Raw genomic sequence first — 288,358 nt, 5'->3', positions numbered from 1 at the left:
GTACTGTCAATCTTATCATCAGCGGTTCTTTTAACGCAGTAGATCCAGGGACAGGTAAAACCACCTTTTTCAACAGTCTGGGAACAGATACGTCAACTATTGGGCGAGTTTTCACCATTTTTTTCTATCTTCCTCAGGGAAGGGAAAAGCAACAAGAATCCTCTTGGGAATCTGGAATTTTTTCTCCGGGTTTTCCCAGGATTTTTCAAATAAAGCGTTTAATTATTTAGACGCGGAGAAGGTTAGCGAGGCTTTCTTATCGTCTGTGAAATAAGCCTCCTCAGGTGTTGTGTCAGTAATATTTAACACATCTCTAATGGCCTCAATCATGAGCTGCACTCCTTTTGCAAGGGATGCCGCCCCCCTCAGCAACTCCCCATCACCGTCTGCCGTGTCAGAGTCGGTATCCGTATCATCTTGAATAATCTGGGCAAGTGCACGTTTCTGAAGGTTGTATGCTAAGGGATTTTGAAGGAATAGGAACAGAACTTGACCAAAATGCCATAGACTGCTTTAAAACCTGAATTTCAGTCTCAGTATGAGCTACCCTAGTAGAAATCTGAGAGATCATACCCTTAATAGAGGTCAACCACTCAGGCTCATTAATAGGGATCTGAGACAAGACATTACATTCCTGTGTACACGGAATGGATTCCTCCTGAGAGGAAATGTCCTATGCAGCATAAGACACAGAGTTCCTAGACATGGCAATGTGAGAAACAAACACCCACACACAGTTTCCCCCCCAAGTATGCCACAGAGAAACACAGAGATTGGAGCCAACCCACACACAGTACTTCCTAGGTAGACATAATACAAATAATTGGCGCTTACTGTGTACCTTAATAGATTACACAGTATTTTACACAGCCTCCTTCCCCCCTTCTACAACCCCCTGGTACCGCACAGGATAGCTGGAGTTATTTGGAGGGACAGCTCTCCCTGTCAGCGTCTCTGTACAGAATCTGCAAGCAGGAAAATGGCGCTGAACGCTGCTGCGTCCGCTCTGAGGAGAAGCCCCGCCCCCTGAATATGGCGCTGCTTCCCGCTCTTCATTTCTTTATACTGGCCTGAGGAATTGTGCTGGCAGCGTTACCGAGGTCCCTGACAGCCTTGATGACCAGTGTAGGGTATATGCGCTGGCTCAGGGCGCTCCCCTCACAGCGCCACACTATGTACCGCTGACACTCCGGAGCGCAGTTAATACTGCTCTTCCACCCTGTTGCCGCCATCTTCACACCGGCTCCCCGCTTAATATGGGGGGCCGGTGACTCGCTCGCCACCGGAATCATCTGGCTCGGTAAGGGGTGGCGGCATGCTGCAGGAGTGAGCGGTCACCTGGGGCGACTAACGATCATCACCCTCAGGAGCTCAGTGTCCTGTCAGAGATAGTGGCTCGATCCCCGCAGGGGCGGACACTACTCCCCCCCCTTAGTCCCACAAAGCAGGGAGGCTGTTGCCAGCAGCCTCCCTGTGCCTAACTAACTCTTAGAAAAATAATAAAAATAAAGAAGCTCTAGGAGCTCCCCTAGCTGTGACCAGCTCCTCTGGGCACATTTTCTAAACCGAGTCTGGTAGGAGGGGCATAGAGGGAGGAGCCAGCCCACACTCTCAAACTCCTAAAGTGCCAATGGCTCCTAGTGGACCAGTCTATACCCCATGGTACTAACGTGGGCCCAAGCATCCTCTTGGACGTAAAAGAAAATAGGATTTTAATACCTACCGGTAAATCCTTTCTCTTAGTCCGTAGAGGATGCTGGGGATGCATCAAGAACCATGGGGTATAGACGGGATCCGCAGGAGACATGGGCACTTTAAGACTTAAAAAGGGGAGTGAACTGGCTCCTCCCTCTATGCCCCTCCTCCAGGCTCCAGTTATAGGAACTGTGCCCAGGGAGACGAACATTTTGAGGAAAAGGATTTATTTAATTTTTAAACTAAGGTGAGATACATACCAGCTCACACCTCAAACACGCCGTACAACATGGCATTCAACAACAACGCATGCAACGGCATGAATAACATCAGCCACAGACTGACTGAACTCAACACAACATGTGTATAACCATAACCAATAACTGCAGATACAGCCCGCACTGGGACGGGCGCCCAGCATCCTCTACGGACTAAGAGAAAAGGATTTACCGGTAGGTATTAAAATCCTATTTTCTCATACGTCCTAGAGGATGCTGGGGATGCTTCAAGAACCATGGGGTTTATACCAAAGCTCTAGAACGGGCGGGAGAGTGCGGATGACTCTGCAGCACCGATTGACCAAACAAGAAGGTCCTCCTGAGCCAGGGTATCAAACCTGTAAAACTTCGCAAAGGTGTTTGATCCCGACCAAGTAGCAGCTCGACAAAGCTGTAATGCAGAGACCCCTCGGGCAGGCGCCCAGGATGAGCCCACCTTTCTGGTAGAATGGGCCTTCACTGATTTCGGTAACGGCAATCCTGCCGTAGAATGAGCTTGCTGAATCGTATTACAGATCCTAGCGTGCAATAGTCTGCTTAGAAGCAGGAGCCCCAATCTTGTAGGGAGCCCACAGGACAAACAGAGCCTCTGTTTTCCTAATTTGAGCCGTTCTGGCGACATAGATTTTCAAAGCTCTGACCACATCGAGAGACTTCGATTCCGCCAAGGCGTCAGTAGCCACTGGCACCACAATAGGCTGATTTACATGAAACGATGAAACCACTTTTGGCAGAAATTGCTGACGAGTTCTCAACTCTGCTCTATCAGCATGGAAGATTAAATAGGGGCTTTTGTGAGACAAAGCCGCCAATTCAGATACCCGCCTTGCGGATGCCAAGGCCAACAACATGACTACTTTCCAAGTAAGGAATTTTAACTCAACCTTATGCAAAGGTTCAAACCAATGAGATTGCAGGAACTGCAACACCACATTAAGATCCCATGGTGCCACAAAGGGAGGTTGGATGTGCAGTATGCCTTTCACAAAGGTCTGAACTTCTGGAAGGGAGGCCAATTCTTTCTGAAAGAAAACTGATAAGGCTGAAATTTGTACTTTAATTGTGCCCAACTTTAGGCCCACATCCACACCTGCTTGCAAAAAATGGAGCAAACGCCCCAGTTGAAATTCCTCCATAAACATTCTGGAATGAAGACTGCTGACAGAGCGCCTGCATGAGTTTCCGCCCAGCTAAGAACTTTTGTGGCCTCCGCCATCGTCACTCTGCTCTTTGTTCGGCCCTGGCGGCTTATGTACGCCACTGCTGTTATGCTGTCTGACTGAATCAAGACGGGCAGACCGCGAAGAAGATGTTCCGCTTGCCGAAGGCCGTTGTAAATGGCCCTTAATTCCAGAATGTTTATGTGCAGACAAGCTTCATGGCTTGACCATTTTCCCTGGAAATTTTTCCCCTGTGTGACTGCTCCCCAGCCTCGGAGACTTGCATCTGTGGTCACCAGGATCCAATCCTGAATCCCGAACCTGCGTCCCTCTAGAAGGTGAGAACTGTGCAGCCACCACAGGAGAGAGATTCTGGTCCTGGAAGATAGGATTATTCTTCGGTGTATGTGCAGGTGAGACCCGGACCACTTGTCCAACAGGTCCCACTGAAACACCCTGGCATGGAACCTGCCAAACTGAATGGCCTCGTAGGCCGCCACCATCTTCCCCAGCAACCGAGTGCACTGAAGGATCGACACTATTGCCGGTTTCAGAATCTGTTTTACCATGTTCTGTATATCCAGAGCCTTCTCCACTGGAAGAAAAACTCTCTGTAATTCTGTATTCAGAATCATACCCAAGAACGACAGCCGTGTTGTCGGAAGCAACTGTGATTTTGGCAAGTTTAGGAGCCAACCATGTTGTTGCAGAATTGTCAGGGAGAGCGTAAAGTTTTTCAGTAATTGCTCCTTGGATCTCGCCTTTATCAGGAGATCGTCCAAGTACGGGATAATTGTGACTCCTTGCTTGCGCAGGAGAACCATCATTTCCGACATCACCTTGGTGAAAAATAAGAATTTACTTACCGATAATTCTATTTCTCATAGTCCGTAGTGGATGCTGAGGACTCCGAAAGGACCATGGGGAATAGCGGCTCCGCAGGAGACTGGGCACAAAAGTAAAAGCTTTAGGACTACCTGGTGTGCACTGGCTCCTCCCCCTATGACCCTCCTCCAAGCCTCAGTTAGGATACTGTGCCCGGACGAGCGTACACAATAAGGAAGGATTTTGAATCCCGGGTAAGACTCATTCCAGCCACACCAATCACACCGTACAACTTGTGATCTGAACCCAGTTAACAGCATGATAACAGAGGAGCCTCTGAAAAGATGGCTCACAACAATAATAACCCGATTTTTGTAACAATAACTATGTACAAGTATTGCAGACAATCCGCACTTGGGATGGGCGCCCAGCATCCACTACGGACTATGAGAAATAGAATTATCGGTAAGTAAATTCTTATTTTCTCTGACGTCCTAGTGGATGCTGGGGACTCCGAAAGGACCATGGGGATTATACCAAAGCTCCCAAACGGGCGGGAGAGTGCGGATGACTCTGCAGCACCGAATGAGAGAACTCCAGGTCCTCCTCAGCCAGGGTATCAAATTTGTAGAATTTAGCAAACGTGTTTGCCCCTGACCAAGTAGCTGCTCGGCAAAGTTGTAAAGCCGAGACCCCTCGGGCAGCCGCCCAAGATGAGCCCACTTTCCGTGTGGAATGGGCTTTTACAGATTTTGGCTGTGGCAGGCCTGCCACAGAATGTGCAAGCTGAATTGTACTACAAATCCAACGAGCAATAGTCTGCTTAGAAGCAGGAGCACCCAGCTTGTTGGGTGCATCCAGGATAAACAGCGAGTCAGATTTTCTGACTCCAGCCGTCCTGGAAACATATATTTTCAGGGCCCTGACTACGTCCAGCAACTTGGAATCCTCCAAGTCCCTAGTAGCCGCAGGTACAACAATAGGCTGGTTTAAGTGAAACGCTGAAACCACCTTAGGGAGAAATTGAGGACGAGTCCTCAATTCTGCCCTGTCCGTATGAAAAATTAGGTAAGGGCTTTTATAGGATAAAGCCGCCAATTCTGAGACACGCCTGGCTGAAGCCAGGGCTAACAGCATTACCACTTTCCATGTGAGATATTTTAAGTCCACAGTGGTGAGTGGTTCAAACCAATGTGATTTTAGGAACCCCAAAACTACATTGAGATCCCAAGGTGCCACTGGAGGCACAAAAGGAGGCTGTATATGCAGTACCCCCTTGACAAACGTCTGAACTTCAGGAACTGAAGCTAGTTCTTTTTGGAAGAATATCGACAGGGCCGAAATTTGAACCTTAATGGACCCTAATTTTAGGCCCATAGACAGTCCTGTTTGCAGGAAATGCAGGAAACGACCCAGTTGAAATTCCTCTGTAGGGGCCTTCCTGGCCTCTCACCACGCAACATATTTACGCCCAATACGGTGATAATGTTGCACAGTTACATCCTTCCTGGCTTTGATCAGGGTAGGGATGACTTCATCCGGAATGCCTTTTTCCTTCAGGATCCGGCGTTCAACCGCCATGCCGTCAAACGCAGCCGCGGTAAGTCTTGGAACAGACAGGGTCCCTGCTGGAGCAGGTCCTTTCTTAGAGGTAGAGGCCACGGGTCTTCCGTGAGCATCTCTTGAAGTTCCGGGTACCAAGTCCTTCTTGGCCAATCCGGAGCCACGAGTATAGTCCTTACTCCTCTCCTTCTTATGATTCTCAGTACCTTGGGTATGAGAGGCAGAGGAGGGAACACATACACTGACTGGTACACCCACGGTGTTACCAGAGCGTCCACAGCTATTGCCTGAGGGTCCCTTGACCTGGCGCAATATCTTGCAACTTCCGTCATTGCCCTCCTGCTTCTTGTGCCGCCTTGTCTGTTTACGTGGGCGACTGCCGTGATGTTGTCCGACTGGATCAACACCGGCTGACCCTGAAGCAGAGGCCTTGCCTGACTTAGGGCATTGTAAATGGCCCTTAGTTCCAGGATATTTATGTGAAGTGACGTTTCCATGCTTGACCACAAGCCCTGAAAATTTCTTCCCTGTGTGACTGCTCCCCAGCCTCTCAGGCTGGCATCCGTGGTCACCAGGACCCAGTCCTGAATGCCGAATCTGCGGCCCTCTAGAAGATGAGCACTCTGTAACCACCACAGGAGAGACACCCTTGTCCTTGGAGACAGGGTTATCCGCTGATGCATTTGAAGATGCGATCCGGACCATTTGTCCAGCAGATCCCACTGAAAAGTTCTTGCGTGGAATCTGCCGAATGGAATCGCTTCGTAAGAAGCCACCATTTTTCCCAGGACCCTTGTGCATTGATGCACTGACACTTGGCCTGGTTTTAGGAGGTTCCTGACTAGGTCGGATAACTCCCTGGCTTTCTCCTCCGGGAGAAACACCTTTTTCTGGACTGTGTCCAGAATCATCCCTAGGAACAGCAGACATGTCGTCGGAATCAGCTGCGATTTTGGAATATTTAGACTCCACCCGTGCTGTCGTAGTACTACTTGAGATAGTGCTACTCCGACCTCTAACTGTTCTCTGGACCTTGCCCTTATCAGGAGATCGTCCAAGTAAGGGATAATTAAGACGCCTTTTCTTCGAAGAAGAATCATCATTTTGGCCATTACCTTGGTAAAGACCTGGGGTGCCGTGGACAATCCAAACGGCAGCGTCTGAAACTGATAGTGACAGTTCTGTACCACAAACCTGAGGTACCCTTGGTGAGAAGGGCAAATTGGGACATGGAGGTAAGCATCCTTGATGTCCAGAGACACCATATAGTCCCCTTCTTCCAGGTTCGCTATCACTGCTCTGAGTGACTCCATCTTGAATTTGAACCTTTGTATGTAAGTGTTCAAGGATTTCAGATTTAAAATAGGTCTCACCGAGCCGTCCGGCTTCGGTACCACAAACAGCGTGGGATAATACCCCTTTCCCTGTTGTAGGAGGGGTACCTTGATTATCACCTGCTGGGAATACAGCTTGTGAATGGCTTCCAATACCGCCTCACTGTCGGAGGGAGACGTTGGTAAAGCAGACTTCAGGAACCGGCGAGGGGGAGACGTCTCGAATTCCAATTTGTACCCCTGAGATACTACCTGCAGGATCCAGGGGTCCACTTGCGAGTGAGCCCACTGCGCGCTGAAATTCTTGAGACGGGCCCCCACCGTGCCTGAGTCCGCTTGTAAGGCCCCAGCGTCATGCTGAGGACTTGGCAGAAGCGGGGGAGGGCTTCTGTTCCTGGGAAGAGGCTGCCTGCTGCAGTCTTTTTCCCCTTCCTCTGCCCCGGGGCAGATATGAGTGGCCTTTTGCCCGCTTGCCCTTATGGGGACGAAAGGACTGAGCCTGAAAAGACGGTGTCTTTTTCTGCTGAGAGGTGACCTGGGGTAAAAAGGTGGATTTCCCAGCCGTTGCCGTGGCCACCAGGTCCGATAGACCGACCCCAAATAACTCCTCCCCTTTATACGGCAATACTTCCATATGCCGTTTGGAATCCGCATCACCTGACCACTGTCGCGTCCATAACCCTCTTCTGGCAGAAATGGACAGTGCACTTACTCTTGATGCCAGAGTGCAAATATCCCTCTGTGCATCTCGCATATATAGAAATGCATCCTTTAAATGCTCTATAGTCAATAATATACTGTCCCTGTCCAGGGTATCAATATTTTCAGTCAGGGAATCCGACCAAGCCACCCCAGCACTGCACATCCAGGCTGATGCGATTGCTGGTCGCAGTATAATACCAGTATGTGTGTATATACTTTTTAGGATATTTTCCAGCTTCCTATCAGCTGGTTCCTTGAGGGCGGCCGTATCAGGAGACGGTAACGCCACTTGTTTTGATAAGCGTGTGAGCGCCTTATCTACCCTAGGGGGTGTTTCCCAACACGCCCTAACCTCTGGCGGGAAAGGGTATAATGCCAATAATTTTTTAGAAATTAGCAGTTTTTTATCGGGGAAACCCACGCTTCATCACACACCTCATTTAATTCATCTGATTCAGGAAAAACTACGGGTAGTTTTTTCACACCCCACATAATACCCTTTTTTGTGGTACTTGTAGTATCAGAAATGTTCAAAACCTCCTTCATTGCCGTGATCATGTAACGTGTGGCCCTACTGGAAAATACGTTTGTTTCCTCACCGTCGACACTGGAGTCAGTGTCCGTGTCTGGGTCTGTGTCGACCATCTGAGGTAACGGGCGCTTTAGAGCCACTGACGGTGTTTGAGACGCCTGTACAGGTAATAACTGATTTGCCGGCTGTCTCATGTCGTCAACAGTCTTTTGTAAAGTGCTGACACTATCACGTAATTCCTTCCATAAGACCATCCAGTCAGGTGTCGACTCCCTAGGGGGTGACATCACTATTACAGGCAATTGCTCCGCCTCCATACCATTTTCCTCCTCATACATGTCGACACAACGTACCGACACACCGCACACACACAGGGAATGCTCTGATAGAGGACAGGACCCCACAAGCCCTTTGGGAAGACAGAGGGAGAGTTTGCCAGCACACACCAGAGCGCTATATATATATACAGGGATAACCTTATATAAGTGTTTTTCCCTTATATAGCTGCTGTATAGATTTATCTGCCAAATTAGTGCCCCCCTCTCTTGTTTTACCCTGTTTCTGTAGTGCAGGACTGCAGGGGAGAGTCAGGGAGCTTCCCTCCAACGGAGCTGTGAGGAAAAATGGCGCCAGTGTGCTGAGGAGATAGGCTCCGCCCCCTTCTCGGCAGCCTTTCTCCCGCTTTTTTAAGGAAAAATTGGCAGGGGTTAAATGCATCCATATAGCCCAGGAGCTATACGTGATGTATTTTTTGCCATATAAGGTGTTTTTATTGCGTCTCAGGGCGCCCCCCCCCCCCCCCAGCGCCCTGCACCCTGTGACCGGAGTGTGAAGTGTGCTGAGAGCAATGGCGCACAGCTACGGTGCTGTGCGCTACCTTATTGAAGACAGGACGTCTTCTGCCGCCGATTTTCCGGACCTCTTCAGTCTTCTGGTTCTGTAAGGGGGCCGGCGGCGCGGCTCTGGGACCCATCCATGGCTGGGCCTGTGATCGTCCCTCTGGAGCTAATGTCCAGTAGCCTAAGAAGCCCAATCCACTCTGCACGCAGGTGAGTTCGCTTCTTCTCCCCTTAGTCCCTCGGTGCAGTGAACCTGTTGCCAGCAGGATTCACTGAAAATAAAAAACCTATACTTAAACTTTTTTACTAAGCAGCTCAGGAGAGCCACCTAGTGAGCACCCTTCTCGTTCGGGCACAAAAATCTAACTGAGGCTTGGAGGAGGGTCATAGGGGGAGGAGCCAGTGCACACCAGGTAGTCCTAAAGCTTTTACTTTTGTGCCCAGTCTCCTGCGGAGCCGCTATTCCCCATGGTCCTTTCGGAGTCCCCAGCATCAACTAGGACGTCAGAGAAATCCTCAGAGCCGTGGACAGACCAAACGGAAACTGCCAATTATCGGCAGCGCTCAGGTGTTATTGCATCTTGGTAGTTCATCCATTTAGGCGCTGTCAGCAATTTGTTTGTAGACCAAACGGAAACGTCTGAAATTGGTAATGACAATCATGAACAGCAAACCTCAGATAAGCTTGATGTGGAGGATATATGGGGACGTGTAAGTAGGCATCCTTTATGTCGACCGACACCATAAAATCCCCCTCCTCCAGACTGGAGATCACTGCTCGGAGAGATTCTATCTTGAATTTTAATTTTTTTAGATAGAAATTGAGGGATTTTAGGTTCAGAATCGGTCTGCCCGAGCCACCTGGCTTCGGGACCACGAACAGGCTCGAATAAAAGCCTTCCCCCTGTTGTGACGGGGGTACCGTGACAATGACCTGATTTTGACACAGCTTTAGTATTGCAGCGCATACTACCTCCCTTTCTGGAAGAGAAGCTGGAAAGGCCGATTTGAAAAATCGGTGAGGGGGCACATCTTGAAACTCCAATTTGTACTCTTGGGCTACTATTTCTAATACCCAAGGATCCAGGGACGAGCGAACCCAGACCTGACTGAAGAGTTGGAGACGTGCCCCCACCGGTGCGGACTCCCGCAGAGGAGCCCCAGCGTCATGCAGTGGATTTGGCAGAAGCCGGGGAGGACTTCTGCTCTTGGGAACTTGCCACACCCTGTGACCTTTTTCCCCTTCCTCTCGTAGCAAGGAAGGAAGACCCTCGACCTTTCTTGCATTTATTTGGCCGAAAGGACTGCATCTGATAGTGGGGCGTTTTCTTTTGTTGTGCAGGAACATAAGGTAGACATGATGACTTACCCGCGGTAGCCGTAGATACCAGGTCAGCGAGGCCGTCACCAAACAAGACACTACTATTAAACGGCAGAGACGCCATAGTCTTCTTAGAGTCAGTATCAGCATTCCATTGATGAATCCACAATGCTCTTCTAGCTGAGACTGCCATAGCATTGGCCCTTGATCCCAAAAGGCCAATATCCCTCGCAGCTTCCTTTAGATAGGCTGCAGCGTCCCTGATATGACCCAGTGTCAAAAGCACGCTATCCCTGTCCAGGGAATCTATATCAGATGACAAGTTATCTGCCCACTTTTCAATAGCACTACTCACCCATGCCGATGCAACGGCAGGCCTGAGCAGCGTACCTGTAGTGACAAAAATGGATTTTAATGTATTTTCCTGCTTACGATCCGCAGGATCCTTTAGGGCTGCCGTGTCCGGAAACGGAAGCGCCGCTTTTTGGACAAACGCGATCGAGCTTTGTCCACCGTGGGGTTTGACTCCCACTTTTCCCTGTCCCCAGAGGGGAACGGATATGCTACCGGAATTCTCTTGGGAACCTGTAACTTCTTATCAGGATTTTCCCAAGCTTTTTCAAAAAGAGCGTTCAGTTCATGAGAGGGAGGAAATGTAAACTCAGGGTTCTTTCCCTTAAACATGCAGACCCTAGTATCAGGAACAGTAGGGTCCTCCGTGATATGTAATATGCCTTTTATTGCCACAATCATGTACTGAATGCTCTTAGCCAGTTTAGGATTCAATCTGGCATCACTATAGTCGACACTGGAATCAGAGTCCGTGTCGGTATCTGTATCCGCTATTTGGGTAAATGAACGCTTCTGAGACCCCAAGGGGTTCTGAACCTGCAACAATGCATCCTCCATGGATTTTCTCCATGTCTGGTTCCGAGACTCAGATTTATTGAATCTCTTATTCAACCGAGCCACATTTGCATTCAAAACAGTCAACGTATTTACCCAATCAGCCGTCGGCGGTGCCGACACAGTCACTCCCTCAGTCTTTTCTGTCCCCGCTCCAGCCTCCTCCTGGGAAGAGCACTCAGCCTCAGACATGTCGACACACGTGTACCGACACCCACAACACACTGGGGCTATATGGGACAGACCCACAGCAAAGCCTGTTAGAGAAACACAGAGGGAGTTCTGCCAGCTCACAACCCAGCGCCTATCTCGGTTCTGAAGCGTGTAATATACTGGCCAGGCCTGTTAGCGCTTTTAATAATAATAAAATAGCACCAAATCAACTGTGCCTCCCCACCCCGTGTTTGTTCCCAGATTGTAAGTCATATGTGTACCAAGTTTGGTGTAAATTGCTCTAGGCATTCCAGAGTTATGCTGTCTGCTGAAATACTCTGTGCTGCTGCCTCACCCCCAGGGGTGCTAGGGGTGTGCTATACCCACATTGTTTTTTTCCCAGATTGTAAGTCATACGTGTACCAAGTTTGGTGTAAATTACTGCAGGCATTCCAGAGTTATGCTGGAACATACATATACACACACAGACATACATACATCCATCCATTTTTTGCAATTCCCGTGGATGGACAGTGACATTTGTAAAACCAGTTCTTAAGGGCCCCATACACTAGGACGATAATGCCCGATTTCATCCGATTTCAGGCATTCGGCCCGATATATCGGATGAAATCGGGCATTTTGGAGGCGTTTCCGATCCGATGCACGTTTCCGTGAGCATCGGATCCTCCAGATTGAATGTGCTGCACATTCAATCTGGTCCGACCCCGCAGGTATGGCTGGGATCGGCCAGGATCGCCCAAGATGCATCGTATGCAAAAGGACAGCATACGATGTATCTTGCCCGACCCTGCCCCCTGGTAGGCTGCCGGGGGGTGATCGCCCACGACATGTCAGATGGGGCCCTTTAGTAAGCACCTGGGACCTAAGGAGAGGCTACCTGCCAAGTTTCAAGATTGTAGGCCTTGTGATTTAAGAGATTTCATGATGAGTCAATCAGTGAGTCAATCTCCTTTTTTGCCTTTTACATATATATATTAATGAATGAATAAAGTCTTGTTATTATCTTTTTATATGGGTTGGGTACAAAATCACAACAGTGGGATCCCCAAGGTCAGAACCCCGACGGATCACAGTATTTATATTCTACTCCTAAGTACATCCCACCCTAGTGCCTAACCCTCATCCCAAAGCTATTACTTAACTGTGGGGGATCTGTCAGGATTCTGATCGTCGGGGTCCCACTGTCAGTATTCTGACTGTTGGGATCCCGACTGCATTCCATATATACGATAGCACAAGCAAATATGCTTGAAAAGCTCACCATGTACATTGTTTGCCTCTTTTTCCCATAATGCCTTCAGCTTCCGCAAAGCTATGCCGTCACTGTTATTAAGGTGCGAAAACCCTTTAAGATAACAATAGTTTACGCGTGACTTAGTTTCAAGAAATATATGTAAAGGGCCCCATACATCTGCGACAGACTGTCGCAATTCTCAATCCCGACTAATGGGTCGAGGGATCACTGAAAGCAGACATGTTGAATTTCTCTGGATTTGCCAAACCCAGACAAATCGCATTCAAGCTCTGTACAACAGTGAACTTTCACATGCAGAATATCCCAGATTCCCTGACTTATCACCAATCATTGATGGCCACCAATTTGCATTTTTGATCTGCAAAATTAATTGGATCGGATTGGGGCATATGGGAAAGCTGTTGCAGATGTATGGGGCCCTTAACATAATTAGGGGACAGGGTACAACTTCACTGATGACTTGGAGACCTGACACAGAAAATAAGATTTTACTTACCGGTAAATCTATTTCTCGTAGACCGTAGTGGATGCTGGGGACTCCGTAAGGACCATGGGGATAGACGGGCTCCACAGGAGACATGGGCACTTTAAGAAAGAATGTAGGTTCTGGTGTGCACTGGCTCCTCCCTCTATGCCCCTCCTCCAAACCTCAGTTAGAGAAACTGTGCCCAGAAGAGCTGACAGGACAAGGAAAGGATTTTGGTAATCCAGGGCAAGATTCATACCAGCCACACCAATCACACCGTATAACATGTGATAACAACCAGTTAACAGTATGACAAATAACAGAGCATCAGGTCAAACCCTGATGCAACCATAACTTAACCCTTATTGAAGCAATATCTATATACAAGTATTGCAGAAGAAGTCCGCACTTGGGACGGGCGCCCAGCATCCACTACGGACTACGAGAAATAGATTTACCGGTAAGTAAAATCTTATTTTCTCTAAGGTCCTAGTGGATGCTGGGGACTCCGTAAGGACCATGGGGATTATACCAAAGCTCCCAAACGGGCGGGAGAGTGCGGATGACTCTGCAGCACCGATTGAGCAAACACAAGGTCCTCCTCAGCCAGGGTATCAAACTTGTAGAACTTTGCAAAAGTGTTTGAATCTGACCAAGTAGCTGCTCGGCAAAGCTGTAATGCAGAGACACCTCGGGCAGCCGCCCAAGAAGAGCCCACCTTCCTAGTGGAATGGGCCTTAACTGATTTTGGCAGCGGCAATCCAGCCGCAGAATGAGCCTGCTGAATCGTGTTACAGATCCAGCGAGCAATAGCTTGCTTTGAAGCAGGAGCACCAAGCTTGTTGGAAGCATACAGGATAAACAAAGACTCTGTTTTCCTGACCCTAGCCGTTCTGGCTACATAAACCTTCAAAGCCCTGACCACATCAAGTAACTCGGAATCCTCCAAGTCAGTAGTAGCCACAGGCACCACAATAGGTTGGTTTATATGAAAGGATAAAACCACTTTCGGCAGAAATTGTGGACGGGTCCGCAATTCTGCTCTATCCGCATGGAAAACTAGATAGGGGCTTTTATGTGACAAAGCCGCCAACTCTGACACACACCTAGCCGAAGCCAAGGCTAACAGCATGACCACCTTCCACGTGAGATATTTCAACTCCACCGTTTTGAGTGGTTCAAACCAGTGGGATTTCAGGAAACTCAACACCACGTTAAGATCCCAAGGTGCCACTGGAGGCACAAAAGGGGGCTGAATATGCAGCACTCCCTTTACAAACGTCTGAACTTCAGGTAGAGAAGCCAACTCCTTTTGAAAGAAAATGGATAGGGCCGAAATCTGGACCTTAATGGAACCCAATTTTAGGCCCAAATTCACTCCGGACTGTAGGAAGTGAAGGAAACGGCCCAGCTGGAATTCCTCCGTAGGAGCATTCCTGGCCTCACACCAAGCAACATATTTTCGCCATATACGGTGATAATGTTGAGCTGTCACGTCCTTCCTAGCCTTTATCAGCGTAGGAATGACCTCATCCGGAATGCCTTTCTCTGCTAGGATCCGGCGTTCAACTGCCATGCCGTCAAACGCAACCGCGGTAATTCTTGGAACAGACAGGGCCCCTGTTGCAACAAGTCCTGTCTTAGAGGAAGAGGCCACCGGTCCTCTGTGAGCATTTCTTGCAGATCTGGATACCAAGTAATTCGTGGCCAATTTGGAACAATGAGGATTGTTCTCACTCCTCTTTTTCTTATTATCCTCAGCACCTTGGGTATGAGAGGAAGAGGAGGAAATACATAGACCGACTGGAACACCCACGGTGTCACCAGGGCGTCTACAGCTATCGCCTGAGGGTCTCTTGACCTGGCGCAATACCTCTGTAGCTTTTTGTTGAGGCGGGATGCCATCATGTCCACCTGTGGCAGTTCCCACCGACTTGTAATCTGTGCGAAGACTTCCTGATGAAGTCCCCACTCTCCCGGGTGGAGGTCGTGTCTGCTGAGGAAGTCTGCTTCCCAGTTGTCCACTCCCGGGATGAACACTGCTGAAAGTGCGCTTACGTGATTCTCCGCCCAGCGAAGAATTCTGGTGGCTTCCGCCATCGCCACTCTGCTCCTTGTGCCGCCTTGGCGGTTTACATGAGCCACTGCGGTGATGTTGTCTGACTGAATCAGAACCGGTTGGTCGCGAAGCAGGGTCTCCGCTTGACGTAGGGCGTTGTATATGGCCCTTAGTTCCAGGATGTTGATGTGAAGGCAAGTCTCTTGACTTGACCACAGACCTTCTTCCCTGTGTGACTGCACCCCAACCTCGGAGGCTTGCGTCCGTGGTCACCAGGACCCAGTCCTGAATGCCGAATCTGCGGCCCTCGAGAAGGTGAGCACTCTGCAGCCACCACAGGAGTGACACCCTGGCCCTGGGGGATAGGGTGATTAACCGATGCATCTGAAGATGTGATCCGGACCATTTGTCCAGTAAGTCCCATTGAAAAGTCCTCGCATGGAACCTGCCGGAGGGAATGGCCTCGTATGATGCCACCATCTTTCCCAGGACACGAGTGCAGTGATGCACTGACACCTGTTTTGGTTTTAATGGGTTCCTGATCAGTGTCATGAGTTCCTGAGCTTTCTCCATCGGGAGATAAACCCTTTTCTGGTCTGTGTCTAGAATCATGCCCAGGAAAGGCAGACGAGTCGTAGGAACCAACTGCGACTTTGGAATATTTAGAATCCAGCCGTGTTGCCATAACCCTTCCAGAGAAAGTGCTACGCTGATCAGCAACTGCTCTCTTGATCTCGCTTTTATGAGGAGATCGTCCAAGTATGGGATAATTGTGACCCCTTGCTTCCGCAGGAGTACCATCATTTCCGCCATTACCTTGGTAAATATTCTCGGTGCCGTGGAGAGACCAAACGGCAACGTCTGAAATTGGTAATGACAATCCTGTACCACAAATCTGAGGTACACCTGATGAGGTGGATAAATGGGGACATGAAGGTATACATCCTTTATGTCCAGAGACACCATAAAATCCCCCCCTTCCAGGCTTGCGATGACCGCTCTCAGCGATTCCATCTTGAACTTGAACCTTTTCAGGTATATGTTCAGGGATTTTAAATTCAATATGGGTCTGACCGAACCGTCCGGTTTCGGGACTACAAACATGGTCGAATAATAACCCCTTCCTTGTTGAAGGAGGGGAACCTTGACCACCACCTGTTGAAGATACAATTTGTGAATTGCAGTTAACACTATTTCCCTTGTATGCTGCTCCACCGGATCACCCTTCTTTAGGTATGTCCTTCCTCAGATTGGCAGGTTCACCTGTTTTGACAGATGAGGAACAAGAATCTCTTACTGCCCCCACCAATGACTTAGAAATTTTATCTGTGATAAAACGCCTAACTAACGGTAAGGCTCCAGGCCCCGATGGCCTATCCGCAGAATATTATAAAATATTGGCTCCACATATCGTCCCTCATTTAGTTGTCCTTTTTAATTCAATTCTTTCTGGCCAAGCCCCACCTCCCTCCTTTACTCAAGCCCGCATTATCCTGATACCCAAACCTGGGAAGGATCCCACTTTAATACAGTCCTATCGCCCCATATCTTTACTAAACCAAGATTTAAAACTATTCACTACCTTGCTGGCACAGCGACTACAGTTACTGCTTCCAAAGTTGCTTCACCATTCCCAATCTGGTTTTGTGAAAGGCAGGTCCTCTGTACATAATATTAGACAAGTGGTCGCTGCTCTCACACAATCCACGAGAGTAACTGGGGGAAGTTCTTTATTGGTCAGCTGTGACGCCGATAAAGCCTTTGATCGAGTTTCCTGGAACCATCTACTTAGGCTTTTTCACCTACAAAATTTTGGTTCCTCTTTTGTCCGACTTTTTCGCATGTTATACTCTAGCCCGACCGCGTTTCTCACGGTAAACGGCTTGAACACTGATAGTTTCTCACTCCACAGGGGCACTCGGCAGGGTTGCCCCTTATCTCCCCTACTTTTCGACTTAGCCCTAGATCCCCTTATTAGGCAATTCTACAAAAATACTGACTGGCTAGGCATAAAAATTGGTTCTCATGAGCTTAAGGTTTCGGCCTATGCTGACGACTTGTTATTATATTTTGCTAACCCTCAAGAGGCCTTTCCCAGTTTTTTAAGACTTCTTCATACCTTTGAGTCCATTTCAGGGTTCCAGGTAAATGAATCTAAAACAGAGGCCTTGGCATTACATTCAAAAGCTGTGGAGGGGTGGGATGGCCGATTTCCTTTTAAATGGGCACACTCCTCTTTGAAATATTTGGGACTTAATATCCCGGTGCTTCCGTCTGACCTATATAGGGTTAATTTCCCAACAGTAATCTCTCGCATTATGGCAGATTTTCAATCTTGGAAACACCTCCCGCTTTCATACATTGGCAGATGCCATTTAATTAAAATGATCTCGTTCCCCAGATTGCTTTATCCTATACAAATGCTCCCTTTGATGCTTAAGGATTCAGACATTCGGTTACTGTCTACGGCCATGAGTAAATTCATATGGGCGGGGAAAAAGCCTAGAATTTCACTTTTTAAGTTAAGCCAAAGTCAAAACTATGGGGGTATTAACTTACCGTGTATACGCAGTTATGTTTTAGCAGCGCAATACAGAATAGCAGTTGATTGGTTACAAGGATCCTCTGATTTTGCAAATACTGATTTGGAACAAGCATTTTGTCCAGACATTCTCCTCCCTAGTTTAATACATATGAAACCCACTACATATCCTCCACATGTGGCCTGTAACCTATTATTAATTAGTACTTGTATGGCATGGAGACGATCTCGCTCCCGGATGGGCATCTCGACCTATACCACACTATTTCTTCCACTATCACACAAGGACTTTCAAATCCCTTACACTACTACATCTACTGTGCTTAGGGACTGGTATTTTGGAGGTTTGCGCTTAATTCACCAGATTATAGATCCAACCTCCCTTAAAGTGCTCTCCCACGATTGTTTGGTGGAAAAATTCCCTAATTTATATATCCCCCTTTTTATTTATTTTCAGATACGTAGTTATGCTACAAAGGTGGTGTCTAAATTGTCTATATCTGACAAGGCGAATGTGCTGGATGGTGCGCTACGTTGCTGCCCAGGGAGGGGTTGCTCCACATCTGTTATTTATGTACATATCAAACGATCCGTGAATGTTGATACTCTGTCTACGGGTATGGCTAAGTGGACAAATGATTTTCCATCTTTACCTTTCAAATCTATACTTGATGCCTTTGTACGGCTTAACAAACTTTTGATTTCAACATCTTATGCAGAAATGACGTATCAGATCTTACATAGATCTTATATTACACCTAAGTTGCGCTGTCTCATGGGTATATCATCGACTTCTGCCTGTTTTAAGTGTCAAGCTCCTGATGCAGATCTCTATCATTGTTTATGGAGCTGCCCTGAGGTGGCCAAGTTTTGGTCGCTTGTACAGAATTATATTCAAAACACCCTGGGTATATCTTTCGCCCTTTCTCCTGAATGGGCCCTTTGGGATATATATCCGACTTCTAGTGGGAGGCCGCCCATGGGACACCGCAAACTTAATAGCAAAAATTGCTGCCGCAGGGAGGAAGACCATCCTCTCACAGTGGATATCCTCAGACACTTTGACCCTTACGTTATTACTGCCTAGAATCACTCATTTATTCAATATGGATTGGTTGGAAATGTCCATTAATAAGGAGGCGAGGGCAGACAAATTTTTTAAAACCTGGTTGCCTTATATAAAAACTTTGCCTCGGGCCCAAAGAGATATAATGCGGAAAGGTGTATTACTTACCTCCTGGTACAACTTGGAGATGCTCTCCTCGAACTGTCCTCCGTTTTGAGCTCTCATTGACACTGCTTAAAATTGATTGGGTTGTTGCCTTTTGATTTGATATGTGTTTTTGTGCGATGTGCGGGACGTGTGACCACCTCAATATTCATTTTTATCTGTTTACCTGATATACTTCATGTTTGCTTTAATTCACTTGCTGTTGCAGATCTACTTATGCATATATTTTTTGTATGTTGTGCATTTCTTCAATAAAATGTTTAAAAAAAAACCAAAAAAAAAAACCCACTATTTCCCTCTCGTGGGGGGAAGCTGGCAGGGCCGATTTGAGGTATCGGTGAGGGGGCATCTCCTCGAATTCCAGCTTGTATCCCTGAGACACAATACCTATTGCCCAGGGATCCAACTGGGAGTGAACCCACTTCTGGCTGAAATTTCGAAGACGTGGGGGCCACCGGGCCTAGCTCCGCCTGTGGAGCCCCAGCGTCATGCGGTGGATTTTGTAGAGGCCGGGGAGGACTTCTGTTCCTGGGAACTAGCTGTGTTGTGCAGCTTCTTTCCTCTGCCCCTGCCTCTGGCAAGAAAGGACGCACCTCGGACTTTCTTGTTTTTCTGTGATCGAAAGGACTGCATTTGATAATACGGTGCTCTCTTAGGCTGTGAGGAAACATATGGCAAAAAATTTGACTTTCCAGCAGTAGCTGTGGAGACCAGGACCGAGAGACCCTCCCCAAACAATTCCTCACCCTTGTAAGGTAAAACCTCCATATGCCTTTTTGAGACGGCATCACCTGTCCATTGCAGAGTCCACAGGACCCTTCTGGCAGAAATTGACATAGCATTTATTCTAGAACCCAGTAGACTAATGTCTCTTTGAGCATCTCTCATATATAGGACAGCGTCTTTAATATGCCCCAAGGTCAACAATATAGTATCCTTGTCTAAGGTATCAATTTCCTCAGACACGGTATCCGTTCATGCTGCTACAGCACTACACACCCAGGCCGACGCGATCACCGGCCTCAGTAAGGTACCTGAATGTGTATAAATGGACTTCAGGGTAACCTCCTGTTTGCGATCCGCAGCATCTTTGAGGGTAGCCGTATCCTGTGACGGCAGGGCTACCTTCTTGGATAAGCGTGTTAAAGCTTTGTCCACCTTAGGGGAGTATTCCCAGCGTAACCTGTCCGTTGGCGGGAAAGGATACGCCATAAGAATCCTTTTGGAAATCTGCAGTTTTTTATCTGGAGATTCCCAAGCCTTTTCACATAACTCATTTAGCTCGTGTGAGGGGGGAAAGGTTACCTCCGGCTTCTTTTCCCCATACATATGTACCCTCTTGTCAGGGACTGGGATTTCCTCTGTGATGTGCAACACATCCTTAATTGCTATAATCATATAACGGATGGATTTAGCCAATTTTGGCTGTAACTTTGCATCATCGTAATCGACACTGGAGTCAGAATCCATGTCGGTATCTGTGTCAACAATTTGGGATAGTGGGTGCTTCTGAGACCCTGACGGCCTCTGCGACATAGGATCAGGCACGGGTTGGGACCCTGACTGTCCTGAGGCTTCAGCTTTTTCTAACCTTTTATGCAAGGAATTAACATTATCATTTAAAACCTTCCACATATCCATCCAATCAGGTGTCGGCGCCGTCGGCGGAGACACCACATTCATTTGCTCCCGCTCTGCTTCCACATAGCCTTCCTCATCAGACATGTCGACACAAGTGTACCGACACACCACACACACAGGGAATGCCCTTTTTGAAGACAGTTCCCCCACAAGGCCCTTAGGAGAGACAGAGAGAGAGTATGCCAGCACACACCCCAGCGCTATAAACCCAGGAATAACACAGTAACTTAATGTTAACCCAGTAGCTGCTGTTTATATATTTTTTGCGCCTAATTATGTGCCCCCCCTCTCTTTTTACCCTCTTCTACCGTGTATCTGCAGGGGAGAGCCTGGGGAGCTTTCTCCCAGCGGAGCTGTGGAGAAAAAATGGCGCTGGTGAGTGCTGAGGAACAAGCTCCGCCCCCTCGGCGGCGGGCTTCTGTCCCGCTTAAATATGCAATTTTTGGTGGGGGCTCATACATATATACAGTGCCCAGCTATATATATATATATATGTTTAACTTTTGCCAAAAGGAGGACCCAAATGCTGCCCAGGGCGACCCCCCCTGCGCCCTGCACCCTTACAGTGACCGGAGTATGTGAGGTGTGTGGGAGCAATGGCGCACAGCTGCAGTGCTGTGCGTTACCTCAGTGAAGAACGGCCACCTGTGAAGTCTTCTTTGCTTCTCATACTCACCTGGCTTCTGTCTTCCGGCTCTGCGAGGGGGGCGGCGGCGCGGCTCTGGGATCGGACGGCGAGGGTGAGATCCTGCATACGATCCCTCTGGAGCTAATGGTGTCCAGTAGCCTAAGAAGCAGGACCTAGCTTCAGAGAGTAAGGCTGCTTCTCTCCCCTCAGTCCCACGATGCAGGGAGTCTGTTGCCAGCAGAGCTCCCTGAAAATAAAAAACCTAACAAAATACTTTCTCTCAGCAAACTCAGGAGTGCTCACTGAAAAGCACCCAGCACGTCTGGGCACAGTATCAAACTGGAGGAGAGGCATAGAGGGAGGAGCCAGTGCACACCAGAACCTAAATTCTTTCTTAAAGTGCCCATGTCTCCTGCGGAGCCCGTCTATCCCCATGGTCCTTACGGAGTCCCCAGCATCCACTAGGACATTAGAGAAAATAAGAATTTACTTACCGATAATTCTATTTCTCGGAGTCCGTAGTGGATGCTGGGGTTCCTGAAAGGACCAGGGGGATAGCGGCTCCGCAGGAGACAGGGCACAAAAAGTAAAGCTTTAGGATCAGGTGGTGTGCACTGGCTCCTCCCCCTATGACCCTCCTCCAAGCCTCAGTTAGGTACTGTGCCCGGACGAGCGTACACAATAAGGAAGGATTTATGAATCCCGGGTAAGACTCATACCAGCCACACCAATCACACTGTACAACCTGTGATCTGAACCCAGTTAACAGTATGATAACAGCGGAGCCTCTGAAAAGATGGCTCACAACAATAATAACCCGATTTTTGTAACTATGTACAAGTAATGCAGATAATCCGCACTTGGGATGGGCGCCCAGCATCCACTACGGACTCCGAGAAATAGAATTATCGGTAAGTAAATTCTTATTTTCTCTATCGTCCTAGTGGATGCTGGGGTTCCTGAAAGGACCATGGGGATAATACCAAAGCTCCCAAACGGGCGGGAGAGTGCGGATGACTCTGCAGCACCGAATGAGAGAACTCCAGGTCCTCCTTAGCCAGGGTATCAAATTTGTAGGATTTTACAAACGTGTTTGCCCCTGACTAAATAGCCGCTCGGCAAAGTTGTAAAGCCGAGACCCCTCGGGCAGCCGCCCAAGATGAGCCCACCTTCCTTGTGGAATGGGCATTTACATATTTTGGCTGTGGCAGGCCTGCCACAGAATGTGCAAGCTGAATTGTATTACACATCCAACTAGCAATAGTCTGCTTAGAAGCAAGAGCACCCAGTTTTTTGGGTGCATACAGGATAACAGCAAGTCAGTTTTCCTGACTCCAGCCGTCCTGGAAACATATTTTCAGGGCCCTGACAACATCTAGCAACTTGGAGTCCTCCAAGTCCCTAGTAGGTGCAAGGCACCACAATAAGCTGGTTCAGGTGAAACACTGACACCACCTTAGGGAGAGAACTGGGGACGAGTCCGCAGCTCTGCCCTGTCCGAATGGACAAACAGATATGGCTTTTTTGAGAAAAAACCACCAATTTGACACTCGCCTGGTCCAGGCCAGGGCCAAGAGCATGGTCACTTTTCATGTGAGATGCTTCAAATCCACAGATTTGACTGGTTTTAAACCAATGTGTTTTGAGGAATCCCAGAACTACGTTGAGATCCCACAGTGCCACTGGAGGCACAAAAGGGGGTTGTATATGCAATACTCCCTTGACAAACTTCAGGACTTCAGGAACTGAAGCCAATTCTTTCTGGAAGAAAAATCGACAGGGCCGAAATTTGAACCTTAATGGACCCCAATTTGAGGCCCATAGACACTCCTGTTTGCAAGAAATGCAGGAATCGACCGAGTTGAAATTTCTTCGTGGGGCCTTCCTGGCCTCACACCACGCAACATATTTTCGCCACATGTGGTGATAATGTTGTGCGGTCACCTCCTTTCTGGCTTTGACCAGGGTAGGAATGACCTCTTCCTGAATGCCTTTTCCCTTAGGATCCGGCGTTCCACCGCCATGCCGTCAAACGCAGCTGCGGTAAGTCTTGGAACAGACATGGTACTTGCTGAAACAAGTCCCTTCTTAGCGGCAGAGACCATAAGTCCTCTGTGAGCATCTCTTGAAGTTCCGGGTACCAAGTCCTTCTTGGCCAATCCGGAGCCATGAGTATAGTTCTTACTCCTCTACGTCTTATAATTCTCAGTACCTTAGGTATGAAAAGCAGAGGATGGAACACATACACCGACTGGTACACCCACGGTGTTACCAGAACGTCCACAGCTATTGCCTGAGGGTCTCTTAACCTGGCGCAATACCTGTCCCGTTTTTTGTTCAGACGGGACGCCATCATGTCCACCATTGGTAATTCCCAACGGTTTACAATTATGTGGAAAACTTCCCCATGAAGTTCCCACTCTGCCGGGTGGAGGTCGTGCCTACTGAGGAAGTCTGCTTCCCAGTTTCCATTCCCGGAATGAAACACTGCTGACAGTGCTATCACATGATTTTCCGCCCAGCGAAAAGTCCTTGCAGTTTTTGCCACTGCCCTCCTGCTTCTTGTGCCGCCCTGTCTATTTACGTGGGCGACTGCCGTGATGTTTTATCCCACTGGATCAATACCGGCTGACCTTGAAGCAGAGGTCTTGCTAAGCTTAGAGCATTATAAATTTACCCTTAGCTATATTTATGTGGAGAAAAATCTCCAGACTTGATCACACTCCCTGGAAATTTTTTCCTTGTGTGACTGCTCCCCAGCCTCTCGGGCTGGCCTCCGTGGTCACCAACATCCAAAACTGAATGCCGAATCTGCGGCCCTCTAGAAGATGAGCACTCTGTAACCACCACAGGAGAGACACCCTTGTCCTTGGATATAGGGTTATCCGCTGATGCATCTGAAGATGCGATCCGGACCATTTGTCCAGCAGATCCCACTGAAAAGTTCTTGCATGAAATCTGCCGACTGGAATTGCTTCGAAGGAAGTCACCATTTTTTTTTTACCATGGCCCTTGTGCAATGATGCACTGATTTTAGGAGGTTCCTGACTAGCTCGGATAACTCCCTGGCTTTCTCTTCCGGGAGAAACACCTTTTTCTGGACTGTGTCCAGAATCATCCCTAAGCACAGGAGACTTGTTGTCGGGATCAGCTGCGATTTTGGAATATTTAGAATCCACCCCTGCTGTTGTAACAGTATCCGAGATAGTGCTACTCCGACCTCCAACTGTTTCCTGGACTTTGCCCTTATCAGGAGATCGTCCAAGTAAGGGATAATTAAGACGCCTTTTCTTCGAAGAAGAACCATCATTTCGGCCATTACCTTGGTAAAGACCCGGGGTGCCGTAGACAATCCAAACGGCAGCGTCAGAAACTGATAGTGACAGTTCTGTACCACGAACCTGAGGTACCCTTAGTGATAAGGGCAAATTTGGGACATGGAGGTAAGCATCCCTGATGTCTCGGGACACCAGATAGTCCCCTTCTTCCCGGTTCGTTATCACTGCTCTGAGTGACTCCATCTTGATTTGAACCTTTGTAAGTGTTCAAAATTTTTTTAGATTTAGAATAGGTCTCACCTAGCCTTCTGGCTTCAGTACCACAATATAGTGTGGAATAATACCCCTTTTCTTGTTGTAGGAGGGGTAATTTAATTATCACCTGCTGGGAATACAGCTCGTGAATTTTTTTCCATACTGCCTCCTTGTCGGAGGGAGACCTTGGTAAAGCAGACTTCAGGAGCCTGCGCAGGGGAAACGTCTCGACATTCCAAACTGTACCCCTGGAATACTACTTGTAGGATCCAGGGGTCCTGTACGGTCTCAGCGTCATGCTGAGAGCTTGTCAGAAGCGGTGGAACGCTTCTGTTCCTGGGAATGGGCTGCCTGCTGCAGTCTTCTTCCCTTTCCTCTATCCCTGGGCAGATATGCCTCTTATAGGGACGAAAGGACTGAAGCTGAAAAGACGGTGTCTTTTTCTGCAGAGATGTGACTTAGGGTAAAAACGGTGGATTTTCCAGCAGTTGCCCTGGCCACCAGGTCCGATGGACCGACCCCAAATAACTCCTCTTCCTTTATACGGCAATACACCTTTGTGCCGTTTGGAATCTGCATCACCTGACCACTGTCGTGTCCATAAACATCTTCTGGCAGATATGGACATCGCACTTACTCTTGATGCCAGAGTGCAAATATCCCTCTGTGCATCTCGCATATATAGAAATACATCCTTTAAATGCTCTATAGTCAATAAAATACTGTCCCTGTCAAGGGTATCAATATTTTTAGTCAGGGAATCCGACCAAGCCACCCCAGCTCTGCACATCCAGGCTGAGGCGATCGCTGGTCGCAGTATAACACCAGTATGTGTGTATATACTTTTTATGATATTTTTCCAGCCTCCTGTCAGCTGGCTCCTTGAGGACGGCCCTATCTATAGACGGTACCGCCACTTGTTCTGATAAGCGTGTGAGCGCCTTATCCACCCTAAGGGGTGTTTCCCAACGCGCCCTAACTTCTGGCGGGAAAGGGTATACCGCCCATATTTTCTATCGGGGGGAACCCACGCATCATCACACACTTCATTTAATTTATCTGATTCAGGAAAAACTACGGTAGTTTTTTCACATCCCACATAATACCCTCTTTTGTGGTACTTGTAGTATCAGAAATATGTAACACCTCCTTCATTGCCCTTAACGTGTGGCCCTAATAAGGAATACGTTTGTTTATTCACCGTCGACACTGGATTCAGTGTCCGTGTCTGTGTCGACCGACTAAAGTAAACGGGCGTTTTAAAACCCCTGACGGTGTTTCTGAGACGTCTGGACCGGTACTAATTGTTTGTCGGCCGTCTCATGTCGTCAACCGACCTTGCAGCGTGTTGACATTATCACGTAATTCCCTAAATAAGCCATCCATTCCGGTGTCGACTCCCTAGAGAGTGACATCACCATTACAGGCAATTGCTCCGCCTCCTCACCAACATCGTCCTCATACATGTCGACACACACGTACCGACACACAGCACACACACAGGGAATGCTCTGATAGAGGACAGGACCCACTAGCCCTTTGGAGAGACAGAGGGAGAGTTTGCCAGCACACACCAAAAACGCTATAATTATATAGGGACAACCTTAATAAGTGTTTTCCCTTATAGCATCTTTTATATATTTCTAACGCCAAATTAGTGCCCCCCCTCTCTGTTTTAACCCTGTTTCTGTAGTGCAGTGCAGGGGAGAGCCTGGGAGCCTTCCCTCCAGCCTTTCTGTGAGGGAAAATGGCGCTGTGTGCTGAGGAGATAGGCCCCGCCCCTTTTTCGGCGGCCTCGTCTCCCGCTCTTAACGGATTCTGGCAGGGGTTAAATATCTCCATATAGCCCCCGGAGGCTATATGTGAGGTATTTTTAGCCAAAAAAGGTTTTCATTTGCCTCCCAGGGCGCCCCCCTCCCAGCGCCCTGCACCCTCAGTGACTGCCGTGTGAAGTGTGCTGAGAGGAAAATGGCGCACAGCTGCAGTGCTGTGCGCTACCTTAAGAAGACTGAGGAGTCTTCTGCCGCCGATTCTGGACCTCTTCTCGTTTCAGCATCTGCAAGGGGGCCGGCGGCGAGGCTCCGGTGACCATCCAGGCTGTACCTGTGATCGTCCCTCTGGAGCTAATGTCCAGTAGCCAAGAAGCCAATCCATCCTGCACGCAGGTGAGTTCACTTCTTCTCCCCTAAGTCCCTCGTTGCAGTGATCCTGTTGCCAGCAGGACTCACTGTAAAATAAAAAACCTAAGCTAAACTTTTCTAAGCAGCTCTTTAGGAGAGCCACCTAGATTGCACCCTTCTCGGCCGGGCACAAAAATCTAACTGAGGCTTGGAGGAGGGTCATAGGGGGAGGAGCCAGTGCACACCACCTGATCCTAAAGCTTTACTTTTTGTGCCCTGTCTCCTGCGGAGCCGCTATCCCCCTGGTCCTTTCAGGAACCCCAGCATCCACTAGGACGATAGAGAAAATGTGTTTTTTGTATGGCTTATAAACAGAGGTAGCAACAACAACTGTCTAACATATACATTCCCTTCTACCAGGCACAATTAAGCAAGAATTTTGAAGTTAAAATTTAAGGGAGATATTCAAATGTAATCGCGGGTCCCCGAACCCGCTGGCAGCTATTCAAATGTTGCTGCCAATGGGCGTGAGAACTGAATTTCAGCTCACTACCCCCAGGGGCTGGCGAGCTGAAACGCACAACAAAAATGACCCGTTTAGGTACCCAAGTGGGACTTTTCGTGTCAAACCCATTTGTTTAGTTGGGTTTTGCCGCTTTACGCAGCTAAACCCGACTGATATAGGCGCGATAACAGGGGACAATTGAATATCGCCCAGCGATCTCCCGTCACTTTAGATTAAACAATTGAATTCCCCCCTAATAGTCAGAGGGCAGAACTAATGCTGGTGGACCTTTGCATCCAAACAGCGCATAACTGTTTCCAGTACTATGCACTGAGTATACAATATGCGCTGTCCATGGTGTTGGAATAATTTATGCTCAAACAATACAGTGTGGCAAGTCATAATATATATTTTCAATTAAATACTGTTCTGTGATGTTATTCTGTGATGCTTTATATTATTGGATGCTGTGTGAAAGCCTATTAAGCAATTTAAGATCATGTATTGTTTTTTTACCATGCATTGCCACTTGGGTTTAAGTCCTGTGATTGAATAAACGGTGTGGCTAAATCAATATGCTGCACGTTGGCTGAAAATTGCTTAACAAAGTTTTAAAAAAAATGCAGCTCTGACTTTTTCCATATTAGATTACAAATCAGAATCAAGTTAATACGGGTCTCAATAGATTTTAGTTCTCGGGTCCAGACTAGGTGGAAAGTAGGGGGAAAAAAATACTTATTTTAAGGCAAAAATGTTGGGCCACAGTATAGTACTCCTTAGGTCACTGCTGCCAACGAATAATTAGATCATTTTTCAGGTGATTTTTTTTACCGAAAAGCAGAAAAATGGGTTAAATGTTGTGGAACATGTATACTGAGGTGTTGTATTGATGAGAAAGGTGTTTTTGAACTTGCAGATGAGATTTGAAACGGTTGTTTTCCCCCAACATTTTAGAGAATTGTATTTACACGAATACATATCTTTCTATCTCTACTGAGTTACTTGAATGCACCCAAAAATACTCTAGAACACTTTTTTCCTTTAATACATTTGCTGGCTATTTTTAAAAGTTGCACAATATTAGCCATTTGACATCATTTAACAACCTTTAATACTTTGTGACACTAACAGCCTTCTACACAATTCTGCCATATTATTTGGGGGTTCAAGGAAATGTAAGGGAATCTTACTAGAAAACAGGAAGCTCCCCGCTCTTATAGTAGACAACTGTATCCCAACACTGACAATATTAGTTATACAAAGTTCTTTGGATGGTCTTTAGGTCTGAGTACCTAGTGATAGAAACAATCTCCAATTTGTCAGCACAAAATGGATGACATAAGGCCTTCTCAAGAGATCAGATTAATTGAGATATTTGTGGGATCTGGTAGCTAGATCAAAATGTACAGTATGTGCAATATTGGGACAGCTGCCCCATATCACCGAATATGGCCAGCATTAGCTTGTTCATATTTTATTGATGCATGAGCCTTACAGTATTTTTAAGTCAATAATCTGCTGTTTCTTTAAGGGCCCCAAATATAAGTTGTAGGTTGTGGGGTCATTTACACATATGATGTCCTGCATGGACGATTACTGGGTGCTGGTTTATAGGGGACGTATTGCGCTAAATTCATGGCCAACAGGCTACTTTACAATTGTGGTGCAATAAACTTATGTGAAAACATGTTTTAAGCTGGTGCGTCACAGATTTGGCATGCAAGATAAGTAGGAGTATCAGGAACTATAAAACAAAACCACTGTTTAGTATGTTTACATCATAATCCCTCAGCACAAATTTTTAACTGAGGGATGATTGGGGATAGAGGGGGAGACAGTTTCACTTTCACATTATTTAAAGCGCCAGCTCCCTGTAAGCCACCATCGATACCCCAGCGTCTTGACTTAGTGCCAGTATCCCCTAGTGGCTGACAGAAAAACAATGTAATTTTTAAATATTACCTGTATGTGTTCTAATATGTTGAATATAGTTGTTTTTACGATCCGAAAAGTAAGAACATTGAGAGCATGTATAAACAATCCTTGGAAAGTGATTACGAAGATGTTTCTTCCAGTGATATTCGCTGACTGTGGTATAAGTACATATGGTGCACTTGTAAACTCTCTCATTGTCAGTAGTTTTGTTATGGTGCTTCAAATGTGCCAAATAGTGATCAAATCGGTTGGTGTTATAACCACATCTGTCACATCGGATTGGTCCTTTGGAAAAATCCACTTCTTCAGAGGCACAAGAACCAGAATCTTGAACATTTTTGTTTGTGTCGTGGTCAATGAATTTCTTGGCACTATGATCCTTTATATGATGAACAAACTCTTCTTCAGATTCTGCCTTATACTGGCACGGTCTGCACCTAAAAGGCTTGCTTTTAATACACTTGTTTTTGTCTTCAGTAGCAGACTTCGTCTCCACATTTTTTTCTGGTTCCTCTTCAGAGCTAGTTTCATGGGAAGCTGCTTGATGGTCACACAACTTCTCTCCTTGCACTTCAGAGGGTTCTACTTCCATGGTTTCAAAAATGGGCGACTCATTCTCCAGGCTGGACTCTTCCATTTCCATTCTTTCTCCATCACTATCCGAAAAGCTGTTTTCATAAACTGTTGTCAATTCAGCCATTTGTCTGTCCTCCTCTAAGGCATAATCAGCACAACCATCTCTAACTTCTCCAGTCAGCGCAACATTTGCTAGCATGATCAATCGAGGAGCTGCCATCTCCGTCTTAGAAAGGTCATGTAGCCCATACACATCGCCAATGCCAAATGAACCACTGTTGCAGAATAAGCTGCTGCTGCTAGCTTGGCTAACTAATTGAGTAGCCATTGCAAGAGCTTCAGGGCAAAAAAGACAGAGAGAAAGAGGAAAAAGAAAAAAAAAAAAAGGATCAGTAAACCGTCTATCAGATGCAAAATGTATTGACATAATAAGCAATTTATCATATTCGATAAACAAAAAAAAAAAGCATTCTAATAATTATCCAATGTAAAATTGCTTTACAGAAGTCTATCAAAGAAACTTTATCTTGGTAACATGCAGTGATGTAAAAAAAAAAATGGCCATAAACGAAATAATTGTATTCATCTGATTTTCACATATACCCTGTCCCCTCACTAACATTAAAGTAAAACTCTTAAACTGGACAATAATAACTTCATAATATCAGATAAGTACAGTATATAAAGCAAATCTCAGCAGCTAGAAACAAATGCTAGAATTTAGCTACACACTTTTTAGATTATGAAAGCTGTAAAACAGAAGTAAAATTTTACACACATTTACTATTTAAAAAGGGCTTGTCTGTAGTTGTATTGGATGTACTGTGGATGCATTCTGGTTTTGCAGGATTATCTACGAGACCTGAGAAAGCAGCAGGCTTTCTGAGCATTAATCCGTATACCAGTGCACCTATGTCATACATAATGTTATGAATGTAGAATACAAATGTCCCAGAGACAAATTTTTAGCTTAGCATGTTGTAGAGAAAAGAATCTGCTCATACAGCTAACTGCATCTTATTGCATTGTGAATATGGAAAAGCAACTGCATAAAAACGTCAGCTAATGCACCATGTATGTCTCCTACAACTGGTGAGCAGTTGATGACTGTCCAGTAAGCAAAGAACACAAAAGTGGTTTATAAAGACCACAGTTAACCCAAATGGTTCTGCAAACTACCTTCCACACAGATAGTGGAAGAGTAAGCCCATCCTAATATAGCCATTATCAAAAAATAAGATTTTACTTACCGGTAAATCTATTTCTCGTAGTCCGTAGAGGATGCTGGGGACTCCGTAAGGACCATGGGGAGAGACTGGCTCCGCAGGAGACATGGGCACTTTAAAAAAGAATTTAGTTACTGATGTGCACTGGCTCCTTCCTCTCTGCCCCTCCTCCAGACCTCAGTTAGAGAACTGTGCCCAGAGGAGATGGACAGTACAAGGAAAGGATTTTTGTTAATCCAAGGGCAAGATTCATACCAGCCACACCAATCACACTGTATAACTTGTGATAACAATCCAGTAAACAGTATGACAATAACATAGCATCAGTTCACGCCCGATGCAACAATAACGTAACCCTTATTGAAGCAATAACTATATACAAGTATTGCAGAAGAAGTCCGCACTTGGGACGGGCGCCCAGCATACTCTACGGACTACGAGAAATAGATTTACCGGTAAGTAAAATCTTATTTTCTCTAATGTCCTAGAGGATGCTGGGGACTCCGTAAGGACCATGGGGATTATACCAAAGCTCCCAAACGGGCGGGAGAGTGCGGATGACTCTGCAGCACCGATTGAGCAAACACAAGGTCCTCCTCAGCCAGGGTATCAAACTTATAGAATTTTGCAAAGGTGTTTGTACCCGACCAAGTAGCAGCTTGACACAGCTGTAGTGCCAAGACCCCTCGGGCAGCCGCCCAAGAAGATCCCACTTTCCTAGTGGAATGGGCCTTGATCGATTTAGGTAACGGCAATCCTGCCGTAGAATGCGCCTGCTGAATCGTGATACAGATCCAGCGAGCAAGAGTCTGCTTTGAAGCAGGGCCGCCAAGCTTGTTGGCTGCATACAGAACAAACAGTGCTTCTGTTTTTCGGACTCTAGCCGTCCTGGCTACATAAATTTTCAAAGCCCTGACCACATCAAGGGACTCGGAATCCTCTAAGTCCCGTGTAGCCACAGGCACCACAATAGGTTGGTTCATATGAAAGGATGAAACCACTTTTGGCAGGAACTGAGAACGTGTCCGCAATTCCGCTCTATCCATATGGAAAACCAGATAGGGGCTTTTATGTGATAAAGCCACTAATTCCGACACTTGCCTAGCCGAAGCCAGGGCTAATAAAATGACCACCTTCCAAGTGAGATATTTCAACTCCACCGTTTTCAGTGGTTCAAACCAGTGTGACTTTAGGAAGTCCAAGACCACATTAAGGTCCCAAGGCACCACCGGAGGCACAAACGGAGGCTGAATATGCAGTACTCCCTTAACAAAAGTCTGAACTTCTGGGAGAGAAGCCAATTCTTTTTGAAAGAAAATGGATAGGGCCGAAATCTGGACCTTAATGGAGCCTAATTTAAGGCCCAAATCCACTCCAGTTTGTAGGAAGTGAAGGAAACGGCCCAGATGGAATTCTTCCGTAGGAGCATTCCTGGCCTCACACCAAGAAACATATCTTCGCCATATACAGTGATAATGTTTTGCTGTTACTTCCTTCCTAGCCTTTATCAGCGTAGGGATAACCTCAACCGGAATACCTTTTTCCGCTAGGATCCGGCGTTCAACCGCCATGCCGTCAAACGCAGCCGTGGTAAGTCTTGGAACAGACAGGGTCCCTGTTGCAACAGGTCCTGCCTTAGAGGAAGAGGCCACGGATCTTCCGTGAGCATTTCCTGCAGATCTGGATACCAGTTCAGTCGTGGCCAATCTGGAACAACGAGGATTGTTCTCACTCCTTTTCTTCTTACTATTCTCAACACCTTGGGTATGAGCGGAAGAGGAGGAAATACATAGACGGACCGAAACACCCACGGTGTCACGAGGGCGTCTACCGCTACTGCCTGAGGGTCTCTGGACCTGGCGCAATACCTCTGTAGCTTTTTGTTGAGGCAGGACGCCATCATGTCTATCTGTGGCAGTTCCCACCGACTCACAATCTGTGCGAAGACTTCTGGATGAAGTCCCCACTCTCCCGGGTGTAGGTCGTGTCTGCTGAGGAAGTCTGCTTCCCAGTTGTCCACTCCCAGAATGAACACTGCTGACAGTGCGCTTACATGATTTTCCGCCCAGCGAAGAATCCTGGTAGCTTCCGCCATTGCCGCTCTGCTCCTTGTGCCGCCTTGGCGGTTTACATGAGCCACTGCGGTGATGTTGTCTGACTGGATCAGAACTGGTTGGTCACGAAGTAAGGCCTCCGCTTGACGTAGGGCGTTGTATATGGCCCTTAGTTCCAGGATGTTGATGTGCAGACAAGTCTCTTGACTTGACCAAAGACCCTGGAAATTTCTTCCCTGTGTGACTGCTCCCCATCCTCGGAGGCTTGCGTCCGTGGTCACCAGGATCCAATCCTGAATGCCGAATCTGCGGCCCTCGAGAAGGTGAGCACTCTGCAGCCACCACAGGAGCGACACCCTGGCCCTGGGGGACAGGGTGATCAACTGACGCATCTGTAGATGTGATCCGGACCACTTGTCCAACAGATCCCATTGGAAAGTCCTTGCATGGAACCTGCCAAAGGGAATGGCCTCGTATGAGGCCACCATCTTTCCCAGGACTCGAGTGCAATGATGCACGGACACCTGTCTTGATTTCAAAAGGTTCCTGACCAGAGTCATAAGTTCCTGGGCTTTTTCTATCGGAAGATAAACCCTTTTCTGGGTCGTGTCCAGAATCATGCCCAAGAAAGGCAGACGAGTCGTAGGAACAAACTGCGACTTTGGTATATTGAGAATCCAGCCGTGTTGTTGTAACACTTTCAGTGAAAGAGATACGCTGTTCAGCAACTGCTCTCTTGATCTCGCTTTTATGAGGAGATCGTCCAAGTAAGGGATAATTGTGACACCCTGCTTGCGCAGGAGCACCATCATTTCCGCCATTACCTTGGTGAAAATCCTCGGAGCCGTTGAGAGACCAAACGGCAACGTCTGAAATTAGTAAGGACAGTCCTGTACCGCAAATCTTAGGTACGCCTGATGAGGTGGATAAATGGGGACATGAAGGTACGCATCCTTTATGTCCAGTGACACCCTAAAATCTCCCCCTTCCAGGCTGGTGATGACCGCTCTTAGCGATTCCATCTTGAACTTGAACCTCTTCAAGTATAGGTTCAGAGATTTTAAATTCAATATGGGTCTGACCGAACCGTCCAGTTTCGGAACCACAAACATGGTCGAATAATAACCCCTTCCCTGTTGAAGGAGGGGAACCTTGACCACCACCTGCTGAAGATACAATTTTTGTATTGCATTTAACACTATCTCCCTCTCTAGGGGGGGAAGACGGTAGGGCCGATTTGAAAAACCGGCGAGGAGGCACCTCTTCGAATTCCAGCTTGTAACCCTGAGACACAATTTCTATTGCCCGGGGATCCACCTGGGAGTGAACCCACATGTGGCTGAAATTCCGAAGACGCGCCCCCACTGGCCCCGACTCCGCCAGTGGAGCCCCAGCGTCATGCGGTGGTTTTTGCAGAGGCCGGGGAGGACTTCTGTTCTTGGGAACTAGCTGTATTGTGCAGCTTCTTTCCTCTGCCCCTCCCTCTGGCAAGAAAGGACGCACCTCGGACTTTCTTGTTTCTTTGTGAACGAAAGGACTGCATTTGATAATGCGGTGCTCTCTTGGGCTGTGAGGGAACATAAGGCAAAAAATTTGACTTTCCAGCAGTAGCTGTGGAGACCAGGTCCGAGAGACCTTCACCGAACAATACCTCACCCCTGTAAAGTAAAACCTCCATATGTCGTTTTGAGTCGGCATCACCTGTCCATTGCAGAGTCCACAGGACCCTTCTGGCAGAAATCGACATAGCGTTTATTCTAGAACCCAGCAGACTAATGTCTCTTTGAGCATCTCTCATATAAAGGACAGCGTCTTTAATATGCCCCAGGGTCAATAAAACAGTATCCCTATCTAGGGTATCAAACTCCTCTGATAAGGTATCAGTCCATGCCGCTACTGCACTACAGACCCAGGCCGACGCAATTGCCAGTCTGAGCAAGGTACCTGAATGTGTATAAATGGACTTCAGGGTACCCTCCTGTTTGCGATCAGCAGCATCCTTGAGGGTAGCCGTATCCTGGGACGGCAGGGCTACCTTTTTGGAGAAGCGTGTTAAAGCTTTGTCCACCCTAGAGGAGGATTCCCCTCGTAACCTGTCCATTGGCGGGAAAGGATACGCCATAAGAATCCGTTTGGAAATCTGCAGTTTTTTATCTGGAGATTCCCAAGCTTTTTCACATAACTCATTCAGTTCGTGTGAGAGGGGAAAAGTTACCTCAGGTTTCTTTCCCTTATACATATAAACCCTTGTGTCAGGGACAGGGGTTTCCTCTGTGATGTGCAAAACCTCCTTAATTGCTATAATCATATATCGGAGTGATTTAGCCAACTTTGGGTGTAACTTTGCATCATCGTAATCGACACTGGAGTCAGAATCCATGTCGGTATCTGTGTCAACAATTTGGGATAGTGGGTGCTTATGAGACCCCGACGGTCCCTGCGACATAGGATCAGGCACGGGTCGCGACCCTGCCTGTCCCAATGCATCAGCCTTGTATAATCTTTTATGCAAGGAATTTACATTATCATTTAAAACCTTCCACATATCCATCCAATCAGGTGTCGGCGGAGACACCACATTCATTTGCTCCCGCTCCTCTCCCACATAGCCTTCCACATCAGACATGTCGACACAAGCGTACCGACACACCACACACACAGGGAATGTCCTTTCTGAAGACCGTTCCCCCACCAGGCCCTTTGGAGAGACAGAGAGAGAGTATGCCAGCACACACCCCAGCGCTATATAACCCAGGAATAACATAGTAACTTAATGTTAACCCAGTAGCTGCTGTTAATATACTTTTTTGTGCCTAATTATGTGCCCCCCCTCTCTTTTCAACCCTCTTCTACCGTGTATCAGCAGGGGAGAGCCTGGGGAGCTTCCTCTCAGCGTGCTGTGGAGAAAAAATGGCGCTGGTGAGTGCTGAGGGAGAAGCCCCGCCCCCACGGCGTCAGGCTTCTGTCCCACTTAAATTTTATTTCTTTGGCGGGGGCTCCTACATATATACAGTGCCCAGCTGTATATATGTTCATTTGCCAGAATGAGGTCCCAAATGCTGCCCAGGGCGCCCCCCCCCCCCCCCCTGCGCCCTGCACCCTAACAGTGACCGGAGTATGTGTAGGTGTGTGAAGCAATGGCGCACAGCTGCAGTGCTGTGCGTTACCTCCAGTGAAGATCACGAAGTCTTCTTGCTTCTCATACTCACCCGGCTTCAGTCTTCCGGCTCTGCGAGGGGGACGGCGGCGCGGCTCTGGGACGGACGGCGAGGGTGAGATCCTGCGTACCGATCCCTCTGGAGCTAATGGTGTCCAGTAGCCTAAGAAGCAGGACCTAGCTTCAGAGAGTAGGGCTGCTTCTCTCCCCTCAGTCCCACGATGCAGGGAGTCTGTTGCCAGCAGAGCTCCCTGAAAATAAAAAAACCTAACAAAAAACTTTCTATCAGCAAACTCAGGAGAGCTCACTGAAAAGCACCCAGCTCCTCTGGGCACAGAATCAAACTGAGGTCTGGAGGAGGGGCAGAGAGGGAGGAGCCAGTGCACACCAGGAACTAAATTCTTTCTTAAAGTGCCCATGTCTCCTGCGGAGCCCGTCTCTCCCCATGGTCCTTACGGAGTCCCCAGCATCCTCTAGGACGTTAGAGAAATAAAGCATAACACCTGTACACAGAACCTATATCTACCTTTCTACATTACAGCAATTTTCCCAGAATCATATCTATTCAGTGCCAGATTAAGGTTCTCATGGGCCTGGAGCTGAAATTTATGAATGGTCTATTGTGTGCTGTTGTAGGGGGTGTGGGCACTGGCGTATCTATAATGGGTGCAAGGTGTGCTGTGCATATGGGCTCCTGGCTCCAAGAGGACCCACACACTGCACCTATTTGATTATACTCACCGCTCCGTCTGTCCGACTCCAGCTGCAGAGCTTCAAATATCACTCAACCTGGTGATTCGGGCATGCACAATAAAGTTGTCACCGGGAATGCGGAGTGATGTGTGGGGGTGTGACCAGCATGGTGTGGGAAGGAGAGTGGGAGGCTACCGATAAGGGTATGTGACCAGTTGTGTAATATAATATTTGATTGATTGATTGATTGATAGATAGATAGATATATATATATATATATATCAATCAAAGGGACAATATTCGGCACTACCATGGATTCAGATACACAGCTTGCCCGGTGCCATCCACAAAACAGGTAATGTAGAGAATGGATACTGGCGGCACTCACGGTCTTGTACGGACACCAAGAAATGAGATAACCCAAATCTGTGTTGCTTAACGTTTCGGTCTTTATTCGACCGTCATCAGAAGTCACAATAAAAATATTACAAAAGCTTACCTTTATACAAACAGAGTATCACCACACGTGCAGCGTCCCCGATTCTCACGGAGACTCATTTCCGGTTGCGTCATTACCCATGGACAACCTTGCCCTGCAGGCGTCGCATACCGGTGTGCGCATATCCCATCACCATAGTAACATATACACAGAGGGTTGGCCCCATTATCCGGACAATAACACTGTTTAAAGGGAACAAACAAAATACACACATAGCAGCTTGGGACATACTAAAAAAATCGAATGAAAAAATACATCATGAGGCGTGCATATACTGCATGTAAATAACCTTATATGCACCTTAACCATATATACCAGATGCAGATTATTACATGTACAGCAAATATCATGAAAAATTACAAAAAACAAGCAAATGAGAGAGTTTCATTGAGCCCATTGGGTGACACCGTATTTAACCGGTGTATCCAGCGGGCTTCTTTCTGTAAGAGGACTCTATGCCTATCACCTCCCCGTTTGGAGAATGGAACCTGCTCTAACATTTTATAACGTAGAGTGGCCAAACCATGCTGGTGTTGTTTAAAGTGTTTGGCCACCGGCTGATCAATATGCTTACCCTCTAAAATTTGCTTGATTGCACTTCTGTGCTGTGACATTCTCTCTTTAAACTGACAAGTAGTTTTGCCTATGTAAAGGAGTCCACAGGGACACCGGATGCAATAAACGACAAATTTGCTAGTACAGGTTAAAACCTGCCTAATCTTAATTTTATTACCATTGTGAGGATGTAATATGTAATCACCGGTCTCCAAGTAGAGACAAGTGGTGCAACCTGTGCATTTATAATTACCGGGTTTCTTAGAAAGAAAGGTTACGGTAGGGGGGACAGAAAAAGTGGAGACATCATTATGTACTACCTTGTCCCTAATACTACTACCCCTCCTGTAACATGGAAGATACCTACCGGTCTTGAGGCTAGACATGTCAGGATCTGACTGTATAATTGGCCAGATACTCTTAGCAGTATCCGTCAGGCTTTGACTGGCGGTGGTAAAGCTAGTGACACATACAACTGCATTGGATGCTCCCTTATTTTGTATGGTCTTTTTACTAGGGATTTTAGGTTCCGATATGGCCCTTGTTCTGGCCGTCTGTAAAAGCTTGTTACTATAGCCTCTTTCCAGAAATGTAATGGTCATCAGATCCATCTGCTCCTTCTCATCCACAGGATCACTGCAGATGCGATGCACCCGCAGGAACTGTGAATACGGCAGACCATTCTTCAATGCCTTCGGATGCTTGCTTTGTTTTTTGTAATTTTTCACGATATTTGCTGTACATGTAATAATCTGCATCTGGTATATATGGTTAAGGTGCATATAAGGTTATTTACATGCAGTATATGCACGCCTCATGATGTATTTTTCATTCGATTTTTTAGTATGTCCCAAGCTGCTATGTGTGTATTTTGTTTGTTCCCTTTAAACAGTGTTATTGTCCGGATAATGGGGCCAACCCTCTGTGTATATGTTACTATGGTGATGGGATATGCGCACACCGGTATGCGACGCCTGCAGGGCAAGGTTGTCCATGGGTAATGACGCAACCGGAAATGAGTCTCCGTGAGAATCGGGGACGCTGCACGTGTGGTGATACTCTGTTTGTATAAAGGTAAGCTTTTGTAATATTTTTATTGTGACTTCTGATGACGGTCGAATAAAGACCGAAACGTTAAGCAACACAGATTTGGGTTATCTCATTTCTTGGTGTCCGTACAAGACCGTGAGTGCTGCCAGTATCATACATATATATATATATATATATATATATATATATATATATATATATATATATATATATATATATATATATATATATATATATATATATATATATATATAAAAATTATTTAAAAAAAAAAAAAAAAAAAGAAGGGTACCCAATAGCGCTAAGAGAATGAGAGAGCTGCACCACTAGAAAAAAAAATCGAATGTATAACCGGATATATCCGAGGACGTCCTCTGTGAAATCACAAAGACGTACTATGTTTTATTCTGTACTTTTATGAATAAATTTAATTCTATGTAATTGAAAATTGTTTTGTTTTAAACTGATGTACTAATATTATCGAAACAGTACCATACATGTAAGCACCCTCAGATCTGTTTAAGATAGAGAGAGAGAGAGAGAATATTATATATATATATATTTATTTATTTATTTATTTATTTAGTGTCTGTCTGACTAGGCATGATTGAAAAATATAAAAATCTATCTATGTATCAAGAAAGGTAGATATGGAGAATATAGATAGATTCACTGGGGGGAATTCAATTGTCTTTGAGCGCCCAACAGAACTAATCAATTGTTTTGCTGATCGGGCATGACTGCATGATTTCTACTCGCAGCTTCAAAGAAATCTGAAAAATTGGCATTTCATCAGTATGCGCAATAGTTTCAATGGGTTTAGCCAATTTACGCAGCTAAACCCAGTGCTTTTGGGCGTGCTGAGTAATGGGCACCCGCAATACTCACTTCCATTTGCATTACAATTGAACAGCTGCAGGGCACCCAGTACTTATGGGCGCGCAAGGACCAATTGGATTCCCCCAACTATGTTCAAGGACACAGTACATCTCATCCAAAATAATATTATATTATATAATTATATATATACGTTGCAATGTAGCTTGGCACTCCGGACTCACAAAAATTCAAATTAGGGGTGCCCTCCTAATCAAATGCATAATTACCAATGTCTTTACTTGAAAGAACGAGGCGGCACTCCCAAATATTTCCAAAAAGCGTGATGTATTCAATCAAAACAGCATCATAATGTCAACGTTTCAAAGCCCGCAGGCTTTTTCGTCAGGACGTGAACACCGCATAGAGAGAAGCATAAAGCAACACCTTACCCCATCATACCTTTATATGCTGTGTGCAGCTCCGTGGCCAGACGCCCGCCGCTCCCGTCCGGTCGGGCATCTGGAAGCAGCGGCGTCCTGACGAAAGGTGCTAATAAAGTGCATCTGAAACGTTGAAAGCATGCAGTTGTAGCTGTGGAAATTATTTACAAAGCCGAGGAGTGCCTCTCAAAAATTGTGTTGCTGTACATTGTGCCCTAGAGGTTCGGAGGGGGCACCCAGGTACTATCTGTTACTGTTTTATGAAGTGCCGGTCAAAATTGCTGGATTATATGTGGCGAGCGCAAAGGAGTCCCTTGCGGGCACGGTGGTGCGCATATTTTATTCTCCCTCCAGGGGGGTCGTGGACCCCCACGAGGGAGAATAGCTATCGGTATCCCCGCGCCGGTATACTGTGCCCCGGGATTCCGACATTCGGCATACTGAAGACCACATATATCTATCTATCTATGTGTACATATAAATGTCAGTGGAAGAAACCGCACTCATTTCCTTGTAAAAGTCAGGTGCTGCAATCTCATATTGCAAACATAAAACCTCCTGTGTAAAGCACACTGTTGAAAGCAGCCTATCCACATAGAGACCAGCACACCAATTAGATGCAAAAATATTTTAGTGAAGAAATTCAAACAGTTCATCAATAAAATTCAAAATAGCAGCAGTTGGTGAAAAATATTGTAGATAAATACATGATAGCAGCTTCAAACCAAGGAACTTATCTGGTCAGCTCATGGATGCATTGTCCTGTAGTGATAAGCCCGACAGCTGTTTCGGTGTATAACCACCTTCCTCAAGGGCTCCACAACAATAAGCCACATAGTTGCTGCTTAAATAGCCAAGGTGCCAGTCATCAATATCCTGACACTCCGCACATGTGACGACTCTCTCATCCGTCCACCCGTGCCTCACCATCTCTCTCAATGGCGCCGCCGTGAACCGCACGCCATCCGGCTATGGAACGCACTTCCGGTTCCGGTCTAGGCGCTCACAGTGTTATCCGTGGAGAAACACTGCCGTTTGCATCGCATGGTCCGTGCCACTTCTGTAACACGCCAGCAAATGCTGCATAGCAGGTCTCATTACACGGAAGCTAGTCAGTCACTGGACTCAAAATAAGATTTTACTTACCGATAAATCTATTTCTCGGAGTCCGTAGTGGATGCTGGGGTTCCTGAAAGGACCATGGGGAATAGCGGCTCCGCAGGAGACAGGGCACAAAAAGTAAAGCTTTTCCGATCAGGTGGTGTGCACTGGCTCCTCCCCCTATGACCCTCCTCCAGACTCCAGTTAGGTACTGTGCCCGGACGAGCGTACACAATAAGGGAGGATTTTGAATCCCGGGTAAGACTCATACCAGCCACACCAATCACACCGTACAACTTGTGATCTAAACCCAGTTAACAGTATGATAACAGCGGAGCCTCTGAAAGATGGCTTCCTTTAACAATAACCCGAATTAGTTAACAATAACTATGTACAACTTATGCAGATAATCCGCACTTGGGATGGGCGCCCAGCATCCACTACGGACTCCGAGAAATAGATTTATCGGTAAGTAAAATCTTATTTTCTCTATCGTCCTAGTGGATGCTGGGGTTCCTGAAAGGACCATGGGGATTATACCAAAGCTCCCAAACGGGCGGGAGAGTGCGGATGACTCTGCAGCACCGAATGAGAGAACTCCAGGTCCTCCTTAGCCAGAGTATCAAATCTGTAAAATTTTACAAACGTGTTCTCCCCTGACCACGTAGCTGCTCGGCAAAGTTGTAATGCCGAGACCCCTCGGGCAGCCGCCCAAGATGAGCCCACCTTCCTTGTGGAGTGGGCCTTTACAGATTTAGGCTGTGGCAAGCCTGCCACAGAATGTGCAAGTTGGATTGTGCTACAGATCCAACGAGCAATCGTCTGCTTAGACGCAGGAGCACCCATCTTGTTGGGTGCATACAATATAAACAACGAGTCAGATTTTCTGACTCCAGCTGTCCTTGCAATATATATTTTTAATGCTCTGACAACGTCCAGTAACTTGGAGTCCTCCAAGTCACTTGTAGCCGCAGGCACTACAATAGGCTGGTTCAGATGAAATGCTGACACCACCTTAGGGAGAAAATGCGGACGAGTTCGCAGTTCTGCCCTGTCCGAATGGAAAATCAGATATGGGCTTTTGTAAGATAAAGCTGCCAATTCTGACACTCTCCTGGCAGAAGCCAGGGCTAGAAGCATGGTCACTTTCCATGTGAGATATTTCAAATCCACCTTTTTTAGTGGTTCAAACCAATGAGATTTTAGGAAGTCCAAAACCACATTTAGATCCCACGGTGCCACTGGAGGCACCACAGGAGGCTGTATATGCAGCACTCCCTTAACAAAGGTCTGGACTTCAGGGACTGAAGCCAATTCTTTTTGAAAGAAAATCGACAGGGCCGAAATTTGAACCTTAATAGATCCCAATTTGAGACCCATTGACAATCCTGATTGCAGGAAATGTAGGAATCGACCCAGTTGAAATTCCTCCGTCGGAGCACTCCGATCTTCGCACCACGCAACATATTTTCGCCAAATTCGGTGATAATGTTGCACGGTTACTTCCTTCCTTGCTTTAATCAAAGTAGGAATGACTTCTTCCGGCATGCCTCTTTCCTTTAGGATCCGGCGTTCAACCGCCATGCCGTCAAACGCAGCCGCGGTAAGTCTTGAAACAGACAGGGACCCTGCTGAAGCAAGTCCCTCCTTAGAGGTAGAGGCCACGGATCTTCCGTGATCATCTCTTGAAGTTCCGGGTACCAAGTCCTCCTTGGCCAATCCGGAACCACTAGTATCGTTCTTACGCCTCTTTGCCGTATAATTCTCAATACTTTTGGTATGAGAGGCAGAGGAGGAAACACATACACCGACTGGTACACCCAAGGCGTTACCAGCGCGTCCACAGCTATTGCCTGCGGATCTCTTGACCTGGCGCAATACCTGTCCAGTTTTTTGTTGAGGCGAGACGCCATCATGTCCTCCATTGGTCTTTCCCAACGGGTTACCAGCATGTGGAAGACTTCTGGATGAAGTCCCCACTCTCCCGGGTGAAGATCGTGTCTGCTGAGGAAGTCTGCTTCCCAGTTGTCCACTCCCGGGATGAACACTGCTGACAGTGCTATCACATGATTCTCTGCCCAGCGAAGAATCCTTGCAGCTTCTGCCATTGCCCTCCTGCTTCTTGTGCCGCCCTGTCTGTTCACATGGGCGACTGCCGTGATGTTGTCCGACTGGATCAATACCGGTTTTCCCTGAAGCAGAGGTTCTGCCTGGTTTAGAGCATTGTATATTGCTCTTAGTTCCAGAATGTTTATGTGAAGAGACGTTTCCAGGCTCGTCCATACTCCCTGGAAGTTTCTTCCTTGTGTGACTGCTCCCCAGCCTCTCAGGCTGGCGTCCGTGGTCACCAGGATCCAATCCTGTATGCCGAATCTGCGGCCCTCCAATAGATGAGCACTCTGCAACCACCACAGAAGAGACACCCTTGTCCTTGGAGACAGGGTTATCCGTAGGTGCATCTGAAGATGCGACCCTGACCATTTGTCCAACAGATCCCTTTGGAAAATTCTTGCGTGGAATCTGCCGAATGGAATCGCTTCGTAAGAAGCCACCATTTTTCCCAGGACTCTTGTGCATTGATGTACAGACACCTTTCCTGGTTTTAGGAGGTTCCTGACAAGCTCGGATAACTCCTTGGCTTTTTCCTCCGGGAGAAAAACCTTTTTCTGAACCGTGTCCAGAATCATCCCTAGGAACAGCAGACGAGTTGTCGGCATTAACTGGGATTTTGGAATATTCAGAATCCACCCGTGCTGTTTTAGCACTTCTTGAGACAGTGCTAATCCCATCTCTAGCTGTTCTCTGGACCTCGCCCTTATTAGGAGATCGTCCAAGTATGGGATAATTAATACGCCTTTTCTTCGAAGAAGAATCATCATCTCGGCCATTACCTTTGTAAAGATCCGAGGTGCCGTGGACAATCCGAACGGCAGCGTCTGAAACTGATAGTGACAGTTTTGTACAACGAACCTGAGGTACCCCTGGTGTGAGGGGTAAATTGGAACGTGGAGATACGCATCCTTGATGTCCAAGGATACCATAAAGTTCCCCTCTTCCAGGTTCGCTATCACTGCTCTGAGTGACTCCATTTTGAACTTGAACTTCTTTATGTACAGGTTCAAGGACTTCAGATTTAGAATAGGCCTTACCGAGCCATCCGGCTTCGGTACCACAAAAAGAGTGGAATAATACCCCTTCCCTTGTTGCAGAAGAGGTACCTTGACTATCACCTGCTGAGAGTACAGCTTGTGAATGGCTTCCAACACCGTCTCCCTTTCGGAGGGGGACGTTGGTAAAGCAGACCTCAGGAAACGGCGAGGTGGATCTGTCTCTAATTCCAACCTGTATCCCTGAGATATTATCTGCAGGATCCAGGGATCTACTTGCGAGTGAGCCCACTGCGCGCTGTAATTTTTGAGACGACCGCCCACCGTCCCCGAGTCCGCTTGAGAAGCCCCAGCGTCATGCTGAGGCTTTTGTAGAAGCCGGGGAGGGCTTCTGATCCTGGGAAGGAGCTGCGTGTTGCTGTCTCTTCCCTCGACCTTTGCCTCGTGGCAAATATGAATAGCCCTTTGCTCTCTTATTTTTAAAGGAACGAAAGGGCTGCGGTTGAAAAGTCGGTGCCTTTTTCTGTTGGGGAGTGACTTGAGGTAGAAAGGTGGATTTCCCGGCTGTAGCCGTGGCCACCAAATCTGATAGACCGACTCCAAATAACTCCTCCCCCTTATACGGCAAAACTTCCATATGCCGTTTTGAATCCGCATCGCCTGTCCACTGTCGCGTCCATAAAGCTCTTCTGGCCGAAATGGACATAGCACTTACCCGTGATGCCAGTGTGCATATATCCCTCTGTGCATCACGCATATAAAGAAATGCATCCTTTATTTGTTCTAACGACAGTAGAATATTGTCCCTGTCCAGGGTATCAATATTTTCAATCAGGGATTCTGACCAAACTACCCCCGCACTGCCCATCCAGGCAGTTGCTACAGCTGGTCGTAGTATAACACCTGCATGTGTGTATATACTTTTTTGGATATTTTCCATCCTCCTATCTGATGGATCTTTAAGTGCGGCCGTCTCAGGAGAGGGTAACGCCACTTGTTTAGATAAGCGTGTTAGCGCCTTGTCCACCCTAGGAGGTGTTTCCCAGCGCTCCCTAACCTCTGGCGGGAAAGGGTATAATGCCAATAATTTCTTTGAAATTATCAGCTTTTTATCAGGGGCAACCCACGCTTCATTACACACGTCATTTAGTTCTTCTGATTCAGGAAAAACTATAGGTAGTTTTTTCATACCCCACATAATACCCTGTTTAGTGGTACCTGTAGTATCAGCTAAATGTAACGCCTCCTTCATTGCCAAAATCATATAACGTGTGGCCCTACTGGAAAATACGGTTGATTCGTCACCGTCACCACTGGAGTCATCGCCTGTGTCTGGGTCTGTGTCGACCGACTGAGGCAAAGGGCGTTTCACAGCCCCTGACGGTGTTTGAGTCACCTGGACAGGCACTAATTGATTGTCCGGCCGTCTCATGTCGTCAAACGACTGCTTTAGCGTGTTGACACTATCCCGTAGTTCCATAAATAAAGGCATCCATTCTGGTGTCGACCCCCTAGGAGGTGACATCCCCATATTTGGCAATTGCTCCGCCTCCACACCAATATCGTCCTCATACATGTCGACACACACGTACCGACACACAGCAGACACACAGGGAATGCTCCTAATGAAGACAGGACCCACTAGCCCTTTGGGGAGACAGAGGGAGAGTTTGCCAGCACACACCAAAAGCGCTATATATATATCAGGGATAGCCTTATAATAAGTGCTCCCCTATAGCTGCTTTGTTATATAAAAATATCGCCATAAATTTGCCCCCCCTCTCTGTTTTACCCTGTTTCTGTAGTGCAGTGCAGGGGAGAGACCTGGGAGCCGTCCTGACCAGCGGAGCTGTGAGAGGAAATGGCGCCGTGTGCTGAGGAGATAGGCCCCGCCCCTTTTCCGGCGGGCTCGTCTCCCGCTATTTTGAGAAATCAGGCAGGGGTTAAATATCTCCATATAGCCTCTAGGGCTATATGTGAGGTATTTTTAGCCTTTATAGGTACTCATTTTGCCTCCCAGGGCGCCCCCCTCCCAGCGCCCTGCACCCTCAGTGACTGCCGTGTGAAGTGTGCTGAGAGGAAAATGGCGCACAGCTGCAGTGCTGTGCGCTACCTTTAGAAGACTGCAGGAGTCTTCAGCCGCCGATTCTGGACCTCTTCTGTCTTCAGCATCTGCAAGGGGGCCGGCGGCGCGGCTCCGGTGACCATCCAGGCTGTACCTGTGATCGTCCCTCTGGAGCTTGATGTCCAGTAGCCAAGAAGCCAATCCATCCTGCACGCAGGTGAGTTGACTCCTTCTCCCCTCAGTCCCTCGCTGCAGTGATCCTGTTGCCAGCAGGAATCACTGTAACATAAAAAACCTAGCTAAACTTTCTCTAAGCAGCTCTTTAGGAGAGCCACCTAGATTGCACCCTTCTCGGCCGGGCACAAAAATCTAACTGGAGTCTGGAGGAGGGTCATAGGGGGAGGAGCCAGTGCACACCACCTGATCGGAAAAGCTTTACTTTTTGTGCCCTGTCTCCTGCGGAGCCGCTATTCCCCATGGTCCTTTCAGGAACCCCAGCATCCACTAGGACGATAGAGAAAATGCATTTACATCATTCACACCGGGGGAATGGTTCCAAATCTGGGTTCCATTGCAATTTCCCCTGAACAACTGCTGACATTAATTTGTATATCCAGACAATATTATGAAAGAGAATTCAGGTTGGCAACCAGGGTTTTTGGATTACCGGGTCATCATACAGTGACAGATGTCAGTGATGCCTGACAGGCACCATATGGCTATTATATAGATTCTTAATCGTGTTGACTATATTGCAGAGGTGAATAGACAACTGGAGGATCCTGGCTGTTATAAAAAGTTATCATATGATCCTACTTTTGGATACAAAAAGGAGATAGATGCTGTTATAGCTTTAGGATTGGGTAATGGTTGGATTGATGAGAATACAGCTAGTTTTTTGACACAAGATAATCCCATTACTCCATTATTATACATCTTGCCCAAGATTCATAAATCTTTGGAAAAGCCCCCAGGGAGGCCTATTATTTCTTCAAGAGGCTCCCTTTGTCAAAGTTTATCACAGTATGTTGACTTTTTTCTCCAAGCCCTAGTTCTCAATACCCCCACTGTTTTGAAGGATACAACAGATTTTTTGATCAAATTAAGATCTTTTGGAAATCCTCCACCAGGATGTCTTCTTGTCACGTGTGATATTGTAAGCTTGTACACAAATATAGGTCATACAGAGGGTATAGAGGCCATTAAGAGATCCATTGTTTCCAGTCCATACTATAAAGGTCCCGCAATTGAATTTTTTTTATTGTTGATTGATATAATTTTACACAAAAATTATTTTTTGTTTGAGAATACATTTTATTTACAATTGCGTGGAACAGCGATGGGGTCTAATATGGCCCCAGCATACGCTAATTTATTCATGCATGAATATGAAAAGATTAATTTTTTAAATAACATCAAATTTTCTTCATATATAGCGTTTTTCGCTCGTTTTATTGATGATATCTTTATGGTATGGACTGGGGATCTAATAAGCCTCAATGAGTTTGTTTCACATCTCAATAGTCTTACGGGCACCATTAAGCTCACCTGTGCAAGCAGCTCCTCCAATATAGATTTCCTTGATGTAGCAATTTCTATCCGGGAAGGAAAATTTGAGACCTCTATTTTTAAGAAAAGCACTGATAAAAACACGGTACTATTAGCAGAAAGCTTTCACCCCAAACCATTAAAAATGGGCTTGCCCTTTGCACAACTGTCACGAATTGTCAGGATAACATCTGATCCTGCTCTTTTGGATGAAGCTCTTCATAAAATGGGGTCTGATTTTGTCCAATGGGGCTATAATAGAAGTGATGTGGACGACGCGATACGAAAGTGTCTGACCCTGGATAGGGAAACGCTGTTGGCTGGTGGGAACAAGGATAAGCAAATCAACAGATTGATTTTTCCTAGCACATTTTCAATAGCTTCTCGGCATTTGAGAGACACGATATTGAAGCATTGGCATATACTAGAGTCTGATCCCATCATGAGTGACTTTTGTAAAAACAGACCATTGTTTGCATATAAACGTAGCAGGAATTTAAAAGATCAATTAACATCCTCTGATATAAGCCCGACAGCAGTTCAACAGAATTGGTTATCCCTCAAGACAGGCTCATACCAATGTGGGAGATGTGTCAATTGTAGACACTTACTAACAGGAGATTTCTTTATGCATCCAAAGACTGGCGTTAAACATCTGTTACGGCAACACATGACGTGTGACAGCAAATATGTGATCTATTTAATTATTTGCCCTTGCCAATTAATTTATATTGGTAAAACCATCCGGATGCTAAAAGAAAGGATTGGAATGCATCGTTCTTCCATCAAAAAAGCCATGTTTAAAATTGACCAGAGTACACCACCAGTGGCAAAGCATTTTTTTGAAGCTGGCCACACACTCAAGGACTTCAAATTCATGCCCTTGGACCAAGTGAGACCGCTAAAGAGGGGAGGAGACCGCAATAAACTTTTACTCCAACGGGAGTGTGAATTAATATACAAATTTGATACAGTTTACCCGGGAGGCCTCAATGAGGAACTAAATTTGAATGTCTTTCTATAAGATTTAGAGGAGGACTGCTTGCATAGGAGGCCGTGATTGATTGATTCATTGATATTTTTATATTGATTTTTTTTGCAAAATTATTTTTTTGTATTTTCTAGATTCTATTGGATGTGTATGCCCATTTGATTGTCCTCATGTGTATTTGAGCTATGGATATTATGAGCGTTTAATCATAATATTTTGATCATACAATAATGATAATAATTTCTTTCTTGTGGTTACACTACTCTGTCATATCACAATATTCCCTTTGATGGTTGTTTATCAAGTGATTCCTATCTATATAATAGCCATATGGTGCCTGTCAGGCATCACTGACATCTGTCACTGTATGATGACCCGGTAATCCAAAAACCCTGGTTGCCAACCTGAATTCTCTTTCAGAATATTGTCTGGACATACAAATTAATGTCAGCAGTTGTTCAGGGGAAATTGCAATGGAACCCAGATTTGGAACCATTCCCCCGGTGTGAATGATGTAAATGCATTTTGAGTCCAGTGACTGACTAGCTTCCGTGTAATGAGACCTGCTATGCAGCATTTGCTGGCGTGTTACAGAAGTGGCACGGACCATGCGATGCAAACGGCAGTGTTTCTCCACGGATAACACTGTGAGCGCCTAGACCGGAACCGGAAGTGCGTTCCATAGCCGGATGGCGTGCGGTTCACGGCGGCGCCATTGAGAGAGATGGTGAGGCACGGGTGGACGGATGAGAGAGTCGTCACATGTGCGGAGTGTCAGGATATTGATGACGGGCACCTTGGCTATTTAAGCAGCAACTATGTGGCTTATTGTTGTGGAGCCCTTGAGGAAGGTGGTTATACACCGAAACAGCTGTCGGGCTTATCACTACAGGACAATGCATCCATGAGCTGACCAGATAAGTTCCTTGGTTTGAAGCTGCTATCATGTATTTATCTACAATATTTTTCACCAACTGCTGCTATTTTGAATTTTATTGATGAACTGTTTGAATTTCTTCACTAAAATATTTTTGCATCTAATTGGTGTGCTGGTCTCTATGTGGATAGGCTGCTTTCAACAGTGTGCTTTACACAGGAGGTTTTATGTGTACATATATATATAGTACAGTGTTTCTCCACATTGACCGTGGAGAAAGATAGCACTCTCCAGACTTTTTATAGTATATGCAGTAAAGTCATTTATTCACAAAACTTGGTTCCATGTATATCTTCATATACCCTGCTTGTGACATGAAGATATACATGGAACCAAGTTTTGTGAATAAATGACTTTACTGCATATACTATAAAAAGTCTGGAGAGTGCTATCTTTCTCCACGGTCAATGTGGAGAAACACTGTACTGTACTATGAGTTTGACCCAGTGATTGGATCAGACTTTGATTTGGCACCCCAGCCGTTACCTGCGCTGGGTGAGAGTGTGGGACTCCCTATATTATATATATATATATATATATATAAAATATATCTATATAATATATCTATATATCTATATATGTCAGTGCCTCAGTTATAATTATTAAGTAGGCAGTGCAGCAGCCATGCGGGACTGACACCAGGCACCGACTGTTTACAAGGACTTGTTTCCTGTCTGCTGTCACAGTCAGGGTTTCTTTCCTTCCTTTTGCGGTAGTGGCGGGGATGGGCGGACCATTGCAACGTCACTCGCTCCCTCCCTGCACCGCCTGTAAGCGTATGGGGTGCAGGGAGGGCTAGTGAAGCCTTCCACTGCGGCACCATATGTGTCAAGATTATGCTGCCGCCGGCGGTGTTCGGGAGGGGGGATCACAGCTTGGGCGCAGGGTGACCGCGGACGGCTAGTAGCAGGAAAACATTTTTGCCTGTCGGTAGCAGCAGCATAGCTGAAGCTGAGGGCCTATTTTGATGGGGGGCCTGGAGCTTCAGCTCCATCCCCCCCCATTGTTAACCCGGCCCTGTATCTATTATTGAAGATATTGCCAAGATATTACCTAGAACTGCAGCAGATAAACAGCAGTAGTGTTCACGCTAGGCAGTTTTAGCAGGGCGCCGCGCCCTGCCCTTTCTGTGGCGCCCTGCTAAAACTGCCGCCCGCTTCCTGCCCTCACAGCGTGTAAAGATGCCACTGAGAGAGCGCTTGGGGGAAGCCCAGAACCTCTGTAGGTGCTGGGCACGCCCCCAACAGTGACGTCGCCGGCCGCCCCCTTGTATTACCCGTGATGACCCCACCCCCTATTTTGCATGGCCACGTCCCCTTTTCGGAGCGCACGCTAGTGCCCCTCTAGAACCGGCGACCTGCCCGGCACGGATTCTAGAGTGAACACTACAGTAGTGTGGTAAAACTGCACTCCACTTTGCAGGACAAGGGCATGGAATATGTTTCTATGAAATAACTAGCAATCCAAGATGTATTTAATGGATTGGCCTGTGCCATATATAGAATTTTCTACTATTCACAATTAGGTTTATGTCATGAAACATTAGAAAAGATATCACTCATAAGGGCCAATCTGAGCAGGATCTTTCAATCTCTTTCTAGTGTATACAAAGGCGTTAACCCTCGCTTCTGAACATGCAGACGAGGGAGGTCCTCGTTAACGACAGCCATGCTGCAGATACGAAACATAACGGCAGTCGAGTGACCAGAGAATCCAACGATGGTAGCTGCCAGGGCTGGGTCCAGGTAACGGTGCAGAACAAACAGCTTGACCACGGTTATCGACCCAGGATGTCCTTAAAAGCTTAAATGCACACAGACTCTCCTGTCTTCTGATTACTTCCTCCCACTCCTATCTCCAAGATTTTTCACGTGCTGCTCCCTTTCTCTGGAATTCTTTACCTCTACAGAACTTCAAACGGGCTCTCAAGACCCACTTTCTTTACCAAACCCAGACAAATCTCATCCTAACTCTCTGTCCCATGCTCAGTCTACCCCATCTGTGTCACCCCTGTCTGTCTGCCCATCCCCTTTAGAATGTAAACTCTCATGATTAGGGCCCTCTTCCCTCATGTGCTTATCCTTTACTTACTTTAATAATCCTCAACTCCCCAAATCCTGCAGTTTTTGGCCACCTTGAAACTTATCTTTATGTCGTTACTGGTGTAGTTATGTTTAGTTACCCTGTACTTGTCCGATATTGACTTTAACTGTAAGTCACTGTTTTCCTGTTTTGATTATGTGCATATTTACTCTGTAATTGGGCGCTGCAGAACCCTTGTGGCGCCATATAAAGGATAATAAAAATAATAATAAAAAGCTGTTGATTGGCTGTGTATGCATAGGTTCACCTCAAGGGAGTGACTGAGAGTGACATGCAGGCCAGACCCGGGTTCAGGTTATATGGGCTGACCTGGGAATAACCCATGTCCAAGGTGCAGTGTAAACAGGGTCTGACCCGGGTTCGACCTTTGTCCTGCAACCTGGGTTTTTGGTGGAAAAGTGGTATTACAAAACTACAATCTGCTGGAATCTCCAGGCACATTTTCCTGGAAAGCGGTTGAAGAGCATGACCCAACTGACTAGATGCTGTAGCCAATTGGGCCACTAATCATGTACCACTAATTTCTTCCATAAAGTCCTCAACACCCTACTAGAATTGTAGCATACTGTACAGGTAAAATGGCCCTAATAGTCACCATTCATTGAAAAATGTCTATTAAACGACAATAAGGATAAGGACTTCACGCACTGATCAGGTCTTTGTTCAACTGAAGGAATGAAAAATGATTTAATAATGACAAAAGGTAATCACGGGCACTTCATTCATCATTAGCAAGTGATACCACCTACTGTACTTTATATATAAAATCAGTGTTTTTGGCAGTGTGGTCTGGAGCATTCATGATTGTGGTAACATAACAATAGGGAGAAGAGACACATGCAATGATCTCATCAGGAGTTCTTGCTGCTCATCTGTCAGAACAGGATTAGAAGACCATTTTCAAACTACAGGTTGAGTCTCCCTTATCCAAAATGCTTGGGACCACAGGCATTTTGGATATCGGATTTTTCCGTATTTTGGAATAATTGCATACCACAATGAGATATCATGGCAATGGGATCCAAGTCTAAGCACAGAATACATTTATGTTACATATACACCCTAAACACACAGCCTGAAGGTCATTTTAGCCATTATTTTTATTAACTTTGTGCATTAAACAAACTGTGTCTACATTCACACAATTCATTTATGTTTCATATACACCTTATACACACAGCCTGGAGGTCATTTAATACAATATTTTTCATAACTCTGTCTATTAAACAAAGTTTGTGTACATTGAGCCATCAAAAAACAAAGTTTCGCTGTCTCACTCTCCGTCAGGAAATTCCGTATTTCGGAATATTCCGTATTTCGGAATATATGGATATGGGATACTCAACCTGTATTTGAAATCTATCATTCTATAGAAGATAATTTAGAAATGAAAGAGACCATTTGAGACAGACTACAGTCTTCCCATGAATTGCCTGCACCAAAATCAGGGGTCTCAAGCACTGGGAATAATGTTTTAGACTGCAGAATACCACCTTCTTATTAGACTGTACATCAAGCACAGGAGGTCAAAGTTGGAGGTAATCTGGTTAGTGCACAAGCAGGATAACAGCTAGTTGGATGGCGTGAGTATGGGGCCTTTTTCACGCTCACTAAAGGGCTTGTCACACACAAGGAAACAAGTTTCTGCAGATTTTTAGTAATGGGCCCATTCATTCTTAGGATCCCGATGGGGCTGCTTAATATTAAGCAAACCATGAAAACCGAGTTTCCAGAGTGTGCTTGCAGGAACCAATGCCATTTTCACATGGTGTTGGTTCATGGTGACCAGCTCCTTCTTATGGAGAGGAACTCTGGGTTCCAAAGAGGGATCTGACACGATCACTCCACTGATGGCGGCCAGCACTGTGCGCATGTGTGAGCTGGAGCCAACTATATGCGCACTAACAAGACGGCTCATGCCTAGCAGTGTACAGTTACGTTGCTATTAGAGGCGGAACTGCAGGTGTTTAGGAGCCACCACAACTTGTGGCCAGTTAGATTCTTAGTTATAGAGGCCAAAGACTCCCTGATAATGAATAGGCCCCTTTATGTTAGCGCAGTTTTGTTTATTGCTTTAGTGTATTTTATAGTGGATTCTTCAAAATGTCAGCAAGTTGGAAGAGGACGTCCTATGCTACTGGATAAAGCTGTGCTAAGTATGTATTTTGCTTTTGACCAACACATTACATGTTTATTTGGATCCATGATTCACACCTGTCATAGCAGATTCTTCTGTGGTGGATGTAGCTGGCACCCCCGACAATTATGTTGGCGGCCAGAACACCGGCGCCAAAATCCTGAGGCCGGTCAGAATCCAGAAGGTGGAAAGCAGTCAGAATGCCGACTTTAAGTAGGCTTGCAGGGGGAGCTTAAGGGGAGGGAAAGGGGTAGGTTACTTTCAAATAAGTGTTGGGATTCTGATCGCCGGCATCCCGACTGTTGGGATCCCGTCACCAACCCCTCTGTGAGGCCCTGTTGCTTTTATAGAGCATACAGCATGTGTACCTTACCCTATTTGCAACTGCAAACTTCACATACAGCACTTTCCTGCTAAACAATCCCAGTGGTACAGTACACACTGCTGTTTAGTTACCTTAGCCTGTTCCGGCACAGTTTACTAAGATTGGATTTACCATAACCTTGTAAAAGCTATTTAATCAGTAACCGTTAGTGAGGCTGCTGGATCAGTGATCAAGCGTCTGTAGAATTAAAATGTGTTCAAAACTTTTTGGGCAGAACTCCGGATGTTACTGTGCAGGTTTGCAGAAGCGGATTTGTGTGTGTGATCACAGGGGAGACTGCTCCGGCCATTTTCCCTCTCACACATAACAGAGGGAGCGCTGACACCGGGGACTCCCGGCCCGTAATGTCCGTCGCCCGGGGAGTTGTCGTCCCGAAACGCGCACTCGCCGCAGTGACCGCCAGTAGCCTCACTACTGAGGCGGAGGCCTCGTTCATGGTCCGATACCGAGAACATATACACGACGCAGTACACCGCCGGGAGCTATCCACGCACACTGTGGCATGCTGGGGCAGGGGTCCAGGCGGCGGCCAGGACCGATTCCTAACTTTATGAGTCCACTACAAGAGCTGGCTAGCAGCAGCCACATCCCGGAGGCAGCGATCAGCACAGCCCCCGAGTTCACAACAGTCCTCTTATTAGTGGGGTGTAACTTGTGCAGGGAACCGGCCCCAACACATCAGCCCCTTAACAACGTCCAGTGCTACGGGGAGACAGTGGCAGGAAGGGGGGGCAGGGCCCGGGTGTGGGCAAAGAGGGGCCTCCAGGAAAGCGGAGGTGCCCAGATCAGCCCTGGACAGCGCCTCTCCCAGCAGGCACAGCGCCGCCGCCTATCACCAACAGCCAGAGGGCCAACTCTGGACAGCGACGGCTGCAGGAGCGTCTCAGCACACACCGGGCAGGGAGTATGCACATATATAATATACAGAGTGGAGGTGTATATATAGGGTGTATAAGAGGGGCTTGTCCTGTGACTTGGCCTGAGCTCACTGGCCGCACAAAAGTTCTACCAAACTGCAATCCCCCCACCCCAACTCTAAACTCTGGCAACTCTCACTGGCCAAGCGGACTGGGGCCCCACGCTCACCTCCCACTCAGCACCGTGTCTCCCGGAGGACGGATCGGCCCTGTTGCTCGGCGTTCTCGGTATGGGAGTCTCTGTGTCTGCCCTCACATTCCTACACACGCTGCACTCTACTCGCACTCCCCCTCCCTCGTCCTGTACAGCGGTGGCAGGGAACGCGCACGGCCGCTATCACTTACCAGCGTGCGCGCTCCCGCCTCAGTCCCCAGAGGTAACGACTAACGAGCGAGGGCCAGAGCCCGACTGCAGCCTGTTGATGCTGCTGTTTGTGCTTGGCAGCGATGGTGACAGATGGCACTTCGCTCCTATTGAGGTGTTGTTTATTGATCACCAGTTCACCAGCTCCTCACACAGTATATGCATACCTTATTTCTCTAACGTCCTAGTGGATGCTGGGGACTCCGTCAGGACCATGGGGAATAGCGGCTCCGCAGGAGACAGGGCACAAAAAGTAAGCTTTTAGGATCACATGGTGTGTACTGGCTCCTCCCCCTATGACCCTCCTCCAAGCCTCAGTTAGGTTTTTGTGCCCGTCCGAGCAGGGTGCAATCTAGGTGGCTCTCATAAAGAGCTGCTTAGAAAAAGTTTTTTAGGTTTCTTATTTTCAGTGAGTCCTGCTGGCAACAGGCTCACTGCTACGAGGGACTTAGGGGAGAGAAGTGAACTCACCTGCGTGCAGGATGGATTTGCTTCTTAGGCTACTGGACACCATTAGCTCCAGAGGGATCGAACACAGGCCCAGCCATGGAGTCCGGTCCCGGAGCCGTGCCGCGACCCCCCTTGCAGATGCCGAAGTTGCAGAGGTCCGGAAACAGGCGGCAGAAGACTTTCAGTCTTCATAAGGTAGCGCACAGCACTGCAGCTGTGCGCCATTGTTGTCGGCACACTTCACACCAGCGGTCACTGAGGGTGCAGGGCGCTGGGGGGGGCGCCCTGGGCAGCAATGTATAATACCTTTTTCTATGGCTAAAATACATCACATATAGCCCTTGAGGCTATATGGATGTATTTAACCCCTGCCATATATCGCAAACTCCGGGAGAAGAGCCCGCCGTTTTAGGGGGCGGGGCCTATTCTCCTCAGCACACAGCGCCCTTTTCCTGCTCCGCTCCGCTGTGAGGAAGGCTCCCAGGACTCTCCCCTGCACTGCACTACAGAAACAGGGTAAAACAGAGAAGGGGGGCATATTTTGGCGATATTTTTATATATTAAGCGCATATAACAGAAACAACACCTTTTAGGGTTGTTTATATACATTTTTATAGCGCTTTGGTGTGTGCTGGCAAACTCTCCCTCTGTCTCCCCAAAGGGCTAGTGGGGTCCTGTCTTCGATAAGAGCATTCCCTGTGTGTCTGCTGTGTGTCGGTACGTGTGTGTCGACATGTATGAGGACGATGTTGGTGTGGAGGCGGAGCAATTGCCGGTAATGGTGATGTCACCCCCTAGGGAGTCGACACCGGAATGGATGGCTTTAATTATGGAATTACGTGATAATGTTAGCACGCTGCAAAAGTCAGTTGACGACATGAGACGGCCGGAAAACCAGTTAGTACCTGTCCAGGCGTCTCAGGCACCGTCAGGGGCTGTAAAACGTCCCTTACCTCAGTCAGTCGACACAGGTACCGACACAGATGAATCTAGTGTCGACGGTGAAGAAATAAACGTATTTTCCAATAGGGCCACACGTTATATGATCACGGCAATGAAGGAGGCTTTGCATATCTCTGATACTGCAGGTACCTCAAAGGGGGGTATTATGTGGGGTGTGAAAAAACTACCTGTAGCTTTTCCAGAATCAGAGGAATTGAATGACGTGTGTGATGAAGCGTGGGTTAACCCCGATAGAAAACTGCTAATTTCAAAGAAGTTATTGGCATTATACCCTTTCCCACCAGAGGTTAGGGCGCGCTGGGAAACACCCCCTAGGGTGGATAAGGCGCTCACACGCTTATCAAAACAAGTGGCGTTACCGTTTCCTGATACGGCCGCCCTCAAGGATCCAGCTGATAGGGGGCTGGAAACTACCCTGAAGAGTATATACACACATACTGGTGTTATACTGCGACCAGCAATAGCCTCAGCCTGGATGTGCAGTGCTGGGGTGGTGTAGTCGGATTCCCTGACTGAAAATATTGATACCCTGGATAGGGACAGTATTTTATTGACTATAGAGCAATTAAAGGATGCTTTTCTTTATATGCGAGATGCTCAGAGGGATATTTGCACTCTGGCATCGAGAGTAAGTGCGATGTCCATATCTGCCAGAAGAAGTTTATGGACGCGACAGTGGTCAGGTGATGCGGATTCCAAACGGCATATGGAAGTATTGCCGTATAAAGGAGAGGAATTATTTGGGGTCGGTCTATCGGATCTGGTGGCCACGGCAACAGCCGGAAAATCCACTTTTTTACCTCAGGTCACCTCCCAACAGAAAAAGACACCGTCTTTTCAGCCGCAGTCCTTTCGTTCCTATAAGAACAAGCGGGCAAAAGGACAGTCATATTTGCCCAGAGGCAAAGGAAGGGGTAAGAGGTTGCAGCAAGCAACTACTTCCCACGAACAGAAGCCCTCCCCGGCTTCTACAAAGCCCTCAGCATGACGCTGGGGCTGTGCAAGCGGACTCAGGGGCGGTGGGGGGTCGACTAAAGATTTTCAGCACACAGTGGGCGCGCTCACAGGTGGACCCTTGGATCCTGCAGGTAGTATCTCAGGGTTACAAGTTGGAATTCGAAAAGTCTCCCCCTCGCCGGTTCCTAAAGTCTGCTTTACCAACGTCTCCCTCAGAAAGGGCGACGGTATTGGAAGCCATTCACAAGCTGTATTCTCAGCAGGTGATAGTCAAGGTACCCCTCCTACAACAGGGAAAGGGGTATTATTCCACACTATTTGTGGTACCGAAGCCGGACGGTTCGGTAAGACCTATTCTAAATCTGAAATCCTTGAACCTGTACATACAGAAATTCAAGTTCAAGATGGAGTCACTCAGAGCAGTGATAGCGAATCTGGAAGAAGGGGACTTCATGGTGTCCCTGGACATAAAAGATGCTTATCTGCATGTCCCAATTTACCCTTCACACCAAGGGTATCTCAGGTTCGTGATACAAAACTGTCATTATCAGTTTCAAACGCTGCCGTTTGGTTTGTCCACGGCACCTCGGGTCTTTACCAAGGTAATGGCCGAAATGATGGTTCTTCTACGAAGAAAAGGCGTATTAATTATCCCTTACTTGGACGATCTCCTGATAAGGGCAAGGTCCAGAGAACAGCTGAAAGTCGGAGTAGCACTAACCCAAGTAGTGCTTCAACAACACGGGTGGATTCTGAATCTTCCAAAATCTCAATTGACCCCGACGACACGTCTGCTGTTCCTGGGAATGATTCTGGACACTGTTCAGAAAAAGGTGTTTCTCCCGGAGGAGAAAGCAAGGGAGTTATCCGAACTTGTCAGGAACCTCCTAAAACCAGGAAATGTGTCAGTACATCAATGCACAAGAGTCCTGGGAAAGATGGTGGCTTCTTACGAAGCAATTCCATTCGGCAGATTCCACGCACGAATATTTCAGTGGGATCTGCTGGACAAATGGTCCGGATCGCATCTGCACATGCATCAGCGGATAACACTGTCACCAAGAACAAGGGTGTCTCTTCTGTGGTGGTTGCAGAGTGCCCATCTGTTAGAGGGCCGCAGATTCGGCATACAGGACTGGGTCCTGGTGACTACGGATGCCAGCCTACGAGGCTGGGGAGCAGTCACACAGGGAAGAAACTTCCAGGGCGTGTGGTCAAACCTGGAGACGTCTCTTCACATAAATATACTGGAGCTAAGAGCGATTTACAATGCTCTAAGCCTGGCAAAACCGCTGCTTCAGGGTCAGCCGGTGTTGATCCAGTCGGACAACATCACGGCAGTCGCCCACGTAAACAGACAGGGCGGCACGAGAAGCAGAAGAGCAATGACAGAAGCTGCAAGGATTCTTCGCTGGGCGGAAAATCATGTCATAGCACTGTCAGCAGTGTTCATTCCGGGAGTGGACAACTGGGAAGCAGACTTCCTCAGCAGACACGACCTCTACCCGGGAGAGTGGGGACTTCATCCAGAAGTCTTCCACATGATTGTGAACCGTTGGGAAAAACCAAAGGTGGACATGATGGCGTCCCGCCTCAACAAGAAACTGGACAGATATTGCGCCAGGTCAAGAGACCCTCAGGCAATAGCTGTGGACGCCCTGGTAACACCGTGGGTGTACCAGTCCGTGTATGTGTTTCCTCCTCTGCCTCTCATACCAAAGGTACTGAGAATTATACGGCTACGGGGAGTAAGAACAATACTCGTGGCTCCGGATTGGCCGAGAAGGACTTGGTACCCGGAACTTCAAGAGATGCTCACGGAAGAGCCGTGGCCTCTACCGTTAAGAAGGGATCTGCTTCAGCAGGGACCTTGTATGTTCCAAGACTTACCGCGACTGCGTTTGACGGCATGGCGGTTGAACGCCGGATTCTAAAAGAAAAGGGCATTCCAGAGGAAGTTATTCCTACCTTGATTAAAGCCAGGAAGGAAGTGACCGCACAACATTATCACCGCATTTGGAGAAAATATGTTGCGTGGTGTGAGGCCAAGAAGGCCCCAACGGAGGAATTTCAATTGGGTCGATTCCTACATTTCCTGCAGGCAGGATTGTCTATGGGCCTCAAATTGGGGTCTATTAAGGTTCAAATTTCGGCCTTATCGATTTTCTTCCAGAAAGAATTGGCTTCAGTGCCTGAAGTACAAACCTTTGTCAAAGGTGTACTACATATACAGCCCCCGATTGTGCCTCCAGTGGCACCGTGGGATCTCAACGTAGTTTTGGATTTTCTCAAATCCCATTGGTTTGAGCCGCTCAAATCGGTAGATTTGAAGTATCTTACATGGAAAGTAACCATGCTACTGGCCCTGGCTTCAGCCAGGAGAGTATCAGAGTTGGCGGCTTTATCGTACAAAAGCCCATATCTGATTTTCCATTCGGACAGGGCAGAACTGCGGACGCGTCCTCAGTTTCTGCCTAAGGTGGTTTCGGCTTTTCACTTGAACCAGCCTATTGTGGTGCCTGCGGCTACTAGCGACTTGGAGGACTCCAAGTTGCTGGACGTTGTCAGAGCATTTAAAATATATATTTCAAGGACGGCTGGAGTCAGAAAATCTGACTCGCTGTTTATCCTGTATGCACCCAACAAGATGGGTGCTCCTGCGTCTAAGCAGACGATTGCTCGTTGGATCTGTAGCACAATCCAACTTGCACATTCTGTGGCAGGCCTGCCACAGCCTAAATCTGTAAATGCCCACTCCACAAGGAAGGTGGGCTCATCTTGGGCGGCTGCCCGAGGGGTCTCGGCATTACAACTTTGCCGAGCAGCTACGTGGTCAGGGGAGAACACGTTTGTAAAATTTTACAAATTTGATACTCTGGCTAAGGAGGACCTGGAGTTCTCTCATTCGGTGCTGCAGAGTCATCCGCACTCTCCCGCCCGTTTGGGAGCTTTTGTATAATCCCCATGGTCCTGACGGAGTCCCCAGCATCCACTAGGACGTTAGAGAAAATAAGAATTTACTTACCGATAATTCTATTTCTCATAGTCCGTAGTGGATGCTGGGCGCCCATCCCAAGTGCGGATTGTCTGCAATACTTGTACATAGTTATTGTTACAAAAATCGGGTTATTATTGTTGTGAGCCATCTTTTCAGAGGCTTCTTCGTTGTTATCATACTGTTAACTGGGTTCAAATCACAAGTTGTACGGTGTGATTGGTGTGGCTGGTATGAGTCTTACCCGGGATTCAAGATCCTTCCTTATTGTGTACGCTCGTCCGGGCACAGTACCTAACTGAGGCTTGGAGGAGGGTCATAGGGGGAGGAGCCAGTACACACCATGTGATCCTAAAAGCTTACTTTTTGTGCCCTGTCTCCTGCGGAGCCGCTATTCCCCATGGTCCTGACGGAGTCCCCAGCATCCACTACGGACTATGAGAAATAGAATTATCGGTAAGTAAATTCTTATTTTCTCTAACGTCCTAGTGGATGCTGGGGACTCCGAAAGGACCATGGGGAATAGCGGCTCCGCAGGAGACTGGGCACAAAAGTAAAAGCTTTAGGACTACCTGGTGTGCACTGGCTCCTCCCCCTATGACCCTCCTCCAAGCCTCAGTTAGATTTTTGTGCCCGAACGAGAAGGGTGCAGTCTAGGTGGCTCTCCTGAGCTGCTTAGAAAAAAGTTTAGTTTTAGGTTTTTTATTTTCAGTGAGACCTGCTGGCAACAGGCTCACTGCACCGAGGGACTAAGGGGAGAAGAAGCGAACTCACCTGCGTGCAGAGTGGATTGGGCTTCTTAGGCTACTGGACATTAGCTCCAGAGGGACGATCACAGGCCCAGCCATGGATGGGTCCCAGAGCCGCGCCGCCGTCCCCCTTACAGAGCCAGAAGACTGAAGAGGTCCGGAAAATCGGCGGCAGAAGACGTCCTGTCTTCAATAAGGTAGCGCACAGCACCGCAGCTGTGCGCCATTGCTCTCAGCACACTTCACACTCCGGTCACTGAGGGTGCAGGGCGCTGGGGGGGGGGGGCGCCCTGAGACGCAATAAAAACACCTTTTTTTGGCAAAAAATACATCACATATAGCTCCTGGGCTATATGGATGCATTTAACCCCTGCCAATTTTTCCATAAAAAAGCGGGAGAAAGGCCGCCGAAAAGGGGGCGGAGCCTATCTCCTCAGCACACTGGCGCCATTTTTTCCTCACAGCTCCGTTGGAGGAAGGCTCCCTGACTCTCCCCTGCAGTCCTGAACTACAGAAACAGGGTAAAACAAGAGAGGGGGGGCACTAATTTGGCAGATAAATATATATTGCAGCTATATCAGGGAATAACACTTATATAAGGTTATCCCTATATATATATAGCGCTCTGGTGTGTGCTGGCAAACTCTCCCTCTGTCTCCCCAAAGGGCTAGTGGGGTCCTGTCCTCTGTCAGAGCATTCCCTGTGTGTGTGCTGTGTGTCGGTACGTTGTGTCGACATGTATTAGGAGGAAAATGGTGTGGAGGCGGAGCAATTGCCTGTGTTAGTGATGTCACCCCCTAGGGAGTCGACACCTGACTGGATGGTCTTATGGAAAGAATTACGTGATAGTGTCAGCACTTTACAAAAGACTGTTGACGACATGAGACAGCCGGCAAATCAGTTAATACCTGTACAGGCGTCTCAAACACCGTCAGGGGCTCTAAAACGCCCGTTACCTCAGGTCGATACAGACACTGACACGGACACTGACTCCAGTGTCGACGGTGAGGAAACAAACGTATTTTCCAGTAGGGCCACACGTTACATGATCACGGCAATGAAGGAGGTTTTGAACATTTCTGATACTACAAGTACCACAAAAGAGGGTATTATGTGGGGTGTGAAAAAACTACCCGTAGTTTTTCCTGAATCAGATGAATTAAATGAGGTGTGTGATGAAGCGTGGGTTTCCCCCGATAAAAAACTGCTAATTTCTAAAAAATTATTGGCATTATACCCTTTCCCGCCAGAGGTTAGGGCACGTTGGGAAACACCCCCTAGGGTAGATAAGGCGCTCACACGCTTATCAAAACAAGTGGCGTTACCGTCTCCTGATACGGCCGCCCTCAAGGAACCAGCTGATAGGAAGCTGGAAAATATCCTAAAAAGTATATACACACATACTGGTATTATACTGCGACCAGCAATCGCCTCAGCCTGGATGTGCAGTGCTGGGGTGGCTTGGTCGGATTCCCTGACTGAAAATATTGATACCCTGGACAGGGACAATATATTATTGACTATAGAGCATTTAAAGGATGCATTTCTATATATGCGAGATGCACAGAGGGATATTTGCACTCTGGCATCAAGAGTAAGTGCGATGTCCATTTCTGCCAGAAGAGGGTTATGGACGCGACAGTGGTCAGGTGATGCGGATTCCAAACGGCATATGGAAGTATTGCCGTATAAAGGGGAGGAGTTATTTGGGGTCGGTCTATCGGACCTGGTGGCCACGGCAACGGCTGGGAAATCCACCTTTTTACCCCAGGTCACCTCTCAGCAGAAAAAGATACCGTCTTTTCAGGCTCAGTCCTTTCGTCCCCATAAGGGCAAGCGGGCAAAAGGCCACTCATATCTGCCCCGGGGCAGAGGAAGGGGAAAAAGACTGCAGCAGACAGCCTCTTCCCACGAACATAAGCCCTCCCCCGCTTCTGCCAAGTCCTCAGCATGACGCTGGGGCCTTACAAGCGGACTCAGGCACGGTGGGGGCCCGTCTCAAGAATTTCAGCGCGCAGTGGGCTCACTCGCAAGTGGACCCCTGGATCCTGCAGGTAGTATCTCAGGGGTACAAATTGGAATTCGAGACGTCTCCCCCTCGCCGGTTCCTGAAGTCTGCTTTACCAACGTCTCCCCCCGACAGGGAGGCGGTATTGGAAGCCATTCACAAGCTGTATTCCCAGCAGGTGATAATCAAGGTACCCCTCCTACAACAGGGAAAGGGGTATTATTCCACGCTGTTTGTGGTACCGAAGCCGGACGGCTCGGTGAGACCCATTTTAAATCTGAAATCCTTGAACACTTACATAAAAAGGTTCAAGTTCAAGATGGAGTCACTCAGAGCAGTGATAGCGAACCTGGAAGAAGGGGACTATATGGTGTCTCTGGACATCAAGGATGCTTACCTCCATGTCCCAATTTGCCCTTCTCACCAAGGGTACCTCAGGTTTGTGGTACAGAACTGTCACTATCAGTTTCAGACGCTGCCGTTTGGATTGTCCACGGCACCCCGGGTCTTTACCAAGGTAATGGCCGAAATGATGATTCTTCTTCGAAGAAAAGGCGTCTTAATTATCCCTTACTTGGACGATCTCCTGATAAGGGCAAGGTCCAGAGAACAGTTAGAGGTCGGAGTAGCACTATCTCAAGTAGTACTACGACAGCATGGATGGATTCTAAATATTCCAAAATCGCAGCTGATTCCGACGACACGTCTGCTGTTCCTAGGGATGATTCTGGACACAGTACAGAAAAAGGTGTTTCTCCTGGAGGAGAAAGCCAGGGAGTTATCCGACCTAGTCAGGAACCTCCTAAGACCAGGCCAAGTGTCAGTGCATCAATGCACAAGGGTCCTGGGAAAGATGGTGGCTTCTTACGAAGCGATTCCATTCGGCAGATTCCACGCAAGAACTTTTCAGTGGGATCTGCTGGACAAATGGTCCGGATCGCATCTTCAAATGCATCAGCGGATAACCCTGTCTCCAAGGACAAGGGTGTCTCTCCTGTGGTGGTTACAGAGTGCTCATCTCCTAGAGGGCCGCAGATTCGGCATTCAGGATTGGGTCCAGGTGACCACGGATGCCAGCCTGAGAGGCTGGGGAGCAGTCACACAGGGAAAAAATTTCCAGGGCTTGTGGTCAAGCATGGAAACGTCACTTCACATAAATATCCTGGAACTAAGGGCCATTTACAATGCCCTAAGTCAGGCAAGGCCTCTGCTTCAGGGTCAGCCGGTGTTGAACCAGTCGGACAACATCACGGCAGTCGCCCACGTAAACAGACAGGGCGGCACAAGAAGCAGGAGGGCAGTGACGGAAGTTGCAAGGATTCTTCGCTGGGCGGAAAATCATGTGATAGCACTGTCAGCAGTGTTCATTCCGGGAGTGGACAACTGGGAAGCAGACTTCCTCAGCAGACACGATCTTCTCCCGGGGGAGTGGGGACTTCACCCAGAAGTCTTCCACATGATTGTGAACCGTTGGGAAAAACCAAAGGTGGACATGATGGCGTCCCGCCTCAACAAAAAACTGGACAGATATTGCGCCAGGTCAAGGGACCCTCAGGCAATAGCTGTGGACGCTCTGGTAACACCGTGGGTGTACCAGTCAGTATATGTGTTCCCTCCTCTGCCTCTCATACCCAAGGTACTGAGAATCATAAGAAGATAGGTGTAAAGACTATACTCGTGGCTCCGGATTGGCCAAGAAGGACTTGGTACCCGGAAATTCAAGAGATGCTCACGGAAGACCCGTGGCCTCTCCCTCTAAGAAAGGACCTGCTCCAGCAGGGACCATGTCTGTTCCAAGACTTACCGCGGCTGCGTTTGACGGCATGGCGGTTGAACGCCGGATCCTGAAGGAAAAAGGCATTCCGGATGAAGTTATCCCTACCCTGATCAAAGCCAGGCAGGATGTAACTGTGCAACATTATCACCGTATTTGGCGTAAATATGTTGCGTGGTGTGAGGCCAGGAAGGCCCCTACAGAGGAATTTCAACTGGGTCGATTCCTGCATTTCCTGCAAACAGGACTGTCTATGGGCCTCAAATTAGGGTCCATTAAGGTTCAAATTTCGGCCCTGTCGATATTCTTCCAAAAAGAACTAGCTTCAGTTCCTGAAGTTCAGACGTTTGTCAAGGGGGTACTGCATAAACAGCCTCCTTTTGTGCCTCCAGTGGCACCTTGGGATCTCAATGTAGTTTTGGGATTCCTAAAATCACATTGGTTTGAACCACTCACCACTGTGGATTTAAAATATCTCACATGGAAAGTGGTAATGCTGTTAGCCCTGGCTTCAGCCAGGCGTGTATCAGAATTGGCGGCTTTATCCTATAAAAGCCCTTACCTAATTTTTCATACGGACAGGGCAGAATTGAGGACTCGTCCTCAATTTCTCCCTAAGGTGGTTTCAGCATTTCACTTAAACCAGCCTATTGTGGTACCTGCGGCTACTAGGGACTTGGAGGATTCCAAGTTGCTGGACGTAGTCAGGGCCCTGAAAATATATGTTTCCAGGATGGCTGGAGTCAGAAAATCTGACTCGCTGTTTATCCTGTATGCACCCAACAAGCTGGGTGCCCCTGCTTCTAAGCAGACGATTGCTCGTTGGATTTGTAGTACAATTCAGCTTGCACATTCTGTGGCAGGCCTGCCACAGCCAAAATCTGTAAAAGCCCATTCCACACGGAAAGTGGGCTCATCTTGGGCGGCTGCCCGAGGGGTCTCGGCTTTACAACTTTGCCGAGCAGCTACTTGGTCAGGGGCAAATACGTTTGCAAAATTCTACAAATTTGATACCCTGGCTGAGGAGGACCTGGAGTTCTCTCATTCGGTGCTGCAGAGTCATCCGCACTCTCCCGCTCGTTTGGGAGCTTTGGTATAACCCCCTTGGTCCTTTCGGAGTCCCCAGCATCCACTAGGACGTTAGAGAAAATAAGAATTTACTTACCGATAATTCTATTTCTCATAGTCCGTAGTGGATGCTGGGCGCCCATCCCAAGTGCGGATTGTCTGCAATACTTGTACATAGTTATTGTTACAAAAATCGGGTTATTATTGTTGTGAGCCATCTTTTCAGAGGCTCCTCTGTTATCATGCTGTTAACTGGGTTCAAATCACAAGTTGTACGGTGTGATTGGTGTGGCTGGTATGAGTCTTACCCGGGATTCAAAATCCTTCCTTATTGTGTACGCTCGTCCGGGCACAGTATCCTAACTGAGGCTTGGAGGAGGGTCATAGGGGGAGGAGCCAGTGCACACCAGGTAGTCCTAAAGCTTTTACTTTTGTGCCCAGTCTCCTGCGGAGCCGCTATTCCCCATGGTCCTTTCGGAGTCCCCAGCATCCACTACGGACTATGAGAAATAGAATTATCGGTAAGTAAATTCTTATTATCAGTGTTAGGATCCATTTTTGCAGCCTGTTTGGATATATAGTGTGGTTAACCGCAAATACTGATAGCATCACCACTATGTATCACAGAGGGCCTGCAGTCCCGATAGTAGCCGTAGCTCACATTGGTTTCTATGGGGGATGCAATCAGGGCCGGTTCTAGACCTTGTGGCGCCCCCCACCTACCCGACAGGTAAAACAGGGTTAGTGTGCACCGTAGGCGCGTGTACAAAAAATAGGGGCGTGGCTTCATAGGGAAGGGGCATGGCCACAGTTATGCCCCCAGTAGAGTTATGTCCCCTGTTGCTGTGCCCCTGTAGTTTTGCCCCGTTGCTGTGCCCTCAGTAGATGTGCCCCATGTTGCTGTGCCCCCTGTTGCTGTGCCCTCAGTAGATGTGCCCCATGTTGCTGTGCCCCAGGTAGCTGCGCTTACAAAAAAAAAAAAAAAATACCAGCCCCGCTCCTGCTTCCAGACCGCTGCTGCTGTCCTCCGTCTCCGGCTGCCGCTCCTCGGATCTATCACTGCACACAGACACTAGAGGTCAATTATGACCTCTAGCGTCTGACGCCGCTCCCACAATGCCGTATGGTGTGCAATGACATCAGGCGCACCGCATGGCACCAGTGGCAGGGACAGGCGGCGCCCCGGGCATAAATCCCGTTTGCCCGTGGCAAGAGCCGCTATTGAATGCAATGCTGTCAGATTCACCAAGCTTCGAAATATGAAGCCATCCCAATGAACCCTGTGACAAACCTCCCAACTTTCAAGAGGTAAGAAGCGGAACTTTGGCACGGCATAGCAGCCCGAAAAAAAGTGGGCGTGGCTTTTCAATGATGCTGTGATCACGAGCCATGCCCCCATTTACCAGATCTGTGGGGGCATGCCAAGCGCTCTGTGAGCTGCTGGCCATCTCCCCAGTCCCTCTTGTCACTGTGAATAGACACTGTGCACATACATACGCACAGCATCTATTTACCGCTGCTCTACAGCAGAGCAGTGAGTAACAGGATCCTCCCAACACACACACACTGCTGGACACTACCATGGAGAGGGGGAGGGGCTATCTGTATCATGGGGAGCCAAGTCTGAGGTGACAGCTAGTATTTGTGTGTAACAGGCCAGCACCAGCATCTCCCTCCTCCTCAGCCACCCCTCCACCCCCACCCCACACACACACACCCCAGTTCGGCACCTCATGTGCTCTATCTGGCCTGTCACCTTCCAATCATTAGTACCAGTCACCAGGCCAGCTTTGCCTGCTACGCCACCTCATTAACCCATCCTTCATTCACTGCCTCACCAGGTGATGGCAGTGAGTAGGTGAGGCTCATTACGTATAATGTCACAACTGTGGGCATTATATTAAATGGACACTACTACTGTGGACATTATGTGAATTAGGGGCACTACATGCGGTGTAATGTGATTAAAATTGTGCTAGTGTGGTGTAATTTGAATTGGGGGTACAATTGTGTGGTTACACCCCTTCCTTGTAAGACCACACCCATTTATTTTGAGGGGCGCGTTTTGTCTCTTTATAATGCATGGAAGGGAGGGCGCAAATTTATAGTTTGCAGGGCGGCGCCAAACACCCTAGCACCGACCCTGCCTGTAGGAGTTGGAAAACAAGAGTATGAAATGATAGTGGTTGCAACAATTTGCTTAATCATGTCTTAATGATATCTCTTAACCTCTTCAGTGGTTTGCCCGGAAATCTTCCGGGCTAGCCGGTGCTGACAGCGCTGGCAACCCTGAAAGATTTCCAGGCATACTACCTTCTGATTCCCCGGGGACAGCCGTGCAGCGTGCACGGCACCCGGGAATCAGCATACTCCATTATGAAGTTTAGCCCACCTCCCGGACTCCTATTGGCCGTGGGGCGGGCTTAGCTGTAAAATGGCTTATGCTGATTCATCACTGGGGCTGGCGATCCCCGCCAGCAATGCCCGCGGGCAATCACCAGGCGATTACCTCGCCCTGCCCCATGGCTCGCCCCCCTTGCACCTCCCCCCCGCTTCCACTTCAATTTAAAACTCCCCCGGGGTGTGTTTTAAATTGAAAACCTGCCACTGAATGGGTTAAATGACTATCATGTATTTTAACAAGTTATGTGAGTGCTAGTCCATCTCTACCAGAGCTACCTCTTCCCTCCCAACATCTTGACATCACATCAGTGGTATTGGCGTTTGTTTTATGTGTAAACAGTGGACTGGAATGGTAACGCAGAATGATGCTCAGCAGTCTCTATGGTAACGACATAACTATTTCTGCATTAGATGTGTAATGTGCAGACTCTCCACATCATGGAGACTCTGCACATTACACCATATTCTGGAGCTGTTGGGTATATCTCAGGCCCAGCTTTATCAAGCCTTGGAGAGTGATGAATTGCACAGTGATAAAGTACCAACCAACAAACCAACCAACCTACCAAAAAATAAGAAAATCCATAATTTTCTCTGAAATAACTTAAAATTGTCAAAAGGAATTGTCATCCAGCATAGCTTATTCCATATTTTATAGAAATCAGACTTTGCATTTGGCATTTGATTAAACAGAATATGTTAAATAATAAAACAAATGAAAATGGCATGGACAAACATTTCTTCTTCAGGGTATATAGGCTCTACAGGAATTAGATGGTTTGGAGAGAACTGGGCACCAAACAGTTCAACTTTTAAGTCCCAGGATACACTTGTGCTTCCTTCTATATACCCCAGACCCAAGCTAATCAGTTTTTATTTGGTGCTGTCAGGAGCTGGGTGCACCTTTAGACCAGTGACGTGCGGTGACGTCAATGGCTGGGGAGGCACTGGCTTCTCAAGTACATACCCAGTCGCACAAGAACACAAACCTCAGCTCACTTTTTAGGAAAAGCAAATACATTAGATACATGGGGGGTGGGCTGGTACTGCAGCAATTGTGTATATACTGTGATTACATGACAGGTCCCAAAGTACCCAGACAGCAGCCAGGGCTGGGTCCAAAACTACTGGCACTCTGAGCAAGATGTTTTGAAGCACCCACTCTCCCCCCAATGTGCGCAATGAAGGCGCACATATACTCCTAGGAAAGTGGGAATAGCCTCGCAATTATAAAGTGGGACTAGCCTACACAAACAATTGGCAGTCTTACACATATTGCCCATAGTAGTGCTCCTTACACTTAATACCCACAGTATAGTGCCAGTTACATGTAATGCCCCAGTATAGTGGCAGTTACACATGATGCCCCTCAGTATAGTGCCAGATACACGTAATGCCTCCAGTATAGTGGCAGTTACACATGATGCCTCCAGTATAGTGGCAGTTACACGTAATGCCTCCAGTATAGTGCCAGTTACATGTAATGCCTCCAGTATAGTGGCAGTTACACGTAATGCCTCCAGAATAGTGGCAGTTAAACGTAATGCCCCAGTATAGTGGCAGTTACACGTGATGCCTCCAGTATAGTGCTAGTTACACATAATGCCTCCAGTATAGTGCTAGTTACACATAATGCCTCCAGTATAGTGCCAGTTACATGTGATGTCTCCAGTATAGTGCCAGTTAAACGTAATGGTCCAAGTATATTGCCAGTTACACGTAATGCTTCCAGTATAGTGCAGGTTACACGTAATGCCTCCAGTATAGTGCCAGTTACACGTGATTCCTCCAGTACAGTGCCAATTACATGTAATGCTCCAAGTATAGTGCCAGTTACACGTAATGCCTCCAGTATAGTGCCAGTTACACGTAATGCCCCTGCATAGTATCAGATACATGTAATGCCCTTGTACAGTGCCAAATACACTATATGCCCCCATAGTGCCATAAACACATTATATGCCCCCACAGTGCCATAAATACATTATATGCCCCCATAGTGCCATAAACACAGAAGTGCTGCTGACTTTGATGTGCCGCGGCCACGGACCTCTCCAGCGGTTGTGGCAATGAGAGTGCTGAACAGAAACGAGCTGCTTCTATAATAGAGTAACAGCGCTGTCGCTATACCGGTGACATGTACTTGTGTTGCAGCTTTTCCACTGTTACATATATTATACACTATGGGGTATGAGGCTCCTGCACACCTGGTAAAAATATACTGAGGTGGGAGGATACAGCAATGGCGTTAGTCAAAGTTGTAGCCAATGCCCGCTCTTGTCAAATTAATTGTGTTATTTAATTTAATATCAATTGATGTACCATCATAATAGAATATTGTGATTGAAACAATCCCATACAAACAGTCATAATAAATTCACTCATAGTATCCCTAAGTAATAAGAACTGTACGTTGTTTGTTTACAATGTAGTTGAACCTAATATACAGTATATAATACAGCTGCTGATCCTGACCTCTGCGCGGTGACGCTGACACCTGCCGCTATACATGGCACTGCGGACTCCCACACATATAAGTCAGTGACCTGCGGTTCCACACCCAACGCTGGGAGCCCTGTGTACTTACTCCCCGTAGAAATTCTCCCAAACTTCGTCCTCCGGAATCCACAGCCAGCAGCAGCCGCCGGGACATGGCGTGGACCCTGTGGAGAGAGGACGGCTCTGTGCTGCGCTGGCCGCTGCCGCTGCGGGTACTGACCAAAGTGTTGGTGCCAGTGGGATGACGATCAGGAGTGACGGGCAGGCCGGTACCCGGCTGTGTGAAGTGTTTCCACCGCGCCGTCCTCCTGTGAAAAACCCCGCCTGGATCGGCCCTGCTTCTAGCTGTTGATCAAAGAGGGCTGGCGGATGCTGTCAGGGGGATGAAGAGAGGGAAGTCCCTTCCTTGTCCTGCCGCTGCGTGGGGGTGATTGGGCCAGCGGATCCCGCAGTGGATCCGCTGTCCAATCACATGTGCCTCGCTAGCAGGGGTGTGCTTTCCCTGCCAGCGAGTCACTTGTAGAAGTGCCGCTTTCACTGTATTTTTTAATGGGCTTTTACAGCCCAGCGCTTGGCCCCGCCCCCAGCTTTATCCCCGTTCCTACTGTCAGCGGGAGGCACTAGCTATCAGTGCCTCCCAAACTAGTTTAATACACTAAAATGATAAGAATAATATAAAGAGGATACATATGACTGATATGTATCATATGTATCTTCTTTGTATTATTTTAATCCTTAATGACAGGGGAGGCACTGCCTCCTCTGACTGCACGTCCCTGCTTTAGACAGGGAATCTGCTGTTAAGCAGCTCCAAGCTTTCTTTTATTATTTTCTTTACTTTTTAGTTATTTGATCATCAGAGCAAGTAGCGGGGACGTCCCATAGGGCACCTGTGCTACTGGTCCAGCTTTCCCTGCTGGCACCTTGACACTGATGATTGGGCTAGTGATCTCAGCTGGGACCAGCTGGATCTTTCTAGCAAACAGCTCCTTCTGGACCTAGGCCACAGCCAGACGTACAGGGGATCAGGTAAGGCGACTCCCTGCTTGCAGGAATCACGTGTACTACAGTACACGGCGGCCATTAACCTCCGGTGAAGGAGACCATCGGAGGCACTGATTGCAGGTACCGGGCCGGTCGTGTTCCTCCGCTAAACCACAGGGCTACAATATGTATCTGGTATTTGGAGACACTTGTAAAGGGCAGGTAAGCCCTGGGGGTGATGTCAGCATAGGGGAGGTGGCTCTCCTTATTAGCCCCTCCCCCAACCCAGGGTGTGATTGCTAGGGTTGCCACCTCATCCCTTTAATTCTGGACACATATTAATTACACAGGTTCTATGGCTGGCTGACTTCAAGACACCATTTCACCTGGTTTTAATCAACCACAGGACCTGTGTAATTAATATGTGTCCAGAATTAAAAGTATGAGGTGGCAACCCTACTGATTGCTCTGAAGAGTATTTTCCTTTTTGAGCTGCTACTTCTACCTTCCGCCCTCAGTGAGATGCTCAGCAACCTTTGTTACACAAGCCTGCTACAGCAAGTCTCAGGAGTCGGGTCCAGTCTCCTTCAATACATCTTCCAAAGGCCAGGTTATACAGCACTTATCCTACCAGCCTCTGAGGCTCATGTAGTTGATTCAGTGGCCAATTTATATGCATTTTATGTGACTTGTTGATAGTTACTGCTGTTTGTACTTTCAAATTCTGTACTGTATATCTATAACCTATGCCATGTGCTTAGGGTTTTGTACCTCACATTTACTTGTACTTGCGAGGTGTGTGTGCATTGTTTGGGTTATACACACATGGTGTGCTTATACTGTCTGTATTACTATGTCTTCCAAAAAGGCATAGCTTATAAGGAGGCTAGTACTCCTACACTGATAACATGTACGTTATACAGCACTCATCCTAACAGCCTTTGAGGCTTGTATAGTTGATTCAGTGCCCAATTGTATAGGGATTGTATTAAAAAAGTGTCATATTGCATTGCTATATTGATTATGTGCAAATTATCTAGCACTTATCCTAACAGCCTTTGAGGCTTGTGTATTTGATTCAATGCCCAAATGTTATGCATTGTATGTGACTTGTTGCTAACTACTGCTGAAAAACCTGTTCAGCTGGTTTGTCCCCTCATACAGGTGAGGGATCCTGTATTGGATAGTCTCTGTTTAAAAATGTTATGTACAATCAGGCCACCCCACCAGCAGCAGGTATGGGACTCGGGGTCGACACCCATTGGTCGACAGTAGCTAGGTCGACACTATAAATAGGTCAACACGGCTATTAGGTCGACATGAACAAGGTCGAAATGGGGAAAAAAGCTGTGTCAACCTATTTCTAGTGTCGACCTAGCCACTGTCGACCAATGGGTGTCGACCTAGAGTCCGGATAATGGCTACTTTAATTTCTCTGACGTCCTAGTGGATGCTGTGTACTCCGTAAGGACCATGGGGTATAGACGGGCTCCGCAGGAGACTGGGCACTCTTAAAAGAAAGATTAGGTACTATATCTGGTGTGCACTGGCTCCTCCCTCTATGCCCCTCCTCCAGACCTCAGTTAGTATCTGTGCCCGGCCAGAGCTGGATGCACCCTAGGGGCTCTCCTGAGCTTCCTAGAAAAGAAAGTATTGAATTAAAATCCCTGAACATATACCTGAAAAGGTTCAGGTTCAAGATGGAATCGCTAAGAGCGGTCATTGCATGCCTGAAATGAATCGGGACATAAGGGATGCATACCTTCGTGTCCCCATTTATCCACCTCATCAGGCGTACCTCAGAATTGCGGTACGGGATTGTCATTACCAATTTCACCAAGGTAATGGCGGATATGATGGTGCTCCTGCGGAAGCAGGGTGTCACTACTATCACATACTTGGATGATCTCCTCATAAAAGCGAGATCAAGAGAGCAGTTGCTGGACAGCGTATCACCTTCTCTGGAAGTGAAACGGCAACATGACTGGATTCTATATATTCCAAAGTCGCAGTTGGTTCCTACAGCTCATCTGCCTCGCCTAGGCATGATCCTAGACACAGACCAGAAGAGGGTTTATCTCCCGATAGAGAGAGCTCAGGAGCTCATGACACTGGTCAGGAATCCATTGAAAACAAAACAGGTGTCAGTGCATCACTGCACTCGAGTCCTGGGAAGGATGATGGCATCATACGAGGCCATCCCCTTCGGCTGGTTCCATGCAAGGACAATGGAACTTACTGGACAAGTGGTCCGGATCACATCTTCAGATGCATCGGTTAATCACCCTATCCCCCAGGGCCAGGGTGTCTCTCCTGTGGTGGCTGCGGAGTGCTCACCTTCTCGAGGGCCGCAGATTCGGCATTCAGGACTGGGTCCTGGTGACCACGGATGCAAGCCTCCGAGGGAGGGGGGCAGTTACACAGGGAAGGAAATTCCAAGGTTTGTGGTCAAGCCAACAGACTTGCCTTCACATCAATATCCTGGAACTAAGGGCCATATACAACGCCCTAAGTCAAGCGGAGTTCCTGCTTCGCGACCAACCGGTTCTGATCCAGTCAGACCGCAGGGGCTCATGTAAACCGCCAGGGCGGCACAAGGAGCAGGGTGGCGCGGGTAGAAGCCACCACAATTCTTCGCTGGGCGGAGAATCAAGTAAGCGCACTGTCAGCAGTGTTCATTCCGGGAGTGGATACGACCTCCACCCGGGAAAGTGGTGACTTCATCAGGAAGTCTTCACGCAGTTTTGCAAATTGATGGAAACTGCCTCAGGTGGACTACATGGCGTCCCACCTCAATAAAAAGATAAAAAAGGTTTTACGCTGGGTCAAGGGACTCTCAGGCGATAGCTGTGGTCGCACTAGTAACACCGTGGGTGTTCCAGTCGGTCTATATATTCCCTCCTCTTCCTCTCAGACCCAAGGGCTGAGAATTGTAATAAACGGAGGAGTGTGAACAATATTCTTTGCTCCGGATTGGCCAAGAAGGACTCGGTACCCGGAACTGCAGGAAATGCTCTCAGATAACCCATGGCCTCTGCCTCTCAGTCAGGACATGTTGCAACAGGGACCCTGTCTGATCCAAGACTTACCGCGGCTGCGTTGGACGGCATGGCGGTTGAACGCCGTATCCTAGCGGAAAAGGGCATTCCGGATGCAGTTATTCCTACGCTGATAAAGGCTAGGAAAGACGTGACAGCAAGACTTTTTCACTGTATATGGCGAAAATAGGTTGCTTGGTGTGTGGCCGGGAAGGCCTACAGAGGAATTCCAGGGGGGTCGATTCCTGCACTTCCTACAGTCAGGAGTGACTATGGGCCTAAAATTAGGATCCATAAAGGCCAAGATTTCGGCCCTATCCCCTTTTCTCTCAAAAAGAATTGGCTTCACTGCCTGAAGTTCGGACGTTGTTACAGGGGTGCTGCATATTCAGCCCCTTTTGTGCCTCCAGTGGCACCTTGGGATCTTAACGTGTGTTGGATTCCTAAAATCCCACTGGTTTGAGCCACTTAAGACCATGGAGCTAAAATATCTCACGTGGAAAGTGGTCATGCTTTTGGCCTTAGCTTGGACTAGGCGTGTGTCAGAATTGGCGGCTTTGTCATGTAAAAGCCCATATCTGATCTTCCATATGGAAAGGGCAGAATGGAGGACTCATCCCCAATTTCTCCCTAAGGTGGTATCATCGTTTCATTTGAACCAACCTATTGTGGTGCCTGCGGCTACTAGGGACTTGGAGGATTCCAAGTTGCTGGACGTAGTCCGGGCCCTGAAATTTTATGTTTCCAGGACGGCTAGAGTCAGAAAAACTGACTCGCTATTTATCCTGCATGCACCCAACAAGCTGGGTGCTCCTGCTTCAAAGCAGACTATTGCTCGCTGGATCTGTAGCACCATTCAGCTTGCACATTCTGCGGCTGGACTGCCGCATCCTAAATCAGTAAAAGCCCATTCCACGAGGAAGGTGGGCTCTTCTTGGGCGGCTGCCCGAGGGGTCTCGGCTTTACAACTTTGCCGAGCTGCTACTTGGTCGGGTTCAAACACTTTTGCAAAATTCTACAAGTTTGATACCCTGGCTGAGGAGGACCTTGAGTTTGCTTATTCGGTGCTGCAGAGTCATCCGCACTCTCCCGCCCGTTTGGGAGCTTTGGTATAATCCCCATGGTCCTTACGGAGTACCCAGCATCCACTAGGACGTCAGAGAAAATAAGAATTTACTCACCGGTAATTCTATTTCTCGTAGTCCGTAGTGGATGCTGGGAGCCCGTCCCAAGTGCGGACTCTCTGCAATACATGTATATAGTTATTGCTTAACTAAAGGGTTATTGTATGAGCCATCTGTTGAGAGAGGCTCAGTTATTGTTCATACTGTTAACTGGGTATAGTTATCACGAGTTGTACGGTGTGATTGGTGTGGCTGGTATGAGTCTGACCCTGGATTCCAAATCCTTTCCTAGTAATGTCAGCTCTTCCGGGCACAGTTTCCCTAACTGAGGTCTGGAGGAGGGGCATAGAGGGAGGAGCCAGTGCACACCAGATATAGTACCTAATCTTTCTTTTAAGAGTGCCCAGTCTCCTGCGGAGCCCGTCTATACCCCATGGTCCTTACGGAGTACCCAGCATCCACTACGGACTACGAGAAATAGAATTACCGGTGAGTAAATTCTTATTTTCATACTGCATTTCAGATTTCAGTTTGAACACACCCCACCCAAATATACTCTCTGTGCAGATGTAACATCTGCCCCACCTGCAGGGCAACATGGTTTTGCCCAATTGCTATCTTTTTTGGTTTGCTAACAACTGTGAATAACTCACATAGTGAGCATAGAGAAAGAGGATCCGTCTCTAAAGCCTAAAAGCTCTTGTTTAAATGACTGAAAGTCGTGATAGCAGTTTCCTCAGTCAGATCAACTTACCAAACTCATGCAGGAAGTCTGGGGACGAGTCCGCAGCTCTGCCCTGTCCGAATGGACAAACAGATATGGGCTTTTTTGAGAAAAAACCACCAATTTGACACTCGCCTGGTCCAGGCCAGGGCCAAGAGCATGGTCACTTTTTATGTGAGATGCTGCAAATCCACATATTTGACTGGTTTTAAACCAATGTGATTTGAGAAATCCCAGAACTACGTTGAGATCCCACAGTGCCACTGGAGGCACAAAAAAGGGGTTTGTATATGCAATACTCCCTTGACAAACTTCTGGACTTCAGGAACTGAAGCCAATTCTTTCTGGAAGAAAATTTACAGGGCTGAATTTGAACCTTAATGGACCCCAATTTGAGGCCCATAGACACTCCTGTTTGCAGGAAATGCAGGAAACGACCGAGTTGAAATTTCTTTGTGGGGCCTTCCTGGCCTCACACCACGCAACAAATTTTCGCCACACGTGGTGATAATGTTGTGCGGTCACCTCCTTTCTGGCTTTGACCAGGGTAGGAATGACCTCTTCCGGAATGCCTTTTTTCCCTTAGGATCCGGCTTTCCATCGCCATGCCGACAAACGCAGCTGCGGTAAGTCTTGGAACAGACATGGTACTTGCTGAAGCAAGTCCCTTCTTAGCGGCAGAGGCCATAAGACCTCTGTAAGCATCTCTTGAAGTTCCGGGTACCAAGTCCTTCTTGGCCAATCCGGAGCCATGAGTATAGTTCTTACTCCTCTACGTCTTATAATTCTCAGCACCTTAGGTATGAGAAGCAGAGGAGGGAACACATACACCGACTGGTACACCCACGGTGTTACCAGAACGTCCACATCTATTGCCTGAGGGTCCCTTGACCTGGCGCAATACCTGTCCCGTTTTTTGTTCAGACGGGACGCCATCATGTCCACCTTTGGTATTTCCCAACGGTTTACAATCATGTGGAAAAAACTTCTCAATGAAGTTTCCACTCTCCCGGGTGGAGGTCGTGCTGAGGAAGTCTGCTTCCCAGTTTCCATTCCCGGGATGAAAAACTGCTGACAGTGTTATCACATGATTTTCCGCCCAGCGAAAAGTCCTTGCAGTTTCTGCCATTGCCCTCCTGCTTCTTGTGTCGCCCTGTCTGTTTACGTGGGCGACTGCCGTGATGTTTTTCCCACTGGATCAATACCGGCTGACCTTGAAGCAGAGGTCTTGCTAAGCTTAGAGCATTATAAATTTACCCTTAGCTCCAGTATATTTATGTGGAGAAAAGTCTCCATACTTGATCACACTCCCTGGAAATTTTTCCCTTGTGTGACTGCTCCCCAGCCTCTCAGGCTGGGCTCCGTGGTTACCAGCATCCAATCCTGAATGCCGAATCTGCGGCCCTCTAGAAGATGAGCACTCTATAACCACCACAGGAGAGACACCCTTGTCCTTGGATATTGGGTTATCCGCTGATGCATCTGAAGATGCGATCCGGACCATTTGTCCAGCAGATCCCACTGAAAAGTTCTTACGTGAAATCTGCCGAATGGAATTGCTTCGTAGGAAGCCACCATTTTTACCAGGACCCTTGTGCAATGATGCACTGTTTTTAGGAGGTTCCTGACTTGCTCGGATAACTCCCTGGCTTTCTCTTCCGGGAGAAACACCTTTTTCTGGACTGTGTCCAGAATCATCCCTAGGCACAGCAGACGTGTCGTCGGGATCAGCTGCGATTTTGGAATATTTAGAATCCACCCGTGCTGATTGTAGCAGTATCCGAGATAGTGCTACTCCGACCTCCAACTGTTCCCTGGACTATGCCCCTATCAGGAGATCGTCCAAGTAAGGGATAATTAAGACGCCTTTTCTTCGAAGAAGAATCATCAATTCGGCCATTACCTTGGTAAAGACCCCGGGGTGCCGTGGACAATCCAAACGGCAGCGTCTGAAACTGATAGTGACAGTTCTGCACCACGAACCTGAGGTACCCTTAGTGAGAAGGGCAAATTTGGGACATAGAGGTAAGCATCCCTGATGTCCCGGGACACTATATAGTCCCCTTCTTCCTGGTTCGTTATCACTGCTCTGAGTGACTTCATCTTAATTTGAACCTTTGTAAGTGTTCAAAAAAATTTTTTTTAGAATAAGTCTCACCTAGCCTTCTGGCTTCAGTACCACAATATAGTGTGGAATAATACCCCTTTTCTGTAGTAGGAGGGGTAATTTAATTGTCACCTGCTGGGAACACAGCTTGTGAATTTTTTCCCATACTACCTCCTTGTCGGAGGGAGACTTGGTAAAGCAGACTTCAGGAGCCTGCGAAGGGGAAACGTCTCGACATTCCCATCTGTACCCCCGGGATACTACATGTAGGATCCAGGGGTCCTGTACGGTCTCAGCGCCATGCTGAGAACTTGTCAGACGCGGTGGAACGCTTCTGTTCCTGGGAATAGGCTGCCTGTTGCAGTCTTCTTCCCTTTCCTCTATCCCTGGGCAGATATGATCTTATAGGGACGAGAGGACTGAGGCTGAAAAGACGGTGTCTTTTTCTGCAGAGATGTGACTTAGGGTAAAAAACGGTGGATTTTCCAGCAGTTGCCGTGACCACCAGGTCCGATGGACCGACCCCAAACAAGTCCTCTTCCTTTATACGGCCATACTGTGCCGTTTGGAATCTGCATCACCTGACCACTGTCGTGTCCATAACATCTTCTGGCAGTTATGGACATCGCGTTTATTCATGATGCCAGAGTGCAAATATCCCTCTGTGCATCTCGCATATATAGAAATGCTCTATAGTCAATAAAATACTGTCCCTGTCAAGGGTATCAATATTTTTAGTCAGGGAATCCGACCAAGCCACCCTAGCTCTGCACATCCAGGCTGAGGCGATCGCTGGCCGCAGTATAACACCAGTATGTGTGTATATACTTTTTATTATATTTTCCAGCCTTGTCAGCTGGTCCTTGAGGACGGCCCTATCTATAGACGGTACCGCCACTTGTTTTGATAAGCGTGTGAGCGCCTTATCCACCTTAAGGGGTGTTTCCCAACGCGCCCTAACTTCTGGCGGGAAAGGGTATACCGCCCATAATTTTCTATCGGGGGGAACCCACGCATCATCACACACTTTATTTAATTTATCTGATTCAGGAAAAACTATGGTAGTTTTTTCACATCCCACATAATACCCTCTTTTGTGGTACTTGTAGTATCAGAAATACGTAACACCTCCTTCATTGCCTTTAACGTGTGGCCCTAATAAGGAATACGTTTGTTTATTCACCGTCGACACTGGATTCAGTGTCCCTGTCTGTGTCTGTGTCGACCGACTAAAGTAAACGGGCGTTTTAAAAACCCTTGACGGTGTTTTTGAGACGTCTGGACCGTACTAATTGTTTGTCGGCCGTCTCATGTCGTCAACCGACCTTGCAGCGTGTTGACATTATCACGTAATTTCCTAAATAAGCCATCCATTCCGGTGTCGACTCCCTAGAGAGTGACATCACCATTACAGGCAATTGCTCCGCCTCCTCACCAACATCGTCCTCCTACCTGTCGACACACACGTACCGACACACAGCACACACACAGGGAATGCTCTGATAGAGGACAGGACCCACTAGCCCTTTGGAGAGACAGAGGGAGAGTTTGCCAGCACACACCAAAAACGCTATAATTATATAGGGACAACCTTATATAAGTGTTTTCCCTTATAGCATCTTAATATATATATAAGCATATCGCCAAATTAGTGCCCCCCCTCTCTGTTTTAACCCTGTTTCTGTAGTGCAGTGCAGGGGAGAGCCTGGGAGCCTTCCCTCCAGCCTTTCTGTGAGGGAAAATGGCGCTGTGTGCTGAGGAGATAGGCCCCGCCCCTTTTTCGGGCGGCCTCGTCTCCCGCTCTTAACGGATTCTGGCAGGGGTTAAATATCTCCATATAGCCTCCGGAGGCTATATGTGAGGTATTTTTAGCCAAAATAGGTATTCATTTGCCTCCCAGGGCGCCCCCCTCCCAGCGCCCTGCACCCTCAGTGACTGCCGTGTGAAGTGTGCTGAGAGGAAAATGGCGCACAGCTGCAGTGCTGTGCGCTACCTTTAGAAGACTGAGGAGTCTTCTGCCGCCGATTCTGGACCTCTTCTTACTTCAGCATCTGCAAGGGGGCCGGCGGCAAGGCTCCGGTGACCATCCAGGCTGTACCTGTGATCGTCCCTCTGGAGCTGATGTCCAGTAGCCAAGAAGCCAATCCATCCTGCACGCAGGTGAGTTCACTTCTTCTCCCCTAAGTCCCTCGTTGCAGTGATCCTGTTGCCAGCAGGACTCACTGTAAAATAAAAAACCTAAGCTAAACTTTCCTAAGCAGCTCTTTAGGAGAGCCACCTAGATTGCACCCTTCTCGGCCGGGCACAAAATCTAACTGGCTTGGAGGAGGGTCATAGGGGGAGGAGCCAGTGCACACCACCTGATCCTAAAGCTTTACTTTTTGTGCCCTGTCTCCTGCGGAGCCGCTATTCCCCATGGTCCTTTCAGGAACCCCAGCATCCACTAGGACGATAGAGAAATATATATACGCACACAGAACATCTGTACATCGACATACACACACATACTGTACACAGCATATATGCGTACACAGTTTACATGCACACATCATACACACACACACAGTATACATGCACACAGTATACATACATACATACATACTAACACGGTATACATGCAAACATACATACATAGTATGCATGCACATACATAGTATACATGCACACAGCATATTATACATACACACACTGTACATACATATACACAGTATATATGCACACAGCATGCACACACACTATACATGCACACAGCATACTGTACATACATACACACACACACACAGAGCATATATGCACACACAGTACACATGCATACAGCATATATACATAGTTACACACACATTCTATACATTTACACAGCAATACACACACTCATTAATAGTAAACTGAACCCCCTCCTCACCTTACATTACTGTGGGAGCCGAAGACAGCAGCCACTGCCTCACGTAGCTCTGTCTCATGGCCCCTTGAACTGCCTGAGAGGAGCTGCGCTTCCGCTGCAGCTCCCCCTACAGGCAGCCACCAGCGGCAGCAGCAGCAGCAGCAGCCAGGTTCACACTGTCACTCGGACAGTGTAAGGAGCTTAAAAAGCTTCTCGTCGGTAAAAAAAAAAAAAAAAATGACAGGGGGGGCACGTGCCTGGGTGCCCCCCCCCTGGATCCGCCACTGCCTGGTGATCAAGGCACGAAGATTCAAGATGGGTTGTAATGATCCGTTTGGCTTCCAAACTAGGAACAGGTTGGAGTAAAACTACAGTTTATGTTCCAGCACAGAGAAACTGAAGTAATAATGCTGTCCTAAGGTCTGGAATGATGCTCAGCAACCAGGAGTATGGAGATGACTGCACCCAGTAGTCTCTAAACCCAGAGCAACTACAGTCTGACTTGTGACCGGACTGGGTGGAGAGAGACCATGTTTGGTGCTAACTAAGCGGCGTCTGGCACTAGACAATCTGCATTTAGAAGTTGAACCCCTGCCAAGAAGAAGCGGTCTCTGGCAGATTAACCTCTAGTAGAAGCAAAAACCACTGTTTAGAGGCAGCCACCAGAAGGAAATGTACTTTTCTCACTGGTAGCCTGGGCAATAATGGAATCCAGGTCTGGCCGAAATTCAGCTGCACCGCAAAGTCGTTTTGCCAATTCTAGTAGGGAATTTTCGGATGAATTGCTCTAAAGGCCCTCATTGTTGGCCCAAATTTCCATACCTAGAGTCACCCGTGCCAAAGCTAGTAAAGGTAAGAAGACAACTCTGGAGCCTATAAAAATGGACTTAAAACAGTCTAATAATTTTTTATCTAGCAGATCTTTAAAAAACAAGGAGCCCTGAACAGGAAGAGCCGTGTGTTTACGTAAATGCGCCACTGTAGCGTCAACCCTGGGAGGCAGTTCCCACTTGGATATAAGATCTGCTGGAAGTGGATAAAAGTGAAGCAAATTTGTGAGGAATTGAGAACTTTGTATCCGTCAGGCCTGTTCGATGAGATTGGAGAAATCTGAAGAAGATGGGAAAGTAACAACCTTCTTGCATCGACACATGACCAGACTCGCAGCCTCCGCTTAAGGATACGTATTCAAACAGTCTAGAGAGTGGCGCACAGCAGCAATGAGGTCTTCCACGCCATAGCTGGATGAAAACTCTAGGTGCTCAACCTTCAGAATGATGCCAGTCTCCGTAAGATCAACCTTATTTTTCAAATCTTCCAACAGGGTTCTGGAAATAGGAAGATGCTATGCACCGCCCGCAGCTGAGAATCCACAAAAAGCGTTCCAATAAGAGGAAACACCAAGTAATCAGCCGCTCCACCCGGAGCAGGCATCTTAGAGACGCACATAGTGGGAACAGGCACAATTGCCCTAGCCTGACCCACCTGCTGAAGCACTACAATCTTCACTAAGTCAGAGACTGATTGACCAAGAGTCTGCACCCGCGCTGGTTACACAAGGGCAGATTTGGCGGCCTTGGATGCCTGTGCATAGCGCCTCAGAGTCCACCTGTCCACACAGTAATTTAAGATTACAATGGGCGCAAGTGAAATACATAGCCATAGAAGTGTTTTTTTGATGGGTTTGGCTTTATCCATCTTAGTGCCCATGCAACCGCGCTATGTACAGCAGACAGAAGATACAGCAAATAATGTCACATGTTATTGAGAAACTGCACAATTCCATAGAACATCAGAGGCTATAATAGAAAAACTCAAATACTCAGTCTTCCTGAGAGAGCTGATACACTTGCACCAGCCACGAGCGCAGCATGCTGGGTCCAGAAAAGTAAGTTTAACTTTCCCCCTTCTGCATAGAAAAAGCATGGACAGGCTCTGACCCTCTGGCTGCAATGTATTAATTTGCTACTCCCCTGTGAGAAAGCACATAGATTGTTCCACCAGCCAGCTGCCTGTCTGTGGTGCACTCTCATTAGGGATCTGCCTAGTGAAAACCCAGCACAATGGGGCCATTCAAGACAGCGCTGCCACCTGGCCCCCTATAAAAGGGTGAAGTTGTGCATGGTGCCTGGGTCTAGGTGGTCGGCAGAGACCGGAGCATTGTGGGGGGTCTCCACTGGCAGTGATCCCCATCTGCACAGCTCTTGCTATACTTCTTGGACCAATGTACTTCCCTCCTCTGCTGTGGAAAACACTAGTTTTGCCTGATCCACAGTTGCCTGAGCATGCTCTTCCTAGGTGGAAACACAGAAAAAAAACAAAAAACACCTGCGCTCTGTTGCTGATAAAAGGGGTATATCCCTCTAATAGATAAAATAAAAATTGATTAATAATTAATAAGGACGGTAGGTTTAAGTTGAATTAATACATAGTCAGTTTAATTAGAATAATGTCTAGAAACATATAAGATGTCTTACATATAAAATCATCTCAATAAATACATTTATAGGTCAAGGAACATTCACCAATCCCCTTAGGAGAAATATATCATACCCCAGGCTAGGATTCTCTCCGGAATATAGTCCACAAGTATAACTGCAAGTGAGTGGTAGATTCGATAGGTCCCTTTTAAGCACAAAGTGCAAGCTTTTCCATGCAGGTAGGGATGTCTCCAATCTCACCGTAAGTGGTAATGTCCAAAGGAGAGAGTCCAATTGGTGCCGTCTGGGTAAAATTTAAGAGAAAGTTCTCCAGTACCAAAGAGGGGATATTTGTGAAATGTCCAGCAATATCGTCTCAACGCGTTTCGCTGGTGTTGACAGCCAGCTTCCTCAGGAGTGAATGATGGAGTCTGACCCAGGACTCCTTATATACCCTATACAATTAATAAAACTGCAGACACCTGTAAATCAATTAATTCAACAACCTAATCGTCCTAATAAAATAGTAAAAGGTGTATCACATTAACCTATGATCTGGTCTCACATATGGATGCTTACATTCTTAATCAAAAACGAAATCTGAGAGATGGTAAAAAACTGATATGTTTAATCTAGTGAAATACACACAGTCCGGTCATGTGATTCCTCCTCATCACATGACCGTATTCTATTCAGCCCATTGAATTATACAGGTCAGATGACCAATCTGACCTGAAGTCTATAAGGAATAGGGCGGAAGCGCCGGCGCCAGCCACAGGCAAGACGGCGCCATGGAGATGCACCCATAGCCACGCCCCCTGACGTGCGGTCCACGGCGTCGATCAGCTTCAAATTATGTTAAATCAGTTAATACTAATTCCTACTTACATTATAAAAGCGCCCATTACGCTCCCTGGAAACGGAACATACCCAAGGGGCAGTTAATGAGGTTGCGACGTAATTGTACGGAGATCGAGACCTTCCGTGCACAAGCGATTGATATGATTGAATCTTTTAGATCAAGAGAGTACCCTGACAATATTCTGGAACAAGCTCTAGAAGAGGTATTAAATATGGATAGAAAAGATCTCTTAGAAAAAAAGACTCATTATAAAGCTTCCCAAGACTCTGCTCAAAAGACAGAAGAAAGACAATGTGCCTTTATTAGTAAATATAATAGGTGCTCGGGTCAAATTAAGACAATCATTTCTCGTAACTATAAAGTATTGAGACAAGATACAATTCTTGGAAAATTATTACCTAACAAAATACAAGTAATTTATAAGAAAAATAAGACCCTGAAAACTATATTAGCACCCAGCCATCTTAGAGTGAATAAAGTGAACACTAAACCCATTGATCAAGGGTGGTTAGTACAGAGACCATGTGGCTTCTTCAGATGTGGTAAGACAAGATGCACTATGTGTTCTTATTTACCTAGAAAAATCACATCGATACATTTACCTCAGAACAACGAAGAATATATTTTAAAATCTTTCATGAATTGTGACTCTAAATTTGTCATATATCTCCTGAGCTGTGGGTGTGGTTTGCGTTACGTAGGAAGAACTACGAGATCTCTCCATACTCGATTCATGGAACATCGTCGGAATATTATTAAAAATTGTACCACACATAGTGTATCACGTAATTTTAACGAAATACATTCTAATGACCCAAGTAGCCTGACCATAGTCTCTCTAGAATCAATTGCACCAACAGCTAGGGGTGGTGATCGCTACAATAAATTATGCACTAGAGAGGTTTATTGGATGTTAAAATGTAATTCACTGTACCCTGATGGACTTAATGAGGCGATTGAATTGGATTCAGTGATCTAGATGGATTTCACCTTATATTGCTTTATGCCTCGTTCCCCCCCCCCCCCCATTCTTTCCTTCCCCCTTTCCTTTGGGCGATCCCTTAAGAAATACCTCTCTAAGACATTTTAACTTTGTTTTCACGGTTTTTATCCTCTCCATATTCTATATATTTCTAAACAAAATCTCTCTCTTTAATATAGAATATGTTGTTTATCAACACACATAGGAATTTATATAAGAAGAATGTGTTTTCCATATATAATGGAGTTTGTACCAATGTTTATCTAATTCTTAATATTTCCTTTCTGTGCATTAAGATTGATTGGAAAATGCTCATCATGTGAAATTATGACTAACTATACACTGATTAGATTCAGTAATACACATACAAGACCATAAGGTGATTTCTCCATTTACGGGCTCTGTGGCCGATGCGCATGCGCCGGCCGGAGGCTGACTGTGCCGTTGCTATGCCCCAGGCCGCGTTGCCATGGTGTGACGTCCGCGAGCCGATCACGTGTCATTTCACGTGTATCGGCATCGCGGGCCGTGCGGTGACGTAACATCCAGACGCCGGTCATACATCAGGTGACGCTAATCGACGCCGTGGACCGCACGTCAGGGGGCGTGGCTATGGGTGCATCTCCATGGCGCCGTCCTGCCTGTGGCTGGCGCTGGCGCTTCCGCCCTATTCCTTATAGACTTCAGGTCAGATTGGTCATCTGACCTGTATAATCCAATGGGCTGAATAGAATACGGTCATGTGATGAGGAGGAATCACATGACCGGACTGTGTGTATTTCACTAGATTAAACATATCAGTTTTTTACCATCTCTCAGATTTCGTTTTTGATTAAGAATGTAAGCATCCATATGTGAGACCAGATCATAGGTTAATGTGATACACCTTTTACTATTTTATTAGGACGGTTAGGTTGTTGAATTAATTGATTTACAGGTGTCTGCAGTTTTATTAATTGTATAGGGTATATAAGGAGTCCTGGGTCAGACTCCATCATTCACTCCTGAGGAAGCTGGCTGTCAACACCAGCGAAACGCGTTGAGACGATATTGCTGGACATTTCACAAATATCCCCTCTTTGGAACCGGAGAACTTTCTCTTAAATTTTACCCAGATGGCACCAATTGGACTCTCTCCTTTGGACATTACCACTTACGGTGAGATTGGAGACATCCCTACCTGCATGGAAAAGCTTGCACTTTGTGCTTAAAAGGGACCTATCGAATCTACCACTCACTTGCAATTATACTTGTGGACTATATTCCGGAGAGAATCCTAGCCTGGGGTATGATATATTTCTCCTAAGGGGATTGGTGAATGTTCCTTGACCTATAAATGTATTTATTGAGATGATTTTATATGTAAGACATCTTATATGTTTCTAGACTTTATTCTAATTAAACTGACTATGTATTAATTCAACTTAAACCTACCGTCCTTATTAATTATTAATCAATTTTTATTTTATCTATTAGAGGGATATACCCCTTTTATCAGCAACAGAGCGCAGGTGTTTTTTGTTTTTTCTGTGTTTCCACATATTGGGGATTACCACCCCCTACACCAGCGGCTATTGACAGCGCCCTCCATCTTATTCTTCTGTACCTCTTCCTAGGTGGACCTGCCACTGACACCTGAATGGCAGCAGCCATAAGGGAAAGTGCTGCACTCCTGCACCCTTTAAAAGGTGCGCTACTATTTCAAAGTCTCAGCTATGTGAGGAGACCGGGGACAAATAGGGGAGCTACGCTGTTCAGCTCTCCTTCTGCCATGGATGTAGCACGGCCAGCCATGGAGGCTACCAACAATCGCAGCACCCCCTCCTCACTGTTCACTGTTACAGGCCACGGACAGCACCTTACTAGCAGACACAAAAGTTACAAATAAAAACATCAAATAAACTGTCTGTATGTACGAGAGGCTGCCTCCCAATATATGCTCTGCTCCTTGAGGCCCCTAGAGAACACTGGAATAGAGATGGGTAGCTCACTATTGAGCTGGCTCTACTAAATGAGCCGTTTAAAGTGAGTAGCGGTTCTTCCTGCCGGTTCTTCATTGACAGACTGTGATGAAGAACTGACTCGCTCCAGTAACAGAGCTGGCGCTAGCGGCTTACTGTATATTACAGCCAGCAGCAGTGTGTGTCTGATGCCCACCCCCTTCTCTCTGTGCATGGTGGCAGCTCACTCCCTCGGGAGCAACCACCTATGTGCTGCTTTCTTAACATCCATTCTCCCGTCCCTCCCGAGGCCCCGCCTCTCCTCTGAGGCCCAACCCCTTTTTATTCTTTGCACATGACTGCTGTACTGTGTTTATCGCTCAGTTTTCACTTGGACGACCTGCAGCTCCTTGGGTTGATGCCACAGAACCTAATGCAAGCAGCATAGGTAAGTATCTGTGGAGGAGTGGGTGTTATATTACCAGGGGATGAATTAATGTCATCTGTAATTGGGTCCAGAATAATTGATTGTATAATGTTATGGTTGTTGGTTCTCAAGTTCTACAAGATCTTACCATAAATCTTCTTTTCTGCAGCGGGGTACACTGGTATTCCACAGGGAATAACATCGGGGATGTCCTAAAGCAGTTCCTTATGGAAGGGGACGCACTGTAGCGGGCACAAGAACCCGCGTCCAAAGGAAGCATCCTGGGAGGCGGAAGTATCAAAGGCATAGAACCTTATGAATGTGTTCACTGAGGACCACGTAGCCGCCTTGCACAATTGTTCAAGGGTCGCACCACGGCGGGCCGCCTAAGGTCCAACAGACCGAGTAGAATGGGCTTTGATCGTAGCAGGAGCTGGAAGGCCAGCCTGTACATAAGCATGTGCAATCATCTTTCTAATCCATCTGGCCAAGGTCTGCTTGTTAGCAGGCCAGCCACGTTTGTGAAAACCAAACAGTTCAAAGAGAGAATTAGACTTCCTAACGGAGGCTGCCCTGTTCACATAGATACGGAGAGCTCGTACCACATCAAAAGACCGCTCTTTGGAAGATAAATCCAGAGAGACAAAGGCCGGAACCACAATCTCTTGGTTAAGGTGGAAAGAAGACACCACCTTAGGTAGATAACCAGGGCGCGTTTGAAGAACCGCCCGGTCACGGTGAAAAATCAGATAGGGGGACCTACAAGACAAGGCACCCAAATCTTATACCCGTCTAGCAGAGGCAATAGCCAGCAGAAACAAGACCTTGAGGGAAAGCCACTTAAGGTCCGCAGATTCAAGAGGTTCAAATGGTGACTCTTGCAAAGCCTCCAGAACCACCGACAAATCCCAAGGAGCCACAGGCGGGACTTAAGGAGGTTGAATCCGTAAAACACCCTGAGTAAATGTATGAACACCAGGCAGAGTCACAATTTTCCTCTGAAACCATACCGACAAGGCAGACATATGAACCTTGAGGGAGGCCAGCCGAAGGCCCAAGTCCAGGCCCTGTTGTAGGAAGGCTAAAAGTTTGGCAGTACTAAACTTGTAAACGTCATGATTGTTAGATGCGCACCAAGCAAAGTAAGCATTCCAGACCCTATGGTAAATCTGATCAGAAGCCGGCTTACGGGCTTTCAACATAGTTTGAATGACCGGCTCAGAAAATCCTTTGGCCCTGTGGTACGGATACTTCAAGAGCCACGCCTTCAAAGCAGGTCAGGCCAAATCCTGGTAAACACAAGGGCTCTGAACAAGTAGAAGAGGACGCTCTAGTGAGAGACCCTGTAGGTCTGAGAACCAATGCCGTTTGGGACACGCTGGAGCTGATAGAAGGATTCCTCCTTCTTGCTTGAACTTCCTCACTACTCTGGGCAGGAGTGACACCAGAGGGAGCACGTACGGCAGCTGAAAGTTCCATGGAATTGCCAGTGCATCCACGAACGCCGTTTGAGGATCCCTTGTTCTTGTTCTGAAGACCGGAACCTTGTGATTGTGTCGAGACGCCATCAGGTCTACATCTGGTAGGCCCCACTTTTCCACTAGGAGTTGAAATACTTTTGGATGAAGGCTCCACTCTCCGGCATGTACGTCCTGATGACTGAGGAAGTCCGCTTCCCAGTTGAGGGCCCCTGGAATGAACACTGCCGATATGGCTGGCAGATGGTGTTCCGCCCATTGAAGAATCTTTGACACTTCCATCATTACCATGCGACTTCGAGTGTCGCCTTGATGATTTATGGATGCCACCGTGGTGGCGTCTGACTGTACTTGAACAGGCCTGTTCAGTACCAGATGCCGGGCCAGTTTCAGAGCATTGAACACTGCCCGCAATTCCAGAATGTTTATCAGGAGGAGAAACTCCTCCCTGGTCCACTGACCCTGAAGAGAGTGTTGCTCCAACACTGCGCCCCAACCCCTCAGACTGGCATCCGTCATCATAAGGACCCAGTTGGAGATACAGAAGGGACGACCCCTGCTTAATCGTTGGTCCTGCAGCCACAAGGTCAGTAACAGATGGACCTCCGGAGACAAGGAGATCATTTGAGAACTGACCCGGTGAGGCAGGCCGTCCCACTTGGCAAGAATCAGTTTCTGCAGAGGGCGGGAATGAAATTGAGCATACTCCACCATGTCAAAAGCCGACACCATGAGGCCTAGTACTTGCATCGCCGAGTGTATCGGCACACGTGGACAAGAGAGGAAGCAACATATCTTGTCATGAAGCTTCAGGACTTTCTCCTGTGACAAAAACAACCTCTGGTTGTGTGTGTCCAACAACGCTCCCAGATGCACCATGCTCTGTGCAGGGACCAGGGATGATTTCTTCCAGTTGATGAGCCACCCGTGGGCTTGCAAAAACTAGACCGTCAGATCCAAATGACGGAGGAGAACTTCTGGGGAATAGGCCAGGATCAGCAGGTCATCCAGATACGGCAGGATCCTGATGCCCCGACGGCGGAGTGAAGCCGTCACAACTGCCATGACCTTGGTGAAAATTTGCGGAGCTGTGGTCAGACCAAATGGTAAGGCCAAGAATTGGTAATGGAGATTGCTAATAGCAAAGTGCAGCTATTGCTGATGTGACATAGCAATAGGGTGATAAAGCCAAATATTTATCTTATTTAAAACCCTTTAAGAGGTCTAAGAACACTGTACGCTATTGACGTATGGAGTACCGTAAGGGTACGCACGTTGCGTAGCAATCGCTTAGCCGTAATCGAGACGCTCAAGCGTCACGTTCGCTCACGGCCAAGAGATCACAGGCAGGCACGCTATTGGCTGCCGACTAACGTAATGGTTCGCTATAGCGTAGCGGACGCTCGGGACCACGAGGAGATCACCAGCGGCGCTGACGCTCACAATGTTAAACCTTTATATGTAAACCATGAACAATGTGTTATACAGGAAAACCTTAGTGTAGTGATAGAGTGTAGATGCAACACAGTGTAACCTTATTAACTTAAAAGCTGTTCGAGCGTCACCGACGCTCTGAGAATACTTAACACTATAAGAAATACACAAATACCGGGCTTAGGGTCTAACGCCTTATATGAATGTTATACTTGAAAAAGAATAATACAATACAAGTCATACACTACAATATAACATAGACTAACCAGATAACTACACAGGAAATACAATACAATACAATTACGTTTAAGGGAAAATGAGAGAGAATGAGGAGGAGAGAGATAGAGAGAGAGATATGGCTCACAATAACAATAAAGACAATATGATTGCGGAGAAAACTTACGCACAAGGGGAAACGATCGCATGCGCCTTTCTGAATATCCAGCTCCCGATTATCAGTGATGAGAACCGTTGAAGAGAGTGTACTGGATACGATCGGCTTGTCTATTTATGCCCCACACACAATACAATTCAATGGTCCCTACAATCTCATTGTTCATTGGACACAGGAATTCGTCTTCGCATTATAGCAAAAGGTCATAGGTTGATTCATACAGGTGGGCTGAGACCATTTCCAACTGCTCAGGTGGGTGGGAAACTAGGTTTTCCGCCGCATGGATAAGTAAGTGCAAATAATAGTAAAAGTACATAAACTTCTTATGTCCATAACTATTCGCACGAGCGATTAATCCGCTTCAAACCAACACCGGAATATTGCTAATTAAATACTCTTCCGATGGATACTAAACACCACTGTATGACCCATGTCTGACCCTTCGTATCAAACAAAGAGGGATCTCTTTGTCCATGAACATGCTATATTAACTAAACTTTCAGAATCTATCAAGGGGACCATGATCTACAAAATACATTATATAGTTAAAATATGTAATGATCGAGTCGCACGCTGGGCACACAGAAACTCTACCGTAAATGCGCATACCATGCGCCTGCGGGTGCACGTAACAGCGGGTATGCGCACGCACGGGAGAGCGCACGCATGCGCAGCGCGGACCTGTATGAGGTGCAAATATGGTAGTGTGCATCGTGATATTTTTCTGACTTTGACAGTCCACCCTTTGGCAGTCAACAATAACTGCCACTTCCTAAAACATTTCAAAACGAGAAAAATATATGTCAGGTGTAAATACATTTCCATGGTTGGGTAAGGGAGGAGAGAAGAAGGTGTGAAAAGGGTATGACCTAGTGAGATAGCAGTAGCATGTATGTATGAATCCATGTTTGGGGGGGTCATGTATCATCGTGCCGTACGTGTTTTAGATCAAGCTTCGAGGTATTGCGAAGTATACATTTAAATTCCTTCTTATCCCGCGGTACGGGTCTGTGGATGGGCTGTCAAACTTTACCGAGCTCTTTTCGGATTTTGGTTGCAACAAAATGGGGGAGCACATTTTAGTTGATGATACATGAATGGGGGAATATGTGATTGCTGATATCTGTGCCTGTATTCCCTATCGACTATGTGTGTCATTACCTGACGGTTGTAGAGATGAAGATAAAGAACAATTATGGTAAATGCAGTGGTATTCTATGTCAGGTTAATGAACATTTGTCGGTTGAAGTCTTGTCTGGTGTCTGTTGAATGCAGTCTTCTTTGGGCTTTTGCCAAAAAGTGTGGGCAAAAGCTTTGTCAATGTCCATAGACTTACAAAAGTGTTGGGCTAGCGTAATTTTAAAATTTCTAGGGAAACTGGGGGTCTATGGCATAGTTCATCAAATATCTGTGTATAAGGTTGTCAAAACTTCTTCTTTAATCCATCAGTTGTCTGTATACAGGATCATCAAATTCCTTGTCCAAGTGGGTCTTTTTACCTTGGAGAAAACGGAAAAACAGGTGAAAGAAACGGACCGTATAATCGCATTTTCATCACATCATTGTCTGTACCGTTGGGTCATAAATCAAATCCATTGGAATTACAATTTCCTCACTCCTTAGACTCATTACCCTGGTACTACGTTTGCACTTCATTAAAGCCTGACCGCATCTAAATATCAAGCCAATCGATATGACAACACCTAAGATACATAGGAGAAACTTCCCTACATCCATTATGACTCCTTGAGCCCATTCTCCTAAACCAGAGAACCAATTTCGCGGGTTCAACCATGACACCCAACCAGTCAGCTCATTAACCACAGCAGAAAGGGTGAGATTGTGTCTCCTGCGAAATTCCCACTTTAATTGGAGAATATCGTCCATCTTTTGGTCTATGACCTCGACCGGGTCCTCGGTACTATTCGTAATATATGTGCAGCATTTCACGCCGTACTGCGTTGCCAGTGTGACACAATATCCACCTGTCACTGCTGTGAGATAATTAAGAACCATTCTATGCTGAACCAGTTCTGTTTTATAAGCTTGAAGCTCTCTTCCAGTATACCTAAAAGTGTCATCATACATTTCTGTGATATTGTCTAACAAATTTGCAAGCGCAGATATGTATCTATAGTTCAGCACTCCTCTAGCGGTGCGAGTGAAATCTAACGCGATTAGGAATTGAATCCCGGTGGATTCATGGATCAGATCAGAGGCCGGGTGCTCTGTCCTTTCTGTCAGTTGCCTTTTAACTACGTGCTCGTAGTGGGTGTGAGTATAAGGAGCTTGGGCACCACGGTGTATATCTTTCATTTTGGCATGTGATACAGTCATTACTTCAGGCAGTACTTTTCCAATATAACACAATCCTTCAGAGTTTGGGGCAAGCCACTTATACGCCTTCCTCCCGCATATGAAATATGCATCATTGGGGAGAACATATGGGACGGAGTAGGACATAACCATATTACACATCCTCCATGTGAAATCTCCTACCCCTAATTCTCCCATCTGTCTAGTACACGTATCAGTTTGTACGATATGTGCACAGTATCCTGGTGATACCTCTCCAACTCTCGTAATCCTACTTCCTAGGGTATACCTATATCGGAAAGATTTTTCTCTACTGGCTATGTGGCGTATAAGCTCTGTATCTGTAGGCATTCTATCTGCTCTATATGAAAAGGTCATGGTTTGGTTACTCCATGACACTTCCCAATTTCCCGGCTTTCGGGGATTGGTAATGTTAAAACATATTAGGGATCTATCCACATGATATTGGTGGAGCTTCAAACTGGAGGACTGGAGATATTGAACCTCCTGTCCACCGGTCTCCCACCCTTTAGCTCAAGTACCTCCCCTACCGTTAAAGGAAATGGTACTAGTCCTGATTTGCTATGACCTTGAGGTACTTGAGAGCATACCCAACAATCTGTTTGATTTAACACACTACCCACTAAGGAGTGATAGTCACTCAAGGGATGCCGGTCCATGTGGATATTAAAACTGGATTGGCATTTCTTGATGCACCCATCCTCAACTACATTGTCACAGAGCCTACAGATACAGTTTTCTTCAGCTAACAATCCTTCACAATTCCTTCTATTGTCAATGCTATCGGATCGTTTTCTGATACTCGCCTTTACTTGTTGGTTAAGTTGTTCTTGGAAAACTACGCCTCCATCTTTGTCATCAGAACCCATTCCAGAACCTCTCTCGACCTCCATGGTACTCTCGCCGGAACAGACTGCTCTGGTCAACATCATGGTCAACAGGAAAATCCGGATCACAGTCTCTTGGGGCAAGTCCATCTTATAGGAGGAAACGGAGAAGAATGAGAAGGGGGAAAAAAATAGTTGAGGGAGAGGGGATGGGAAGTGGAGAAAAACAATAAAAGGGAACAGGAAATCGACAACTGCTTTTGATCTTGTGATCTTCAATGCTCAGGTGCCGCCTCAGTCCTCCTGGAACAGACACTCCAGTGATACAACTTCCTCTACCGTCTGTTCCTTATCACGGGACCTCTCTGGGTCAGCAACCTTCTTACAATGGGACGAATGAACCCAAGTCTCTCTCTCGGCAACCTTCAATGCTGTAGTGCTAGTCAATAAGACTTGGTATGGTCCTTCCCATCTGTCAATAAGGCAACCTGAGCGTAGAAAATTCCGTATCATTACATAATCCCCAGGTTCAATGTCATGACAATTACTATCTGGTAAATCAGGAATCATTAACTTCAAATTATCAGTTTGCTTCCTTAACTGTTTACTCATGTTAACCAGGTACTTTACAGACACTTCATTGTTACACTTCAAATCATCCTGAGGGTTAATCATAACATGCGGTTGTCGACCAAACAAGATTTCAAAGGGAGACAGATTAAGAGGGGACCTGGGAGTGGTTCTGATGCTGTATAGTACAATGGGTAAAGCTTCTGGCCATGTCAGTCCTGTCTCTGCCATAACTTTGCTCAGTTTATTTTTAATAGTGCTGTTCACTCTTTCCACCTTCGCACTCGCCTGTGGACGGTATGGAGTGTGCAGCTTGCTATCAATTCCCATTAACTTACACATTCCTTGAAAGACATCACCTGTAAAATGGGTACCCCTATCACTTTCAATTATTCTAGGGATACCATATCTACATACAAATTCCTGCACAATTTTCTTAGCAGTAAACATAGCGGTGTTTGTGGCCGCAGGAAATGCTTCGACCCAATTTGAGAATACATCTATACAAACAAGTACATATTTCAAATTTCGACAAGGGGGTAATTGAATAAAGTCAATCTGTATTACCTGAAAAGGGCCGCCTGTAGGTGGGATATGAGATGGTTCTGTTGGTATTGCCTTTCCGATATTCTTTCTCAAGCAGGTAAGGCATGACATTGCTCTCTTACTCGCATGAGATGAAAATCCTGGGGCGCACCAATATGCTCTTACCAACTTGCACATTCCCTCCTTGCCCAGATGAGTCAGCCCGTGTGCTGCCTCAGCTAAACATGGAAGATATGCTCTGGGGGCCACTGGTTTACCTTGTCCATCCGTCCAGAGTCCTGAGGACTCCTGGCCATATCCCTTTGCCTTCCAGACTGCCTTTTCCTGCGTGGAACACAAATTTTGCATTTCACACAACTTCTGTGTGTTGATGGTATTAAATACCATCAATTGTGTGGTGTCTGTCTGTCTGGGGGTACCAGCTGCTAACTTAGCAGCTTCGTCTGCTCGGCTGTTACCAAGTGATACTGGGTCCTGGCTATGTGTGTGTGCTTTACACTTGATAACAGCCACTCTGTCGGGTTCCTGTATTGCTGTTAGAAGCCTTTTGATGTGAGCTGCATGCGCTACCGGTGTACCAGCTGCCGTCATGAAATTTCTGAGGCGCCATAGGGCTCCGAAATCATGGACTACCCCGAAGGCGTATCTAGAATCGGTGTAGATATTGGCTGACTTGCCCTTAGCCAATTCACATGCTCTGGTTAGGGCAACCAGTTCAGCAACCTGGGCTGAGTGAGGTGGGCCTAGCGGTTCAGCTTCTATGGTGTCTTGGTCGTCTACGACTGCGTATCCAGTACACAAGTCTCCCGAGTCTGACTGTCTGTGACAACTACCATCCGTGTAGAAGGTAAGATCTACATCTTCCAGTGGGTTGTTACTGATGTCAGGCCTTGCGGTAAAATTTTGGGTCAAATATTCCATACAATCATGTGTGTCCTCCTTTGTATTAAATCCTCCTTCCCCACCACTCTCATCCTCCACCCTTTGTGCCTGTCCAGGCACACCTGGGAGATATGTTGCAGGATTTAATGCACTGCATCTCCTTATGGTGATGTTTACGGGGGCCATTAGTGCCAATTCCCATCTTGTAAACCGCGCTGAGGAGACGTGCCTGGTTTGTGCAGAATTTAACAAGGCTGACACTGCATGTGGTGTATGAATTGTGAGGTTGTGACCTAGCACTACATCTTCGCTTTTCGTTACTAGCAATGCTATCGCAGCAACGCTTCGCAAGCATGTGGGGAGGGATCGCGCTACCGTATCTAGCTGAGCGCTGTAGTATGCTACCGGCCTGCTGGCATCACCATGCTTTTGGGTTAGGACGCCTGCCGCGCAACCAGCACTTTCTGTTCCGTACAGCTCAAAGGGTTTCCCATAGTCTGGCATACCTAATGCTGGCGCCTGCGTTAGGCACTGTTTAAGTCTCTCAAATGCCATTTCGGACTCGTCTGTATGCGAAATCCGATCAGGTTTGTTTGAGGAGACCATCTCCTGCAAAGGTAATGCCAGAATGGAAAATCCTGGGATCCAGTTACGGCAATACCCACACATTCCTAAAAACGTTCTGATCTGTTGCTGGGTTTGTGGCAGAGTCATGTCTCTAATTGCTTGAATTCTATCAGCGGTCAGGTGTCTCAGTCCTTGTGTTAGACAGTGTCCCAAATATTTTACTTTCGTTTGGCATAATTGTAACTTGTCTTTGGAAACCTTGTGTCCTGTGTCTGAAAGATGAAACAGGAGCTGTTTCGTATCCTTCAGGGACGCTTCCAATGAATCTGAACACAGTAGTAAATCATCCACATACTGTATCAATACTGATCCACTCTCTGGTTGGAAAGACTGTAAACAATCATGCAAAGCCTGGGAAAATATACTTGGGCTGTCTATGAATCCTTGTGGTAATTGAGTCCATGTGTATTGGACTCCTCTGTATGTAAATGCGAACAAATATTGGCTGTCAGGGTGCAGAGGTACCGAGAAGAAAGCGGAGCAGAGGTCAATAACAGTGAAAAATTTCGCAGTGGGAGGGATTTGCATAAGGATGACAGCTGGATTTGGCACTACGTGGAACTGACTCTCAACTATTTTGTTAATCCCCCTTAGATCCTGCACTAGCCTGTAACCCCTCCCCCCACTATTTTTCACAGGGAAGATGGGACTATTGGCAGTGCTGGATGTTCTTACCAGAATGCCCTGTTGTAGCAAGCGCTCTATTACGGGATACACTCCTAACTCCACCTCTGGCTTCAGAGGGTACTGTGGGATTTTTGGAGCTATCCTACCATCTTTTACTTGTACAACTACCGGAGCTACGTTTGCCATTAATCCAGTGTCCTGTCCATCTTTAGTCCAAAGTGACTCTGGTATCTGGGATGATATTTCTTCTACCTGGGAGGGAGTCCTATTTGTCATAATGGTATGTGACATTAATTTTGATGGGGAGTCTAACATGTCTCGCACTTCCTGAGCGTGATTCTCAGGTATGTCCAAGAATACACCTTCAGGAGTACAATAAATGACGCACCCCATTTTACACAATAAGTCTCTTCCCAGGAGATTAGTCGGTGCCGATGCAGCCAGCAAAAAGGAATGCTTGGTATGTAAAGGCCCTATTGTAATCTCGGCTGGTTTGCTAACAGGGTAGTGCTGGACTACTCCCGTTACTCCCATGGCTGGAATTGTCTTACCAGTGGTTCTCATGCCCACTGTCGAATTTATCACTGATTTGGCCGCCCCCGTATCTACAAGAAAGTTTAATGATTTACCAGCTACATTAATTGCAATTTCGGGTTCACTTCCAAGACTTGCAATCAATTTTACTGGCTGCAGATTACAGGTATGGCCACACCCCTATTGGGTATGGTGACCTCCCTGAATCCCGCTGGCAGCAACTACTTGTGAAGGAGTTAACTGGGAACTACCAGAGGCTTGCCAGTCTCTGTTCGGGGGGTATCTTTTTGTTTCCCCTGCATGTGGCTCATAACTCCGTTTCTGCGGACCCTGATCCCAATGTCGTGTGTCATGTCGTGGTCTAGGGGGTTGGTATGAGTTTTGTGAATTTTTCACTCTACAGTCTCGTGCCATGTGTCCCTGTCTATGACAAGAATAACAAGTTACCACATTTGACTTACCCACAGGGTTTGGTGATTTATACAAAGGCTGCCTTGTGGTCAGGGCCTGTATACTTACGGCCATTAACTTATCACCTTGTGACTCCCTGTGTCTGGTGATATTCCGGTCGTGATCAATAGCAGCCTCTCTCAAAGTAGCCACCGACAGACCTCGCCAACATGGTTGCGTGGTCTGTACCCTTGTCTTTAATGCTTCTTTTAAACCATCCATTAGCACAGATACTGCTACTTCTTGATGATTTGCATTGGTCCTAATGTCCTCTATGCCAGTGTATTTTGCCATTTCTAATAGTGCCCGGTGAAAATACTCAGCAGCTGTTTCTGACTCTTTTTGTTTAATGGAAAAAATTCTATTCCATTTGGCTACAGCTGGAAAATACTCCTTTAACTGTAAATTTATTCTTTTTACATTGTCTTTGTTGTACACATCTGTAAGGGGTACATCCTGATCCAATCCACAGTCAGCTAAAAATTGAGCTGAGTCGACATTGGAGGGTAAACATGCCCTCAGCAATATCTACCAGTCTTTGTTATTTGGCTCTACAGTGTTTCCTAGGTCTCTGATGTATTTCTGGCTAGCAACTAGATCTTTCCTGGGATCAGGGAATTCAGACACTATGGTTCTTAATTCCATTCGGGAAAATGGGCTATACATGGCAATGTTCCTAATGGGAGTGACTCCTGTGGTGTCTGTTTTCCCATTTGGAACAGCTATCACCCTAACGGGAGCAAGTTTAATAATGTCATTCTGATTAGATTCTACAGCCTGTGGTGAAATGGTTTCTGCATAGTGTAAGGTGCCGTACTTACCCGTTGATACGACCTCACCTGTCCCTCCGCTAGGGGCCTTTGTTACTAATCTTAAGGGTTGGGCCGTGCCTACTGTTGTTTCCGATATGGTGGCTGCTAAAGAGAGTGCCGATATTGTTGATGCTTCGTCTTCTTGATCACACTCCTGGGGAAAGTTCAAAACAGGGTACAACTTGCACGGGTTAATACTTGCATTGGTTAACTTATTAACATTTACACAGTTGCTAAGTGTTTGTTTGTTACACCCTAGTGCGTCATTCTCCGCAACCAATTTCTCTCCTGATATGTATGGTGGTGGCGGGGCCGTGGCTATCAGTTTCCTGATAGGATTAGATCCCGCCGCCTGAGCCAATCCTCTCTGTATTTCACCCTCCTGTTGCCATAACTGCAAATAATCATAATGTTTGATCCGTCTCTTTGTTGATTTAATGAGACATATCCTCCTCCTTAGATTTTGTAACACTTCTGGGCTAAAGCTGCCTACTCTTGGGAACTTCTCCCCGTCATGTACAGTCATTCTCTCCCATTCATCACATAAAACTTCTGTGTGTGAACCGTATTTTTCACACATTACGTACCTTGCCGACCCGATTGGTCGGTTCACTAAATCAACCCGAACCGAGGTTGATCGCCCCCTTCCTGAACAACTGGCCCCCATAATTTGCAGGTGTTGCTTGCTCTACCTCTGACCTTTATATCAGGGTCTTCAGCGAACCCTTACAAAAAACCAAAATATTCAAAGATAGGTTGACAGTGGTAGTTTACCGAGTACCCCACTTACTCGCCCACGCCGACAATACGACCTCCACACTGATATAGTGCTGGCGTACTCGACCCAGGGCCCCTATGAACCTTTGTTTACTGGAACATGTGAGTGTGATCCGCAGAGCATTAACCCTTTCCAGTAACTGTGGGGTTGTTGGATAATTCCTGAGTGACCAGCGAACTTCCCTTTTAAAAATAAAAAATTACACAAATCACGTTAGAATGTACAAATAGCGTTTATGACCCCTTTCGTACACAAATGGTACTAGGTCAGATTACTAACTAATGCACACAATTACGTGCGGTACAATCGTTCAGTACATAAGCAACTAATCTTATGTACGGAGCGACCAACGGAATCGACATTCGGCAGCTGCGAATTCCTTCAGCCTGAGCTTTTATGGCCTATATGGGTTCCGCCCCAACCCTTCTTGGTGTTGGGCTACTTGACTCTATAGCGGACTTCCTTGTCTGCTGTACCTGGACCTCCTGGTCTGTTATGCGACCTCCTGGTCTGACCTCCTGGTCTGCTACAGTATGACCTCCTGGTCTACTACACTCTAATGCTCTTTATATGTTTAACAAGGGATGCCTCCCTAGCCACCGTGCATGTCACTTACACGTATGTACTTTCACGAGAACTCGATGATTTCTGTGGTTCAATCCCCAAAATTGTAAAAACTTATATATGCAAACACTCACTCACCACATGTACACTTTTGTTTCTATTTCTATTTCTGCGCAGAAATTTCTTTCCTTTAGACCAGATGTGTTGTAAATTTGGAGAAGGATCTGTTAGTCTAAATTTCGGACACTAAAATAGACTTGCGCTATTTATCGCGTTGCCACCTTTTCGCCTGTTAAAATAACACTAGCGTGTGATTTGAGTTATGTGGGCGTACCCGGACGCTCCGTTGCGTAATATACGCTGCGTGCGTCGGCCTTTGCGTACGCGAGTCTCACCCTTTGTTAGAGACACGTGTACACCAGTCTTTATCCACCGTAACACAACTAACACGTTTATCAATGTAGATGATCCTCGATCATCTACCGAGCACCACACCAATCTCTCCTTGTATCTTTAGGTAGAGCTGCGTGCGTGCTTTGCAATTTATCCCTTAATGTATTACTTTTACACTTTAACTATGAAATAGCGACAAATCTCTCTTAGCACGTTTATCAATTATACAATGGCAAACAGGAGAGTGATATATGAAAACACACGAATGAAAAGAAATGCAAATATGCGTGTGTGCGTACGCAAGACAGAAATAAACAGTTTTAAAAGACACTAGCGTGTTGTTCTTACCTCCGGTTCCGGATTCCTTCAGCACCCTTTACTAAGCGAAGCAGACGCTTATCCAGTCAGCACTGCGAGGAATATGATCTCCCGCCCTTTGCTGATGGATAATGTCTGCTGAAATTACCTAGTGCAGATATGTGAAGGACGGACGAGCCGCCAATTGATAAAGCCAAATATTTATCTTATTTAAAACCCTTTAAGAGGTCTAAGAACACTGTACGCTATTGACGTATGGAGTACCGTAAGGGTACGCACGTTGCGTAGCAATCGCTTAGCCGTAGTCGAGACGCTCAAGCGTCACGTTCGCTCACGGCCAAGAGATCACAGGCAGGCACGCTATTGGCTGCCGACTAACGTAATGGTTCGCTATAGCGTAGCGGACGCTCGGGACCACGAGGAGATCACCAGCGGCGCTGACGCTCACAATGTTAAACCTTTATATGTAAACCATGAACAATGTGTTATACAGGAAAACCTTAGTGTAGTGATAGAGTGTAGATGCAACACAGTGTAACCTTATTAACTTAAAAGCTGTTCGAGCGTCACCGACGCTCTGAGAATACTTAACACTATAAGAAATACACAAATACCGGGCTTAGGGTCTAACGCCTTATATGAATGTTATACTTGAAAAAGAATAATACAATACAAGTCATACACTACAATATAACATAGACTAACTAACCAGATAACTACACAGGAAATACAATACAATACAATTACGTTTAAGGGAAAATGAGAGAGAATGAGGAGGAGAGAGATAGAGAGAGAGATATGGCTCACAATAACAATAAAGACAATATGATTGCGGAGAAAACTTACGCACAAGGGGAAACGATCGCATGCGCCTTTCTGAATATCCAGCTCCCGATTATCAGTGATGAGAACCGTTGAAGAGAGTGTACTGGATACGATCGGCTTGTCTATTTATGCCCCACACACAATACAATTCAATGGTCCCTACAATCTCATTGTTCATTGGACACAGGAATTCGTCTTCGCATTATAACAAAAGGTCATAGGTTGATTCATACAGGTGGGCTGAGACCATTTCCAACTGCTCAGGTGGGTGGGAAACTAGGTTTCCCGCCGCATGGATAAGTAAGTGCAAATAATAGTAAAAGTACATAAACTTCTTATGTCCATAACTATTCGCACGAGCGATTAATCCGCTTCAAACCAACACCGGAATATTGCTAATTAAATACTCTTCCGATGGATACTAAACACCACTGTATGACCCATGTCTGACCCTTCGTATCAAACAAAGAGGGATCTCTTTGTCCATGAACATGCTATATTAACTAAACTTTCAGAATCTATCAAGGGGACCATGATCTACAAAATACATTATATAGTTAAAATATGTAACGATTGAGTCGCACGCTGGGCACACAGAAACTCTACCGTAAATGCGCATACCATGCGCCTGCGGGTGCACGTAACAGCGGGTATGCGCACGCACGGGAGAGCGCACGCATGCGCAGCGCGGACCTGTATGAGGTGCAAATATGGTAGTGTGCATCGTGATATTTTTCTGACTTTGACAAGGGATATTCAGGTAAGCATCCTGTATATCCAGGGATACCATATAGTCCCCTGGTTCCAAAGCCAGGACAATAGAGCGAAGGGTCTCCATACGAAACTTGGAGACCCTCACAAACTTGTTCAAAGATTTGAGGTTGAGAATGGGCCGGGAGGAACCATTCGGTTTGGGGACCAGGAACAGCGTTGAATAGTACCCCCTACCCCTCTGAGCCAGAGGCACCGGCACTACCACTCCGGTGTCCAGGAGGGATTGTACCACTAAACGGAGAGTTGTTGCCTTCACCTGATCTGAAAGGAAGTCCGTCAGGCAACAACGAGGAGGGGGACAAGTCTTGAAGGATATAGCGTATCCATGAGTGATGACTTCCCGTACCCAAGCATCTGAAGTGGTCTACAGCCATACCTGGTTGAACTGTAGAAGTCGGCCTCCCACCCTGGGATCCCCCAGGGGGAGGCCCGCCCCATCATGCCGCAGGCTTGTCAGATTTGGAAGCCGGCTAACGGGCATCCCAGGCACGTTTAGGCTTGGTGGTTTTGGAAATGCAAGACTGTTTCGGGTACGCCTGACCCTTTGCTTTACCCAGAGGGCAAAAGGAAAGAAAGGAAGTACTCTTAGCCTTCGAGGCCGAAGGAGTAGTACTATGTAGACATGCAGTCTTAGCAGATGCCAAGTCAGCGACAATCTAGTTGAGATCCTCACCCAAGAGGATGTTTCCTTTAAACGGGAGCACCTCCAGGGTTTTCTTAGAGTCCCAAGTCCACCGACCAGGACCGCAACCAGAGAATACGGCGAGCCAAAATGGATGTCGTAGCAGCCTTGGCCGCCAGAACACCTGCATCTGAAGCTGCTTCTTTAATGTAATGAGATGCCGTGACAATACAAGAGAGACATTGGCATGTTCAGAAAAATTGTACGGAAACTCAGCCTCTATTTCCTGAGCCCACGCCTCAATAGCTTCTGCGGCCCAAGTAGCCGCAATGGTGGGCCTTTGCGCAGCGCCATGCAAGGGTATAGATAGCTTTTAAGCAGCCATCCACACGCTTATCTGTCAGCTCCTTGAGAGAAGTGACGGTAGTGACAGGCAGAGCAGATGACACCACCAGCTGAGCGATGTGCGAATCCAATGGCGGTGGCGTTTCCCAATTTTTACTCAATTCTGCCACAAGGGGTTAGCGGGCTAGCATCTTCATTGTGCGGGGTGAATTTCTTTCCTGGGTTCTCCCAGGATTCCTGACGTATGTCAACCAAGTGGTCAGAATGAGGTAAAACTAATTTAGTAACCTTCTGAAGTTTGAACCTGTCCGGTTTCTTAGATGTAGTAGCAGGCTCAGGATCATCATCAATCTGAAGAATAAGCCTGATAGCCTCTAATAGATCAGTACCATCCACCTGTGAAACAGATTCCTTATCAGAAACGTCATGATCAGAGTCTGTGGGGTCAGTAGACATGCCATTTTAATCGGAAGAGGTATCCGACACATACGTGGATTGAGAGGAAGTAACAGCCTGCTTAGAGAACTTCTGAGGTTTAGTCTTAGGCGGGCGAGGGTCAGGAATATGTTTATCCAAAGAGTTATTCAAGTACTGTAACTGAGTGGACAAAGCATCTGTCCATGGCGGATTAACCGCAAAGACCATATAAGGCTGATAAGGCACAGTAGGTCCAATAAGGGGCGCAAGTAGTCAGTAAATTAGAAAAGGCAGACCAAGGCGGGCTCTGATGTGCCCCCGTTGTTACAAACTGACTGGGGGGTACAGAACCCCCAGAACCTAAACCCTCCGCAGCCATGTTATCCTCAAATGCATCTGGGACATCATAACCGCGCACGGCGGAATCAGCCCCAGACCCATCGCCCCCTGTAGCTGACATGATGTGAAAGCGTAAACCACGGGCGACACAGTACAATATCAGCAGATATAATATCTAACACAAACCTCCCGTGCAGTGTGACAGCACAAACGGAGGATTTCTAAGGTAAAATGTGACTGAAAAACACAGAGAAAAATACAAAATACGTATATCCTGTGAAATACCTATATTATCTAATAACCCTGACGCATGGAGCCACCTCAGATTACAGAATATAGGGATAGCACAGTGAGATACACTGAGTAGAAATCACCCAGCAGCTATATGCACACACACACAGTCACATGTACAATGGATTATAACAAACAATAAAACTGCACTGGACTAGCAATACTATTACTGAGTAAAGCTATGTATAAAAACAGATATATCAACAGATATATCAATGCACAGTAAAAACTGGATGAATATCACAGGGTACTTGTACTAAATAACCCTGAAGTATGCACTTGTTCTTAACTGTCTAAACGACATGTAGAATACTTAAGTGTCCTGTAAATATACAGCGCTGATGATGCAGGGGGCTTTACAGAGGAGGCATCACCCTGCAGTCCCAGAATCAGCTCAGCATGCAGTAATTGCGGCCAAATGCTGACAGGGAGTGAGGGAGAGAGAGATGCAGCTCCAGAGCGGGAAAATTTACTCTAAATGTCGCCCAGGGGCTGGGGCTACAGGCCAGAGCCTTATCCCCTTGCTGGACTTCACCACCGGGTGCTGCGAGCCTTAATAAAATGGATTATAGCCTAATCCGACCTGTGCCCTTGCCCTGGTGGTCTAGTGGGGTCCCTGTACTGCCAGTGTCCACGCCAGCGTGCGCAGCCCGCCTCCTAATGGCTGCATCAGATTGCGATTTCCAGCGGGCCACGCGATCCCGGAGAACTTTGGTTAGTGTGTGTGCCCTGGGTGAAGAACCTGAGCCTCCGCTGTAAGTACCCGGCAACCAGGGACGCGGGAGTATACAGCGCCGCTGGGGGGAGGTGATGGAGCTGCAGCAGGAGATATCAGAATGATATCTCGCACTAGAGTGCCTCTGCTGCAGCCCTTGAAGTTTTCTATCTTCTTTAAAATAGCTCTTCTTAGGGCTGCTGGAGCAACCCTGCTTGTTAGCTGCCTGCACTGCAGGCACCAACTTACAACCTGAGCTCCTGTGCACGGAGTCGGGGTTATAGAGGAGGCGGCGCTGAGCATCTTGAGAACAGTCAAAGCTTTTAGCCTGTTGGTGCCTCGGATCAAGATCCTACTCTACACCGCAATGTTATTCCCTGTGGAATACCAGTGTACCCCGCTGCAGAAATACAATGTTATTTACTTTTTTAATGTCATGGTGAGCTTGTAGTGTACATAAATCTTGCAACACAGCTGTGTGTGACTAAGATAAAGGCGACTTTCATATTTTTATGCCAAATATTTTCCATTTATGCTCATTTTTGTTCATTCATCCCATTTATTGTATCTTTTTATGGCCATAATCCCCATCCCATTTATTGTATCTTTTTATAGCCATAATTCCCCTTGTCCATCTTTCTTTTATATTTTTATACCTAACACCACCCGGTACAAATGATCATTCATCCTGTTGACATGGTCAAACTGTCGACATTCGTGTGTACATGGATATGTTGCATGATGAACTGACAAACATTCCTTGGTGGTCTAGCACTATCTTACCTTCTCCAGCATCTTCTTCTGGGTTCTGGCAGTCATGTATCAGTTCCTGCACAGGTGCCTGAGGAGCGGTGGTTCGGTACGTAGTTCTCCCCTATCCCTAACCTTCCCCCACAGTCTACTCCTAACTGTTGGCACCAGACTGCCAACATTTCAGATGTCAACCTGGTGTCTGTCAACCTAACTAAATACCCCCCATTGTTGGCCATTAACTTCCTTATATATTTTTCTGGTGTAAAACATAGGAAGATACTTGGCTTGGGGGTGGCATAAAATGTCTTTCCTGCACCATAAGTCCCTCATTTCACTTACTTACAACAAATGCTTTATATGTGTTAATAAAATAAGATGGCACTGGCTGTGGTGCAGGGTCACAAGCACAGACAGCTGGTTCATACTCCTACAGCGAGGCTCCTTCATTCTCTGTTCCACTGCTGCATCTGAATTTGCAGATCACCATTTGTGAATGCTTTTGGTCGCCACCCTTGCCTGGGAATCAGGCTGTGACTTAATGGACACTGCATGTGGCGATACAGGACTCGAACTGCACATTCGCTGTATGGAACCTGCTCATGTGCAGTTAAACATCCATCAAAGATATACATAAATCATCAGTTTACAATACATACTGTACATCTCCAAATTAGGCCCTTACTAATATAGCCCAGATATACGATTGCCACTGAAACAATGCCTCTAGTGTAGGCCTGGCCAACCTGTGGCTCTCCAGCTGTTATAAAACCGCAAAACCCTGCATGCTTTACCAGCTGATCGGTGGAGGGAATGCTGTTACTTGTAGTATCTTAACAGTGGGATAGGCACAAGATATAGCCATGCCTGCTCTACCTCATGTGCAATTCAGGTATTAGACCGCTGGCTCATGTGTACTAACTGCCTGTCACTTTGTATGTATACATTTTAAACAAATCACTTTTCTCTGACGTCCTAGTGGATGCTGGGTACTCCGTAAGGACCATGGGGTATAGACGGGCTCCGCAGGAGACTGGGCACTCTTAAAAGAAAGATTAGGTACTATATCTGGTGTGCACTGGCTCCTCCCTCTATGCCCCTCCTCCAGACCTCAGTTAGTATCTGTGCCCGGCCAGAGCTGGATGCACCCTAGGGGCTCTCCTGAGCTTCCTAGAAAAGAAAGTATTTGTTAGGTTTTTTATTTTCAGTGAGATCTGCTGGCAACAGACTCACTGCTACGTGGGACTGAGGGGAGAGAAGCGAACCTACCTGCTTGCAGCTAGCTTGGGCTTCTAAGGCTACTGGACACCATTAGCTCCAGAGGGATCGAACACAGGCCCAGTCCTCGGTCGTCCGGTCCCGGAAGCCACGCCGCCGTCCCCCTTGCAGAGCCAGAAGAACGAAGAGAAGTTGAAAATCGGCGGCTGAAGACTCCGGTCTTCATTAAGGTAGCGCACAGCACTGCAGCTGTGCGCCATTGCTCCCTTAGCACACCACACACTCCGGTCACTGATGGGTGCAGGGCGCTGGGGGGGGGGGGGCGCGCTGGGCAGCAATTAGATTACCGTACTTGGCGAAAAGCACATAATACAGTCTGATAAACTGTATATGTGCATTAACCCCCGCCATTAAAGTACATAAAAGGACAGAAGCCCACCGCTGAGGGGGCCGGGCCTTCTTCCTCAGCACACCGGCGCCATTTTCTCTTCACAGCTCAGCTGGAAGGAAGCTCCCCAGGCTCTCCCCTGCAGTATCCTGGTACACAAAGGGTAAAAAGGAGAGGGGGGGCACATAAATTTAGGTGCAAAACTGTGTATATAAGCTGCTATAGGGGAAAAAATCACTCAGTATAGTGTACATCCCTGTATTATATAGCGCTGTGGTGTGTGCTGGCATACTCTCTCTCTGTCTCTCCAAAGGGCCTAGTGGGGGAACTGTCTTCAAATAGAGCATCCCCTGTGTGTGTGGTGTGTCGGTACGCGTGTGTCGACATGTCTGAGGTAAAAGGCTCCTCTAAGGAGGTGATAGAGCGGATATGTGTGTGGGAGGGTGTCTCCGTCGACAACGCCGACACCTGTTTGGATATGTGTAAGTGCTGAGGTAAAATTATTGCACAAAAGGTTAGGGAACAGAAAGGAAATCTACCCTGGTCTGTCCCTATGTCACAGAGTCCTTCAGAGTCTCTCTATGTTCACTATCCAAAATAACAAAGTATCGACACGGAGTTTAACTCCACTGTCGACTACGATAATGCAAAGTTACAGCCAAGAGGGCTAAAAGATATTCAATATATGATTATTGGAATAAAAGATGATTTGCATATCACTGATGACTCATCTGTCCCTGACACGAGAGTACACATGTTAAGGGGAAGAATGCTGAGGTAAATTTCCCTCCTCTCATGAGGAAAAAGAGCGGGAATCTCCAGACAAGAGACGGCAGCTTCCCACAAGAGAATTCTCAGGCTGTATCCTTTCCCCACTAGGGCCAGGATGTGTTGAGAATCTTCCCCTTGGGTGTCCTGTTTGCACAGACGGTAGCACTTGCTATTCTCAGGGATCGTGCAGATAGTGTGCACATTCTAGTATACTACCCAGACCGACGATTGTGTCGGCATGGGTTTATAGCGCTGTGGCAGCGTGGACAGGTACCTTATCAGCAGAGATTGAGACCCTAGTATGCATATAAATATTTTAAGATGCTGTCTTAAGTGATAGATATATAATTATAAAGCATGCCCAAAGGGACATGAGTATACTGGGTCCTAGAGACAAAAGCTATGTCGATTTCTGCTTGACGTGTCCTGTAGAATATACATTGGACAGATGATGCCGACTTAAGAGGCATATGGAAGGCTGAGGATTGTGTGGAGAAAGGTTCTCGGGCCTGGTCTCCACAGCTATAGCTGGTAATTCTGATATTTTGCCTTATATTCCTGCACAGCCTAGGAAAGCACGACATTATTAAATGCAGCTTTTCGAATAAAGAAACAAGAAAGTCTGAGGTGCGTCCTTTCTTGTCAGAGCCGGGGGCAGAGGAAAGAAGCTGTACAACACAGCTAGTCCCCAGGAACAGAAGTCCTCCCCGGACTCTACAAAAATCCACCGCATGTCGCTGGGGCTCCACAGGCGGAGCTAGGCCCGGTGGGGACACGCCTTCGTAAGTTCAGCCACAAGTGGGTTCACTCCCTGTTAGATCCCTGGGCAATAGAAATTGTATCGCAGGGATACAGGCTGGACTGTGAGAAGATGCCCCCTCACCGAGGACCCGGCGGGCTTCCCCCCAAGAGAGGGAGCCAGTGTTAACTGCAATTCGTAAATTATATCTTCAACAGGTGGTGGTCAAGGGTCCCCTCCTTCAACAAGAGGGTGTTATTATTCGACCATGTTATAATCCCGAAACCAGACGGTTCGGTTAGACCCATATTGTATTAAAATCTCTGAACATATACCTGAAAAGGTTCAGGTTCAAGATGGAATCGCTAAGAGCGGTCATTGCAAGCCTGAAATGAATCGGGACATAAGGGATGCATACCTTCGTGTCCCCATTTATCCACCTCATCAGGCGTACCTCAGAATTGCGGTACGGGATTGTCATTACCAATTTCACCAAGGTAATGGCGGATATGATGGTGCTCCTGCGGAAGCAAGGTGTCACTATTATCACATACTTGGATGATCTCCTCATAAAAGCGAGATCAAGAGAGCAGTTGCTGGACAGCGTATCACCTTCTCTGGAAGTGAAACGGCAACACGACTGGATTCTATATATTCCGAAGTCGCAGTTGGTTCCTACAGCTCATCTGCCTCGCCTAGGCATAATCCTAGACACAGACCAGAAGAGGGTTTATCTCCCGATAGAGAGAGCTCAGGAGCTCATGACACTGGTCAGGAATCCATTGAAAACCAAAACAGGTGTCAGTGCATCACTGCACTCGAGTCCTGGGAAGGATGATGGCATCATACGAGGCCATCCCCTTCGGCTGGTTCCATGCAAGGACAATGGAACTTACTGGACAAGTGGTCCGGATCACATCTTCAGATGCATTGGTTAATCACCCTATCCCCCAGGGCCAGGGTGTCTCTCCTGTGGTGGCTGCGGAGTGCTCACCTTCTCGAGGGCCGCAGATTCGGCATTCAGGACTGGGTCCTGGTGACCACGGATGCAAGCCTCCGAGGGTGGGGGGCAGTTACACAGGGAAGAAAATTCCAAGGTTTGTGGTCAAGCCAACAGACTTGCCTTCACATCAATATCCTGGAACTAAGGGCCATATACAACGCCCTAAGTCAAGCGGAGTTCCTGCTTTGCGACCAACCGGTTCTGATCCAGTCAGACCGCAGGGGCTCATGTAAACCGCCAGGGCGGCACAAGAAGCAGGGTGGCGAGGGTAGAAGCCACCAGAATTCTTCGCTGGGCGGAGAATCAAGTAAGCGCACTGTCAGCAGTGTTCATTCCGGGAGTGGACACGACCTCCACCCGGGAAGGTGGTGACTTCATCAGGAAGTCTTCATGCAGTTTTGCAAATTGATGGAAACTGCCTCAGGTGGACTACATGGCGTCCCACCTCAATAAAAAGATAAAAAAGGTTTTACGCTGGGTCAAGGGACTCTCAGGCGATAGCTGTGGTCGCACTAGTAACACCGTGGGTGTTCCAGTCGGTCTATATATTCCCTCCTCTTCCTCTCAGACCCAAGGGCTGAGAATTGTAATAAACGGAGGAGTGTGAACAATATTCTTTGCTCCGGATTGGCCAAGAAGGACTCGGTACCCGGAACTGCAAGCAAAGCTCTCAGAGGACCCATTGTCTCTGCCTCTCAGTCAGGACATGTTGCAACAGGGACCCTGTCTGATCCAAGACTTACCGCGGCTGCGTTGGACGGCATGGCGGTTGAACGCCGGATCCTAGCGGAAAAGGGCATTCCGGATGCAGTTATTCCTACGCTGATAAAGGCTAGGAAAGACGTGACAGCAAGACTTTTTCACTGTATATGGCGAAAATAGGTTGCTTGGTGTGTGGCGGGGAAGGCCCTACAGAGGAATTCCAGGGGGGTCGATTCCTGCACTTCCTACAGTCAGGAGTGACTATGGGCCTAAAATTAGGATCCATAAAGGCCAAGATTTCGGCCCTATCCCTTTTTCTCTCAAAAAGAACTGGCTTCACTGCCTGAAGTTCGGACGTTGTTACAGGGGTGCTGCATATTCAGCCCCTTTTGTGCCTCCAGTGGCACCTTGGGATCTTAACGTGTGTTGGATTCCTAAAATCCCACTGGTTTGAGCCACTTAAGACCGTGGAGCTAAAATATCTCACGTGGAAAGTGGTCATGCTTTTGGCCTTAGCTTGGACTAGGCGTGTGTCAGAATTGGCGGCTTTGTCATGTAAAAGCCCATATCTGATCTTCCATATGGAAAGGGCAGAATGGAGGACTCGTCCCCAATTTCTCCCTAAGGTGGTATCATCGTTTCATTTGAACCAACCTATTGTGGTGCCTGCGGCTACTAGGGACTTGGAGGATTCCAAGTTGCTGGACGTAGTCCGGGCCCTGAAACTTTATGTTTCCAGGACGGCTAGAGTCAGAGAAACTGACTCGCTATTTATCCTGCATGCACCCAACAAGCTGGGTGCTCCTGCTTCAAAGCAGACTATTGCTCGCTGGATCTGTAGCACGATTCAGCTTGCACATTCTGCGGCTGGACTGCCGCATCCTAAATTAGTAAAAGCCCATTCCACGAGGAAGGTGGGCTCTTCTTGGGCGGCTGCCCGAGGGGTCTCGGCTTTACAACTTTGCCGAGCTGCTACTTGGTCGGGTTCAAACACTTTTGCAAAATTCTACAAGTTTGATACCCTGGCTGAGGAGGACCTTGAGTTTGCTCATTCGGTGCTGCAGAGTCATCCGCACTCTCCCGCCCGTTTGGGAGCTTTGGTATAATCCCATGGTCCTTACGGAGTACCCAGCATCCACTAGGACGTCAGAGAAAATAAGAATTTACTCACCGGTAATTCTATTTCTCGTAGTCCGTAGTGGATGCTGGGAGCCCGTCCCAAGTGCGGACTCTCTGCAATACATGTATATAGTTATTGCTTAACTAAAGGGTTATTGTATGAGCCATCTGTTGAGAGAGGCTCAGTTATTGTTCATACTGTTAACTGGGTATAGTTATCACGAGTTGTACGGTGTGATTGGTGTGGCTGGTATGAGTCTGACCCTGGATTCCAAATCCTTTTCTAGTAATGTCAGCTCTTCCGGGCACAGTTTCCCTAACTGAGGTCTGGAGGAGGGGCATAGAGGGAGGAGCCAGTGCACACCAGATATAGTACCTAATCTTTCTTTTAAGAGTGCCCAGTCTCCTGCGGAGCCCGTCTATACCCAGTGGCGGTTCTTGCCACGGGCAAGCGGTACTTTTGCCCGGGGCGCCGCCCTCCGGAGGGCGCCGCACCAGGGCAAGATCCGCCACTGTGCCCCCCGATTTGAAGGGAACCAGACGTGTAGCGTCTAGTTTCCCTTCATTGAGAGGACCTTAGTTGTGCGGTGCGCGATGACGTCATCGCGCACCGCACAGCAAAGGTCCTCTCCATGAAGGGAAACTAGACGCTACGAGAAAAGAAAGAGATCACAAAACGGAGACCGTTTGTGATAACCCGGCGCTGTAATAGTGTAAATAGTTATATATTTGAGATGTTTCAGCAGCTAAGCATAAACAACTTGCCAGGTTGCCAGGTTGCAACGTTAAAATCTAGAGAGAAAAAAAGGAGGGGAGTATGCTTTGCGCTTAGTTTGCACCTAGTTTTGCTAACCTCTATATGGGCCGCTTCGAAGAGGAGTACATCTGGGGCGGCCCATATAGAGAGAACCTGGTTCTCTATGGCCGTTACATAGACGACTTGTTCATTATTTGGAAAGGGGGTCACCAACAAGCACTTAATTTTGTTAATTTTTTGAATGACAACTCTTATAATTTAAAATTCACTTATAATTTTGATTTCTTCACTACTCACTTTCTTGATATCACGTTCTCAATTGACAATGACAAAATTATATCTACCAACTATATTAAACCGGTAGGTACAGGTAATTACCTACACTATTCAAGTAGCCACTACAAACCATGGTTAAAAAATATTCCAAAAAATCAAATTACTAGACTCAGACGTAATTGTTCTGAGGACTTAGCATTTCTCTCTCAAGTCAAAGTTCTTCTGAAACAGTTTGGAGAAAGAGGTTATCCTCCTCATCTCCTAGAGGATTCACAGGTCTTTGCAAATTCACTTCTGAAGGTCAATATTGATCTATCAGATAGGTCAAAAAACTCCAATAAAGAAAAAATAATGAAATCTCAAAACAAATTGAATAATTTTTCGATAGGAGATTCTGTTAAATTTATTTCTAAATTTAATAATAAATCTAATATTATAAAAAAGATAATACAAAATAATTTTGAGATAGTTAAACAAGATCCAATCCTAAATAAAAGCCTATCGGATAAACCACTAATTATTTTCAAAAGAAACACCAATTTAAAAGAAATGCTGGCCCCTAGTTTTCTTAGACCAATAGATATAGATACAGATTCTAATTGGTTACCAAAGAAACCGCTAGGTAACTTCCGATGTAATAAAAAAGTGTGTCTAACATGTAAATATATGAGGAATAAAGAATCTTGTGTAACCTCTCAATCTAATGGTACGACTTTTCAGATTAAACAATTTATTAATTGTGACTCAGAATATTGCGTATATTTATTACAATGCGCATGTTCTCTTCAGTATGTGGGAAGAACTACCAGATCAATTAAATCAAGATTTAGAGAACATAGGCTTAACATTATTAAAAAACTTCAAACTCACAGCGTGTCCCGCCACTTCTCAAGAGAACACAATGGTGATCCATCATCCCTCTCTATTATAGGGCTTGAACAGTTTACAAGCACAAAAAGAGGAGGTGATAGGTTCCGAAAACTCTGTTTGGGGGAAACATCATGGATTTATAAATTGGATTCCCTTTATCCAAATGGTCTTAATGAAGCTTTAGATTATTCATGTCTAGATTAAATTTATAGGTAACCCTTCATCTGTAATAGTCCAAAAATTCTTATCTTTGCTCATATATATAAAAATAGGTCAGACTTTCTATAGCTATATGCGGAATTTATTAGATTAGTCTGTCCCGTTTAATATATATATTTTTTTAGCATAGATATTTTCCTGAGCAACAAAGAATACTTTTCACTTTTGATTTCAAAGCTTAAAAAGTATTTTTTCATCCTTCATCATCTCATTTTTTCATTTTTCATTTTTTATTTTACTTTATTATCATATTTCATTACTATTATTGGCTGTAAATTTTTTTTTATATGTGTTTTCTGTGAACAATTTAAAAGATCCCTCAAAGACAACAAATTATCCAAGCATAAATGTTTTTTTTGCATAAAAAATCCTCATTGGTTTTTATCATCTCTTTATTATTTATTTTTTATCTATTAGTTTTTCATTATTCTTTCATCTTTTTTGTCTGGTCTTTTAAAATAAAATACTGGCTATTGTAGCTCTATTCACAATTTATTCATTAAATACTATATCAATATAAAACAAACATCTACACATGATCCGTAGGTTTACTATTAGAAGCTACAAAGCATGCAGATACTATGTGATACAAAAACCCAGATGGACTTTGACAATTGAAGTCCAAATTGATCCTAATTAAATCATTAAGTCTACATTTTAGTAAACTATACATTTATATATTGTTTATTTTTTATTTATTAGTTTTTCATTATTCTTTCATCTTTTTTGTCTGGTCTTTTAAAATAAAATACTGGCTATTGTAGCTCTATTCACAATTTATTCATTAAGTACTATATCAATATAAAACAAACATCTACACATGATCCGTGGGTTTACTATCAGAAGCTACAAAGCATGCAGATACTAAGTGATACAAAAACCCAGATGGACTTTGACAATTGAAGTCCAAATTGATCCTAATTAAATCATTAAGTCTACATTTTAGTAAACTATACAAGATTGACTCAGTACATATGGTTAGTATCTTAGAATATTACTTGTATATGAATTTTATTACATTTATACCTCCAGTATGTTTCTTATTTTGTGTTTAATCGTTTATAATAACTTTAAGTATCAATTAACCACAACTGATTGCCATGAAAGCAATCAGACAGGTATATATTTGTGATCATGGAGAGGGGAAGTATCCGTCTTGAGGAAGTCTCCGTTGCTAGGAGACGAAACGCGTTGACGCCCACTCTCGATACACTTCTCACTTGGTGATACCCGCCGAAAGGACCCAGTCCGCAGCTCAGCATAACCGTGACAGCTTCGGTCACAGCTTTTTGCCGCACGCTGGATTCATCATTGCCGCACGGCTGTACAAACACTGGTCGGGTGAGTTCTGTGTGACCCCCGCTGTGGGGCCTAACAACCGTTCCCAGTAGTTTGTTCACGGCGGCTAAATCCATCTAAATTGAACATTGCTGCTATATTTATAATTAACAAAACCTTACCGGGAAAGACGGCAACTACCAGCTGTAATTATAACAGGAAATAAAGCACACATTATTACTCCTCGTGTATTTCATTTAATGAGGACCCTGTTTCTACACTAACGCAGGAACCAGCACGGGAGCATTAATTACAGATTGCACCTTTCCTTTAAAGAACTATATTAATATCTGAGACTGTGAGACTGTCAATTATCCCTGCGGGAATTACAAACCCAAAATAATACACTGGGACGCCAGTGTTGTGATTTTTTTATTATCACCATTTGAATATAATCATTTAACTGTTTTATTTTTATTCTTATGTTTATTTTTATTTTCAGTTTAGTTTATCTAACAAATTGTAAAACTGTCATTATTTTAATTCATTCTATATGTGGCATACTCTGCTTTAATTGATACCATAAAAGTGTTTTTTTATTATCATTTTGAAGTTGTACTGAGTCTATCTTCTTTGTCCGACTGCACATCTAATTTTTGATATATTGTTTCAAGCGCAAAGCATACTCCCCTCCTTTTTTTCAAACTAGACGCTACGGTCTAGTTTCCCTTCATGTAGAGGACCTTTGCTGTGCGATGCGCGATGACGTCATCGCGCACCGCATAGCATAGTGGCACAGACACTAGGGGTCATAATTGACCTCTAGTGTCTATGCTGTTCTATGGGAGAGACGTAATAACGTCTCTCCCATAGATCGAAGAGAGGAGAAGAGCGGCGCCGCCGGCGGATGGGGGTCTGCAGCGGTCTGGATCAGGAACGGGGATGGTAAGTATACTTTTTCTTTTTTTTCTTTCAGCGTCGTGACCACGCCCCCATTTGAAGCCACACCCCCATATTTTGCCCGGGGCGCCACAAGACTAAGAACCGGCCCTGTCTATACCCCATGGTCCTTACGGAGTACCCAGCATCCACTACGGACTACGAGAAATAGAATTACCGGTGAGTAAATTCTTATTTTCAGACCAAGATAATATCACCTCCCCCAAGGAAGGACCAAAAAGACCAAACTGCTAGTGGCCTACACGGTTTACATTGTTAGTCACTCATGAAATCTGAATACTGCTTTGACTGCTTCCATAAGCCATCTACTCTGATCAAAAGGAACTACAGGAAATTAAGGATTCTTGGGTTTAACAATGAGGTATAGCATTATTTAGACTTTTTGGTATCTAGATAAATGTGTGTGTCCATTGCTTTTTATTATAGCATATTTTGCCTGCTACACTACGTGTTTAGTTTCTGTCCACGCTCTGTCTAAATTTAAATGAATTATCCTCAATACAAAAGGAGGAACTTTAAGGAGCTATAGATTTATTACAGATTAGCCAGATATTAAAATTAATATGGTACGTAGGTACCATGCACTTTACCTATTGGTCCTTTATTCATTGTAATAATATAACACATTATTAGATGCCTGTGTTTTACAATTTTTCTTAGTCTAAGAACTGTATCATGCTCCCCATGTGCATATTAGCATTAATGATTAAACATCAAAGATTATTATACATAGGAGTGGAACATTTCTCTTGAATAAGAAGCTTGTCTACAGAGGACAAGCAGTGATGGATAAAGGGCCTTATTCAGAGCTGAACGAAGCCGCTGTGTTCGCACTGAAGGCCAGGGTTTTGTAGTCTGGGCGGCCCCCAGCACGTGACTAGTTAGTAGTATTACAAAAGGTAGGGCCCTCTTACCTCTGTTAATACCCGGTCCTGTTTTATTACACTGTTCCCAATTATAATGTGTAACAGAATATGCCTGTGTTATAAATAATAATAGGCTGAGAGCAAATAGTATATATGGGCTGCATTAACCTCATCTATGTTACACCAGAAATGCAGATGTGTTTTGCAGGCAGATGTTGCTCTTCAGCTCTGATCACTTTAATTTCTTACACTAGGATTCCAATAGTCTGTCTTCAATTTTGAATCAATTGCATACAGTATGTCAAATATATAGTAAGGAAAGCCTAAAATAATTTACAGAACTCCCAAGAGTATGTGGCATTTTGTAATCATACTGATAGCTATTTGCACCTGTAGCATCCTTGGGTTATTGCCAAATTGGTGGACTATATAATAATACTGCACATCAAATATTAGAATAATAGGGTTCAATCAAAGTAAATGAAGTCAAATAATCTCAATCATTCAAAACCAAATGACATTTTTGTAAGAAACCATTTATAACTGCATATAGGGCACCTCTATATTTCTTTATTCATATGTACTAGAAATTATTCACAGTCGTGTGGTATTAGAAAGAATTTACCATGTTCAATATAGACTTTTATTTGTCTAACAGTTTGTACATTAGGTCTGGTAGAAACAAGTAAAATACAACCACATTTGAACACCTTGTTTACAGTATATCCATAAACGACCAAAAAGGAGCTTTTCAGGTATTTCTTACATAAGAGTCATGACTTAGGAGTAATACTCTCTTCCAAGAGTAGTAATTTAAGGATTTCAAGAATTTACATATGGTATAATATATATATATATATATATATATATATATATATATTTTATGAAATATATAATAATATTATATACACAGAGTTATGTCCATATATATATTTGGGCACTGACACTAATGAATATGGGTTTAAAGTGCGGACGGTCAGCTTTAATATGAGGTTATTCACATCCTAATTGGAGGAAGGGTTTAAGAATTACACCAGTCTTTTTTTTAATTTTTGTTAAGGGACCAATAGTAATTGAACAATTGACTCAAAAGCTGTTTCATGGACAGGTGTGGGTGATTCATTTGTTATGATTCATTTGTTATTTCTTAAACATTTGCCTGGCATGGTCGCATCAGATACAACCACACCAGGCAGTGTTTTATCTGACCTGGTCGCACAGGATGCAACCAGTCAGATAAATAACATTAGCAGCGGCAAGGAAGAGAAACTTCCCTCCGCTGCTGCTGGCAGAAGGACCGGAAGGTCCCTCTGCCTCCCTGCATCCTCCCCTCAGTGTTGCTGTGCTGCCAATCACTGCTGATCGGTCAGCACGGCCGGACCCCCCCACCGAGCGGCTGCAGACAATGGCTGGGAAAGTGTTCAGCAACCTGTATCAGGAGTAAGAAACACCATTATTAATGTCATGCTCTCATGTGTTTTTAGCACCAAATACAAAGAATTATATGAGTGCTTTATGTTATATCTTTAGAAAGGTGTTTGGTGTTTATTATGAATATAATATGGTGTTTTTAATAGGACAAGAAGGGGGAAATATATATATTTAATACAAGGGATATATATATATATTTATTACAAACTATGTTCTGTGTGTGTCAGTATTCCTGAAACAGGTATATTTTACAAGCAAGGGCAATGTCCATTGTCTGGTTATATGAGACAGACAAAAACAAGACAAGTGTTTGGAGTTGGGCATATGTCAACATTGTAATGTTTGCATCTTCATATTAAGACAATGGTGTTTTCACCTTGTGTGTTAATCTATATAATCCATGTTACACATTGGTATTTTTATGTTATTTCTAACACTCAAAATTGAGGCAACAGTGCCCCCTACTGTTTCTTAGCATTTATGTATATGTCATAATATGAACTTTGGACACATGAAATACCCTTACTCAGGAGTTCTTCAGCCTATATAAGATAGACATTTTCAATGTTAAAGTAGCCTAGATAGCTTGGATGAACCAGGATGATCTGAATATAACTCAGCCTCTAGACGAGGAGGGCGAGGCTCCTGAGTATGCTGATGTAATTGCTGTATTGAACATCTGCTGACTGGATCAATAACCTTAGCTAAGTATACAATAAATTCATATTTATATATTCAAGTTATTTTGTTGAAGTACTTTTCTGGGAATCCACCCATCTGGGTCTCCTCAAACCTAACCCACTTGTAACATTTGGCGAGCCAGGTAGGAGACCCTGTTTGGACCCCCAGAAAGTACTATATATATATATATATATATATATATTGTATAAAATGTTTAAAAGGTTATTCAGTAAGAAAAAGGGGGCTAGTTTTCCGTCATGGCTGTCTAGACCCGGGCCCTGGGCTGACATGATGGAAACTGCCTGTAAATACATGCAACCAATCAGAACTGTAACTCCTATAGAAGATTTACAGAATGTTAATTTAAGTATTTATTCAAAAAATGAGTGTCGCGCTGCAGCTGCAATCCTAAATATTGCAGCACAGGCTTTCTGTGAGCTGGACTCACAGGTTAAGGAAATACAGATAGAGCGAGACGCACTAAGGGAGCAAAATGCTGTCTTGCGTACCTGTGTACGGTCCCAGGAACAGTGTACTAGTGAATTGCAGACACAGTTCGAAAAGTATGTTGTAAAAAGAGTAACCGTAAGAAACAACTAAGTAAAAAGCCTAAACATGATTCTGTGAAGATACGTACATTGATTACATCACAAAACTGGGAACAGTTAGACAGTGATTCTGAGGTAGAATGAGGAAGATGTAACAGGGCAGCTGCGCCCCGTCAGACACACTACTCGCACTTCCACACAAGAGAGTAGACAACAGCAGCAACAGGTTCTGGCAGATGGGATAGCTATGGACTCAAATAATCAACCCTCCATGTTACCAGCGGTAGGAAATGATGGGACAACAGCATTAATAGGACCAGGAGGGGTACAAATGTTTGTTAGGAATCCCCTATATACAACCCCCCCGCACCTATACCTGTAATTATACAAGGAACAAGACAAGGGGTTCGGGAGCAGGAAGCTACTGCTTCAGAGACAGAGAAAGCATCCATAGCAATGGAGGATTGGAAACAAAGTGATTTGATACACATGTCCCGTAGATTGAGACAGGGAGCTAATGAATCTCTCCTAGAATGGATACTCCGGTTGTGGGAGGGTGGAGATTCAATTGAGTTAAATTCCAGAGAAATGGCACAAATGGGAACTTTGTCGGTAGACCCTCGGGTGCGTTTACAGTTGCAAATGTATCGTACTAGGAATGGTATATGGTCTTTATTGACTGGTGTGCGAGCCGCTATATGTGAAGTAATAAAATCACCCATGACACTGATGCCCATTTCACCATGGCACACTACAACAGAAGGTATTCATAGATTACGGTTGTTAGGGTGTGTTCGAGGTTTGGTGAAAGTTGCAAATCCAGGAGGTGGGGGAGTCAGTCTAATACAGTGGGAAGGACCTGATCTCTGTATGTTGGATGAGGAAATGTGTGATATGTTTGTCAAGACAGCTCCCACCAACATGAAAGCACCCCTGTATTTAGCAGTGGGCGCATCAGCTAGTATGACTGTGGCAGTTGAGTCAGATGTTAGGACAATTGGGACATTTAGGGACAGATGCACCACGCCAGAGACAGCTGACACAAAAAGAACCCAAGGCCAAGGGTAACATACGACACAAAGTTTCCCGCAAACAAATGTTTTTCGAGTTATTAAATGCTGGTACCCCAAGGAAAGAAATAGACGGGGTAGGGACTGATGTCTTGTTAAAAATGTGGTTAGCATTGAAGAAGAAGGGTGGTGGCACAACACCCACCAAGCAGATAGCAAAGAGTGATGTGGATGAGGAAGTAGCAGAACAAGCCATTCCAACCGCACCTCTCCAAAGCCCTTCCTCCAGGCCATCACCCTATGCTGAGGTGAGGACAGAGCTAGACTCATTTTTAGGGATACACCCTCCAACAGATGCCCAGAGAAAAGGAGGTTGGATTGTACCACAGCCTTTATGACAGGCAGGCGAGTCTCTGGAAGCACAGGCACAGAAAAAACAGTCTGTGAAATACCAGATATGTACAATACAACCCAGAGACAAACTCCCTTATGTGCTATGTGCAATTTCCTGGGATAACGGGGCTACTGTTACACACTGTACAGCTGTTAGATACGGGAGCTGAAGTTTTCATAGTTCCACAGAACACAAATCCCAGCTAGTACCACCACATGGGTAGCAGTAGAAGGCCTGGGGGGTACACAAACATGGGCAGCACGATGTCACTGCAAGATACGGTTGGGCAAAGTGCCTTGGTTCCATGCAAAGGTGCTGGTGTCCAACCTGCCAGACAATATTATAGGTATGGATATTTTGAAAGGACAGTCCATAGATACTCCCTCGGGTACCTATGTGTTTGGTTGTGCCATAAGGACATGCACCCTCTTGCCAGTGAAAAGTGTAGTGAGGGGAAGGGCAAAATGGGACCCTGTGTACATCCCTGTCCCTGATACCCCAGTGCACATGAAGCAATACCGCATACCCGGTGGCCACAAAGAGATTACAGAGACATTAGCGGCTTATGTGGAGGCAGGAATATTCAGACCAGCTATCAGCCCATTTAATGCCCCTGTGTTCCCAGTGAAGAAACCTGATGGATCATGGAGAATGACTGTGGATTATCGAGCTCTGAATGAAGCTACACAACCTTTAACTGCAGCAGTTCCTGACATGGTCTCGATTGTACAGAAGATTCAAGATACTTCTTCTGAATGGCATGCAGTGATTGACTTGGCTAACGCATTTTTTTCTATTGCTATTGATCCACGTAGTCAAGACCAGTTTGCTTTTTTCCTGGGAGGGCAGACAGTATGCTCCCACAGTGTTACCTCAAGGGTGGAAACACAGTCCGTCCATATGCCACAGTCTTGTGTCCAGGGACCTGGAGGGACTGATCGGACAGCTGAAGTATCAGACATATCACTACATTGATGACATCATGTTGTCCGGGACAACTGCAGAGGAGGTAACTGAAGACCTACACAAATTGACCACCTACATGGAAGATCGGGGGTGGGCCATTAACCAGGACAAAGTACAAGGTCTGGCTCAAACTGTAAAGTTTTTAGGCATGATCTGGACTGGTCCACAGAGGAAGATTCCTGAGCCTGTGTTGGATGCTATTGCTCAACTAAAGACTCCAACTAAAATGAAAGAAGCTCAACAAGTGCTGGGGACACTGGGGTATTGGAGATCTTTTGTGCCACATTTGGGACTAATTCTCCAATCTACAATGTGACCAGAAAGAAGTCTGAGTTTGTATGGACCAATGAAGAAGAAGATGCATTTCAGGCTGCAAAACAAGCTATAAAGGCTCATAATGCCCTGGGCCCCATACGACCAGATCAGCCATTTTATCTGGATATAACTGTTACAACTTATGGGATGTCTTGTGGTCTTTGGCGGAAGAGTGCAAACAGTGGGGAGAAGAAAATACCCATAGGCTTCTGGGCTAAACAATATGCCCCTGTGCAGTGCAGATACACGCCTTTGGAAAAGACATTGTTAGCTGCTTATACTGCCTTGCAGCATGTGGAGCCAACAACAAAGAATCAGCCAGTCACCATCAGGACCGAATTACCAGTGGCTGGTTGGTTGCGACAGGAGGGGCTAGCTATCGCCAACATGGTAGCCCAGAAGTCAACCCTGATGAAATGGAAATGGTACCTGCAGGAACGAGGTGGCATCAGCAGCCAAGAACCATCACAAGTAGCTACTCACATTGCAGGGTTAGTAAATTTCCAAAGTACAGAAGAACTACCACCATTACAGATTGGAGGCGGTCCATGCCAGGTCGCAGAACCTTATGCCACCTTGGATACCTCGCAACAAATCCAAGCCTGGTTTACAGATGGGTCAGCTGTATTGACAGCCTATGGTAGATCCTGGGCAGCAGCAGCCTATCACCCAAAACTTGCTACATGAAACAGGCGAAGGTGGGTCCAGCCAGTATGCAGAGCTAAGAGCAGTAATCATGGTCATGGAAGAGACTAAAGGTCCAGTAACTATATACACAGACAGCTGGGCAGTGTTCCAGGGATTCACAGTTTGGATGCCCACTTGGAGGGCAAATGGATGGAAGGTACATGATAAAGTAATCTGGGGTGGCACGGTAATGTGGGAATATGCTTGGTCCTGCTGTATGGAGAGACTTGTCCACATGGGACATGTGAATGCCCACACCGGTTTAGAAGGGAATGAAATTGCCAAAGCCCTGGTTCAGGTTCGTGCTATAGCTTTGACTGATGCTGAGAATGTGGAACTGTACAATCTTGGAGAGTGGGCCCATGGCCAATGTGGACATCGGGGAGCCGAAGGTAACTATGCATGGGCTAAGAGGAAAGGAATACCAATGACACAGCTAATGGCCAGAGAAATTGTGGAAAAATGTGAGACCTGTCAATTGTTGAATTACAGGAAGAAACTGACTAGTGATGTTGGTTCCATCTACAGAGGAGAAAGAGCGGGGCAGGTGTGGCAAATGGACTTTATTGGACCACGACCACTTGGAAAGGGACAAGTAAAGTATGCATGTACTGCAGTTGATACTTATTCTGGTGTCCTACTAGCAAGGCCAAGCCAATCTGCAGACCAGCAAGCCACTCTGAAGATGTTGGAAGATTTACAAAGACATTATGGTGTACCGCAAGAAATACAATCAGACAATGGTACTCACTTCACTGGACGTCAAGTTCGTGCCTGGGCATAGAAGAAGGGAGTGTACTGGGTGTACCATATACCTTATTACCCTCAGGCAGCAGGCCTAATAGAACGCATGAATGGCCTACTCAAGTACCAGATTAGGAAAAAGACGCCCACAAATACTCGGAGGGGATGGGATAAGGTCCTTGGGGAGGCAGTGTGCAGTTTGAATGAGAGGGCTGTGGGGGAGATATGTCACCCTTTGAGAGAATGTTGACACCAGTACCACCGAGACCCCCACATAAGGTTATCATACGGGTCAAAAGGAGTTTAGAAAAATCCAGCTCTCACAGTCTGGTTGTGAAGACAAGTTGTTCCTACACTTTCCAAGAAGTACCATGTGAGTTGGAGGTAGACACTGGAATAGTGCACAAAGATCCTGAACAAGTTGTCTATTTTCTCCCTGTGATCAAAATAAAGGAAAACTGTCACTGGTCAAATGATGTTCATATGGGAGAGGATGGTACTTATATGGTCACCATAAAGATACAGAAACCAATGTCAGTAGACAAGGGGGAGCCCCTGGGTGCTTTAGTGTTAGTACCAACAGACATGTATATCCAACAGGACATGGAGCACTCCACGCCTGGAAGAAAAGTGTGGATCCTTCCAGCTGGTCAGCAGAAGGAGAAATTAAAAGGAGAAATAGTGGCAGCAGGGTTAGGCAGAACTTACTATGTGTTGGTAGAGGGAGACACTGATCCAATCTATTTTCCCACCCATAGGTTGTACCCAAGAACTACATAAAGCTGCGAGATGCCACTTTTCAACCTGCTGGATTCAAGACCAGATCAAGGCCGACGGATCAGGGCATCAACTATACTGGCAACGGGAGTGATTTTTATTGTGTGGACAATTATGCAAGAAATTGATGCATATCAACAAGGAAATCATACAAGAGCAAGGAAAACGAGGAGTACTATATCTGAAATGACTGATGACTGGGACAATCATTTCATCCGGCTGCATTATGCGTTAGCAGAGGGAATGGGGGAGAAGGAGTGCTGGATATGTACTCATTCTCCTATCTCTTCTAAAACACTGCCATATGTAGCTACCCCAGTAAGCTGGGAAGAGTTAAGCAAAAACGTAGATGACTGGCTAAAACTTTTTCGTTTAACAAGTGAGCCATTTGACAATTCGGTGATACGATTGTATGTTGCTGGATGGACTCAGCCTCCCTTTTGGAAGGCAGTACGTAATGGTTCTGATGAGAATTGGAATAGAACTGTTCAAATATGTCAGGGTAATAACTGTGTGCATGTCACCAACAAGAATGTAGACCTAGGAACTATCCATTTTAAAGTCAATGTAACTTTCTATGCTAAACAATTGGTTTTTAAAAAGAATAGAGCACTGATATACTTTCAACAGAACATGTATAATACCATTGATAAAAGATGGGTACAGTATCTGAATTATTCAAGTGTGTGGAATTCTACAATAAATCATACACAGTGTACTTCAAAGGATCAAAGTATAGTACACATAATGAAAGGATGCCCTGTAAAAAATACCACAAATGTATTGTGGTATGTAAGGACAATTATAAAGGGTGGGCAGGTGAGGCTACCTGAAGGGTACTATTTTGTATGTGGCCATCAGGCATACAAATTTTTACCGTGGGGAGGATCTGGTAGCTGTACTATAGCTCGTCTATCAACTGCCACATGGATTCAGAAATGGATAAATCTAAACACAATGCCCGCTCATATGATGTATAAAAGGGCCCTGAAACAGAATAGAGAAAGGGCTAATGATTTGATTTTCATACCTTGGTATAAGAAGATGGGTATGGCTTTAACGCTCTATGGGTTACCGGTTCAAAATACACATAATATAGAGGCATTGGCACGGTTATTTGACAATATAACTGATGAAATTCTAGACGTGCTAGACATAACAGCTAATACCTTGCGGTATCATGTTAAAATATTGAGACATCATCAACTGGTTTTGGATTATTTAACAGCAGCTCAAGGAGGTATGTGCCAAATAGTGGGTCCTGCATGCTGTAATTACATAGCAGATAATTTTAGTGACCCTATAACGGCACATATCAAGCAAGTACAGAAATTAAAGGAGGAATTTAGGAAATCCCACAATGATCCAGAGTATAATTTAGATGGTACAGGATGGATATCCTGGTTAAATCCAGCAAATTGGTTCTCTGGATTAAAAGGGTGGCTCATAGGAATCCTACACTTAGTAGGATACGCTGTGCTTATGTTTTTAGCAATATATTTGGTGATTAAATGTGGTATATGGTTAATATTTAAGCTTTGTTCTAATTTAGAAAATGTTAAATCATATCCAGTGAAGATGATTACTGATACAGGAGAAACTTGGAAGGTATATGGTGCAAAACCACCTGAGAGCAAGGGTGGAGTGTATCAGGAGTAAGAAACACCATTATTAATGTCATGCTCTCATGTGTTTTTAGCACCAAATACAAAGAATTATATGAGTGCTTTATGTTATATCTTTAGAAAGGTGTTTGGTGTTTATTATGAATATAATATGGTGTTTTTAATAGGACAAGAAGGGGGAAATATATATATATATATATATTTAATACAATAAAAAGCGTTTGATACTGTACCACACATGAGACTTATATACAAGCTACAAGAATCAGGGCTAGGAAGCACAATATGCACTTGGGTCAAAAACTGGTTAGATAATAGGAAGCAGCGCGTTGTGGTTAATGGATCTTTTTCAACTTGGACTGAAGTGCTAAGTGGTGTGCCGCAAGGCTCAGTATTAGGACCGCTATTGTTCAATATTTTCATTAACGACCTAACAGAAGGTCTAGAGAGCATGGTGTCAATTTTTGCAGATGATACCAAATTGTGTAAGGCTATAAATACAGAGGAGGATGCCGAGTCTCTTCAGAACGACTTAGTTAAATTAGAAGCATGGGCAGCCAAATGGAGAATGCGCTTCAACACAGACAAGTGTAAGGTAATGCAGTGTGGTAACAAGAACAAAAATTACACCTACCTACTAAATGGGGTAAAATTAGGGGATTCTGTACTGGAAAAGGACTTAGGTGTCCTCATAGATAGCAAGCTAAGCAGTAGTACCCAAAGTAGGACTGCAGCAAAGAAGGCTAATAAGATATTAGCATGCATAAAACGGGGTATTGATGCTAGGGACGAGAGTATTATACTCCCGTTATATAAATCACTAGTGAGGCCACACCTTGAATACTGTGTACAGTTCTGGGCACCGTACTACAAAAAGGATATCCTGGAGCTTGAAAAGGTACAGAGGAGGGCGACCAAACTAATTAAGGGCATGGAGACGATGGAATACAAGGAAAGGCTTGAAAGACTAGGCATGTTTACATTGGAAAAGCGGAGACTAAGAGGGGATATGATCAACATCTACAAATATATAAGGGGACAATACACAGAGCTTGCGCGGGACCTGTTTTTGGTTAGATCAACACAGAGGACTCGTGGACACTCGCTCAGGTTAGAGGAAAGGAGATTCCGCACAATACGGCGTAAAGGCTTTTTCACGGTAAGGACAATACGTGTTTGGAATTCCCTGCCCGAGGGAGTTGTAATGGCGGAATCTGTCAACACCTTTAAGAATGGGTTAGATAAATTCCTATTGGATAAGGATATCCAGGGGTATGGTGCATAGTCATGCATTATAGTTACTATAAATAGGGATAAAATGCAATGGCTGACAGCAGCATCAGTCAGAAATTTTAGTCAAATCATCATGCATAGGACACCACAAATAGGTTGAACTCGATGGACAATTGTCTTTTTTCAACCTCAGATACTATGTTACTATATATATTTATTACAAACTATGTTCTGTGTGTGTCAGTATTCCTGAAACAGGTATATTTTACAAGCAAGGGCAATGTCCATTGTCTGGTTATATGAGACAGACAAAAACAAGACAAGTGTTTGGAGTTGGGCATATGTCAACATTGTAATGTTTGCATCTTCATATTAAGACAATGGTGTTTTCACCTTGTGTGTTAATCTATATAATCCATGTTACACATTGGTATTTTTATGTTATTTCTAACACTCAAAATTGAGGCAACAGTGCCCCCTACTGTTTCTTAGCATTTATGTATATGTCATAATATGAACTTTGGACACATGAAATACCCTTACTCAGGAGTTCTTCAGCCTATATAAGATAGACATTTTCAATGTTAAAGTAGCCTAGATAGCTTGGATGAACCAGGATGATCTGAATATAACTCAGCCTCTAGACGAAGAGGGCGAGGCTCCTGAGTATGCTGATGTAATTGCTGTATTGAACATCTGCTGACTGGATCAATAACCTTAGCTAAGTATACAATAAATTCATATTTATATATTCAAGTTATTTTGTTGAAGTACTTTTCTGGGAATCCACCCATCTGGGTCTCCTCAAACCTAACCCACTTGTAACACAACCCTCCCAAGCCACCCTCAGACTCCCCCTGTGTACCTGGCAGCTGTCTTGTGGGTAAAAAGTAACGTTGCAATGTTACCAATGTTCCGATGTTTGAGAAAAATTTTTTTTATTTAAAAATTTTTTTAATTCTTTTTTATTTAACTAAAATGATTTTTGATTAGGTGAAGAATATGAATTTAACCTTAACACTGAACAGAGTGAACCTGGGCACACAAAGAAGTCAGCCCAATCCTAACACTAAATATCTGCCCAATCAGATAAATAATAAAGATAAGAAGGAAAACAGTGAAGGATGAAAGGCGACAACAGCAATTTCAAAACGCGAATGTACAATCCAGATTATACAACAAATCATATAATTAAAATTATACAACCCAAATGGTTCTCAATGTCTGTATTACAATAGATTGTGTCTGTGCGCTTCAGTGACTCCAAATACAGTGATAAAGGTGAGTATTTGCCTCTACTAAAAACCAAGAGACTTTTTAAATTTTTATAATTTTACTAGAAACAAATCACATTACACTTAAATACATTTGTTAAAACATACATTAAAATATATCTGCTCAATTACTAGTATATTTCAACCGGAATGCATTCCTGACTAGGATATTATAATATGAATCCGTTTTGGCTTAATTGATTAACCCGTAATTCTTATAAAGATAACCAGTTGTTTAGAAATCATTATCAACGGTTTAAAGTGCCGTTAGTGCCACATTTTTCTTATCACTATATGCCGGTTTATAAATATATAGATATTAGTATAAAGGTCTCCACTTATCCTGTCACTGGCGTCCCAGTGCAGGATTAGTCCTTCCTGATGTGTTTTGCCCAATCAAAACGGGGTTATAATTACCCTTTCCTGGGAATGTTCTCCGCTTTAGGCACTATAGCACAAGTGCAAAGGTTGATTTTGAGGTGAATACCTTTAGGAGTTCCCGGCTGGTGGGCAGCGTTTACAAGCACACAGTCAGCTGTAGTGGAGACTTTGACAAGTTGTCAGCGCTGCACTAGGCAGCGTTCAAGGAGCCACAATACCGACGAGCCGTAGGTGTAGGTATCCTAGGTGTAAAGACACTGTAGGCTGGCTGTCCAATGGCACAGAGGATGCGGCAGGGTGAGCGGCAGAAAACCGGCACAGCTCCAATATGACATCAATGATTCAGGCGTAATACAAATCCCAGCTGGCTCGTGAGGAGTACTTTTTGCCAGCCTGTTTCTGGATTCAGTGCATAAGTGCAAACGGTCAGGAAAGAATTGTGTTATCACCTACACAGCATGCCTCCTGGATTCTCAACAGAACTGTAGAACTGGACATCACATATTGGAGCTGTGCCGGTTTTCTGCCGCTCACCCTGCCGCATCCTCTGTGCCATTGGACAGCCAGCCTACAGTGTCTTTACACCTAGGATACCTACACCTACGGCTCGTCGGTATTGTGGCTCCTTGAACGCTGCCTAGTGCAGCGCTGACAACTTGTCAAAGTCTCCACTACAGCTGACTGTGTGCTTGTAAACGCTGCCCACCAGCCGGGAACTCCTAAAGGTATTCACCTCAAAATCAACCTTTGCACTTGTGCTATAGTGCCTAAAGCGGAGAATATTCCCAGGAAAGGGTAAATATAATCCCGTTTTGATTGGGCAAAACACATCAGGAAGGACTAATCCTGCACTGGGACGCCAGTGACAGGATAAGTGGAGACCTTTATACTAATATCTATATATTTATAAACCGGCACATAGTGATAAGAAAAATGTGGCACTAACGGCACTTTAAACAGTTGATAATGATTTCTAAACAACTGGTTATCTTTATAAGAATTACGGGTTAATCAATTAAGCCAAAACGGATTCATATTATAATATCCTAGTCAGGAATGCATTCCGGTTGAAATATACTAGTAATTGAGAAGATATATTTTAATGTATGTTTTAACAAATGTATTTAAGTGTAATGTGATTTGTTTCTAGTAAAATTATAAAAATTTAAAAAGTCTCTTGGTTTTTAGTAGAGGCAAATACTCACCTTTATCACTGTATTTGGAGTCACTGAAGCGCACAGACACAATCTATTGTATTCCAGTGTGTTTTTCAGGCTCTTGCAAAGCCCTAGTTTGTGCAGCTAGTGTCCACCTAATACAAGTGAACTAATTAAATACAGCACTTTGCGCCTGGGATCTGGGTGTTAAGCACATCCTTTTGTTGTTCAATGTCTGTATTGTCTTGATAAAGATCCCTGTCGATTGAAACTGCATTGGTGCTGAGACCAGTGGATTTGTTCAGGATTCTGGCACACTTTGAGGTTCCTGTTGCAGGTTTGAGTCCGGACTTTCTTGCTTGTTATATAGACTTCCATTATAATTTCTGCCATTTCCATCAACATTGAGAAATATAGCTCTGTATCTGGCCAATTTTTATATTTTGTTATACCAACTTTTTTATGGTAATTTTACTTTTTGGAATAAATGTCTCTATGGTATCCTGTTCCCACCGGTGTGGAATTCGTTTATAAAGAAACCTTAATACGTTGAATTCACTCTGATCACCAGTGAGTTCGGTACACCTAATTAAATTCTGAAACCTTATCCTTGTTGGGTGATTCAAGCTTCTGGTGAAAAGATACCTTTTTTATGTGCTTAATTCCATACACTTATAGGTGAGTGTTGGTACGTTCTCTTTAGATTTCCAGTTGTGGTGAGATTCTATACTTACCTGTTCGATACTACATTATCACCCTCCATTTCCAAATGCATTACTACACATTTTTTTGTTTTGTTTTCTGCTTTTATACAACCCTTTGGATACTCTAAACTGTGAGGAAAAAACTTGGCTCCAGTACAGCCATTGAGGACCATATGGGTTGTATAATTTTAATGATATGATTTATTGTATAATCTGGATTGTACATTCACGTTTTGAAATTGCTGTTGTCGCCTTTGATCCTTCACTGTTTTCCTTATGTTCTTCACTCATAAAAAAAACCCTGACAACTTCAGAGCGTTTTTTTTGGGGAAAAAAATGTCAGTTAAGTGGTTAAAGCAGGCAAAAGAACTGGAGTTGATTCCAAGTATTGCATTTGCATATGGAAGCTGTTGCTGTGAACCCACAACATGGGTGTCCTCAATCCAAGTGCAACAGGCCATCATTAGGCTGCAAAAACAAAACAAAAAGCCATCAGAGAGAGATAGTAGGAATCTTAGGAGTGGCCAAATTAACAGTATGGTACATTGAGAAAAAAAAAGTGCACTGGTAAGAGCTCAGCAACACAAAAAGCAAACAACCACGGAAGACAACATTGGTGGATGATCGCAGGATCCTTTCCATTGTAAAGAAAAAACTTCACAACATGCAGCCATCAACACCACTCTCCAGGAGGTAGGCATATCATTCTCTAAGTCTGCTATAAAGAGACGATGTTGATTAAATGGTACTTCACAGTACAGATGGACAATGACCCAAAACATACTGCGAAAGCAACACAGTAGGTTTTTAAGACAAAGAAGTGGAATATTCTGCAACGGATGAGTCAATCACCTGATCTTAACATGATCGAAAATGCATTGCACTGGCTGGAAAAGGGATGTAGTTAGGTAACTGCTACATCCCACCCCCTTACAATACCGAAAATCGGCATGCCACAACACCCATAGAGTGGAATAGAACCTGTGGCTAGCGCAGCTCGCCACAGACCCCTCAGCAAGCCCGCAAGGGGCTTGTTGCGCTCGCCCCCGCCGGCCATCTCGATGCAGGTATACTGGTGGTAGTCTCCTGACCACCGGTCACGCATACCCAACCCGCTGGAGACAACACTAAAGGCAGAAAGGACCCACGAACAAATAACTGTTTGACATCTGCAGTAAAGGCCCGGTAAAGCATAACAAAGGAGGAAACCTAGCATTTGGTGCTGTCTATGGGTTCCAGACTTCAAGAAAGTCATTCCTGCAAAGGATTCTTGACAAAATATTAAAAATTAACATTTTATTTAACAACATGCTAATTTGTCCAATTATATCTGATACCCTGAAAACAGGGGACTGTGTATAAAAATGGTTGCAATTCCTAAACATTTCAAATGATATTTTTGTCCAACCCCTTGAATTAAATCTGACAGTCTGCACTTCAATTGCATCTCCATTGTTCAATTTCAAATTCATTTTGGTGATTTACAGAGCCATAATTAGGATTATTATGTCAGTGTCCAAATATTTATGGACCTAACTGTATATTATATAAAACGGACAAAAATAAAAAATAAACATATATAAAGAAAAAAAAATAAGATTTTACTCACCGGTAAATCTATTTCTCGTAGTCCGTAGTGGATGCTGGGAACTCCGTAAGGACCATGGGGAATAGACGGGCTCCGCAGGAGACTGGGCACTCTAAAAGAAAGATTAGGTACTATCTGGTGTGCACTGGCTCCTCCCACCATGACCCTCCTCCAGACCTCAGTTAGGATACTGTGCCCGGAAGAGCTGACACAATAAGGAAGGATTTTGAATCCCGGGTAAGACTCATACCAGCCACACCAATCACACCGTATAACTCGTGATACTACACCCAGTTAACAGTATGAAATATAACTGAGCCTCTCAACAGATGGCTCAACAATAACCCTTAGTTAGGCAATAACTACATACAAGTATTGCAGACAATCCGCACTTGGGATGGGCGCCCAGCATCCACTACGGACTACGAGAAATAGATTTACCGGTGAGTAAAATCTTATTTTCTCTGACGTCCTAGTGGATGCTGGGAACTCCGTAAGGACCATGGGGATTATACCAAAGCTCCCAAACGGGCGGGAGAGTGCGGATGACTCTGCAGCACCGAATGAGAGAACTCAAGGTCCTCCTCAGCCAGGGTATCAATTTTGTAGAATTTAGCAAACGTGTTTGCCCCTGACCAAGTTGCAGCTCGGCAAAATTGTAAAGCCGAGACCCCTAGGGCAGCCGCCCAAGATGAGCCCACTTTCCTCGTGGAATGGGCTTTTACTGATTTAGGATGCGGCAATCCAGCCGCAGAATGCTCCAGCTGAATTGTGCTACAAATTCAGCGAGCAATAGTCCGCTTAGAAGCAGGAGCACCTATTTTGTTGGGTGCCTACAGGATAAAAAGCGAGTCAGTTTTCCTGACTCCAGCCGTCCTGGAAAGATACATTTTTAAGGCCCTGACTACGTCCAGTAACTTGGAATCTTCCAAGTCCCTAGTAGCCGCAGGCACTACAATAGGTTGGTTCAAGTGAAAAGCTGATACCACCTTAGGGAGAAACTGGGGACGAGTCCTCAATTCTGCCCTATCCATATGGAAAATCAGATAAGGGCTTTTACATGACAAAGCCGCCAATTCTGACACACACCTGGCCGAAGCCAAGGCCAATAACATGACCACTTTCCACGTGAGATATTTCAAATCCACAGTTTTAAGTGGCTCAAACCAATGTGATTTTAAGAAACTCAACACCACGTTGAGATCCCAAGGTGCCACAGGAGGCACAAAAGGGGGCTGAATATGTAGCACTCCCTTTACAAATGTCTGAACTCCAGGCAGTGAAGCCAGTTCTTTCTGGAAGAAAATCGACAGAGCCGAAATCTGGACCTTAATGGAACCCAATATTAGGCCCATAGTCACCCCTGACTGTAGGAAGTGCAGAAAACGACCCAGCTGAAATTCCTCTGTTCGGGCCTTCCTGGCCTCACACCACGCAACATATTTTCGCCAAATACGGTGATAATGGTTTGCGGTTACTTCTTTCCTGGCTTTTATCAGCGTAGGAATGACTTCTTCCGGAATGCCCTTTTCCTTTAGGATCCGGAATTCAACCGCCATGCCGTCAAACGCAGCCACGGTAAGTCTTGGAACAGACAGGGCCCCTGCTGTAGCAGATCCTGTCTGAGCGGTAGAGGCCATGGGTCCTCTGATATCATTTCTTGAAGTTCTGGGTACCAAGCTCTTCTTGGCCCATCCGGAACCACGAGTATCGTTCTTACTCCTCGTTTTCTTATTATTCTCAGTACCTTTGGTATGAGAGGCAGAGGAGGGAATACATAAACCGACTGGTACACCCACGGTGTCACTAGAGCGTCCACAGCTATTGCCTGAGGGTCCCTTGACCTGGCGCAATATCTAGTTTTTTGTTTAGGCGGGACGCCATCATGTCCACCTGTGGCCTTTCCCAATGGTTTACCAACAGTTGGAAGACTTCTGGATGAAGTCCCCACTCTCCCGGGTGTAGGTCGTGTCTGCTGAGGAAGTCTGCTTCCCAGTTGTCCACTCCCGGAATGAACACTGCTGACAGTGCTAAGACGTGATTTTCCACCCATCGGAGAATCCTTGTGGCTTCTGCCATCGCCATCCTGCTTCTTGTGCCGCCCTGTCGGTTTACATGGGCGACTGCCGTGATGTTGTCTGATTGGATCAGTACCGGCTGGTTTTGAAGCAGAGGCCTTGCCAGACTTAGGGCATTGTACATGGCCCTCAGTTCCAGAATATTTATGTGTAGGGACGACTCCTGACTTGACCAAAGTCCTTGGAAATTTCTTCCCTGTGTTAATGCCCCCCAGACTCGAAGGCTGGCATCCGTGGTTACCAGGACCCAGTCCTGTATGCCGAATCTGCGGCCCTCTTGAAGATGAGCACTCTGCAGCCACCACAGTAGAGATACCCTGGTCCTTGGAGACAGGGTTATCAGCCGATGCATCTGAAGATGCGATCCCGACCACTTGTCCAAGAGGTCCCACTGAAAGGTTCTTGCATGGAACCTGCCGAATGGAATTTTGCTTCGTAAGAAGCTACCATTTTTCCCAGGACTCGTGTGCAGTGATGCACCGATACCTGTTTTGGTTTCAGGACGTCTCTGACTAGAGATGACAGCTCCTTGGCTTTCTCCTGCAGGAGAAACACTTTTTTCTGTTCTGTGTCCAGAACCATCCCCAGGAACAGTAGGCGTGTGGTAGGAACCAGCTGTGACTTTGGAATGTATAGAATCCATCCATGCTGTTGTAGCACTTCCCGAGATAGTGCTACTCCGACCAACAACTGCTCCTTGGACCTCGTCTTTATAAGGAGATCGTCCAAGTACGGGATAATTAAAACTCCCTTTTTTTGAAGGAGTATCATCATTTCTGCCATTACCTTGGTAAAGACCCTCGGTGCCGTGGACAGTCCAAACGGCAGTGTTTGGAATTGGTAATGGCAATCCTGTACCACAAATCTGAGGTACTCCTGGTGAGGATGGTTAATGGGGACATGTAGGTAAGCATCCTTGATGTCCAGGGATACCATGTAATCCCCCTCCTCCAGGCTTGCAATAACCGCTCTGAGCGATTCCATCTTGAACTTGAATTTTTTTATGTATGTGTTCAAGGATTTAAAATTTAAAATGGGTCTCACCGAACCGTCCGGTTTCGGTACCACAAACAGTGTGGAATAGTAACCCCGTCCTTGTTGAAGTAGGGGCACCTTGACTATCACCTGCTGGGAATACAGCTTGTGAATTGCCTCTAGCACAGCCTCCCTGCCTGAGGGAGTTGTCGGCAAGGCAGATTTGAGGAAACGGCGGGGGGGGGGGGGGGGGGGGAGACGCCTCGAATTCCAGCTTGTACCCCTGAGATACTACTTGAAGGATCCAGGGATCCACCTGTGAGCGAGCCCACTGATCGCTGAAATTTTTGAGGTCGCCCCCCACCGTACCTGGCTACGCCTGTGGAGCCCCCGCTTCAGAGGAAGCGGGGGAAGAATTTTGATTCTGGGAACTGGCTGACTGGTGCAGCTTTTTCCCTCTTCCCTCGTCTCTGTGCAGAAAGGAAGCGCCTTTGACCCGCTTGCTTTTCTGAAGCCGAAAGGACTGTACCTGATAATACAGTGCTTTCTTAGGCTGTGAGGAAACCTGAGGTAAAAATTTTTCTTCCCAGTTGTTGCTGTGGATACGAGGTCCCAGAGACCATCCCCAAACAATTCCTCACCCTTATAAGGCTCTATGTGCCTTTTAAAGTCAGCATCACCTGTCCAGTGTCAGGTCTCTAATACCCTCCTGACAGAATGGACATTGCATTAATTCTGGATGCCAGCCGGCAAAATATCCCTCTGTGCATCCCTCATATATAAGACGACGTCTTATGTTCGCAAAATAGTATCCCTGTTTGACAGGGTTACAGACCACGCTGCAGCAGCACTATCTGCAGGTCTCAGTCTAGTACCTGAGTGTGTAAATACAGACTTCAGGATAGCCTCCTGCTTTTTATCAGCAGGTACCTTCAAAGTGGCCGTATCCTAAGACGGCAGTGCCACCTTTTTTGACAAACGTGTGAGCGCCTTATCCACCCTAGGGGATATCTCCCAGCGTAACTTATCCTCTGGCGGGAAAGGGTACGCCATCAGTAACTTTTTAGAAATTACCAGTTTCTTATCGGGGGAACCCACGCTTTTTCACACTTCATTCACTCATTTGATGGGGGAACAAAACACTGCCTGCTTTTTCTCCCCAAACATAAAACCCTTTTTTAGTGGTACTTGGGTTAATGTCAGAAATGTGTAACACATTTTTTATTGCCGGGGATCATGTAACGGATGTTCCTAGTGGATTGTGTATATGTCTCAACCTCGTCGACACTGGAGTCAGACTCCGTGTCGACATCTGTGTCTGCCATCTGAGGGAGCGGGCGTTTTTGAGCCCCTGATGGCCTTTGAGACGCCTGGGCAGGCGCGGGCTGAGAAGCCGGCTGTCCCATAGCTGTTACGTCATCCAGCCTTTTATGTAAGGAGTTGACACTGTCGGTTTATACCTTCCACCTATCCATCCACTCTGGTGTCGGCCCCACAGGGGGCGACATCACATTTATCGGCATCTGCTCTGCCATCACATAAGCCTCCTCATCAAACGTGTCGACACAGCCGTACCGACACACCGCACACACACACGGAATGCTCTGACTGAGGACAGGACCCCACACAGCCCTTTGGGGAGACAGAGAGAGAGTATGCCAGCACACACCAGAGCGCTATATAATTTTGGGATTAACACTATATTGAGTGAATTTTTCCCAATAGCTGCTTGTATATACAATATTGCGCCTACATTTTGTGCCCCCCCTCTCTTTTTAACCCTTTGAGCCTGAAAACTACAGGGGAGAGCCTGGGGAGCTGTCTTCCAGCTGCACTGTGAAGAGAAAATGGCGCCAGTGTGCTGAGGGAGAAGCCCCGCCCCTTTTTCAACTGACTTTCTCCTGCTTTTTCTGGAATACTGGCAGGGGTAATTTTACATCTATATAGCCTCTAGGACTATATATGATGTAGATTTGCCAGCCAAGGTGTCATATATTGCCCTCAGGGCGCCCCCCCCCAGCGCCCTGCACCCTCAGTGACCGGAGTGTGAAGTGTGCATGAGGAGCAATGGCGCACAGCTGCAGTGCTGTGCGCTACCTTGGTGAAGACCGAAGTCTTCTGCCGCCGATTTTCCGGACCTCTTCTTGCTTCTGGCTCTGTAAGGGGGACGGCGGCGCGGCTCCGGGAACGAACACCAAGGCCAGTTCCATGCGGTCGATCCCTCTGGAGCTAATGGTGTCCAGTAGCCTAAGAAGCCCAAGCTAGCTGCAAGCAGGTAGGTTCGCTTCTTCTCCCCTTAGTCCCTCGATGCAGTGAGCCTGTTGCCAGCAGGTCTCACTGTAAAATAAAAAACCTAAAATAAACTTTCTTTCTAGGAGCTCAGGAGAGCCCCTAGTGTGCATCCAGCTCGGCCCGGCACAGAAATCTAACTGAGGTCTGGAGGAGGGTCATGGTGGGAGGAGCCAGTGCACACCAGATAGTACCTAATCTTTCTTTTAGAGTGCCCAGTCTCCTGCGGAGCCCGTCTATACCCATGGTCCTTACGGAGTTCCCAGCATCCACTAGGACGTCAGAGAAAGACAAATAACGGAAACCTATTAAAATCTTTCATAATGAACCAATTTAGTATAAACCTAAATACGTGCATGTGTCTGTGTCCTTTTTTTCAACTATTAAAAAAAAAAGTGCTCCTACACTAGTTTTGAAAGTCTCTTTCTTCTGAGACTGATCATAGTCTGTCTGTACAGTATGTAGAATTATGTGACCATTTTAGTGTTATGAGAAGACTAGGGACCCAATTCAGACCTGACCGCTGTTGTGTATTTTCGCACAGCGGGTGATCAGCTATCAACTGTGCATGCACCGCAATGCGCGCGCGTGTCATCAAACAACAGGCATCACCGGTCAGCGTCAGGCTGGTGCGAAAATTCTAACCGCACAGCCATGCTGACTGACAGGAGGAGGCCGTTGGGGGTGGTAACTGACCGTTTTCTGGGAGTGTCAGGGAAAACACAGGCGTTCTCATGCATTTTCAGGTAGGGCGTGTGACGTCAGCTCCGGCCCCAAACAGTCCGTTCTGATCGCACTGTAGGAGTAAGTCCTGGGCTGCACAGAGACTGCATACACAAGTAAAAAGCATCCACTGGTGAGTGAGGTGCGAACGGATTTGCAACTGTCCGCTGACTGAGGGATTTTTTTCGCTGCTCGGCATACAAATGTGATCACACACTTGCACGGCGAATATACACTCCCCATTGGTGGCGACTATCTGATGGCAGGACTACAATTTTAGCAACTGCGCGATCAGGTCTGAATCACCCCCTAGGTGTACGTACAGATGTAGCAAACCTCATTGCCGCTATGCGTACACACGTGCATACGCATTGTGGCAACGCCTGGCTGCACCTATTTGCACCCGCGACTAGGCAATACAATGTGTAGGCATTGCGGGTGCGAATATAAGCACGTCAGCGTGCATCACGGCAACCTAGTCACAGTTACGACTAGGCACAGCCAGAATGAGAGTGGCTACTTCTGTACATATGCTTCTACATACTTCCTGTCTGCTTAGAGCAGTGGTTCCCAAACTCGGTCATCAAGGACCCCCAACAGTTCATGTTTCCAGGTCACCTAGCAGGTGCACAGGTGTATTCATTACTCACTGACACATTTTAAATTATCTACAGGTGGAGCTAATTATTTCACTTGTGATTCTGTGAGAAGACCTGGAAAACATGAACTGTTGGGGACAGAGTTTGAGAACTACTGTCTTAGACCTAGGTTTTGCAACTTCAAGAAGCTAATAACAATGAAACTTGCTGGGCAACTGGTGGTCAAAGGATTAACACAGTTTAAATAAATTAGTCTATGATTCTACCATGATGTAATTTATCTGGAATAGCACACTAAAGTTTATCCTGGACTGTGTGTACATTTTATGCTGTAGTTAATTTCATGATATAATTTGAGGTTTCTCCACAAAGGCAGAATCTCTATATTTATACCAGTGATTGTTAAAGCTGCCCTAAGATTGGACATGCCATGGATATCCAGCCAGGGGCCACCATCTCAGTTCTGCCTTCTTTCAAGATTGCGATTGCTGGAGAATAGTTGGCTAGGTGTATATCGAAGGGTGTAAAAGCAATTATCCTGGTCCAAATAGCTATACTTACTTTAGAAACACTACTAAATACATTTGATGGAGTTCCCAGTTTATAATACATCACACGTGGAAGCTGGAAGCCTTGGCAAGGTTGGCTTATTACAAGCTAGACTCTGGAGAATTACACTGGATAGTGGTTAAAAGGGAAGTATATCTAGTGTGTACACTATTAAAATATAATTTAGAACCAATAAATATTTGGACACAAATTAAAACAATATCTGTTGTAAATACCTAGAGCCTTTGTATTCTTTTTACACTATAGATATAAACAAAAGTATCATTTACACAATTTTTGCATTCTGCAAACCGGCCTTAATATGCAAATTATTAATTTACATTTACATGTATGTTTCTCTTCACTTTCAGTTTAATAGGTTAAACAACTAGTTCATTCCATATTTAAAACAGAGACCAAGAGCTGGCTGTTGGGGAATATGCATCTAGTGAAGGTTCTCTGCACTGGAAAGCAACTCTTGTTTCAGCACACTCTCCGCTTTATGTCCTCCTGCGGCCTCCACATCAGCCATGACAGCTGCATCCCAGCGGAAAGTCAGCAATGCGGATGGAACCTGCAAGCATGAAAGTTCACATGTAAAGTATAGGCAACGTCAGTGTTCCACAGCACGTATAATCAATCAAGCATTAATTCATCTGATTGTTTTTCTATCTAAATACTGTCTACTCTCCATTTTACCTTTCTCAATGGACCACTAAAAGCGGATATATGGTAGCAAGTAAAATAAGGAAAAATATGTAATTTGCTATTGATCTCAGCAGTTTTAAGTATCAAATAGTTTGTTCCAGCATGTGAAATACCCACAAAAATGTACAGTAAAATAAAAGCAAAAAAAGTTAAATTGTGATACGATATAAAAATGTGGAGCCTGGACTATTATTATTATCCTTTATTTATATGGCGCCACAAGGGATCCGCAGCACCCATTACACAGTACATAATAAAATGAGCAAACAAGAAAACCACACTTACAGTACAGGACAAAATCGGACAGGTATAGAAAACCCGGGGTTAGGTGCCATCAAAGGGAGTATGCAGTATAAGATAATGTAAGTAAGAAATGGAAAGGCACATGAGGAAAGAAGTCCCTGCTCTTGTGAGCTTACAATCTAAAAGATGAGGGGCTAACAGACCAGAGTGACAGAGACGGGGTAGACAGTGAGCATAGACAAGAGGGTTAGGAGGAGAGTTGACTGGGTTTGGTGAAGAAGTGGGTCTTAAGAGCCCTTTTGAAGTTTTGTACAGAGGTGGAGAGTCGGATGGGGAGAGGTAGAGCATTCCAAAGATAGGGAGCAGCACGTGCAAAATCTTGAAGGTAGGAGTGGGAGGAGGTAATTAGTTGGCAGAAGAGACGGCGTACATTAGCAGAGAGAAGAGGACGGATGGGAATGTAAAGCGAGATAAGGTCACAGATGTAAGAGGGCGAAGAGTGGGTGAGGGCTTTGTAGGCGAGTATGATATAGCAGCAATAGAAAAAAGGTAACTTGATAAACAACTGCTGTCGTCCCCCTATATAGAGATGCACTATAAACTATTACATAGGGTGTATTATACGCCAAAACTGAGGTTTCTGACGGGTGCAGCAGATGATACGAATTGCTTTAAATGTACCATCCCTGATGCAGAAATTCTACATTGTATGTGGTCATGCCCTATTGTGCAGAGGTTTTGGAAAACTGTCCAGACCTATATAATACCCCTTTCAGAATGTCAAAAATTTTCCGGGTTACTGCACATGAACGTGCATCAATCCTGGAATTTTCTCAGTGTGAAAGGGTCCTATAAGAATATCCCGGGACGAGCGTCCCGGCATTTCATCCCAGGTCTAGACCAGGGTTGAATCCGGGATCGTCCAAGGATGCGGTGCAGTGTGAACAGGTATGCTGGGTCAAAGCGACCCGGCACCCGTTCACTGCATAGGAGGAGGCGGTGCTTGGAACATGCCGGGTCAGGCCGCAAGTCTGAAGGGATCTCAAGCCGGGTCGCATCTGGGAAGCACCCGTGTACACATTCCCAGGTGCGACTCGGCTATTGTCAGTCTGAAAGGGGTATTAATCTCAAACTGAGACTGCCTTTTACAATAGTAAAGTCCTGGGCTTTGTAGAAAATACACCCTCCCTCCCTTACCCCAACAATTACTCGAGGTAATAAATTATTACAGACACATATTGCAGCAGCTGCTAAAAAAAAACCCATTCTATCTCAATGGATTACACCAGACCCCATTCCCCTATTCTTAGTAATGCCGCGATTATATTATCTCTTTCAAAAGGACTGGATTGTGTGTTCTTTGGGTAAAAGCCTTTTTTGATATATGGAGGCCCTATTTGGTCACTTTGTCCCCCGTTGTGATTAATGATATCCGTAATGTGGCGAGATGAACTACTTGATATAACATGATTGTTTTGGAGAATGGTGCTCCTCCATTTTGATGACGTATATAACTTATCATGACGGTCAATATTGTATGTATCATTTGTTATTTTTATCCAAGCCTGTTAACTTGTAACTTGAGATTTCTCTTTGCAGGAGGCATTTGATATGCCGGCTAACAGATCCCGGTGCTCACCATACCGATGCCGGGATTCCGACATCCGCTATATAGAAAACTATTCTCCCTCTTGGGGTGTCCACGACACCCCTGGAGGAAGAATAAATAGTGTTCCCACCGTGCCCGCAGCGAGCCCGCAAGGAGCTCTTTTGCGCTCGCCCCACTGCCTGCATACTGGTAGTCGGGATCCCGGCGCTGGTATGCTGGTGCCGGGATCCCAAGCGCCGGCAAAACGTAGTAGACCCCTCTTTGCATTTATGTTTTGATGTATTGACACTGTTTAATGATGACGTGTATTATCTTAATAAAAACAATATAAAAAGGAAAAAGGTAATGAAATGGAAAGTCGTAAAATGGAAACATTTAGGGGAAAATTCAAATGTTTGAAAAGTCGGTTGGGTGTCTGTTTTTTCCGATGTAATAGACAGGAAAAAACAGACACCCAACCGACTTTTCAAAGAATTGAATTCCACCCTTAGAGTTAGAAGAGCATATCCAACTTTCACAAAGTTTACGCAATTTAATATGTACCCACTATTCAGCAAATATGAAGCTCAGGAGAGCCCCTAGTGTGCATCCAGCTCGGCCGGGCACAAAATTCTAACTGAGGTCTGGAGGAGGGTCATAGAGGGAGGAGCCAGTGCACACCAGGTAGTCCTAAAGCTTTCTTTAGTTGTGCCCAGTCTCCTGCGGAGCCGCTATTCCCCATGGTCCTTACGGAGTTCCCAGCATCCACTACGGACTACGAGAAATAGATTTACCGGTGAGTAAAATCTTATTTTCACAAAGTTTACGCAATTTAATATGTACCCACTATTCAGCAAATATGAACTGAGAAGGTTCAATAAAAAAAAGTGGACTTTTGGTTCTGGCTATTGAGGAACTAAGGGGGAGAACTGCGTTCATCTCTGCACATGCCTAGGAGGCTGGATGTGCAGAACCCCTTTCAAGAAAGGGAGTGCAGCCAATTGTTTCTGGAAGAAAATGGACAAAGCCGAAATCTGGACCTTTATGGATCCCAAAAGCAGGCCCATATCCACACCTGCTTGCAGGAAGAGGAGAAACCGTCCAAGTTGAAACTCCACCGTAGGAAACCTCTTGGATTCACACCAAGACATATTTTTTCCAAATGCGATGGTAATGTTTAGACGTTACTCCTTTCCTAGCCTGTTTCAGGGTAGGAATAACCTTGCTCGGAATACCCTTCCGGGCTAAGATCTGGCGTTACACCTCCATGCCATCAAACGTAGCCGCGGTGAGTCTTGATAAGCGAATAGCCCCTGTTGCAGAAGATCCTCGCGAATAGGAAAAGGCCTCGGATCTTCTAGCAGTAAGTCCAGAAGATCCGCATACCAAGCTCTCCTTGGCCAGACCGTAGCAATGAGGACTGCCTGAACTCTTATTCTCTTTATGAGTTTTAGAACTCTTGGAATGAAAGGAAGTGGAGGGAACACATACACTGACTTGAACACCCACGGTGTTACCAGGGCATCCACCGCCACTGCTTGTGGGTCTCTCGACCTGGAACAGTACCTCCAAAGTTTCTTGTTGAGACGTGAGGCCATCATGTCTATTTGAGGCACGCCCCAAAGACTGGGCACCTCTGTGACAACCTCCGGATGGAGGCCCCATTCTCCTGGATGGAGATCGTGCCTGCTGAGGAAGTCTGCTTCCCAGTTGTCCACTCCTGGAAGGAAGATTGCGGACAGCGCCACTGCGTGCTTTTCTGCCCAGAGGATTCTTGTTACTTTTGACATAGCAGCTCTGCTCTTCGTTCCTCCCCGTCGGTTTATGTAGGCCACCGTCGTCGCATTGTCCGACTGTACTTCAATGGCCTGATTTTGCAGAAGATGTGCCGCTTGTAGAAGACCGCTGTATACGGCTCTCCATTCCAGAATGCTTATTGGAAGAATGGATTCAGACTTGATCACCTTCCTTGGAGGGTTTCCCCTTGAGTGATCCAGTTCTGAACCCCGAACCTGCAGCCCTCCAGAAGACCCAGTTGGAAAGTCAGAGCATGAAATCTTCCGTACTGTGGAGCCTCGTAGGAGGCAACCATCTTCCCCAGAAGGCGAATGCACTGATGAACCGATACCCGGGTAGGCTTCAAGACATCCCGGACCATTGATTGTATCACCAACGCTTTTTTCACGGGTTGAAACACCCTCTGTACTTTCGTGTCGAGGATCATCCCCAGGAAAGGCAATCTTTTTGTCAGCTCCAAATGTGACTTTGGAAGGTTCAGGATCCAACCATTTTCCCTGAGCAGATGAGTCATGAGAGCAATGGACTGCAACAACTTCTCCCCGGATGATACCTTTATCAGCAAATTGTCCAGATATGGAATTATGTTCACTCCCTGTCTGCGGAGAACCATCATCTCTGCCATCACCTTGGTGAACACCCTCGGTGCCGTGGAGAGACCGTATGGCAGTGCCTGGAACTGATCCTGCATCCGTTTCCTGGTTACTGCTGCTACTTGTTGCCAAGTCCCAGGATGGCAAGTCCCTGGGGTTTCAACACGGTATATGGAGGTGGGGGTGCAGACTATGTGGTATATGGTGGGAACAGTATATGGAGGAGAGAGGTGCCCTGTATATAGGGGACACTATATGGAGGGTTATAGGGGTGCAATGTGTATATAGGGGCAGTATATGGTGGGGGTGCAGTGTACATAGGGTGTGTGTGTCCCAAACGGCACTCATCGGGTGCCCTCTAGTGGCCGCCGGCGGGCCCACAGAGGTAAGGAGCAGCGTTAGATTAATTTAACCGTAAGTGGAAACCAAACAAAAGGATAGGAAATCCAGTCAATTTTTAATATAAGAGGTTGTTATAAATGGGACTGCCATGTCAAAAAACTACCCCTACCCCCACTCTCTCTCTCTAGCACCCTCTCTCCATATTCAGGAAGTGTGAAAAAGTCAGACCAATATTTTTCATTAATGGGCAGCTAGCATCTCCCTGCATGATCACTTTCATTTGGTCCGCATGGTAGACTCTAGTGATCACCGGCGCATATAGCAGAGGTGAGGAGCAGATAGCATTTTATTATAACAGGATTTTAAATACCTACTGGTAAATCCTTTTCTCGTAGTACATAAAGGATATTGGGGACACATTAGTACGATGGGTACAGACGGGGTGTGCTGGCTCCTCCCGTCTATTCCCCCCTCCTACAGGCAGCTATAGGTAAAACAGTGCCCGGCGGAGGAAGGACATACTTGAGAGAAGGAACATAACAATGAGAAGTGTGGTGAGATTTATACACCAGCACACCTTAACATAACTGGGCCAGCAACATCCAGCAACATAAACAGCAACGGCTGAACAGGTAACACCTAACAGAGAACCTACAGAAAGTCACCGCAACAGAGGCAGGCGGCCAATATCCCTTTTGGATTACAGAAAAGGATTTACCGGTAGGTATTTAAAATCCTATTTTCTCTACCATCCATAAGGGATATTGGGGACACATTAGTTCGATGGGGATGTCCCAAAGCTTGAACGGGCGGAGACATCTGCAGCATCGCCTGCCCAAACTGGGTATACTCTTTGGCCAGGGTATCAAACTTGTAGAACTTCACAAAGGTGTTCTTTCCTGACCAGGTAGCTGCTTGGCATATTTGCAAGTGAGACTCCACAAGCAGCCACCCAGGAAGAGCCCATCGATCTAGTAGAGTGGGCCTTTAGAGATTTAGGAACAGGTAAGGCTGCCGACTCATAGGCCTGTTCGATAGTAAGTCGAATCCAACGAGCAATGGACTGCAACCCTTCTTCTGCGCATCATAGAGCACGAACAAGGAATCTGTCTTTCTGAACCGAGCTGTACGCTTGACATAGATCTTCAAGGCACGCACAGCATCCAATGCCTCCGGAGGAGCAGAAGCGTCAGAACAGGATGGAATCGCAATAGGTTGATTCAGATGAAACGCGGAAACAAACTTTGGCAGGAACTGCTGTCTAGTCCTGAGCTCCACTCAGTCTTCATAAAAGACCAAATACGGACTTTTATACGATAAGGCCCCCAATTCTAAGACACATCTAGCAGAAGCCAGGGCCAGTAACATCACAGTCTTCCATGTGAGGTACTTGTCCTCTACCGTCATCATAGGTTCATAGCAGGAGGACGATAGAAATCTTAACACCACAACCAAATCCCAAGGTGCCATAGGCGGCACAAAAACGGAGGTTGTATGTGAAGCACCCCTTGCAAGAAGGTCTGACCTTCTGGCAGCATAGCCAACTTCTTTTGGGAGAAGATCGAAAGAGCTGAAATCTGGATCTTAATGGATTCCAGACGTAAGCCTTTATCCATTCCAGCCTGCAGGAATCTTCCCAAGTGGAATTCTGCAGATGGATATGTGCGTTCCTCGCACCAGGAGACATATCTCCGCCAGATATGATGATAGTGTTTTGAAGTCCCTTGTGAGCTAGGATGTTCCGCTCAACTTCCATGCCGTCAAACGAAGCAGCTGTAAGTCCGTGGTATATGAATGGTCCTTGCCGAAGATCTTTTCTTATTGGCAGAGGCCAAGGGTCTTCTATGGATATGCCCAGAAGATCCGCGTATCACGCTCTCTGTGGCAAATCCGGTGCAAGCAGAATTGCTTGCACACATTGATGTTGGATCCTCTTTGAGCACCTTTGGGATCAACGGAATCGGAGGAAATAAGTAGACCAGCCAGTAAGGCCAAGGCGACGTCAGTGCAACCACTGTGCACGCATGAGGGTCTCTGGTTCACAAGTAACAGCAGCAAAGTTTCTTGTTGAAGCGAGACGCCATCATGTCGATCTGGGGGCAACCCCACCTGTCGATGATCAGTTGAAACACCTGAGGGTGTAGTCCCCACTCTCCTGGGTGGAGATCGTGGCGACTCAGGAAGGCCGCTTCCCAGTTGTCCACTCCCGGAATGAAGATTGGGGACAGTGCTCTTGCATTTCTTTCTGCCAATAGGAGTATTCTTGATACCTCTCGCATGCAGGCCCGGCGTTTTGTCCCTCCTTGTTGATGGCTGTACACCACAGCGGTGGTGTTGTCAGACTGTACCTGGATTGTCTGAATCAGAGCATTGTAGATAGCCCAAAGTTCCAGGATGTTGATCGGAAGTAAGGCCTCTTGGGTAGACCACCTGCCCTGGAACTGCGCCCCTTGGGTGACAGCTCCCCATCCTCTCAGACTCGCACCCGTCGAGAGGAGGATCCAATCCTGAATCCCTAAGCGACGACCTTCCAGGAGATTTGAAGACTGCAGTGACCACAGGAGTGAAATCCTGGCCTGGCGTGACAGTTGAATCATCCGGTGCATCTGAAGATGGGAACCGGACCACTTGTTCACAATGTCCAATTGAAAGGGTCTGGCATGGAACCATCCATACTGAATGGCCTCGTACGAGACTACCATCTTTCCCAACAATCTTATGTAAAGATGAATGGATACTCGAGCAGGTCGGAGAACCATGCAAACCATTTCCTGGAGTGTTCTCACTTTGTCCTCTGGGCGGAACACTTTCTGCACTACAGTATCCAGTGGCATTCCCAGAAACAGGAGCTGCTGAGATGGCTCCAGGTGGGACTTCTGTAGATTGACAGAAGTTGGATAGTGCGCTCTATAAAGAGCAGTAGAAGCTCCCTTGAACTCGCTTGTATCAGGAGATCGTCCAGGTAAGAGAACACATTAACCCCCTGGACTCTGAGTTAGAACATAATTTCCGTCATCACCTTCGTGAACACCCTCGGAGCTGTATACAGGCCGAAGGATAATGCCTGGAACTGGTAGTGACCATTCAGCAGGGTGAACCTCAGATAGGCCTGATGAGGAGGTCAAATTGGGATATGGAGGTAGGAGTCCTTGATATCCAGGGACACTAGGAATTCCTGTTGTTCCAGGCCTGTGATCACTGCTCTCAAAGATTTAATCTTGAAAACCCTCAGGTAAGGATTCAAGGACTTCAGATTCAAAATTTGTCTCACAGACCCGTCTGGTTTTGGCACTATGAACAGACTGGAGTAGTAACCTCTTGTTGTTGCAGGGGTATTGGAACAATGACTTGGGACTGGGTCAACTTTGTGATGGCCAGTAGCAGCGTAACACGCGTATTTTCCCAAAGCTGGTAAGCTTGAGTTGAAAAATTGTTAGGGAGGAGAACCGTCAAACTCCAGCTTGCAACCCTGAGAGACGAGTTCCCTTACCCAGGCATCCTGGTAGGAACTTTCCCAAATGTGGCTGAAGTGACGTAAACTAGCTCCCACCGTCATGCTCAAGTCTTTGCGGAAGCTGAACTGGTGCTCTGTTCCTGAGAGCCAACAATGGCTGGTTTCTTAGGCTTACCTCTGGTGCCTCTAGCTGCATTGGAGGCACCTCTGGCCCTAGATCGAAATCTGGTGGACCGAAAGGACTGAGTAGACTGTCCTGGGTAGGTACGTCTAGCAGGCGCAGCCCCCTAGGGAAGAAACGCGGATTTACCAGCAGTAGCTTTGGAGATCCATGTGTCCAATTCAGCTCCGAAGAGCCATTCACCTGTAAAGGGAAGAGATTCCACATTGCGTCTGCAATCCACTGATGCAACCATATGGCTCTGCGTGCAGACACAGTTATAGCAGTGGTTCTAGCATTAATATTACCAATCTCTTTTAGGGAGTCACAGAGGACTCTTGCGGTGTCCTGAATGTGTTTTAGGAAAATTAACGTAGTAACTAGGGTCATGTCACCCGAGATAACCCCTGAATTTGAGTAGCCCAGGAGTGAATTGCATGTGTCATCCAACAGGTCTTTGAATGCATGCAAAACCCTTTTTGACACCTGATATTTCTGATCAGGGTTCCTCCAGGCTAGCTGATATAAATCATCTAATTCTTTAGAAACAGGAAATATGACAGTTTGTCTTGAGGGAGTAAAAACGACTGCTGAGTTGCAGCGTCCTCTAGGGGGAGATTTAGCACATCTCTTATAGCTAAATTGAGGGGTTCAATACCCCATGTAGGAGTGGAATCCCCACTTATGGGATCCACAGCGTCCCCCATCATCCTGTATATCATTATCCGTATCTGATAGAAGTGCAGGTAAAGCACGTTTATGTGGACTTGCGGTAGAGGGGGGAAGGGCGGGGGGAGGGGGAGGACACATCAGCCCTGGCAGCTAGATACTGATACTGCTTTTTGCAGTTCTTGTGTTTTATTGGCATTTGCAGTGAGTTGAGATTACATACCAGACATCATAGTTTTGATAGCCCCCAGCCAGGTGGGCTCATGACTCTCCCCCTCAATGTCCTCAGCATTTCGTGAGGACTGACTACACAGCTCACATGATATGGAACCAGATGAAAGAGGGGAGAATTTGCATTACATACAGTGCATAACTTTTGTTTTACCATAATGAAAACACAACACACATACAACACAGACTGATTACAATGCAAGCCTGCCCTATTGCATGTGAGAGGAGACACACAGGAAGAGAGGACTCAGCACACCCAACGCTGCAGAGCCCCAATGAGGCTGTCAGCGTTTTTACATAACAGTGAGAACTGCTTATACAGTGGAATTCCGTCAGAGGAACAATATCTGTGCACAATTTAGCGGCTCTCCCTGTAATCAACACCCTGTATAAGTGACCCAGCGTGTGACAGTCTGGAGGAGCTTTGTGAGGCTGCTGTTATGCAGAGGAAGGCGCCAAAATGCCGCTGAGCCTGCTCTGATTTAGCTCCGCCCCCCGTAATGGCGCCAGAGCTACATAGATATATTTATACTGGCCCTGTCTCCTAACCATGCTGTAGCCTCACATGAATGTTTGGTACAGCTATCGCTAGCCAGTCTCATGCAGTGGCTATAGCGGGTCCCCACAGGAGGGACCCGTATGCCTCACCCACGCTTCTGCCGCACCAACAACCAGGGGATCCCCCTAGCGGGATCCCCGGTGTGTACTCACTGCCATTATTCAACTTCAGGCAGTGTTAGGGGTGTGCGGCGAAGCTGCAGTTGCGACAGCCAAGGCGCAGTGCCCCGCTGAACAAACAACCCCTCAGGGCGGTGGTCCTGCAGTGGGGAAGCGGCACTGCAACCCATGAGGCTGGTGACCGTACTCTCCCCTAACTCCCACGGCGCAGGTATGCTGTTGCCCAAACAGCATACCGAAATAAACACAAGTTTAAAATAAAATGAAGAAAAACTCTGGAGCTAGCAGAGATGTGCATCCTCTCCTGAGGACACATTTTCTAAACTGCCTGTGGGAGGGGGCATAGAGGGGAGGAGCAGCACACCCAGTGGAAGAAATTTAAAGTGCATCGGCTCCTTTGGACCCAGTCTATAACCATTATACTAATGTGTCCCCAATATCCCTTATGGATGCTGGGGAAATAGTAAATTATAATAAAGTAATTAATCCTAACTGCTTCATTTAGTGATGGTGAATAAAACGAACATAACAATTATGACAATAAAGGCTCAAAGAGAAATGCCCTTAGAAATGTACATTTTTTTAACCAACATTATAAACTATGGGGTATATTCAATTAAAGTCAAACTGCCGTCTTGTCAGAAAGACGTCAGTTTTCGACTTTTTAGGGTAGGAAGGAGTTCCGACTTATTCAATCCCCGCCTCATTTTTCCGACAAGTCAGGAAATTCGGCTTGTTGGAAAGCACATGGTTCGGCGGAATAGCCGCCGATCTGCGTGCTTCTGTCAGAAACGGGGCCAAATTCAACAATTTTTGGCCCTGTTTCTGACAATCTCAATCCGACTTTAAAAAAAAGTCGGATTGAGGAAATGAGACGGGGGAGCGGGGCAGGCAGGTACCTCTATTACGGGCATCCCCCCGGCAAATCTCCTCTCTCCCGGCAGCGCTCCCCGGTCGGCACTGGGCTACACGGCTGAGTGCGGCTCCCCGTGATCTCACACACGGGGAGCTGCAGACAGCAGCACGGACGGGACACCAGGAATGGCCAAATCCGACAGTTGGATTTGGCCACTCATTAAATAGGACTTGCCGGATCCATTCTGACAATTGCATGTCGGAATGGATCAGACTTTAATTGAATATACCCCTAAAGCACAGTTGCAGACCCTTGGCAGGAGTATGACCCTCAAAGCAACAAATTAGCTTCTGGCAATTTATCAAGTACATTCTATAAAATGATAGCTATCAGTTAACTCCACCAGTCTTCTCAAGGTTTGATACAGGTTTCCCTGAAAACAACTCTATAGCTAGAATTGAAGACACAAAATATACAGGTTGAGTCTGCCTTATCCAAAATGCTTGGGACCAGAGGTATTTTGGATATCGGATTTTTCTGTATTTTGGAATAATTGCATAACATAATGAGATATCATGGCGATGGGACCTAAATCTAAGCACAGAATGCATTTATGTTACATATACACCTTATACACACAGCCTGAAGGTCATTTTAGCCAATATTTTTTCTAACTTTGTGCATTAAACAAAGTGTGTCTACATTCACACAATTAATTTATGTTTCATATACACCTTATACACACAGCCTGAAGATCATTTAATACAATACTTTTTATAACTTTGTGCATTAAACAAAGTTTGTGTACATTGAGCCATCAGAAGACAAAGGTTTCACTATCTCACTCTCACTCAAAAAAGTCAGTATTTCGGAATATTCCGTATTTCGGAATATTTGGATATGGGATACTCAACCTGTATAACCTTCAGGTAAACAAACCACCTTACACACCACTCATTCACTGTACAGCCAAAGACCGTGTACTCTCATCCCATCCTGCATTTACCCATTCTTACCTTGTTGACCTTAAGTTGGTATTGGTTAGTGTTTTCAACATATTAGCAGGGACAGGCTGCTAGTATGGAGAAAAAGTAGAGGAAGACCTGCAATTTCAGCTAATTAAATTGTGTATTAAATACAGTGATGATTGCTGTATTGAAAGGTGTGCTGTATTTATACATATAGAACTGTAAGGGTTGTGTCTATATAGCAATTTTTTTCAGAAATATACTTCTATGGACTGTTTATGAACTATGGAGACGGAAAAAAAAAATCTGAATTTTTGTCCGTCTGTTCATTCTGGCATCACGCAAAAACTACTGAAGGAATTTGGATCCCATTTTCACTGTTGTATAGCTGTCCACGACACCCATAGAGGGAGAATATAACCTGTGGCAAGCGCTGCGAGCCACTGTGCCCACAGCTTGGTGAGTTGCTTTCTAGCGCTCCCCTTGCTGCCGGCATACTGGTGGTCGGGATCATGACACCCGGGATCCCAGCCACCAGTAAAAAGTATGTATTCCATTTTAACTATACGGAACAGATACATTTGCAAGTCATTTCTTACTGCAACATGGCTCCTTCCTTCCCAGTTTCCTTCCTTGCACCATTTGTTACGTACAGGGCTCAAGTGCAGCTTCTAAAGTGAGGTTTCTAAAAATGACTGTGACATGACTGTATCCTGCTCTGCTTTGATCAAAAATATTGTGATAGACTTGAAATGAAACAATGAAAAGACTACATTTTTTTTTAATTATAATTCAAGTTATGACTGTTCAGGTTTGATACTTTTCTAATCCAAGATTCAATATGGCCTTATCCAATTTTGTTTAATTATAGTAAATTAATATATTGTGTAAGCTAGTCCTGGACATTCTCTATTACTCACCAAACCACAGTCACTGAATGCCATCTGTTCGTCTTCTAACTTCTGACCACAAGGAGCAATGAGTTCGTATGGAAGCCAATCATTTTGTAGTTGCTGGTGGACAAAATCAAACAAAACAGACAACCTCTCCCGGGCATAAAATATACCTTAAATAGAAAAATATAAAAAAAGTAGCAAAGCAGAATATTATAAAAATGTTAAGTATTTGCAAAAGAAACAGCATGTATAACAGAAAGTCAGCTCAGAGAAATATCTTATGTGAATGTAAGAATAACAAAAGCATAAAGTATGGGTTACATTTACATCAATAAAAGGAGAGACCAGCTAACGACCATGTTTTTTTCAGACATTAATAAATTGTGCAAGCTCAATAATTAACACCTGTTCAGACATTTTTAATGTTTTCTAATATGTATCTAACCTTTCCTTGCTCTGCAAACATACTGCTTAATTTCATTGTGTTTTTATTATCATCTTTTACTTATACGGCCCCTAGCGTCATACAGGGAATAATACGATGGTATGAAAAAACGCGTTGGGTATGTGTGACCATCGCCGGAATTCCGGTAGTTAGATGGCCAGCGGGGGAAGGGGGGGGGAGCGAGTGCAACAATGCCCCTTGTGGGTTTGCTGTGTTGGCACACACGATTGGGAATAGCCCCTGTTGGTAGACATGCCGACCGTCGGAATAGTGAGGGGCGGGATGTAGCCGCTGGTATTGTGACCGGCGGTCTCCCGTCCCTGCATCTTGAAATGGAGAAACTTTCTGTACTGAATTGCAACATGAGCATAAGAGTAAGAATCTTTCTATCTATGTATGTGACAAAATACAGTTTGCGAGTAGCTGAGAGGATGGATTTCACGGATTCCATTTGAAATTGTTAGGTAGTGACACAATTGTTCAATCTTAGGTCAAGAATAGTTTGAAAGGCTCCAGAGTTCTTTCTGACAAGGAATAGTCTGGAAAAAATCTTGCCCTTCTGGTCTGATTGAACTGGTGCAACTGTACCTGCTTTGATTAAATCTTACAGGCTGTTATGTCTCATGGAGTCCTGGATTGAACATTGACATTTCTTATCTTGCATCAATTGTTTATGATGTCTAGAAATCATTGGCCTGTGTTGGAATGGGGTTGGGCATGCATTGCCAGCTGCCAGGATCCCGGCGGTCAGCATACGACCCCGGAATCCTGGCAACAGAATGCCGACAGGGGGGGGCGCGAGCGCAGCAAACCCTTTGCGGGCTTGGTGGCTCGCCACAGGTTCTATTCCCACTCCATGGGTGAATGGACACCCATGGGTGGGAATAGACCCTATGGATAGGCAATCCGACTGCTGACATTTTGAGCGCTCGGGATTCTGGCTTCAGCATGGAGACCACTGGCATCTGAGCGCCAGTCACATGACCGCATCCCGTTGGAATGTGACCATAGCTGTACATACTGTGCAATGCTGTCCTTTACTGGTGTTAGAGGGTATAGATACTGACAAGTTAAGAGTGATTTGGCCACTCTTGAGTTTATTAACAAAGTGTCGGGTTGTAATACCCGATGCTTCAGATTGTGTTTATGCCTGCAATTTAAAAGGGAAATCATTTTACTAGCAAAATGGCTAGTAAAAGCATTGCCCTTTTAAATTTCAGGCATAATTAGATATTAAGTAAATAAACCTCTTAATCTTGAAAACCGAACAGGGCTAACAAGAGGTTGCAGGTACAGTCTGTGTATTATGTTGAGTTCCTCCTTATTTATAGCCTTCCTCAGAACTGCTGACTTGATCAGGGAGGGCTTGAAAAAACCCTGGATTTTCTCACTTTTTGCTAATGATTACATTTCCTTTCAGAGGATTTCAATGCCATGAAATCCAGTTTCTACAAACAAGAGATTTCCCTCAAAAGGGAGAGTAGCCAAACTGTTCTTTGATTGGCATCTGCTGTCCATGGATGTAACCAGAAACCTCTTCTGGTCACTACTGTTAATGCCATAGATCAAAATGAAGCAGCTATGGTGTCCAATGATGCTTCACAAAAAATATACGTTATGGTTAGAACTTACTGTTGATAACGGTATTTCTCCTAAGTCCACAGGATAATATTGGGATATGATGGAGCGACATCGGATTTGCACCAAACGGCAAAGCTTTTCTGCCTCCCAGCATGCAACAGGGCCGTCCATATATCCCCGCCTCCTGGCTCAGGCAAATCAATTATTTTTGAAAGCTCAAGGCAGGAGCATCATCTAGAGCCCTAATCAGGCGAGAAGAACACACATGCACACCCTTCCATACAAGAGGGAAGAGGTTAGTGAGTAAAAGGATGCTCAAATCAGGTGCGTCAGGGTGGGATCCCTGTGGACTTAGGAGAAATACCGTTATCAACGTTAAGTTCTTACCATAACGTATAATTCTCCTGCAGTATCCACAGGATAACTTTGGGATGTCCCAAAGCAAATTTAGTGGTGGGGACGCTCCTGATTGGACAGGAGAATCCTTCGCCCGAATTCAGCGTCCTGAGAGGCAAAGGCCCTTGAGTCAGTAGATCTGAACGTTGAGGGAGTAGGAATGGAGCATCCAATGTCTTCTGGGCCAAGCCAGAGCTATTAGTATCAAGGCACCCTTTCCTTGTTTTATCTTTCTCACCACCCTGGGTAACAGGGCGATGAGAGGAAACACATAGGCCAGATGAAAATCCCATCTTATCGAAAGGGCATCCACAAAGATCGCTTTGGAATCCTTTGTTCTTGATCCGTATGCAGGAACCTTGTGGTTCTGATGGGATGCCATGAGATCTCTCTGGCAACCCCCATTTGTTGACCAGGGTTTGGAAGACTTCCGTGTGTAGAGCCCATTCGTTTGCATGAATGGTGTGCCGACTGAGAAAATCCGCTTCCCAGTTTAGGACTCCTGGAACGAACACTGCGGACAAGGCTGGAAGATGAAGTTCTGCCTACTTTAACGTGTGACTTACCTCTATCATTGCATTCTGGCTGCGAGGTCCTCCCTGATGGTTGAGGTATGCTACTGCCGTTGCAATGTCCGAGCGGATGTGAACTGGTTTTCCCTGAAGGATGTTCTTTGCCTGACTCAATGCCATGTATATGGCGCGGAGTTCCAATATATTTATTGGCAAGCAACGTTCTTCCTTGGTCCACTGCCCCTGGAAGAAATTCCTTCCTGACACTTGAAGGCTGGCATCCGTTGTCAGAATTTCCCAACCGGATATCCAAGAGGGTCTCCCTTTATCCAGATGGGATGTCTGTAGCCACAAGGCTAATGACCTCCTTACTTCCAGAGTAAGGACCATAGTCTGTGTTTTTATTATCTGATGAAAACCATTCCATTTGGTAAGGATCAGATGTTACAGAGGCCTTGAATGGAAATGAGCATACTCTACCATGTCGAATGTTGACACCATCAATCCCATTACACGCATTGCTGCGTGAATGGATACCTTTTGACTGTGTAGCAGCTCCTGAATCCTTAACGGAACTATGGATATTTTGTTCAGAGGTAAAGTTACTCTCTGAAGGCTCGAATCCAATACAGCCCCCAAGTGAATCATCTTTTGTGACAGGACCAGACACGATTTTGCCCAATTTATGAGCCAACCGTGCTTCTGCAGACACTCTATTGTCTGTTGCAGATGACACACAAGCAATTCCTGAGACTGTACCAGGATTAAAAGATTGCCCAGGTATGGAAAAATTAGTATCCCCTGCTGGCGGAGATAAACTGCCATTACCACCATAATTTTGGTAAATACTCTGGGGGCTGTGGCCAATCCGAATGGTAGAGCCTGAAACTGAAAATGCTGTTGGAGGATAGCGAACCTGAGATAGCGCTGATGGGACAAGGCTATAGGAACATGTAGGTAAGCATCCTGTGTATCCAGGGACACCATAAAATCCCCTGGCTCTATGGCCAAAATTATGAAACAAAGTCTCCATATGAAATCGAGGTACCCAAATGTACTTGTTCTGCATTTTTAAATTGAGTATGGGTCGGCTTCAAGACAGCCCGAACCATCGACTGGATCACTATTGCCTTTTCCAAGGGAAGGAACACTCTCTGAGACTCTGTGTCCAGTATCATTCCCAGGAAATTAAGCTTCTGCGTTGGTTCTAGGTGAGATTTTGGTAGGTTCAGAATCCACCCATGATCCAGGAGTAATCTGGTCATGAGACAACTGCTCCCTGGACGCAGTTTTTATCAGAAGATCGTCCAGGTAAGGAATTATGTTCACTCCCTGTCTGCAGAGTAACATCATCTTTGCCATCACTTTGGTGAACACCCTCTGTGCCGTGGAGAGACCAGTGACAGTCCTGCAGTACAAACCGTAGATAAGCCTGATGAGGCGGCCAGATCGGAATGTGAAGGTACGCATACTAGATATCCAGAGACATAAGGAATTCCCCCTCTTCCAGACCTGAGATCACCGCTCTCAGAGACTCCATCTTGAACTTCAACACTCCTAAGTATGGATTCTATGAAGTCTATGACCCAGGGATCCTGGAAAGATCCTGGCAAGAATTGTAGCTGGCCTCCCACCTGCCTGTCTCCCAGGGATTGCGGTCCACCGTCATGAGGAAAGTTTGAGAAGGCAAAGCCTGAGCTCTGTTCCTGTGAACCAGCAGACGCTGCTTTTACCTCTAGCACCTCGGGCGGCGGTAGAACCACCTCTGGCCTTGTCACTAAACTTGGCAGTGTGAAAGGACTGTAAATTGGGTCCTGAGTAAGCCTTCCTGGCTGGCGGAGTTGCAGAAGGTAAATAAGTCAACTTACCCGCAGTAGCTCGTGAGATCCACTTGTCGAGCTCATTGCCAAATAAGGCCTCACCACACCTTTTTTGGAGTCCGTGTCAGCAGTTCACCGACGTAGCCATAATCCACTATGTGCCGACACTGCCATAGCTGTAGTGCGTGCACTAAGCAAACCTATCTCTTAAATGGCTTCCATCATAAAGTTCGCAGAGTCTTGTATGTGTTGCAGGAGTAATACAATTTCCTCTGAGGTAAGGTGTATAATCCCTCAATTAAATTACCAGACCATTTAGCAATGGCTCGAGTAATCCACCCACTATAGTGGGTCTCTGGGCCACCCCTGCAGCTGTATACAAAGATTTGAGTGTAGTCTCCATCTTATGATCAGCTGTATCCTTTAGGGAGGCTGCACCAGGAACAGGTAATATTATTTTACGTGAGAGCCTGGAGACTGATGTATCCACTATCGGTGGATTTTCCCATTTTTTCCTATCCTCAGGAGGAAAAGATGATAACCGCCTAGGAATTTGACATTTCTTATCTGAATTAACCCATAGTTCTTCAAACAGGGTATTTAGTTCCTTTGATACGGGAAACGTGGTTGAGGATTTTTTCTTTATATAAAAGTACGATTTCCCACACTCCTCTGTCACATTATCAGGGATATTTAGGAGGACTTCTCTGATAAAATCTATGAGAACCCCTACACCCTGCGACAGAGTATCCTTCCCTACCTCTATGTCCACCTCACCTTCCTCCATTTCTGACCCTTCATTATCAGAGTCAGAGTGCAGGATATGGGCCAAAGTACGTTTTTGCGGACAAATGGTAGAGGACTGAGATGCTGGTCTGAGTACGGAGTCCTTTTGCATAAACTCAGCCATAGACTATCTAAAGTATTGCGTCTCTTTCTCATTACGAGATAATTTAGTAGAGATGGTGGAAATCATCCCCCTAATGGAGTCCAGCCATGCTGGCTTCGCCCCACTAGCCTGAGCAGGGATACTACACTGAGTACACACTAGTGAATCCCTTGGAGAAGAGGAACACTGTGCCTTGCATGATACACACTCTTTGCCTGACATACTGCAGTAGTAACAGCACACAGACAGGAAAAGGTTAAAAACACAATTAACCCACAAAGAGCCCTTCCTGAGAGACACAGATAAAGGATAGAACCAGCACATGGCGCCCTTATCGGTAAAGCCAAGCTTAGCCAGGTCGCAGACTAAGTACCTAGATTAGTGACAATGGGGCAGATGTATTAACCTGGAGAAGGCATAAGGAAGTGATAAACCAGAGATATGTGCAAGATGATAAACGCACCAGCCAATCAGTTCCAATATGTAAATTAACAGTTAGAAGCTGATTGGCTGGTGTGTTTATCAACTTGCACATATCACTGGTTTATCACTTCCTTATGCAGTCTCCAGGCTTAATACATCTGCCCCTTAGTACACTAGTATAACACTCCCCCCTGCTATGACCCACTGGTACCGCTTAGGTAATCTGGAGGCTCTCCGGAGGAGTTGCGCGTCCCTGTAGTCAGCATCTGTGTAGCTGCAGTAGGGTAAAATGGAGCCTGTGAGCTGTTGGATCCGCTCATAGTGAAGCCCAAGTATGGACTTTTACACGATAGGGCCCCCAATTCTGAGACGTGTCTAGCAGAAGCCAGGGCCAGTAACATCACTAACTTCCATGTGAGGTTCTTGTCTTCTACTGCCATCAGAGGCTCAAACCAGGAGGACTGTAGAAATTTCAACACTACATCCAAAGCCCAGGGTGCCGTAGGCGGCACAAAGGGAGGTTGTATGTGGAGTACCCCCTTGTAAGAAGGTCTGAACTTCTGGCAACACAGCCAATTTCTTCTGAAAGAAAATTGAGAGAGCTGAAATCTGGACCTTAACAGAACGCAGACGTAAGCCTTTATCCACACCAGCCTGCAGGAAAAGTAGGAAACGTCCCAAGTGAAACTTCGCAGGCGGATACGTGCGCTCCTCGCACCAAGAGACATATCTCCTCCAGATATGATGATAGTGTTTTGACGTCACAGGTTTTCTGGCTTGCACCATGGTGGCAATGACCTTTTGGGAAAGCCCTTTGTGAGCTAGGATGTTCCGCTCAACTTCCATGCCGTTAAACGAAGCCGCCGTAAGTCCGGATAGACGAACGGTCCTTGCTGAAGAAGATCCTTTCTTAGCGGCAGAGGCCAAGGGTCTTCTACGGACATGTCCAGAAGAGTTACGTACCAGGCCCTTCGACGCCAATCCGGCACAATCAGGATTGCTTGTATTCAGATGTCTGATCCGTTGGAGCACCATTGGGATCAATGGAATCGGAAGAAATAAGTAGACCAGCCGGTAGGGCCAAGGAGAGAGCGTCCACCGCACTCGCATGAGAGTCGCTGGTTCGCGAGCAGCAGCAGCGAAGCTTCTTGTCGAGCTGCGGGAATCTCCACCTGTTGACAATCTGTTGAAACACCTGAGGATGCAATCCCCACTCCACCGCGTGGCGGTCGTGGCGACTCAGGAAGTCCGTTTCCCAGTTGTCCACTCCTGGAATGAAAATTCCGGACAGCGCTCTTGCATTTCTTTCTGCCCAGAGAAGTATTTCTTACACTTCTCGCATGCAGGCCCTGCTTTTTGTCCCTTTTTGTAGGTTGATATATGCCACAGCCGTGGCGTTGTCCAACTGAACCTGGATCGCCTGATCCCTGAGTAGAGGGGAGGCCTGAATCGGAGCATTGTAGATAGCTCAAAGTTCCAGAATGTTGATCGGAAGAAGGGCCTCTTGGGCAGACCACCTGCCCTGGAACTGCGTCCCCTGGGTGACGGCTCCCCATCCTCTCAGGCTTGCATCCATCGTGAGGAGGATCCAATCCTGAATCCTGAAAACGTCGACCTTCTAGCAGGTTGGAAGACTGAATCATTCGTTGCATCTGAAGATGTGAACTGGACCACTTGTTCAGGATATCCAATTGGAAGGGACTGGCATGGAACCTGCCAAACTGTATTACCTTGTATGAGGCTACCATTTTTCTCAACAATTTTATGCAAAGATGAATGGAAACTCGAGCAGGTCGGAGAACCATGCGAACCATCTCTTGAAGTGTTCTCACCTTGACTGCGGATTAGTAGCGTCCTCCAGGGGGAGCTTTAACACATCCCGTATAGCCAATATGAGGGGCTCTATACCGTGTGTAGGGGTGGAATCGCCACTAATGAGATCCCCATCATCCCAATCCACCTGTACATCATCAGAATCTGATAGGATTGCAGGTAAAGCACGTTTTTGTGCACCTGTAGTAGACAGCGGGGGATGGGAAGCATTAGCCTTGGCAGTTAGGCTAGCCACTGCTTGTTGCAGTTCTTGTATTTTATTGGCATTGGCAGTGAGCTGAGATGACATATCCAACATCATAGTTTTTATAGCCCCCAGCCAGGAAGGCTCTGGACTCTACCCCATGTTGTTATTAGCATTTTGTGATGACTGACTACACTGCTCACAGGATATGGAGCCCAATGACATAGGGGAGAATCTGGCATTACATACACTGCATGACTTCTGTTAACCATATTAAAATACAGAAACAATACACATTCAACACAGACTGAATATAAAACAAGCCTGCCCTATTGCATGTGAGAGGAGACACAGAAGAGAGGACACCAGCGCACCCAACGCTGTACAGCCCCAGTGAGACTGTCAGCGTTTTTGTAGTACTATAAAACAGTGATACTGCAGTACAGATAATTCCCCAGGAATGTAAAATGTGCACTAATAGCGGCTCTCCCCCTCTACACCCGGTACCAGTGTTCCTGTGACCGTTTTGAGGAGCTGTATGAGGCTTAGGCAGAGGAAGGCGCCAAAATGCAGCTGAGCCCGCTCTGATGTAGATCCGTCCCCCGCTATGGCGCCGGAGCTACCGATAAGATTTTTATACTGGCTATGTCTCCACAGGCTCAACATAAATGCTTGGTACAACATACCTCCCGCCAGTGTCACACAGGGACACCCGCGGGTCCCCCCCAGGAGGGACATGAACGCCTCACCCACGCGTCTGCAGCACAATGAACCTGGGCCCCCAGTTTGTACTCACCACGACGATTACCTTCAGGCTCTGTTAGGGGTGTGCGGCAAGCTGCATCTACAACAGGTAAGGCGCAGTGCCCCGCTGAACAAACAGCCCCTCAGGACAGTGGTCCTGCAGCAGAGAAGCGGCTCTGCACCTCATGAGGTGGGTGACCGTCTCCCCCCCCCTAAATCCCACGGCGCAGGTATGCTGTTGCCCAAGCAGCATACCGAAACAACCAAAAGTTTAAAAGAAATTGAATAAAAACTCTGGAGCTGCAGAGTGTGCATCCTCTCCTGAGGGCATTTTTTCTAAACTGCCTGTGGGAGGGGGCATAGAGGGGAGGAGCCAGCAAACCCAGTTGAAGAAATTTAAAGTGCACTGGCTCCTTTGGACCAGTCTATACCCCATCGTACTAATTCTGTCCCCAATATCCCTTTATGGATGCTAGAGAAAATTACAAACTTTAAAAATAAATGCGTAAAACTCTTCAGGAGCTTCCAGAGATGTGACCGGCTCCTTCGCGCACATTTTCTAATCTAAGTCTAGTAGGAGGGGCATAGAGGGAGGAGCCACCACACGTTAAACTTCTATAGTGCCCATGGCTCCAAGTGGACCAGTCTATACCTCATGGTACTAAATGGATTCCCAGTATCCCCTAGGATGTAAGAGAAACAGGCATTTGGCCAATTCAATTGCAAATTCACAAAAATGGGGTTACCGAGAAAAGTGTTGCCAGCAGTGAAAAATGGGTAAATCTGCATGTACTCCAAAAAAAAAAAAAAAAAAAGCTAAACTAACATTGAATGTAAAGAACTTTATTATTGATTATGCTAAAAGTATTTCTGGTACTGAAATTGGTTCAAATGCCTGTTCTATGCATTTATTAATAAATAAAACATTATAAAAATATATTTTTTTGCAGCAAAATTAAGTTATGGTAAGAAGTTGCATTTGTTATCTCTATTTCTTTGAAGTCCACTGGATCCACAGGGGTAACCTTGGGGTATTTGTGGTTCCGGAGGACTGGGCACTAAACAGCAAAGCAATCCCAGGATGCACCGGTCCTCTCCCCTATAACCCACCTCCAGCCTCAGGCTATCAGTTTTGTTAACAAGCAAAAAGCAGGAGCTGGATAAGAGAAAAGAAAGAGTAGCTACACACACACACTAACATTCTCACCCATATACGAGAAAGGAACTAATGACCAAGAAGATAACCCAAAGAAGCCAGGTGCGTCAGGGTGGGCGCCTTGTGTATCCTATGGACTTCGATGAAAACAGCAAATTGTACTTATGATAATTCCATTTCTTTGAAGTACTTCGTGGCAGCCCCACTATAATGTTAATGACCCATTCTCCCAATGTAGACAGGAGGTATGTTTTCTTCTACGACCTTCCCACTTTGGATACATAATTGCGCCCCTCCTCTTCCTCCCTGTCTTTTTGAGTGTCTCCGCTAGGCTTCCATGAAGTACTTCAAAGAAATGGAATTATCTTAAGTATAATTTGCTGTTTTCTCTTTATTACTTCATGGCAGCCCCACTATGGGATAGTCCAAAGCTGAATTACGGGAGGGAACAACCACAAACATATAAACTAATGCTTATATATTTATTTATACCAAGGCCTGCTCCAAAACCTGGTTTCCAAAGTGAGCTTTAACAACATCCAAAGCATAATGTTTAGAGAAGGTATGTATAGATGACCACATAGTTGCTGCACAAATGTCCTCAACTGCCACTTGTGCCTTCCTAGACCATGAGACGGACTTCTCTACTCGAGTGTGCCTTAATATTTTCTGGGACTTCCCGGCCGTCTTCTTGATATACAAACTTAATTACTTCTCTAATCCATCTTGCAATGGTCTGTTTCGTTTGTGTACAACCTTTCCAAACTCCTACAGATACTATGAACATACTCTTTGTCTTCCTTAATTCTTTGACTCTGTCCAACTTGATAGTAAATGCTCTCACAAGATCCAATGTATGCAACCTTTCTTCTTCCTCATTCTTTGGCTGAGGAAAAAATTATGGCAAAATGATCTCTTGATAACAATGAAATGTTGACACCACCTTTGGTAAGAAATAAACGTTATGGTAAGAACTTACAGTTGATAACGGTATTTCTCCTAAGTCCACAGGATCCACAGGATAACATTGGGATATGATGAAGCGACAGCGGATTTGCACCAATCGGTCAAAGATTTTCGGCATCGCAGCAAGCAACGTCCATATATCCCCGCCTCCTGGTTTAGACAAATCAGTTGTTTTCCCAAAGCTCAAGGCAGGAGCATCATAGATAGCCCTAATCAGGCGTGAAGAACACACATGCACACCCTTCCGTACAAGAAGGAAGAGGTTAGTGAGTAAAAGGATCCTCAAATCAGGTGCGTCAGAGTGGGATCCCTGTGGATCCTGTCAACTTAGGAGAAATACAGTTATCAACGGTAAGTTCTTACCATAACGCATATTTCTCAGGCAGAGTCCACAGGTTATCCACAGGATAACATTGGGATTTACTAAAGCAATTCAGTTGTGGGGACGCTCCTGATTGGACTGAAGAATCATTCGCCTGAATTCAGCGTTTTGAGATGCAAAGTTATCCACGGCATAATGTCTGATGAATGTGTTAATGGAAGACCAAGTGGCAGCCCAACATATCTGTTCTGCTGAAGCACCACGTTGTGCTGCCCATGATGGACCTACCTTACAAGTAGAGTGAGCAGAGACATAAGCAACCTCGCCAGTGTCTGCTTATCAGCAAGCCATCCTCTCTTGTGAAATCCATAGAGAATGAAGAGAGAATCTGTCTTTCTGATGGCACTGGTACGATCCACGTAGATCTTTAAGGCACGGACCATGTCCAGCGATGCATCTCCCGCAGAAAGGCCCAGTTCCTGGAAAGCCAAGACTACAATTTCTTTGTTAAGGTAAAATTTAGACACCACCTTGGGAAGATAACCAGATTTAGTTCTGAGAACTTTTCTACCTGGATAAAAGTTCAGAAATGGAGGACGACATAACAATGCCCCTAAATCTGACACTCTTCTAGCTGACGCCATGGCCAGCAGAAAGAGAACTTTAGCTGTCAACCATTTAAGATCCACTTTATTAAGTGGTTCAAATGGGGCAACTTGAAGGGCTCTTAGGACTAAATTTAAGTCCCAAGGCACTGTAGGAGGAACAAAAGGAGATTGAATGCGCAGCATTCCCTGGAAAAAAGTGCGCACATCCTGTAAGTTGGCAATTTTCTTTTGGAATCATACAGTCAATGCTGACACTTGCACTCTCAAGGAAGCCACCATCAAACCTTTATCCATTCCTGCTTGAAGGAATGCTAAGACCCTGCAAACTCTGAAAGACATAGGGTCCATTTTGCGTTCACTGCACCAATGAATATAGGTTTGCCATATTTGGTGATAAATTCGAGCTGAAGAAGGTTTCCTTGCTCTGAGCATAGTTTGAATTACCTGTTGTGAGAATCCTCTTGACTTCAGGATAGAGATCTCAAAAACCACGCCGTCAAAGACAGTCGATCCAGATGTCTGTGATAACAAGGATCCTGCGTCAGTAGACCTGGATGTTGAGGGAGCAGGAATGGAGCATCCATCGACATTCTTTGCAGATCGGTGTACCAATGTCTTCTGGGCCAAGCCGGAGCTATTAGTATCACGGCACCCTTTCTTAACTTTATCTTTGTTATCACCCTGGGTAATAAGGTGATTGGAGGCCATAGGCCAGATGAAAGTCCCATCTCACCGACAGGGCATCCACAAATATTGTTTGTTCTTGACCCGTATGCGTGAACTTTGTTGTTCTGACGGCATGCCATGAGATCTATCTCTGGCAACCCCCACTTGTCGACTAGAGTCTGGAAGATCTCCGGGTGTAGAGCCCATTCGCTTGCCTGAATGGCGTTTTGAGTGAGAAGATCTGCTTCCCAGTTTAGGACTCCCGGAACAAACACTGCAGACAAGGCTGGATGATGAAGTTAGGCCCACTTTAGTGTGCGACTTACCTCCTTCATAGATTTTTAGCGGGGAGTTCCTCCCTGATGGTTGGGGTACGCTACTGCCGTTGCATTGTCCGAGCGGATCTGAACTGGTTTTTCACGAAGGATGTCCTTTGCCTGAATCAGTCACATGTATATGGCCCGAAGTTCCAATATATTTATTGGCAGGCAACCTTCTTCTTTGGTTCATTGCCCCTGGAAACAAAACCTACCTGACACTGCTCCCCAGCCCTGGAGACTGGCATCTGTTGTCAGAATTTCCCAATCTGATATCCAAAAGGGTCTCCTTTTGTCCAGATGGGATGTCTGTAGCCACCATGCTAATGGCCTCCTTACTTCCACCGTAAGGACCATAGCCTGCATTTTTATCATCTGATGAAACCCATTCCATTTGGCAAGGATCAGATACTGCAGAGGCCTCGAGTAGAACTGAGCATACTCCATGTCAAATGTTGACACCATCAATCCCATTACAAGCATTGCTGTGTGAATGGATACTCTTTGACTGTGTAGCAGCTCCTGAATCCTTGACTGAACTTTGGATATCTTGTTCAGAGGTAAAAATACTCTTTGAATACTTGAATCCAGTACAGCCCCCAAGTTAGTCATCTGCTGTGATGGAACCAGAGACGATTTTGCCCAATTTATGAGCCACCCATGCTTCTGCAGACACATTATTGTCTGTTGCAGATGACACAGGAGCAATTCCAGAGACTGTGCCAGGATTAAAAGATTGTCGAGGTATGGAAAAATTCTTATCCCCTGCTGGAGGAGATAAACTGCCAATACCACCATAATTTTGGTAAATACTCTGGGGGCTGTGGGTAACCCAAAAGGTAGGGCCTGGAACTGAAAATGCTGTTGAGGATAAAGAACCTGAGATGTAGGTAAGCATCCTGGATATCTAGGGATACCATATAATCCCCTGGCTCCATGGCCAAAATGATGGAACGTAAAGTCTCCATATGTAACAGAGGTACCCAAATGTACTTGTTCAGCACTTTGAGATTGAGTCTGGGCCAGAATGACCCATTTGGCTTCTGAACTAGAAACAGGTTGGAGTAAAAACCCTGTCCTTGTTGTGCAGGAGGTACTGGAATGATTACCCCTGACTGAAGTAATTCATGAACTGCCTCTTGCAAAGCCCTGGCCTTTGTCTCTACCCGAGACGGGCTTATAAAAAAAAAAAAAAACCCTTTGAGGTGGGTGTTTCTTGAAGGCAAATGCATAACCGAGAGATACCGCTTCCTGCACCCAGGCATCTGTTGTAGACTGCTGCCAGATCTGAGCAAACTGAAGAAGTCAGCCCCCCACCCTGGAATCCCCCAGGTGGAGGCCCACACCATCTGGCTGACGGCTTATTTTCTGTTTTACCAACCGGTCCTCTGGTAACCCAATGCATTTTAGTCTTACCAGACTTCTTGTATTGGGGCTGTTTGCCATCACCTTTCCCTTTAGCTTTTCCTTGAGACCAAAAGGGCCGAAAAGCTGGAACTTTAGGTTTGAATTTGTATGTGGAAGGAAAGTTTACTTTCTTGGAGTCTGCTTCTGACTCCAAAATATCTGTCAATTCTTTACCAAAAAGACTATCTCCAGAGAAAGGTAAAGAATCCAAAACCTTTTTAGATTCTGAATCAGCTTTCCATGTACGTAGCCAAACTGCTCTGCGAGTGGCTACTGTTGAAGCTGATGCCCTGGAGGCAATTGTACTCATATCCACAGCTGCTTCTTCCAAGAACATTGCAGCCTGTTTTATATGTGCCATATGAGATTATTGCTCTCTAGCTGCCATTGAAAGATCTCCTTCCAATGCATCAGCCCAGGCAGCCACTGCTTTTGCCATCCAAGCTGAATACATGGCTGGTCTTATAACTGCCCCAAACATGGAAAAAATGGTTTTTAAAAAAACATCCACTCTCCTATCTGTGACATCATTTAATGATGTTGAAGGCAGAGGTAATGTAGATTTTCGCACTAATCGAATAACATGCGTATCTACTTTGGGAGCCACCTCCCTCTTTAAACAATCCCCAGCTGGAAGAGGATAATTGGAATTCAATTTCCTAGGAATTCTAAACTTCTTACTGGGCGTAGCCCAAGCCTCCTCCATGATTTCCGGCAGCTGATCTGACCCAGGAAACTCAGTCTTAACCGTTTTGGGACGTTTAAACACAGGTGCCTTGGATTTTAACACAGGCTCTGCTGATTCTTCTAAGGACAGAATGGTTTCATTGCCTTAATTAACTCATCTATGTCCACTGAGCTGAGACCTACCTCCTCCTCTTCGTATCTAGAACCAGAGCTTAATAAGCCTTCATCCTCTGATGAATCCTCATCTGAAACATGCATAGACTGTGAAGATGTAGATTTACTTACCACTGGCTTTTCAGCCTGTTTCTTTTGAGAGGCTGCTGCTGGAAGTGATAAACCGCAGGTGGGAAGCTGCATGTAAGGGTTAATCATGTAACCTATTCCTGGTACAGAAGTTGGAATTATCCGCTCAGCTATACTGGATAATGTTTGTGCAAACACAACCCAAGGGGGATCAACTTGCACCTGTGTCTGCCTTATATTTTTCAAGAGACCTTGGTGAAAGACCAAACAATTTACACACAAACCATCCTGAACCAGATCCTGAGAGGTTAACCCAGCTTTGCAAGACAAACCTGATATGAGTGTTGATGTGAGTGTATCTTCTTCACCTTTGCCGCTCTTAGGGGTATATGCAATTGCGGTCGAATTCCCGAAAATGTCGAAAAACGGGACATTTGCGCCCAAAAAAAAAATTCGACAATGCAATTCAGTACTTTCCATCAAAAAAACGGACTTTCCAAATTCGACTTTTTGAAATTCGACAATTGTCAAATTCGACATTTCTGCAATGGTACAAATGCGGCAATTCGCCAAAAGTATATTCAATTGAAGTTTGGAAATTCGAAAACAGTGCTTTTAGACAGTAAATTCGTCATTTTCAATCCGCCACACTTTGGTAGCGGAATCTAATAAAATTTTTTAAAAACATGTTTTTTTTTGTGTTTTTTTTAATTGGTAATAGCATATCTATTTATATTAGAAGGGATTAAATACTTGGTTTGTCTATTTTGGAGGCACAAGTATTATTTATATATTTTTAAAAATATATATATATTTTTTTAAATGGAATGGTCTAAATCAGAAAAAAAATTGCGTGGGGTCCCCCCTCCTAAGCATAACCAGCCTCGGGCTCTTCGAGCCGGTCCTGGTTCTAAAAATCCGGGGGGGGGGGGGGGGAAATGACAGGGGATCCCCCGTATTTTTAAAACCAGCACTGGGCTCTGCGCCTGGTGCTGGTGCAAAAAATACGGGGGACAAAAAGAGTAGGGGTCCCCCGTATTTTTTACACCAGCATCGGGCTCCACTAGCTGGACAGATAATGCCACAGCCGGGAGTCACTTTTATACAGCGCCCTGCGGCCATGGCATTAAATATCCAACTAGTCACCCCTGGCCGGGGTACCCTGGGGGAGTGGGGACCCCTTCAATCAAGGGGTCCCCCCCCAGCGGCCAGGGGTGAAGCCCGAGGCTGTCCCCCCATCCAAGGGCTGCGGATGGGGGGCTGATAGCCTTGAGAAAATTGAAAGAATATTGTTTTTTCCAGTAGTACTACAAGTCCCAGCAAGCCTCCCCCGCAAGCTGGTACTTGGAGAACCACAAGTACCAGCATGCGGGAGAAAAACGGGCCCGCTGGTACCTGTAGTTCTACTGGAAAAAAATACCTAAATAAAAACAGGACACGCACACCGTGAAAGTAAAACTTTATTTCACACATGTCGACACACACATACTTACCTATGTTCACACGCCGACCTCTGTCCATTTGTCCAAGTAGAATCCACGTGTACCTGTGAATAAAATTATACTCACCTGATCCAGTGTCCAGATTATAATCCACGTACTTGGCAAAAAAAAAAAAAAAAAACGAACACCCGGACCAAACGGACTGAAAGGGGTCCCATGTTTACACATGGGACCCCTTTCCCCAAATGCAGAGACCCCCCCGTGACTGCTGTCACAGAAAGGTCCCTTCAGCCAATCAGCGAGCGCAACGTCCTGGCACTCTGCTGATTGGCTATGCGCGTCTGAGCTGTCTGACAGCGCACCGCAAAGCCTCTCCATTATATTCAATGGTGGGAACTTTGCGGTCAGTGGTGAGGTCACCCGTGGTCAGCGGCTGACCGCGGGTAACCCCACCGCTGACCGCAAAGTTCCCACCATTGAAACTAATGGAGGGAGCTGTGCGATGCGCTGTCTGCCAGCAGACGCGCATACAGCCAATCAGGTGAGTGCCACGAAGTAGCGCTTCCTGATTGGCTGAAGGGACCTTTCTGTGACAGCAGTCACGTGGGGTCCCGGCATTCGTGGAAAGGGGTCCCATGTGTAAACATGGGACCCCTTTCAGTCCGTTTGGTCCGGGTGTTCGTTTTGTTGTTTTGCCAAGTACGAGGATTATTTTAAAAGATCCGGACACTGGATTGAGGTGAGTATAATTTTATTCACAGGTACACCGTGGATTCTACTTGGACAAGTGGACCGAACGTCGTGTCAACATAGGTAAGTATGTGTGTGTGTCGACATGTATGTAATAAAGTTGTACTTTCAAGGTGTGCGTGTCCTGTTTTTATTTGGGTATTTTTTTTCCAGTAGAACTACAGGTACCAGCGGGCCCGTTTTTCTCCCGCATGCTGGTACTTGTGGTTCTCCAAGTACCAGCTTGCGGGGGAGGCTTGCTGGGACTTGTAGTACTACTGAAAAAAACAATATTCTTTCAATTTTCTCAAGGCTATCAGCCCCCATCCGCAGCCCTTGGATAGGGGGGGGGGGGGGACACAGCCTCGGGCTTCACCCCTGGCCCTTGGGCGGCTGGGGGGACGACCCCCTGACTGAAGGGGTCCCCACTCCCCCAGGGTACCCCGGCCAGGGGTGACTAGTTGGATATTTAATGCCACGGCCGCAGTGCGCTGTATAAAAGTTACCCCCGGCTGTGGCATTATCTGTCCAGCTAGTGGAGCCCGATGCTGGTGTAAAAAATACGGGGGGCCCCTACTCTTTTTGTCCCCCGTATTTTTTGCACCAGGCGCAGAGCCCGGTGCTGGTTTTAAAAATACGGGGGATCCCCTGTCATTTCCCCCCCCCCGGATTTTTAGAACCAGGACCGGCTCGAAGAGCCGAGGCTGGTTATGCTTAGGAGGGGGGACCCCACGCAATTTTTTTCCGGGTTTTTTACCGTTTTTTTAAAATCGGATCAAAATCCGTCAAATCGGCCGTTTTTTATTGAATATGTTGAATTCCGGCACCCACTTGCCGGAATTCGACGGTCGAGTTGTGTCGAATTAAAAAACACCCGAAAAATTGCCGCGATTCGCCGGTAATTGCATATACCCCTTAGACATGATAAATAATCAGACACATTCACAATGTACTACACAGTTTGTGACTGTAGTCACTTTAAGACTAGTTAAAGTGACATACAATCCGACCCTACATTGCTATACACCAGCAGTGAGGATCAGAATAAATAGAAAAAAACGGACAGAATTATAGTAAAGTCAGCAATCACACTAGCAGTCAGTGACGTTATACATTAGTATAATAAGCAATATGAGCACATAATCAACTACAGATACATTTCAAGTATGTAGGAGAAACATATTACTGCATTACTTTATAAAAGTTTAAACCGCATTCAGACGCATAGCGAAAGAAACCACAGCAATATTATCAGACTCAAATGCATTGTGCACTTATCCAACTATACATACTCAAAAGGTAGATAGAGACTTAGTGCTGTATAACCCATACTCAGTAGAGTGGGATACAGGGAGACTTACCCCCGCTTCCAGGATCGATCAATACGTCTGGGAACGCTGAGTGGATCCAGATGCTATTAGTGTACACCGCCACTCAGTGAACCTTTAGTGAACACAGACGCATCAGTCACACAGCTGCCTATGCTGCGACTGGGTCCCTTAGTACACAGCGTCTCAGACGGAAGCGGTAAAGAGTTCATGGCGGGAGACTCTAAGGAAACTGGTCATGAACCAGGGGGAGGGGCGACCAGGGTAGCGTCTGACTCCCCACTGCTGACATCAACCCTAGGGATCGCAGCCTTATACAACTCCTGTTGCCTATGATCCCTAAGGGCTAGTGCACCTGAGGTGGCAGCCTCGTAAGCGACTGTTTGGTAGTCTCCTCCCAAAACAGTGCGGCTGTGTCCATATTACCCCTCTAAGCGGAACCGATGCCTTACCTTCTCCCTGCGCTCCAGCCACAGCCTGGTAACGTCTGCTGGACCTGCTAGTATATCAGACACAGACGCCCGCCGAAACAGCACTGTACTCATGGGTAAGCGTTGTCGCGGCCCGGCGGAGAGTTGTTGGAGCAACTCTCTTAGGTACGTAAAGACAATTTTTTGAAAATTCACTAAAAAAATAAATAGTAAGACTTTAAAAATAAAATAAGAATGCTTATGGCTGCTAAAAACCAGCAGCCCATTGACCATGATCCGGCTCCTGCCGCACCAAACAAAAAACTGATTTGCATGAGCCAGGAGGCGGGGATATATGGACGGGCCCATTGCATGCTGGGAGGCCGAAAAGGTTTGACCGATTGGTGCAAATTCGCTGTTGCTTCATCATATCCCAATGTTATCCTGTGGATAACCTGTGGACCCTGCCGAAGAAAGATGGATTCGTCCATAGAACAATCTTATTAGACAAAATCTTCAAATACACTTCTGCCCATAGCGCTTGCAATTCTCCACCTCTCCTTGCTGATTTAACAGTCGTAAGGAAAACTACTTGTTTCCATGTCAGAAATTTCATACCTATTTTCTGCAACGGATGTTTCATCAATGCATTCAAAATTAGATTTAGATACCAAGGTGGCACTATCGATCTAACTCGTGGCCTTATTCTTCTTATGGCCTGACAAAATTTCTTTATTAGGTCGTCTTCAAACAATTTTCTGTCTAACAGAACACTTAGAGCCAATATCTGCACTTTTAATGTTGAGACCGCCAAACCTTTAACAAAACCATCATGAAGAAATTGTAGAACTTCAGCCGCTTCAGCTTTAAGCACATCAAATCTATCCTCCATCCCAGGTGATAAAGGTTCTCCATATTCTGTAATAAACATTAGAAGAAACCTTCTTTCTGGCCTGTAACAGAAGAAGTTGAATCACTGGTTCAGACAAACCTTTTCGCGTCAGTGAACTCCGCTCAATTTCCATGTCGTAAGAAGAAGATTCTGCAGATTTGGGTACTCCAGAGGTCTTTGATGTAACAACTTCGGTACCACCGGTAATCTCCACTTCCTCCCAACCGCCATTCTCTGAACTGTTGGGAACAAAGTTCTTCTTGGCCAAAAAGGGATTATTATAATCACCTGCACTTTTTCCTTGTCGAATAATTTGGGGTTAGATTGAATAGGTCGGAACCCTTACCAACCTAAAAAAGTTGAAAACGGACGTCTTTTCGACAGACGTTAGCTTTCGATTCCAATTGAATCTACCCCATAGGGTCTACAGCAAAGACTCCACCTTAACTAAATGGAAATTTCTAGGGCTTCAATCTCTCCAAATTTATCACTGGAGGAAGCTTTCACTATCCCTGAGGAATCCCTTTGCCAGCGTAAAATCTATCATGTATATTCATATTTTAATCTTGCTTTCTTCATCCGATGTTCAACATAAAGATCTTTAGTAACAAAAGCTTTTTTGATTTTCTCAATTAACTTGTTCAATTGTTCTAGATACTGATTTCTTTCCTGAGATACTGTATTGTTTTAGCAAAATTTTCATCACAAATCTCATTACATTCTTATTTTTCCCCAAAGGTCCTGCGTGGGCTCTGAAAAAAACCACTATCCAAACGTTCCAGGTACAGTGTAAAGAGTATGAAATGTGTATGATGTGGACGCATAGAGCATCAGTATTTGGGTTTAGGTGGTGTTTCTGAAAATGCATAAAGGCAATTCTGCTCACGGCTCAAGGATTTAACCAATTTGTATGAATAACAGTTACCATCAGTTTTCAAGTGTTTGGGAGCAAATTGTTGATTGTCATTTGCTCTTGTCCATTACCAGATTTTCATCATAACCAGCCAGATCTGGCAGATAATCTGCCAGATAATTGTATAGTGTATGCCCAGCTGAACTGAAAATTAAATATAATAAGGACACACAGTACAGGTAAACATTCACAAACACAGTTCTATTAGATTTTTATATAAAGGAGAGTATAGAATTACTGCTAGTCTACACAAAGGCTTTACTATAACAAAATGGTATCCAACAGTTAGGCAGAGTCCTTGCATTCACACTGATTTTCATAAAGGACTTCAGATAGTGGTTTTAAAGCTGTACATTTCTCACCTTGTAGTATATATCCATCTGGAAACCGGATTCTCAGAACAGTATATTTGTATTTTTTTACTTCTCGTTGCTCTTCCCTCTCCCGCATTACTTTAGTTCTCAGCACTGACCCTCGTTCCAGTTTTTCTTTCCTGTAAAGTGGATAGTGAAGACATAAATTTCAAGCTTGTGACCACATATACGTACTGCAAAACACAAACAAACCGTAATCTGCATATAGGTTTTCATACTAAAATCTGCAATTGAAAATTATAGAGAATTAATTCTTTTTTGCTAGTTTTCAGGGCCCTGAATTAAACACTTACAACTGGAAGGAATCATACAGTAGCCCAACAATGCATACAGTGCGTTTAAAACTAGAAAACCTATAGCATCAAATTGATGGGATCTCTGTTTTTCTTGGTCACAATATGTGAGAATTCTGGGCATTAGAATCCACCAATCTTTGCAAAATGTAAGACTTTTTGTAGGTGTTGGGTGGTGATAGTGGTTTAAAAGCAGTCACACAAAGCTTTAAGTGAAAAGTGTACATTTGTGAGGAATATTAAGGAGAAGGTAGAAAGACAATTACCATATTTATTGTACAATTTTAGGTTCAGAGTGGCTGTCAGAAAGAATGTAATACATAAACTATTTTATTGTCTGAAACTGGATATACATATTGCAAAAAACAAACTGTATTCTGTATATAGGCATTCATACTGTTTTTCTTGTCCACAAGATGGAGGAGTTCTAGGCATTAGAACCTATCCATCTCTGCAAAATGTATAGGTGTTGAATGAAGATCACAGGAGAAAACAAAGTAATCCCCTCTTTCAAAATAGAGTACCCACGAATGCCTACATGACATAAGATAGGCAGTACCATCCAACCGTCTTTGGAAAACTTAACATTTTCCTCAGTGTAGGAGTGTAACAACAACTAAGGAGCCACATTATTTGGAAAGAGGCGACTCTCCTCTTTCAAATGTTGGTGTTCTGGAGTTAATGGTAGTGAGATTGGAGGAACTATTTCCCATTCCTGCAATTGTTGTTTCCTTTCATGAGGGAACATAGTTTAAAATAGTGGACATTCCTCTTTAAAATAAATTTACTCCATGGTCTCCAGCTACCAGTCTATCAATGATTTCAATTCAGGATTACCCTGCCGTGATTACATGCTTACAGCCTGGCCTATCCGGTAGATAGGTATATTTGAGGATGAGTGGGATTCATCTTCAGAATTTTTACTGTACATGCTGTAGAAAGTCTGACTCATACTTAGTACTCTAGGGGTTCATATACATTTACTTAATAGACAATACACATAAGCACTTAGCCTTCTTTTTTATCTTTGCTTTTTCTTAGTCTTTTTCAAAATCTCTCTGGATGGTAGACAAATATGGCATTATTCTTAGTGTGTGCTGTGTACGAAGCCTCTGTAGTCATGTGATGACAGAGGTGTGCAGAATTTTACAGTGCAGCAGTGACTAAATTATGTGTTATGTCACTCTGGTTGCCATGGTAGCCACACGACACAATACATTTTATATCAAAAACAACAAAACAGCAGAAGCCTAGATAAGAAAAAAAGGGTTTATTAACTAGATTCTCCTTATAGTCTGCCACAGTAATTTATTAATAAGAGTAGTATATGTAATGTAAGAAATTGTTAATAATAATAATAGGGTTTTAATTACCTACCGGTAAATCCTTTTCTCGCAGTCCGTAGAGGATACTGGGGTCTATTTAGTATCATGGGGTATAGACGGGTCTACTAGGAGCCATGGGCAGTTTAAGAATTTGATAGTGTGGGCTGGCTCCTCCCTTTATGCCCCTCCTACCAGACTCAGTCTAGGAAACTGTGCCCGAGGAGACCGACATATATTGAGAGAAGGATAGTGGTGAGATTCCGAACCAGCACACACAATAAGAGGAAAGCCACGCTAACCAAACTTGAAAACAAGAACAGCAATGGCTGAACCAACATTACTTAACATTGCAGGAAGAATGAAGCACTGGGAGGACGCTCAGTATCCTCTACGGACTACGAGAAAAGGATTTACCGGTAGGTAATTAAAACCCTATTTTCTCTTATGTCCTAGAGGCTACTGGGGTTCATTTAGTACCATAGGGATGTACCAAAGATCCCAAACCGGGTGGGAGAGTGCTGAGGTTACTGCAGAACTGATTGACCAAACTGAAGGTCCTCAGAGGCCAAAGTATCGAACTTGTAAAACTTAGCAAACGTGTTCGAACCTGACCAAGTAGCTGCTCTGCAGAGCTGTAAAGCCGAGACAACCCGGGCAGTCGCCCAGGAAGAACCCACCGACCTAGTCGAGTGGGCCTGTACAGATTTTGGACATGGCAAACCGGCCGTGGAACCTGCGTGCTGGCACTGCCATAGTGGTGGTGCGTGCGTTAAGCAAGCCTCACAAGCCCCTGCGTGCCGACACTGCCATAGCGGTGGTGCGTGCATTAAGCAAGCCTATCTCTTTTATGGTTTCCACCATAAAGTTTGTAGAGTCCTGTATATGCTGCAGAAGTGAAACAACATCCCTCCTAGACAAGGAATCTAACCCCTCAATCATGGCTTTAGTGATCCACACACATGCAATGGTGGGGTCTTTGGGCCACCCCAGCAGCTGTGTATAATGATTTGAGTGTAGTCTCAATTTTACGATCAGCCGTGTCTTTAAGAGAGGCTGCACCAGGAACAGGCAATACAATTTTTCGTGACAGCCTTGAGACTGATGCGTCCACTATCGGCGGATTGTCCCATTTTTTCCTATCCTACAGAGGAAAGGGAAAAGAGGAGAGCAACCTTTTAGGGATCTGAAATTTCTTATCAGGATTAACCCACGGTTCTTCAAACCCTTTGACACAGGAAAAAGTGACTGAGGACTTCTTTTTTACATTAAAATAAGATTCCTCACACTCCTCTGACACCTTATCAGGAATATGCAGAACATCTCTGATAGCTTCTATAAAAGTGTCTCTATTACCTGTGACAGAGCCGCATCCCCCCTCCAAGTCTACCTCACCCTCCCCTAAGTCTGACCCTTCAGCATCAGACAGTAGGATATGGGCCAGAGATCCCTTTTGCGGACAAATGGGAGGGGATTGAGACGCTGTTTTGGGGACTGAGTACAGTACAGTGTACTGAGATGCAGCTGTGTACTGTGTCTGGAGACTCATTCCTCCCTGTTTAAAAACCGCGCGTCTCCGTACTCTCGTGCCGCCATTATGCTAACCGGGACGCCGGCTCAGTACTCACCACTCTTTTCTTCTGGCTCTGTTAGGGGTGGCGGCGTGCTGTGGGAATGTACGCTCGCCGTGGTGGGGCTTGCGAATAGTTCCCTCAGGAGCTCAGTGTCCTGTCAGCGGGCAAACAGGACCATTAACCTTTCAAGAGGTTGGGCCGTTCCTCCCCCTAAGTCCCACGAAGCAGGCAGGCTGGTGCCAACCAGCCCTGCCTGAAAATAACAAACATACAAAATAAATGCAGAAAACTCTTCAGGAGCTTCCTTCAGCGTAACCGGCTCCTCCGTAACATTTTCAAAACTGAGCCTGATAGGAGGGGCATAGAGGGAGGAGCCATCTCACACTATCAAATTCTTAAGGTGCCCATGGCTCCTGGTGGACCAGTCTATACCCCATGGTACTAAATGGACCCCAGTATCCTCTAGGACGTAAGAGAAAATAATAATAATAAAAAAACCTCAAAGAACACACCTAACTTTCATGGGATTGCGGTTTTGTATACATTACAAATAATTGAACTAATGATTTAAGGTGTATGGTAAATAAACAGCATAAAAAGGTTACTCAGTTGTGACAAGAGGGCAATACAAGCAAAAAAAATATAAACTAAAAACAAATCAATTAGGAATAACCCAAAAGAACATGCTTGCTGCAAAGCAGGTCCCATAATGCTGAAATATGAAATATGTGTTTAATTACTTGTCAGGAGTGATAACAAAATTATAAGTTTCACTATTATCAATCTCATGCTCTCAGATGTTTTTAGCACCAATGCAAAGTACAAATTAAATAAACATACTGAAGATAGTACTAGTTAACCATTACATGTAAGGTTGTATAGTGACTATACACAATTTAGTTTATTTAATGTTTTTAACTTTATTTGATTATTATTATGAGTGCTTTATGTTATATCTGTATTATTATGCATCTTTAGAAAGGTGGTTGGTGTTTGTTATAAATATAATATGGTGTTTTTAATAGGACGTTGCATACATCACTGTACATTCTTTTGTGCATCATATATCCTGTTGCTACATGATCTATCAGTATGTGAGCTTTAGGTTTAGGCCATTTTATGGTAATGCCACACCTGAGGCTGGTCAGTAACCCTATCAGTTTGTGACCTTTAGGATTATGCCCTTTAATGGTATTGTCACATCTGAGTCTGGTCCGTAGCCCTACAAGTATGTAACCTTTGGGTGGGGACAGTAGCCTAAAAAGACTAGACAGCCTGGATGAACACTGACTGCAGAAGTGCCAGGATGATCTGAATATAACTCAGCCTCTAGAGGCAGAGAGCGAGTCTCCTGAGTATGCTGATGTGATTGCTGTATTGAACATCTGCTGAATTGATCAATAACCTTAGCTAAGTATACAAGAAACTCATACACTGTATTTATATATTCAAGTTGTTTGTTGAAGTATTTTTCTGGGAATCCACCCATCTGGGTCTCCTGGAACTTAACCCACCTGTAACATTACAATAAACATTTTGATTAAATGAATTCATCAGAAAACATCCGCTTTCTTGCATGTATGTATTTTACAAGGCTTTTACTAAAAATGTAATTATTCCAATATTGTTATTTCTTTCTGAATAATACTAAATTGCAGGGGCAAGAATTTACTTTCTTGTCAGTGGGCCCTTTAAGTCTAACAAAAACTTTGTTTTATGAGACAGTAGTAATTCCTTTAGATTTTAACTATTATTACAAATACTTTACAGATCCTATGCTAAAAATATATTTTTCTTTAACATAGCATTAATCACAATGTTATTTAATCACATACTGCTAATTCATGGTAACAAACGCTTGCTTTTTCAGATTCTAGTCTGTTGAACCCAGAGCTAAACCATTGTGCCAATCAGTAAAACATCAGTCTACTTTGTTAAGAAAATGAAGAATGTGAAAAAAACAAGAAAAATTTAAAAATGAAGCAATTATGATGTATTATCTGGGCGATCCAAATGATATTGGCAGATCGCCAACATAATTATACAGTGTATGTAAATTACCGTTTTGAAAATATTGTTCGGTCGGACATGCTGAATTGTCCAACATGTCTGTCCGATAATTTTTTAAGTTGCAGTTGTATGTACTGACGTGGCTGACCGACTGACATTTCCCCTGTCCCTTCACAGTGGAGGAATGGAGAAGCCAGATATTGTGTGGCCAAATACTGTGAAATATCTCACAGTGTATACCCATGATATACGCTGGGTTGTCAGGTAAGGAGTTATGGTAGACTTACCATGGTTAACTCTCTTTCTGCAAGGTAGATTGGGTTACACAGGGAAACATCGGGGTGTAGAGTGGATATAATCCAGAGGCACCAACAGGCCAAGGCTTTATGCTGTAAACCCCACCTCCAGGCACTGGAGCTCAGTTTCGTTAACCAATCAAATGCAGGAACAGGCAAGAGAGAAGGCAGATGTTAGTCACATACAACCACATTCTCACGACAGGAGAAGGGACCAGTGGCTAATGCTATACAAACCCATAGAAGCTAGGTAGGTAAGGGTGGGCGCCCTGTGGAACCCGGTGTACCTCGCAGAAAGAGAGTTAACCAGTCTACCATAACTCTCTTTTTCTGCAGCAAGGTACATTGTGTTCTACAGGGAAACATCAGGGATGTCCTAAAGCAGTTCCTCAAGGGAGGGGATGCACCTTAGCGGGTATGAGAAACCGCCGTCCAAAGTAAGCATCCTGGGAGGCGGAAGTATCAAAGGCATAGAACCTAACGAACGTGTTCACTGAGCACCACCTAGCGGCCTTGCACAATTGTTCTGCAGACGCACTACGGCGGGCCGCCCAAGAAGGTCCAACAGACCGAGTAGAATGGGCTTTAATAGCAGTAGGAGCTGGGAGTCCAGTCTGCGCATAAACTTGTGCAATCACCATACTAATCCATCTGGCCAAGGTTTGCTTATTCACAGGCCAGCCACGTTTGTGAAAACCAAACAACACAAAAAGGGAATCTGACCTCCTGATATAGGCAGTCCTCTCCACATACATACGGAGAGCCCTTACCACATCCAAAGACCGCTCTTTGGAAGACAAATCAGAAGAGATAAAAGGCCGGAACCACAATCTCTTGGTTAAGGTGAAAAGATGACACCACTTTAGGTAAATAACCTGGGCGAGTTTTAAGGTCACTTAACAGGGGGGCTGCACTTGGCAGCCCTGAAAAGCTTTCTAAGAAGACTTCAAGGGCCACATCGCTGATATGTCGGTGTGACATTCCGTGCTGCGGCTCCATCACCTCCCAATGCCAAGAGTGTGCAAAGCAGTCATCAAAATAAAAGGGGGCTACTTTGAGGAATCTCAAACATACTGTATTTTGATTTGTTTAACACTTTTTTTTAATTTACAACATAATTCCATATATGTTCTTTCATAGTTTTGATGTCTTCAGTATTAAGCTACAATATAGAAAATAATTAAAATAAATAAAAACAATTGAATGAGGTGGTGTGTCCAAACTTTTGACTGGTACTGTGTGTGTGTGTATATGTGTATAAATAAATATATATGTGTGTATCTATCTAATATATATATATATATATATATATATATATAAAAGCAAATTCCGGCAGCACTCCCAGGTTCAAACACTCGTTCCCGGTGCCCTCCTAGACCCGCACAGCCATGGGTCAATGATACAGTTCTTTGTAGGCGGCACACTGGTAATAATGATACACACCAGCAGGTTGCTGCAACCTGCTGTTGTGTATCATTACTACTAGTGTGCCGCCTACAAAGAACTGTGTGTGTGCGTGTATATATATATATATATATATATATATATTATATATCGGATGCTGCGGTCCGGCACCCCATATAAGCCTTCACAGGTAGCTTTCGCTGGTGCCCTCACGGTGTTAATTCAATATCAATACAAGGGTGCGGCACTCATGCTAGTCTCATAAAGAAACTGACATCCGTCCAAATGTCTTCTTCAAGAAGACATTTGGACGGATGTCCGTTTCTTTATGAGACTAGCATGAGTGCCGCACCCTCGTATTGATATATATATATATATATATATATACACACACATATATATATATACACATACATACATACATATACAAACACATCTTATCCATATGTTTGAAAAAGGGCGGTCCAGATGAACCTCCTTGCTGGACAGGAGATGGAATACTACCCTAGCGTAGTCTTCCATCCATAAAAAAAGTGGAGAGAACTGGAAATCATCAATGGCTGGCAGAGCGATTCCAGAAGCTTCTGTCAACATATTTAATTCTTCCTAAACCTGTAGGAATAGGAGGTACACATACACCTATATATGACTTCTACAGATATGCAATCTATATCTTATAAATAATTGGAAGGTAATAAGCTTGGAATAAAATGACCTAAAGTGTAAATTTCTCCCTTCCCCATACTCCTCACCTTACCAGTAAACAAGTCTCTGGTAGTGAAAATAAACTGCTCTGTACAGCCTCCGAGCTGTCGTTAGTGGGCAGCCCCTTTCCAAGGAGAAGCACAAAAACACTGCATGTGGGAAACTCCTGCCTCACGCCGGTAAGGGAGAGGCCGTGCTCCGGAGGCGTATCTGTAAACTAGAACTGTCTCTCAGACGTATATTTGTGTACAGAATTATAATCTTGTGAAAACTGGAACAGAAGGGAAAATAGGATTTTAAATACCTACCGGTAAATGCTTTTCTCGTAGTCCATAAGGTATATTGGGGACACATTAGTACGATGGGGTATAGACTGGTTCAAAGGAGCCAGTGCACTTTAAATTTCTTCCACTGGGTGTGATGGCTCCTCCCCTCTATGCCCCCTCCTACAGGCAGTTATAGGTAAAACGGTACCCGAAGGAGAAATTACATACTTGAGAGAAGGAACATAACAATGAGAAGTGTGGTGAGATTTATACCATACTTGCCTTCCTGACCCTCTCCATGAGGGAGAAAATGCTCTGTTCCTGGACTTTCCTGGTAATGTATGATTGCCATCACCTGTGGTGAAACACCTTTCTTATCAATTAACTAGCTCACCACAGGTGATGGCAATCATACATTACCAGGAGAGTCCAGGAACAGAGCATTTTCTCCCTCATGGAGAGGGTCAGGTAGGCAAGTATGCTTTATACACCAGCACACCATAACATAACTGGGCCAGCGATAGCTGGTAACATAAACAACAACGGCTGAACATGTAACATCTAACAGAGAACTTGCAGAAAATCACTGCACAGAGGCGGGCGTCCAATGGGGGTAATTCCAAGTTGATCGCAGAAGGAATTTTTTTAGCAATTGGGCAAAACCATGTGCACTGCAGGGGAGACAGATTTAGCATGTGCAGAAAGAGTTAGATTTGGGTGGGTTATTTTGTTTCTGTGCAGGGTAAATACTGGCTGCTTTATTTTTACACTACAAATTAGATTGCAGATTGAACACGCCACACCCAAATCTAACTCTCTCTGCACATGTTAAATCTGTCTCCCCTGCAGTGCACATGGTTTTGCCCAATTGCTAACAAAATTCCTGCTGCGATCAACTTGGAATTACCCCCAATATCCTTTATGGACTATGAGAAAAGAATTTAACGGTAGGTAATAGAAATCCTATTTTCTCTAGCTGCCATAAAGGATATTGGGGACATGTTTGTACGATGGGAATGTCCCAAAGCTTCCAGAACAGGCGGGAATGTGTGGAGACCTCTGCAGCACCGCCTGCCCAAACTGGGTATACTCTTTGGCCAGGGTATCAAACTTGTAGAACTTCACAAAGGTGTTCTTCCCCCGACCATGCAGCGGCTCGGCATAGTTGCAAGGCCGAGACTCCACGGGCAGCCACCCAGGAAGAGCCCACCGATCTAGTAGAGTGGGCCTTTAGAGACTTAGGAGCAGGTAAGGCTGCCGATACATTGGCCTGTTGGATAGTAAGTAGAATCCAACGAGCAATGGACAGCTTGAAAGCAGGGCAATCCTTTTTCTGCGCATCACAGAGCACAAATAAGGAATCAGTTTTTCTGATCCGAGCTGTACACTTGACGTAGATCTGCAAGGAACGCACAGCATCCAATGTCTCCAAAGGAGCAGAAGCGTCAGTACAGGACGGAATCACAATAGGTTGATTCAGATGAAACGCAGAGACGACCTTCGGCAGGAACTGCTGCCTAGTCCTGAGCTCCGTTCTGTCCTCATAAAAGACCAAGTAGGGACTTTTAAACCATAAGGCCCCCAATTCTGAGATATGTCTGGCAGAAGCTAGGGCCAGTAACATCACCGTCTTATACGTCTTCTACCGTCATCAGAGGTTCAAACCAGGAGGACTGTAGAAATTTCAACACTACATTCAAATCCCAGGGTGCCGTAGGCACCACAAAGGGAGGTTGTATATGGAGTACTCCTTGCAAGAAGGTCTGAACCTCTGGCAATACTGCCAATTTCTTCTGAAAGAAAATGGAGAGAGCTGAAATCTGGACCTTAATGTAACCCAGACTAAGTCCTTATCCACACCAGCCTGCAGGAAACGTCCCACGTGAAACACTGCAGGTGGATACGTGCGTTCCTCGCACCAAGAGACATATCTCCTCCAGATGTGATGATAGTGTTTTGACGTCACAGGTTTCCTGGCCTGAACCATGGTTGCAATAACCTTCTTGGAAAGGCCCTTGTGAGTTAGGATGTTCCGCTCAACCTCCATGCCGTCAAACGAAGATGCCGTAAGTCCGGGTAGACGAATGGTCCTAGTTGAAGAAGATCTCTTCTGAGTGGTAGAGGCCAAGGGTCTTCGACGGACATGTCCAGAAGATCCGCGTACCACGCTCTCCGGGGCAAGAATTGCTTGTGCTCCTTGATGCTGGATCCTCTTGAGCTCCTTCGGGATCAACGGAATCTGAGGAAATATGTAGACCAGCCGATAAGGCCAAGGAGACGTCAGTGCATCCACTGCGCACGCCTGAGGGTCTCTGGTTCGTGAGCAATAGGATCAAAGTTTCTTGTTGAGGTGGACGCCATCAAGTCGATCTGGGGCCAACCCCATCGGTCGATAATCAGCTGAAACACTTGAGGATGTAAGCCGCACTCGCCTGGGTGGAGAGCGTGGCGACTCAGGAAGACCGCTTCCAGTTGTCTACTCCTGGAATGAGATGGAGGACAGTGCCCTTGCATTTCTTTTCGCCCATAGGAGTATCCTTGAAACGTCTCTCATGCAGGCCCTGCTTTTTGTCCCTCCTTGTCGATTGATGTACGCCACAGCTGTGGCGTTGTCCGACTGTACCTGGATTGCTTGATCCAGGAGCAGAAGGGAGGCCTGAATCAGGGCATTGTAGATAGCACGAAGTTCCAGGATGTTGATTGGAAGTAGGGCCTCTTGGGCAGACCACCTTCCTTGGAGCTGCACCCCTTGGGTGACAGCTCCCCATCCTCATAGACTCGCATCGATCGTGAGGAGAATCCAATCCTGAATTCTGAAGCGTCGACCTTCTTGGAGATAGGAAGACTGCAGACACCACAGGAGTGAAATCCTCTCCCGGGTGACAGCTGAATCATCCGGTGCATTTGAAGATGGGAACCGGACCACTTGTTCAGGATATCCAGTTGAAAGGGTCTGGCATGGAACCGTCCATACTGAATGGCCTCGTACGAGGCTACCATCTTTCCTAATAATCTTATGCAAATATGTATGGAAACCCGAGTCGGTCGGAGATCCATGCAAACCATTTCCTGGAGAGTTCTCACTTTGTCCACTGGGAGGAACACTTTCTGCGCTACAGTATCCAGTAGAATTCCCAGAAACAGGAGCCACTGACATGGGACTTCTGTAGATTGAGGATCCACCCGTGGTGTGACAGAAGGTGTATAGTGCAATCTATATGGAGCAGTAGGAGCTCCCTGGAACTAGCCTTTATCAGGAGATCGTCCAGGTAAGGGACCATGTTGACCCCCTGGATCCTGAACTGGAACATAATTTACGCCATCACCTTCGTGAACACCCTTGAAGCTATAGACAGGCCAAACGGTAACGCCTGGAACCGGTAGTGATCGTTCAGCAGGGCGAATCTCAGGTAGGCCTGATGGGGAGGCCAAATTGGGATATGAAGGTAGGCGTCCTTGATATCCAGGGATACTAGGAATTCCTGACGTTCCAGGCCTGCGATCACTGCTCTCAAAGATTCCATCTTGGATTTGAAAACCTTTAGGTAAGGATTCAAGGACTTCAGGTCTGGTTTTGGCACTACGAACAGACTGGAGTAGTAACCTTTCCCTTGCTGTTGCAGGGAAACTGGAACAATGACTTGGGCCCGAACCAACTTTGTGATAGCCTGTAGTAGCGTAACACACATTTTCCAAAGCTGGTAAGCTAGATTTGAAAAATTGTTGGGGAGGAGCACCATCGAACTCCAGCTTGTAACCCTGAGAAATAAGGTCCCTTACCCAGGCGTTCTGGCAGGAACTTTCCCAGATGTGGCTGAAGTGACGTAGCCGGGCTCCCACCTCGAGATCCTCACGGGGTGGGTGGGCACCGTCATGCTGAGGTCTTTGCAGAAGCTGAACTGGTGCTCTGTTCTTGAGAGCCGGCAACGGCTGGTTTCTTAGGTTTACCTCTGGCGCCTCTAGCTGCATTTGATGCATCTCTGGCCCTAGATCGAAATCTGGTGGACCGAAAGGACCGAGTAGACGGTCCCGGGTAGGTACGTCTAGCAGGCGAAGCCCCTGAAGGATGAAACACGGATTTGCCAACAGTAGTTTTGGAGATCCATGCGTCCAATTTACCTCCAAAAAGCCATTCACCTGTAAAGGGAAGAGATTCCACATTGCATTTGGAGTCAGCATCTGCAATCCAATGACATATCCATATGGCTGGGCGTGCTGACACAGCCATAGCAGTAATCCTAGCATTAATATTGCCAATCTCTTTTAGGGAGTTACAAAGGACTCTTGCCATGTCCTGAATGTGTTTTAGGAAAGTCACCATAGTAACTAGGGTCATGTCACCCGAGAGACCCTAAAGAATTTGAGTAGTCCAGGCGTGAATTGCATGTGTCATCCAACAACCTGCAATAACCTGTTTTTGAGATACGCCTGCAGCAATGTAGATGGATTTCAGTGTAGCTTCAAATTTTCCTTTCCCCCGGGAGAAGCCCGAAGCTGGGAGTACCACCTTCTTAGAGAGGCGAGAGACTGAAACGTCTACAGCCAGAGATTTTTTTCAAAATTTTCTACCCTCAGGGGCAAAGCGGAATGTATGCAAAAAAACGTTTTGACATCTGATTTTTTATCTGGATTCTTCCAGGCCAACTTAAAAAAATCATCTCATTCTTTAGAATCAGGAAATGTGACAGTCAGTTTGTCTTGAGGGAGGAAAAACGATTTGCAGCGTCCTCTAGCTTTATCACATCCCTAATAGCTATAATGAGGGGTTCAATACGCCGTGTAGGCGTGGAATCCCCACTTAAGGGATCTACATCGTCGCCATCATCCTGTATATCATCATCAGAATCAGATAGAAGTGCAGGCAGTGAACCTGTATAAGGGAGGGGGAGGGGGGGATAGGGGACATCAGCCCTGGCAGCTAGATCTGCTACTACTTTTTGCAGTTCTTGTGTTTTACTGGCATTGGCAGTGAGCTGAAATGACATATCAGACATCATAGTTATGATAGCCCCCAGCCAGGTGAGCTCATGACTCTCTCCCTCATGGTCCTCAGCATTTTGTGAAGAATGACTACACTCCTCACATGATATGGAATCAGATATGAGAGGGGAAAAATAAGATTTTAATTACCTACCAGTAAATTATTTTCTCGTAGTCCGTAGAGGATACTGGGGTCCAAATCATACTTGCCTACCTGACCCTCTCCATGAGGGAGAAAATGCTCTGTTCCTGGACTTTCCTGGTACTGTATGATTGCCATCACCTGTGGTGAAACACCTTTCTTATCAATTACCTAGCTCACCACAGGTGATGGCAATCATACAGTACATTACCAGGAAAGCCCAGGAACAGAGCATTTTCTCCCTATGGAAAGGGTCAGGTAGGCAAGTATGGTCCAAATTAGTACCATGGGGTATAGACGGGTCCAATAGGAGCCTTGGGCACTTTATTGATTTCTTAATGTGCACTGGCTCCTCCCTCTATGTCCCCCCTACCAGACTCAGTCTAGAAACTTGCCCAAGGAGACGGACATATCTTGAGAGAAGGATTCAGAAAAAGATAGTGGTGAGATTCGAACCAGCACACACAAACAAGAAGAAAAACTATGTTAACACAACAAGAACAAGAACAGCAACAGCTGATCCAACAATAATACTTAACCAAGTAACCCTGCAGGAAACACGAAGCACTGGACTATGAGAAAAAGATTTACCAGCAGGTAATACAAATCCTATTTTCTATTACATCCTAGAGGATACTGGGGTCCACATTAGTACCATGGGGATGTACCAAAGCTCCCAAACCGGGTGGGAGAGTGCTGAGGTTCTTGCAGAACTGATTGACCGAACTGATTGACCAAACAGAAGGTCCTCAGAGGCCAAGGTATCGAACATGTAGAACTTGGCAAACGTGTTCGAACCAGACCAAATAGCCGCTTGGCAGAGCCATAAAGCCGAGACACCCCGGGCAGCCGCCCAGGAAAAACCCACCGACCGAGTAGTGTAGGTATGAACAGATTTAGGAACCGGCAAAGCTGCCGTAGAGTAAGCATGCTGGATAGTAAGCGTGATGCAATGAGCGAGTCCGTTTTTCTGTGACGAGCTGTTCTCTTCACATACACCTTCAGAGCCCTCACAACAGCCAAATACTTTGAAGTAGCAGAAGTGTCGATGACAACCGGAACCGCAATAAGTGCGATTTCCTGTGACGAGCTGTTCGTTTGACATAGATTCTCAAAGCCCTCACAACATCCAGGGACTTTGAAGTAGAAGAGGTGTCAGTAAGCACTGGAACCACAATAGGTTGGTTGATGTGAAATGCAAACACCACCTTTGGAAGAAATTGCTGACGAGTTCAGAGTTAAGCTCTAGCCTCATGAAAAATCAAATAGGGGTTCTTTTGAGACAAGGCCCCCAATTCCAAAACACGCCGTGCCGAAGCCAAGGCCAATAGTGTGACGGTTTTTCATGTAAGAAACTTTACATCCACCTCTTGTAAAGGCTCAAACCAATCCGATTGCAGAAAATGCAACACCATGTTGAGATTCCAAGGTGCCGTGGGAGGCACAAAGGGTGGTTGGATGTGCAGAACTCCTTTCAAGAAAGTCTGAACCTCAGGAAGGAACGCCAACGGTTTCTGGAAGAAAATGGACAAGGCCGAAATCTGGACCTTTATGGAGCCCAGACGCAGACCCACATCCATACCAGACTGCAGAAAATGCAGAAGAAAACCCACCTGAAATTCTACCGCAGGAAATTTCCTGTTCTCACACTAAGACGTATTTTCTCCAAATTCGGTGGTAATGTTTAGACGTTACCCATTTCCTGGCTTGGGTCAAGGTAGTAATTGCCCTTTCCGGAATCCCTTACCGGGCTAGAATTTGACGCTCAACCTCCATGCCGTCAAACGTAGATGCGGTAAGTCTTGATAGACTAATGGCTCCTGTTGTAGAAGATCCTCCCAAAGAGGCAGAGGCCATGGGTCCTCCAGAAGTAGTTCTAGTAGGTCTGCGTACCAAGCCCTTCTTGGCCAATCCGGAGCAATGAGAATTGCTTGAACCCTTTCCATTTTTATTCTTTTCAGAATTCTTGGGATCAACGTAAGCGGTGGAAAGACATACACCATCTGGTAGACCCACAGAGTCACCAGAGCGTCCACTGTCACCGCCTGTGGTTCTCTTGACCTGGAGCAATACCGCTGGAGCTTCTGTTGAGACGAGAGGCCATCATGTCGATCTGTGGAATTCCCCACCGACGTGTCAAGCACCCGCACACTCTCCTGGGTGGAAGTCGTGTCAGCTGTGGAAGTCTGTTTCCCAGCTGTCCATTCCTGGAATGAAGATTGCGGACAGCGTCACGGCTTGTCCCTATGTCCAGAGAAGAATCCTTGTCACCTCCGACATTGCTGCTCTGCTCTTTGTTCCGCCCTGTTGGTTTATGTACGTCACCACCATCACATTGTCCGACTGAACATGGATGGCTCGATTTTGAAGATGAGACGCATTCTGAAGGGCGTTGCATATTGCCCTTAATTCCAACATGTTGATTGGAAGAATGGCTTCTTTCCTTGGAAGCGTTCCCCTTGGGTGATTGCACCCCCATCCTCTGAAGCTTGCATCCGTGGTTAGAAGAATCCAATTTTGAATCCCGAACTTTCGGCCCTCAGTCAGGTGAGAAGTCTGTAGCCACCACAGAAGAGAAATCCTGGCTCTTGTGGACATATGGACCCTCTGGTGCATGTGTAGATGCGATCCGGACCATTTGTCCAGAAGATCCAGCTGGATGGGTCTTGCGTGAAACCTTCCGTACTGCAGTGCCTCGTAAGAGGCTACCATCTTTCCCAGGAGATGAATGCACAGATGTACTGGCAAAGGGCAGGGCCTGGAACTGGTAGTGACAGTCCTGCAACGCAAACCTTAGATAAGCCTGATGAGGCGGCCAAATCGGAATATGAAGGTACGCATCCTTGATATCCAGAGACACCAGGAATTCTCCCTCCTCCAGGAGGGTCCACCAGGAGCCATTGGCACTTTAAGAGTTTGAGAGTGTGGGCTGGCTCCTCCCTCTATGCCCCTCCCACCAGACTCAGTCTAGAAACTGTGCCGGAGGAGACAACATACTTCGAGAGAAGGATTATACACAGATAGTGGTGAGATTCATACCAGCTCACACATACAAGGCACGTCAAGTCAACTAGCTTGAACTACTCAGCAACAGCTGAAACATTAGTTACCAAGTAACAATGCAGTACTCAACTAAAATGAAGTTGTACTGAACCACATAACATTTGCAGAAGAACGAACCGCTGGGCAGGCGCCCAGCATACTCTACGGACTACGAGAAAAGGATTTACCAGTAGGTAACCAAAATTCTATTTTCTCTTACGTCCTAGAGGATGCTGGGGTCCACATTAGTACCATGGGGATGTACTAAAGCTCCCAGAACGGGAGGGAGAACGCTGAGGCTCCTGCAGAACTGATTCATCAGATGCCAAAGTATCGAACTCGTAAAACTTTGCAAACGTGTTCAACACAGACCAAGTTGCACTGCCGAGACACCCTGGGCAGCCGCCCAGGAAGACACCACCTTACGAGTAGAGTGGGCCTTAACAGATTTTGGACACGGCAGCCCTGCAGTAGAATAAGCTTGCTGGATGGTGAACCTAATCCAGCGAGAAATAGTCTGCTTTGAAGCAGGACACCCAATTTTCTTGGGATCATAGAGTACAAATAGAGTCCGACTTTCTGTGACGAGAAGTTCTCTTCACATAGATCTTCAGAGCCCTTACGACATCCAAGGACTTTGATGTAATTGAGGAGTCAGTAGCCACTGGCACCACAATAGTTTGGTCGATATGAAATGCCGACACAACCTTCGGAAGAAACTGCTGACGAGTCCGGAGCTCAGTTCTATCTTCGTGGAAGATCAAGTAAGGGCTTTTACATGATAAAGCCCCCAGCTCGGACACACGTCTAGCAGAAGCCAAGGCCAACAAAATGACTGCCTTCCATGTAAGAAATTTGACCTCTACCTCCTGTAGAGTGTAGAGGTTCAAACTAATCCGACTGGAGGAACTGCAACACCACATTATGGTCCCAAGGCCCGTAGGCGGTACAAAGGGAGGTTGGATATGCAGAACTTCCTTCAAAAAGGTCTGAACCTCAGGGAGGGCAGTCAATTGTTTCTGAAAGAAAATGGATGGGGCTGAAATCTGGACCTTCACAGAACGCAAACTCAGGCCCATATCCACTCCTGTTTGCAGGAAGAGGAGGAAACGTCCCAGTTGCAACTCCACAGTAGGAAACTTCTTGGACTCACACCAAGAGACATATTTCTTCCAAATATGATGGTAATGTTTAGACGTTACCCCTTTCCTTGCCTGTATGAGGGTAGGAATAACCTTCTTCGGGATGCCCTTCAGAGCAAGAATCAGGCGCTCAACTTCCATGCCGTCAAACGTAGCCGCGGTAAGTCTTGATAGGCAAACGGCCCCTGCTGCAGCAGGTCCTCCCGAAGAGGAAGAGGCCTCGGGTCTTCTTGCAGTAGATTCAGAAGGTCCGCGTACCAAGCCCTTCTTGACCAGTCTGGGCAATGAGGATCGCTTGAACCCTTGTTCTCCTTATGAGCTTTAGGATTCTTGGGATGAGTGGGAGTGGTGGAAACACGTACACTGACTGGAACACCCACGAAGACACCATGGTGTCCACTGCCACTGCCTATGGGTCCCTCGACCAGGAACAATAACGTTGAAGCTTCTTGTTGAGATGAGGGGCCATCATGTCTATTTGGGGTAAACCCCAAAGATGTGTTATTTCCTTAAACACCTCCAGATGGAGTCCCCACTCTCCTGGATGGAGATCGTGTCTGCTGAGGAAGTCTGCTTCCCAGTTGTCTACTCTTGGAATGAAGATGGCTCACAGCGCTAACGCGTGCTTTTCTGTCCAGAGGAGTATTCTTGTCACCTCTGACATTGCCGCTCTGCTTTTCGTTCCACCTTGTCGGTTTATGTAAGCCACTGTTAAGTTGTCCGACTGCAATTGAATGGTCCGATTTGTCAGAAGAGGGGCCGCTTGAAGATGACCGTTGTAGACGGCTCTTAGTTCCAGGATATTGATGGGCAGGCTGGCTTCCAGGCTTGACCACCGTCCTTGGAAGGTTACTCCTTGAGTGACTTCTCCCTAGCCCCGAAGGCTAGCATCCGTGGTTGGAAGGACACAGCCCTGAATCCCGAACCTGCATTCCTCCAGAAGGTGAGGCAATTGGAGCCACCAGAGGAGTGAAATCCTGGCCTTTGGTGACAGACGAATTCTCTGGTGCATGTGGAGGTGAGATCTCGACCACTTGTTCAGGAGATCCAGTTGGATGGTCCGAGCGTGGAACCTCCCGTACCGGAGAGCCTCGTAAGAGGCCACCATTTTTCCTAATAGGCGAATGCATTGATGAACAGATAACCGAGGTGGCTTCAGGACATCCCGGACTATGGCTTGTATCCCCAACGCCTTTTCCTGCGGAAGAAACGCCCTCTGCACTTCCGTATCCAGGATCATTCCCAGAAATGACAACCTCTGGGTTGGTTCCAAATGTGACTTTGGAAGGTTCAGAATCCAACCATGACTCTGGAGCAGTCGCGTTGTGAGGACAATGGAGTGCCGCAGCCTCTCATTGGACGATGCCTTTATCAGCAGGTCATCCAGATATGGAAAGATGTTCACACCCTGCTTGCAGAGGAGAATCGTAATTTCCGCCATCACCTTGGTAAACACCCTCGGTGTTGTGGAGAGGCTGAATGGAAGGGCCTGGAACTGGAAATGACAGTCCAGCAATGCGAAGCAGAGATCTGCCTGATGCGGCAGCCAGATCGGAATGTGGAGGTACGCATCCTTGATATCCAGGGATACCAGGAATTCCCCTTCTTCCAGACCTGATATCACCGCCCTGAGAGACTCCATCTTGAACTTGAACTCCTTTAGAAAGGGGTTCAATGATTTTAGGTTCAGAATGGGCCTGACGGAACCATCCGGTTTTGGTACTACGAAAAGGTTCGAATAGTAACCATTGTTCAGCATGTGAGGTGGTACTGGCACAATGATTTGTGCCTCTACCAGGTTTTGGACAGCATCTTGTAGTACAGTGCTGTCCTCCAACAGAGTTGGCAAGCCTGACTTGAAAAAGCGATGAGGAAGGAGACTTTGAAATTCCAGCCTGTATCCCTGAGACACAACATCTACCACCCAGGGATCCAGGCCGGATGATACCCAGACATGACTGAAGTGTCTGAGTCTCGCTCCCACTGGCCCCACCACCGGGCCGCGCAGTCCACCGTGATGCGGAGGACTTTGGCGTACCCGAAGTAGGCTTTTGTTCCTGGGAACCTGCAGCGGCAGGTTTCTTGGACTTAACCCAACCTCCCCTAAAGAAGGTATTTGAAGTTCTGGCATTTCTAGGCTTGTTAGGCCGAAAGGATTGCGTTGCAGATGAAGAGAAAGATTTCTTCGGAGCAGGTGCTGCTGAGGGAAGAAACGGAGACTTACCCGCTGTAGCGGTGGATATCCACGCATCTAGAGTTTCCCCAAAGAGAGCCTGACCTGTATAGGGTAGGGACTCCACACTTCTTCTGGATTCCGCGACGGCCGACCACTGGCGCAGCCACAGTCCCCGACGAGCTGAAACAGACATGGAAGATATTCCCGCAGCCATGGAACCCAGGCCTTTCATGGATTCTATCATAAAACCTGCAGAATCATGTATGTTGCGTAAATACAATGCAACGTCATCCCTATCCATCGTGTCCAAATCCTCAAGTAAGGTAGCCAACCACTTTACTATTGCCTTTGCAATCCATGCAGTAGCAATAGTGGGACGTAATATGGCCCCTGAAGCAGTACACATTGATTTAAGTGTGTTATCAATTTTCCTATCAGCCGGCTCCTTTAAGGCGGTAGATCCTGGAACAGGTAAAACCACCTTCTTTGAAAGTCTGGTCAGAGAGGCGTCAACAATTGGCGGGTTTTCCCATTTTTTTCCTATCTTCCTCAGGGAAAGGAAAAGCCACCTGGACCCTTTTAGGGATCTGTAATTTTTTCTCAGGGTTTACCTATGCTTTTTCAAATATAGCATTCAATTCCGTTGACGCAGGGAAGGTTAGCGAGGCTTTTTTATTTTCAGTGAAAAAGCCTCCTCAACCTGCTCAGGTGTGGTATCATTAACAGTTAACACATCCCTGATAGCCTCTACCAACAATTGCATCCCCTTTGCAAGAGATGTGGACCCCCGCAACACATCCCCATCACCATCTGTAGTGTCAGAATCGGTATCAGTGTCGTCATGTGTGACATGCACAAGCGCACGTTTGTGGGGGTATATAACGGGGCGTCCTGAGGTACTAGAACCAGGCCATACTGCCATAGAGCTCTGTAATACCTGGGTTGCAGATTCATTACTTGCAACCCTGTCAGAAATCTGAGAAATCCAAGATTTGATAGAGGAAAACCACTCTGGTTCCCTTGCTGGTATCTGTGCTAAACCAGTGCTATCCTGATTACATGGAATGTGATCATCCTGGGAGGATATATCCTCTGCAGCATATGACAGTGTCCCTGGACATAGCTAAAGGAGACCATCAAACACTCCACACACACACAGGTGGGGGCAGACAGAGTTTCCCCCCCCAAGAATGGCAAGAGAGACACAGAGATCGGAGCCAACCCACACACAGTGCTTTCAGCAAAGGGAGACCCTTTGTCAGCGCAGACTGTGTCTCTTAATAGGAGCCACAGTCGGTTTACAACCTCCCCTCCCCCTTCTACAGCCCCCTGGTACCGTGTACTGACAGTTGGAGCTGACCGTTGGAGCTGCTGTGGAGGGACCTGTTCTTCCACCCAGCGCTGTGCAGGCAGGAAAATGGCACTGGAACGCTGCTGGGTCCGTTCTGAGGAGAAGCTTCACCCACTTAATGGTGCTGTCTTCCCGCTCTTCATTGATTATACTGGCCTGAGGTAAAACTTGCTGGCTGAGATTCGCGGACCCCGACAGACTTGTGGACCAGTGTGGGGGTAAGCGCTGGCTCAAGGCGCCCCTCACAGCACAGCACCATGTGCCTCTGAACCTTCACAGGAGCGCAGTTAATACTGCTCTCCCTCCCTATTGCCGCCATCTTCACACCGACCCCCCCGCATGCTAGGGTGGGGGTCGGTGACTCGCTCACCACTTCTTCAGCTCTGTAAGGGGTTGGCGGCATGCTGCTGGGGCGAGCGGTTCCCTGTGGCGGAAAATGATCAGACCCCTCTGGAGCTCAGTGTCCAGTCAGCGGAGACAGTTGCTCAGACCCCGCAGGGCGGACACTGCTCCCCCCCTTAGTCCCTCGCTGCAGGCAGGCTGTTGCCAATAGCCTCCTGTAAACTAAAAAATAGGATTTTAATACCTACCGGTAAATCCTTTTCTCTTAGTCCGTAGAGGATGCTGGGGTCACATCAAGAACCATGGGGTATAGATGGGATCCACAGGAGACATGGGCACTTTAAGACTTTCAAAGGGGTGTGAACTGGCTCCTCCCTCTATGCCCCTCCTCCAGACTCCAGTTATAGGAACTGTGCCCAGGGAGACGGACATTTCGAGGAAAAGGATTTATTGTTAAACTAAGGTGAGATACATCAACATGGCATTTAACACAACGCAAGTCGACGGCATGAACATCATCAGCAACAGGCTGACTATAAACGTAACACAACATGTGTGTAACCACAACTAATAACTGCAGATACAGTACGCACTGGGATGGGCACCCAGCCTCCTCTACGGACTAAGAGAAAAGGATTTACCGGTAGGTATTAAAATCCTATTTTCTCATACATCCTAGAGGATGCTGGGGTCACATCAAGAACCATGGGGTTATACCAAAGCTCTAGAACGGGAGGGAGAGTGCGGATGACTCTGCAGCACCGATTGACCAAACATGAGGTCCTCATTAGCCAGGGTATCAAACTTGTAGAACTTTGCAAAGGTTTTTGAACCCGACCAAGTAGCTGCTCGGCAAAGTTGTAATGCCGAGACCCCCTGGGCAGCCGCCCAGGACGAGCCCACCTTTCTGGTAGAATGGGCCTTCACCGATTTCAGTAACGGCAATCCAGCCGTAGAATGAGCCTGCTGAATCGTATGACAGATCCAGCACGCAATAGTCTGCTTGGAAGCAGGAGCCCCAATTTTATTGTGAGCATACAGGACAAACAGAGCCTCTCTTTTCCTAAACCGAGCAGTTCTGGCGACATACATTTTCAAAGCTCTTACTACATCGAGAAACTTCGATTCCAGCAAGGCGTCAGTAGCCAATGGCACCACAATAGGTTGGTTCAAGTGGAACGACGAAACCACTTTCGGCAGAAACTGCTGACGAGTCCTCAATTCTGCTCTATCTTCATGGAAGATCAAATAAGGGGTCTTGTGAGACAAGGCCACCAATTCAGACACCCGCTTTGCGAGATGCCAAGGCCAACAGCATGACCACTTTCCAAGAAAGAAATTTTAACTCAACCTTCTGCAAATGTTCAAACCAATGAAATTGAAGGAATTGCAACACCACGTTAAGATCCCATGGTGCCACAGGGGGCACAAAGGGAGGTTGGATGTGCAACACGCCTTTCACAAAGGTCTGAACTTCTGGAAGGGAGGCCAATTGTTTTTGGAAGAAAACCGATAAAGCTGAAATTTGAACTTTAATTGAGCCCAACTTTAAGCCCGAATCCACACCGGCTTGTAGAAAATGGAGAAAACGTCCTAACTGAAAATCTTCCGTAGGAGCCTTCTTGGATTCACACCAAGACACGTATTTTCTCCAAATATGGTGGTAATGTTTAGACGTTACTCCCTTCCTGGCCTGAATAAGAGTAGGGATAACTTCCTCGGGAATACCCTTTCGGGCTAGGATCCGGCGTTCAACCTCCAAGCCGTCAAACTAAGTTGCGGTAAGTCTTGGAACACGCACAGACCCTGCTGTAACAGATCCTCCCTCAGAGGAAGAGGCCAGGGATCTCCTACGAGTAATTCCTGAAGATCCGGATACCAAGCCCTTCTTGGCCAGTCTGGAACAATGAGGATCGCTCGAACCTTTGTTCTTCTTATGATCTTTATCACTTTTGGAATGAGTGGAAGCGGAGGAAATACGTACACAGACTGAAACACCCACGGTGTCACTAGGGCATCCACTGCTATTGCTTGAGGGTCTCTCGACCTGGAACAATGTCTCTGAAGTTTCTTGTTGAGGCAAGACGCCATCATGTCTATTTGAGGAATTCCCCAAAAACTTGTCACTTCTGCAAAGACCTCTTGATGAAGACGCCACTCTCCTGGATGGAGATCGTGTCTGCTGAGGAAGTCTGCTTCCCAGTTGTCCACTCTTGGAATGAAGATCGCTGACAGAGCGCTTGTATGCCTTCCCGCCCAACGGAGCACCTTTGTGGCCTCTGCCATTGCCGCTCTGCTCTTTGTTCCGCCCTGGCGGTTTATGTACGCTACTGCTGTTATGTTGTCTGACTGAATCAAGATGGGCCGATTGCGAAGAAGATGTTCTGCTTGCAGAAGGCCATTGTGAATGGCCCTTAACTCCAGAACGTTTATGTGTAGACACATTTCCTGGCTTGACCATCTTCCCTGGAAGCTTTCCCCCTGCGTGACTGCTCCCCAGCCTCAGAGACTCGCATCCGTGGTCACTAAGATCCAGTCCTGGATCCCGAACCTGCGTCTCTCTAGGAGGTGAGAGCTGTGCAGCCACCACAGGAGTGAGATTCTGGTCTTGGAAGACAGGGTTATCCTTCGGTGCATGTGCAGATGGGACCCTGACCACTTGTCCAACAGGTCCCACTGAAACACTCTGGCATGGAATCTGCCAAACTGAATGGCCTCGTAGGCCGCCACCATCTTCCCCAGCAACCGAGTGCATTGATGGATCGATACTCTTGCTGGTTTCAGCATTTGTTTGATCAGGTTCTGAATTTCCAGAGCCTTTACCAATGGAAGAAAGACACTCTGTAATTCTGTTTCCAGAATCATTCCCAAAAACGACAGCCGTCTCGTCGGAAACCAACTGTGATTTTGGCAAGTTTAGGAGCCAACCATATTGCTGCAGAATTGTCAGGGAGAGCGTAATGTCCAGGATCTCGCCTTTAACAGGAGATTGTCCAAGTACGGGATAATCGTGACTCCTTGTTTGCGTAGGAGAACCATAATTTCGGCCATTACTTTGGTGAAAACCCTCGGAGCCGTGGACAGACCAAACGGCAATGTCTGAAATTGGTAATGACAATCCCGAACTGCAAACCTCAGGTAAGCCTATTATGGGGGATAAATGGGAACATGCAAGTAGGCATCCTTTATGTCTACCGACACCATAAAATCCCCCTCCTCCAGACTGGAGATCACTGCCCGGAGAGATTCCATCTTGAATTTGAATTTTTTTTTAGGTAGAAATTGAGGAATTCGAGGTTCAGGATTGGTCTGACTGAGCCGTCTGGCTTCGGGACCACGAACAGGCTCGAGTAAAAGCCTTCTTCCTGTTGCAACGGGGGAACCCTGACAATGAATTGATTGTGACACAATTTTTGTATTGCGGCGCATACCACCTCCCTGTCTGGAAGAGAAGCTGGTAAGGCTGATTTGAAAAATCAGTGAGGGGGGACGTCTTGAAACTCCAGTTTGTACCCTTGGGACACTAATTCTAAAACCCATGGGTCCAGGGCCGAACGAGCCCAGAACTGACTGAAGAGCCTGAGACGTGCCCCCACCGGTGCGGACTCCCGCAGAGGAGCCCCAGCGTCATGCGGTGGACTTGGCAGAAGCCGGGGAGGACTTCTGCTCCAGGGAACAGGCCACGGCCGGTGATCATTTACCTTTTCCCTTTCCTCTCGTAGCAAGGAAGGAAGACCCTCGGCCCCTTCTGTATTTATTGGTCCGAAAGGACTGCATCTGATAGTGGTGTGCTTTCTTTTGTGGTGCAGGCACACAAGGTTAAAATGATGACTTACCCGCGGTAGCCGTAGATACCAAATCAGCGAGGCCGTCACCAAACAACACACCACCCTTATACGGTAGAGACTCCATAGCTTTCTTAGAATCAGCATCAGCATTCCATTGATGAATCCACAATGCTTTCCTAGCGGAGACTGCCATGGCATTGGCCCGTGATCCCAAGAGGCCAATATCTCTCGCAGCTTCCTTTACGTAGACTGCAGCATCCCTGATATGACCTAGTGTCAAAAGAATGCTATCCCTATCCAGGGTATCCATTTCAGATGACAAGTTATCTGCCCATTTTTCGATAGCACTACTCACCCACGCAGATGCAATGGCTGGTCTGAGTATCGTACCCGTGGTGACATAAATGGATTTCAATGTATTTTCCTGTCTACGATCCGCAAGGTCCTTTAGGGCTGCCGTGTCAGGGGACGGGAGAGCCACCTTTTTGAACAGCCGTGACAGAGCTTTGTCCACAATGGGGGGTGACTCCCATTTTTCCCTATCCCCAGAGGGAAACGGATACGCCATTACAATCCTTTTGGGAATCTGAAACTTTGTCAGGACTTTCCCAAACCTTTTCACAAAGCATGTTCAGTTCATGAGAGGGAGGAAACGTTACCACAGGTTTCTTTCCTTTAAACATACAGACCCTAGTATCAGGAACAGTAGGGTCCTCAGAGATATGTAATACATCTTTTATAGCCACAATTATGTACTGAATGCTCTTTGCCAGTTTTGGATCTAATCTGGCATCACTATAGTCGACACTTGAGTCAGTGTCCGTCAGCTGGGCAAATGAACGTTTTTGTGACCCCCGAGGGAGTCTGGACTTGAAACAACACATCCTCTACGGATTTCTTCAAAGCCTGGTTCTGAGACTCAGATTTATCCAATCTTTTATTTATCAGAGCCACATTTGCATTCAAAGCACTCAAAACATTCACCCAATCAGGTGTTGGCGGTGCCGACAGGGTCACTCCCACAGCCGTTTGGGTCCCTAACATAGTCTCCTCCTGGGAAGAGCACTCCGCCTCAGACATGCCGACACACGTGCACCCACCAAACGCAGATACACTGGGCCAATAGGGGACAGACCCACAGTAAAGCCTGTCTGAGGGACACAGAGGGAGATATTGCCAGCTCACACCCCAGCGCCCAAACCCGGTCTGAACACTACAGAAAATGTCCCAGACCTGCAGCGCTTTTATAAATGACATACAATGCACCAAAATCACTGTGCCCCCCTCCCCCCCCCCCCTTTTGCACCCTGTTACTTGTACAGCAGTGTGAGGAAGGACCAGCGTCTCTGCAGCCTGTGTAGAGAAAATGGCGCCGGGCTGTGTGCTGTGAGGGCTAAGCCCCGCCCCCATAATGGCGCGCTTCAGACCCTCTCTTTAAAAAAAAAAAAAAATTATGCTGGCGAGGGTCCAGACAGTGCCCTGGCAAGGGTCCGCTGTTGCCAGTCAGTTGTTTGAGGTTTAAAATGCTGCCCAGGGCGTACCCCCCCCGCGCCCTGCACCCTGTAGTGCCTCTGAGTGTGGGAGCATGGTGTGCAGCGCGGCCGCTGTGCGGTACCTCAAAGCCGTCACTGAAGTCTTCTGATCTTTTTCTACTCACCTGTCTTATGACTTCTGGCTCTGCAAGGGGGGTGACGGAGGGCTCTGGGAACGAGCATCTAGGCGTACCTAGCGATCAGACTCTCAGGAGCTAATGGTGTCCTGTAGCCAAAGAAGCAGAGCCTTTAAACTCACAGAAGTAGGTCTGACTTCTCTCCCGTAAGTCCCACGAAGCAGGGAGACTGTTGCCAGCAGTGCTCCTTGAAAATAAAAAACCTAACAAAGTATTTTCAGAGAAACTCAGTAGAGCTCCTCAGTGAGCATCTAGTCTGCCTGGGCACAGATTCTAAACTGGAGTCTGGAGGAGGGGCATAGAGGGAGGAGCCAGTTCACACCCCTTTGAAAGTCTTAAAGTGCCCATGTCTCCTGTTGATCCCGTCTATACCCCATGATTCTTGATGTGACCCCAGCATCCTCTAGGACGTATGAGAAAACTCTAAAAATAACTTTTACTAGAAGAGCTCTGTAGAGCTCCCCTAGCTGTGACCGGCTCCTCCGGGCACATTTTCTAAACTGAGTCTGGTGGGAGGGGGATAGAGGGAGGAGCCAGGCCACACTCTCAAACTCTTAAAGTGCCAATGGCTCCTGGTGGACCTGTCTATACCCCATGGTACTAATGTGGACCCCAGCATCCTCTAGGACGTAAGAGAAAAGGAAATGTAATTCCTAGGAAGCAGGAAAAGTAGTAGAGGATTTATTTTTTACATTAAAAAAGGATTCCTCCTCGTCCTCTGACACCTGGTCTTTCTTTGTTAATTATCATTTCTAGCCACTCCATATGAAATAAGTATGATAGTCGTGGTAATAGTAAAGTCAAAGGTAGAGTATCTGTAGCTATCCATTGTGATAGGATAGTTTTCTTACCAGGAGCTGCTATTTTGGCCAATAGTAAACAGTGACCTGCTGATAGCCTAGGAGTATAATGTGAGGAGTGCATGTCCCAAAGAACCCATTCAGGGGAAATGTCTATATTTATGTCCAATTTCTCTTTGATAAAGGTTTGAATTAAACCCCAGAATTTAAGAACTTCTGGGCAGCTCCATAAACAATGGTATATATCGGCATCTATCGTGCCACATTTAAAACATTTAGAATCGGATGCTGCGCCCATTTGAAGTCGTAATTTCGGGGGAATGTATGAGCGATGTAAGATTTGATAGTTCATTTCAGTGTATGATGCTGAGATGAGAGATTTATTCATTCTGTTAAATGCAGTGAGCATAGTTGAGACAGTGATGGATGGGAAGTCAGAAGACCATTTAGCTAAACCCGTTTGAGTAGTTCCCCAATCAATGGTCTTTTTAATAAATGTATATAATAAAGCTGTGTAGTGGTTCTCTCTCGGTATTAGTTGTAGAATTTTATCCAGGCCATTAGTCCTATCCCCTTCTCTCAGCGCATTCAGTGATTTATTGAGGTAACTACGAATTTGAAAGTATATAAATAATGGGATATTGATTTGTGGGAACTCCTCACGAAGACTTGCATAAGAGCGAATTTGGTAAGTGCCGCGATTTAATAGCTGGTATAATAGTCTGATGCCCTGGCCCGATAGGGCGGTCAATGTGGATTGCGCAATGGTCCCACAAAATTCTGGGTTGTGGGCTGGGGGGAGAAATATTGTATTATGGCTAGAAATACCCATCCTAGAACGTGCTGTTCTCCATGCCGTGCATGTGGAAGTTATCAACATGTTGCCTTTAATTGGGTTTGGAAAAGTAGATGGGCGCATGTGTAGCAAACTGACGAGTGAAGTCTCGGGGCAGAAGGCTTGCTCTAAGCTGGTGTTGGTGAAGGCCTCTGTCTCATGTATCCAATCGACAGCGTAGCGGTAGTTCGCAGCCAACATGTTGCTCCTAAGACAAGGTAAATTAACACCACCCAATTTTTGTGATTGACTCAATTTAAATAGAGAAATTCTAGGTTTTTTGTGTGCCCAGATAAACCCACTAAGGGCCTTGTTTAAAGTTTTCAGATCTGTTTCCGACAACAGTAAAGGCAGCATCTGGATAGGGTATAATAATCTCGGGAAGGTGATCATTTTAAATAATTGGCACCTTCCAAAGTAAGAAAGAAGTAGATGTTTCCGTGTTTGAAAATCAGCTAAGGTGCGCACGATAACCCCTGGGAAGTTACACATATACTAATTAGACGGATTAACAGGGATTTGGAGTCCTAGATATGTGATTTTCAGATTTGCCCAGCAGAAGGGGAACTGGATATTCCAGTTTAGGGTTGCGTTCGGCTGCAAGGCCAATTCCTCGGTTTTCGATTTATTAACCAAGAACCCAGAGATTAATTCAAAGGTTGTCAGTAATGATAACAAACTAGGGAATGCTTCTTGACAGTTTGAGAAAATAAGAATTTACTTACCGATAATTCTATTTCTCGGAGTCCGTAGTGGATGCTGGGGTTCCTGAAAGGACCATGGGGAATAGCGGCTCCGCAGGAGACAGGGCACAAAAGTAAAGCTTTTACAGGTCAGGTGGTGTGTACTGGCTCCTCCCCCTATGACCCTCCTCCAGACTCCAGTTAGGTACTGTGCCCGGACGAGCGTACACAATAAGGGAGGATTTTGAATCCCGGGTAAGACTCATACCAGCCACACCAATCACACCGTACAACTTGTGATCTAAACCCAGTTAACAGTATGATAACAGAGGAGCCTCTGAAAGATGGCTTCCTAAACAATAACCCGAATTAGTTAACAATAACTATGTACAAGTATTGCAGATAATCCGCACTTGGGATGGGCGCCCAGCATCCACTACGGACTCCGAGAAATAGAATTATCGGTAAGTAAATTCTTATTTTCTCTATCGTCCTAAGTGGATGCTGGGGTTCCTGAAAGGACCATGGGGATTATACCAAAGCTCCCAAACGGGCGGGAGAGTGCGGATGACTCTGCAGCACCGAATGAGAGAACTCCAGGTCCTCCTTTGCCAGGGTATCAAATTTGTAAAAATTTACAAACGTGTTCTCCCCTGACCACGTAGCTGCTCGGCAGAGTAGTAATGCCGAGACCCCTCGGGCAGCCGCCCAAGATGAGCCCACCTTCCTTGCGGAATGGGCCTTAACAGATTTAGGCTGTGGCAGGCCTGCCACAGAATGTACAAGTTGAATTTTGTTACAAATCCAACGAGCAATCGACTGCTTAGAAGCAGGTGCACCCAACTTGTTGGGTGCATACAGTATAAACAGAGAGTCAGATTTTCTGACTCCAGCCGTCCTTTAAATGTATATTTTTAAGGCTCTGACAACGTCCAACAACTTGGAGTCCTTCAAGTCGTCTGTAGCCGCAGGCACTACAATAGGCTGGTTCAGGTGAAACGCTGATACCACCTTAGGGAGAAAATGCGGACGCGTCCGCAGCTCTGCCCTATGTCGAATGGAAAATTAAATAAGGGCTTTTATAAAACAAAGCCGCCAGTTCAGATACTCTCCCGGCCGAAGCCAGGGCCAGTAACATAGTCACTTTCCATGTGAGATATTTCAAATCCACCTTCTTTAGTGGTTCAAACCAATTTGATTTGAGGAAATCTAAAACTACATTTAGATCCCACGGTGCCACCTTAGGCACCACAGGAGGCTGTATATGCAGTACTCCTTTGATAAAAATCTGGACCTCAGGGACTGAGGCCAATTCTTTTTGGAAGAATATTGATAGGGCCGAAATTTGAACCTTAATAGATCCCAATTTGAGACCCATAGACAATCCTGATTGCAGGAAATGTAGGAAAACGACCCAGTTGAAATTCCTCCATCGGAGCACTCCGCTGCTCGCACCACGCAACATATTTTCGCCAAATACGGCGATAATGCTTCGCGGTGACTTCCTTCCTTGCCTTTATCAAGGTAGGAATGACTTCTTCTGGAATGCCTTTTCCTTTTAGGATCTGGCATTCAAACGCCATGTCGTCAAACGCAGCCGCGGTAAGTCTTGAAAAAGACAAGTACCCTGCTGAAGCAGGTCCCTTCTCAGAAGTAGAGGCCACGGATCGTCCGTGACCATCTCTTGAAGTTCCGGGTACCAAGTCCTTCTTGGCCAATCCGGAGCCACTAGTCTTACTCCACTTTGCCGTATAATCCTCAATACCTTTGGTATGAGAGGCAGAGGAGGAAACACATATACCGACTGGTACACCCAAGGTGTTACCAGCGCGTCCACAGCTATTGCCTGCGGATCTCTTGACCTGGCGCAATACCTGTCCAGTGTTTTGTTGAGGCGAGACGCCATCATGTCCACCATTGGTTTTACCCAACGGTTTAATAGCATGTGGAAAACTTCTGGATGAAGTCTCCACTCTCCCGGGTGAAGGTCGTGTCTGCTGAGGAAGTCTGCTTCCCAGTTGTCCACGCCCGGGATGAATACTGCTGACAGTGCTATCACGTGATTCTCCGCCCAGCGAAGGATCCTGGCAGCTTCTGCCATTGCCCTACTGCTTCTTGTGCCGCCCTGTCTGTTTACATGGGCGACTGCCGTGATGTTGTCCGACTGGATCAACACCGGTCTTCCTTGAAGCAGAGGTTCCGCCTGGCTTAGAGCATTGTAGATTGCTCTTAGTTCCAGAATGCTTATGTGAAGAGACTTTTTTAGGCTCGGCCACACTCCCTGGAAATTTCTTCCCTGTGTGACTGCTCCCCAGCCTCTCTGGCTGGCACCCGTGGTCACCAGGATCCAATCCTGCATGCCGAATCTGCGGCCCTCCAATAGATGAGCCTCCTGCAACCACCACAGAAAGGATACCCTTGTCCTCGGCGACAGGGTTATCCGCAGGTGCATCTGAAGATGCGACCCTGACCATTTGTCCAACAGATCCCTTTGCATGGAATCTGCCGAAAGGGATTGCTTCGTAAGAAGCTACCATTTTTTCCCAGGACTCTTGTGCATTGATGTACAGACACCTTTCCTGGTTTTAGGAGGTTCCTGACCAGGTCAGATAACAGCTTGGCTTTTTCTTCGGGAAGAAAAACCTTTTCTGAACTGTGTCCAGAATCATCCCCAGGAACAGCAGACGAGTTGTCGGCATTAATTGGGATTTTGGAATATTCAGAATCCATCCGTGCTGCTTTAGCACCTCTTGAGATAGTGCTAAACCCATCTCTAGCTGTTCTCTGGACCTTGCCCTTATTAGGAGATCGTCCAAGTATGGGATAATTAATACGCCTTTTCTTCGAAGAAGAAATATTATCTCGGCCATTACCTTTGTAAAGACCCGAGGTGCCGTGGACAAACCAAACGGCAGCGTCTGAAACTGATAGTGACAGTTTTGTACAACGAACCTGAGGTACCCCTGGTGTGAGGGGTAATTGGAACGTGGAGATACGCATCCTTGATGTCCAAGGATACCATAAAGTCCCCTTCTTCCAGGTTCGCTATCACTGCTCTGAGTGACTCCATCTTGAACTTGAACTTCTTTATGTACAGGTTCAAGGACTTCAGATTTAGAATAGGCCTTACCGAGCCATCCGGCTTCGGTACCACAAAAAGAGTGGAATAATACCCCTTCCCTTGTTGTAGAAGAGGTACCTTGACTATCACCTGCTGAGAATACAGCTTGTGAATGGCTTCCAAAACCGTCTCCCTTTCTGAGGGGGACGTTGGTAAAGCAGACTTCAGGAAACGGCGAGGTGGCTCTGTCTCTAATTTCAACCTGTACCCCTGAGATATTATCTGCAGGATCCAGGGATTTACCTGCGAGTGAGCCCACTGCGCGCTGTAATTCTTGAGACGACCGCCTACCGCCCCCGAGTCCGCTTGCGAAGCCCCAGCGTCATGCTGAGGCTTTTGTAGAAGCCGGGGAGGGCTTCTGTTCCTGGGAAGGAGCTGCCTGTTGCTGTCTCTTCCCTCGTCCTCTGCCTCGTGGCAGATATGAATAGCCCTTTGCTCTCTTATTTTTAAAGGAACGAAAAGGCTGCGGTTGAAAAGTCGGTGCCTTTTTCTGTTGGGGAGTGACTTGAGGTAGAAAGGTGGATTTCCCGGCCGTAGCCGTGGCCACCAAATCCGATAGACCGACCCCAAATAACTCCTCTACGCATCGCCTGTCCACTGTCGTGTCCATAAAGCTCTTCTGGCCGAAATAGACATAGCACTTACCCGTGATGCCAGTGTGCAGATATCTCTCTGTGCATCACGCATATAAAGAAATGCATCCTTTATTTGTTCTAACGACAGTAAAATATTGTCCCTGCCCAGGGTATCAATATTTTCGATCAGGGACTCTGACCAAACTACCCCAGCACTGCACATCCAGGCAGTCGCAATAGCTGGTCGTAGTATAACACCTGCATGTGTGTATATACCTTTTTGGATATTTTCCATCCTCCTATCTGATGGATCTTTAAGTGCGGCCGTCTCAGGAGAGGGTAACGCCACTTGTTTTGATAAGCGTGTTAGCGCTTTGTCCACCCTAGGAGGTGTTTCCCAGCGCTCCCTAACCTCTGGCGGGAAAGGGTATAAAGCCAATAACTTCTTTGAAATTAGCAGTTTTTTATCGGGGCACCCCACGCTTCATCACACACGTCATTTAATTCTTCTGATTCGGTAAAAACTACTGGTAGTTTTTTCACACCCCACATAATACCCTGTTTAGTGGTACCTGTAGTATCAGCTAAATGTAACATCTCCTTTATTGCCAAAATCATATAACGTGTGGCCCTACTGGAAAATACGGTTGATTCGTCACCTTCACTACCGGAATCAGTGCCTGTGTCTGGGTCTGTGTCGACCGACTGAGGCAAGGGGCGTTTTACAGCCCCTGACGGTGTTTGAGGCGCCTGGACAGGCACTAAGTGAGTGTCCGGCCGCCTCATGTCGGCAAACGACTGCTTAAGCGAGTTGACGCTATCCCGTAATTCCACAAATAAAGGCATCCATTCTGGTGTCGACCCCCTAGAAGGTGACATCCTCATATTTGGCAATTGCTCCGCCTCCACACCAATAACGTCCTCATACATGTCGACACACACGTACCGACACACAGCAGACACACAGGGAATGCTCTATACGAAGACAGGACCCACTAGCCCTTTGGGGAGACAGAGGGAGAGTCTGCCAGCACACACCAAAAAGCGCTATATATGACAGGGATAGCCTTATGATTAAGTGCTCCCTTATAGCTGCTTTTATATTAATATATTGCCATTTATTTTGCCCCCCCTCTCTGTTATACCCTGTTTCTGTAGTGCAGTGCAGGGGAGAGACCTGGGAGCCTTCCTGACCAGCGGAGCTGTGACAGAAAATGGCGCCGTGTGCTGAGGAGATAGGCCCCGCCCCTTTTCCGGCGGGCTCGTCTCCCGCTATTTAGTACATTTAGGCAGGGGTAAATATCTCCATATAGCCTCTGGGGCTATATGTGAGGTATTTTTAGCCTTTTTAAAGGTTTTCATTTGCCTCCCAGGGCGCCCCCCCCCCCAGCGCCCTGCACCCTCAGTGACTGCCGTGTGAAGTGTGCTGAGAGGAAAATGGCGCACAGCTGCAGTGCTGTGCGCTACCTTAAGAAGACTGCAGGAGTCTTCAGCCGCCGATTCTGGACCTCTTCTTGCTTCAGCATCTGTGAGGGGGCCGGCGGCGTGGCTCCGGTGACCATCCAGGCTGTACCTGTGATCGTCCCTCTGGAGCTTCATGTCCAGTAGCCAAGAAGCCAATCCATCCTGCACGCAGGTGAGTTCACTTCTTCTCCCCTCTGTCCCTCGTTGCAGTGATCCTGTTGCCAGCAGGAATCACTGTAAAATAAAAAACCTAAGCTAAACTCTCTAAGCAGCTCTTTATGAGAGCCACCTAGAATTGCACCCTTCTCGGCCGGGCACAAAAATCTAACTGGAGTCTGGAGGAGGGTCATAGGGGGAGGAGCCAGTACACACCACCTGACCTGTAAAAGCTTTACTTTTGTGCCCTGTCTCCTGCGGAGCCGCTATTCCCCATGGTCCTTTCAGGAACCCCAGCATCCACTTAGGACGATAGAGAAATACAGTAATAAATCATCAGCATAAGCTGTGACCTTGAGATCATGAGCTCCTATTTTAATCCCTTGCCAGGTGGGGTTTAGGTAGCAATGTCTGATTAGCGGGTCTAAAGCGAGGTCGAAGAGGAGTGGGGATAGGGGACAGCCCTGTCTCGTGCCCCTATGTAACGTGAAGGCATCCGTGTTCATTCCATTCACTGTAAGGAACGCAGTAGGCGAGGGATACAGTATATAGTGCGAAAAAATCTGACAAAGCCAGCACCAAATTGTTGCCAATGTAGCACTCTCAGCAGGTGAGACCAGTACACTCGGTCAAATGCTTTGTCAGCATCGCAACGCACCAACAAATATGCCCCATTTGGTGTTTGGGCTGATATGGTCAGGGCTGCTATTAATTGTCGTGTGTTATATACCGATGTTCTCCCTTTTACTAAACCAATTTGGGACGGATGTAACAATCTAGACAACACAATTTGCAGCCCATTTGCCATAAGTGCGGTCAAAATTTAAAAATCTTGATTTAGCAAAGAGATCGGGCAGTATGACTGGACTAAGGTAGGGTCTTTTCCTGGTTTCCGTAACACTATTATACGGCTTGATTAAAGGTGGAAGGGGCATCGTAGGTGCGTGATCAGAGATAGCTATGTTTTCTACCTTTGAATCACATACCCTAGAAAGCATTTCAGTAGGAAGTAACCAATAATCTATTCTGGTGGATGTGTCATGTGGATGTGAATAGAAAGTGTATTCTCAGTTGACTGGGTGCTGATGTCACCATGGATCTAGAAAATTTAGAGAGGACAACAAGAAATGTAGTGCTGTTGGAATGGTATAGTTTCTTCCACTAGAAGCGTCTGATCTATCTAAAGCTGGATTCAGTGTGGAATTTAAATCTCCCCCTATGATTAATCTGCCCTCGGCCCAATCTTGAATATGGACATAAACATCAGTGAAAATAAGATTTTAAACCTACCGGTAAATCTTTTTCTCCTAGTCCGTAGAGGATGCTGGGGACTCCATAAGGACCATGGGGTATAGACGGGCTCCGCAGGAGACATGGGCACTATAAAGAACTTTAGATGGGTGTGCACTGGCTCCTCCCTCTATGCCCCTCCTCCAGACCTCAGTTAGAGAACTGTGCCCAGAGGAGACTGACAGTACGAAGAAAGGATTTTTGTTAACAGTATGAACAAAACAGCATCAGCCAAAGACTGATCTTAACTGTAACATAACCCTTATGTAAGCAATAACTATATACAAGACTTGCAGAAAAAATGTCCGCACTGGGACGGGCTCCCAGCATCCTCTACGGACTAGGAGAAAAAGATTTACCGGTAGGTTTAAAATCTTTTTTTCTCTTATGTCCTAGAGGATGCTGGGGACTCCGTAAGGACCAAGGGGATTATACCAAAGCTCCAGACCGGGTGGGAGAGTGCGGATGACTCTGCAGCACCGATTGAGCAAACATAAGGTCATCATCAGCCAGGGTATCAAACTTGTAGAATTTTGCAAAAGTGTTTGAACCTGACCAAGTCGCCGCTCGGCAAACCTGTAACGCCGAGACGCCTCGGGCAGCCGCCCAAGAAGAGCCCACCTTCCTAGTGGAATGGGCCTTTACCGAATTTGGTAACTGCAATCCAGCCGTAGAATGAGCTTGCTGAATCGTGTTACAGATCCAGCGAGCAATAGTCTGCTTAGAAGCAGGAGCGCCAACCTTGTTGGCTGCATACAGGACAAACAGTGACTCTGTTTTCCTAACCCTAGCCGTCCTGGCTACATAAATTTTTAAGGCCCTGACTACATCCAGGGACTTGGAATTCTCCAAGTCATTCGTAGCCACAGGTACCACAATAGGTTGGTTCATGTGAAACGATGAAACCACCTTAGGCAAAAATTGAGGACGAGTCCTTAATTCTGCTCGATCCACATGGAAAATCAGATAGGGGCTCTTGTGCGACAAAGCCGCCAATTCGGACACCCGCCTTGCAGATGCCAAGGCCAACAACATGACCACCTTCCAAGTGAGAAATCTTAACTCAACCGTTTGAAGAGGTTCAAACCAGTGAGATTTTAGGAACTGTAACACCACGTTAAGGTCCCATGGTGCCACTGGAGGCACAAAAGGAGGCTGTATGTGCAGCACTCCCTTTACAAAAGTCTGGACTTCTGAGAGAAGCCAATTCCTTCTGAAAGAAAATTGATAGGGCCGAAATCTGTACCTTAATGGAGCCTAATTTTAGGCCCATATCCACTCCTGTCTGTAGAAAGTGGAGAAAACGGCCCAGATGGAAATCTTCCGTAGGAGCATTCTTTGATTCACACCAAGATACATCCTTTCTCCAGATACGGTGATAATGTTTCGCCATCACTTCCCTCCTAGCCTTTATCAGAGTAGGGATGACTTCTTCCGGAATGCCTTTCCCAGCTAGAATTCGGTGTTCAACCGCCATGCCGTCAAACGTAACCGCGTTAAGTCTTGGAACACGCAGGGCCCCTGTTGCAACAGGTCCTCTCTGAGAGGAAGAGGCCACGGATCTTCTGTGAGCATTTCCTGAAGATCTGAATACCAGGCCCTTCGAGGCCAATCTGAAACAATGAGTATTGTCTGTACTCTTTTTCGTCTTATGATTCTCAATATCTTTGAGATGAGTGGAAGAGAAGGGAACACATAGACCGACTGAAACACCCATGGTGTCACCCGGGCGTCCACTGCTACTGCCTGAGGGTACCTCGACCTGGCACAATACTTCCGAAACTTCTTGTTGAGGCGTGAAGCCATCATGTCTATTTGAGGAAGTCCCCACTGACTTGTTATCTCTGCAAAAACTTCTTGATGAAGTCCCCACTCTCCTGGATGGAGATCATGTCTGCTGAGGAAGTCTGCTTCCCAGTTGTCCACTCCCGAAATGAAGACTGCTGCTAAAGCGCTTATGTGATTTTCCGCCCAGCGCAGAATCTTGGTGGCTTCCGCCATTGCCACTCTGCTCCTTTTTCCGCCTTGGCGGTTTACATGAGCCACGGCTGTGATGTTGTCTGATTGAATCAGAACCGGTAGGTTGCGAAGAAGATTCTCCGCTTGACGTAGGCCGATGTGTATGGCCCTCAATTCCAGTACGTTGATGTGTAGACAAGCCTCCTGACTTGACTCCGTGGTCACCAGAACCCAGTCTAGAATGCCGAACCTGCGACCCTCTAGAAGATTAGCACTCTGCAGCCACCATAGGAGAGACACCCTGGCCCTGGGGGACAGGCTTATTTTCTGATGAATTTGGTGATGGGACCCGAACCACTTGTCCATAAGGTCCCACTGAAAAGTCCTCGCATGAAACCTGCCAAAGGGGATGGCCTCGTAGGTCGCCACCATTTCCCCCAGTACTCGAGTGCATTGATGGACCGACACTCTTTTCGGTTTTAACAGGTCTCTGACCATGTTCTGGAGTTCCTGGGCTTTTTCCGTTGGGAGAAAAACCCTCTTTTGTTCCGTGTCCATAATCATGCCTAAGAACGATAGCCGAGTTGTTGGAACCAACTGTGACTTTGGTAGATTTAGAATCCAGCCATGTTGCTGCAGCACTCCCAGGGAGAGAGCCACGCTTTTCAGCAACTGATCTCTCGATCTCACTTTTATCAGGAGATCTTCCAAGTACGGGATAATTGTGACTCCCTACCGGCGCAGGAGCACCATCATTTCCGCTATTACCTTGGTGAAAATCCTCGGGGCCGTGGAAAGCCCAAACGGCAACGTCTGAAACTGGTAATGACAGTCATGTACAGCGAATCTCAGGTACGACTGATGAGGGGGATATATGGGGACATGAAGGTATGCATCCTTTATGTCCAGTGACACCATACAATCCCCCCCTTCCAGGCTGGAGATTACTGCCCGGAGCGATTCCATCTTGAATTTGAACTTTTTCAAGTACAGGTTTAGGGATTTTAAATTTAGAATGGGTCTGACCGACTATCCGGTTTCGGGACCACAAATAGGGTTGAATATTATAATTTTCCCTGTCGAACCCGGGGAACCTCGATAACCACTTGTTGTTGACACAATTTTTGAATTGCCGCTAAAATTATCTCCCTTTCTGGGGAAGTAGCTGGTAAAGCCGATTTGAAAAAAACGGAGAGTAGGCACGTCTTCGAATTCCAGCTTGTAACCTTGGGATACAATTTCCATCGCCCAAGGATCCACGTCTGACTGAACCCAGACGTGGCTGAAGAGTCGAAGACGTGCCCCCACCGGCGCAGACTCCCTCAGTGGAGCCCCAGCGTCATGCAGTGGATTTAGTAGAAGCCGGGGAGGACTTCTGCTCCTGGGAACTAGCCGTAGCCGGCAGTTTTTTCCTTCTACCCTTACCTCTGGCGAGGAAGTTAGAGCCCCGACCTCTTCTGGACTTATGCGACCGAAAGGACTGCATCTGCTAATGCGTTGTTTTCTTTTGCTGTGGGGAAACATAAGGTAAAAAGGTAGATTTACCCGCGGTAGCAGTGGAAACCAGGTCCGCGAGACCTTCCCCAAATAAATCCTCACCTTTGTAAGGTAAAACTTCCATATGCTTCTTTGAGTCGGCATCACCCGTCCATTGGTGGGTCCACAGGGCTCGCCTAGCAGAAATCGCCATGGCGTTGGCTCTTGAACCTAGTAGCCCAACGTCTCTCTGAGCGTCTCTCATATATAAGACTGCGTCTTTAATATGACCTAAGGTCAATAAAATGGTATCCCTATCTAGGGTATCAATGTCAGCTGACAAGGTATCTGTCCAAGCTGCTACCGCACTACAAACCCAAGCCGATGCTATTGCCGGTCTGAGCAAAGCACCTGTATGTGTATAAATTGATTTTAAGGTAGTTTCCTGTCTGCGATCAGCAGGATCCTTGAGGGCTGCTGTGTCTGGAGACGGCAGCGCCACCGCTTTTGACAAGCGCGTTAACGCCTTGTCCACTCTGGGCGAGGATTCCCACCGTAACCTGTCCTGCGCAGGGAAAGGATACGCCATAAGAATTCTTTTGGGAATCTGCAGTTTCTTGTCTGGAATGTCCCAAGCTTTTTCAAATAACTCATTCAGCTCATGAGATGGGGGAAAGGTTACCTCAGGTTTCTTTTCCTTAAACATGTGTACCCTCGTGTCAGGGACAGAGGGGTCATCTGTGATATGTAAAACATCCTTTATTGCAATAATCATGTAATGAATACGCCACCCTTGGGTGTAACCTTGCATCATCGTAGTCGACACTGGAGTCAGAATCCGTGTCGGTATCAGTGTCTGCTACTTGGGACAGGGGACGTTTCTGAGACCCTGAAGGGCCCTGTGACACAGTCAAAGCCATGGATTGACTCCCTGTTCTGTCCCTGGACTCTGCTTTGTCCAATCTCTTATGTAATAAAGACACATTTGCATTTAAAACATTCCACTTGTCCAACCAATCCGGTGTTGGTGTTGCCGACGGCGACATCACAATCATTTGCTCCACCTCCTCCTTAGATGAGCCTTCTGCTTCAGACATGCCGACACACACGTACTGACACCCCCACACACTCAGGGATATATTTATATGGAGACAATTCCCCACTAAGGCCCTTTGGAGAGACAGAGAAAGAGTATGCCAGCACACACCAGCGCCACCTGACTCTGGAAACAGAATTCCCAGTTAAACAGCGCTTTTATCAATATATGTATATACACTCACTGCGCAAATATAATGTGCCCCCCTCTTTTTTGCCCTTTGTCACCGTGTTCAGCAGGGGAGAGTCCGGGGAGCCAGCTGCTCTGCAGTGTGCTGTGGAGAAAATGGCGTTGGTTAGTGCTGGAGGATCAAGCCCCGCCCCTTCAGCGGCGGGCTTCGGTCCCGCTCAAATTCACAATCCTGGCGGGGGATTATCTTATATACTGCCTTCCCAGTATATCTATATACTTTAGCCAGTCCCAAGAGGTTTAATATTGCTGCCCAGGGCGCCCCCCCTGCGCCCTGCACCCGTCAGTGCCCGCTGTGTGTGGGAGCAATGGCGCGCAGCGTTACCTCAGAGAAGGTCTGAAGTCTTCAGCCGCCTTTGAAGTCTTAATTCTTCTGATACTCACCCGGCTTCTATCTTCCGGCTCTGTGAGGGGGACGGCGGCGCGGCTCCGGGACGAACGGCGAGGGTGAGACCTGCGTTTCGACCCTCTGGAGCTAATGGTGTCCAGTAGCCTAAGTAGCAGAGCCTATCACTTAAGTAGGTCTGCTTCTCTCCCCTCAGTCCCACGCTGCAGGGAGCCTGTTGAACAAAATTATTTTCAGAGAAACTCAGGAGAGCTCCCCTGTAATGCACCCAGTCTCCTCTGGGCACAGGATCTAACTGAGGTCTGGAGGAGGGGCATAGAGGGAGGAGCCAGTGCACACCCATGTAAAGTTCTTTATAGTGCCCATGTCTCCTGCGGAGCCCGTCTATACCCCACGGTCCTTACTGAGTCCCCAGCATCCTCTAGGACGTAAGAGAAAAAGGCATTATGCTCCGAATTTAGTGCATAGAGGGTCACTAAGGTGTAAAGCTCCCCTTACAACCGCAACTTTATAAATAGATATCTACCCTCCTTATCCTCGAGAGTATCTAATATAGCAGAGCTGGCCAAACCAGTCCTCAAGATCTACCAACAGTTCACATTTTCCAGACCACCTAATTGGTGCTCAGGTGTGGTCATTACTAATTAAGATGTGCTGCATTCATTCCTAACTGACAATTCTACAGATCTCCAGGAGGACTGGAAAACATGAACTGTTGGTAGATCTCGAGGACCGGTTTGGCCAGCCCTGCAATATAGAATATCTAAGAGACTTATGGAATATAATTACCACACCCCTTTTCTTTGAGGTAAGAGGCAGACTTATATTGATTTATCAAACTATCTCTTAGTACATTAGAGTCTTCAGTTTTCCAATGAGTCTCCGGTAACATTGCTATATCTGGTCGTATGCGTTTTAGGTGTTGCAATATCTTTCTACGTTTAATCGGTGAATTTCGACCCTCTACGTTCCAGGTAAGGAACTTTAAGCATGTTTTAATCTCTGAAGAAGTGGCCATGGTGAACACTGAGCTAACCGATGCCTGTCCTATTGGACACATATGACATTAATGAAACAAACTGTGTGGTTTCCCTTATCCCAGCGAGCAGGAAAACCCAACTAATGATAGAAACAATAAACCTATACCATGTGATCGACAGTAAAAACTTTCTTAAACATTTTAGTGCAGTGTGTCCATTTTCTAATATTTGTTGAACCCATAACAGTGGTCTAAAAGACTCACTATGAACTAGTAACGAAATTCTGAATAGAAAAAATGAGGGGGGGGGGGGGGGGGGGAGAAAAAGGGAGATGGGAATGAGGAAAAGCAAGAAAAATAAGAATTTACTTACCGATAATTCTATTTCTCGGAGTCCGTAGTGGATGCTGGGGTTCCTGAAAGGACCAGGGGGATAGCGGCTCCGCAGGAGACAGGGCACAAAAGTAAAGCTTTTACAGGTCAGGTGGTGTGTACTGGCTCCTCCCCCTATGACCCTCCTCCAGACTCCAGTTAGGTACTGTGCCCGGACGAGCGTACACAATAAGGGAGGATTTTGAATCCCGGGTAAGACTCATACCAGCCACACCAATCACACCGTACAACTTGTGATCTAAACCCAGTTAACAGTATGATAACAGAGGAGCCTCTGAAAGATGGCTTCCTAAACAATAACCCGAATTAGTTAACAATAACTATGTACAAGTATTGCAGATAATCCGCACTTGGGATGGGCGCCCAGCATCCACTACGGACTCCGAGAAATAGAATTATCGGTAAGTAAATTCTTATTTTCTCTATCGTCCTAAGTGGATGCTGGGGTTCCTGAAAGGACCATGGGGATTATACCAAAGCTCCCAAACGGGCGGGAGAGTGCGGATGACTCTGCAGCACCGAATGAGAGAACTCCAGGTCCTCCTTTGCCAGGGTATCAAATTTGTAAAAATTTACAAACGTGTTCTCCCCTGACCACGTAGCTGCTCGGCAGAGTTGTAATGCCGAGACCCCTCGGGCAGCCGCCCAAGATGAGCCCACCTTCCTTGCGGAATGGGCCTTAACAGATTTAGGCTGTGGCAGGCCTGCCACAGAATGTACAAGTTGAATTTTGTTACAAAACCAACGAGCAATCGACTGCTTAGAAGCAGGTGCACCCAACTTGTTGGGTGCATACAGTATAAACAGCGAGTCAGATTTTCTGACTCCAGCCGTCCTTTAAATGTATATTTTTAAGGCTCTGACAACGTCCAACAACTTGGAGTCCTTCAAGTCGTCTGTAGCCGCAGGCACTACAATAGGCTGGTTCAGGTGAAACGCTGATACCACCTTAGGGAGAAAATGCGGACGCGTCCGCAGCTCTGCCCTATGTCGAATGGAAAATTAAATAAGGGCTTTTATAAGACAAAGCCGCCAGTTCAGATACTCTCCCGGCCGAAGCCAGGGCCAGTAACATAGTCACTTTCCATGTGAGATATTTCAAATCCACATTCTTTAGTGGTTCAAACCAATTGGATTTGAGGAAATCTAAAACTACATTTAGATCCCACGGTGCCACCTTAGGCACCACAGGAGGCTGTATATGCAGTACTCCTTTGATAAAAATCTGGACCTCAGGGACTGAGGCCAATTCTTTGTGGAAGAATATTGATAGGGCCGAAATTTGAACCTTAATAGATCCCAATTTGAGACCCATAGACAATCCTGATTGCAGGAAAAGTAGGAAAACGACCCAGTTGAAATTCCTCCATCGGAGCACTCCGCTGCTCGCACCACGCAACATATTTTCGCCAAATACGGCGATAATGCTTCGCGGTGACTTCCTTCCTTGCCTTTATCAAGGTAGGAATGACTTCTTCTGGAATGCCTTTTCCTTTTAGGATCTGGCATTCAACGCCATGCCGTCAAACGCAGCCGCGGTAAGTCTTGAAAAAGACAAGGACCCTGCTGAAGCAGGTCCCTTCTCAGAAGTAGAGGCCACGGATCGTCCGTGACCATCTCTTGAAGTTCCGGGTACCAAGTCCTTCTTGGCCAATCCGGAGCCACTAGTCTTACTCCTCTTTGCCGTATAATCCTCAATACCTTTGGTATGAGAGGCAGAGGAGGAAACACATATACCGACTGGTACACCCAAGGTGTTACCAGCGCGTCCACAGCTATTGCCTGCGGATCTCTTGACCTGGCGCAATACCTGTCCAGTGTTTTGTTGAGGCGAGACGCCATCATGTCCACCATTGGTTTTACCCAACGGTTTAATAGCATGTGGAAAACTTCTGGATGAAGTCCCCACTCTCCCGGGTGAAGGTCGTGTCTGCTGAGGAAGTCTGCTTCCCAGTTGTCCACGCCCGGGATGAATACTGCTGACAGTGCTATCACGTGATTCTCCGCCCAGCGAAGGATCCTGGCAGCTTCTGCCATTGCCCTCCTGCTTCTTGTGCCGCCCTGTCTGTTTACATGGGCGACTGCCGTGATGTTGTCCGACTGGATCAACACCGGTCTTCCTTGAAGCAGAGGTTCCGCCTGGCTTAGAGCATTGTAGATTGCTCTTAGTTCCAGAATGCTTATGTGAAGAGACTTTTTCAGGCTCGACCACACTCCCTGGAAATTTCTTCCCTGTGTGACTGCTCCCCAGCCTCTCAGGCTGGCATCCGTGGTCACCAGGATCCAATCCTGTATGCCGAATCTGCGGCCCTCCAATAGATGAGCCTCCTGCAACCACCACAGAAGGGATACCCTTGTCCTCGGCGACAGGGTTATCCGCAGGTGCATCTGAAGATGCGACCCTGACCATTTGTCCAACAGATCCCTTTGCATGGAATCTGCCGAAAGGGATTGCTTCGTAAGAAGCTACCATTTTTTCCCAGGACTCTTGTGCATTGATGTACAGACACCTTTCCTGGTTTTAGGAGGTTCCTGACCAGGTCAGATAACTCCTTGGCTTTTTCTTCGGGAAGAAAAACCTTTTTCTGAACTGTGTCCAGAATCATCCCCAGGAACAGCAGACGAGTTGTCGGCATTAATTGGGATTTTGGAATATTCAGAATCCATCCGTGCTGCTTTAGCACCTCTTGAGATAGTGCTAAACCCATCTCTAGCTGTTCACTGGACCTTGCCCTTATTAGGAGATCGTCCAAGTATGGGATAATTAATACGCCTTTTCTTCGAAGAAGAAATATTATCTCGGCCATTACCTTTGTAAAGACCCGAGGTGCCGTGGACAAACCAAACGGCAGCGTCTGAAACTGATAGTGACAGTTTTGTACAACGAACCTGAGGTACCCCTGGTGTGAGGGGTAATTGGAACGTGGAGATACGCATCCTTGATGTCCAAGGATACCATAAAGTCCCCTTCTTCCAGGTTCGCTATCACTGCTCTGAGTGACTCCATCTTGAACTTGAACTTCTTTATGTATAGGTTCAAGGACTTCAGATTTAGAATAGGCCTTACCGAGCCATCCGGCTTCGGTACCACAAATAGAGTGGAATAATACCCCTTCCCTTGTTGTAGAAGAGGTACCTTGACTATCACCTGCTGAGAATACAGCTTGTGAATGGCTTCCAAAACCGTCTCCCTTTCTGAGGGGGACGTTGGTAAAGCAGACTTCAGGAAACGGCGAGGTGGCTCTGTCTCTAATTTCAACCTGTACCCCTGAGATATTATCTGCAGGATCCAGGGATTTACCTGCGAGTGAGCCCACTGCGCGCTGTAATTTTTGAGACGACCGCCTACCGCCCCCGAGTCCGCTTGCGAAGCCCCAGCGTCATGCTGAGGCTTTTGTAGAAGCCGGGGAGGGCTTCTGTTCCTGGGAAGGAGCTGCCTGTTGCTGTCTCTTCCCTCGTCCTCTGCCTCGTGGCAGATATGAATAGCCCTTTGCTCTCTTATTTTTAAAGGAACGAAAGGGCTGCGGTTGAAAGGTCGGTGCCTTTTTCTGTTGGGGAGTGACTTGAGGTAGAAAGGTGGATTTCCCGGCCGTAGCCGTGGCCACCAAATCCGATAGACCGACCTCAAATAACTCCTCTACGCATCGCCTGTCCACTGTCGTGTCCATAAAGCTCTTCTGGCCGAAATGGACATAGCACTTACCCGTGATGCCAGTGTGCAGATATCTCTCTGTGCATCACGCATATAAAGAAATGCATCCTTTATTTGTTCTAACGACAGTAAAATATTGTCCCTGTCCAGGGTATCAATATTTTTGATCAGGGACTCTGACCAAACTACCCCAGCACTGCACATCCAGGCAGTCGCAATAGCTGGTCGTAGTATAACACCTGCATGTGTGTATATACCTTTTTGGATATTTTCCATCCTCCTATCTGATGGATCTTTAAGTGCGTCCGTCTCAGGAGAGGGTAACGCCACTTGTTTTGATAAGCGTGTTAGCGCTTTGTCCACCCTAGGAGGTGTTTCCTAGCGCTCCCTAACCTCTGGCGGGAAAGGGTATAAAGCCAATAACTTCTTTGAAATTAGCAGTTTTTTATCGGGGCACCCCACGCTTCATCACACACGTCATTTAATTCTTCTGATTCGGTAAAAACTACTGGTAGTTTTTTCACACCCCACATAATACCCTGTTTAGTGGTACCTGTAGTATCAGCTAAATGTAACATCTCCTTTATTGCCAAAATCATATAACGTGTGGCCCTACTGGAAAATACGGTTGATTCGTCACCTTCACCACCGGAATCAGTGCCTGTGTCTGGGTCTGTGTCGACCGACTGAGGCAAGGGACGTTTTACAGCCCCTGACGGTGTTTGAGGCGCCTGGACAGACACTAATTGAGTGTCCGGCCGCCTCATGTCGGCAAACGACTGCTTAAGCGAGTTGACGCTATCCCGTAATTCCACAAATAAAGGCATCCATTCTGGTGTCGACCCCCTAGGAGGTGACATCCTCATATTTGGCAATTGCTCCGCCTCCACACCAATAACGTCCTCATACATGTCGACACACACGTACCGACACACAGCAGACACACAGGGAATGCTCTATACGAAGACAGGACCCACTAGCCCTTTGGGGAGACAGAGGGAGAGTCTGCCAGCACACACCAAAAAGCGCTATATATGACAGGGATAGCCTTATGATTAAGTGCTCCCTTATAGCTGCTTTTATATTAATATATTGCCATTTATTCTGCCCCCCCTCTCTGTTATACCCTGTTTCTGTAGTGCAGTGCAGGGGAGAGACCTGGGAGCCTTCCTGACCAGCGGAGCTGTGACAGAAAATGGCGCCGTGTGCTGAGGAGATAGGCCCCGCCCCTTTTTCGGCGGGCTCGTCTCCCGCTATTTAGTACATTTAGGCAGGGGTAAATATCTCCATATAGCCTCTGGGGCTATATGTGAGGTATTTTTAGCCTTTTTAAAGGTTTTCATTTGCCTCCCAGGGCGCCCCCCCCCAGCGCCCTGCACCCTCAGTGACTGCCGTGTGAAGTGTGCTGAGAGGAAAATGGCGCACAGCTGCAGTGCTGTGCGCTACCTTAAGAAGACTGCAGGAGTCTTCAGCCGCCGATTCTGGACCTCTTCTTGCTTCAGCATCTGTGAGGGGGCCGGCGGCGTGGCTCCGGTGACCATCCAGGCTGTACCTGTGATCGTCCCTCTGGAGCTTCATGTCCAGTAGCCAAGAAGCCAATCCATCCTGCACGCAGGTGAGTTCACTTCTTCTCCCCTCTGTCCCTCGTTGCAGTGATCCTGTTGCCAGCAGGAATCACTGTAAAATAAAAAACCTAAGCTAAACTCTCTAAGCAGCTCTTTATGAGAGCCACCTAGAATTGCACCCTTCTCGGCCGGGCACAAAAATCTAACTGGAGTCTGGAGGAGGGTCATAGGGGGAGGAGCCAGTACACACCACCTGACCTGTAAAAGCTTTACTTTTGTGCCCTGTCTCCTGCGGAGCCGCTATCCCCCTGGTCCTTTCAGGAACCCCAGCATCCACTTAGGACGATAGAGAAAGGAAGGAAATAAGATCTGAAAAACACGTAGGCAACCAAAGCCAAGAAAAACTAGTGATGTAATAGCCATTACCATACATGGTAGTAATAAGTAAGATGTCATGTATGTTCGTGATAAATCGCAACATTAGTTCCTAGCTCTGGAGGCAGGCAAGGACGGGCACTGTATTGAGTCTGCAAAATTTATAGCCGTGGATGTTGTGTCAAACAGATACGTTATTTCATTGTGTTGAACGCGGAGCTTTGCCGGATAGAGCAGGGCAAAACGTATTCCTTTGTTAAATAAGATCTTACAGACGGGAGAGTATTCTCTTCTCCTCATGGCAACATTGTATGAAAAGTCTTGGAACAGTAGGAGCTTGTCACCATGATAGGAGAACCCCTGCACCTTGCGGTACGCCTCCATCACCCTGACTTTATCGGTATAATTGAGACATTTAAATATGACCAGTCTGGGCCTGCGGCGGTCTGTTTGAAGATCAGGACCGATTCGGTGCGCTCGTTCAATGATAATTGACTCACCATCTATCAAACAGTCCAACTCAGTCGGTAGAGACTAGGGTTAGCAGCTCTTTGGGTTTAACAGATTCCGGTAGGCCAATCATACGAAGATTATTACGACAGTTACGATTCTTTAAATCTTCAAGCTTCTCCTGCATCGCAGAAATAGAAGATTCGTGAGTATCTATGACAGAGCGGGCAGTAGTTAATTCATCTTCCAGATTAGAGACACGTTGTTCGACTTCATCCAGCCGTGTGCTATGTTCTTTCAACTGCGTCATGGTGGAATCAATGGCATCCTTCAAACCCGCGAGTTTCTTGTCCAGTAACGGTGAGATTAAGTCAGAGATTTCCTGTGCTCTAACTACTGCGTCTGATGTGTATTTAGAAGGATCAGGTATGCCGTCTAGGACATTATCACTAGGCGAAGAAGGTGGAGGGCTAGCGGGAGCCGAAACTGAAGCCCTGGTGTTACCTTTGTTGGTGTGGAACCTCGACCCCCTCTTTGGGGTTTTGCAACTTATTTATCCATGCAAGTAAGAGTGGTGCGTCACAATAAAGAAGTAGGGTAACGTCAGATATCCTGCACAGCAGGGAGTAGTGTTTTAACTGAATTATAAATGTAGAACAACTGTATGCAGTGTAGTGGCTCACTGTAAAATACTCCCGGGCTTTGCCAGCATGCAGTATAGCCCACAGAGAATGGTCAGCAATGAAGAGTTTGACAGTTATGGGTCAGGAACCCTAATACTGGGTCAGGTTGGTGTCAAAGAAAGGGACCACTCAGAGTGATCAAGCAACACAGTCCCTTTCTACCCTTGCAGGGGTCTTGTAGTGTCAGGAGACAAGCGATGATACAAAAGCACTGTGGTGACAATTCAGCAGGATGATGTTATGTGGTCAGACTCCCATGTTATTAAGTGCAAGTGCTTAGAGGTGTCGATACGTGTTGAAACCGACTGACTGCCTGATTACAGTTAGGTATTGCTGAGCCCTGCCTGTCAGGTGTTGAGGTGGAGAGCCAGGTGCAAAGAGTGTTGGTAGTAGTGCTGGGAGCCGATGGACCGCAGCCAGCACTTTGGCTGCAATTAGTCAATACATCAGTGTGAGGGATGGAGGCGGATTCCGTTGCTGAGAGCCCTCAGTCAGCGGGTTTGCGGTGGAGGATGTAAGGCAGCTGGGTAACATTCACAGGAGGCAGCGGGGAGCTGACACAATGTACTAACCCGTTGCCGCCTGGACTCTCCAAACAGCGTCTCCTCCGAGTCCGTGAGCGGCGAGGCTGCAGTGGGCGGGCACACGATCCGTCTCCAGGCAACACCTGTCACTACTTACACTGGCGTCCCGAAGAAGGGAGCTGCGACGAGCTGAGCGGGGCCTCCGGTATCATTCCTCCTGGACGGTTTCCAAGGTGGGGAAAGTAGGGAGAGGGTGCCCGGCCACTTCCAAGATGGCGGCCGCGGGTAATAGACGCCACAGTTGGCGCTCGGATTCCGGGCCCTTTCCCACCCCTATCTCTGTTGGTCACCGGTACGATATATGGTCCCGGGGCACAGTGCTGACCTCGCTAAATGCGGTGCAAATAGCAGGAGATGGAGAGCTCTGTTTAAACGCAGCCGTCGCAGGGTCCGCCCACCGGAAGTCCGAAATCATCCCTTTTAATGAATCTAACCATACTGGCTCAGATCCACTAGCCTGAGAATGTGTACTCTCCTGAGTACACTGTAAGGATACCCCCGATTGAGTAAAGCACTCTGCTGTGCATGATACACAATCCTTTGACATGATAATGCAAAAGAGCACACCCCCACATTGTGAGGAATAGGATAAAAGCACAGTTAACCAACACAGAGCCCTTCTAGGGAGAGACAGAGAAATGGAGCCAACCACACAGCGCCGCTATAGCTAAGGCATAGACCTAGCTGGGTCGCCAACTAAAAACCCTTAATAGGGTTTAGTATACCAAATTATTGCTCCCATTTGCTATGACCCCCTGGTTCCACTGAAGTGCTTTGGAGTCCACGTGGAGGAGCTGCACCATCCAGTCAGGCTGCCTGTGTAAGCTTGCAGAAAGGAAATGGCGCTGGTGAGCCCCTGGATCTGCTCATAGTAAAGGCCCCGCCATCTTAATGGCGGGCGGCCTTCCCGCTTTTATACTGGCTGAGGTAACTTGAATTAAAAGGGTTACAGTGGGTTAGAACCCCTGTAAACAGTGCCAGTCGTGGGTAATAAGCATGGCTAAAGCCGCCCCTCACAGCGGTCACTGCAGTGTTCCTGAAGCCGGAGCGCAGCGTGCATGCAGCGCTCTACCCTCATGCTGCCATTACAGCCGGCGACCCACTAACCGGGACGCCGGCCACCTACTCACCACTCTTAAGTCTTCTGGCTCTATTAGGGGTGGCGGTGTGCTGCAGGTCTATACACTCGCCGCGATGGGGCTTACGAATAGGACGCTCAGGAGCTCAGTGTCCTGTCAGCGGGAGGTTGTGCCGATCCCACCCAAGTCCCACGAAGCAGGCAGTATGGTGCCAGCCAGAGCTGCCGGAAAATAATAAAAAATAAGAATTTACTTACCGATAATTCTATTTCTCGGAGTCCGTAGTGGATGCTGGGGTTCCTGAAAGGACCAAGGGGGATAGCGGCTCCGCAGGAGACAGGGCACAAAAAGTAAAGCTTTAGGATCAGGTGGTGTGCACTGGCTCCTCCCCCTATGACCCTCCTCCAAGCCTCAGTTAGGATACTGTGCCCGGACGAGCGTACATAATAAGGAAGGATTTATGAATCCCGGGTAAGACTCATACCAGCCACACCAATCACACTGTACAACCTGTGATCTGAACCCAGTTAACAGTATGATAACAGCGGAGCCTCTGAAAGATGGCTCACAACAATAATAACCCGATTTTTGTAACTATGTACAAGTATTGCAGATAATCCGCACTTGGGATGGGCGCCCAGCATCCACTACGGACTCCGAGAAATAGAATTATCGGTAAGTAAATTCTTATTTTCTCTATCGTCCTAGTGGATGCTGGGGTTCCTGAAAGGACCATGGGGATTATACCAAAGCTCCCAAACGGGCGGGAGAGTGCGGATGACTCTGCAGCACCGAATGAGAGAACTCCAGGTCCTCCTTAGCCAGGTTATCAAATTTGTAGGATTTTACAAACGTGTTTGCCCCTGACTAAATAGCCGCTCGGCAAAGTTGTAAAGCCGAGACCCCTCGGGCAGCCGCCCAAGATGAGCCCACCTTCCTTGTGGAATGGGCATTTACATATTTTGGCTGTGGCAGGCCTGCCACAGAATGTGCAAGCTGAATTGTATTACACATCCAACTAGCAAAAGTCTGCTTAGAAGCAAGAGCACCCAGTTTGTTGGGTGCATACAGAATAACAGCAAGTCAGTTTTCCTGACTCCAGCCGTCCTGGAACCTATATTTTCAGGGCCCTGACCACATCTAGCAACTTGGAGTCCTCCAAGTCCCTAGTAGGCGCAAGACACCACAATAAGCTGGTTCAGGTGAAACACTGACACCACCTTAGGGAGAGAACTGGGGACGAGTCCGCAGCTCTGCCCTGTCCGAATGGACAAACAGATATGGGCTTTTTTGAGAAAAAAACCCCCAATTTGACACTCGCCTGGTACAGGCCAGGTCCAAGAGCATGTTCACTTTTCATGTGAGATGCTTCAAATCCACAGATTTGACTGGTTTTAAACCAATGTGTTTTGAGGAATCCCAGAACTACGTTGAGATCCCACAGTGCCACTGGAGGCACAAAAGGGGGTTGTATATGCAATACTCCCTTGACAAACTTCTGGACTTCAGGAACTGAAGCCAATTCTTTCTGGAAGAAAAATCGACAGGGCCGAAATTTGAACCTTAATGGACCCCAATTTGAGGCCCATAGACACTCCTGTTTGCAGGAAATGCAGGAATCGACCGAGTTGAAATTTCTTCGTGGGGCCTTCCTGGCCTCACACCACGCAACATATTTTCGCCACATGTGGTGATAATGTTGTGCGGTCACCTCCTTTCTGGCTTTGACCAGGGTAGGAATGACCTCTTCCTGAATGCCTTTTCCCTTAGGATCCGGCGTTCCACCGCCATGCCGTCAAACGCAGCTGTGGTAAGTCTTGGAACAGACATGGTACTTGCTGAAACAAGTCCCTTCTTAGCGGCAGAGGCCATAAGTCCTCTGTGAGCATCTCTTGAAGTTCCGGGTACCAAGTCCTTCTTGGCCAATCCGGAGCCATGAGTATAGTTCTTACTCCTCTACGTCTTATAATTCTCAGTACCTTAGGTATGAAAAGCAGAGGATGGAACACATACACCGACTGGTACACCCACGGTGTTACCAGAACGTCCACAGCTATTGCCTGAGGGTCTCTTAACCTGGCGCAATACCTGTCCCGTTTTTTGTTCAGACGGGACGCCATCATGTCCACCTTTGGTAATTCCCAACGGTTTACAATCATGTGGAAAACTTCCCCATGAAGTTCCCACTCTGCCGGGTGGAGGTCGTGCCTACTGAGGAAGTCTGCTTCCCAGTTTCCATTCCCGGAATGAAACACTGCTGACAGTGCTATCACATGATTTTGCGCCCAGCGAAAAGTCCTTGCAGTTTTTGCCACTGCCCTCCTGCTTCTTGTGCCGCCCTGTCTATTTACGTGGGCGACTGCCGTGATGTTTTATCCCACTGGATCAATACCGGCTGACCTTGAAGCAGAGGTCTTGCTAAGCTTAGAGCATTATAAATTTACCCTTAGCTATATTTATGTGGAGAAAAGTCTCCAGACTTGATCACACTCCCTGGAAATTTTTTCCTTGTGTGACTGCTCCCCAGCCTCTCGGGCTGGCCTCCGTGATCACCAACATCCAAAACTGAATGCCGAATCTGCGGCCCTCTAGAAGATGAGCACTCTGTAACCACCACAGGAGAGACACCCTTGTCCTTGGATATAGGGTTATCCGCTGATGCATCTGAAGATGCGATCCGGACCATTTGTCCAGCAGATCCCACTGAAAAGTTCTTGCATGAAATCTGCCGACTGGAATTGCTTCGAAGGAAGTCACCATTTTTTTTACCATGGCCCTTGTGCAATGATGCACTGATTTTAGGAGGTTCCTGACTAGCTCGGATAACTCCCTGGCTTTCTCTTCCGGGAGAAACACCTTTTTCTGGACTGTGTCCAGAATCATCCCTAAGCACAGGAGACTTGTTGTCGGGATCAGCTGCGATTTTGGAATATTTAGAATCCACCCCTGCTGTTGTAACAGTATCCGAGATAGTGCTACTCCGACCTACAACTGTTCCCTGGACTTTGCCCTTATCAAGAGATCGTCCAAGTAAGGGATAATTAAGACGCCTTTTCTTCGAAGAAGAACCATCATTTCGGCCATTACCATGGTAAAGACCCGGGGTGCCGTGGACAATCCAAACGGCAGCGTCTGAAACTGATAGTGACAGTTCTGTACCACGAACCTGAGGTACCCTTAGTGATAAGGGCAAATTTGGGACATGGAGGTAAGCATCCCTGATGTCTCGGGACACCATATAGTCCCCTTCTTCCCGGTTCGTTATCACTGCTCTGAGTGACTCCATCTTGATTTGAACCTTTGTAAGTGTTCAAATTTTTTTAGATTTAGAATAGGTCTCACCTAGCCTTCTGGCTTCAGTACCACAATATAGTGTGGAATAATACCCCTTTTCTTGTTGTAGGAGGGGTAATTTAATTATCACCTGCTGGGAATACAGCTCGTGAATTGTTTCCCATACTGCCTCCTTGTCGGAGGGAGACCTTGGTAAAGCAGACTTCAGGAGCCTGCGCAGGGGAAACGTCTCGACATTCCAATCTGTACCCCTGGGATACTACTTGTAGGATCCAGGTGTCCTGTACGGTCTCAGCGTCATGCTGAGAGCTTGTCAGAAGCGGTGGAACGCTTCTGTTCCTGGGAATGGGCTGCCTGCTGCAGTCTTCTTCCCTTTCCTCTATCCCTGGGCAGATATGACTCTTATAGGGACGAAAGGACTGAGGCTGAAAAGACGGTGTCTTTTTCTGCAGAGATGTGACTTAGGGTAAAAAACGGTGGATTTTCCAGCAGTTGCCGTGGCCACCAGGTCCGATGGACCGACCCCAAATAACTCCTCTTCCTTTATACGGCAATACACCTTTGTGCCGTTTGGAATCTGCATCACCTGACCACTGTCGTGTCCATAAACATCTTCTGGCAGATATGGACATCGCACTTACTCTTGATGCCAGAGTGCAAATATCCCTCTGTGCATCTCGCATATATAGAAATGCATCCTTTAAATGCTCTATAGTCAATAAAATACTGTCCCTGTCAAGGGTATCAATATTTTTAGTCAGGGAATCCGACCAAGCCACCCCAGCTCTGCACATCCAGGCTGAGGCGATCGCTGGTCGCAGTATAACACCAGTATGTGTGTATATACTTTTTATGATATTTTCCAGCCTCCTGTCAGCTGGCTCCTTGAGGACGGCCCTATCTATAGACGGTACCGCCACTTGTTCTGATAAGCGTGTGAGCGCCTTATCCACCCTAAGGGGTGTTTCCCAACGCGCCCTAACTTCTGGCGGGAAAGGGTATACCGCCCATATTTTCTATCGGGGGGAACCCACGCATCATCACACACTTCATTTAATTTATCTGATTCAGGAAAAACTACGGTAGTTTTTTCACATCCCACATAATACCCTCTTTTGTGGTACTTGTAGTATCAGAAATATGTAACACCTCCTTCATTGCCCTTAACGTGTGGCCCTAATAAGGAATACGTTTGTTTATTCACCGTCGACACTGGATTCAGTGTCCCTGTCTGTGTCGACCGACTAAAGTAAACGGGCGTTTTAAAACCCCTGACGGTGTTTTTGAGACGTCTGGACCGGTACTAATTGTTTGTCGGCCGTCTCATGTCGTCAACCGACCTTGCCGCGTGTTGACATTATCACGTAATTCCCTAAATAAGCCATCCATTCCGGTGTCGACTCCCTAGAGAGTGACATCACCATTACAGGCAATTGCTCCGCCTCCTCACCAACATCGTCCTCATACATGTCGACACACACGTACCGACACACAGCACACACACAGGGAATGCTCTGATAGAGGACAGGACCTACTAGCCCTTTGGAGAGACAGAGGGAGAGTTTGCCAGCACACACCAAAAACGCTATAATTATATAGGGACAACCTTATATAAGTGTTTTCCCTTATAGCATCTTTTTTTTTTTTTTTTTTTATATATTTCTAACGCCAAATTAGTGCCCCCCCTCTCTGTTTTAACCCTGTTTCTGTAGTGCAGTGCAGGGGAGAGCCTGGGAGCCTTCCCTCCAGCCTTTCTGTGAGGGAAAATGGCGCTGTGTGCTGAGGAGATAGGCCCCGCCCCTTTTTCGGCGGCCTCGTCTCCCGCTCTTAACGGATTCTGGCAGGGGTTAAATATCTCCATATAGCCCCCGGAGGCTATATGTGAGGTATTTTTAGCCAAAAATAGGTTTTCATTGCCTCCCAGGGCGCCCCCCTTCCAGCGCCCTGCACCCTCAGTGACTGCCGTGTGAAGTGTGCTGAGAGGAAATGGCGCACAGCTGCAGTGCTGTGCGCTACCTTAAGAAGACTGAGGAGTCTTCATGCCGCCGATTCTGGACCTTCTTCTTGTTTCAGCATCTGCAAGGGGGCCGGCGGCGAGGCTCCGGTGACCATCCAGGCTGTACCTGTGATCGTCCCTCTGGAGCTAATGTCCAGTAGCCAAAGAAGCCAATCCATCCTGCACGCAGGTGAGTTCACTTCTTCTCCCCTAAATCCCTCGTTGCAGTGATCCTGTTGCCAGCAGGACTCACTGTAAAATAAAAAACCTAAGCTAAACTTTTCTAAGCAGCTCTTTAGGAGAGCCACCTAGATTGCACCCTTCTCGGCCGGGCACAAAAATCTAACTGAGGCTTGGAGGAGGGTCATAGGGGGAGGAGCCAGTGCACACCACCTGATCCTAAAGCTTTACTTTTTGTGCCCTGTCTCCTGCGGAGCCGCTATCCCCCTTGGTCCTTTCAGGAACCCCAGCATCCACTAGGACGATAGAGAAAAGAAAATAAATGCAGAAAACTCTTAAGGAGCTTTCCAAGCTTTTCTAAATGGAGTCTGGTAGGAGGGCCATAGAAGGAGGAGCCAGTGCACACTACTGATTTCTTAAAGTGCCTAAGGTTCCTAGTGGACCCATCTATACTCCATGGTACTAATGTGGACCCCAATAGACGCAAGAGAAATCTGGTATGACACACACTGCATAACTTACGTTTTACCATTATGAAAACACACAGTACACATACAACACCAGACTGATAACAATGCAAGCCTGCCATAATGATGTGAGAGGAGACTCAAATAAGAGAAGACCCAGCACACACCACGCTGCAGAGCCCCAGTGAGGTTGTCAGCATTTTAATCTAACAGTGAGAAATGTAAATCCCTCAAAGGAATTAATCTGTGCACAAATAGCGGCTCTCCCCCTAACTAAACACCCTGTACCAGTGATACAGCATGTGACAGTCTGGAGGAGCTGTGTAAGGCTGCTGCTGCTGCTTATGCAGAGGAAGGAGTCAAAATGCCGCTGAGCCCGCTCTGATGTAGCGCCGACTTTTACTGGCCCTGTCTCCTAAACCTGCTGTAGCTATACATGAATGCTAGGTACAGCCATCGGTTGCCAGTCTCACGCAGGGGCTATAGCGGATCCCCCCAGGAGGGACCCGTATGCCTCCCCAGCGCTGCTGCTGCACCAAGAACCGGGGGACCCCGCTAGCGGGGCCACAGGTGTGTACTCACCACCGACGATCACCTTCAGGCTATGTTAGGAGTGTGCGGCGTGCTGCGGTTGCGACAGCAAAGGAGCAGTGTCTCGCTGAACAATGCGGCTCTGCACCTCAGGAGGCCGGTGGCTGTACCCTCCCCTAACTCCCACGGCGCAGGTATGCTGTTGCCCAAACAGCATACCGAAATAAACAAAACTTTAAAATAAACTGAAGAAAAACTCTGGAGCTAGCAGTGATGTGCATCCACTCCTGAGGGCACTTTTTTCTAAACTGCCTGTGGGAGGGGGCATAGAGGGGAGGAGCAGCACACCCAGTGGAAGAAATTTAAAATGCATCGGCTCCTTTGGACCCCGTCGTCTATAACCATCGTACTAATGTGTCCCCAATATCCCTTATGGATGCTAGAGAAAGGATGGAACATACCTTGAATTAACTTCATACAAGTTCTGCTGAGCCTCAATACTTCCCTGTTCCTTGTAACTGGATTCAGCTGGGCGGAGAAAAATAACTTGACCGTAGTCAAATAGGCACTCTGTTAGATGCCACTATTGTAGGAATCTGTAGGAAATGACGGTCATTATAACAGTACAGACTAGAGTACACCTTAGTGAACTGGTTGCCATAGGAATTATAGAGTTTTATAAAACCCTAATCTGAGACTACGTCACAACTTCATAGACATGTATAGAGCAAAGAATATTCCCGCACCAGTGAGGATTTTTTAACAGTGGTTGTTCTCTTTCCCTTATGACAAATTTGTAGTGTGATATACACATCTTATCTCCTGGCCTGGGAAACTACAATACAAACACACAGAGAAAGAAGCCGTTTTTTCAGGTGCACAGAGATTCTAATAACTATAAATTAAAATATAACTTTTATTGGTTTTCATTAAAAAAAAATTCAGCCATATGAAATATAAAAAAAGATAGGTGAAAGTAGAATTAGAAATTGTGAAATTAAAATTAATTATTTTCCACAGAGACTGCTGCTGCTGTGATGAAGATTTCTTTTCAAATAAAGGCTTAATAGCCCCTGCTGCTATTAGAATGCTTCATTTATGTGATCCTGCTGATTTTTTATATTTCTGTTTAGCAATCACCAGTAATTCATACTATCTGTTTATACCAAATATCTATTGTTGGAAATAAATTATAACTGTATTATATTTAAATAAAGCTTTCTTGTTTGTAGAAATATATGTCTTATCTGTAGCCCTTATTACAGGTTGAGTATCCCATATCCAAATATTCCGAAATACGGAATATTCCGAAATACGGACTTTTTTGAGTGAGATAGTGAAACCTTTGTTTTCTGATGGCTCAATGTACACAAACTTTGTTTAATGCACAAAGTTATAAAAAATATTGGCTAAAATTACCTTCTGGCTGTGTGTGTATAAGGTGAATATGTAACATAAATGCATTCTGTGCTTAGATTTAGGTCCCATCACCATAATATCTCATTATGGTATGCAATTATTCCAAAATACGGAAAAATCCGATATCCAAAATTCCTCTGGTCCCAAGCATTTTGGATAAGGGATACTCAACCTGTAACACACTAGATGGAATAAACACTCACTTGTTTCACATAAAATATAGTTACACTGTTGCTCTCATTTAACCAATATGTCTGTGTGGTTTATTAATATATTTGTGGCAACAGTTGATAAATTAGAGCAGGCTTTTTCAACCAGTGTGCCGTGGCACACTAGTGTGCCGCAACCAGTTGCAAGGTGTGCCGCGGAGCCAAAGCAGATTCCTGCACCTTCAGAGTGAACTGTTGGCCCGGGCTCTTCTTAGAAGATCAGTTGTGCTCCGGCCGTGACCTATGCCTTGAAAACACGGCGGTGTGATATCATAGGTCACGGCCGCCGCATCTCACCACCCAGCCAGCCCACCCGCCTGCATACACATCTTACCGGTAGGGGCTAAAATTTATTTTATTTCTCCTGTGGGGAACAACAGGATTTCAATAGGATTTATGTGGGGAGAATAAGAATTTATGGGGTGAACAATGTGAATAATTCATGTGGGGAGCAATAGGATTTATGTGGGGATAAATGTGATTGATTTATGTGTGAGCAACATGATTTATGTGGGGAGCTATGTGATTGTTTTTTTCTGTGTAAGCCAATGCATGTGTGGATTTTTTTTTACTGTGAGGGCCAATGTGTGTGTTTTGTTTTTTTTCTGTGGGGAACTGATGGTGTTCCTTGGCAATTTTTAATTATTGTTCAGTGTGCCGCGAGTAAAAAAAGGTTGAAAATCACTGAATTAGAGTGTGTATGTATTATGTTGATTCCAAATACCATCAGTGTTCTCAATCTCTTTAGCCCGGGTGCTAGGCTACATACACTGCGCCTGGCTATGTATTTAGTTTTTGGCAGCAACACATTACTACTAATGCAATACAATGTGTATGTCATACATATGTCTGTAGCCAAACTGGCGCTTGTGCAGTGATTATTACTGTTTATAACTTGTAGCGGCTCCAGGTGCCCGCCGCGTGTGGCCGACTGATTCTCTTAGGGTGGGTACACACTAATAGATATATCTGCAGATCAATTGATCTGCAGATATATCTATGTAAGGATCGGGCAGTGTGCTGTGCATACACACTGCCCGATCCGTCGGGGGACTGACATCATGAACTGGGCAGGCGCCCGCCCGCCCAGTTCACCTGTCAATCACCGCCGGCCGCCGCAGCATGTGTACGGGCGGTCGGACGACCGCCCCGTACACACACAGCGACGCGCCAATATATCGTTAGATATATTGGCCGTCGGCTGTGCTGCGCGGCCGACGCGATACATCTGTGAACGGTACACACTGGCCGACGGTCCCGCGATATATCGGCCGTTCAAGAGAACGGCCGATATATCGACCAGTGTGTACGGGCCTTTAGTCTGCACGTCCCTGCACCCGCTCCTGATCCCGCCGCCGAGTGCTGGATAGATGTTAACTGAGCACTCTCACTGCCCTGGACGTCACTCAGTCTGACAAGGATCAGTTAATTATAGAGGAGCATTAAATAAATGACATTAGATAAACACACTGGATGGAATAAACACTCACTTGTTTCTCATATAATATAATTACACTGTTGCTCTCATTTAATCAATATATCTGTGTGGTTTATTAATAAATTTGATTGGCCTTGCCTGTGTCCTGCAAGCCGCTAGTGACACCACATAGTATACTGTGCTCACCACATATACAGATTCATCTTTTGCAGCAACAGTATGTAAATAGGAGTGTGTATGTATTATGTTAATTCCAAATGCCAGCAGTGCTCTCTATCTCTTTAACCCGGGTGCTAGGCTACATTCACTGCACCTGGCTATATAATCAGTTTTCAGCAACAACACATTAATACTAATGTAGTACAGTATGTATGTTATACATACATCTATCTATAGCCAAACTGGCGCTTGTACAGTGATTATTACTGTTTATAACTTGAGCCGCGTGCAGCGGCTCCGGATACCCGCCGCGTGCAGCCGACTGATTCTCTCAGCCTGCACGTCCCTGCACCCGCTCCTGATCCCGCTGCTGAGTGCCGGGTAGATGTTAACCGAGCACTCTCACTGCCCTGGCTGTCTGGCAAGGATCAGTTAATTATAAAGGAGCATTAGATAAATGACTTTATTTTTTCATTAAAATAGCAGCAGTTAAATCACAGCTTGCAGCAGTCTCTGAAAAATGGCAACGCACGTTTCACAGAGGCTTCTTCATCAGGGCATCAACCTGATTGCCATTTCTGACAGGTTTATATACCCCTCCCTCCATTTCCATTGGTCATCATGTGCATGAAGTTACATTTACCAGTGGAAATATGTTGGAGCCATATCCCTCATAGCTATTTATTGATTAAACCTGGATTTTCATATATATATATATATATAAAAGAGATTTAACTTATTTGTATTCATCATTATGTTGTTATAGCCGCACATATTCCTTGACATGCGCAGTGTCTATTCCCGGGAGGCAGAGGGACTGGGGGCGTGGCCAGCGGCTCACAGAGCGCTGGCCATGCCCCCATTGTGATGAAAATTGGAGGTGTGGCCCGCGATAGCGTCACCCACACAAGGCCACGCCCCTTTCCCAATAGACCACACCCCCGTTTGGCGGTGCGCGGGGAGTCCCTCCTTAAGGAAACCTAATGTTGGGAGGTATGCTGAAGTCTCTATTCGCTTGTGCTCTAGGTATAGATATCGTCACTGACCTAGATTGAGGGTGTTGTGAACTCGGGGATTCTTCCGATGGTTGGGAAAAGGAACCACAACTGGGCCGGAACAGGGGTGACCTGATATAGGATTTCCTAATACAGGACTCGGACAGTAAGGTTTGGTGAAATATTGAAGAGCTTTATTGCAGGAAAAGAACAACTCAAAGTCACATAGCATAAAGGGAACTTATGAGGGAATGTCCAGGCCCATTGAAGGGTTTGTGAGCAATGTTAAAGATACTGGTGACTGAAGAAATTGTGAGCGATGTTTTAAAAGACACTGATGATTTGAAGAACTTGTAAACGGTGGTTAAAGACACAGATGACTTAAAGAACTTGAGAACGGAGATTTAGACGCTGGTGATTTGAAGAACTTAAGTGCAGTGGTTTAAAACGCTGATGATTCGTAGAACTTGAGAACGGTGACTGAGACGCTGATGATTTGAAGAACTTAAGTGCAGTGGTTTAAGACGCTGATGATTTACAGAACTTGAGAACGGTGATTAGGGCCCACAGCCCACGCTGATTCCTAGGAGCACTGGTGACTGGACCGCAGAGAGGCACACCAGCCACTAGGAACGCTGGAACCTATGCAGCGAACTGGCACCTGGAAATGCCGGAGACACTGGAGTACAGCTTCAGAGATTCTCGCCGGGAACAAGAGCGCTGGCATCCACTTCAGGGGAAAGACGATACTCAGGCACCGAGGCTCTGTCTGGCGTCTGACTTTGAATCTCCCGCCACCGCTGGATAGGCGGAACAGTCTGATGACGTCACCTGCCCCCCGACCACGTGATGCCGGGTGTCATGGCGGCGCCCCTGCCCTGGAGAACCGCCGGGAGCCGCGCCAGCCAGACGCCGGAGCCCGTGGCCCACCGAAGGCCGCAACACAGACCAGCAGGCACGCAGGGGTAAGCGCGGCAAACGCCGCCTCTGGCGTGTGACAGACATAAGCTCAAGCGCAGGGGATTGGGTGCTCTCATGGTAGCGGGGACACGTGGCCTGCACTCCGGCTAACTGCTGCTGCTAGCTGTGCCTGCAGCGTAGGGTTGGACATCGATGGTCGATGTTTGCTAACCATCTATGTTTTTCTTTCAATGTTAGTGTTTTTACCATTCGATGGTGGCATTCCGATGTTTGTCATCATTGAATGGTAATGATTTGATGGTGTTCCGATGGTTTAATGTTTCTTTAATTCCTGAGAGCTGCACTGTCCCTGGGTCCTTCCTGGCTGCTGTGTGTCTGCATCAGGAGCATCTTGAGTTCGTTGGAGGCTGTCTCTGTTACCCTCTGTCTGCCTCAGACATACCTGCTCTGATCCCTCCACTCTCTAGGTTGCAGCTAGGCAACAGGGCACAAATCAAGCTATGATTGGCTCTCTGAGGTAGTGAGAACCAATCAGAGTGCATCCCTCACTCCTGTAACAGCAGCCAGCTAGCTAGCTACACAGCTCATGAGGCTATCATTGTTGTGAAAAGTTAGCCAACTAGTAAGCACCCTGTGCTGGGAATAAGGATCTGAAGACACTGACCTCCTGACTTCAACTACTCCCAACATGTCACACATGTATGTGTGTGCTGTTGTGGTCAAGCCCGACTCTGGCAACGGTGAGTGAGTGAATTGGCACTCACTCTTGTGACATCCTGCAGCGAGCTGCTCCACCTCAGACTCCTCCCACTGCTGACAGACGCTCTGTCCAAATCCACCCCCTCTCCGGCCGCGCTGCAGGAGAACTGTGCGATTCAATATAACAGCATTAGCTACTATTCCGAGCAATGCCATCAATCCCACCCCCTGCCAGCCTCGCAGAATTGGTATTGCGCATGCGCAAATGGTTTCTTTGCACATGCGCATATCATATGAATAGTTTTTTCCATCGAATACTTTTGATTTGATGGTTAGTTACCAACGCATCGAAAGTTTCGATGGTGGAAGCCCAGCCATTATTTGATGATTGGGAGCCCCTCTGCTATGGCGCCAGATGGGAGACCCTCTGCTATGGCGCCACTTTTTAAACTTTAAACACTAAGCGGTGCCAGTATGTTTAATACAGCGATACTGCACCGCTGATCCAAAGCACGGATCCTGCCCAACGCGCCCCCCCCCTCCCTGCTTCCCGCAGCGTGGGAGCAAATGGCGCCATGCGCAAGCCCGTATATGATCCACATGTAAGCGGAATCCCTGGAGCACAGACGCTCCCAGTACAAGAGGTGCGGGCATCTGGAGAGTGAACTTTCAACAGGGGGCAGCTCCCTTGAATGCAGACTAGCAGGTGTCAGCCCCAGCGCGGGGGCGAACGGCGCCCCGCACCATCAGCCATGCAGCATGTTATAAGGTACTGAAGAGCTCACCTAAGGTGTCTGCTTACATGCGGCTCCCGTACCAGCCGCCCGTTTAGACACCCGCGACTGGTCCTAAGTGCGCCTTGCCAAACACTGCGGGGACATGCATTGCAAGAAAACCCTCCGCTGTTAGTGGCGCTCCCAGCTATGATCCAGCCTGTTTTTTCTCTAGGCTATACAGCCTGTTTGCACCTGCACTATATACAGTAGCCGCCAATTTGACCCGGGAAACCCCACCAACGGGGACCAGGGCTATACTCCACAAACTCAGTCTTCAGTCATGCTGCCGGTGGCGGCAGGCTGTGAGGGGCTCCATCTCAGCAGTGAACTGCTGGATGCGAGACACCCAGGGATTGATGTTCCTTGCAGCCGAGAACTCGGGCAGCAGACCCCGCAGGGTGGGAGAGAGTTCCCCCGGCAGCTCCCACGTAGCAGCCTTGCAAGGGCAAACTGTCAGACTGTTGAAGAGTTATAAATGAAAGTAAAAAAATAAAGATATCTCTGGAGCTACAGAGGAAGTAACCGGCTCTCCCGGGCACAGGGACGGATCTAGACATTTCTTTTAGGGGGGGTGGTTTACTGTTTAATCTGGACTCCTCCCCTCTCCAGTCCCAACTCCTCCCATCTGCAATCCTATCTTCTCCTCCTCTCAATTCCTGAAAAACTGAACTTTTTGAGTGAGACTGAGATAGTGCTTTCTGATTATTCTATGTACATGTGACTGTGCGTGCTGTGGGGTAATTGTATTTATTAGCCCTAGTACCCACACACCTGCAAGTGAGGGGCATATTGCTCTGTAACCCTTGCTCTCCTGGCTCCTCTGTGCTGTTGTGGTATAGGCTGCAGCACAGCGTTCTGCCTCAGGCTCTTCCTGGAGAGTTCTCTTCAGCTCAAAAACGGGTGTGACTATGACTGTGTTAGGGGGGGGGGGGGTCGCCCCCTTCGCCCCCCCCCCAAATCCGGCCCTGCCCGGGCACATTTCTAAAACTGGTCTGGGGAGGGGTATAGAGGGGGAGGAGCCAGTTACACACATTAAATAATTTTTAAAGTGCCAGCTCGCCTGATCACCCCATCTATACCCTATCGTATTCTACTCCAGCATCCCCTAAGGATGGTAGAGAAAATGTGGAACGGTGGAAGAGGGGACTATGCATCAGTCCATATGCTGCAACTGCACATTGCACATACACTTTCATATTTGTGCATGCACTCAATAATGCAGATCGCACTGCATTCTGGGGTGCAAAATGGCTATGCGATGTCAGCAATCACTGACCGCTATATCGCAGCCAAGGGGAAGATCAGCAATATAAAATAAAGTTCTGCACATGTACAGCTGATTTCATCTTTGAAATATTGGGGAACAGAGAAGGGGACATGTGTCAGTAAATCCCATTTGGCGAAGTCGCATCTCATGCAACCGTGCCAGTTAAGTGGTTAAAAAAAAAAACTGGTAGCTTTGGGTGGGCATGCCTGTTTCCCCAACAAGCACCACTTAATGCCTATGGGAGACCCTGTGGATCCATCACTACAGTACAGTGTAAAAATTTTTTTTTCTGTATTGATGTTTTCGTTTTCAAAATGTCAGTATGCATTTTTTTGACACGTACTGAAATAAGAGCACGTAAGAGTACCAATATTTACACTGTTTTAAGTAACATTTGTCTTTTGGGGTGAGGTGGTACGCATATAAAATTATAGCAGCACAGAACATTGTTTCTATAATTCATCAACGTTTTCTTATTTTACATACAGAAGGCCGTTACCTTAGTTGCTGTTCCCGTTTGATCTCTTCTGCTGTCAAGTTATAGAAGTCATCAGGCAGGTCAAATACTGAAGCCTGCAGTGAGGGTGCAAAGATCCGTGGTTGCCTATCAAGAGTGGCCCTTATAGGTTCTCCACTTAACAAACAATCCTGACAGCGTTGCAGGTCATCCAAACTCGCAGCTGCTTCACTGCTCAATACGTAGAACTCATCTTCCACTTCTAAGAGAGTAAGTGAAGCATACACAGGTGGTTAGATTTACAGATTAATGCCACATTGTTCTTACATTAAAAAAAACTACTAACACTCACAAATACATATCTAAAACTTTTACAAGCTTGGAAAGCACGGCCTGCCCAGCATGTGACAAGATATACAACGAACTAGCTTTCTCTGACCCGCAACTGTACTTATAGGTGATAGACAAAGTCGCAAATGCCATATAAGACCAGGGCTACTGAATGAAGAGCAAAAATAAGTCACCAGCGAAACTCCAGTCACACTACTTTCTCAGAAGAGAGCAGTGGTAGGAGTGACAAAAGCATCTACAATTATACAAGGACAATATGACAGAACTAATACCCCAATCACACTGCACAAAAAACCCGGTATAGGGGGTAATTCCAAGTTGATCGCAGCAGGACATTTTTTAGCAGTTGGGCAAAACCATGTGCACTGCAGGTGAGGCAGATATAACATTTGCAGAGAGAGTTAGATTTGGGTGGGTTATTTTATTTCTGTGCAGGGTAAATACTGGCTGCTTTATCTTTACACTGCAAATTAGATTGCAGATTGAACACACCACACCCAAATCTAACTCTCTCTGCACGTTTTATATCTGCCTCCCCTGCAGTGCACATGGTTTTGCCCAGTTGCTAACAGAATTCCTGCTGCGATCAACTTGGAATTACCCCCATAGTCCCGGTATTTTGCCGGGTCGACACAGGTTGCTGTGCAGTGTGAACTGGCCACTGCTGAATTCCCGGGTAGCCTGGGAATAATTCAACCTGGGAATAAAGAAGGGTTATTCCCGGGTCATGCGCAGTGTGAACGGGTTACCCGGGTCGATGCGAACCAGTACCCGTTCACCACATAGGGAGAGGCCGTGCTGGAGATGATGTTCCCGCCCTCGACGCCGCCTCTGGCCCCGGATGGCAAGCTGACCCAGCATATTGCCCATTCACAATGCACAGGTCCAATGCTGTGTCACACCCGGGAAGGACCCGTATCCAATTCGGGATCCGGTCTGGAGATCGACACTGTATAGGTCGACAATGTTTAGGTCGACCACTATAGGTCACCAGTCACTAGGTCGACAGGGATGGAAGGTTGACAGGGTTTCTAGGTCGATATGTGCTAGGTCGACAGGTCAAAAGGTTGACATGAGTTTTTCAAATTTTTTCTTCTTTTTTTGAACTTTTTCATACTTAACGATCCACGTGGACTACGATTGGAATGGTAATCTGTGCCGAGCGAAGCGAGGCACCATGCCCGAAGCATGGTGAGCGAAGCGAGCCATGCGAGAGGACACGGTGCACTAATTGGGGTTCCCAGTCACTCTACGAAGAAAACGACACCCAAAAAACCCTCATGTCGACCTTTTGACCTGTCATCCTTTTGATCTGTCGACCTAGAAACCCTGTCGACCTATAGTGGTCGACCTAGATACTGTCGATTTGATGAACCACACCCATCCAATTCCCGGGTGTGACTGGCAATGTGAACGGGGTATAACAGTGGCAAGCATGTGACAGATCTGTACAATCAGAATGGGTAGTACATTTACCCTTTACTATCATGAGGCTAGCATAGCCACATACATTTTGCAAGTATAAGCTAATGGATAAGGAACACAATCTTAAACTGATAAGCTGGGTACATACCTACACAATTATCGGGTTGATATGCAGGAGTGTAAGCCAAAAAATGGCTTCAATCGCTCCAGCAATGGTTGAATCGGGAGGGAGAGGGTTTTAAGTCCTGCTTTGAAATTACAATGCCTGACTACCCAATACTTTGAAGAAAGCACACACCAAGCTAAAATACCTCAGTATGTACAGGGTGCACAATGATCTGATAATCATTCGGAGGATCCTATCTGCACAATGTGTACCCAGCTTTAGTCACCTTATACCCCTTTCACATCGCACTAAAAACCCGGTATCGACACGGCATATTGCCGTGTCGAAACGGGTCAGTGTGCGATGTGAAAGGTCCTTTTCAGAATTAGCGGGTCGCCTGAGTGTGAATGGGAGCCGTTCCGATGCGACACGGCTCCCATTCACAGCATAGGCAGAGGCGCCGCCTCCACCCCCGCCGCTGCTGCGCCCTCCGCTGCTATGGCAACCGACCCGGTATATTGCTGGGTTGGAAAGCCAGCAACGGAGCGCAAATGTCGGATCCCACCCGGTAAGTACACGTTTCTCTTACCGGGTAGGATCCGGCATTTGCGATCTGAATGCAGCATTAGCTTATTTATTAACAGTTTCTTATACAGTGCAGTAAATTATGTTGCGATTTACAATTGGAAACAACGTTGATAAAAATAAATTGGGTAATAACAAACAGACAGAGGTAGGAAGGCCCTGCTCGCCAGCTTACAATCTATAGGGAACTAGTCATTAATACACAAGGATAGTGCTATCTATTGTCCACCATATGGCAAAGGCTCTTGGTGGGCTGCATGATATGGCCACACAGCAATGATGAACCGGGGTCAGAAGGAAGGAAAAGCGAAGGAAGAGAAAATATGTGAAGATATGTGTAGCTTAGCTTAGTTCACATGCATTTATTTATTCTTACATATGTAGCCTCTCATCGCACCAGTGACTAGTTACGGGTACCATTCTGTTGCAGCAATTAGTGTGCTCGCTGGCGGACACATGCTTATAGACACAATCACTATCCATAGGAAACACACTGAGCAATTGTGGGTGCGACTATTTGCATCTGTGTGCAGTTCATCACTGCCACAATACATACACATATGTAAAAGCATCACAGCAGGGGACTAACATGAAGGGGACTACATCTGCACTAGACCACTGGTGGCCATTACTGTGTATGCTCCCAAGGTTAGTTGCTTGCGTTTACAGTCCCAAAACAAGGTTCTGTTGTGTTTGGGCTGTAAGTTGTTGGGTATGTAGGGAGGGATAAGGGAGGAATCTGTACACTTGTTATACTTCTGTCTTGCTTTCAAACACTGTGGGCCAGATACAGAGGTGAAAGTTTTTGCACTATGCATTTACTGAAATATGGCCGACAGAGTAATAAGCATTTCAAATGTATTCCTACTGGGAGGTATAACAGGTTGTTCTCACATTTCAACTGCACTGCAGACTATGCAGAGTTCCATTCGCAACAAAAATACCCTTAATGGTATCATCTGTACCAAGCATAAGCTGGTGCAAGTCTGTACTGATGACAAGTAGTAAACCAAGCACATGGATAGGGCACACAACAATGCATCAAACTCTGCTAGCTGTTTAACTGATTTGCATTTAGTTCTGCATCAGGTACTGTATGTTAATAATTTAGACCATTTTGACTCCCAATAGAGAAGTTCCTAAAGAATAGTTTCCTCTTCTGCTACTTGCTTCCATGGAACCTCCTCAAAGTAAAGAGTAAAAACAGGATTTTAATACCTACAAGTAAGTCCTTTTCTCCTAGTCCGTAGAGGATGCTGGGGTCCACTTCAGTACCATGGGGTATAGACGGTTCCGCAGGAGACATGGGCACTTTAAGACTTTTCTAGAGTGTGAACTGGCTCCTCCCTCTATGCCCCTCCTCCAGACCTCAGTATAGGAACTGTGCCCAGGGAGACGGACATTACGAGAAAAGGATTTACTTTTAAGTTAATGGTGAGATTCATACCAGCTCACACTTCAACCATGCCTCACAACATGGCATTCAACAAAACACATGCCAACGAGCATGAACATTACAGCAAACGTGCTGAAAACATTTTTAACAACTAATAACTGCAGGTAAAGTACGCACTGGGCTGAGTGCCCAGCATCCTCTACGGACTAGGAGAAAAGGATTTTCTCATACGTCCTAGAGGATGCTGGGGTCCACTTCAGTACCATTGGGTTATACCAACGCTCCAGTACAGGTGGGAGAGTGCGGATGACCCTGCAGCACCGATTGATCAAACTTTTAGGTCCTCATCGGCCAAGGTGTCAAACTTGTAAAACTTAGCAAACATGTTTGTCCCTGACCAAGTAGCTGCTCGGCAAAGTTGTAATGCCGAGACCCCCCGGGCAGCCGCTCAGGACGAGCCCACCTTTCTAGTAGAATGGGCATGCACCAAATTCGGTATCGGTAATCCTGCCGTGGAATGAGCATGCTGAATCGTACCTCTGATCCAGCGCGCAATGGTCTGCTTAGAAGCAGGACACCCAAACCTCTGTTTTCCGTATCCGAGCTGTTCTTGCGACATAAATTCTCAAAGCTCTGACCATATCCAGTGACTATGAAGTAGCGAAGGTGTCAGTAGCCACTGGCACCACAGTAGGTTGGTTTATATGAAAAGAAGAAACCACCTTTGGAAGAAATTGCTGACGAGTTCTTAACTCAGCTCTATATTCATGAAAGATCAAGTAAGGGCTCTTGTGAGACAAGGCCCCTAACTCAGACACCCGCCTTGCGGATGCCAAGGCGGGTGTCTGACCACTTTCCAAGTGAGAAACTTTAACTATCTCCTGGAGAGGTTCAAACCAATCCGATTGAAGGGACTTCAACACCACGTTAAGATCCCATGGTGCCACAGGAGGCACAAATGGAGGTTGGATGTGCAGAACCCCTTTCACGAACGTCTGAACTTCTGGAAGGGAGGCCAATTGTTTCTGAAAGAAAACGCACAAGGCCGAAATCTGGACCTTGACTGAACCCAATCGTAGGCCCACATCCACACCCGCCTGGAGAAAACGTCCTAACTGAAACTCTTCCGTTGGAGCCTTCTTAGTTTCACACCAAGACACATATTTTCTCCAAATACGGTGGTAATGTTTAGACGTTACTCCTTTCCTGGCCTGAATAAGAGTGGGAATGACTTCTTTGGGAATACCCTTTCGGGCTAGGATCCGGCGCTCAACAGCCATGCCGTCAAACATAGTCGCTGTAAAGTCTTGATACACGCACGGCCCCTGCTGCAGCTGGTCCTCGTGAAGAGGAAGAGGCCGAGGATCTTCTATGAGCAACTCCTGAAGATCTGGATACCAAGACCTCCTTGGCCAGTCTGGGACAATGAGGATCGCTCGAACCCCAGTTCTTCTTACGATCTTGAGAACTTTCGGTATGAGTGGAAGTGGAGGGAAGACATACACTGACCGAAACACCCACTGGGTCACTAGTGCATCCACTGCTATTGCTTGAGTGTCTCTCGACCTGGAACAATATCTCTGAAGCTTTTTGTTGAGACGAGATGCCATCATGTCTAATTGAGGAACTACCCAAAGTCCTGTCACCTCTGCGAAGACTTCTTGGTGGAGGCCCCATTCTCCTGGATGGAGCTAGTGTCTGCTGAGGAAGTCTGCTTCCCAGTTGTCCACTCCCGGAATGAAAATTGCCGACAGAGCTCTTGCATGTCTTTCTGCCCAGAGGAGGATCTTTGTCACCTCTGCCATCGCCGCTCTGCTTTTCGTTCCGCCCTGACGGTTTATGTACGCGACTGCTGTTACATTGTCCAACTGGATCTGTACTGGTTGATCTTGAAGAAGATGCACCGCTTGTGAAGGCCGTTGTAAATGGCTCTCAACTCCAGAATGTTTATGTGAAGACAAGTTTCTTGACTTGACCATCTTCCTTGGAAGCTTTCTCCCTGTGTGACTGCTCCCCAGCCTCGGAGACTTGCATCCGTGGTTACTAGGAGGACCCAGTCCTGAATCCCGAACCTGCGTCCCTCTAGGAGGTGAGAACTGTGTAGCCACCACAGGAGCGAAATTCTGGCTTTGGATGACAGGATTGTCCTCTGATGTATGTGTAGATGGGATCCGGAACACTTGTCCAACAGGTCCCACTGGAATACTCTGGCATGGAATCGGCCAAACTGCATGGACTCGTAGGCCGCTACCATCTTTCCCAACAACCGAATGCATTGATGAATCGACACTCTTGTTGGTTTCACAATTTGTTTGACCATTCTCTGGATTTCCAGAGCCTTCTCTCCTGGAAGAAATACCCTCTGTAGTTCTGTGTCCAGTATCATCCCCAGAAAAAACAATCTTGTCGTTGGTTCCAACTGTGATTTTGGAAAATTTATGATCCAACTGTGTTGCTGAAGTACTGTTAGGGAGAGTGCAATGTTCTGCACCAACCTTTCCCTGGACCTCGCTTTTATCAGGAGAACGTCCAGGTAAGGAATTATATTGAGTCCTTCCTGTCGAAGGAGGACCATCATATCTCCGCCATCACCTTAGTGAACACCCTCGGTGCCGTGGAGAGTCCGAACGGCAACGTCTGAAATTGGTAATGACAATCCTGCACTGCGAATCTCAGATAAAGCTTGATGTGCAGGATAGATAGGAACATGTAAGTAGGCATCTTTTATGTCCACTGACACCATGAAGTTCCCTTCCTCCAGACTGGAAATCACTGCCCTCAGAGATTCCATCTTGAACTTGAACCGTTGCAGGTAGAGATTCAGAGTTTTCAGGCTTAGACTTGGTCTGACCGGGCCGTCCGGCTTTGGAACTACGAATAGGCTTGATTAAAACCCTTCTCCTTGTTGTAACAAGGGAACAAGGACAATGACTTGGTCCTGACACAATTTTTTTATTGCTGCTGCTACCACTTCCCTGTCTGAGATAGAAGCTGGTAAGGTCGATTTGAAAAATCGGCATGGGGGAATGTGTTGAAACTCCAGTTTGTACCCTTGGGACACTATTTGTAAGACCCACGGGTCCAGGCTAGATTGAAACCAGAACTGACTGAAGAGTTTCAGCCGTGCCCCCACCTGAGCGGACTCCCGCAAGGGAGCCCCAGCGTCATGCTGAAGATTTGGCAGTAGCTGATTTCTGCTCCTGTGAACCTGGAGATACTGTGGACTTTTTCCTTTTCCCCTTCCTTTACCCGCAAAGAAAGGGGAACCTTTACCCTTTTTGTATATATTGGGACGAAAAGACTGCATCTGAGAGTGATGTGTCTTTTTCGCCAGCGCAGGAGCATTTACGCAAGAATGTCGACTTACCTGCGGTAGCCGCAGAAACTAAGGCATCCAGCCCATCTCCAAACAAGGCCTCACCTTTATACGGGAGAGCCTCCATATTCCTTTTGGAATCTGCGTCAGCATTCCATTGGCGAATCTACAACGCCCTCCGTGCTGAGATTGCCATGGTAGCGGCTCAATTTCATGGCTTCTGGCATGTACGCAGCAGCGTCTTTGATATGACCTAACGTTAACAGTATCTTGTCTCTATCTATTATGTCTATGTCTGATGACAAGTTTTCTAATCACTTTTCAATAGCACTAGTCCCCCACGCACAGGCAATGGTAGGCGTGAGTAGTGTTCCATTGGCCAAATAAATAGATTTCAACGTAGTCTCTAACTTGCGGTCTGCCGGCTCCTTTAGTGAAGCCATCCCAGGCGCAGGGAGAATCACCTTTTTTGTTAACAGCGACAGGGCACTGTCTAAAAATAAGAATTTACTCACCGGTAATTCTGTTTCTCGTAGTCCGTAGTGGATGCTGGGAACTCCGTTTGGACCATGGGGAATAGACGGCTCCGCAGGAGACTGGGCACATCTAAAGAAAGAATTAGGACTATCTGGTGTGCACTGGCTCCTCCCCCTATGACCCTCCTCCAAGCCTCAGTTAGGACACTGTGCCCGGAAGAGCTGACACAATAAGGAAGGATTCTGAATCCCGGGTAAGACTCATACCAGCCACACCAATCACACCGTATAACTCGTGATAGGAACCCCGGTTAACAGTATGATAACAAAAGGAGCCTCTGAACAGATGGCTCGCAATAATAACCCGATTTGTGTAACAATAACTATTTACAAGTATTGCAGACAATCCGCACTTGGGATGGGCGCCCAGCATCCACTACGGACTACGAGAAATAGAATTACCGGTGAGTAAATTCTTATTTTCTCTGACGTCCTAGTGGATGCTGGGAACTCCGTAAGGACCATGGGGATTATACCAAAGCTCCCAAACGGGCGGGAGAGTGCGGACGACTCTGCAACACCGAATGAGAGAACTCCAGGTCCTCCTCAGCCAGGGTATCAAATTTGTAGAATTTTGCAAACGTGTTTGCCCCTGACCAAGTAGCAGCTCGGCAAAGTTGTAAAGCCGAGACCCCTCGGGCAGCCGCCCAAGATGAGCCCACCTTCCTTGTGGAATGGGCTTTTACAGATTTAGGCTGCGGTAGTCCTACCGCAGAATGCGCCAGCTGAATAGTGCTACAAATCCAGCGCGCAATAGTCTGCTTAGAAGCAGGAGCACCCAGTTTGTTGGGTGCATACAGGATAAACAGCGAGTCAGTTTTCCTGACTCCAGCCATCCTGGAAACATACATTTTCAGGGCCCTGACTACGTCCAGTAACTTGGAATCCTCCAAGTTCCCAGTAGCCGCAGGCACCACAATAGGCTGGTTCAAGTGAAACACTGATACCACCTTCGGGAGAAACGGAGGACGAGTCCTCAATTCTGCCCTATCCATATGGAAAATCAGATAAGGGCTTTTATAGGACAAAGCCGCCAATTCTGACACACGCCTGGCCGAAGCCAGGGCCAACAGTATGACCACTTTCCACGTGAGATATTTCAAATCCACAGTCTTAAGTGGTTCAAACCAATGTGATTTCAGGAACTCCAAAACCACATTGAGATCCCAAGGTGCCACTGGGGGCACAAAAGGAGGCTGAATATGCAGAACTCCCTTGACAAAAAAGTCTGAACTTCAGGCAGGGAAGCCAGTTCTTTCTGGAAGAAAATCGACAGGGCCGAAATCTGGACCTTAATGGACCCCAATTTGAGGCCCAACGTCACCCCTGTTTGCAGGAAATGCAGGAATCGACCCAGTTGAAATTCCTCTGTTGGGGCCTTCCTGGCCTCACACCAAGCAACATATTTTCGCCAAATGCGGTGATAATGGTTTGCGGTGACATCCTTCCTGGCTTTGATCAGGGTAGGAATGACTTCCTCCGGAATACCCTTTTCCTTCAGGATCCGGTGTTCAACCGCCATGCCGTCAAACGCAGCCGCGGTAAGTCTTGGAACAGACAGGGCCCCTGCTGCAGCAGGTCCTGTCTGAGCGGCAGAGGCCAAGGGTCCTCTGAAAGCATCTCTTGAAGTTCCGGGTACCAAGCTCTTCTTGGCCAATCCGGAACCACGAGTATAGTTTTCACTCCTCGCCTTCGTATTATTCTCAGTACCTTGGGAATGAGAGGCAGAGGAGGAAACACATAAACCGACTGGTACACCCACGGTGTTACTAGAGCGTCCACAGCGATCGCCTGAGGGTCCCTTGACCTGGCGCAATATCTTTTTAGCTTTTTGTTGAGGCGGGACGCCATCATGTCCACCTGTGGTCTTTCCCACCGGTTTACCAGCATTTGGAAGACTTCTGGATGAAGTCCCCATTCTCCCGGGTGGAGGTCGTGCCTGCTGAGGAAGTCTGCTTCCCAGTTGTCCACTCCCGGAATGAACACTGCTGTCAGTGCTAACACATGATTTTCCGCCCATCGGAGAATCCTTGTGGCTTCTGCCATTGCCCTCCTGCTTCTTGTGCCGCCCTGTCTGTTTACATGGGCGACCGCCGTGATGTTGTCTGATTGGATCAGTACCGACTGGTTCTGAAGCAGGGGCCTTGCTTGGCTTAGGGCATTGTAGATGGCCCTTAGCTCCAGAATATTTATGTGAAGCGAAATCTCCTGATCTGACCACAGTCCTTGGAAATTTCTTCCCTGTGTGACTGCACCCCAGCCCCGAAGGCTGGCATCCGTGGTCACCAGGACCCAGTCCTGTATTCCGAATCTGCGGCCCTCTAGTAGATGAGCCCTCTGCAGCCACCACAGCAGCGACACCCTGGTCCTTGCCGACAGGGTTATCCGCTGTTGCATCTGGAGATGGGACCCGGACCATTTGTCCAACAGGTCCCACTGGAAAGTCCTTGCGTGGAACCTTCCGAATGGAATTGCTTCGTACGAAGCTACCATTTTTTCCCAGGACTCGTGTGCATTGATGTACCGACACCTGTCCCGGTTTTAGGAGGTCTCTGACTAGAGATGACAACTCCTCGGCTTTTTCCACTGGAAGAAACACTTTTTTCTGGTCTGTGTCCAGAATCATTCCCAGGAACAGAAGACGTGTCGTCGGGACCAGCTGTGACTTTGGAATATTGAGAATCCAGCCGTGCTGTTGTAGCACTTCCCGAGAAAGTGCTACCCCCACTACCAACTGTTCTTTGGACCTCGCCTTTATCAGGAGATCGTCCAAGTACGGGATAATTAAAACTCCCTTCTTGCGAAGGAGTATCATCATTTCGGCCATTACCTTGGTAAAGACCCTCGCTGCCGTGGATAACCCAAACGGCAGCGTCTGGAACTGATAGTGACAGTCCTGTACCACAAATCTGAGGTACTCCTGGTGAGGGGGGTAAATGGGGACATGTAGGTACGCATCCTTGATGTCCAGGGAGACCATGTAATCCCCCTCGTCCAGGCTCGCAATAACCGCCCTGAGCGATTCCATCTTGAACTTGAACCTTTTGATATAAGTGTTCAAGGCTTTTAAATTTAAGATGGGTCTCACCGAACCGTCCGGTTTCGGTACCACAAACATTGTAGAATAGTAACCCTTTCCTTGCTGAAGGAGGGGTACCTTGACAATCACTTGCTGTGAATACAGTTTTTGGATAGCCACCAACACTGCCTCCCTGGCAGAGGGAGTTGCTGGTAAGGCAGATTTTAGAAAACGGCGGGGGGGACGGGACGTCTCGAATTCCAGCCTGTACCCCTGAGATACTACTTGAAGGGTTCAGGGATCCACCTGTGAGAGAGCCCACTGTGTGCTGAAATTTCTGAGACGGGCCCCCACCGTACCCGGGTCCGCCTGTGAAGCCCCAGCGTCATGCTGTGGACTTACCGGACGCGGGGGAGGACTTTTGCTCTTGGGAACTGGCTGTATGCTGCAGCTTTTTCCCTCTACCTTTGCCTCTCGACAGAAAGGACGCGCCTCGAGCCCTCTTGTGTTTTTGGGGCCGAAAGGACTGTACTTGATAATACGGTGCTTTCTTTTGCTGTGGGGTAGCTTGTGGCAAAAATGTCGATTTCCCAGCCGTAGCTGTGGAAACGAGGTCTGAAAGACCATCCCCAAACAGTTCCACCCCCTTATAAGGCAAAACTTCCATGTGCCTTTTTGAATCGGCATCACCTGACCACTGCCGAGTCCATAACCCCCTTCAGGCGGCAATGGACATTGCACTTATTTTTGATGCCAGCCGGCAAATATCCCTCTGTGCATCACGCATGTATAAGACAGCGTCTTTTATATGCTCTACTGTCAGCAAAATATTGTCCCTATCCAGGGTATCAATATTATCCAACAGGGAATCTGACCACGCAGCAGCAGCACTGCACATTCATGCTGATGCAATCGCTGGTCGCAATATAATGCCCGTGTGTGTATATATAGCTTTTAGGGTAGCTTCCTGCTTTCTATCGGCAGGATCCTTTAGGGCGGCCGTATCCGGAGACGGCAGTGCCACCTGTTTTGATAAACGTGTAAGCGCTTTATCTACCCTAGGGGATGTTTCCCAACGTGACCTATCCTCTGGCGGGAAAGGGTACGCTGCCAATAACCGTTTAGAAATTATCAATTTCTTATCGGGGGAAGTCCAGGCTTCCGCACACACCTCATTTAATTACTCAGATGCAGGAAAAACTACTGGGAGTTTTTTCTCACCGAACATAATACCCTTTTTTGTGGTACCTGGGGTACTATCAGAAATGTGTAATACATTTTTCATTGCCTCAATCATGTAACGGGTGGACCTATTGGAGGGTACATTAGTCTCATCGTCGTCGACACTGGAGTCGGTATCCGTGTCGACATCTGTGTCTGCCATCTGAGGTAGCGGGCGTTTTAAAGCCCCTGATGACATTTGAGACGCTGGAACAGTCACAAGCTGAGTAGCCGGCTGTCCTATGTCGTCAAACCTTTTACGTAAGGAGCTGACACTGTCACGTAATTCCTTCCATAAGTCCATCCACACAGGTGTCGACCCTTCAGGGGGTGACAACGCACTTACAGGCATTTGCTCTGCCTCCACATGACACACAGCACACACACAGGGAATGCTCGGACAGAGGACAGGACCCCACAAAGCCCTTTGGGGAGACAGAGGGAGAGTATGCCAGCACACACCAGAGCGCTATATACCACAGGGATATCACCTATAAAGTGTGTTTTCCCCTTATAGCTGCATATATATTATACTGCGCCTAAATTTGTGCCCCCCCTCTCTTTTTTACCTTTTCTGTAGTGCAGGACTGCAGGGGAGAGCCAGGGAGCGATCCTTCCAGCGGAGCAGTGAGGGAAAATGGCGCCAGTGTGTTGAGGGAGATGGCTCCGCCCCTTTTTCGGCGGGCTTTCTCCCGCAATTTTAAGATTTCTGGCAGGGGTTAATATACACCTATATAGCCTCTGGGGCTATATATGGTGTCAGTTTGCCAGCCAAGGTGTTATTTATTGCTGCTCAGGGCGCCCCCCCCCCCCCCCCCAGCGCCCTGCACCCATCAGTGACCGCAGTGTGTGGTGTGCATGAGGAGCAATGACGCACAGCTGCAGTGCTGTGCGCTACCTTGGAGAAGACAGAAGTCTTCAGCCGCCGATTTTCCGGACCTTCTTGCTTCTGGCTCTGTAAGGGGGGCGGCGGCGCGGCTCCGGGAACGGACAACGAGGTCGGGTCCTGTGTGCGATCCCTCTGGAGCTAATGGTGTCCAGTAGCCTAAGAAGCCCAAGCTACCACCACTTAGGTAGGTTCGCTTCTTCTCCCCTTAGTCCCTCGGTGCAGTGAGCCTGTTGCCAGCAGGTCTCACTGTAAAATAAAAAACCTAAATTATACTTTCTTTCTAGGAGCTCAGGAGAGCCCCTAGTGTGCATCCAGCTCAGCCGGGCACAGAAATCTAACTGAGGCTTGGAGGAGGGTCATAGGGGGGAGGAGCCAGTGCACACCAGATAGTCCTAATTCTTTCTTTAGATGTGCCCAGTCTCCTGTGGAGCCGTCTATTCCCCATGGTCCTTACGGAGTTCCCAGCATCCACTAGGACGTCAGAGAAATGGGGGGTGACTCCTACCTTTTCCTGTCCTCTGCAGGGAAAGGGAAAGCTACCTGAATTCTTTTGGGAACCTGACATTTCTTTTCAGGATTTGTCCAGACTCCCTCAAAGAGACTGTTCAGCTCATGAGATGGAGGAAAAGTGACATTAATTTTCTTTTCTTTACAAAAGTAAGCCTTCTGCTGTGGTAAAGGAGGGGCCTCCGTAACTTCTAACACCTCCTTTATAGCAACAATCATGTAGTGAATGTTTTTCGCTAACTTTGGATCTATTCCCCTGGAATCACGAGTGTCGACACAGGAATCAGAGTCCGTGTCGGTATCAGTTTGTACTATTTGTGAAAATGACCTTTTATGTGACCCAGAGGGGTCCCCTGTGGATGAAAAGGCAGAACTATTAAAAATCACAACTTCGACAGATTTTCTCCAATTTTTCTGCATGAGACGCAGACTTAACCAATCTCTTACTGATATGATTCACACTATGGGGTATATTCAATTAGCAGCGATAACGGACTTTTCGCGTGAAAAGTCCGGTTTTCGCGCGAAAAACCGGACTTTTCCCGCGAAACGCAATTACAGCCTATTCAATTTTCCTGGAAAATTTATCGGTGATCATTTTTTCACTAATTTCACTTCACCTACTCTGAAGCAGGTGAAAAGTTGGGAAAAGTCACCATTTTAAGGTAAAAATGCTTGGATATGGTACAGAACTCCTGGGACACCCCCCTTAATGACTAATTAGGCACGTTGAGGTTTTTAATTATTTTTAATTGGCTAATAATGACATGTCAGTTTTGGGGTGAAAAAGTACAAAGTGATGGAAATTGGGGTTCAAGGTATGGGACAGGTATATTGGGGTGCTTTATGAGTGGGACAGGTGTTTTTAGGCTTGCAGATGGGAGTAATCGGTCTGTTTCCACTTTTTTTTTTAAAAGTACCCTAAAATGACCCAAATATATACTTATACCCATTTTCATGTACCCCAAATTTAATGAGAGCATTTATTTTGCTCAAAAAAACTTGCTTTCTATCTTTTTTTTGCATTTTTAAAAAAATGCATACAACAGCCATTTCACACAATTTAAGTCCCCAAAAACGCTCTAATGTGATCTCTAACACACTTCTCTTCTGTTTTCCTATGTTATTTTAGCATTTTTTGGGGTACAGGCTGATTTCCCCATTTTCACCTGCACTTTTCACTGCAAGAATTTTCACGTGAAACCCGTTTGGAATTAAATAGGTCGAAAAACTGAGCATTTTCGCGGCAATTTTCGCCCGGGCAAAAAATTGCCGCGAATTTGCGGATAATTGAATACCCTAGTATCACTTAATTCTTTCACCCATTCAGGCTCGTGGTGTGCCGGCAGCGCCACCACATTACAACTCTGTGTCCCTAAAATGGCTCCCTCAGGGGAAGAGCTCCCTGCCTCAGACATGTCATACACGTGCACAATCACACCACAGACACTCCGGGGCTTAATGAGGACAGACCCACAGTAAAGTCTCTCAGAAGGACACAGAAGGAATTGCCAGATCACAACTCAGCGCCAACAGAAAAAATCCCTGTGCCGCGTACTTTGTACACAGAGACAAAAAAATCCCTGTGTCGCGTACTTTGTACACAGAGGTCCTCAAGCACTTTATATTATGAATAATAGGTTATAGCACTTAACATTACACTCCCTCCCACCCTTTTTTGCACCCTGATACTTAATTCAGAAGTGGAGAGGAGATCAGCGTTTCTTGCCCTGCAGCTGCTGGGAGAAAATGGCCCTGAGCAGTGTGCTGGCTGCCTGAGGAAGAAGCCCCGCCCCCTGTAATGCCGCGTTTTTCCTCAGCTTTTAGAATAGATATTTATACTGGCGGGGGTGTAGGACAGTATAAACACAAAGTATGCTACCTTTTGCCACTGAGAGTAGGTTTCATGCTGCCCAGGGCCGCGCCCTTCCCCCCCCCCCCACGCCCTGCTGTGCACTGTGTTATGGATAGCATATTCGCGCAGCGTTTCCGCTCGCTGCGCAGTACCTTAAGCCGTCACGATGACAGGAGATCCCTCTCTGCAGATCTCCGGTGATACAACTCACCCGTCTTCTGACTTCTGGCTCTGTTAGGGGGGTGACGGCATGCTGTGGGAGTGAGCGCGTAGCTGCAGCTAGTGTTCAGTACCCTTCAGGAGCTAATGGTGTCCTGTCAGCAAGAAGCAGAGCCATGAAACTCTTTAGGAAGTTGGTTCCTACTTCTTCCCCCTCAGTTCCACGAAGCAGGGAGACTGTTGCCAGCAGTCTAGCTAAAAATAAAAAACCTAACAAAGTCTTTTAGTGAAACTCAGTAGAGCTCCACTAGAGTGCGACCAGTCTGCCTGGGCACATTTTCTAAACTGAGGTCTGTTGGAGGGACTGTCAAAGTCAGAAAAATATCACGCTGCACGTTGCCATATATGCACTTCATGTGTGTGTGCACGCGGCATATTTAAATCAAAATAATGTATTTTATAAGTTAATATTCCCCTGAGTTCAGCAAAGTATGGTATATTAAAGATGGCTCTTTGACCTTAGAGATTCCCCAAACAATAGCTTGCATGTTGGGAGGGCTTCACATGTTCATATGCATAGTAAAGCACAGGAATAGTAATTGAAGATTAATTGTATTCCAAATCAGTATCTTTCCCGCAGACGGAGTACAATAGCCTTTAATTACACTGAGCTTTGAGACTCAATGAGGAGGGCCAACACCTGTGTTTACGAAATGGGGCTGGATTTGTCTCCAGAAGAATGATTGCTGAGATGTCATTGTCTCAACTGAAAGTGGACATCATGAATATCGAACAAAACCCAGAGACAGGGTTTTGTTTTGTATTCGCCAAACAATAGCTTCCCACAAGACAGGAATGTGTTAGTCATCACCCATCGTTTTGCATAACCAAGGCCACTGATACAGCTAGCTCACATACTGTGAAAGACACACTTCCTGTGGTTGACACACCCCCACAGCTGGAATGCAGGTATGATATTATCCACTGGAAATCACAGGGCTCACTCACTCACACAGCTACCTGGCACCCAGCAGCATGGCTGCTTCATCCCTAGGACTGACCTCCAAGCGGAAGGCTAAGTATAGAATTCACATGGCTAGATAAGGAAATATAGACAGATTGCTTTAAGGTCAATGGTGCTGGTTTAAATAGGATATTGTAACTTGTTTGTGTGATAGATCTGGGAATCTGTGATGGTAGCTGGGACATTAGACAACCTGTAGCATAACATTTGTGGTATTTGTTTGCCTATGGTGATTTAAAATAGATTGTGCTGGTTTGTTATAATATATCTTGTCAATCATGAATACCGCCATGCAGTTACTTGTGAATATGGGTTCTGTAGCAATGGCATGCTGGGATGTGTGGTTACATTGTGATCTGGTGATTCATATAACATGGACTGTATGCAATAAGATGGTTCTAGGAAGTTGGATTGGAATGTGGAATAAGACTAGTTGGTTTGAGTAAAATGGCTGCTGCTGGGTGTTTTCCCCTCCCCCTTTCAGCCATGTGGTGCAGTCTTTGGAATCATGGGAGTTTTCCCAAAATGGAGTCTAGCTTCTGTCCCATGCGGTATTGTAGGGTTGTGTATATAGGGACAGCCAGTATGGGTAAGCTCAAGTATTTTCTCCACAAAGATTCTCAGCATTGACTAACTGCGCAGCGATTGTTCCTCACATGTGTAAGCTTCTCTGCAACCATATTGTCTTATTGTTATTGTTAGCCATTCTCTCTCCCCCTCTCTCTCCCCTCCCCCTTAAACGTAATGGTGTCTTTATTGTATTTTATGTGTAGTAACTTGGTTAGATATTCTATGTTATTTTGGTAGTGTATAGCTTGTATTGTGTATTATTCTTTTTGAACGTTCATTCTCTCACTAAAGGCGTTAGAACCTTAGACCGGTATTTGATTGATTATTATAAATGCATAAAGGTTCTCAGAGCGTCATAGTCGCGCTCATACAGCTTTTAAGCTAACAAGGTTACACTGCATTACATCTACACATTGTCACTGCACAAATGTTTACAGTATAAGTACATTCCTTAAGGTATAGTTAAGGGAGTACCCTTGCGGTACTTTTTGCGCCAATTGCGTACTGTGTTCTTTAACCTTTAACGTGTTTTTAATAGGACAAATATTATAGACATTGTCAATTGGGGGCTCTCCTCCGGTCTTCACATATCTGCACTAGGTAACTTTAGCAGACATTATCGATCAGCAAAAGGCGGGAAGGTGCTATCCCTCGCAGTGCTGACCAGATAAGCGCCTGCTTCACTTGGTAAGGAGTGCTGAGGGAATTCGGGAACTGGAAGGTAAGAACAGTACGTTATTGTCTTTGAAAATCTTTTTTTTTTTTTTCTATTTTGTGCCTAACTACACACGCAGATTGGATGGTTTATCTGTTTAAGTAGGTTTAAAAGTACATTTAAAAGTTGCTGCATAGCCTTGATATAGTTTTTTTTTTTAAAACTCAGGCCTAGAATAACTTTAGGAGTTTGAATGATGACTTTCTTTGTGACAAGAGGCCGCATGGTCTGTCCACCATTTTGTGTGACCCTCATGGAGGTGGAAGGGGGAGGAGCAGCGGCCATTTTGGGAAGGTCAAATTTTTTCCCCCCCTAAGCGGCTGATTTTCAGTTGACTCAGGAAATAATCAGCCATCCATTGTCAAAAAGAAATCATCATTTAATGAGTTTTTTTTTTAATGCATATGTTTAGTCCATATCATAGTCAATCATAAGTAGTTCAGATAGAGTTTAATAACAGTTAATAATAAATTAAATATTTGATTTAAGAAATACACAAGTAGTTTTTTTTTTTGGTAACTGTCTCTCTTCAAGAACCTGTTTTAACGCTGCTACTTGTAGGATGGCCATTGAAATGCAAATGACCTGTGGGACTGGTTTGTTGTTTTTTTTTTCTCTCTCCCAGCAGTGAAAGAAATCGCACATTCATATGCAAATTAGAAGCACTGAATAGGGTCTCATATATGTAATATCTATATGCGTGTGCTTACATCAATATATGTTATTAGATTAATTAGGAATTGCATGTTCGTTTGTGTAATCTTCACATCTCACTTTCCTGGTTGCCATTTCATAATTGATAACGTGCTGAGAAAGATTTGTTGCTATTGGTACTTAAAGAGTAAAAATGATACATTAAGGGGTAATTTGTAAAACACACACACAGCTTTGCCTGAGATACAAGGAGAGACCTGTGTGGTGCTCGGTAGATGATTACAGTTAAAGATCATCTACATTGATAAACGTGCTAATTGTATTTTTGTGGCCAGCGTACACGTGTCTCTAACAAAAGGGTCGACGCAACGGAGCGTCTGGGTACGCCCACCAAAACTCAAATCGCACAATAGCATTGTTTTAGTGGGGGCGGTATAGTATAGCCTCGCGATAATAGCACAAATTGATTTCAGTTTCCAAAACTTAGTTTAAATACCTTACTTTACTGTAGTGCCTCTGGGGAGAGCTATCAGATTACGGGAAATGATTTTTCTGATCAGAAAACTATAGAATGTTAGTGTGGGTTGAAAACGGTATGAGTGTATTGAACTCCTCTTGGTGAAATCTTGGTGAAGTAAATCTTGGTGAATCACGGTCTAGGTGAATACGTGATGAGCACGGTCTAGGTGAAAACGTGCGTGCACGGTCTTGGTGAAAACGTGCGACGGAGTGTGATAAAGTTTTCGTTGTATTACGCTCTGGCTGTTTTGGAGCACAGTAGGGAGACTCCAATGATCCTACCATTTATGGGCAACAAGTGTCTATAAGTGGTACGATTGGACCGCACGGTTGTAGGTGTGACCAATAACGCAACGTGATACGAGGTAAATTGCCCTCATACGTGTTGTGGGAAGCACATGCAAGCGTGATTTGTGTAAAGTAAAAGGAAGGGAATTTTCGCTGGTCTCACAGGAAAATCTCTAGAGGTAGGGCCTGCAACGGCTACACGTGTCTGCTAGAAGGCGGACCGGAGATACCCGGAGCAGAAGAAGCTGGTGGAAGAGCTTGGAAAACTCCCACCGTAGACTACTGTGTTTGGTGCATTTTAGGAAGTTTTTTTCTGTGTTAAAAGAGGTCCACAATGGCAGCCAAGTGCACAACACAGGGACGTTCAGCAGTCAGGGTTCAGACTGCAGAGGCTTGCAGACCCAGAGGGTCTGCTCGGTTAGTAATGTGGGGGAGGTATGGTCCCCACACTGAGACCTTTTGTGACGAATGGACACGAATGACTGTGGGGGATAAAGCACCATTTCCTGGGATAGGTAGTTTTGACTCAGAGGTACTGCATAATTTAAGGCGAAGGATCTGTCTCATAAAATCCTGGAAGCAACGAATTAGACATTATGATTGTTTACAGTTATGGCAACAGGAAAGTGAAATGCAAAGAAATTTAACTTACATATCTGACCCTCATCTTGGGAAGAGAGACATGGCAATGGAGAGGATTATGGTTGCAGAGAAATGGCACAATGTTGTACGATAAAAATGCACTTAGTAACTGTATTAAGAATGAAAGTAACAAATGTAATAATGTTTATAAAAATGAAAGTGTAAAAATCACAAATGTTAACCTGTGCAAGTCGCACCCCATGTTAAACTTCCCTCAGGAATACAAGCAAGAAAGTGAGCCCAGCCCGATGTCGGCACCCCTTCCAGCAGCCATCACACAAGACATCCAGGTGGACGCGACCAAATCGGTAAAGGCAATAATCAAACCCCCTAACGTGGGGTCAGGTGAGGTCGTGTCCACAGGTACGTACAATGTTTTATATCACGCACAAACAAATGTACCCCATATTGTAAGACCAACACAAGGTGATGTAATTGAATTTAGTCCTGTCAGGGTGATCACAGTCACCAATGGGAAGACTGACGATCAGGGAATCATTCCCGTCAAGGACAGTGCAATGCGCCATCCCTGGTCCCGGACAGAATTGAGATCAATCATGTCTGATTTCCCAGATCCTAGGAAAGATCTAAGTGTATGATCAAAGATTCACAGAAGGTATATCAACTCCCTAGACAACGACATAATCATGGTATCCAAGGAATCAGGGAGGTACAGGGAAAGCGGTTGATGGTGATGAGCATCCAAGCGTTTGAGGAGGCATCAAATCAACCAAGACCCCATTTCACTGACACTTGGAGGAAGCCCAGGGTTTGTGATCTTTGCAAAAGAGAAGGGCATTATGCCAGTAACTGCAACAGCCCACATAAAGTCAGACCCCCTAGACATGAATATGAGCATGAATATGACACACCAAATTATAAAAGGTGATCATTAGGACTGATGGTAAGCCTGAGGTATAGTTAATAAATTGGGAGGTCATTCCCTGAAGACACAGGAATGACCTGGTGAAACGTTGTAAATGTATCTGTGAAATGTTTCTTTTCTCTCCCCATCTCTGACGATTATTGATAGGACTCAAACATTGCATATCTGCTTGGTCTTTGCAGAAGTCTACCAAACCCCAGCATGACCTATCCGCATCAATGTATCCTGGCCAGATACAGAGGGTGGAGTATGGAGGTGCTGGTGGGAAGGACTGCGCAAGGAAACCATTGGACATGTAGATATGACAGCCTGATGATCTGACAATGTTTTAAAATGTTTGAAAAATGTTTTTTTCCTGTTGTTTTTTATTGATGTGTTATGTTATATATATATATATATATATATGAATGGTTCTCTCTCTCTTGTTGTTTTTTTCTCTCTCTCTCTCTTCTTTCTCATGTTCTCATGTTTTAAAGATGGTATGTCACACATTAGTTAGACAAATGGTAATGCAAGATTTTTGCTCCTTACAGAAAGTTCGCTGGTTTGGAAGGAATATTGCATCACCGGAATGTTCGTTTGGAAGACTGAGAGACAGCACCTTAAGAACAACAAGACTAGAGAACTAATTATCGTAACAAGTTTCTCTCCCCCTCAAACTGTTTTCCTATACCCCCATTACAAATTTCTCCTTTTCTCCTCCTGTAAGATGGACTCGCCTCAAGAGACTGTGATCCGTGTTTTCATGTTGACCCTGATGTTGACCAGAGCAGTCTGTTTCGGTGAGAGTACCAGTGAGGTCGAGAAAGGATCCAGAATGGGTTTCTGATGACAAAGATGGAGGCGTAGTTTTCCAAGAACAACTTAACCAACAAGTAAAGGCGAGTATCAGAAAACGATCCGATAGCATTGACAATAGAAGGAATTGTGAAGGATTGTTAGCTGAAGAAAACTGTATCTGTAGGCTCTGTGACAATGTAGTTGAGGATGGGTGCATTAAGAAATGCCAATCCAGTTTTAATATCCACATGGACCGGCATCCATTGAGTGACTATCACTCCTTAGTGGGTAGTGTGTTAAATCAAACAGATTGTTGTGTATGCTCTCAAGTACCTCAAGGTCATAGCAAATCAGGACTAGTACCATTTCCTTTAACGGTAGGGGAGGTACTTGAGCTAAAGGGTGGGAGACCGGTGGACAGGAGGTTTACTATCTCCAGTCCTCCTAGTTTGAAGCTCCACCAATATCATGTGGATAGATCCCTAATATGTTTTAACATTACCAATCCCCGAAAGCCGGGAAATTGGGAGGTGTCATGGAGTAACCAAACCATGACCTTTTCATATAGAGCAGATAGAATGCCTACAGATACAGAGCTTATAAGCCACATAGCCAGTAGAGAAAAATCTTTCCGATATAGGTATACCCTAGGAAGTAGGATTACGAGAGTTGGAGAGGTATCACCAGGATACTGTGCACATATCGTACAAACGGATACGTGTACTAGACAGATGGGAGAATTAGGGGTAGGAGATTTCACATGGAGGATGTGTAATATGGTTATGTCCTACTCCGTCCCATATGTTCTCCCCGATGATGCATATTTCATATGCGGGAGGAAGGCGTATAAGTGGCTTGCCCCAAACTCTGAAGGATTGTGTTATATTGGAAAAGTACTGCCTGAGGTAATGACTGTATCACATGCCAAAATGAAAGATATACACCGTGGTGCCCAAGCTCCTTATACTCACACCCATTACGAGCACGTAGTTAAAAGGCAACTGACAGAAAGGACAGAGCATTCGGCCTCTGACATGATCCATGAATCCACCGGGATTCAGGTTCTACTTGCGCTAGATTTCACTCGTACCGCTAGAGGAGTGCTGAACTATAGATACATATCTGCGCTTGCAAATTTGTTAGACAATATCACAGAAATGTATGATGACACTTTTAGATATACTGGAAGAGAGCTTCAAGCTTATAAAACAGAACGGGTTCAGCATAGAATGGTTCTTAAGTATCTCACAGCAGTAACAGGTGGATATTGTGTCACACTGGCAACGCAGTACGGCATGAAATGCTGCACATATATTACGAATAGTACCGAGGACCCGGTCGAGGTCATAGACCAAAAGATGGACGATATTCTCCAATTAAAGTGGGAATTTCGCAGGAGACACAATCTCACCCTTGCTGCTGTGGGTAATGAGCTGACTGGTTGGGTGTCATGGTTGAACCCGCGAAATTGGTTCTCTGGTTTAGGAGAATGGGCTCAAGGAGTCATAATGGATGTAGGGAAGTTTCTCCTATGTATCTTAGGTGTTGTCATAACGATTGGCTTGATATTTAGATGCGTTCAGGCTTTAACGAAGTGCAAACGTAGTACCAGGGTAATGAGTCTAAGGAGTGAGGAAATTGTAATTCCAATGGATTTGATTTATGACCCAACGGTAGAAACAATGATGTGATGAAAATGCGATTATACGGTCCGTTTCTTTCACCTGTTTTTTCCGTTTTCTCCAAGGTAAAAAGACCCACTTGGACGAGGAATTTGACGAGCTTGTATACAGACAACTGATGGATTAAAGAAGAAGTTTTGACAACCTTATACACAGATAATTGATGAACTATGCCATAGACCCCCAGTTTCCCTAGAAATTTTAAATTTACGCTAGCCCAACACTTTTGTAAGTCTATGGACATTGACAAAGCTTTTTGCCCACACTTTTTGGCAAAAGCCCAAAGAAGACTGCATTCAACAGACACCAGACAAGACTTCAACCGACAAATGTTCATTAACCTGACATAGAATACCACTGCATTTACCATAATTGTTCTTTATCTTCATCTCTACAACCTTCAGGTAATGACACACATAGTTGATAGGGAATACAGGCACAGATATCAGCAATCACATATCCCCCCATTCATGTATCATCAACTAAAATGTGCTCCCCCATTTTGTTGCAACCAAAGCCGAAAAGAGCTCGGTAAAGTTTGACAGCCCATCCACAGACCCTTAATACGGGATAAGAAGGAATTCAAATGTATACTTCGCAATACCTCGAAGCTTGATTTAAAACACGTACGGCACGATGATACATGACCCCCCAAACATGGATTCATACACGCATGCTTCTGCTATCTCACTAGGTCATACCCTTTTCCTACCTTCTTCTCTCCTCCCTTACCCAATCATAGAAATGTATTTACATATGACATATATTTTTCTCTTTTTGAAATGTTTTAGGAAGTGGCAGTTATTGGTGACTGCCAAAGGGTGGACTGTCAAAGTCAGAAAAATATCACGCTGCACGTTGCCATATATGCACTTCATGTGTGTGTGCACGCGGCATATTTAAATCAAAATAATGTATTTTATAAGTTAATATTCCCCTGAGTTCAGCAAAGTATGGTATATTAAAGATGGCTCTTTGACCTTAGAGATTCCCCAAACAATAGCTTGCATTGCATAGTTCATATGCATAGCATATTCATTTGTTCATATGCATTGCATAGTTCATATGCATAGTTAAGCACAGGAATAGTAATTGAAGATTAATTGTATTCCAAATCAGTATCTTTCCCGCAGACGGAGTACAATAGCCTTTAATTACACTGAGCTTTGAGACTCAATGAGGAGGGCCAACACCTGTGTTTACGAAATGGGGCTGGATTTGTCTCCAGAAGAATGATTGCTGAGATCTCATTGTCTCAACTGAAAGTGGACATCATGAATATCGAACAAAACCCAGAGACAGGGTTTTGTTTTGTATTCGCCAAACAATAGCTTCCCACAAGACAGGAATGTGTTAGTCATCACCCATCGTTTTGCATAACCAAGGCCACTGATACAGCTAGCTCACATACTGTGAAAGACACACTTCCTGTGGTTGACACACCCCCACAGCTGGAATGCAGGTATGATATTATCCACTGGAAATCACAGGGCTCACTCACTCACACAGCTACCTGGCACCCAGCAGCATGGCTGCTTCATCCCTAGGACTGACCTCCAAGCGGAAGGCTAAGTATAGAATTCACATGGCTAGATAAGGAAATATAGACAGATTGCTTTAAGGTCAATGGTGCTGGTTTAAATAGGATATTGTAACTTGTTTGTGTGATAGATCTGGGAATCTGTGATGGTAGCTGGGACATTAGACAACCTGTAGCATAGCATTTGTGGTATTTGTTTGCCTATGGTGATTTAAAATAGATTGTGCTGGTTTGTTATAATATATCTTGTCAATCATGAATACCGCCATGCAGTTACTTGTGAATATGGGTTCTGTAGCAATGGCATGCTGGGATGTGTGGTTACATTGTGATCTGGTGATTCATATAACATGGACTGTATGCAATAAGATGGTTCTAGGAAGTTGGATTGGAATGTGGAATAAGACTAGTTGGTTTGAGTAAAATGGCTGCTGCTGGGTGTTTTCCCCTCCCCCTTTCAGCCATGTGGTGCAGTCTATGGAATCATGGGAGTTTTCCCAAAATGGAGTCTAGCTTCTGTCCCATGCGGTATTGTAGGGTTGTGTATATAGGGACAGCCAGTATGGGTAAGCTCAAGTATTTTCTCCACAAAGATTCTCAGCATTGACTAACTGCGCAGCGATTGTTCCTCACATGTGTAAGCTTCTCTGCAACCATATTGTCTTATTGTTATTGTTAGCCATTCTCTCTCCCCCTCTCTCTCCCCTCCCCCTTAAACGTAATTGTCTCTTTATTGTATTTTATGTGTAGTAACTTGGTTAGATATTCTATGTTATTTTGGTAGTGTATAGCTTGTATTGTATTATTCTTTTTGAATGTTCATTCTCTCACTAAAGGCGTTAGAACCTTAGACCGGTATTTGATTGATTATTATAAATGCATAAAGGTTCTCAGAGCGTCATAGTCGCGCTCATACAGCTTTTAAGCTAACAAGGTTACACTGCATTACATCTACACATTGTCACTGCACAAATGTTTACAGTATAAGTACATTCCTTAAGGTATAGTTAAGGGAGTACCCTTGCGGTACTTTTTGCGCCAATTGCGTACTGTGTTCTTTAACCTTTAACGTGTTTTTAATAGGACAAATATTATAGACATTGTCAGGGCATAGAGGGAGGAGCCAGTTCACACTCTAGAAAAGTCTTAAAGTGCCCATGGCTCCTGTAGAACTGTCTATACCCCATGGTACTGAAGTGGACCCCAGCATCCTCTAGGACTTATGAGGAAATAAAAATGTAAAAGTGGTACAAGGACGGATAACCGGTGAACTGGCGTCAGGGCCAAGGCTCCAGAAGGGATACTGTAGAACTTATGAAAAAGTTCATGTTGGCTTTGATAGAAAGGTGTCAGAACATAAAGTGGATCACAGCTTGCTGCATATTGGGCTACTTGGCCACAGACCAGTCAGAATCAATGCTGACCCCTGTGGACTGTTGAAAATGCCTACAATGGGAACATGAGCATCAGAACTAGACCATGGAGCAATGGAAAGTGGCCTGGTCTGATGAATCACATTTCCTTTCACATTATACAGATGGCTGTGTATGTGTGTGTTAAGTACCTTGTGAAGAGATGGCACCAGTATGCACTATAGGAAGAAGGCAAGTAGATGGAGGCAGTGTAATGCTCTGTGCAAAGTTCTGCTGAGAAACCTTGGGTCCTGGCATTCATGCAGATGTTACTTTGACACATATTACCTACCTAAACATTGTTACAGATCAAATACACCCCTTCATGGCAACGGTATACCTGATGACAGTGGGCTCTTTCAACAGGATAACGCCACACTGCAAAAATTGTTCAGAAATAGTTTGAGGATATGACAGCGTTCAAGGTGTTGACTTGGCCTCCAAATTCGCCACATCCAAGCCGTGGAGGCCCCACCTCACACCTTAAAGGACTTACACACCTTAAAGGATCTGCTGCTAACGTCTTGTTGCCAGATACCACACACCACCTTCCGAGGTCTTGTGGAGTACATGCCTCAACAGGTCAGAGCTGTTATGGCCGCATGAGAAGCCGGTACCGAATATTTAGCAGATGGTTTTAATGTTATGGTTTTTCAATAAAATGTGCACACTAATAAAAGTCCAAAATAAATGGTGATAGTCAGTGACGGATTTTAGCTAGGGTCTGCAAGACTGGAGTCCCTAACTAAAATCCGCCCCAGGGACTGCCTAGTAGTGGCAGTGACTTCCCATTGGAAGCACTCCCTGCTAAAGTCAGACAGGCAGTCCCAGGGGAATGTGTTTTCTGTGATAGCAGACAGAGCACTTCTTGTGGAATTAAGGAAACTCTATCTGGATGCAGTACTTAGAAGCCAGGCTGTTTTCTAATTTGTGCGCTTGTAGTACCTGGCAGCGCCGGGCAGGGGCGGATTGAAATCGAACACCAGCCCAGGAAATTTATGGAAGCAGCCCTAATGGCGGCGGAGTCTGAAGCGGAGGTGCCTGTCAAGATGGCGGGGTTACTCAAGGTCCTGATTCTGAGATAGACACAGTTGGGGCCTCCTTTGCTTCACGTTATGCTTATGTTTACCTGCGACTTTATGCATATGCTGCTACAGTGCCCTTCCCTGATGTACATCCGTACGTCTGAATATACAAGGACTGATATGCCCACTTTCAGTGTCTACTGACACTGCTGTCATGTCTTTAATCTACTTCTGATTTTATTGATTTTTCTTCTACAAAGCCCTTTTTTAACCTTATATGTTTCCAAGTACAGGGAGGGGGAGCACATACTACATACAGCACAGTACAGGGAGGGGGAGCACACATTACATACAGCACAGTACAGGGAGGCAGCACACACTACATACAGCACAGTACAGGGAGGGAGCACACACTACATACAGCACAGTACAGTACAGGGAGGGAGTACACACTACATACAGCACAGTACATGGAGGGAGCACACACTACATACAGTACAGTACAGGGAGGGGGAGCACACACTACATACAGCACAGTACAGGGAGGGAGCACACACTACATACAGCACAGTACAGGGAGGGAACACACACTACATACAGCACAGTACAGTACAGGGAGGGAGTACACACTACATACAGCACAGTACAGGGAGGGAGCACACACTACATACAGCACAGTACAGGGAGGGAGTACACACTACATACAGCACAGTACAGGGGGGGAGCGCACACTACATACAGTACAGTACAGGGAGGGGGAGCACACACTACATACAGCACAGTACAGGGAGGGAGCACACACTACATACAGCACAGTACAGTACAGGGAGGGAGTACACACTACATACAGCACAGTACAGTACAGGGAGGGAGCACACACTACATACAGCACAGTACAGTACAGGGAGGGAGTACACACTACATACAGTACAGTACAGGGAGGGAGCACACATTACATACAGCACAGTACAGGGAGGCAACACACTACATACAGCACAGTACAGGGAGGGAGCACACAGCACAGTACAGTACAGGGAGGGAGTACACACTACATACAGCACAGTACAGGGAGGGAGCACACACTACATACAGCACAGTACAGGGAGGGAACACACACTACATACAGCACAGTACAGTACAGGGAGGGAGTACACACTACATACAGCATAGTACAGTACAGGGAGGGAGTACACACTACATACAGCACAGTACAGGGAGGGAGCACACACTACATACAGCACAGTACAGGGAGGGAGTACACACTACATACAGCACAGTACAGGGAGGGAGCACACACTACATACAGTACAGTACAGGGAGGGGGAGCACACACTACATACAGCACAGTACAGGGAGGGAGCACACACTACATACAGCACAGTACAGTACAGGGAGGGAGTACACACTACATACAGCACAGTACAGTACAGGGAGGGAGCACACACTACATACAGCACAGTACAGTACAGGGAGGGAGTACACACTACATACAGTACAGTACAGGGAGGGAGCACACACTACATACAGCATAGTACAGTACAGGGAGGGAAAGCACACACTACATACAGCACAGTACAGGGAGGGAGCACACACTACATACAGCACAGTACAGGGAGGGAGTACACACTACATACAGCACAGTACAGGGAGGGAGCACACACTACATACAGTACAGTACAGGGAGGGGGAGCACACACTACATACAGCACAGTACAAGGAGGGAGCACACACTACATACAGCACAGTACAGTACAGGGAGGGAGCACACACTACATACAGCACAGTACAGTACAGGGAGGGAGTACACACTACATACAGCACAGCACAGGGAGGGAGCACACACTACATACAGCACACTATAGGGAGGGAGTACACACTACATACAGCACAGAACAGGGAGGGATCACACACTACATACAGCACAGTACAGGGAGGGGGAGCACACACTACATACAGCACAGCACCGGGAGGGAGCACACACTCCATACAGCACAGTACAGGGAGGGAGCACACACTCCATACAGCACAGTACAGGGAGGGAGCACACACTCCATACAGCACAGTACAGGGAGGGGGAGCACACACTCCATACAGCACAGTACAGGGAGGGGGAGCACACACTACATACAGCACAGTATAGGGAGGGAGTACACATTACATACAGCACAGGGAGAACACACTACCTACAGCACAGTACAGGGAGGGGGTGCACACACTACATACAGCACAGTACAGGGAGGGAGCACACACTACATACAGCACACTATAGGGAGGGAGTACACACTACATACAGCACAGTACAGGATGGGAGCACACACTACATACAGCACACTATAGGGAGGGAGTACACACTACATACAACACAGTACAGGGAGGGAGCACAAACACTACATACAGCACAGCACGGGAGCACACACTACATACAGCACAGTACAGGGAGGGAGCACAGACTACATACAGCACAGTATAGGGAGGGAGCACACACTACATACAGCACAGTACAGGGAGGGAAAGCACACATTACATACAGCACAGTAAAGGGAGGGAGCACAGACTACATACAGCACAGTATAAGGAGGGAGCACACACTACATACAGCACAGTACAGGGAGGGAAAGCACACACTACATACAGCACAGTACAGGGAGGGGGAGCACACACTACATACAGTACAGTACAGGGAGGGAAAGCACACACTACATACAGCACAATAAAGGGAGGGGGCACACACTACATACAGCACAGTACAGGGTGGGAAAGCACACACTACATACAGTACAGTACAGGGAGGGAAAGCACACACTACATACAGCACAGTACAGGGTGGGAAAGCACACACTACATACAGTACAGTACAGGGAGGGAAAGCACACACTACATACAGCACAGTAAAGGGAGGGGGCACACGCTACATACAGCACAGAACAGGGAGGGAGCACATACAAGTAGTGAAACACAGACACAGGGGACCAGCGCAGAATCTGTCCCAGTGGCCAATCAACCCCTGATTACATACATAGCCACCACATTATTACATGAATAGTGCCACATTACACGACTAGCACCACATTACATGTATAGCACCTCATTACACTACATACATAGCCACCACATTATACGTAGCCACCATTACATAAATACGCCCATCATCACGGACAGACATTGGGCAGCTATAGGGCTGAAGGACTTTGCATTAGAGATTGTCCCAGGGCTGGCTGTGAGTGCAGCCTGATCAGCTGGCATCCTGAGAAAGTACATCCTGCTCCTGTCCAGTCCCCAAACCATACACTGTGACCGGCGACGCCTTAACCCTTACACCAACATGATAATGCAAATAATGTAATAAAAAATAACCTTTCTGCCAGGTCCCCTTCAGTGCTCAGTCTCCGCTCTGGCCAGTTCAGTGAGAGTGCGGGAGATAGGGTGGCTGCGGGTGTAGTGAACCCGGCTCCGACCATCGCTATGCTGCTGCTCCCGGGCTCGTTGAAGAGATCTTTTGCCGGGGCCAGAAAGAGAATGCTGCTGGGCTGGTTAACTTTCTCCAGGTCCCCTGTTAGCAGAACAGCTTCACCACTTTTCACGGCTAGTGACACCTGGAAGTGCCCGCTAGCCTAACTTCCGGATTGCGTTCCAATGAACCGCTAGTACTGGAAGCAGTGTGAGCCAGCCCAGCCTGAGTGTGAATCGGCCTGGCTGAGGGGGGAATGGGACCGGCCCATCGGAATCTGTCATGGCGCCGGGCTTAAGCCCTGCACCCAGATTTAGAATCCACCTCCGACTGCTGTCTGATTTGAGCCCTGTCTCCCATTGATGTCAGCCATCAATCAGGGAGGGGAGCAGACGTGGCCTCACGACTATCCCATTCGCGGCTGCCACCTATGAAGACTCAGGTTCCCAGCATTCACAAGATAGAATCCAGACCACCCTGCACTTGCACACAATGCAGGCCCACCAAGCAGAAAGATAAGGGAGCCACCGCTGGTGATAGCAATTGCCTGGTACAGTATATTCTTTGTTCAAGGATGGTATGAACCACACCAAATCCAAAATCTAAAAAAATAAGAACACTAGGATGCCTCCTAGTGCAATAATGTATAAAAATTCCCAAAGTGAAAGAACTTAAAATAAAGTGGCCTGTACAAATACAAAAGAATGATAAAGCTTATCTGAAATGACTACTTAAACCATCTTTAATAAAACAATTCTTCTTTAATAAGACTCATGAGAATACAACATAAAAACAGGCTTAGGCCGGGATCCTATTAGCCGCAGTAATTCATCGTTGCTAATTACTGCACCCGGGGCTATTCAATTAGCCCCAATGTCGGCACATATCAGGGATTTTGCTTTGGCCCAATTTTTGGCTGCGAAAAATAGGATTTTAATACCTACCGGTAAATCCTTTTCTCTTAGTCCGTAGAGGATGCTGGGGTCACTTCAAGAACCATGGGGTATAGACGGGATCCGCAGGAGACATGGGCACTTTAAGACATTCAAATGGTGTGACCTGGCTCCTCCCTCTATGCCCCTCCTCCAGACTCCAGTTTAAGTAAACTGTGCCCAGGAAGACGGACATTTCGAGGAAAAGGATTTATTGTTAGACTACGTGAGCATCTTACCAGCTCACACCTCAAGCATGCCGCAGAACGTGGCATTCAATAGAACACAAGCCAACGGCATGAAGAATTTTCAGCACTATGCTGACAAAACCGTAACACAACCTGTGTGAAACCACAACCAATAACTGCAGATACAGTACGCACTGGGACGGGCGCCCAACATCCTCTACGGACTAAGAGAAAAGGATTTACCGGTAGGTATTAAAATCCTATTTTCCCATACATCCTAGAGGATGCTGGGGTCACTTCAAGAACCATGGGGTTTATACCAAAGCTCTAGAACGGGCGGGAGAGTGCGGATGACTCTGCAGCACCGACTGACCAACTTATGGTCTTCATCGGCCAAGGTGTCAAACTTGTAGAACTTTGCAAAATGTGTTTGACCCCGACCAAGTAGCTGCTCGGCAAAGCTGCCATGCCGAGACCCCCCGGACAGCCGCCCAGGATGAGCACATCTTCCTAGTAGAATGGGCTTTCACCGATACCGGTAACGGCAATCCAGTCGTGGAATGAGCGTGCTGAATGGTGTTCCAGACCCAGCATGCAATGATCTGCTTGGAAGCAGGACACCCAACCTTGGGGGTAATTCTGAGTTGATCGCAGCAGGAACTTTGTTAGCAGTTGGGCAAAACCATGTGCACTGAGAGTTAGATTTGGGTGGGTTATTTTGTTTCTGTGCAGGGTAAATACTGGCTGCTTTATTTTTACACTGCAATTTAGATTGCAGATTGAACACACCACACCCAAATCTAACTCTCTCTGCACGTTATATCTGCCTCCCCTGCAGTGCACATGGGCCCTCATTCCGAGTTGTTCGCTCGCAAACTGCTTTTAGCAGCTTTGCACACGCTAAGCCGCCGCCTACTGGGAGTGAATCTTAGCTTATCAAAATTGCGAACGAAAGATTCGCAATATTGCGAAAAGACTTCTCTGTGTAGTTTCTGAGTAGCTCGAGACTTACTCTTCCAGTGCGATCAGTTCAGTGCTTGTCGTTCCTGGTTTGACGTCACAAACACACCCAGCGTTCGCCCAGACACTCCTCCGTTTCTCCAGCCACTCCTGCGTTTTTCCCACAAACGGTAGCGTTTTTTTCAAACACTCCCATAAAACGGCCAGTTTCCGCCCAGAAACACCCACTTCCTGTCAATCACACTCCGATCTCCAGAACGAAGAAAAAAACCTCGTAATGCCGTGAGTAAAATAACAATCTTCATAGCAAATTTACTTGGCGCAGTCGCAGTGCGAACATTGCGCATGCGCAAATAGCGGAAAATCGCTGCGATGCAAAGAAAATTACCGAGCGAACAACTCGGAATGACCACCATGGTTTTGCCCAACTGCTAACAAAATTCCTGCTGCGATCAACTCAGAATTACTCCCAAGGTTGGGAGCATACAGGACAAACAGAGCCTCTGTTTTCCTAATCTGAGCCGTTCTGGCGACATAAATCTTCAATGCTCTGACCACCTCCAGAGATTTTGACTGAGCGAAGGTGTCAGTAGCCAGAGGCACCACAATAGGTTGGTCGATGGGGACAGAGGAAACCACCTTCGGTAGAAATTGCTGACGTGTCCTCAATTCAGCTCCATCTTCCAGGAAGATCAAATAAGGGCTCTTGTGAGACAAGGCCGCTAACTCAGACATCCGCCTTGCAGATGCCAAAGCCAATAAGATGATCACTTTCCAAGTGAGGAATTTCAACTCCACCTTCCGGAAAGGTTCAAACCAATGTGATTGAAGGAACTGCCACACCACATTACGATCTCAAGGTGCCACTGGAGGCACAAATGAAGGTTGGACGTGCAATATGTCTTTCACGCAAACTGAACTTCCGGAAGGGAAGCTAATAGTTTCAGAAAGAAAATTTCCAATGCTGAGAACTGGACCATAATGGAGTCCAAATGCAGTCTGCATTTCCCCCAGCCTGTAGGAAACGGAGAAAACGCCCTAACTGAAACACTTCCATTGAAACGGTCTTGGATTCACACCAAGACACATATTTTCTCCAAAAACGGTGGTAATGTTTAGACGTTACTCCTTTCCTGGCCTGAATAAGAGTGGGGATGACTTCCTTGGGAATTCGGCGCTCAACTGTCATGCCGTCAAATGTTGCCGCGGCAAGTCTAGGTACACGCCCGGTACCTACCGCAGTAGGTCCTCGCGAAGTGGAAAAGGCCCAGGATCTTTTAATGAGCAACTCCTGAAGATCTGAGCACCAAGCCCTCCTTGGCTAGTCTGGGGCAGTGAAAATTGCCCGAACCCTTGTTCATCTTATTATCCCGAGAACTTTCGGGATCAGTGGAAGTGGAAGGAATACACTGACCGGAATAGTCACTGGGTTACCAGAGCATCTACTGCTATTGCCTGAGGGTCTCTCGACCTGGAACACTTTTTCCTGAAGCTTCTCGTTGAGACGAGAAGTCATCCTGTCTACTGGAGGAACTCCCCAAAGACTTGTCACCTCTGCGAAGACTTCTTGGTGGAGGTCTCACTCTCCCGGACGGAGATCGTGTCTGCTGAGGAAGCATGCTTCTCAGTTGTCCACCGGAATGAAAGTTGCCGACAGAGCCCTTACATATTTTTCTGCCCAGAGGAGGATCTTCGTCACCTCTGCCATTTACGCTCTGCTTTTTGTTCTGTCTTGCGGTTACCTTATCCAACTGGATCTGCATGGGGTGATCTTGAAGAAGATGTACCGCCTGTAGAAGGCCGTCGTAAATGGCTCTCAATTCCAGCATATTCATGTGAAGGCAGGCTTCCCGACTTTAGCATTTTTCTTGGAAGCTTTTCCCTTGAGTGACAGTTCCTCAGCCTCGGAGACTTGCATCCGTGGTTACCAGGACCCAGTCCTAAATCGCGAACCTCCGTCCCTCTAGTAAGTGCGAGGTGTGGAGCCACCACAGGAGCGAAATCCTGGCTTTTGACAAAAGGATTATCTTCCAGTGCATGTGTAGATGGGAACCGGACCCCTCGTCCAACAGGACCCACTAGAACACCTTGGCAAGGAACCTGCTAACTGAATGGCCTTGTAGGCCGCAATCATCTTTTCTAATGTATTGATGGATTGACACTCCAGCTGGTCTCGGAATTTGTAAGACCAGACTCTGGATCTCCAGAGCCTTTTTTACTGGAAGAAAAAACTCTCTGTAGTATCTAGTATTATTCCCATAACCGACAACCGCGTCGATGGGCCATCAGTGATTCTGGCAAGCTCAGGAGCCAACCCTGTTGTTGAAGAACTGTCAGGGAGAGTGCAACGTTTTGCACCAACTGTTTTCTTGATCTCGCCGTTATCAGGAGATTGTCCCCGTATGGGATAAACGTGACTCCGAGCTAGAGAAGGAGAACCATCATTACCGCCATCGCCCTGGTGAAATTGGTAATGACCATCCTGAATAGCAAACCTCAGGTAAATCTAATGCGGAGGAAAATTTAATTAGACCTCCTTTATTCTTTTTTAGATTGGATCTTACTGCCCTGAGAGATTCCATCTTGGATTTGAATTTCTTTAAATAGAAATTAAGGAATGTCAGATTTAGGATTGGTCTGACCTAGCCATCTGGCTTCGGAAGCACGAAGAGGCTTGAATAACAGCCTTCTCCCTATTGTGACAGGGGACACCAGGACCATGACCCGATCCTGACACAACTCTTGTGTTGCGTCGCATACTCCATCCTCGTTCCGGAGGAGAATTGGTAATAATGAATTGGTGAGGGAAAACGCCTGGAAATTCCAGTAGGCACCCCTGGGACACTATTCGTAAAACCCACGGGTCCAAGTCCGTTCCAGGACCGACTGAAAATTTTTTAGACGTGACCTCACCGGTGTGGGCTCCCGCAAGAGAGTCCCAGCGTCATGCGGTGGATCTGGCAGAAACAGAGGATGAATTCTGCTCCTGTGACCTTGAAGAGGCTGCTGACCTCTTCCCTTTTCTCCTTCCTCTACCTGCAAAGAAAGAAGGGGGGATCCGTATCTATTGGGCTGACATGACTGTATCCGACAATTATGCGTCATCATCCATTGTGAGGCCCAGAAGGTAGACTTACCAGCGGCATCTGCCGAGATCAAATTAACTAGGTTGTCACCGAACCGGGCTTCACCTTCATCGGGAAGAGACTCCATATCTTCTCGGAGTCAGCCTTAGCATTCCATTGGTGAATCCACCTAGCCGAAACCGCCATGGAATAGGCCCGCGAACCCAAGAGTCCTCTATCCCTTGCAGTCACACGAAAGCATGCTGCAGCGTCCTTGATATGACCCAACGTAAAGAGTATCCCATCTCTCCCCAGGGTATCTATAACGGATGACCAGGCAACCGACCATTTTTGAATACGACTACTCCCCCATGCGCATGTAATGGCCAGGTCTAACTGACGTACGCGTGGACACATAACTAGAACATAACAAAGTTTTCTACATATGATCCGCTGGCTTTGTGACAGGGCCCCGAGTAGAACAGGGGGTGACACCCACTTTATTCTATCCGCGGCGGGAAAAGACTAAACAATCGGAATCCTCTTGAGGATTTGAAATCATCTTGTCAGGGCTGACCCAGACCTTCTCGAACAGAGAGTTTAGTACATTAGAATGAAGAATGTTACTTCAGTAGAATTATAAACATATATATATATATATATATATATATATATATATATATATATATATATATATAAATACATATATACACACACACACACAAATATATATATATATACACACACACATATACACACATAGAACCCTTTGTTCAGAACAGCAGGGTCCACAGTGACGTTAATTACGTCCTTATAATGTACTAATCATGTACTAAATGCTCTTTTTTTTGGGGGGGGGGGTAATCTCATCACAAAGCATTATGGTCGACACCGGAATTAGCATCTGTGTCTGTATAAGGGAGTAGTAACTGGGCAAAATAACCTGTTTGCGACCCCGAGGGGTCGGAGGGAAATATAGCTATGAACAAGACATCCACAGATATTCCTGTGTCTATTACACCGATTTATTCAACCTTAATATATAAATAAATAAATATATATATATATATATATATACACACATATATACATAAATAGCCCTTTCTGATATGCATCACATTAACGTGCAATTTTTTTTTTTTTTTTTTTACCCAGTCATATATCGGTGGTGCCGACAGGGCCACCACCCCGTGTCTGTGTCCCTAATATAGTTTTCACTTGGGAAAAACATTCATCCACCTACATGTTGACACACATCTACCAAGTTCCATCAGGAGTCGGCCGTGCCGACAGGGTCACTCCCACAGCTATTTGTGGGAAGCACTCCGCTTCAGACATGCTGACACACGTGTACCACAACACGTCAGAGAGACACAGATAGTTTGCCAGCTCATAACTCAGCGCTTAATCAACAGTTCTGAACATTATAGAATGCCTCCAAACCCGCAGCGTTTTTATATTAAACATATATTGCATCATTTGACCGTGCACCCCCCCCCCCCGTTTTGCATCCTGATACATTTAGCAGTGTGAGGAAGGACCAGTGTCTCTGCAATAGAAAATGGCGTTGGCTGTCTGAGCTGTGAGGGCCAAGACCCGCCCTCCGTAATGTCGCGCTTCAGTCCCGTTATTTTAGTTAAAATCTTTATACTGGCGGGGGTTAGGACAGCGCCGCAGCACCTATGTCCCCTCTTGCCAGTCTTATAATTGAGGTATATATGTTGCCCAGGGCGCCCCCCCCCCCCTTCCCACACCCTGGAGTGCCTCTGTGTGTGGGAGCATGGCGCGCAGCGTGCGATCGCTGTGCGGTACCTCAGAAGCCGTCACTGAAGTCTTCTTTTCTTCTTCTACTCACCTGTCTTCTGACTTCTGGCTCTGCAAGGGGGGTGACGGCCGGCTCTGGGAATGAGCCCCTAGGCGTACCTAGTGATCAAACCCTCAGGAGCTAATGGTGTCCTGTAGCCAAAGAAGCAGAGCCTTGAAACTCACAGAAGTAGGTCTGACTTCTCTCTCCTAAGTCCCACGAAGCAGGGAGACTGCTGCCAGCAGTTCTCCCTGAAAATAAAAAACCTAACATAAGTCTTTTTCAGAGAAACTCAGTAGAGCTCCTCAGAGTGCATCCAGTCTCACTGGGCACAGATTCTAAACTGGAGTCTGGAGGAGGGGCATAGAGGGAGGGACCAGGTCACACCCTTTGAAAGTCTTAAAGTGCCCATGTCTCCTGCGGATCCCGTCTATACCCCATGGTTCTTGATGTGACCCCAGCATCCTCTAGGACGTATGAGAAAATTCATAGGTCTGCATCTAAAATACGGGAGCCAATTGAATGGCGCAAAAAAAAAAAAAATGTGACTTTTTGTGGGGACTAATTGGATACTCCCACCTAGTGTAATTATATTTAGGTAAAAGCAATTACCAAAACAAGTAATAGAATTACATGTACAATTTGTATATAAAGGTATGTCGTATCTGAAATTAAGTTGGAAGATATCAAAGACTCTATATACTGTATACCATAGTTAAAGCATTTCCTTCTGACACAAAAACAGTGACGACAATTAGACTTACTAAGGGGCAAATCATGCTGTTTTCACAATGTATAGTTCCATATTCCCCCTATCGGCAACTTTTTGCACTTACAATTTATTTCTAGAGAATCCTGCTTCCCATGTCTTAATTATTCTCCCTACTAAATTTGATAACAAAATGGTTGTTCAATAAAGCTAAAGACAGCTCTGAGTAAGGGAAGTTAATTATGGCCACCTTATACATAAAAGACAAGAAACAAAAGCAATATTTCCTTGATAGACACTAGCACCGATTATTAGGTAGGCCAACTAGCCCAACATTATAGCCCTGCTCACAGTAAATACAATTTATATATAACCTAAGCTCCTTGCTAGGTCTAACCTGACTGACATATGGAAAAATAAGAATTTACTTACCGATAATTCTATTTCTCGTAGTCCGTAGTGGATGCTGGGGACTCCGTCAGGACCATGGGGTTTAGCGGCTCCGCAGGAGACAGGGCACAATAATAAAAGCTTTAGGATCAGGTGGTGTGCACTGGCTCCTCCCCCTATGACCCTCCTCCAAGCCTCAGTTAGGATACTGTGCCCGGACGAGCGTGCATAATAAGGAAGGATATTGAATCCCGGGTAAGACTCATACCAGCCACACCAATCACACCGTACAACCTGTGATCTGAACCCAGTTAACAGTATGATAACAACGAAGGAGCCTCTGAAAAGATGGCTCACAACAAGAATAACCCGATTTTTGTAACAATAACTATGTACAAGTATTGCAGACAATCCGCACTTGGGATGGGCGCCCAGCATCCACTACGGACTACGAGAAATAGAATTATCGGTAAGTAAATTCTTATTTTCTCTAACGTCCTAAGTGGATGCTGGGGACTCCGTCAGGACCATGGGGATTATACCAAAGCTCCCAAACGGGCGGGAGAGTGCGGATGACTCTGCAGCACCGAATGAGAGAACTCCAGGTCCTCCTCAGTCAGGGTGTGCCCCTGACCAAGTAGCAGCTCGGCAAAGTTGTAAAGCCGAGACCCCTCGGGCAGCCGCCCAAGATGAGCCCACTTCCTTGTGGAATGGGCTTTTACTGATTTTTGCTGTGGCAAGCCTGCCACAGAATGTGCAAGCTGAATTGTACTACAAATCCAGCGAGCAATCGTCTGCTTAGAAGCAGGAACACCCATCTTGTTGGGTGCATACAGGCTAAACAGCGAGTCAGATTTTCTGACTCCAGTCGTCCTGGAAACATATATTTTCAGGGCCCTGACAACGTCAAGTAACTTGGAGTCCTCCAAGTCCCTAGTAGCCGCAGGTACCACAATAGGTTGGTTCATGTGAAAAACAGAAAACACCTTAAGGAGAAATTGAGGACGAGTCCTCAATTCTGCCCTGTCAGAATGAAAAATTAAGTAAGGGCTTTTATATGATAAAGCCGCCCATTCTGACACACGCCTGGCTGAAGCCAGGGCTAATAGAATCTTCACCTTCCATGTGAAATATTTTAATTCCACAGTGGTGAGCGGATCAAACCAATGTGACTTTAGGAAACTCAAAACAACATTGAGATCCCAAGGTGCCACTGGGGGCACAAAAGGAGGCTGTATATGCAGTACCCCTTTTACAACGTCTGAACTTCAGGCACTGAAGCCAGTTCTTTCTGGAAGAAATTCGACAGGGTCGAATTTTGAACCTTAATGGACCCTAATTTTAGGCCCATAGACAGTCCTGTTTTCAGGAAATGTAGGAAACGACCCAGTTGGAATTCCTCTGTAGGGACCTTCTTGGCCTCACACCACGCAACATATTTTCGCCAAATGCGGTTAAAATGTTTTGCGGTTACATCCTTCCTGGCTTCGACCAGGGTAGGGATGACTTCATCTGGAATGCCCTTTCAGGATCCGGCGTTCAACTGCCATGCCGTCAAACGCAGCCGCGGTAAGTCTTGGAACAGACAAGGCCCCTGCTGGAGCAGGTCCTCTCTTAAAGGTAGAGGCCACGGTTCTTCCGTGAGCATCTCTTGAAGTTCCGGGTACCAAGTCCTTCTTGACCCATCCGGAACCACGAGTATCGTTCTTACTCATCTCCTTCTTATGATTCTCAGTACTTTTGGTATGAGATGCATAGGAGGGAACACATACCCTGACTGGTACACCCACAGTGTTACCAGAGCGTCCACCGCTATTGCCTGAGGGTCCCTTGACCTGGCGCAATATCTGTCTAGTTTTTTGTTCAGGCGGGACGCCATCATGTCCACCTTTGGTTTTTCCCAACGGTTTACAATCATGTGGAAGACTTCCCGCTGAAGTCCCCACTCTCCCGGGTGGAGGTTATGCCTGCTGAGGAAGTCTGCTTCCCAGTTTTCCACTCCAGGAATTAACACTGCTGAGAGTGTTATCACATGATTTTTCGCCCAGCGAAGAATCCTTGCAGTTTCTGCCATTTCCCTCCTGCTTCATGTGCCGCCCTGTCTGTTTACGTGGGCGACTGCCGTGATGTTGTCCCACTGGATCAATACCGGCTGACCTTGAAGCAGAGGTCTTGCTAAGCTTAGAGCCTTGTAAATTGCCCTTAGCTCCAGTATATTTATGTGGAGAGAAGTCTCCAGACTTGATCACACTCCCTGGAAATTTTTTCCTTGTGTGACTGCTCCCCAGCCACTCAGGCTGGCATCCGTGGTCACCAGGACCCAGTCCTGAATGTCGAATCTGCGGCCCTTTCATAGATGAGCACTCTGCAGCCACCGCAGAAGAAAACACCCTTGTCCTTGGAGACAGGGTTATCCGCTGATGCATCTGAAGATGCGATCCGGACCATTTTCCCAGCAGATTCCACTGAAAGGTTCTTGCGTGAAATCTACCGAATGGGATCGCTTTGTAAGAAACCACCATTTTTCACAGGACCCTTGTGCAATGATGCACTGATACTTTTCCTGGTTTTAGGAGGTTCCTGACTAGCTCGGATAACTCCCTGGCCTTCTTCTCCGGGAGAAAACATCCTTTTCTGGACTGTGTCCAGAATCATTCCTAGGAACATTAGACGTGTCGTCGGAAAAAGCTGCGATTTTGGAATATTTAGAATCCACTCGTGCTGTCGTAGAACTACTTGAGATAGTGCTACTCCGACCGCCAACTGTTCTCTGGACCTTGCCCTTATCAGGAAAGCGTCCATATTTCTTTTAGGAAGAATCATCATTTCGGCCATTACCATGGTAAAGACCCAGGGTGCCGTGGACAATCCAAACGGCAGTGTCTGAACTGATAGTGACAGTTCTGTACCACGAACCTGAGATACCCTTGGTGAGAAGGGCAAAATTTGGACATGTAGGTAAGCGTCCCTGATATCCAGTGACACCATATCGTCCTGGTTCGCTATCACTGCTCTGAGTGACTCCATCTTGATTTGAACCCTTGTATGTAATTGTTCAAATCTTTTAGATCTCACCGAGCCGTTTGGCTTCAGTACCACAATATAGTGTGGAATAATACCCCTTCCCTTGTTGTAGGAGGGGTACTTTGATTATCACCTGCTGGGAATACAGCCTGTGAATTTTTTCCCAATACTGCCTCCCTGTCGGAGGGAGACGTTGGTAAAGCAGACTTCAGGAACTTGTGAGGGGAAGACGTCTCGAATTTCCAATGTACACCTGGGATACTACGTGTAGGATCCAGGAGTCCACTTGCGAGTGAGCCCACTGCGTGCTGAAACTCTTGAGATGACCCCCCACAGCACCTGAGTCCGCTTGTATGGCCCCAGCGTCATGCTGCGGACTTGGCAGAAGCTGTGGAGGACTTCTGTTCCTGGGAATGGGCTGCCTGCTGCAGTCTTCTTCCCTTTCCTCTAACCCTGGGCAGATATGACTGGCCTTTTGCCCGCCTGCCTTTATGGGTACGAAAGGACTGAGACTGAAAAGACTGTGTCCTTTTCTGCTGAGATGTGACTTGGGGTAACAAAAGTGGATTTTCCAGCTGTTGCCATGGCCACCAGGTCCGATGGACCGCCCCTTTATACGGCAATACTTCCATGTGCCGTCTGGAATCTGCATCACCTGACCACTGTCGTGTCTATAAACATCGTCTGGCAGATATGGACATCACATCTACTCTTGATGCCAGAATGCAAATATCCCTCTGCGCATCTCGCATATATAGAAATGCATCCTTAAAATGCTCTATAGTCAATAAAATATTGTTCCTGTCAAGGGTATCAATATTTTCAGTCAGGAAATCCGACCAAGCCCCCCCAGCGCTGCACATCCAGGCTGAGGCGATTGCTGGTCGTAGTATAACACCAGTATGTGTGTATATACTTTTTAGGATATTTTTCAGCTTCCTATCAGCTGGCTCCTTGAGGGCGGCCGTATCTGGAGACGGTAACGCCACTTGTTTTTATAAGCGTGTGAGCGCCTTATCCACCCTAAGGTGTGTTTCCCAACTCGCCCTCACTTCTGGCGGGAAAGGGTATACCTCCAATAATTTTCTATCGGAGGAAACCCACGTATCATCACACACTTTAATTTATCTGATTCAGGAAAAACTACAAGTAGATTATTCCCACCCTACATAATACCCTTATTTGTGGTACTTGTAGTATCAGAAATATGTAACACCTCCTTCATTGCCCTTAACATGTAACGTGTGGCCCTAAAGGAAAATACGTTTGTTTCTTCACCGTCGACACTGAAGTCAGTGTCCGTGTCTGTGTCGACCAACTGAGGTAAATGGGCGTTTTTACAAGCCCCTGACGGTGTCTGAGACGCCTGGACAGGTACTAATTTGTTTGCCGGCCGTCTCATGTCGTCAACCGACCTTGCATCGTGTTGACATTATCACGTAATTTCTAAATAAGCCATCCATTCCGGTGTCGACTCCCTAGAGAGTGACATCACCAATACAGGCAATTTGCTCCGCCTCCTCACCAACATCGTCCTCCTACATGTCGACACACACGTACCGACACACAGCACACACACAGGGAATGCTCTGATAGAGGACAGGACCCCACTAGCCCTTTGGGGAGACAGAGGGAGAGTTTGCCAGCACACACCAAAAACGCTATAATTATACAGGGACAACCCCTTATACAAGTGTTTTCCCTTATAGCATTTTCACATATGTAATCATATCGCCAAATAAGTGCCCCCCCTCTCTGTTTTAACCCTGTTTCTGTAGTGCAGTGCAGGGGAGAGCCTGGGAGCCTTCCTCACAGCAGAGCTGAGCAGGAAAATGGCGCCGTGTGCTGAGGAGAATAGGCCCCGCCCCCTAAAACGGCGGGCTCTTCTCCCGGAGTTTGTGAGATCTGGCAGGGGTTAAATACATCCATATAGCCTCAAGGGCTATATGTGATGTATTTTAGCCATAAAAAAGGTATAATACATTGCTGCCCAGGGCGCCCCCCCCAGCGCCCTGCACCCTCAGTGACCGCTGGTATGAAGTGTGCTGACAACAATGGCGCACAGCTGCAGTGCTGTGCGCTACCTTATGAAGACTGAAAGTCTTCTGCCGCCTGTTTCTGGACCTCTGGACCTCTTCAACTTCGGCATCTGCAAGGGGGGTCGGCGGCACGGCTCCGGGACGAACCCCAGGGTGAGACCTGTGTTCCGACTCCCTCTGGAGCTAATGGTGTCCAGTAGCCTAAGAAGAAAATCCATCCTGCACGCAGGTGAGTTTACTTCTCTCCCCTAAGTCCCTCGTAGCAGTGAGCCTGTTGCCAGCAGGACTCACTGAAAATAAAAAACCTAACTTAAACTTTTATTCTAAGCAGCTCAGGAGAGCCACCTAGATTGCACCCTTCTCGGCCGGGCACAAAAATCTAACTGAGGCTTGGAGGAGGGTCATAGGGGGAGGAGCCAGTGCACACCACCTGATCCTAAAGCTTTTATTATTGTGCCCTGTCTCCTGCGGAGCCGCTAAACCCCATGGTCCTGACGGAGTCCCCAGCATCCACTTAGGACGTTAGAGAAATTAATGTCTTCTTTGCACCACCCACTTTCGCTAGTTAAGGTAATTGGAATGGGAGTCACCAACTATTAGACATTCCCTGCTAAGCACAAAAGTGCTAACTCAGTAATTTTGCCATTGATACAGTACCTTTAAGAGGACGCTCACCTATTACTCAGTTGGCTTTGTTAGGATGTCAGACTGAATGCAGTTAATTTGCCGGCTGTTGGGATCCCGGCGCACAGAGGCTATGCCCACTCGTGGGTGTCCACGACACCGATAGAGTGGGAATAGAACCTATGGTGAGCATGGCGAGCCTGCAAGGGGACTCTTTGTGCTCGCCCCGCTGCCGGCATACTGGTGGCCGGGATACCGCTGTCGGTACACAGACAGCTGGCATCCCAGGCCACCGGTAAATCCTACTGATCCCTGGCAGAAAATCCTACTGATCCCTGGCAGACAACTTAGACTCACAAAGCTAACAGAGTTCACCTATAGCTCAACCAGCTTGTCCAGCACAAATTTCCCTGAGCCAGCACCTTTATAGTGGCTATAAGCACCAACTCAGCTCTATCCTAATTACAGGTGCAGTACTGTCGTTGGTAATAGAGCTAAACCTCCTTCAGAAACATATGGTACATCCCTAAGGCTCTGTACACACTTGTCGATGTGCACCCGATATATCGTCCGATCCGGTGGATCGGACGATATATTGTTCACATCGTCCAGTGTGTATTCCCTATATCGTTGACGATACACGCTCCCGTGGGTCATCAACTTTGTACAATAGCTTTAGTTTTCACCTAAATGTGGGTGCATGCTGTCACTGACGAGAAGCAAACAACATCGCTCAGTGTATACATACATATAGTAACATAGTATTTGAGGTTGAATAGAGGCAAATTGCCCATCGTGTTCAACCTGTTTTAAGTTGTGATGATTCTACATACTTGCTGAATAATGTTTTATGACTAGTTAGCTACTATAACTCATGTTACCCCTGGATTAACCACATTGATATTTTAAGTATTATAACCTTGGATAGCTTTTTCATTCAGAAATGTATCCATTCCTTTTTTAAATCCAATTACAGAGTCCGCCATTACCACCTTCCCTGGCAGGGAATTCCACATCCTGATTGCCCTAACAGTGGAGAACCCTTTCCTCCGTTGCGTTCTGAACTTTCTCTCCTCCAGTCGCAGCGAGTGCCCACGTGTCCTAAACTGTGTTCTTTTAATAAATAATTCCTCTGATAACTCTTTGTGATGTCCCTTTACATATTTGAAGATATTAATAATATCTCCTCTTAGGCGCCTCTTTTCTAGTGTATAAATATTCAACCTAGTAAGTCTTTCCTTATAGTCCAGTCCTTCTAGGCCTTTAATCAATTTAGTAGCTCGCCTTTGAACACTTTTGAGTTCACTGATGTCTTTTTTATACAATGGTGCCCAAAGCTGAACACAATATTCCAGGTGCGGACGTACCAATGCCTTATACAGCGGCAGGATTACATCCGAGTCCCTTGTCTCAATTCCCCTTTTTATGCACGCTAGCACCTTACTTGCCTTCTTTACTGCGTTTTGACATTATGTATGGTTATTAAGCCTATTATCAATGAATACCCCCAAAAATTTTTCCAACTCTGTTTCCCCTAGGCATTCCCCATTTAATATGTAGGATGCAAGTTTGTTTTTAGTCCCAAAATGCATAACCTTGCATTTGTCTGTACTGAACCTCATTTTCCATTTAGACACCCAGAGTTCAAGTTTAGATAGATCATTCTGCAAGGACTCCACATCCAATTCTGAATTAATTACCTTACACAGTTTAGTATCATCTGCAAAGATTGACACTGTGCTTTCCAGGCCTATTTCTAGGTCATTGATAAATATGTTGAACAGTAGTGGTCCGAGTACGGACCCTTGTGGCATTCCGCTGACTACTGGGGACCAGGTTGAGGACTTCCCGTTGACCACTACTCGCTGTACCCTGCTATCCAACCAGTTGCTTATCCATGTGCAAATAGTTTTTCCTAGGCCAATCTCCTTTAATTTTTTCATTAGTCTCCTGTGAGGAACTGTATCGAAGGCTTTTGCAAAATCTAGGAAGACCACATCCACTGCTTTTCCTTGGTCAAGATTATTGCTCACTTCCTCATAGAAGCTAATTAAGTTAGTCTGACATGACCTGTTCCCTCACAAACCAATGCTGCTTCTTGATAATAATCCTAGCGGACTGTAGATACTCCTGTATGCCGTCCCTTAGAATTCCTTCCAATATTTTCCCCACTATAGATGTTAAACTAACTGGTCTGTAGTTTCCCGGAAGATTTTTGGATCCCTTTTTAAATAATGGCACTACCTCAGCTATACGCCAATCCTTCGGTATCATGCCTGATTGAACTATTGAAAATCAAGTATAGGGGTCGTGCTAGTTGTGAACTAAGCTCCATAAGAACCCTCGGGTGAAGTCCATCAGGACAAGGCGATTCATTAATATTAATTTTACTTAGTCTCTCCCGGACTACTTCTTCGCTTAAACAAGTATCTAACCATGAATCATTACTGTGACAATTGTTATGCTCTACTCCCACCATAAGTTCTTCACTGGTGAATACTGCTGAAAAGAATTTGTTCAGTAATTCCGCTTTTATTTCGTCATCATTTATCAATTCTCCTAATTCATCTTTTAATTGACCTATATTCTCCTTTTTTAACCTTTTACAGTTTATGTATTTAAAAAACTTTTTAGGATTGGTTTTTCTCTGTATAGCGATTTCGTTTCATTTTCC

General features: G+C 46.4%; 2 protein-coding genes across 3 annotated transcripts in view; both read right to left on the bottom strand.

Annotated features, from left to right (window-relative positions):
* REST (RE1 silencing transcription factor) overlaps window positions 1-72,179 on the bottom strand; it is a 110,006-nt gene extending 37,827 nt beyond the window's left edge. Inside the window, exons 1-2 of one of the 2 annotated variants that reach the window (XM_063915302.1) lie at window positions 71,926-72,179; window positions 29,275-30,159 (exon numbers count right to left, since the gene is read on the bottom strand). In XM_063915302.1, coding sequence (XP_063771372.1) covers window positions 29,275-30,151 — 877 coding nt within the window. In that variant the 5' untranslated portion in view covers window positions 30,152-30,159; window positions 71,926-72,179. Of the gene's footprint in view, window positions 1-29,274; window positions 30,160-55,776; window positions 56,002-71,925 lie in introns of those variants that run through there. The other variant, XM_063915292.1, reaches the window with a different exon arrangement.
* Window positions 72,180-142,093: 69,914 nt separating this feature from the next.
* Window positions 142,094-275,864, bottom strand: LOC135045887 (UBX domain-containing protein 6-like). Its single transcript, XM_063955336.1, has 5 exons — window positions 275,729-275,864; window positions 241,442-241,661; window positions 176,328-176,458; window positions 155,077-155,222; window positions 142,094-142,443 (listed from the first exon to the last, which is right to left on the bottom strand). The coding sequence occupies exons 1-5, from the start codon at window positions 275,862-275,864 to the stop codon at window positions 142,315-142,317; spliced, it is 762 nt and encodes a 253-aa protein (XP_063811406.1). The 3' UTR covers window positions 142,094-142,314.
* Window positions 275,865-288,358: the final 12,494 nt, after the last annotated feature.

Source organism: Pseudophryne corroboree, chromosome 1 (genome assembly GCF_028390025.1).
Source record: "Pseudophryne corroboree isolate aPseCor3 chromosome 1, aPseCor3.hap2, whole genome shotgun sequence".
NCBI classification, from domain to species: Eukaryota; Metazoa; Chordata; class Amphibia; order Anura; family Myobatrachidae; genus Pseudophryne; species Pseudophryne corroboree.
Note: the sequence above shows the minus strand (reverse complement) of the source record. Positions and strands in the feature narration are given on the sequence as shown.

Coding starts and splice junctions, on each gene's coding strand:
- LOC135045887 (XM_063955336.1), bottom strand. CDS start 275,864: ATGAATATGCTGGAATTGAGAGCCATTTACGACGGCCTTCTACAGGCG. Junction 241,662..275,728: donor GCAGAGCGTAAATGGCAGAG/GTGACGAAGATC, acceptor TTACTCTCTTAG/AAGTGGAAGATGAGTTCTAC. Junction 176,459..241,441: donor AAACGGGAACAGCAACTAAG/GTAACGGCCTTC, acceptor TCCACTTTACAG/GAAAGAAAAACTGGAACGAG.